This window comes from Pteronotus mesoamericanus, unplaced genomic scaffold (genome assembly GCF_021234165.1).
Source record: "Pteronotus mesoamericanus isolate MK-2021 breed Mesoamerican mustached bat unplaced genomic scaffold, CSHL_Meso_final scaffold_21, whole genome shotgun sequence".
NCBI classification, from domain to species: Eukaryota; Metazoa; Chordata; class Mammalia; order Chiroptera; family Mormoopidae; genus Pteronotus; species Pteronotus mesoamericanus.
In genome coordinates, this window is record NW_026555310.1 from 26,253,121 (window position 1) to 26,509,057 (window position 255,937).

Below are 255,937 nucleotides of genomic sequence, written 5' to 3' on the forward strand. Positions count from 1 at the left end.
CCTTACGATGAGCATCAGTTAAAACTGAAAACAAGAATCCTGCTGTTCCGCAAGGCCAGGCATCAGCGACGCCATGGCTTAGGTTTCCTTCGAACACATCCAAATGGGGCTGTTAAGAAACCAGGGGTAAAGTTTGCAGTTTTCGCATGTGTTGTGTTTTTGTTGCTTTATAACCCCTTTGGCCAAAGTAGATGTTGTGTTCAGTCCCGGGTATGGCCTCCGGACTCTGAGCCCGTGCCAGGCACCAGACTAGCGATCTGTGAGCTAGGAAACGAGCCAGCTAATTTGAAACACATTACATCAGACATTTCCCGAGGTGGAGAGGAAGGCCTCCTTGCTAGAAAGCAGGGAGGATTTTGGCTCTTAGAGATTGGATTCAGTAACTTTAACTCCTTGGCTAAGGTCCAGCCCTCCAGCAAGCGGCTATCATATGGTCCACAAAAAACTCAGAGCCCAAGCCTCCCGCCCCCACGTTCCATACTGACACCGCAGCCTGCTTTGAGAGGCGCAGACCTTTTGAGGGGTGGAGACAGCTTTTAGAAAAAGAGGGGTATTATAAAATCTGATTTAAAATTTTGTAAAAGATTAAATAGGTGTTAAAGGAGATTTAAAAAATCTTACTAACACTTTTAATTTTAAACTTAGGGGAGTTGGGGCAATGTTGACTTTGTAGTGGGAAACTGTGAACCCTGAATTAGGATGTTATCCAAAAAAAATGCTGTCATCTATCACTTTCTTTCCTTTTCAAGTTAAGTAAAATTATATACTCTGCAGTGATCAATATATTGGTGTTAACTATGAAATTTATAAATCAGGCCCTGATGGTAGTTTTTCAGTTAGCTTCAGAAATTGGCTTTACACCGTGTAGACTATTATGAACTGCATGTTCTAATGCCTCTGTGTTCAGTAAAAAACACTATTAAGATGACTTCAAAACTAACAAAAATACAGGGACCCTTGCAGCCTCCCCTCTGAATGTTTAAAATTAAGTCCTGGGGAGGGAATTAAGCTGGAGAGAGTGGCCTTAGGGTCCACGAGAGAAGATACAAAGCACCTTTGGGGGGAATTATCATATCTGATGCCCCTTGTATCATTAAAATATGGAGCTGTTGTCAGGGTTGTCAAAAGTTTATTGACTGAGACTCAGGAGAGATAATTCCAAAGTCATCCGTCAAGATCAAAATCCAAGTCTTCTGACGAATTGATGCCTCTCCACCAAAAGCTCACAAATCGAGGGGCACCTCGTACCAGTGCAGAACAGTGACAGTGACTGAGGAATGAGACCCTGAAGGGGTGGCCTGGTGAAGTGCTCTGGTGCGACCCTTCCTGCAGTCTCAACTCGGAGTCTTCAGTCTAAAGTCTGGATACTTCATCCTCTCTTTTGGGAAAATCGATCCGGTACTATTTGATCCCTACCGTGAAGGGGTGCTCAAGACAAACATGAAATATTTACGAAGTGCTTTAAGTTTCAGGGGAAGTAACATTCCCGTCTACGGAAATTGGAAATGTATTCCAGCACACCCATGCATCTTGTCGGCTCACCCACGGTGGCACGCTTCCCTTTTGACCCGTCCTTCTGTGAAAATCTAAGAATGTCACACATACATTTGCCACCTTCCTTGAGCGATGTGTGCACCTGAGAATGGAGTGATACATTATTAACATGTTCAAGAAGGGCAATAAAGGGTGGGAGTGAGAAGAGAAGGTGGCAGCAGCGAGGCTAGAAGGGGAGGAAGGGAGGCGAGTGGGACTGACAAGCCCGAGGAGCCCAAGCTGTTCGCTGGCAGGCCGTGGCACCCCCCGCCTTCCCCGCACGCCCGCCAGGCGAGCCTTGGCCTCGCTGGCCCGGACCTGCAGAGAACTGCGCCAGCGTCTGCTGCGGCCAGGTCTTCTCAGTGACAAGAGACAGTGGGGTGCGGAGCTGTTCACTTGGCATCCTTCACCATTACTAAGGTCACTGATAAAATATTAATCTGATCCTGCGTACATGGCTTCATGAAGATGATCAGGAACGGAGGGCAGCCAGGGGCGCAGAGCGATGATCTGAAACGGAGAGAGAGGGGCAAGGCCACCCGGAGCCCACATGTGAAGGCTCACGACAGCCACGCTGCCACGGTGGGGTAGCCAGCTTGCGTTTACTCTCTGCTGAAAATGTCTTCCTCTGTAGACCCACACTGTCACCCCTTAGTTCTCAGGAACGGACACAGAGTAACAGGTTTCACGATGCCATCGATGCCCGTTTTGACAGCGTTCATGTCAAATACACAATCATGTACTGTAATTATACAAAATCTAAAGAATGAGATAAGTGTTACTAGTTACAGTGGTTAAAATAAAACTGACAACCAAGAAAGGAAAGGAAACCCAAAAACAAAAGGAAATCTCTGTCAAAATTCATAGTGACACTTGACAATATACAAAAAAAAAAAAAAAAAGGAGCCAAGTAATTGCCAAGTAATTGTCCTAGCATGCTGCGGTTCATTGCCGTAACTTCATAAATTCCCAGCTGTTTGGGGGAAAGAAAGTGCGTCTTCACATCCTGTATAATTCTCACAGAAATAGCTTTCCGTGTATGTAGATCAACAGAGAAAGGGATGCAAAGTCTAGGCACCAGGCTGGCTCAGACAGCAACAGAGTTGGAAGAGCCGGACTTCCGACTCTTCTGAGCCAGATCTGGTCTGTAGGGAAGGAGCTGGGACTGTGACATTGGTCTCAGAGGGCCAAGGAAGAAACACTTAACTGTTAATATGGAAGAAAACCATGAAGAACTGGAACTATTAAGACTTAAATAACTTTTTCTACTCTACTTTGAAGCTGAAGTACAGCTTTTCGTATTTGGAAAAGAAAGGCGGCTGATCACTGGGTAGAACCCCTCTCCCTTCTCCCTTTTACCCGCCTGCTCCTGACCCGGTAGTTCAACACTGGAGTGCAGGTATCACTGGTTCAATTTTCTTGAAGTAGAATTACCATTTCTTTGTATGTGGCCACGCCTCTTTTTAACAATGAGGTATAATTTTAGATTAGCAATGCCTATTCCTTCTTGGGCTGTGTGTTTGATCAATCATGTGGGCAGAAAACAATTCCACTTTCTGATAAAAATCACACAATACAAAAATTATTGCACTTAAAAACAACAACAACAAAAAACTCAGCCCAACCAGCCAAGGGCCAATGGAACTCTTCAGAAGAGGCTGTGCTCCCTGCCCTTTGCAGAGTGTCTGGACCTGTTGGTGTGTTCAGTTGAATTGAGTCCATTATTAAATGTCCAGATGTGAAAGAGTTCAAAAGACACTGTAGGTCTCTTTAAGGCTGTCTTCCTGGTGTTTCTACGAGATAAATTATCTCCTTGGCCACATATTACAAAGCAGGGGCTCCTTTTAGTGAAATGGCTAGCAGCACCCTGCTCCCAAACTCTGGAAGCAAGGGAGGGTGGGTGCACACTGTGTCTTGTCCTGTGAATGAGAGAGAAAAACGGTAAGCAGCCTGAGAGGGCAAAGCTGCATATCCACATCCCTGTAGCTGCAAGCACAGCAACTTCCTGTGACTCCACCACTAGCTCTCATTACATTCACCACCACCCCCCCCAGCCCAGGTGGACATAGCTTATCTGTGCATCTTTCTCTGCATAATTCCTATGTCAGTGGATCTGAATGTCTTTACCTGAAAACTTTTCTCTCTTTCCTTACTCTTTATCCTTCCTGCCTCTTTGTGCTCCCTGTCTCATTTTCTTGATGGATGGATGGATGGGTGGATGGATGGATGGGTGGATGGATAGGCATGATGCTAGTCCTGCCACGCACTGGTCCATATGCTGCCTCTTCCATGTTTCTCCCACATGCACACCTGTCCTCTCCCCACCCTGTCAATGGTCCTGCCGCCGCAGTACATTCAGACACATTCCACACTCTGCTTACTGAGTTGAATAGGCAGATCACTTGTTACTTCAGCCAAGATTACATACACCTGTAAAATCTGATCTCCTAGTCAAAATTTGAGCACATGACATTGAATATGTTACTAATGTATTCACGAAGTTCTCAAGGAAGTGCTTTTAATGGATGAGATCAAAGCATTTATAGACTGCTGTCCTGAACTACTGCCAATATTTTCTTCTTTGGGGTGTTTACTCCAGCTCGAGTCTTCCTTGTAATCCCTTTTGACCCTTCATAATCAATAAAATATTTGCACAAAATGTCTAGATAAATAGGTAGGTGATAATATCCTGATGTTACAGGCACAGATCCAGAATGAGAATAATTTAAGGTTCATGGTGGAAGGCATGGAGGTCAAATCATTGTGAAGCCTCTTCACGTAGTGCCCACCAACCTAGGAGCACTGAAGCTGTAAGATCTGTGGCAGTGTTTGTCTCTCTCTCTGTGCCCACCGCCCTGTGACCTCCCCTGTGGGTCAGAGTCAGCGGCCTTTTGTTGTGTCCCATCATGTCCTCTCCCATGAGGGACCCTTCCCTACTTACTGCTCTGGGTTCTGAACTAGGACTTGCTAACATTCTCATAGATGACGTCACTGATGCAGAACTGCTGCTTCTTCTTCATCCATATCAGTTGCACACATTGATGGATAAAAATGTACTGCTCCTGGAGCAAAAGACAAAGACATATTTCAGAGCAAGGTATTTTTGTACAAATTTATGCAAAGATAATATTTTAATGCTCTGACAGCATTAAATATGATCTGATGTCAAAGGAACCAATTTTCATTATTTAGGAGACAATTTTATAAGTAGAAAATCGAAGAGAATCAACTGTAGATATATTTTGAATAATAATAGAGCTTAGAATATTACTTAACGTAAAAGGCAATGAATATTCAATCTATAAACCATGGGCTATTTCAAAAAAAAAATAGTATATCACTTCATAATATACCAAAATAAATTCTAGGAAGTTTAATAAATTAAGCCATAAAAATATAAAAGAAATATAAGTTAATTCCTCTCTAATTGTTCTGCAAAAGGACTTTCTAAACATCAAAGCAATGGAATAAATTACAAATAAAAATTTTAACCTACTGTATATATTTTTAAAAATGAAAAGAGTAAAAGGCAAACTAGAAACTGGGAGGGAAAATATTTTATAGATTTACGACAGTGGTTATACCTTTATTTTTGTTTAATATTCATCCAAAACAATAACACGGATAAATTGACAAATATATAAATAAAATACATTGACCACCATACTAAACATTCCTGGAAGGCATGGACTATGTCTTTTTTTTTTAAGCTAGAAGATAACTGTTTTGTTTTTTTTTTAAAGATTTTACATATTTATTTTTAGAGGGAGGGGGAAGAGAGGGAAAGAAACATCGTATGATTGCCTCTCACATGTCCCCCTACTGGGGGACCTGGCCTGCAACCCAGGCATGTGCCCTGATTGGGAACTGAACCAGTGAATATTTGGTTTACAGGCCGGCAATCAATCCACTGAGCCACACCAGCCAAGGCTCTTTTTTTTTTATTATTCCTAATGCCTATTAAGTGTTTTTCAAGGAAACTGAAGAAATATTAAAACATATGCAAAAATGGCCAAGTAATAAAAAGTGTAAATTAAAACAATTGTTTTCACCTATATAGTGAGCAAAGCCAACGAAAAAGTAACAATGGTGACCTGAGTTTGTTGAAACAGTCATTTTTAGCTATTGGTGGAATGCTAACAAAATAGCATTGAGCACAGATCAGAGTAAAAAAGTAGAAAAGAATCCAATTTAATAGCCTATGAAAAAGAGAATGGTTTAAGTAGTCAATGGTAATCTATACTGAGCCATTATTCAGTCTTTCAAATGAAATTTATATAACTTTGGGCAATTTGGGATAATACACTTAGCAAAATGTTAAGTGAAAAATTAGAATTTAAAATTAGCATATGGACACATAGCATATGAACATAATTATGTGAAAATTATATTTGAAGGAAGGCTGGGATGAAATATGTGGAAATATTGAGAGTAGTCTTTTCCTTTTTATTTCCCAGACTTTCTCAATAAGTAATACCATTAGAAATAACCTGTAAATAGGAACCAGTCAAGAGATCCATAGGATCTTAAGGAAAATTTTTGTATGACAACTTTATACTAAGGATAAGGTTAATATTTGAACTTCACTGGGTTGCTTCCTCAAACTCACCTGTATTTTTCAGCAAGATATGGAGAAAATATATGCCATTATTTTGTGATAGCAACACATCAATAACTAAGCTACACCCTCTCCTTACCATTCGTCCCTCCATTGTTTCCCGGGCTGTGTCGGTACAGGGCATAGATAAGGCCAGACATCACCTGGTTTCTCAACCCAGAGCTAGTCGGTGGCCAAACTTTGTCTCAAAAAAACAGCCCCACAAACAAACAAACAAACAAACAAACAAACTGCAGCCAGATTACAGTAAAAGTAAATAAAGACTATTTATGGACAGGGCCCTGGGAGTTCCTGAGAAACCTAAGATGCCAATCAGGAGGATGGGCTACTCAAAGCAAAGCCCTAACTGACATCCAGGGAAAGCCTATTAGAGGAAAGTCAAACAAAACAATTGATAGAAATAGCAGAGAGCCTCCAGAGAGGCGAATGTCATCCACACGCAGTACTTTAGCTTCAAAGCACTTTGCTAGATGTTGCGGTTTCACATAATGTGGACTTCACAGCAATTCGTGAACGCTGTCATTCACAGTTTACAGGTGAAGAATGGAGCTTCGAGAGGCAAAGTGAGTTGTGCAGTGGTCATGCTGGGACCCAGGCCTTCTCATGGGGTCTGGCCAGATCACCCCATTTTCTTTACCCTTCACTGCTCTTATAGAAAGGCCTGTAACAGGGTCAGGGGGAGGCACTAGTGAGGTGAGAAAGGGGAAGAGGGCACATTAAACATAGCCCATGCCCTAGGCTGCAATAACCAGAGATAGGCTTCTGAGGACACAACAAATGTAATCAGTTACTTCCACTATTTATTTATTTTTATTTATTTTTATGGGAGAGGGCAGCATCTCCCTCCAAGCCAGAGTGGGGCTATGCACCTTCTGCGTTTGCCAGAGGACTAAAAGTACTCAACTATTTCTGCTGTTTTTAGAAGGGAGTTGGGTGGTGGAATCCACGTGATGGGAAGTCAAGAGGAGACAGGAAAATTAGAAACCCACATGGGAAGAAACCTGGTACACAATACAGGAGGTGGACATATTGTACATAAACAGAGTCAGAAATCACCTGGAGAATCATTCTGGCCTCTTGAAAATCATTAGTGCGAAAGGGGTACCCTAGGGTGAGAAAGCTGAAGAAAATAATGTTTTAATCTGTTCTGCTCTTATGAACGTCAGGGAAGGAGAGGGCAGCAGGACCGAGCTGTGAATGGGTTCAAGGAGGACGTTAGGAACATCCTAACCTTCAAAATACAGGTTGAATCACAAAGAGCATAACAAGGAGGAAGAACAAAGGTGAATGGACAAGATGTTCCAGACATAAATAAATAACTCGAACTAGAGAAGATCCACTGCAAAATCCCAAGGGAAGTCAAGAATGACGCTGGAACAGTTGGGAAAAATAAGTAACCCGTGGTGACCTTAGCTCTCTTGCTGACTTTGAATTTTCCCACGAGTGTTCAGGGGAGGGATATCGTACTTAAACAAGGCCGTTTCCCTAGAGATGTCAACCTAAAATGCTGCCAAACACCCGAAGGAGCCAAACAACCAAAGTCTGGGGCAAGAAAGTTGGGAGGAAGACAACATTTTCTCAGCTTTGCAGAAAGGCACATGGTGGCTGCTCCAATTCTGTGCGATTCCCACACCAGAGGCCTGAGCAGGACGGAGGGTCTGCCCTGCGAAGGTGCTATTTAAAAAGGGATTAAGGTTCCGTACTGGGAGAGTCAAAAGCAAACAGGCTATAATCAAAGTCTATAAAGTTATACAAGGTATAAATTAAGTTAATGTGGCAGACAATTTATCAAATCCAAAATACTTAAAATAAGGAGCGGCCCTTTGAAGCATGGAGATTAATATACATAATGGGGAGTTTTAATCACACATTACGATATAAATTTATGGAAGCGAAAGCAAAAGTACGGACTGGTTCATAAAGCACTGTTTAATCATTAGGTGGTGGGCTTCTTGGGGAAACCAGGGCATTTTAAATGAGGTGATGTTCCTGGCCCCACGGCAGTAAATTACAAGGCAGCCGACTGGGAGGTGAGGGGACGGGAGAAGTGAGGACACAAATCCATGACTGACTTCCTAAGCATCCGTGAGACCATCTGAATGTGAATGGGCTACTTTTCCAAAGTGGCATGATCCCGCTTTGGCTCAGAAATAAACGCACTGGAACGGCTCTGCCAAGCCTTGCTCGCATGGGAGTGGGAGTGGCAGTGGGAGTGGGGAGGCCGAGGGGGAAAAGTCAGAAGGGTGGGAAAGGAGAAACCGGGAAGCCTGCACACAGCAGCCATTGCCGCAGGCTTTTGAGTTATACTGACATCTAGTGCTACTTCGTGTGAAAAGCACGACGAAGACCGAGGCAGGACTTGATCCCGCAGAATTTAAGGGAGAGGCACCTGGCCAGGATGTGTTCTACTCTGTTCCGCCCAAATGCCTTTAAAACAGGGATTATTGTATCCCTGAGGCTGAGAAGGGGCGGGTATGGCCGGGTGACTAGGTTTACGAATATGGTGACTAGGATTACGCTATCGTGCGTGGGCGCTGAGGCCCACACCGTGCACACCCACTGTGACTCGGAGGGGCGTGTGCTGCCTGCGGGCGCCCTCCGTCTGAGCGCTTTCGGTGGCTTCGAGGGAGCAGCGGGCTTGGGAGAAGAGGAGGAGGAGGGATGGATGTTTCTTGAGGAGCTGCCATGTTGTTACAATGCTAAATCCATTCATTTCGAGGGAATTGGAAGTACTAGCAGGTTGGAGGCTGGAAATCCTGAAAATCATGACGGGGACAGAAAGCTTAAATCCAACTCATGATCATGAGCTGAAGTGAACTGAAAGACAGCCACATGGCGGACAAACAAATGACAAACTTTTGAATCAAATCTAACATTTCCAATATAAATTAGATCACATCAGTTCCACAGTCTCCTCCTGGTGGCATTTACTCAAACTGGCTGTCCTGAACTCTCGCTCGGTTCAAAGAGGTTTTATTCTACCACAGGTATAGGCATGTGCTCTGCATTACTATGGGCATATGGCACCAACGAAAGTTCGAGCACCAAATGGGTTTTCAGAAGCTGACGTCTATTTCTTTGATGCCTTGAAGCAGTTTGAATGTGAGCAATAAGAAACTGGGGAGAGCAGATGCAAAAAAAAGAAATAATAATAATTCAAGACGATTGCTTTGAAACAGGAGATGGAAGCTTTTTCAGTCAAGGGCAAATTTGAAGATACCATTTAAAAATATATATTGTTAGACTTAATAAATTTTTAAATGGATATATAGTATTTTAATAAACATGAGCAATGATATGTTCCAGAACTAATGAAAGCAAAAAAAAAGTGGGTAAAAAAATAATAAAGATACATATTGATTACATTCCTACCTCTGTCTGAACCATGGACATCCGGTATGACCTCATTTCTGACACCAGCCCTAAGATGTCAACAAACTCATGCTCCCGAATGTGCTGCAAGAGCCTGTCCAGGGCGATGAACGTCCCTGTCCGGCCGACGCCAGCGCTGCAAGAGTGTTCAGACAGCAGTTACTTAGACAGTGCTTCCAAACTGCTGGAAACAAATTGGCAATTTTAAAAACAAAACCAAATAGGTAGCACTGAGAAAAAAGAAGGCTAAACTCCAGGCAGTATTATCCACTTAACTGATCTTTTAACTATGCAGGTGTGGCTGGTGTGTCTTCTAATAGCCCATTTCCAACTATCCTGGCTACTTCTCTTAAAGAGGTATGGGTCTGCTATACCTCTCTCCCCTTCGCCTGAGGCTTTCTGCTTCCTGAGAAAAGTAGTAATTGCATATGGGCCCGCTAAGGAGTTGGCTCCTGCCGTCAAGGAGCTAGACACAGAAATGATCCCAGGCTTCTGAGCAGCCTCAGAGCTAAGCCCTCTCACCCAGCTCAGAAGTATAAGTGAAATGGCCCTACCTTAGCTCCAGCCCTGGGGCCATATCAATTTGTGTGCCTTCAACCCTGGGTTGAATTCACCATTCCACACCTTCCTTACAGTACATCTAACCTTCCAGTGAGTTCTAGGCCTCTTTCAATTGCCCAGCAATCTTTTAGGTAGTTGTCATGAAATCAAATTTAACATTCGGATCCCGTCAGTGACAGTCCCTGAATGACAGTCCCTAGTGCTCAGAGAGAGTACTAGGACGTGAAGTGATTTGTGTCAATCAATTGCCACTCCCAGTACTACATGTTAAAGTCAGCTCTTCTTTTCTTCAGTCTGAGTGATTGCAAACTTTGAATTATGATGAAATGTGAGAAAAGAGGAAGTCAAAACTAATTTCTATGAAGAATTCACTGGAAGGGAAATCCAACAGTAAAAACCTTCAGAGCCCTCATTTGCTTTTTGTACTAGACAACCCTTCCCACCTAGAACGTATCTTCTCAGGTAGAATGGTTTCCCCTGGGTGAACACCTCTAAAGTCACATCCAGAGCTGAACCTGCTACCTGCTGTGAAAGGAACTGTGAGCTTGACCACATGGTTGAGCAACTTTATTTTCAGCTCTTGGAAGGACCCACTGTGAGACTGGATAATTTCATCAGGTAAAGCAAAGCTTTTCATCTGTGAATGCCTCAGGTGGACCGACAGCAAGGATACCCTCCCTGATCAGAAACTTGATTGCGTACAAAGCATTTTTTCTTCTTTCCAGGAAGATGCATATTCTCTCTCTCTCTCTCTCTCCTTTCTCTCTTTCTCTCTCTCTCTCTCTCTCTCACACATGCACACGCACACGCACACACACACGCGCACCCCACACACACTGATCCAATCATTCTAGTCCACAGAGGCCAAGGTGCTAGCTAGATCCAGGACTGTAGCTGTTTGCTGAGGTTGATAAGGCTACCGGCACCTCCTCGATCATCTTTATCACACTTCTATCCCTGATATACAATGGGAGCATATTTTATCCCCCGCTCTTCGAGGATTGCATAAAAATTTTACCACAGTATGTCACACCGATGGCTTTTGATGGATCTTTGTTCACTTGATAGGAAAGAAGGCTTAAATTCAAAGATAATTGTTCCCATAAGGAGTTTGTATGATCCTCGATTTTTTGATAATGCAATAGGTCATAATATTCCCTTTCATTTTAACTGTCTGGAAATTTAAAGGCAACATTGAAAAAGCAAGTGTAGTAACTATGTTTATCTCAATGAGCTGTCTCATGTCTCCTTTCCCTCACCTGGTTTTTATGTGTGTTTATTTTGAAGATGGCAGGGTGGGGGGAGGCTGTGGTTAGCTATTTTTAATTTGACCTTGTATTAATTCATGTAATAAACCACTTAGCACCCTTGCTTGGATAGGGTAAAATCACACAATGCTTACAGGCACGGCTGTGGAGATTGGTGTGCCTGGATTTGAACCCTAACTCATTTATGTTAGAGTTGCAAGAACTAAGGGGAATAAATCTATCTTAGAGACCATTGGATATAAAATAGCCATACTATCAGAAAAGAATATATCTACTAGGACCTCAGTTAATCATAATTTTTTAAAAAATTATAAATCATTTTATTGTTAATTCGATGCGATCAGGAGTTTATGGACTGGTGGGCTCTTTGTAAAGCAAAGCCCGTGGTGCTTAAGAGAAAATGCATTTGATGAAGTTACCTGCAGTGCACGATCATGGGGCCTTTGCTCTTTGCTGCTTGCTGTCGGACCACATGGACAAACTGCAGGATACTTTCTGCAGCATTTGCAGTGGGCACTCCGTGATCAGGCCACGCAGTGTAGTTAAAATGCATCACATCCTGCATCTCGTCAGCCTTTATGGGAGAAAGCCAAAGCAAGCATTAACCTCTCAGTCCAGGGTCAGAACGGCCTGCGCCTCCACTGCAGCTCACACGCTAAAGGCATAAGAAGGTAGGGCCACCTTCCACCCCTGGTCGGTATACTTCCCTTTCCAGCTCTGAGCACTGTGTCTGGCACAAAGCAGGACCTGAAAAAAAAATACTAACTGTATAACGCTTCCAATAGTAGGATAAGTAGGCTAAGCCTTGCCTGCGTAGAGATAAGAACTTAAGCAGATTAGGGTTTACATCCCAGTTTTTGTTATTTAGTAATTGCATCAGCTTTGGCCAATGAATTAACTCGGTGGAAAGTGCTGTGGGTCCCGCTGCGGGTCCCCCTTCCCGGCTGCTGTCAGCAGCACACAACTGCACCCTTCTCATGGTCATCCCCACTGAGGGGAGCCGCCGTGCTGGAAAATGCCTAAGAGGTTGTGTTCTGCTCGGGACATTCCATGGCTAACCGGTAACTGTTAACGGGGTACAAAAAGCCAGCCCCATTGTGACAGGCTGAGACAACTTAACTCTACAGGGCCATTCATGCCCCAGCACTCTCCCTGGGACCCGGCCGACATTGGACTTGGCTTCTTCCTTGTCCTGCCCTACCCTGCTTTCCTTGTTCCTTCACGGAATTTCCCCAAGATTACACTTGCAAAAAAAAAAAAAAAAAAATCACCCATTTAACAATCCCTGCCTTGGGCTCTGATACTAGGGAGCTCGACCCAAGGCAAACTCAACACCAATTTTCTCATCTCTAAAAAAGGGTCTTGCCAAATGTCGCAGGGTAACATAACCTACAACAAGGGCTGCTGTGGAGATGAAGTGCACTCACACGTGTGAAGGACAGTACCAGCTCGCTATTCTCATCCTTACCACTACTACATCATGACTGCCACTCACTGCATCCAGCTCGGGGCAAATATATGGTTGGTTCTGGGAATCCCGGCAAGTGGGAATGTTTGGTATATTTATCCTACTCATATGCACCCATCCATCAATCACACAGGAGTGGGCAAAAGTAGGTTTAATGTGCCATTGTGTCATTCTCTTGAGTTAATAAAGGTATCGTAATAATCATAACCTGTGTGTCTTTTTCCACACAAACAACTGTAAACCTACTTTTGCCAGCCCATGTATGGCTCCCTTGGAACTGAATAAATATCAATGAGGGTGTGGATCCCTCAATGTTTATTCTTTTTAGTCCCTGCTAATTTATAAACATAAAGGTTTATTCTGCTGTTGCTATCAATATTCCAGACCCAGGCCTCACAGAGATCTGATTCATCTCCCCTCCCTCAAACTTGGTAAGAGACGAGAATCCACTCCGTGGATGAAATACTATATGATAATTTAGAAGAGCTGGGCTTGGCTGTGAGTTTTCAGTTAACGTTTAGGTTCAGGTATAAAAGAGAAATGAATTCTAAAGAGTCAGTGGTCTTGGATGGAGTAAAATTTGTATAAATATAAATAAATGTATAAATGAAATATATAACCAAATATATAATAAGATTCATATAAATACATATGTCAGCATTTCAGTGAGACCCACTGTCCCCCCAGCACCTAAGGTCTTATGTCCCCAGCAATACTCAGTGCCTCCTTCACTGTAGGCTCTTTCTTAGACCAACAGAGTCTGAAGTCTGTAAAGATGCTGACTACCAAGTATGGCTAGAAAATAGCCCAAGCATAATAAATTGTGTCGAAGGACTCAGTTATTCAGCAAGCTCCATGAGGATTTAAGGGTACTCAATCACTAGATATTTTTTGGTTGCCCAGAAAAGTTCATAACAATGCTTATTCTTTTCAAATGCTGATGGCAGCCTTAGCACAAAGATTTGAACTATGTAGGTTATATGTATAAATATTACAGTTCATCTGAAAATGTATCCAGCTAAAATGTTCAAGATGCTTCAAAACTAGGAAGTACTTAAATCAGTCTCTGTAGCTGCAAGACAGAGGACTGTCTTAGTATCAGGGTGATCCCTGTCAGCTGAATAGCAAGGAACAAAGGAATTATTGCTGCTTTTTTTTTTTTTTTTTTTTTTGTCTCCATTTCTTACTCAGTTCATGCCAAGTTTCAAGTGGTGGAAAGCAACAAATTTTGTTATGGTCATTTTCCTCCTGCTGGTTACATCTTATTTAGACTTCACAAAATTTCTCTTACCCTGATGTCTTCAGTTACGTAATTTTACCTTGTTGTAGTCTAAGTTTCCACATATCAATATAGAGGGAGTAAAGAAGGGTATAAACAAACAATGAAACAAATAGAAACACATATTCAACAGCACAGCACAATGTTCTTTAGCAATTTAACCTTCATCTAGGGAGCTTAACATTTAGACTATGTCTATTTATGGCCAAAAGGGGGCACTCTGGCACCTAATGCTTATAACTACTGTATAAACACCTTACCAGATTCAATAAAATGATTCAACATTTTATTTCTATGTTTCGAGCCCCTCATGTGCTTGTCATTGACAGGTCATCATTTAAGACCAAGGACAAGAAGCATACTATTCACCCTGCAATGATCTACATGATTCTTCCCTGTCAAAAGAACATACCCTATTTTGTGCTCTGAAATTTTTTTCTCCAAGATGCAAATCTAGGGAAAGATCTGTTCTATATTTGTCTGTTTCCAATGACTTCCCTACTGGAATCACTAAGAGTTCAAATTACATTCAGATTGTCAAATACTTTCTGATGGAAATCTATTGATGCTTTCCAAGTACTTTATTAATTTTGAAATCATTCATTTATTCACCACTTTATTCATTCCACAAATATTTGTTAAGTGGCTAAGGGTTGGGATTTCAAGGATTATTAAAATGGGGTGCTTGTTTCCAAAGCTCACAATGAAGGAGGCAGACATGAAGCCAGAGAATTGTAATGATCTATGGTGTACTGTGATGGAGGAATATCCACGAGACTAGAACAGAAGAGGAAAAGAATGAAGGTCTCTTGAGACTAGGAAAGATTAACAAAGGAGATGATAGGGAAGTTGAAACTGAGTAGGAATGTACTTAGGGAACAGAAGAAGATGAGCATTTCAAAGAAGTGGAACGGCATGATGAATAGTCTGTTAGAGTCATGTAGGGATTTGCCTAAATTCTCAATGCAGCCAAAACCATTGTTAATTGCTAATGGTTAAGAAGTGATTTATTGCTTGTAAATATCAATAAATGGGTAGTTAATGAATGCTTATGTTGTATTGATAATGGACAATCCCTGGTCCCATTGTCTATATTAAGGTTGAGCAAATATTTTCTGTGCAGCGCAGATAATAAATATTTTAGGTTTTGCAGGTCCTGCAGTCTCTGCTGCAACTGCTCCATCGTGACACAGCACAAAGGCACTCACAGACAATCTGTAAACACACGTATAACTGCATTGCAATAATACGTTGTCTATGGACACTGAGATTTGAATGATATAATTCCATGCAGTATTTCATATGAAATACCATTCTTATTTTGATTTTTTTCAAACATTTAAAAACATAAAACTCATCCTTAGCTCATGGGCTTTGCAGACAGTGGTTAGTTTGGCTCCAGGCCGTTAGGAAGGGCTGTTTCTAAGCAGCAACTTTTTAATGAGGACTTTCCTATTCAAGTTTGTTCTCAGCCATGAGTATGTGTAAGTGCAGGATACTCGTAAAAGTCCCCTCCTATTTCCTGGGCTGCTCTAGGTGAGGACTACAACAGGGCAACTGTGGGTGACATCAGCAGCTAGCCTGGCACGCAAGCATTCTGCCTATGCTCCAAGCTTGTCCTCAGAGAGGTAGCAGACCTGACAGGAGAAATAGACTCTTTGGACATCCTAACAATCAGAAATCATTAGCATTTCAAAGGAGATATGAAACCATGATTGATAATGCCTTGAAGTACCTTTGAAATAATAATGAACAAAAACCAGGGCAAAATGAGGGAAAAAGTCAAACAAAATCCAAACTATTGAATCATGGTTTAAATGTTTAATTTAAAATTTAAGTGTGCTTTTCGCTGGCTGGGTTGATCATTTGATTAGAACGTTGTCTGTCACACCATAAAGTTGTAGGTTCAATCCCTGATCAGGGCACATACCCAGTTTGTAGGTTTGATCCCCAGTTGGGGCTGTGCAGTCAGAGGCAGCTGACTGATATTTCTCTCTCTCTCTCTCTCTTTCTCTCTTCCTCTCTCTCTAAAATCAATAAACATACCCTCATTGAGGATTAAAAAAAATTTGTGTGTGCCTCGTATATCCTAATTGTACTCAGATATGGTTACTATAAGAAATGAGAACATGGCCCTCCTCAGCAAGGCCTGGTGAGCAATGACTCCCCGTGCCTTCTATCACCCTGGGATAACCTGAGACGGAACAGGGCAGCCTTCCTTCCTGTCTCCTCAGGCCCTCCAGACCAGCCATTCCATCCACACTGTTCTCAATAAAATGGGAAACAAATACATTAAAAGTGGGCTTTTCCTCTGGGAGGAAGCAGTGTTGCACAGCCTGGAGAGCTCGTGATCCTGTATGAGGACGGGTTGGCCTTCTAACAGCTGGGGGGTTCCCTCAGCGCACGGACAGCACCTGAACTTGAGCTTGGTGACTTACATAGCTGATCCGGAAGTGCCTACAGGCCCAGTCATCCTGCTCTTCCTCCGAGATCATCTCCACCGTGATGTCTCCGTAAGCTATGGGTTCTTCCGAGAATGGCCAGTAATGGTCACATTTCACCTGAGGTGGACATAGCACAACATTTTGAAACAGGCCCACTGGGGAAGAGATGAAGTCTGTGTTCACATAGGAAAAACAAAAGTACTTGTGTCTGAAGCTCTGTAAATGATTACTGTGAGGTGAAATGGGGAGCGAGAACAGTTTCTGGTGCATGGTAAGCACTCAATTCACGACGCTGGCTGCCAAGTGCGGCAACCCCACTGGACACTTACCCTCCTTTTCTCGTTACACTGAGTGAGCATGACAATAATCTGAGACTTCTGTTGTAGGACCATCTTCCAAAAGTCATTTCTGGTTTCAGGCAATGGTCCCTGTGTGGCAATATACTCCTGAGATGAGTTGTATCCCTAAAAGAGAAGTGACAAAGTTGTCACCCAAGGAACCACTGCTTACATCAAATGTTGCTCTGCACCAATGAGAAAAACTGAAAATGTACTGGGAATAAACCTGACAAAGGATCACACCCCCCGTCACATGTTCCCCTGTTTTCATGGAAGAGGCCACCAGAGTAGCTGACTGTGTAGGCCAGTGTGATGAAGCACGGTTCATGGGAAGCCTATAACATCACACTCCCACTTTTTTTAATGATAACAACTACTATCTTTATACATATTTTTGAAACACATGTGTTCAGGTGGAGCCTTTCGACCTTGGTTGCCAAAAATATTTAAACACAAGAAAGATGATCTTTAACATAATGATCTACTTTCATTTTCACTAGCACTTTACAAAGATATGAGCATAACTGATCTCTGGGCTTCTGTTTTTCCTGTTGTTTATTCTCAAATGGAATAAATGGGGAATGTTCTTTAGCAGGACAACAGCTATCTTTTTTAATTGTTTGACATATTCCTGTATCCCTTATGGTTTTCCTCTGCCTGGGCTGGAATATGGATGCTTGATTTTTTAAATTGTTTTATAATTATTATTATTATTATTACTACTTACAGGAATATAGTTGGCATTGATGTAGTCTGCTCCTTCCTCTTCATTCATGGATATTAATCTCACTCGGCTGAAGTCATCTATGAAGAAGAAGAAGGAAGAAAATACTAAAAATCACAGTGGAAGGAAACATTGTCTAGAATGGCCCTCGCTTTCCAATATCAAGTCAAAATAGTGATAGAATAGATAGATAAAAGTTCATTTTAATTTGATATTTCAGCCATACCTCAATCTTAGTTTCCTGTTTAAACACATACATAAATATCTCTCGATCACTATTTTCTCCCACCAGCTCTCCTATTTTTGGAAGAATTAGCTGTGTGTTTTGGGGGAGACTGTGCAGAATATTTAGAGAATCTAAAATGTTGGTAGGTTGTATGGAAGGCTATAGCATGTAGTCTAACTACATGATACCTTTTCACATAGGGACATATGAGAATTCACTACCTTTGGGAAACATGGAAGAGAAAATGAAGTTGCATGGGTCCTTTGTGAATGGACTTCACATGAGAAAATTAAATTCTGAAATGTGTACAGATGTAAGGTGTCATAATGATAATACTACCTATTATTATCAAGAAAATTTATTACGGAAAAGTCTCTTTCTAGAGCTTTTCCCCCTCCCTCTTTCTGCTTTTCCATTTTTTTCCTCAACTCCCCCTAGAGTATAGCAGAGAAGAAAGTTAAATCTATATTGGGATATATTTTCATTGTCTTATTAGTGCTTTATATTACTTTTTCTTTGAATGTTGTTTTTATTTAAAAATGCTAGGCAACATCAGAAGTTGCCAGAAGTTAGAAAGAGGAGGCATTTTAACACATTGAACTCCATTTCCATTTGCCTCCTTCCATTGTCAATGAATTAACTGAAAACTTATTCCTAATTTGGCTATGACATTTTAGTTACCAAAGAGCTAAATGGTCAGTTTTTCCTGTTCAGATGCAGTTCAGTTAAAATCATAATAATTACATCTTCCTAAATACGATAGGATCTGAAGACATCAGAGCACAAATTTGATCAGAGGTGGCCTTGTGGATCCAGACCACGACTGGGCTTGGCCAGAGATAGGCGAAACTGATTAATTTGCAGTAATCATCCTTCAACCTTTGAAAGACATACGTAGGATCAGCACTATTGACAATCTTACATGGTAGGATGTTTGTGTAACGATTTTTACATCGGTTCAGTGGAAGGTCTGCAGCAAAGTGTGGAATATCCAGCCCAATCAATTTCAACTCCTGTAAGTGACAGAGAATAGATTTGAGATTTCTATACATGGCGTAGATTGGATTATTGTTCACGTTGGACCATTCTTCACTTACTCCCAGCCTCTAATAGAATCATCACATCCCCTTTGCCATAGGATGTTGCAGTAGCTCCCTCTTGGGATAGAGCGTACTTCTCTACCCCACTCTTGTCTACTTGCTTTGGCCAATGAACTTGGGTAGAACTCATGTCTAATAAGAAGCTTTAAATGTACTTGTTTAGTTTGGTTTGGCCTCTTGTGTTTCTGCTGTCTGCCGCGAAAAGAACATGAGCAGGGAAGCTGTTAGTCCCTAAATGAGGGGACACATGAAACAGCCCTGACCTGACCCGTGGTCTGAAGCAGAGCTGTCTCTGCTGTCCTACAGGCCTGCCAGTGAGAAAAATAAATGTAGCTATAGGTTACTGAGATTTTGGTGTTACTTATATAGCATTATTGTAGTAGTAGCCGACTAACATAATACATACATACCTTGGGTAGCCTAGTGATCATTTGGAGAAGGCAAGTGTTATATACATAACACTCAGGGTGAGAAAAATTTGAAAACAAGTTTGAAAAGAAATCTGTTTCAGATTTTTGGAGGTTTAGGGTAACTGAAATTTATGCAATAGCATAAATGTTTCCTATTCTATGAGAAAATGTTGGTATATCTCTTTCAGGCAATGAGCCACAGAGAAAATAGTAAAAGAGTGAAAAGCAATGTAGGAGTATCCTCCATGTAACAAGATGTAGGATTGACAGTCACTAAACATATGGTAAAGAAACCTCAGAAATAAGGATGACTCTGTAGTGGGTAAGCAAACATTCTGTGAAAATAAGAACATCCAAATATATGCCTGTGTATATCAGTACTTCTATAAATCTTATTTTCAGAAGGTGCATTAACAGAGGAATTTTTCTATAAACTGGTAACCATCACATCCCCCAAAAAGTTATGCTACTGGAAAAGTTAAGCTGCTTCGTCATGTGTCTGAGAGCAAATGGCATGGAGTCAGGCCGCCTGACCTCCCCGGGGGCAGCAGTTCATGCTGTGGTCTCTGTGATCCACGCTCCCTGCAATTGTACAGGGTGCAACCAGTGCAGCAGATCTAGTTATATTGCTCAACAAATTTGAGGAAAATTTAAGTAAGCATCTAAAATGAGATTATTTATATACAATAGTAATGCACTTTTCCATAAGACTCTCGAGGCAGTAGAGAAACCATTTGTACATTTTATTTACTTGCATAGGATGTTAATATTACAAACAAGTTTTATTCTTCATAATTCCCACCAACTGTACTCCAATCAATCATAAGCTGGAGGAACACTTCTCAAGGGGATAAGTTTTTGCATCTTTGAAAGACTTTTAATGGAAGTTGGAGACATTTGACAATGTTTTGAGAAATTGAACTGTGGTATCTCTTTCATGCTCCTTGTGTCTTGATTCCAGTGCTTGCTGAAAAGCATATGCTTCAGAAATCTAGTTCTTGAAACTTGATTTTGGTGGCAGCTTTCACCAAAAAAGCTCCTGGGTAGCTTAGTGTGTGTGTTTAATGGCATTGGGGTACAAGCCTGCGGGTGGCAGGGATGATTCAACCGAAACTGTCCGGAGTTCTCTGTTCCTTTACTTCCATATCACTTTGAGTTTTTAGCTCACAAAATCTCAAGCTTTTCGGCCTAAATTAAAGCTGAAAACTATACTAACTTTGTAACGGAAAACTATGCTAACTTTGATCCCCAATTCAGAAAATTAGGTTTTCCATCTTAAGCAAAACCCTTGCTTGCCAAATGCCTTTAAACACAAGCTTGTAACTGTTATTTTATTACTGGTTTTCCACTTTAAAGTGTTTGCAAAAACTGACTATCTTGTTCTTGTAAGAAATGAAACTTAGTTTTAGCAACTTCAGCTAAATCAATGTTAGGTTATTTCCTTTTGGCAACTATCAGCTTATTTAAACAGTGTTTCTATGGTTTAAAATATTTTGGAAATCTACCTCCTTTAGAGAGTACCTTTATTGATAGCTTGTCAAAACATCTGGCTTATTTTGGTGTACTGCTTATAAACTGTAGAGCCTTGGAAATGTAGTTCAACTCTGGTTAACATCAGGTTAATGACTTGCAAGATAAGGCTAATAATTTCTCCACAGCTTACTGGTGTACAGTGACTACCAAATGGAATGATTAAACTCAACAAATATCAATGCAGCGCTATGGATAATGGTTGTGAAATGTGTTTGTTTCGCTTTGCCTGGCTCTCCATAATTTTCTCTCCTTTGCCATTTGTACCAACAGACCAACAACTCTCCCCACAGGTCCCCTGCTTTGAAGACAGACTGATAAGCCACAGGAAAGAGCCTCAGATATGAAGGAAATGGTGGAAACAGATTGCGGCAGAGGGCTGGAGCACATATGGAAGCTGACTAGCTGATAGAACTTTAATTGTGTTGCCTCCCTGCTGTAAATGCCCTAAGTTGATAAGAGAGGTTTAATTGGCTGAACACTGTAAATGTAAATTGCCAAAGCTGAATTGCAGCAAAGTGGGAACTGCATGTATACACAAAATGCTTTGCAATCTTTTGTAATTTAGCCTGTCACTAAGTGGAAAATTGAACATGAAGTTTCCAGCTCAGTAGCTTTGCAGTTATTTTCTTTCTAACCATATGGAATCTCCAGAGGCTTAAATCTTTAGAAAGTCAAAGTATGAGGGGAGGGCCTGAAACCAACATAAATCATTTTTGAATTTTCTCTTGCCAGTTTTGTTTCGTTTCTGATATAATTTGTCATTGTGGGGTTTTTTTCCAGACCCCATAGTTATCCACATGAATGGTGGTCTCCAGAAAGAGGATGTCTACATCTTAACCGCCAGAACTCGTGACTGTGGCCTTACTTGGAAAAAGCATTTTTGTAGATGTAATTAAGGATTATGAAATGAGACCATTTTTTATTATCCAGGTGGGTCCTAAATCTAATGACAAGTGTTTTTTATAGAATGGTGGGGAGAAGAAGGCCACATGCAGGTGGAGGCACAGATGTGCGCTGGCAGCTGCATGCCAAGGCGCGCCTTGAGCCCCCGGAGCCGGGCCATTCCCCTCCACAGCCCTCAGGAGTGTGGCCCTGCTCACACTTCGATTTTGGAATTCTGGCCTCTAGAATTGTGAGAGAATAAATGTCTGTTGTTTAAAGTTACTGACATTGTGGTAATTTGTTATGGCAGCTCGGGGAAACTAATACAGTCACCAAGGCCCAAAGGAAATCTATCTTGTGTGACTGTGTCTGAAGTATGCAAGTCTTGAAAACCAAAGCACAAATATGTGCACTGTATTATCTGCTAGGGCTACCATAACAAAATACTATAGGCGAGGTGGCTTAAAGAACAGTTCTAGAGGTTGGAAAGTCCAAGATCAAGGTGCTGACAAAGTTAGATTTCATTCTGAAGTTTTTCTTGATTTGTAGATGGCCACCATCTTGCTGTGTGCTCACATGACCTCTTCTTTCTGTGCTTATGGTTGGGGGTGGGGGAGGAAGGGGAAGGGAGAGCATGCTTTCTGGTGTCTCTTCTTATAAGGCTCTAATCCAATCACAAGGGCCCCATCCTCATGACCTCACTAGCCTAATCACTTCCTAAATGCCCCATCTCCAAATACCATCACACTGGGAGAGAGGACGGTTCAACATATGAATTAGAGGGGACACCTTCAGTTCATGCAATGTACAATTATGTTATGTGAAGAACACAAGCTATTTTGGCTTAAGAGTTTGTAGCTATGTCAGGAAATGATAAGCACTTGATGTTTGCTTTGGGATAGCTTGGACATTAGAGTCAGATGAGCTAGATTACCAGACTGCTGAACGAGTGAGGAGAAGCAATGTGACCAGTGCCGTAGACAGACAGGGTTCCAACTACGGCAAGTAAAATCCAAGGGAGTTGGGCAAAGCCCAGTTAAGTTTCAGGTAAACACAAAGGGAGAAGAAAGCGTTTAGAACAAGATATTTAGTGAGGTTCTGTATTAGGTTCTCTATAACAAAGTAGCATAACCTGGGTGGCCTAAAACAACAGAAATTTATTGTCTCACAGTTCTTGCAGCTAGAAGTCCAAAATCAAGGAGTCAGCAGGGACATAAGCCCTTTGTAACCTAGAGGGGAATCAATCTTTCCTTGCCTCTTCCTAGCCTCTGCCGGTCTGGTGCTCCTTCACTTGTAGCTGTACCTCTCCAGTCTCTGCTTTGTCATCACATGGCAACCTCCCTACTTGCCTCTGTATATTCATGTGGCTGTCTTTATTCATAAAGACACCCACCCTACTTTTAGTATGACCTCATTTGAGCTAATTACATCTGCAAATGACCCTCTTTCTAAATAAGGCATTATAAAGGAAAAATGGGGTGCAGTAGTGATGGGAACCTTGGGCAGGTGATGGAAGATGACTAAGAAGAAAATCAGCCTCAGGAATGTCAAGGAATAGCTACCAGGACCCTGGACTCTAGGATGGGATTTAGGGACAACACTCCAATCACTAAACAAATTACTCATACAAGCATTTGGAAACAGAGACCAAACCTAGGAAATTAGAAATGAAAGAAAACTCAGGTCTGAGATCAAGGTAAGACCCCAAGAGTGAAAACTGTTGGAGAGGTTTCAAGGCAACTTGTTTCAGCAAGGACAGCAGGCATGTCTAGTGAACTGGACTACACAAGTAAAAACAGCACAAATGGCAGCTACTACCAGAAGACAGAGGTCATCTTTTCTGGACTACGTGGCAAGTAATGTTTTGCTTTTATCCTTGCAGACACATTTCTGAACAAAGATGGCAAGGGCATCCATTAGCATCCCGATCAAACACAAAGCACAGAAAATATGGCAGAATGAGTAATACGTAGTATGTCTCATGAGCTCTCAAATTTCAAGCTCGAAGTTTGGCTCTTCAAAACCTTTTCCAAATGAGGCATAAAAAAATGAGGAATTGAATCTAATCCCTGGTCCTCAAACCTCTTTAAGAAAAGATGTATATTTTTGTTAGAAGGATAATCAGTCTTTTTAGTGATTCAAAATCAGATGCAGGGTGAAAGAAAAATTTATTCAGTGAATGCAAATTAGCTACTTGTACAATTTCATGTACAACTTATAGATGTATTGGTAATATATGTAAATCCAGACATTAGTTTCAATTTGCATTTTGCTTATAAATGATGAAATTTCTCAATATGAGTATAATCTTTCAGTGTCAGAATCAAAATGAATACAACTATCAGGTATTAATATAATCAGAATAAATAACTGTTCAGCTACTGAATTTTGCTAGACCAGCAGGCTGGGCCATTTTAACACCTTCTTGGGTTTCCGTTACAGAAGGAAAATGTTCTTTCCCTCTTAAGCCTCAATTAATGATCAATTTCAGGGAAATTTGAGGGCTACTGTGTGGAAGGTCTGACATGTACCCTGAAGTAAGGAAAGGTAGCACAATGCATCTTTGAAAATTGATGAGGACCCCCTGACATTGAACCTGAGAGGAGGGGAGAGTTGGGAACTGGTAATATCTGGGAAGCTTTCAAATGAAAAAGGAAGTGAGTCAGATCAGTGGGTCACTGCTTATTAGTCCAAAACAAACAATCTGAGCTTGTGCATTAAATAAAGCAGCCTTCTGGAAAGTAATTTGAATTTTCTCACCACAGCAAACATACAACATATCAGGACTTGGCACCAAAGAAATTATATATGTGACCAAAAATGCTCTGAAAACAAAGATATATTTTATTTTATTTATTTTTTTAACTTTATTTATTTTTAGAGAAGAGGGAAAGGGAGGGAGAAAGAGAGGGCGAGGAACATAAATGTGCAAGAGAAACATCAATCGGTTGCCTCTCTCATGCCCCCAACCGGGAGCTGGCCCACAACCCAGGCCTGTGCCCTGACTGGGAGTTGAACTAGTGACCTTTTGATCTGTGAGACAATGCCCAACTCATTAAGCCATACCATTCACAGTGATATGTTTATTTTTGTATATGAGAAAGGTATGGCTTCAGAAATCAATACCTTATTAAATTCATTATTACTGCCAGAATTTGAAAAAAAAAACTGGTGTTTTGGGTATGATATTGCTTGAAGTGTAATTATTTAATAAAAGGAGTTGAGAATATTGCTGTAAGGCATCTTTCAGAAAGATGGAAACTGCCGTAGCCAAAAATATATTTTAAAAGCTTCATAATAAGTAAAAATACTAAACACTTCTTCAAACTATGGTACAATGGTTACTTTTATGTGTCAGCTTGGCTATGCTATAGTGCCAAGTTGCTTGGTCAGACATCAAGTCTAGATGTTGTGTGTAAGTAATTTTTTAGATGTGATTAACATTTAAATCAGTAGACTCTGGGAAAGCAGATTACCTTCCAGAATGTGGGTGGACCTCCTCCAGTCAATTGAAAGGCCTTAAGAGGAAAGACTGAAGTCCCCCGAAGAGGAAGGAATTCTGCTTCCAGATTGCAGACTTGAGTGACAACGTCTCCTCTTCCGTGGGTCCCTAGTCTGCCCTCCAGATTTCAGACTTGCCACCTCCTGCAGTCATGTGAGCCAATTTATTAAAATAAATCTCTCCATACTGCTTTCTCTAAATCCTATTATATCATCTACCTGCCCTTCTATCTACCTACCTTCTTCTTATTGATTCCATTTCTTTGGAGAATCCTAATCACATGAGTTATAAAGCTTGGAAGCATCCAGCCCTGGCTAGTGTGGCTCAGTGGATTGAGAGCCAGCCTACAAAGCAAAAGATCACTGGATTGATTCCCATTCCCAGTCAGGATATATGTCTGGGTTGTGGGCCAGATCCCCAGTAAGGGGCACATAAGAAGCAATCACACACTGATGTTTCTCTCTCTCTCTTTCTCCCTCCCTTCCCCTCTCTAAAAAGAAATTAAAAAAATAAAAATAAAAAAGTATCTTTGTCCTTTATTTAGTCCAGTGTTCTCAGTGGAATACTATTGCCTTGGGACAATTCTTTGTTATGTGGGACTTGTCCTACTTATTGAAGAACATTTAACATCCCTGTCCTTCTCCCCATGAAATACCACTAGTAGCTTACTCCCAAGCCATCAGGACAAACAAAACTTACTCTCAGCACATCCCTGAACCCACCTAAGGGACTGCCTGGTACTGGCCCCATTGAGAACCACTGACTCAGTTTAACTCACCATTTTATAGATGAAGAAACTGAGGTGATGAGAAATTTGCTTTTTTCAATATTAATTAGTGGCAATATAGTAGTGAGGACTCAGGTGTTTGAATTCTCAACTTAGTACATTCCTACCGCCTTTATAAATCCTATGAAATAGCCTAGATGTGCTTATTTTAACATTAAATGTATAAAAGCCTTCGGGATATTATAAATTGAGCATTTAGCACATAAAATTTACAATCCTACTTTTTCACATTTTTGAAGCATCTTCAGCTAAGCTCTAATTCTGTGTTGTTTGGTTATCCCAGTGCCCTCACTTGGAAAATAATGCTCTCCTGTCCTGGCTGGTGCGACTCAGTGGACTGAGTGCTGGCCTGTGGACCAAGTGGTCGCCGGTTCAATTCCAAGTCAGGGCACATGCCTGGAGTCGCGTCCCCAGTAGGGGGTGCGCAAGAGGCAACCACAAATTGATGTTTCTTTTCTCTCCCTCTTCCTTCTCTTCCCCTCTCTCTAAAAATAAGTAAATAAATTTTTTTTTTAAAAAAAGAAAATAATGCTCTCCTTCTTTGATTTAGCAATGTGCTTCCAGCACGACCTGTGGTTCTGCCCTTCCCAGCTGTGGTTGGTTTCAGTGGACATCACGGTCCAGGCCAGTCAATCAGAATCCTCCCCTGTTATTTTTCAAACTATGAACAAGAAAGGGAGCCAATAGCTCCCCTTTGGAAACCATGGAAACTATAGACTATGACACAGAGGTTGTTAGTGGTTGTGTTTTCCACTAAGACAGAGGCTGGTTTACAGTGAAGGAAAGTGAAGCTGAGACAGAGGGAGAAGCAGAAATGAGGAGTAAAAAAGAGAAGGTTTCTGCAAGGGTGTGGCCCCTGGGCACCGTTGTTCTTGTGACTGGGCTGCTTCCCTGTCCTCCTCCTGGTTTAGCTGCTCATCCTTCCCTTTGATTGTATGACACAACAATATCTTTTGAACAATTCCTCTTTCTCTGTGGTCTAAACTAGTTTGAATTGTGTTTCTGCCACTGACAACTAAAATAATCTTTTCTTTTTCCCCAAAAAATGATTCTTTGAATTTTTTTTATAATAATGCAATTCAGATGCATGGCAATAGTTACACCTCTCAGCAAAGGCAGTGATTTAACTGTGTCACCAAAGTTATATAATCTTGTAGAAATTAAGAGGCTGTGGCTTCAGTGAGGTCGAAAGTGTACCTGTATCATAATCTTCATCACCATTATCAGAATTATCTGGATATTGATTGTTTTCTGAGCTTTGGCTTCCGTTTACTTATACAAGTCTCCTCTTTTGTTGACATAGTTTTGTAAAATGCCATCCTCACCATAGATCTCCAATTCAAATTGAATTTCTGTTCTTTGAGATACAGCATTTGGTGTGGCATCTGTAATTTCTTGTGCACCTGTCTGCAATGGATAACTGAGCCAGGCTCTGTGTGGAATTGTTCATGACACAGGTGGCAGTTAGGGGCTTTGCATCTGGTAACATATAAGGCTCTTTTCATCCTTAACTTCCCGGTTAGGATTTTCACACTAGGATCCTGCTACTTCTTGCAGACCATAGCTGTCTTTGGCTGATGGGCGGAAAGAAGGAGTAAATATGAAAAATGAGGAGAAAGCTACCTTCTACAGCTTGGTATTTCACAGGAAAAAAACACCTTTGGTGCTTAAAAAAATGCAGAATTTAGAAAAGTCACTTTATCTTTCCTTTTTCTCTGGTTTCCCCGACTCATGGACCACCCTGTAAGTAACCTGAAGGATGTGCACCATGTAGACTGTGACACATGCTATGTCATCTGTGGGAAGAAAACTCCAGGACCAGTTATAGTCCTCACACTGCCGAGACCCAGACTCACACATTTTTTTCCTACACAAACCATGTGTAACTCCCTTCCCCCAACTCCTTCAAGAAAAGAAAACACAACTTCACAAAGAAATATTAATTAGAATACCAAGACTCTTATAGGTCTAAGAGCCCCATTATAAACTCTCCTATGCTCAGAAGACAAACGGGTCCATTTTATCCACCTCATGCTGTGGCCGAAGTAACATGAGAAACACCAAACATCCCCTGAAGGTGAAATTCTGTTTCAGATCTCGATCGTCAACTTGTTTTCTCCTGCAGTCTCACCTTGATTTTCAGGGGTGGCTTCTCCCATACCCATGTTTGTTTACCCTGGTACCTGCCTCTCTTTTCCTTTATTTGTGCTCCCCAAGCCCTGACATATTACCATACTTAGGAGTGGACACCCCACCTCTGAACCAGCACATCAGACACCCCGAGCTCAATTACCATCCTGCTCATCACGCAGCCTCATCCCACGTGCTGCCAGTGAGCCTGGAAATGACACCAATACAAACCTGCCACTTCCCATGTCCTCTCTGCCACAGAGGGCAGGGTCTACTTTATTCACTCACCTCAAATTGAAGAGAAAATTTATAGTCAGAGTCTTTGGCCATGTCCCTGATGTAGGCGTCAAAGTCATCCAGTTGAACCGGGCTTTATCAAACACAAAGAAATGTTTTAAAAATCCTATCAATAGGTATTAACACTGTATTTCTTGAACATGAACAATTTTCTTGGAGAAAATAGAAGTTTTGCTTCTTAAAGGTTAGCACTCACCTTTTTTTTTTTCTTTTTTGGTTAAAGTTAGCAGCCTCTAATATGTTGTAATAAAAAACAGAACCACTACATTAAACTTCCTTGAGATAGGAAAGCTCTCTAGATCTTCAACTGGCTCTTACTCTAGCAGTAAAATATTGCATACATGCATACACATGTATATGTCTTGTTTCTAGAAAACTCTGGTTTGGGGGAAAGAACAAAGGATTAGACTCTAAAGACCTGTTTGAGTTATGGTTTTACTTTATTTATTGTGTGACCTTGGAGAATTTACCTAACTCTTCTTAGATTCAACATTCTCATCTATAAAATATTATTATCATACCATCTCACAAGGTTATGCGTAGTATATAAAGAACGTTGTAAGTGTAAACAAGCTTTATGGGGGTAAAGAATGGGGCTGCTTGCTACACCGTCTACCCAGAACCGGGGCAGGCCTGTGGCGTGGAGCATAACATACATCCAGAGAGCTCCCAGGGCCTGCCTCTGAGAGAGCCCCGCCGAGAGGCCTGCATATCTGCAAAATGATAGGTAGGTTCACAGACACAATCAAATAAGACATCTGAGCATAAGTTTCTGCATCTGTAGAAAAACTCCTCACTGCTTTTCTTGTTTTTTTGTTTCTTTTAAAAGTTACGTTTTATTTCTTGTAGTTTTCTGTAGCTGTTTACCTCTTCTAGGATCTACCAATACCAACCTGCTCCCTCAACTTCCCCTGCATGCTACACTCTGGTCACCTAGCCCAAGCCTTTCTACTGGACACGGTCCACACAGTTGACCTTTCCTGTAGTTTTCTTCCAAGTCACTCAGCTTACGTCATCTACCGTATTTTGCTGTGTACATTGTGCTCCTGTGTATAATGTGCACCCACATTTTTGGCCCAAACATTTAGGAAAAAATCTTTTGCTTTAATTTTTTAATTCAATTATTTATTTACTTATATTTAGAAACAAAACTGAACATCGTATTCCAGGGTATTATTTTGTGTACAGATATTGTTATTGCATCCCAGAGTTACACTTTTAACACATAAGCATAAATAAAAGAATTAAAAACACTTATGTTGATACAAAATTAGTACTACCCATGTATAATGTGCATCCTTATTTTTCCCTCAAAAATTTGCACAAAAGTACGTGTTATACATGGCAAAATATGGTACATGTGGCCCTATGTCCTCATAGCAAATACACAGTACTTTATAATTATTTGTTTGAAGTTGTTGACCAGCTAACCTGATTGTTAATTTATTTTAAGATTTTAGGTTTTAAAGGGCATTATACCTCCCAGATAATACATTTAAACTTTAACTATTTTTCTTAATAATAATAACATTAATCACTTACATACATACAACACTATAGATCTAAAATATTCACATATGTTATCCTGCTCTATTGATGGTTGAGCTAGACACAGCCTGCATTACCCTGTGCTCCAGATGCGAGAGTCAAAACTAAGAGAATCAAGAGAGTAGGATAAAAAAACAACAGCAGAAAAAAGAGGGAAAAGAGAGATAGAGGAAGAGCCAGGAAATACAAGTATGAACATCAGGGAGAAGAAGAATTTAGTACGGGGGAGAAACCAAAAGCTTGGAGGGAACAGATATCAGCGGGACCAAGATGTAGAGGGCAAGGCGGAGAGAGAAGGTGAAGAAAAGGAGTGGAGGGATGAAGACAAGTGGGGATGGGAAAGGGGAGCCAAGGGCACATGGCGGTGGGGGGAGCATTTGGAGTGAAAGAGAAGAGGTAAAGAGAAAGCAAATAGAAAGGTGGGGGAGGAGGAAGAAAGCCTCTCAATACAGAGCTTTTAGAGAAGGAGATAGGATTAGAGTCAAAATGAGAAGAGAGAAGGAGGAAGCTGGTTTGATGCAATGTTTTGGCTTGTGGGCAGTTTCCACCACTGCTAAACTCTACCCAAACTTCTGTCCACACCCTGCTTCTCCTTCTCCTTCTCCTCTCTGCCTGTGTCTCGGGAGAAACAAGCCCTAATAAAGTCTCCCTTTTGGTCCCAAGACTCTGTCCTTTAACTGATCTAGTCTGCGTCTCTCTACCTCTCTTAACCCAACCAATAATTTGGGCAGTCGGAGTGTTTTTGTTCCTGCCAAGTCACCCTCCCGGGGTCATCTCTTCTCTCTTTAGGCTGGTCTTGTCTCTCCTCCATCACTTGATATATGCCAATGGAAGGCATACTGATTTGAAATAGATTTAGGGAAAAATGATTCTGTTACTTATTGTGTCACTTAAGGCTAAACAGAAATATTTTTATATCAACTTTTCTTTTGTATCACGTAGTCCTTGACTTTTCTCCCATTAGTATGGATGCCATAAATCAGGCTGGAACCCCTAACTACCTCATATTAATTCACTAACATTCTATCCTAGGCAAGCATCAAGGATGAGCTCTATTTATAGGGACTTTCCACTCTTTATATGCACAGTTTAGCTAAAGGCCTGGAGGTGATAATCTAATTAGGCTTTTGAAATCAACTGATGGTTAATTTTCACCCATCAGAGTCTTAATTCTTACAACTTAACAGTTCAGTAGATAAGAGAAACCACAGGCTAGCAAGAGCAATTGTCTTTTTCTATTTATTATAAAATTTTCCTGAGACAGCATTTCTCAAAGCATTTATTATAGCATCAAATATACTAAAAGTCTTTCCCTGCAATAAACACAGAACTTCAAAACACAAAGTGGCAAAGGTTTTTGTACATTTTTTGTGGATAAAAGTTAAATTTTTTATAGATTTAGAATAACAGACTTTGACTTTTATAATTCCTAACAACCCATTCTTTCTCAGATTTCATATGATGATTTTTTTATCTCTGACATGATTTCTGCGACACACTTTCTTGATAGTCATGACCATTTATCGGTGTAAACACACCAATATATTATAGCTCAGCTATTTTAATATGCATTTGCTTCTTTCTTTCTTTTTCTTTTTAAATAAATTTTTATAAGCGTTTATCTGAGCCATAATGACTTCATACGCCTGGGAATAAGATCTCCAATGTTCCTTGCCTCTTTCTCAAGCATCCCCTCTACTTGAACAAGCAATTCTTTTAATTTGTAAAGTTAACATCATTAGGAAGACCATTTTATAATAAAGTATTTTAAAATGAAATAGTAAGAATAACTTGCTGTACTATATACACTTCAAAACTACTGGAGACTAGTCCTTCTGTGTGCTCACCACAAAAGGAAAATGGTAATTACGTGACCTGACGGAGGTGTCAGCTCACGCCATGCTGGGAACCACATTGCAATATGTAACCGCATTAGACCTATATATTGTACACCTTAAACTTGCACGATGTTAATGGTCAATTATATCTCAATAATAAAAACACTTACTTAGTCAGTTTTCTCTTCTTTAAACCATTTTTACTCCTGAAAATTAAAAAATAAGACAAATTTATCTAGAAAAAAGAACTCATTGATGCAATGAATAAGCTTGAAAAGTTTTAAATAATTACATCAGGAACCTCAATTTTATTTAATTTTCATTAAACATATCTCAGGTTTGTTTAATTAGTTTTCCTTAAATGAGAAAATAATGATAATAATTTCAGACTCATTTTTTAAAACTCTTGTTAGATTACAGGAACATTCCTACATTTTATATTTAATATTTGTCAAAAACAGATTTTTGGAAATATATAATTTCTTGCTACTGGTGATTAAGTTGCTAAAGTATTTTGTAAATGTATATAAGTGTCAACTGTCTGAATACTCCCAATTCTAGAGGCAAGAAGTACAGAATCAGGGAATAAAAGTGAGAAATAATGGTGGGAGGGTATATATGTTGGTCTCTTAATTAAAGACTGAAATAGCTTTTTTGGACATTTTTGTTGGGCATGTGAATTTATGCTATCAGCGTTGGCCTGTATCTTACATAGTTCTACAATGGCATGTTCGTATTCAATTTTATACCAGCTTGTAAGCTATTTGAAAAACTGAACCTATAATCTGCTTGTTCTTAATTCATTACTGGTTTGTAAGCTCAAATACATGTGATGCTAAGGAATGTTTCAACTAGTTACATTTCTAAGAGGGTATTTAGGGGAATAGTTTTTAACCAACAAGCAAGATACCTAACCTAGTTAGCTAATGCTAGGATAGAATCTGCTGAAACACTTCATTATTGTATTTTAATGTCTTATATAAATAATAAATATTATAAAGATTGTGAGTGATACTTTTTTATAAGTAATTTTCAACAGTCTTTAAAAATTGATGGAAGCACCCAAACCTTCAGAAAATAAGCACTCTACAGAAAATAACCAGGTGTGATTTGAGTACTCTTATGGGCCAAAAATATTTATTTATAATGAGAAGTATGAGTGTTCTGATACCTCCACTCCCAGAAAGCCTTCAGCAGAATAAAGCACCACCTCCTCTGTGCCTTCATAGTACATACTAAGTTTTGCTCATGTTGTCTGACTGTCAACTGTCAGTCTTTCTGACTGCTAGACTGACCCTTCCCCCAGAGCTGAGCACAGCTAATGGAACACATAGCGAGTGGTTAATAAATGCTTATTTAATTAAATTGAAACAAATATCTTTGCTATGTCACTCTGACCATTTTACTTAATGATTCAATTAAGAACTGGACACTGGACTTGGGTTCCTGAGGTCTCACTGTGGAAATGGGGCTTGTGGATGGAGAGAAATTAAAGCAGGATAGAAAATGTAGAGAAATATCCATGGGGCAAGGGGTCTTTCTGGTTTCAAGTGGTTTTTATTTCTTCCCAATTCTGAGTGAAGACAATCCATTCAATAGTTCCTGTCCTATTTTTTTCTCCTTCATCCCCTCTTTGTCTTCTATACTTGGGATTTAAAGGGAATAAATATTCCAGTTTTTACTTTGCCTCTCCCTTATCCCCTCAAAACAACAACAACAACAACAACAACAACAACAACAACACTGTAATATTAGACCGAACTGTGTCATATAACCATTTGGGAACCTAAAGAAATACCTCTTGAATAATTTTGTACTCAGCTCTTGTAATGAGTTAACTTCAGGAATCCCACATTCACTTCATGTAGCAGGAACCAATTACTTAAGTCGTTTATGAAAGCAGAATGTTAGCATAGATAACAGTTCTGGCAAAGTCAGAAGGCTGCCAAAGTATGTTATGATTGGGAGCAAATTTTTTTTTTTTAAAAAAAGAAAGAAACCTTTCTTATCCAAACAGACTTTCAGGGAAACTGGGAAGAAACAAATGTATGTGGCAAGATGACACTGAATAAATTCAGTGCTGAACCATTAAGCTGCTGCTATTCAGCAGCTGTGCAGAAATCAGATTCATGGGGCAGAGACCCTCATTCTTCTTTTGGTCTCATTCACTGACCGAATGAACTTTAAACCAATATGAAATTCTACCGCATGGTGGATCTGACTTCCTATCTATCATACTTTTATCATCTTAAGTACGTGTCTTCATGATCTATGTACAACTTTCAGTGTTATGGCTAGATTTTGCTGAGGCTATGGGACATGATAGGACTGAATTATGAGACTCCACAGCAATACTGATATAATTTTCCCTACATTTTTAATTGCTGTGCTAATTCTAAGACTAAAATCTGGGGAAATCCACTTTTAAACACATAATTTACAGTTTCACTAACAATTTTAACTTTGGCATATTATGAAAAAAGATAGTGTATGTATGGATGTTACAATGAAGATTTTGGGTGATATTTAGAGAAAATTCTTGTCATTGCAATAGGTTTTCTGAAAAATTAATAAATAACAATCATCAGACATATGTTATATATGCATATAGGATCATGCACTTAAAATTTTTTCCCTTTCATTTATATTTTGTAAGGTTCAAAACTAATGATTTCAAGAAGCTAAGATGCATTCTTTACAAGTTCTTCATGGTATGACAGTCTTAGAAAGCCACCCAGATTGGAATTTAGATTGGAATTCATTGCAAAGAAGGATATAAAGCAATGGCAGAGACACGGGATTTATGATGGCTAAAAACATAAACAACACCACCACCCCTGAAAAAAATCTAGTCATCTCCAATTTCATGAGCACTTACTTTGTCATGAGCCAAATGGAAATCATCCCCAAATCTTAAAAAAAGGCCTTTAGAGTTACATCATTCTCTGAATAGAACATGCAATAACCATAAATAAAGTTGAGCATTTTAAAGTCAATGTTGCTTCATGCTTGCGATGTCAACTGTTGACGATTTAGAATAGGCAAAAGGATATTTGAGTACAGCATGAGGGTAAATATGTTAGTAAGAAACAGGAGAGTAATGACACTGAATCCAGTAGAGGTAGTTATTAAAGTCAGAAATCCTGGTGGAAAGTGATCTGGAGGCTAAGCCAACTGAGCACTGGTGTTCTACTCTGATCCTGCTACTATCCTGGGAAAAGATTCGAGCGACACTGTGAGAAACAGAATTGATTTCCACACGAACCACTAGAGACATTGGGAGGATTTTAGAAAATCAATAGAAACATATCTTTTCGTGAAGGTGACAGTTTAGAGAAGGAACTGGGCCGTGTATTAAGAGGAGGTGGGTGAGTAATTAGATGAAAAGTAGCAAATGGGGAATTCGAGTGGCTTGCTGAGGACTGAGCTAAATTAGGAGCAGGGATCATAGATTCTACTTCTTTTATATTGGCATGGCTCAAGTCTAGGGCTGAAACCATAGATTATGATTTTTTTTCACTATATTTTCACAGGTTGATATGTGTGTAGTTTACTAAAAGTGACAGAAAGTATAGGGCTCTATATTTTGTCTTCTCTTCTCTCCTGGAGATAACCATTTACAGTTTCAGGGTAGTTCTTTTAAACCACACTGAAGGGTTTTTACCTCTCACTTCGGTCTCCTGTTATTTGGTTAGTACTACAAATATTAGACCTTGAAGGGATTGCTGAAATTTGATCTTGTGTTTGTCAGAGAGACCTATTTAAAAAGACATGCAAATAAGCATACGCCTGCCTGATATAAGCTTAGAATGACCGGTGGAAAAATGAGAAAAACAGGGGAACGAATATAATATTATATGCATTTTTCTTTCTTTTAGTTCAATTGAAATCTGTGAAGAGTACCTTGAGAGTATTTTTTTACAAGCATTTTATGATAGGTAGAATACTCAAAAATGATTAGATGTTGAGTTAAAAGTAAATTTATATTTCTAAGGACAAATTGGAATTTATATGCACTTCTCATACCTGAAAACTACCTGACATTAAATACTTAAAAATATTGTGTTGACTATGGTGAAGTCCTGTACTGAAAACTGTGTTAAAAACACATGTCGGGGAGTGAACGGGTCCTCATCATCTAATACATCCTCTGACTTTATTACTTATACATTGGTGTTGCCTTTCAAAAGTTTTTCTCAAGCCTCTATTTTTAAAGAAAATACAAATTCTGGTATTAACTATCAGTATTTGAGGAAGTCCTTTTTAAAATATTTCTTCCATTGAAAGTTAGAGTCCTAAATTTTGCCAGCTGTATTTATTTTGTTCTCAGAGGAGCTGGAGAACATTTGATCAATTGTCCTTTTGCATAAATAACTCTCCAGATTGCTTTTCATCTTTCCTTCTCCTGCCCCAAACATAGACCATTTTTTCTCAGTCCATGAACTTTTTAAAATTTCTTCTTTCTGAGTCCTCCTCAAGCTGTCCGCATTTCTGGATCTATCTGTATGTACATAATTTACTACCTAAACACCATGAACTAATGCTTAAAGGTGATATTTTTGTCAGTTTTCTGGGGAAGCACTACCTTTTTTTATGGTTCAGGAAAAGAAATAATACTTCTACACATGGTAGTCTCAGAATTCAAGACAATTGTGATTAATATTATTATTTTTTTAAACTGAAAAGGATACTCTTTAAGATTTGATTATTATAATAATTTAAAAGCCAAGAAAGCAAGTATTTAAAGGAGGCTACTCTTTACAGAGAAAAGAATAGACTTCAGAGACTCCTGGGTTGGGAAGCTGAATATTCTATATAATGTGATGTTATGACAGTTAAGCTTGTTAAGCCTTTATTTCCATATCTCTAAAATGGGGTGAAAATACCTTTGGCAAAGTTGTGGGGACAATTACATAAGATAATTATTCAAGGAGGCTTGAATATGGTCAGTTGCTCCATGTTCCTTAAAGAGTTAGCATTGTTATTAAAAAAAATAGGAAGGCCCTAAATATAGGGTGTAGTACTCTGGATTTCTTTACCTTAATATATTTTTTTTCTTGGCAATATGGAACCTTGAAATGGATGGAGATGATAAGGAAAATGGAAAGCAAAATTTACAAAATGAGAGGCCAATAGATGGATTTAGAAGAAAACAAATGACTAGTAATAAATGGAAGGAGAGCATGCCAAGAACATCACAAGAAGAAATTTTAATTGGAAAACATTGTTAGCATCTTGGGACCATTAAATGCTTTAATCCACTTCAATGTATGATTAATAATTTTAGATGCTGCCAACACACAAAAGAATTTTTCTGTTTTGCTTATTTCCTGAAAGCGAAGTTTTAAATACTATGTTAGGTAAACAGTAAAAAAAAAAAACCACTTACCAAGGATTAATATAAAATGCCAAAAGATAATCAGTCCAAAGACATGAAGGTAGCAGAGTTAAGAAAGCAAATATACTCCTACGCCTGTGAGCATTAATAGATAACAGATGTAAAGATGAAGAAGTGGCAAGAGTTAGTAATATAAATTGTGAACAGATAGCAGTACATTACTTACTGGAATCAAGTCAAATAAGCACCTTAATTATAATTAAATATTATTCCATTCCATGAAATTTAAATCTGAGGGCTGAAGTGTTATAATATTGTCAAAATCAGTTTTATTCACACACAGCCTCTTATTGTAATCAGATATATTTTTTTCAACTTATTTTGTGCTAATTAGTCTGCTATAAGGTGATTACATTTTGCATTCACGTAAATGAGGCGCTTAAATGCCTCATTAGTTACCTTGAGTCTTATTCTTGGATATTACCCTTGCAGTGCTCAGGCCTATTTTAAGGAACCTGTATAACATCATTTGCTAGCTAACAGCAGCTTGTGGGAGGAAATATAAGTGGTGAGTTTACACATACTGATCCTGGTGAAGACTGAGCTTTCAGGGCCCATTCTTATAAAGCTGCACTTCTCGTGAACTACTGTGACTTTCTATATTGTTTTTATTTTAACTTAGACATAATTTCTAAAAAATAACCCTTAACATGGAGGTATGGCATGACTCTCGAGGTATCATTCATTTAAGAAAAGTAGTTCATCAATTGCCTCGTCTGGAATCTGAACCGAAACTCAGCTGAGTGGAGGAACAAATTATTAGGTTTGACTTTATTTCTAAATCAGACTGCTGGTTTAAAATGCGTGGTTTGAAACCAATTTCAAACACTCAAATCACTTGTAAAATAGAATATTCATCCATGCAGATTTTAAAATACCCTATGGCTGCATGTGTAGTTTTTCTGAGAATTAGGGGGAAAGTGCTGTCACTTTGTCACTTTAACTATTATGAACCTCCACTGAGATATCTATTCTCAGTCAGCCAGAAAGGGCCGGTGCTGGAAGGTCTGTCTTTGCCAAGAGTTGCCTGAGAATTCTCTTGATTTTGTCAGAAGGCCCTGAAGTGAATTCCCTTTTGCCTCAGTTCTCCCATAATGGGTGTCCCATATTCTGTAAGTTGTGGCTGGGTGTGTAGTCAATACATAGCTCTCCTGAGTCACACGTATAAATGAATCATTTCCTTCATGGACCACTCATCACTGCTCTGTGACTGGGCCTTCTCTAAGGGTGGGCCAGGTGACAAACAAATATCAATGAATTAGTTTCTTAACCTTGAAAAAAAAGTGCTAATATATTTGAACAAACCTAGAAATGTTTTCTAAGTTTTCACCATCAAAGGTTTATGGGTTTCTCTCTCTTCACAGTTGGATTAATGGTATCTGAATAGCAAAACTCCACTCAAACTAAAACTTAACAGTACAAAAGAAATTCTATTTCAAGCATACTTTCAACTAGAATGGGCATCAGGTAGATCGGTGCCAACTCAGGGAAGTAGAATTTACATTTTAAATAAAGTCCTCCCTCCCTCATTGATTCTGTAGAGTAAAATGCCCAGTCTCAGATATCTATTTCTTTAAGATTAATCATTTTGGGGGATTAGTAAAAATAGAAAAAAAATCACTTACTAAGAACTAATATGAAATAAATATATTTAAAAGTGCTTTGCACAGTTACTTGCACAAAAGTCAAACTAGATCACGTAAGCTGTGGTGGCTTCATATTAAGCAGTTCCTTAATTAGCAGTCTTGTTGGGTATTGTCTGCAAAGTATTTAATTCTCATACATCATTGTTAAGTATAATGTTAACCGATTTAATCTCCTGACAAAGTTTTCTTAATTCTCAAAGCACCCCCTCCCTCCAGGTCCTTAATAACCAAGAATAAAGAAAAAAATGGTGCCATGTTTTCTCATGGGACTTTCCTGGCTATGATGTTTATTTGCCTGTAAGTATAAGAGCTGAGGGCCCTGGGCTGTTCCATTCTACTTGATCTTTGAACAGACGTCGTGGCTCATGTACCTGGGCACTGAAATGTGAGTTATAAGTAGAGGTGCTCTTCTGTCTCATGCTGTTTCAATGGGGTATCCTGTCATACCTTCAGCCACCACTTGCTCATTGTGGCTTCTGCATTTAAGCTCTTCTTGTGCACAGTTATGGGCTACTTGCATAACTGATGATTTAGTTCTTTGTTTAATATAGTCAATACAGGGCAGACTATGACATTTTTGCTACTTCATAATTGTATTAAACTAATATATACCAATATACTCCGTGAATATCTAACCTCTGAAAGTTCCTTGTCAAAGAAATTAGGATAATCAGGCAAAACCATTTATCCCCCAAAGGCAGTAAGATAAAGTTTGGAGCACACACAGCATACCTAGGCTGTCCAGAGGCTTGTTCCAAAAGAATACTCACCAGTTGTATGGAAGCTTTCCATCCCTCTCCAAGGATGCAAAATTGACAAAAGTTCCTGCTCCACACTCCCTGTGTGAAAGGAATCACAAAATCAAGGTTATTGCTTGTTGGAGAAGCACTCTTTCACCCTGACATATAAGGCTTTATCGGCTTATCACCATGACATTATGTTTTCAAAAAAAGCTAAATTAAGTTCTATGGGTTTCTCTATTGCATAAAATGCAAAATAGAAAGATAAAGCAAAACAAAACTATTTTTCACACATCTCTATAGCAAATAATTTGAGGCCAAAAGGTTTCAGTTCACATTGCTTTCCAAAGAGCACTCAGGATCCTAAGTAAATCTTTAACTGTTTGGGATTTGATATTTTTTACAAAATAAGTCATAGCCACTCTCCTAAATAAAATGATGGGTTTTTTTAGTAAATATTTTTGATAGGGTTTTCTTTTCTCATAGCATACTGATTTCCTCTCTATAATGACGGTGGATCAAAGTGTATTGTTTTCTCCTGCCAAAATTGTCCCCTTATGTAGTCATGCCTATAGTATTTGTCACTTGAGATCAGGAAAAAGAGGCTGTGCAGAGCCTCTTATCCAGAACGTTGCTTAATAATCTGTCAGCACAAAATATGGTTAATACTTTTTCTAGAATTGGAGTAAAAAGGTAAACATATTCTCATACCTTCTCCATCTTTTGCTTCATATCATGCATAAAGAACATAGCTCACTGAGGCTCACACATCTTATTTTCCCTCTAAATGAAATTGATGGACTTATTCAGAATTGAAGCAGAGATGTTTTATTGGCACAATGTTATCTTCTTGTTCTTATTAGGGTCTAAAAAGAGTTTCCCTTTTTGAAAAATACATGAATATATTTTTATATCATATTTTATCTTAAATTACTCATCAATTGATTTTCCTATGTCAAATTCCCATAATATATAGGAATTTATTTTACATTTAAATGAGGACAATTTTTACCCTCCAAGTCAAGCGTTCTTAAACTAAGGTCCAAGGCTAGAACGTAGGGCTTCATGAACATATGTGGGAAAAAAATACATCCTCATTTTCCAAATTTCTTCCTAAAATGTAGCACTTCCTTTAATTATTAAAGTAGGTAACAAGCCACAAAATATCATCAGTACTTGTGAGATTTGCTAACAATAGAAATTGCAGATATTTCTCTGTAATAGACTTGCTGCAGGTATTGAAATATTGTTCATATTTTTTGCTATGATAAAATAGGAGAATTACTAGTCACTCACTAAATATTGTGATCTAATGATTTAATAAAGAAGCATACAACACATTTGTTTTTTTACATACTTTGATGACCATATTTTAACATAATCATTTTTTAAGTCCTATGTATTTTATTTTATGCGCTTAAAAAGAAAGCACTGTTCTTGGAAGAGGGCTGCAGGTTTCATCAGACTGCCAGAGGATCATGGCATAGAGTGTTACAAATCTGTGCCCTTGTCACCAGCTGGCTGAAGTAGAGCCACTTCGAAATATTTTGCTGTATGTAGCATTGAGGATGCACCTGCAATAACACCCACATAAATTCTACTACTTCCATTACTACATTACCGCCCCCTCCACTGTTACTCTTACAAGCTGACATTTATTGCACACTCCCTATGAGCTGAGTGTTATGTCATGCTATTACTACATTATTGCATCTCACTGTCCACTAATGTAGGCATCATTATCGCCTTTTAATATACATTCTTTCCCTGGCTTCCAGGCTACCTCACTCTTCATTTTCCTTCCATTCCACTGGAGGCCCCTTGTCAGTCTTTTTTGCTGCTGTTTTTCTCCATGAAAATCTCAATACTAGATTGTTCTGGTGCTTAATCTAGAAACTTCTTCTGTAATTTATACTTTCTGGATTTCATCCCGTCCACAGCTTTAATGTCATTTATAGACTAACAACTCCCAAATTTATATCTTCAGTCCAGACTTCTCTCCTGAACACCAGACTTTTATGTTTAACTGCCTACTCTACACCTGTACTTGCAGTCATCTCAAACTTATACCATTTCCCAAACTGAAGTCTTTTAAAATATAATTTCTGCTGTTTAAAAAGATTTTATGTACTTATTTATGTTAGAGAGAGAGGAAAGGAGGGAGAGAAATACTGTTGTGAGAGAAAAACATCAGTCGGTTGCATCTCCTAACCGCCCTGCCCCACCCTGCCCCCACACCCTCAACTGAGGCCTTGACCTGACCTAGAATCAAACCAGCCACCTTTCGCTTTGCGAGAGGAAGCCAACCAAACTGAACCACATCCGTCAGGGCCAAAACTCAGGTCTTGATTTTTCCCCCAACTCTGAAAGCCTTTCATCTGCAATCCCACTTCAGTGGACAGCAATTCCGTCTTTTCGGTTGCTAGGGCTGAAAACCGTAGAGTCATCCTTGATCCTTGTTCATATCCATTCAACACGCAACTTGTTAGCAAATCCTGTTGCCTCTATTTTCAGAATATATCTGCCACCTGATCATTTTTCCCTGCCCGCCATCACTGCTCCCCTGGACTGACCCCCTGCCATCTCTGTCTTGCCTGGATTACGGTCATGGCTCCCCCAGTTCACATGCCTGCTTTTGTCCTTGTCTCATTACAGCTTGTTTTACGTGAAAGGCAGAGTAAAAATGTTAAAATCTAAGTCAGGTATTTTTAATCTTCTGCGCAAATTCTGTGATGGTTGCCCATTTATTTAGAGTAAAAGCCAAAGTCCTCACTATGGCCTACGAAACTCTATATAGTCAGAAAGCACCTCCTGCTACTCCTCCATTCATTTTCTCTGCTTTAGCCACTCTTAACTTCCAGCTATTCTTTGAACCTGCTAGTCATGTTCCTGCCTCCTTAGGGCCTTTGCCCTGCCTGTGCCCTCTACTGGGTACACTTTCCTCAGATACCATGTGACCAACTTCCTCGTGTTCAAGTCTTTTCTCAAAAGCCACCTTTTCAGTGAGACCTCCCTCCCTCCCAGGGCTCCTTTCCCCATATTCCCCGGACAGGCACTGCCAATCTCTCTTATCCTGCTTTGTTATTTTTCTGTTATTGTCTGCTAACATATCGTATAATCTCTTAGCTTTCGTCTTTATTATTTACTGTTTATCTTTTCCATTAGAATACAAGCTTCATGAAGGCAGCATTTTTTTGTCTGTTTTGTATACTGTCATATTCCAAGTACCCAGAGGAGTCTGACACACAACAGGTGTCCACTGGTATTTGTTAAAGGAGTGAACACAGTTTCAGTGGACTATATAAGGACACATAGGTTATAAATCCTATTTTGACCCCAAGGAGTATGATTTCAGGAGTTTATATTCTAGCTTCAGTGCTATAGCACTACCCCTTCTTATCCTCCTAAGATTCGTTCTAATGCCAGCATTAAGAAGCTTCATTTCTACATTCTTAACTTATCTCTTTTCTTTACTTTCATGTTATCCCATTCTTATTTCTTTCCTGGCACAAGTCAGTTTATACCTTTAAATATATTTATTTATGTACATCTCTCCAGCTAGGCTCCGAGTGGACAGCTTGGATGTCTGATTTTTCTTTGACTATGTCATATAGGCACATCATATAATAGTTATTAGATGGATAAAATTTATTTATGAATAGGTGAATGACAGAGCTTTGAGAAATGAGAAAGATGTTCATAGATGACAACTCAGTAGGCTAACATCGGCCAATGTACATTTCAATCAAATTTCCTAAACCCAGTAGTACTCAACTAGGTAACAGGCTTTTTTTTTTCTTTTGAAAACTGATAGTTGTTCTTGTAATATAGGGGACCACAAAAAGGTTTTGACAATATGCTCTGATAAGAAAGGCATCAGTGGTCAAAAGAATAAAAAAAATCAAAATCATAAATCAAAAGTCTTTTCTAACCACAAGAATGATGCAACTGCTTGCCACTCTAAATAACATGAACAAAAATGACAGGGGAATCCTTAATGGACCCAGTCATAAACTCTACAAATACCTTTTCATAAGACAGCTTCAACAGCTCTAATAAGGATAAGGATTTTTTTCCTCTCTTGTGGTCTCCACATATATTAACTTTGTTTTTAATCAATCATACTGAGTAGGTATAGATTTTTTCTTTTACTCCAAAAGAACTTTGAAATTACACAAATGTAATATATGGGATACTTAAAATTACCAGATCCACAGTTAAGAGGTCTGACTTTGTGTAAACCAATAATCTTTTGCTTTACCATTCGATGGTAGTGTTTTCTAAAATAATACTAAAAGTCTTCTTAGAAAACATGAAATAGAGGTATAAAACTTACTGCTATAAAATTTAGGTCTGCAAAAACATACATGGAAGATAAATACAATACTTTAAAGGCTGTGGGTAATATGAACCAAACTTTACTTACCTAGCCATCTGCAGGTGCTTTTTCCTGAGGATGATCAAGGTGACCAGCAGCAGTCCAATGAGCAGAGTGCTAAGAATGGCCAGCACTGAGATGACTACCACATTGGGATTCATCTCTGTAACTAAACAGATCAGCCGCACATTTTAGGTATAGCTTCCATGACACAGAAACTAACAGAACCATTCATTGTTTTCCATCTGATTTTAAGAGTAATGGCTTTATGGCAACAACAACAATAGCAATAGCGATATTTCTCCAAGCTGACAATGACCTCTTTCTGGTCAACTACAAGTTACTAGATTGATAAAAAGTATTTAAGGCCTATATTCTGGATGTTCTTATAAAGGGAAATGATAGACTGAATAATTCCCGTGATATAGTTTAGATTAATTTGAAAACAACAACAACAAAAAATCTACAAGTCATTATCATGTATTCTCATTCTTTTACATTTTGAGAAGCTTTCAAGTTCTTATTTTATGCCCATGACTTTAAAGTCAGAAAGCACAACTGTCTATTTCACTCACAACTAATAATGTATATGAAAAAGGCACTAGCAAGCTACCATCTGCTATAGCACTTAACACATTGCTAGAAGCAGGCATTGATAATCTGTAACCATATGTTGAGAGGTTTTCCATCTGTACAATTTAAGAGATTAAACATATTAATAAATTGGAGGGCCCTTAAGAACAGGAGTTTTGTCCCTTTCATGTACTTTATGTGATGATTGGTCTACTATGGCAATTATAACACGTCAACTGTTTTATAAAACTCTTAACAGTGGACCAGAGGAGAAGACCGAAGTGATAACATCCTCTGTACTGTTCATAAAATCATGGAACTGGCTGGCATATACAATCCTTAAGTCCCTGGGTATTGCCACTTCCCATTTGGGACAATCAGGCCCCAGTTCATGGGCAGAATACTTAAGAAGAAAAAAATAGTAGACTCATGGTCAGAAGAGCTTGTTCACGTTCATGCGACTACTAACTGCCATTTAGGGAGGCTATTTTATCTGTCTCTCTGGGCCTCATTTTCCTCACTTGCAAAAAAGTTTAATAATAGCAACTGCTTCACTGGCTTGCTATAGAGATGACAAGAAAGAATGAACATTCTATTATACTTAGAAGAGTGTAAAAAGATGTAGAAATGAGAGACCATTGATACACTTTTTAGATCAACTTTTGTCCTCTTTTCTGCAAAAAAACCCAAACAAATAAAAAAGTGGCTAAACATACGACAAATGTTACAGAGATGAAAACAGATCCAGTAAAGGGTTATGAGATAGGAAGAGTGGCTTTAGTACAAGAAGGTTCATAGAAGCTCTCAGATTATAGGATCAGACTCTAACTTGCAGGGGAATAAAACATATAACTCAGAAAAAGAATAAGAAAACAGCATTATTCCAGACTATCCATTATTTTAAAATGTCCCCACTCATAGTTTCTGCTTGATTATATACTTTCCTTCTTTGATTCAGTAATTGGGGCTTGCCATCACTTGGTAACTAAGGGCAAAGGCTGAAATTCATGGACCAGAGTTAATTAGGGTACTGTGGCTACTAATGAAGAAGGTGAAGAAATTAATAACAAGTAGTATTTAGACAGCATGTGCCAGGGTTTTATGTCCTTTATTTCTACACCTCAAAACAACTCAGTAAGGTACAAATTATAATTCTAGTTTTACAGATGAAAAAACAGGTTCAGAGATAATAAATATCCGCCCCTAACTCACATAGGGATTGAAATTAAGCACTTCCTGACCTCAAAGCTTGGAATTTTTCAACAGAACAAATATGGGTTCCATTAAGAGGGCAGATTATATCTATTTTCAAAGAAAATATAAGAACAATTTAAAAAGATAAAACTTTCAAAACCACCAGATTTCACTAATGCATGTAGTTACCCATTGTTGAGACGGCTATGAATGTGGGGACACTGGGGCTGTTGTGGCTAAAGCTGGTGACACTACAGTTGTAGGCAGTGGCAGGAAGGAGGCTGGAGATGGTCACAACATGAGAAGAAACAGAAATCGGTTCCTGGAGATGCAAACAATAAAATAAATGTCATGTAATCCTCTATTTTGATTTTTAAGGCTTTCATAGTTGAGTTGGTAATGTAGAGACAGAGCAAAAAATTTAAAAGACAAAAAAGGATAACAGTGAAAAATAAGTTATAAACAATGTTACAGTGAATGTAATTTCGCAATTATGGGGATGTAAGTGCATGCCCGCAAACATAATATTGTGCTTGTGTGTATTCATATTCCTAGCAGGTAAATTGCTGGGCCAAAAGTTGTATATTTTTAATTTTGAAAGCTATTGACAAAGTGTCCTTCATAGGCATTTTCAAGTCATCCATTCATTATCCATGTTTGACAGTACCTGTTTCCCTGTGCTACTTCTAACATTGCATAGCGGCAAATTCTTTGAGCTTTTCCAATACTATTAGTGGAAATTGCATCTCATTGTAATTTCATTTTGCATTTCATTCACCATGAGTAAGATTGATCACCCTTTCATATGTTTAAGAGATTTTTGTGTTTATTTTATATAAAATATTTGTTTTGAGTTCTTGGTTTTTATCTTCTTTTATTTGTAGCAGTTCTTCGTATATTGAGGACACTTTCATTTGTGTCTGCATTCTCAGCTTTTAAATAGTATCCACCAAAGGCACAAAGACTGCATTATCGAAAACATTTAGTATTAACCTAGTATATGTAGAACAAATTGTTAATTTGGTGAGCCAATAGTCAGACTAATGACAAGTACTACTGTACAATATAAGAAGATGAGCCAGCAAAACACTCTTTTTCAAAACAAGGATCTGAAGCACCACTGCCTAAAGACATGAAAACCATCAGCACTTACTTGCCACTCCCATCTCCCCTTACACTATAAAAGAATGCTTCTAAGGAAAGACTTTTGCTAACAAGACTCAGTAGCTGCCATTGCTTTCTTTGCTGTTGCAGAGCAAAACATCTACTACTGGCAGAGCAGTTATTTTCAAAAAGGATTCTTAGCATTGGAAAAGGATTCAGCTGTTCGGCACAGATCAAAAAGAGATAAGTTAGTAGAAGGGAGTATCAAAAGGGGAAAGGAATAAAGCAAATTATCTTAACATTCAGTATGAAAAGATTTGTACTCCCAGAAATCCTTTAATCTTCTCAATCTCAGGAACTTCATTATTTAAAAAGCATCAGTTATTCATGTTTTATGGTACTCATCTCTATACTGTATGTTATAATAGCCCTCACAAATGTGCCCGTTTCCTTCTGTGCCTGACTGCAAAATACTTGTTTTCTTGGGACTTTGTTACCCTGAGAGCTGCTGGTTCCTCTCTTTCTGTCCATTTGTTGTGACCTGGAGGACAGTATTCATCATATCTGCTATATGTGATTCTAAGGCCCTAACGATCACCTCTCTCAGCCTTCATTTTCCCAAATGAAATTGTCCTCCTTACTAACTAGATAGACATGCTTCTTTTCAGGTCTCTTAGTAATATGAACCTCTCCTGTGGCACTTGGTTAACTTTAATTATTTTTAGACTGCTGCAATATCCATAACTGTATGAAAAATATTTTTGAAGACAAATATTCATTCTATCACTTGTGTTCCATACAGCGACTTTCACAAAACTGGCAATCAGATCATATTAAATTATGTTTTACGTGGCAGTGTCTTTATCCCCTCAAGGAACTGAATGTCCAATAGGAAAAATTAACCACTTTAATTCTTCAGTATGAACCAGAGTGGCTAAGGTTTAAGGGCAAAAGAAAAATACAAAGATGAAAATAAACTTGGCAACTTAGCAAGTTGGTTCTCTTAATATATTTTGGGCTTTTTCTAAGCCTATTGTTAATTTCTATCACTGAAACACCAAAGCATAAATGAACAGTTTTCCTTTTCTATAGTTCAAAGACATTAAAGATTTTTATTTAGCTTAGATAATTAGACTTAATCAAAATTAACTAAGAAAAAGAAAATCAACATGTACAGTACCTGGAGCTTTGTTTCCTGACTAGAGCCCATTTGTTGACAGAAGACTTCAAAGAAATCAGCTACTCCCTCTTCCACCCACAGCAAAGTCACTGAAGTCTGGGTTTTATTCACTGCAAAGAGTGATTTTGGAGGAGCCGGTTCTGAGCAAAGAAAAAGTTTAAAAAATTTAATTCAATTTAACACATTCTTTCTTCTTTTATTGATCATCAGGATAACATAGCTAAAAAAAATTTTCAAAATTAGGTAATGAAGACTGCCACAGAGGTTTTCTATTTCTTTTGAAATATGTCCTTTCACAAAGACCATCATCTAACTGCCTTTTTTTCCTCTTCTATTTGATACTTCTCTTTTTTGGAACACTTCTGTTTTCTACTTCAGGTTTATTATAGACATAATCTATTAATAGTTGTTATGCATCAACACTGGAGTTAGCATTGCCTGATAATCCAGAACTTTATGGGTGAGAAACAAAAATCTGTACTTAAAAGGCTGAGAAAAATAAAAAAGTGACGTGTGTGCTCCCTACTAAGAGAGAGATTCAACCTGGTGCTTAGCCAACAACCTGTCTTCCTTTCTCTGGAGACTATTTAAAAAAATTTAGTTAGGAATGACTTACTGAAAATATAGTCAGAATTAAAAGGGGTGAACCTAAATAGATAGTATTAGATAGTAATAGATAGTATTTTCTTGTTAAAAGAAAAAGATGTATGAAACAAAAACAGACTCACAACTACAGAGAACAGACTGATGGTTGTCAGAGGGGAGGGGGTTGGGAGACTGGATGAAAAATGTGAAGGGGTTGAGAAGCACAGATTGGTAGTTACAAAATAGTAATGGGGATGTAAAGTACAGTATAGAAAATACAGTCAATAATATCATAATTACTAGGTATGGTGTCAGGTGGGTACTGAAAATATCGGGGGAGCACTTGGTAAAGTATATGATTGTCTAACCACGGTGCTGTACATCTAAAACTAATACAAAATAATATTGAATATAAACTGTAACTAAACAAATTTTTAAAACAAATAAAGATTGATGGAAAGGGGCTGGATGTTTAATAAAATGTTACAGAACTGATTTCTTTGTCTTATTCTTTTCGACATTTTATCTTGATCAATAAATTAATTAATTAGTCACGTCAGCCATGATGTCCAGGTCCTTTTTAGTTAATTGAATCACTGAACTTGTTGGCTTGAGACCAAACCCCGGCCTGTTCCCCAGTTCTCGGAAGTGATCTGCTGTCTTGTTCCTCATTCCTGAATCTCAGCTGATCCCCTCCCTGGGCTGCTGTCCTTGGGGTGTTGCCTTTCTTTTGATGACCCCTGGTATATAAAGTGCTATCCCTGAACCCAAGCTCTTAAGCCGGGGTGCCTGTTACCTGCTGTCAGACCTGCTTTACATTGGACATATCATATCCTGCTGTTGGGTCCACATGACAGCATACTCTGCCCATCTGCGTGTCCCTGTCAGACATTTACTCCCATTGTTTACTTGTTACTTGGATTTCTTTTTATTATCTGCCCCACTTTCTCAAGTAATCTCAAGTTCCTGGCTTTTAGATGTACTTGAAAAAGCCCTGGAGGCCATTTAACTCCTTTGACAGGCATATGTCTTTGTGTGGGAAGGGTTAGGTCTTCTTTGTAGAATGTCATCATCATGGTCTTGTCCAGGACCAAGAAATATGTCAGGATCCTTTTTGACATGATTTATTGCAAGTAACCTAAATTTGTGTTCAACTAAAATGAAGCTTTTGATCTATCCAGAGGCACCTTGACAAGGTTAGGCAGAAGAGCTGAAGGAGGAAAGAGAAGAGCTAGTCTTGGGCAAGAATAATTCACAATAGATGTCATGACCCTTTTCTCATTTGCAGTGAACTGTCTACTTCTCTAGACATTGTATTGCCTCTTTTCCCTTCTGATGAAGACTGTTGATAAAACTCAGAGGCCACCTTCCACATTCCACATCCTTCATAACTGTCACTGTTAATAGGATTATGAGTCAGAGAATAAGTCCTCTGGTGATTCTGATTTGGGTAGAATTTGGATCTTTGGAAGCAAGTATGAGGTTGTCTGGGGCACAAATGAAAGACTGGTTAGGCTGAGCCTGGGTTACTTCTTTTTAAAAAATATATACCACTGAAGAGTGCATCTCTTGGACAATGATTATAATCCCTGGGACATCTATATATTTTTTTCTGATGGGTAGATAAAATCAGTTTAGCTATCTGATATATAGAACATTGCCCAAATTTGAATGTCTAGAGCTGACTTTTTTATACATGTATTTCTATTCTATCCCCTGTGCTTACTCAAATATCTCACTATTACCTCAAACTCTGGACAAAATGGAACCTGGAGTCCTTGTCTTCCCACAAATCAATTCTAATTTCCAACTCCTCCTGATTCTCTCAAGAGTATCATCATTCTTTCAACCATCTAAGCTGACAGTTTTGAGGCTCTCCTCCTGCTTCTCAGGTCTGGATGGCATATCTTTTAATAATTCTTGTTATCTCTTCCTTTTGTCTATTCTTTTCACTATGTTGTAGGCTTTGTCATCACACTTATCAATCATTACAGTAGTCCCTTACTCCTTTTCCCTGCTTCTAATTGGCGTCTTCATTTGTCAATGTTGGCTCAAGTCACTTTAAAACACCCCTTTGCTCATGTTAGATCCTATCTGCACCAGGATTGCAGTGATTTTCAACCTTTTTCATCTCATGGTACATGTAGACTAATTACTAAAATTTTTCAGCACACCCAAAAATATATATATTTTTGCCAACCTGACAAATTTTGATTGATAATTTTGATTTATTCACGCTGGACAGCTATTGTGTTGGCAATTGTCATTTTTTTTATTGATAATCTAAGGGAAAAGAGGTCAGTGACCGTGACTAAAGAGTCATGTATTGTATATTTTAAAAATTCTTGTGGCATACTGGTTGAAAATCATTGATCTATTGTGACCAATGTCTGCTGTGTCAAATCCAAATAAGCCAAGTTTTATAAAGATCCTGCTTGCATTGGCCACATGCTACCTCTCTGGCTTAACCACCACCTGTCTTTCACAGATATGCTGCTCCCAGTGAAGCCAGTTTTCTCACTGAGCATCATACAGGCAGTACCCTGTCTTAATTCATGTATTTCCCCTCATTGTATTCTTTGGGCACAATAAGGTCTTAACTCCTCCTTGAAGCTTTACCACATGACACTCTCTTGATGATCCATCCCACCTCTGATCTTCTATTGCTATTAATTATTTCCTATCTGACCTAAATGAGTAAAGTTCTGATTCTTCTATGCCTTACTGGATTGCTTAAGAACATGAGCCATGTGTTATAAATACATTATATTGTCTTCACCTTGAACTAGCCACCTGCAGAAACTCAATATATATTCTCTGTCACAGATTTAAAACATAGGTCAAGATTCATTACCCAGGGGTATTAGAATTCAAGCATCAGTCAAGACCAGACACACTGGGGTTGAATTTTGATATTCTTTGCCTTTTTATAGTGATCATGTTTATAAAAATCATCAGCTTTCAGTGGCAGAGTTAGGAAATATGCCTTGGATATTGGAGTAAGGTTTTATTTTGATCTGGCTGAGAATGTGGATCTAAGAAATAGCTAAACATTGTTTATTATAAATATTATTAATTTCATATGATAAGGAATACAATTACACACAAGAACCTTTTTATTGGTCTCTGCCTTCCAAAACTGTATTTCCGCAAAATTCGTATGTTGAAGCCCTAACCCCCAGCACTTCAAAATGTGATCGTAATTAGAAGTAGGGCCTTTCCAGATGTGACTAAGTTAAAATGAGGCTATTAGGGTGGGCTCTAATCCAATATGACTGGTGTCCTTAGAGGAAATATGGGCATAGAGACACCAAATATGAATGGTTACAGAAACTACCATGTGAGGACACAACTAGAAAGAGGTCATTTGCAAGCCAAACAGAGAAGCCTCAGGAAAACCAAAACTTGCCAACACATTGGTCATAGATTTCTAGCTTCCAGAACCATGAGAAAATAAATTTCTATTGGTTAGGCCACCCAATCTGTCATATTTTATTATGGCAGCTCTAGCAAACAAAGTAATACAGTCTTTTATTGTTCAAAATATCAAATATAATCTAGCTCATAAAGGAGAGGGATAGGAGTACCTTGTTCCTAGTATAAAGAGTGGATGGACTTTAAGATAATGTATATAAAAACACTTTATATAATATAAAGAATCATGTAGCTATTAGTTATAGAACATCTTTTGATTATCACTTTCCATCTCTTTATATCACATTTTAAATCTTAACTTGTTCAAAATTGCCCTGCTCCATAACATCAGATTTCTTTTGGTTAAAATAATTTCAGAGTCTATGATACTTGATGTGAGAAACCTATGGATACAGGTAAAATAGGTAGATTATTGTTACAAAACAGGGTGTAGATATAGGGTTGTTTGCTTTTAAGTACACTCGAAAAGCTTTCTCGCATTGCTGGTGTTACAATCAACTATCTGGCCCTCTCCCCTTCCTTCTCTTCTCTCCTCTTCAGTGCCTCTGCTATATGAGTTGGCAGTTCAACCTAATTTTATAAGGAAATCTAGTACCATTCACAGAGCATGGGGCAGACTGGAAAGCTGAAAAGCTATCTTTACCATTTAATTTAGATTGGATTAGGAGAGGCTCAAACTGTTGCTCAGGCTCTCTGGGGAGTGAAGGTGACCTTGGATGAAATACAAGCTAGTGTCTGATTCTCATTCTCTGCTCTGGCGGCAAATCTCTTATTTCCTAAGGAATTCCAAAGGGAGCCAGGTGTAATATTTAGCCTTGGAGCAGAGCAGAAAGTATTTATTGCTTAAAATCCGTCTTTCTCTGACAGCTATTACCTTGTTTCTTATTTTAATGTGACCCATTAGTTTAGCTGCTGGTAGAATGATGTTAATGAGGTCAGGATTATATCCATGAGGGCCAACTAGATTCTTTCTGCTTGCATTTCATACCTCTAAACTCGGTGAGTCATTTTACAAATGTGTGGCATTGGCGATAGGGGAATTCAATAGAAAAGCATTGTAAAAATGATCGACCGTGGCAAAATCTATTTTTAATCCTCAGCCTCACTGACAGCAATTCGCTAGTATCATAATGTACAAAGACTGATCTTTAACATCTACATTTTAAGTCTTTAAAGTCTATTTTTATTTTCTTTAACTCAGGCAGTTCCGCCTTAAGCAGAATAAGCTGTATAAACTTGGCTAAAAAAAGCCCCTGTGACTTCAGTAGCGTAAACTGCATAAATTATGTTCAACTTGGTTAAAACATCTGCAAAATAAAGCTCTATTAAAAGAAAAAAGAGAGGTAGAGAAATTATTGAGGGTGAGTTAAGATTGATATGCAACAAAATTAAGAAGAGGGAAATTATATTAAAGAGCAAGAAACTTTTGTTAGAACCAAAGTTTATTAGGCCTATTCTCCTGTTGACTTTGAGAGATTCTCTTTCTAGATACATTTAATAAGTAATTAGACCATTTAAAAACAACACTGGGAAATTTTTTAAAAATCAGGAAAATATTTAACATTAAATTATAATTAGACCCTGTTCAAACAAAACAAACTTTCTTCAGGTATTAGAAATATTTGTCTTTCCACTGCATTTTAAAGAAAGTCTTTATGGCTTACTGATAGCAAATATAACATCCCCTCTGTGAATTACTAGGTGTGTTTTTGGTTTTACCAATGTATGTAACTTCTAAAGATTGGTAGAATTTTTCAGAGAAAACTCTCACTTAAATTTATTAGTTTCAAAACAAAATGTCTGACTTCTTTTTTTTTTCTTTTTTTGCTCCAGGGATATGTGTTTTTAGTTAGCATTTTTCTGCAGTCAGGGATTACATATTGCAAAATTCTTAGAACAAGATCACTGGTCTTATGGATCATTAACCTTGTTGCCTTTACTCTGAACTTATGTATGAATTACATTCTAAAAGGTGAAGGATCATCAAACAAAAGTTAATCCAGATTCTCATTTTATAGATGAGGCAACTGAAATCCAGAGGGCCTGAGCCACTTTTCTAAGGTAACATACCTTATCTGTGAAAACAAGAACTGGGATCCAAGCCTCTGTACCCCTACTTAAGGGTCCTTCTTACACTGGCTTCCTTCCCCCAAAATACGGGTGTTTTCCATTAATTTCCCTGTAACTGGGGATGATAAAACCTCATGAAAAGTTCCTATGCCCAGAAGACCAATTTATCCAGAGTGGGCACTTGCATTATGTATATAAATTAATGCAAAACATCACAATCACAGCGTTATGAGTCCATCATTCAGCTTCTTCTAATATATTCAAAGGAAACTTGTAAAGCATGCAAAGCACTTTATATGGACAGGAGAAGTACTTTAAAGGAAGTGTTAAAGTTGTGTGGCATGGTTGTGGGCAGCTGGCAAATTGCAGTGAAACTGAGAGACCGCAGTGGAAAATGGGAGCAATATATAAGCATATTAAGAGTGGTATCAGTTAGCCACAGGTACAGGAATGGAGCTATGGAACGTGACATGCCTGGCAGGCTAACCCAGAAAACAATGCCTGCATGGGGCTGCTGGCCATACAGGTCTGTATCAGAGGAGGAGCCCAGCAACGATCCTCTATAAACTTAAACAACACACATGCATTCATAAGAAGTCAATGGGAAAGCCTTCACAAACTCCCATCATCACTCCCACCCTATTCACCTACCCCATTCATGCCCATATACTCTATCGTTCGCCATCTTACTACAGAGTCACTCAGCCTAAGGCCACCTCCTCCACGCTGGCACCCTGGGCCATCTCCTCCGATCCAGTCAAGGGCATCTCTAACTATTCTATATCATCAATTTTCTGTTCTGTCAAATCATTCTGATTAGTTCATGGAAAAGCTGTTTCCACCTATTTAAGGAAAAAAAAAGAAAAAGAAAAACAAAACCCATCTAACAAATTAATACTCTTGGATCCTTTCCTTCAGCTCCTGCTCATTTTCTCTTATAACACTCCGCACAAGTTTAGTTCTTCCAGCTGGCTTCAGTCTTGAAATCCTTTTCATTATATTTTTCCCTCAGCACTCTACCTAAATCGGTCCTCTTCAAATTACCAGTGACTTATTGGCTGCATAGATCAGTGGTCAATTCTCATTTATTATCTTGACTTTGCAGGCTGACAAGTTGATCACTGTCTACTCACTGAAGCATTTTTTTCTGCTTGGCTCTTACTACATAACATTTTTCTGTTCCTCTATATTTCACTGGTCACTCTCCTTTCTTTTTCTTTCTTTCTTTCTTTCTTTCTTTCTTTCTTTCTTTCTTTCTTTCTTTCTTTCTTTCTTTCTTTCTTTCTTTCTTTTTCTTTCTTTCCTTCTTCCTTCCTTCCTTCCTTCCTGCCTTCCTTCCTTCCTTTTTCTTTCTTTCTTTCTTTCTCTTTCCTTCCTTCCTTCTTTCTCCTCCCTCCCTCCCTCCCTCCCTCTTTCTTCCTTCCTTCCTTCCTCCCTTCCTTCCTTCCTTCCTTCCTTCCTTCCTTTCTTTCTTTTCTTTTCTTTTCTTTCACTGATTCTTGCTCACCACTTTGACTTCTTAAGGTTGGAGTGCTTCTGGGTTTAGTCCTTGAATAGCTTTCTTTTTTTTTTTTACTCACTCCTCCATAACCGCATCAAGTCAGTTTTCTGACTACCCTCAAATGTATACTTCTAATCCTGAAGTCTCCAAGCTCCTACTGCTACCCAGTGTCTGTTTTTCAATGCTTAATTAACACTTTCAAATGACGGCACATCCAAACCTGACTTCTGATCTTTCCCCCAAACCTGCCTGTGCCAAAATTTTTACCAACTCAATAAATAGTATCTCCATTCTCCCAATTGCACAGAACTCAGGTCTCAGGTCTTGGCATCCCTCTAGACTTCTTTCATTCATTATAGGCAGCATCAAGATTTATCAGCAGATTCTCTCAACTCTAATTTCAAAATAAAATTTTCATCACCATCATGACTACCATCTTGATCCAAGCAAGAATAATCTCCTATCTGGAAAGATTCAAGAGCCTCTTAACTTTTAGATGACCATATAATTTATCAAAAGTGTCCAAATTTAAATACTTTGGGGGAAGGAAAGGACTGCTAAAAAGGATTACCACTTTTTAACTGATCCATAACAGATGTAAACTGGTGTTTGAGACAACGGGGATGTACTGTAATCTTATCTGCCTGCCTTTACCCTCACCTCTGAACAGCCTATTCTCACCAAAGTGATCCTATGACACTTGCCAGGTCATGTGACTTCCCTGCTTAAACCATCCAGTGGAGTGTCATCTTACTCAGAGTGGAATGCCTTTTGAATGACCCTTCATTATCTGCTGTGTTGTTACCTTTGGGTCCTATTATTTGCCACTCTTCTTATTTACTCCACTTCGGCCACACAGCCTTCCTGATTTTTCTTCAAACTTGCCAGGCACACTGCTGCTTCCGGAGCTTTGCACTGGTGGTTCCCTCCCTGGTATCCACTTGGCTCACTCCTTCTTCAAGGTTTTGATTGAAATATCATCTTTACAGTGAAGCTTACCCTGTTCTACTATGAAATTGCACCCTTACCCTCCATAACACTTCCTCCTTTTCTGCTTCATTTTTTATAAATGTATCATTATTAGACATCCTATATTTAGTTTATCGTTCCCTTTTCTCTACTAGAATAAGGGTAGATGCCTCTGTCAGTGTGTTTATTTCTGTGCTCTCTACACATAGATCAATGAATAGCACATAATGAAGGCTAAATAAGTATTGCTTTTTAAAAAGTATAGTACCTTAATTATTTTATTAACTTCTTTTAATTGATGGGATATATATATATATTTCACACTTCCATTTTTTCTCACTTTCTTCTTCTTTCCCTCCATTAATTCTTCCTTCCTCCTTTCCTTCTCTCTGTGCTTCATTGACAAAATTTATTCACATTCTTATTTTATTGAACTCATTTTCTTTTTGGTGGTGATAAGGTGGATAACAAATTAGTCACTTATTAGGAGCATATTTAAGAAAAGTATGGGTACAGGGAGAGGAACTTTAGTGTACTGTGACTCAAAACACTTAACTCACTTTTACCAAAAATAAGGACTGTGTATATCCAAGCAACTATTTCAAAAATTATAAATTCAATGACTTCAGCATAAGAATAAACAGATTGTCTCAACTGGGAGTGAGACCCTGAAGGGAAATACCATGTAATGCCTGGACTTCTATACAGTTAGAAATTACATTTCATCCACATGTGTGTAACTATTTGTACTCTACTTAAATATTATGAAAAACAGATTCTAATATCCAAATTCCTAACATCTGAAAGTATTTTGATTCTTTTTTGTCTCTAGTCAAACTATGTTATAAAGATTTTTAATTGATATAAAATCTTTCATGACCGAGAGGAAGAAAATCAAGCTGATGTCATTAATACCTAAATTCTAGGACAGAAACAGAAATTCACACAAATGGGCGTGGTTAAATGTGTTAACAGAAAGCAGAAATTTTTATAAAAAACACATCCAAATCCAGGAAAATATAAGCAACAGATGGATAGAAAGTACTGAATCAGTGTTTCCAGATGCAGGCTCAGCAGTGGATCAAATTTCTCAAGTTTCCAGCTTGCTCAAGTGAAGACACTGCACTAAATTACAAATTTCTCCCAACCCTAAAGTTATCTAATTCCTTATCTTGAACCTGCCTGAACACGCCTATGATCAGGAAAAGACGGAAGTTTGACAATGGTAGTGTGTATATTCTGTCTTTCCGTTTTTCTCTGAGCCCATTAGTTGTTTCTTTCCATTTTCTTTTGGGGCTTCTCCTCTGCTCAGATTCTAAATGCTGGGGTGGTTCTTCTAGTCTAGACTCAGGCCTTCTCTTCTTTCTACTTACTGCTTTGGTGATCTGATCCAGATACCCTTACATTTATGTTTCCAGCCTAAAATCCTGTCCAAATCTCCAGACACTTATATCAATAATCTCTTTATTTGACAACAGCACTTGGATGTTTTCTCAATATTTTTATATACAAGGAAGAGGCCTTGATTCTCATCTAACCCCAAATTTACTTCTCTGCTTTTTTCCAGTCATTTCACTCTCAGCAAATTGCACCACTCTCCACCCTAGTTGGTCAAGAGCACAGCCTATGAATCATTCTTAATTTCCTCTTCTCTCATTTCCTATTTTCACTCCATCAGAAATTCCTGCGAACACCACCTCCAAAATAGCTCTTGAATTCTGTCCACTTTTCTCCATCTCCATTACTACCACTTTATTCACAGTTACCATACTTTCCCATGGCACATGTTTGATTTAGAATGCTGTTTTCAAAGCTAAGGACAAATAGTTCCTTAATTGGTCTCCCTACCTTCATTATTGACCCAACCATTCAATTTCCCTTGAACAACCAGAGGGATTATTTTAAATACAAGTCAGATTATTTATTTTAAATTCTCTCGATGGCTTCACATTACACTCAAAATAAAATCTCAACTGTATGCCTTTCAAGTCCTGTCAATAGCCTGGCCTCTGTCTATTCCCTCTGCCTGGGAAACCATTATGGTTTTTACTCAGACTCCCATGTAGTATGAGTATAATTGTACTAGTTAATGACTTCAAACCATACTTACTTGACAGATACATCATCCATAGTCACATAAAAGTGACAGTGAAGCACACAATAGGCCCAGTGAATACTATTTTGGTAAGATCACTTCTGAAGTTGCACTTTAGAGGGGACTAACAAATCCAGTGAATTGGATACAGTGACTAGGACCTGAGAATCACAACTCTGGGTAGTGATAAATCTTGGGAAAAGAAAGGCACAGGGAACATCAACATAATCTTTAAATAGTTCGATTTATCCAGAAATGAGTTTTAAACTGACATTCATATATAGACAAAAATTACACATAATGGTTGGAATTTATAAACAGGCTGTTCTTTCTTAACAGAAAGATTATGCAATGTTGGAAGCTGATAAATTCTACATTCCTATAATTCAAGTATAGACTGCCAGGGAAGGAGAGCAGATCGCCTGCAGTGCCCCAAAATAAACTCTACCAGAGATTCTCAACAGGGGCAGTACAGCCCCCTTGAGGGCATTTTGAAATATGCAGAAATTATTTTAATAGTCACAACGGAAGTTAACCGGACTTCTGTGAGCAGAGCACAGAAATACCACATCCTGCAACGACCAAGAAAGCGTCAAACAAAAAAATTGTCCTACATCCAATGTACCACGTGACTGTCTAATGTCACCAGAATAAATCCACTATAAATATAATTGCAAGTACTTTGCCATGTAATGATATCGGAAATTTTTTCAAGAAATTAATTAAAATAACTTAGAAGAAAACTGTCAGTAAGAAGGATATATACATGGAATTAAGATGCTATTTAAAAATTACTTCATAATTTACTTTTTCTGCTTAAAATGTCACGTATTTCCAACTACCTATTTAATTTTAAAGGGCTTCAATGCAAGAACTTAGTTTTTGCATGGCAAATATTAGACAAAAACATTAAGTCAGTGCAATGAATTGTACAGAGCTGCAACTATTGGGTAAACTAAGGAAAAATTATGTTTTCTTTTGTTTGGAATGTTCTAAGAGTTTTCTAAAGATACATCACTGTCAACCATGCTACTTATGGTATTTTAAGCTGCTAATAAAACATCCTGGATCAGTCTTTACTTACATTTGCACATATGAACATATACAGTAACAGTAGTGACTTAAAAGTCTTATGAATATACTCAGACACAGATTATAAATTAGCAGATATCTGAGTGATGTCAGTAAGTTGTATTAAGTGTTTTGAAAATATTTTATTGCCACTTTTATATTTTAATTTTTAACATACAAAATAAGGTCTCCACTGTGAAAATTACACTTTAAATTGAAATGTATTTATTTTGGGGGTTGGTACTCTTAAACCAATACTGTCCCATGAGGCCTACCACACGATTTTTGCCAGTCCATCTTCTTTTGCCTGCTGATGACTATATGATTATCATTTCTGAAGTAACTATCAGAAAATAAATGTATATCTCAATACATGGTAGATTGTTGAATGTAGAAGATGTGTTTGTGTTACATAGTATCATCTTAATTGTGTTTCATAATATAAAAAATTATTTTGATACCATACTACACAATAAGTTCTAGCTCATTTTCAAGAATATCATACTTTCTTAATTTTCCTTCATCTACAACCTAATATTTTTCTTGGCATGTTACCTCAACTTTAATTTAGGTTATTTCCCCCTTTCCTTTATTATATAAAAATACATCTTATCTCTTACTACTTAACTTTAGGTTTTAGTTCTAGAGTCAACCTGTACTTATGTTTGCTTAGTTATTTATAATGAATCAGTATGAACTTGTTCATTCCTTCATTTATTTTTATAGTTCTTACATAGAAGAACTACTGATCCTTTTACTTTATGAAACTCAAACTTATTCACATTAATAATGTGTAGTCATCGGGCAATTTCACTGTGATTTTTAGAAGGGCTATATATGAACATATACATAGGGTGTCCATATTCTTTTATTATAAATTATTTTATTTTACCTTTATTTTATGTTAGAGTTAGAACATTATATCAAATTTTTAAAAATACATGGGTTGTTTTACCTATGAATTTTAATACAAAGATACTGAAGTGAGCATTAATAGTTACATGAAAAGGGAATGGCTTCTGATAGTGTTGAGTGCACTGCATTAGAAAATCTCTAAGGCCCTTCCATTTCTAAAATCCTGAGACTCCCTAGTTCCTCTAACCTTACCATGAGTGATGAACACTCCTGTCTCCTTACAGTAAACATTGCCCTCACAGAAACTTATACTAAGATGAATGCACTCTTTTGGTAGTGTAAAATAACAATTTTGCCCTTATAAAAGAGAGTGAGCCATTTTTCTGTTATTTCCTTGAGTTGAGAAGACCATGCTAAACTGAGAAGTGCAAACACTAGTTTCCCCAGCATGATTATTTTCCACACAGCTGTGCATTCATCTTACCTAGCTTGACAAGGTGGAGTGTGGAGGTATTCCTTCCTCTTTCAGTACACGCAGTTACTGAGAGATTGTAGATATCTCCCGGAGGCAGACTGAGAATTGCAGTCATGACATTGCGTGTTACCTGCAAGATCATCAAAACCAAGGGCTGTAAACTCCTAATACACTGGAACTGTAACACCATTCTAAACAACTACAGGGCTCTCACAGACATGGCCTCTCTGCTCTGTGATACAGTCTACAATTGATTATGCCCTTATGAATATGCTATTTCCTCTAAAAATGATATAAATTCCCCATCGGAGCCAAATGCAAAGTAGCTCTAAACACATGTAATACATATCAAAGCATTTTTGCAATTAATTCCCTTGTTTGGAATAGGTAACCCTCCAAGATTTTCCCTTATACTCACAGCAAATTTTAGAAAGAAAATCTAATTATGACTAGAGACTTGGCTTCTTAACTAAAGACTGTATTTTCTAGCCTCCCGTGTAGCTACAAGAAATCATGTGACTCAAATCTGACCAATGAATTGTAAGTAGAAGTCACTTGGACAACTCATATTTAGTTTTGTTCACATCCGGTAAATGATGGGCTTTCATGTCCTCTCCTTCCCCCTCTGCAGGCTGGTATATGATGTATAATGAAAGTCCACCTCTGCAGAATGGAACTACATAGAGTGGCACCTGGGGCAACAAGAGAGGGAGAATCTGGACGGCTGGATGACCCCTTACTATCCTACCTTCAGAGCCTAATACAATGCCAACTGGCATACAAACATTTGTTTAATGTTTCAGTAAATTTTGCTTAATGGTTTTCCATAGTTTATGCAAGTGCCCGATATTGGGATTCAAAGAAACATACGCTCTTTTTAATTTTCTTCTTCCCTTCTGCAACAACCATCCAGTGCAGCATTCTAGAGTGGGAGAGGTCGGTTGTGTCATCCCCATATGTCCAACTTATATATAAGAGACTGTTGAAATACTCCACAGAAGTGATTTCTGGAGCAACTGGGGCTAAAAGGGAGGAAAGAAGAATACGTTAGTATAGGAGGCTACTAATCATTTAAGTAGTTACCAATAGAGCATGAAATCACATATAAAGTTGAAGAATTAACACGTGATGGTCCCGGGTATTCTTGGGACCCTGAGTACCACAGCGAAGGTAACTAGTACAAGGGGAGCATGTGTTTCCTGGGGTCTCACCTGTAAGGCTCAGACACGAGACAGTGCCATCTGAACCTGAGGATATCAAAACCTTTTAGATAAACTTCACAGTTACAAAATTCCTAAAATGTTCACTGGTTTGAGTATACTTATTGCATCAATAAATTAATTGTCCAGTATTGGTAAACTTATTTTCAGAGATGTACCGGAAACTCTGAGATCCTATAACAGTAAGCCTTTTTCACTGTGGTGCAGCAAAAGTGTTTATTGGAATAAAGGGCAGTAGGATCCTTGAGTAGAAGGGCAGAAAATGAATATCATTTCCATAAAATACAAGGCGACATCACTGGCAGTGTCTTAGTCAAAGCACTTTACAGACAAAGTAGGCTCTTAATAAACGCTGCTGAAGCAAGTATTAAGGGAAAGAAAAAAAGGTATTTTTATCATGCTGCAAAGTTAAATTCTAACACCGAGCTTATGAATTTATTTTATATTTTTATCCATGACACAGCATAAACCAACTAAAATATTTAAAGAAGAACTTTTACATATTATAAAGAATTATTTTCTTTAATATGCTACTGAAACTCAAAACATACATAATTAAAGATGCTTTGAAAGAATTATTCACCGACAAGGTTTGTAATAGATACAGTAAAAAGCACATTTCTGTTTGAAGTGAAATAGCAGTAACATTCCTATGTTTGACAATGAAATTTGAAATATCAACAATGTGTCTTAACAAGTAACACAAACCTGTATCATATTTCAGAATATTCTAATAAAGTATAATGACCCTGGCTCCTCTATATTCCTATGTACTTCATTATATACAACCACCTATACTTATGTTTCCTCAAAGGATATTTTCTCATGTTCTAATTCTTGTGAGGACAAGAAATATATTTAAAATGACAAACCCAGAAGTATGTATCTCCACTTCACATGTATTACACAAGATCTTCAGATATTTATACTGCCTGCTGTTACTCTGAAATCCAGCATAGTGCTGAAGGACCACAAGATGTCACTCTTTGTTTATTAAATATTATTTGGTAGACCAGCATAATTATGAACGTGACTTGCAGACAAAATATGTTGCCTAAGAATGATAGAAGACTCGATGTCTAATAAATTACACCTTATTCAAATATTTTGCTCCTTTTTCCTTTTATACCACATATTTTGGCAATTTGGGTCACAAGTAAAAGCACAGGAAAATGAAGTATGAGATCCTTATTTGCTTTAAAATTGAAAAGAGAGGAAAGGTCAAAAAAGAGCTAAAATTTTAACGAGTGTTAAAAATAAAACAGCTACCATTATGTTTTACTAATGATTTCAACTACATCATTTAATTCTCACAGTACCCTGTGGGATACTATGTCCATCTTACAAATGTAAGAATTGAGACCATCAGTATGAATATGCTTAAATAAGATTGTGGACCACCAATGGAAGCATGGCTTAGAAGTTTGTTGCAGGAAAAGATAAGAAATTACCAAAAGTCAACTTACTGAAGATAATAGACTGCTCACTTAGGCAAGTAGCTTATTGATTAATCACAGCTTTATGTATCCAGTATTCAGATTTGTTTTGTCAACCCAAGCTGTTATATAATGATCCTTGTCCAACCCCAGATTGGTTCCCACCTTTCCGAAGGCACACCTAGACCACGTGAGTCCGGAACCCCAAACCGCACTGATAGCAGTTCTTCTCCGACGCCGCCCTCGGAGACACTGCGCTGACCGGGAGGCAGTGTGCCACCTTGCTGCCCGGAGGGCTAACGCACCAAGTTTTGCTCTGTTAGCCAGTAGTTAGGTAATATTTTGAGTTTGACCAATGGGAAAATAGAAGTCTAGGATCACTAAGATAATTTGCTCAATGTTCTGAAGTTAGAAATGAGCAGAGGCAGCTCTGCTCATTCGAGTGTTTAGAGGGGACGTCGGAACTTTTTCCGGACATTTTCCAGACATCGCTGTCTGGGAAGAAGAGAATATTCTCAGAGAGTTCATTCCAATAAAGTTTAACTTACAAGTTATTTATACAGTGAAATTTAATTATAATAAATATATAATTTTTAATACAGTCAACAGCATGACATAAAGCTTGTTAAATTATGGTGTTTTCTCCTTTTTTGAGCAAAAGGGGAACACGAGGCATTGGCTAGTAAGCAAAAGTGATGAACTATATAAGTTAATTTTGTAAGAATCCACACATGATTAATTTCTCCCCTTTATATTTTAATTTATAAATTTCAACAGAACAAAGCTAGATGTCCAGTGAGAAAAACATTTTGCCAAAATTATTCTTCATCTAAAAATTTTTTTTCCTTTCTTTTTTCAGCACAACTCTAGTTATAGCCTTATAGTCCAAGCCAAAGTTCTTAAAAAATCTTAATTCAAACAACCAGGACTAATGTCTCTTTGATGAATTTCCCCTTCTCATTGTTACCTCTTATCACCTCTGCCATCTCTGCTACATGGTGATGAACTACATAATTTAAGGCTTCGAGATCGAACATGAACATTTTTTAAGTTACTTAAACTTTGTATTTTGCTAAGTAGCTCATTTAAGTGAGGCAATAATAGATAATAACAGAGAATAGATACTTTATCATCCCTGTTTTCCACATGGAAAAACTGAGGCTTAGAAAAGGCAACTTGCTCAAGGTTCTGTGTGGTATGCGGCAGAGCCGCGGTTCAAACCCAGGCCTACCTGCCTCCAAAGCCTGTTTAAATTCCTGCAGTGGACAGTACTGAGTCAGCCTGTGACTTTAGAAATGGCTTAATTAATAAGGACATGGAGGCACTCTCACAAATATAATCATCAAATGGGCGAAGGCAATTGAACGCAGAGTGAGGCGAAAAGGCTCTGCCTGCTACGTCTCTAGTTGAATCAATCTCCACCGGGGGCACATAGCTCAAGGGCAGTGACTCAGAAGAGAAATAAATCAAGGACAGCAACTCAGGATAAGAATAATAGTTTAATTTTTAAAGGCTATCATTTGAACAAATAATGAATTTTTGGACACAAGCATGTAATCTTCCATGAAACTGGAACTCAGTCAATCCTGAGTGCCTGAGTAGCACTTTCTGGAGATGGTCCCTTCAGAGCCACCGCAGAATAGTGTTTGCCCCTCAGAAAACTTTCTCCCCCACACCACTCACCTGTTATGAAGCTTATGGTGGAACTGTCACAGCAGCTCAGCTCTGGGTCTCCCCACGTCACCATGGTCACTCGAAAGTTGTAGTACCAGGCTGGTAACAGATTAGCTATTCTCTAAAAACAGCAAGAAGATAAAAGTCTAAGGGGGAAAATCATATTTTTAGAGTAGAGTTATTTTTACTAGGCCTTGAAGAGAATAAGTAATTTTAATTTTTTTATGTGCCATGTCATATTCACCAAATTTTCCATGGAAAAAACAAAAAAAAATCCCCTCTTTTTGTAATGAGGGGAGGTGTAAATAAAATGCTATACAAAAATGTAATGCAATTTTTAAAAGTGATTCAAAGCTATAGAGTCAACTATTTCCAATAATGGTTTTATTTTGCACTTTCCTAAGTTATGTTATGTGAGTGAAGTAGTATTTATTTGCAAGTGATTGTATGTACACATTTCCTTGTTTCTAAACCAAATGACCTTCAATGACTCTGTATTCTCTCAGGTTGGACCATAAGCACATGCTCTTGATGGGTGGCAATTACCAGAGTTGTCAACTGGGTGGAGGGCAATTGTACTTCAGGCGTGACCTGCACTTTACAAATTATTCACGTTTTAGAAAGAGCTGTCTTTACCTGCTCCCTAGTAGTGTAACATTATACATATTTAATTGATTTATAGATGTCAAGAATTGTCATCATTACAGTTAAGCAGTGTCAACCAGTCGTTAAATGATGAAAGGCAATCTTTTGTGTTTTCCTTCCCAGGAGCAGTAACAAACAATAAGTGCTTGATAGCGCTACTAAAATGTGGATTAACAAATAAACTCAACTATGGGTGAAAGCTAGTTCCACACAATTCTCTCTCTTCTTCAAAACAAACAAACAAAAAACCTAAAAATCCTAACAACAAAAGCAACCAAAAAAACCATGGTAGTAGCAAGCTACTTGTGTATATCTACAGACACTTTTGTGTCTGACGTTTGGTACATACAGGCATGTCTATTTACAGGAAAGTGTGTCAGGAGGTTAAGGAGAGATTACCACTGATGCAGTTAAGGAGACAGTCGCTGCTATTTCATAATAGGTTGTCCATTCTGATGTCATTGTCGTAGGATTGAAGTAAAACATTTCAACCACATATTTTCTGAACACTCCTAAATAAGGTCTGGTCCAGCTCAAAACTACTGCTGTAGGACCCAAGGGGTAGAGCATTAAATCCTTTATTCCAGTTGGAACTAAGAAGAAGGGGGAGGGGTGTGAAACAAAGAAAGCCAGGAAGAAGTGTTTAATATTTTGGCAATGGCTTCAAACTTCTATTTAATAACTTAAGTTTTCACTCTTGCATTATAATTATTAAAAACTAAGCATATTTGCCTCTGATCCCCTGCCCCCCACCAACAGTAAATGCTAGGGATGTCCACCAGCTATATAATTGTAATAGTTTATTACTCTGCAGGTAGGATATGCGGTGAACAAGAATGGGCCTCCCATATGTGATGATAATAACTTGAGCTTGGACATTGCACCCACCCAAACAATACTTAGATAAGGTTATTATTCTTGTAGCTGGCAACTTACCAATGGCAAATGTCACAGGATCTGAAGGTGGTCCAATCAAAGGGCCTTTCTTTAGGTACATCACAACCTGATACTGGGCACCGGGAACCAGATTTTCAATAATAGATTTGCTTGAGTTCACCTTTAAACCAGACACCCAATAGGAGTTCTTTAGAGCTGGGGTTTTAGTATGGGACACAGAGGATAACATTGTATTCAGAGACTCTTTGTGGAGCCCCAGATGCCTTTCAAATCCAGAATCCTTTACTCACGTGGGGGAAGGTCAGATTTCAAAATCAGGATGGTTTATAGTTTGTGTGAACACTGAAGGGGGCCCAGAACATTGAAATTCTATGGCTGGATTTAATAAGTCCTGGGAACTGCTTTATATCCATCAATGCCAATTGTAACTATGTACACAAGAGACACATCAGCCTCTAACTGTAATCAAATCAGCAATACCGTAAGGATAGTCTGATATCCTAAATTGTAGTGTCAGCTGATTACATACAAAGATCAGTGCAGGAATGCCCTTAATCCCTTGTCACTGAGAAGCATATAACATCTAATTATGGAGATGGAAGTGACTTTAGAAATTACCTAGTCCAAATTTCACATTTAATAGATCAAGAAAGTAAAACCAGAGAATGGCCAAGGTCACATATTTAGATTCAGTGGTGGGTCTAGAAACCTCGCTTGTGACTTTTAAAAACCACACTATAGACTGTGGCTAAGCAACAAGACAAAGCAGAAAACACTGGGCAAGGCTGCTGTGCCCCCATGAAATACTGTTGTTGAGAACATTTCTCATTGGATGAGCTCTTCTTTACTGTGTAAAAACAAAAAGAAAGAAAGAAAGAAACAAACAAAAAACTTTGGTTTTGTCACAAACACCATATAGAGAAAAACACTAAAAATGGATAGATAAATAAATCGTACCCATTCAAGTTTAGGTTGGTGTGCATAAGGAAAGATTATTATGAACGACATTCCTCTAACCTTGAGTACTTCTTATTTTAACAGTCTTAGCGGAGAGAACACAGGTTTTCTATTCAGGCTGCCTGAGATTAAATCTGGATCCTAGCCTCATAAACATGGAAATTTATTGATAATTTATAATTTTAATAATAATTCTTACCTTGGCTTCCTAATTGATAAACTATAGATAATACTATTATTTACCTTGTAGAGTTGTAAGAATGTTTAAGCCAAAATATTAAAAAAGTTCACTCTTATTACTCTACTTTTGGCCCCTAGATTGTATAAAATTATAACATTGCTGCAAAGGTTCATGACTCAGCAGAACACAACATATTGTTGACTGCTTATCTATGCCATAATTTTTAAAAATTTCATCAGTATTTTAAGCATAAACATACCAACTATGATGAACATACATATGATGAGGACAAATTTAAATTAACAGATACAACGTATGTACAGGGAAGACCAGATGCTAAGCTTTATGAACTTAATGTTCAAGTCAAATTTGTATGATTCCTAACATCTCTCACAGGATCCACCTACCGCAGAAATCAGTGGAGTTAGAGGAAGAGTAGGGGGCACTAGTGGTGAATCTTATGGATGATCTGGATGAGAAATAAAGCAATGATCCTGTGGCACAGTTGATGGTGGAGGCAAAAATAGGGAGAATGAACAATGAAATAGGGAAACATTATGTTAATTGCTAATGTGTTTGGCTTTAGAATCATGCTTATTTTTTAGCTGTATTTTGAATTTTCTGTTTAATGTAGTCACAGTACCACTGAATATAAAACTAAAAAAATATTATTATTATATTCTTTCTGGATAATGATTGCTTTAGAAATAAGCCCAAGTCAGACTGATCCTGGTAAGGGCACCTTCTGGATTCCTTTGATTAATGGCCACGTGACTGTAGGCCAGTTTTTGAGACTTTCAAACTGATGTTTCATCATTTGAAAGTGTGTGCATGCATGTGTGTGTTAGGGCCAATGAATGATGGTAGTGTAATAATAACACAATCTTCAAAACATTCTTGTGGTAATTGAGTTAACACCTAGCACAATGGTTTTTAGTTCCCACTCTCTACTTAAAATATCCGTCTGCTTGCCTATAATCTTGAACAGTTTCATGTTTGCACTTCCAAAAGGTATTAACAGAGTGCACTTAGAGCAGCCTTTTCTGGCTCATTTATTATGTATACTATCTATACCTTTAGCCTTTTGTTTCCATGCAAAAGATACATAACTTGTCCATTAGCTGGGGCAAGGAAGAAATGTACTTTGGAGCAGTTAAGTTCTAGGTCATGTTTGTAAAAGAAACACATTTTTCTATCAATGTAGACAGTCAGTCCTTTTCAGGATGCTCATAGAAGGAAGCTTATAAGCTGCACAGTGAGCCCTGATTTCCATGGTTAATTGGTTCAGCATATTTACTCCTTAATTTAATTCAAGTCAAGGGGTGGCCTCATTTTAAGTATGGGCTTATCTCAGCACTGTAAGCCTTTCTAGTGCTCCAAGGACCAAAATTCCTGAATCCCTCTTATCAATTTAAAAATCTTCCCTCTTTGAAGTTTACTAAATGCCTGCTTTTGGTGGTATAAATGGAAAAATTTTAAATCGCTTTTCTACAGCCATCATCTCTTTTCATTATTATATTTCCAGTGTACTCCACGTGAATTGATACTTCTTTTGCCTTTAGGGAGGTAAATATTGTGTTTGTAAGACACCAAGAAACAGTAAATTTGATCTAATGAAATAATGAAATGTAATAGGTAATGAAACAAAATAATAAAATGTAATAATAAATCTAGGTTTTAGGAAAATAGGACTGGGCTCCATCCAGGCTTCCGGCAGGTATTCATTCAGGGCATAGGACAGCGACGTGGGCTCTGGGGCACCGCCTGCGTGGTTTCAGTCAGGACGGAGGACCGGCCTCTGCCCACGTTCGGGCAGCCGCTCCCAATGCTACGGATGCGCGCGCTGCCTCCTCCTGCGGCTCTCCCTCTCTCTGCTCAGCTAACTCCTAGTCACCCTTCAAAACTCTTCTCGGTTGTGATTACCGAGTTTTTTTACGTTATATACTTTTAATTTTTGAATTATTTTATTAGTGAGCCTCCATTACTTTTCCAGTTAAAATAACAAGAAAAAGAAGGAGAAAAAAAACCATAAAACAAACACAAGCGCCCCCATACCCCTTGTGTGGTCGTCTCCTCTTCTGGGGGAAGTTTCCAAACCCTCGTGCCCCAGTCCATGCTCACCCACGCCCACTTGCTTCCTTCTGTGAACTCACATGGCCTCTTGATCATTTATTTTTAGCCTAGGCCTCATTTTATACTCTGCACTTACCCATTGCTCTCACTAATCATAAGCTCTGCAAGAGCAGGAGGTACAAAAATGACCTAGATCCCCAATACCTATCTCAATACCCGGCACATCATAGGTGCTCAGTCAATCCTCTTGAATAAAGAATGAAAGTGAAAGAAAGATGGCCATCCTAACAGGGAAAAGGAGGGTGGCTGTGACCCATCAGGCACGCACACTCCTCTCCTGCTCTTGGTGAGCACAGCTGCTCCCGGTGGCCTCCCTGCATTGTCCGCGAGGCGAGGCTGTGCTGCAGTAGGTGAGCGAGCCCCGCAGGCAGTGCTTTCCTTTACCTGTGTGCAGTACTGTTTTTCCAGCCTCTGGCTCTCCTTTTGTTTCTGGCAGGTGAGTGACACCACAGACACAATGGTGCCGTTGTAGTTCTCTTGGGAAGATGTCCATGACATCAAGGCAGTGGTTGCACTTAAAACATGGACACTCACGTGCTGGGGCTTCTCGGTTAGTTCTTCAATCCACTCTCCTGAAGGACCTGCGCATTTCAAATGAGAGCATAAGGGATATTTCATGTTGAGATGGTTGAGATAAAAGATTGTGGTTTTAAAAATCATGTTGTCTTCCTTCACCCTAATGAAGATATTCAAAGTAAGACTGGCAGCTAGACTGGCAGGTCTTCACATTGTCTGCCTAGTTACAGCCTCCATGGCCTCACTCATCACCGACCCAAACAGCAGCAGCAACAGCAGCTCTACGGAGAGAAAGCTCCGCTTCAATTGTTAGGTGCATCTGAGTTAGTCTGGAAAATTCTTCACCAGACAGAATTTACTTCTCTTTTAACAAAGAGTGGGTGTCGTAGTGTGACATTCCATCAGTGTTTCTAATTTCCTTGCTTCTAGGATCTTTGGTTTCTAGAAATAATTACTTTGAGATTCAAACTATCTTCTACTACAGTTGATTGAAAAAAATTCAAATTTGGTAACAGCAGGCTGGAAGAGGCGGGTGTGACTATGTTAGAGAAGAAATGGGCAACAGGCTGGCTTAATTAAAGAAGCTGGCTAAAATCTGCGTGATAATTTGAAGGCACCGTAGGTTTCTCACAATAAAATGTCGCCATAGAAGTGCCCCCATTAGCTTTGTTCTCTTAGGTTTCTAAAGGGGTTATTAGCGCACTGCCTGACACAAAGGAAGGACTCCAGAGCTGTTAAGGTGATTATTATCTACAGAAATATGCAAATGTGAAACTTCCTTTTATTTGCTAGGGAAACATTTCTCTGTTCCTTAATAGAAAGCTCTATTCCCAGGCTGGAACCCAGGACAGCAAAAGGAGCAAGTGGCCATGCCCAGGGACAGCAGTCTCTGGCTCTCTGTAACTAGGGCAAGAGAAATAACAGTAATAAAAAAAATAATAATACCGATGGCAAAGAGATATAGCATTCATTATGTACTAGGCTCTGTTTTAAGTCTATATGTGTTTATGTATTGAATCACTCAATTTCTCTAACAAATCTACGAGATAAATACTAGCATTAATCTTACTCTCAGATGAGGCACTAAGGCAGAAGGAGGGTAAGCTGGAATTCACACACAAAGTCTGTTTCCCAAACCCATGCGATGGTTCAATAAATATTTGTTGAAGGTACAGCAGAATTAATAAATATGCAAATAGTGTAATCTCAGGCTAGAAGTGATGTGCACAAATGAAATAAATCTAGAAAAATACCACACATACACAAGCTCTGTGTTTTGTGTTGTGTGCTATGAAACAGTAGCAACTCAGAGAGGGGAGGGGCCCGCAGGGCCAGAGTAGTTGAGGGAGTTTTCCCGGAAGCCATTAACACTTGCGGGGGATCTCTAAGAGCAGCAGGGAAACCTTTTGGTTAATGAAACAATTTTAGCCTCATGGGAAGAACTTAATAGTAAACTTTGTTCTTACTCGCAAATGATCTCCCATCAAAGATCTCCCATAATTGAAAGACATGCGAGGCAATTATGACTATTCTTTCTGCATGTCTAATGGATCTTTCAGGGCTTCTACCAGTGGTGACGTTTTTGGTTTCTTAAGTAAAAAGGTTATAGGACTCGTGGACGTGGACAACAGTGTGGTGATTGCCGGGGGACGCGGGTATAAGGGGACTAAATAGTAAAGGGGAAAAAAACACAATAAAGATTAAATTTTAAAAAAGATTGTATGGGACATTTTTGACATTGCTAAGCTGCTAAATAAACTGATCTCTTCCCTCTGCCCTCATCCTCTGTGTCCCGCCCACCTTTTTGAGGATTATTGGATGAACAGTGGTATTTTGCCTTTGCAGATGGTGATAAAGTGTATGATGGTCACCCTTTTCGGAGAGCAATTTTTATCTATTCCTTTCTGTTTTTTCTTCCTGCTTACTAGAGGCACACTGAACTCCTCATGAGCTACATAGCTGATTTTTAGCCTCTGAACCGCTGGTAAATATACTCAGATTAGCTAACAACATTACAGACACGCTCTATTTGTGCGACATTTAGAGGTTACTTACTGCTCTATTACTCTTTATGGAATCAATAGAAGCCACCCTAAGACTTGACACTGGGCCTTTTAGGATGCTCTATTTTTTTCTTCTTGTAGCAACTTTATGGAGACCACCTAGGTCTTACTAAACTTCAACAATTGTCTTTCATTTGAGCTCTATAAGCTCAATATTTTAATGAGACTTTTCACACAGCCCAACAATATTAATTTTCATTATGACTTTAAACAGTAGTCATATTTCCAAAACTGCACGTTTATGTCCTTTGCGAGTTTGTTGTGGCTAGTGTGAAAGGTCAGCTTAATAAATGTGCACTTATCACAATAATAAAAAAATCCTTAAGTTAAGTGGGTAGGCTTGTGACTATTAAATATATATATATGTATAGGTATATGTATGTGTCTGTGTGTGTGCATATGCACACACACAGACACATACACATTCTGATGTCAAAGTTTCATGGATTTGGGACTCTCCTGACCTTGAAGAATTCTCAGTGTCTCTAAGGTTTGATGAGTAATTGATGCATGAGCATCATTAATCTCAACAGTTCCATTGTTTTAGCTCCCCTGTAAGTGCGAAATGGTCTCTGTGGTACTTACTGATATAAAAACTGAGTGATTTTGCTGACTGACTCTTTCGAGTTTCACAAGATCCTGAGGAACTAAAGGTTGTCACAGATAGCTTATATTTCCCAGGCTCCTTCAGTTCTGTAACAAATTCATGTGCTTCTTCAGCCACTGTCAAATGTTCAGTAAAGTTTTCTAAATCATACAGGAAAAGAGAATATAAATAAATTGATAACTGGAAAAGCCTTGATGGTAGACAAGTCAGTTAATACAAAAGTATTTTTTATTGTCTTTTTCCTGTTGTTAAATTCAATTATATCTCCCAGCTAAAGGTACCATAAATAAAAGATGACCAAGGGTTAAAGGTATTGTGAAAATCACTAAATAACCAAACTAAAATATGGTATATACATCAATAAAACGAGGGTGGATATATACTATATATTATTACATACAGTTACCCAACTAAATTACATGCACAAAACAGAAGTAGAATGTCAGAAGATAGCAATAATTGACTTTCTCATCTGGATATAAGTAATAAAAAACAACCAGCAACAAATATCCTGTAAGTTCTTTGTGGTAGCAAAGAATATCCAGAAATGCCTTAAAATATATTGAATTACTTCTAGTTAGAAATAATTCCTCTGTACATATTTTATAACACGTAATATTTTTATCTGCTTATTTCCAGAACTTTTAAAAGTAAAAATAATTTTTATATTGCTTCACAATTTGTCTTCTGTTCCTTATTACTCCATTTGATTATAATAGTCATCAACAGTTGGTGATTATAATCACCTTCAAAAGAACATAGAAAAGTCAGATAAAAGCATGTTTGAATCTTTATGGAAATAGGAGTTAAAAAAATCCTGAGTTACAAAACCCTATCTTCCATAGAATATATTGAGGAACAGAAAAATAAAGGCCAGATTAAGGAAAATTTAAAAAAACAACAACAAGTAATTCCAGACAAATGTTAAGACTTTTGACTCAAATAACTGAAAATGAAACAGATTTCAATTTCATACAATATTTGGGTACGGTTTACTGCTCTATCCTCTTAAATAAAGGAATCCATAGATTTTTATATCTCACTCTATTAAATAAAGCAGAAGCAAACAATATGTCAAATATGAAACTACATGATCCTAATGCCCTACCCTGAAAATAAAGCTGTCATTTTAACTTGAAATTTTGACAACTTGACAACCTTTCCCACCCAAACTACTAGACTGGAAAGCATAAAATGAAATATGCTATTATAAAAACAAGACAAAGAATAAACAACTATAAAAATCTACCAAACGACAATTTAGATATTATTCATGGCTCAAATTTATTGAATGTCATGACTATGCTTTTTATAAATCAGTGGGCTAAAAGGTAAAGAATGACTCTCAGGTGCTGGCTAAGTGAATACACTACGGACTGTAGTAGCTGCAGTGGAAATACCAGTTGCTGTGTATTTTCTGTCACCACCAGCTTTTTTCTGGGCAAATGTGAACAGTGCTGCTCCCCGGAGGGGAAACTGGAAGACCTAGCTCAGCAGGACACAGGCTTGGAACTCTTGGTAAAGAAGCCATTTTGTCAGATTCTTTTGCTGCAGGCTTTGAACATTTTTGAAAACACAAAATTTATCCAGAATATTTTGTAATTTGTTATAGCGGTTGGACCTGTAGTTCAAAATCTTTCCTCAATAGCCCGAGGTCGATGAAATGCTGGGCAGTGAAATGTGTACAGTTGCCAGTACTTGCAACTTAAGAACTAACCAAACCTGCAGATTCGGATCCAATTTGTTCATTCTGTTTCCTAGTCTCAGCTCACATCGGAAATTTAGTTCAACTCCTCCCTTTCTTTATCATTTTTCTTTAGCTATTAACTGTCTCCCATCAGTCTCTCTTCCTGATCTTAAATTTTAAAATGTTTCAATTCCTTTTCCTTTGATTGTATCATTTCTTATTTCCTCTGATTTCCTATTGCTTTACCTTCTCTTTCTATGTGGATGTGGAACCCGTCAAAGGCAGTGGGTGGCTTGGGTGGTAACCAACTCAGTATCATTTGCACAGGGAAAAATGAGGAAGGGCCCGCGGGGGACTTCTCAGCGTCACTGAGTGTACTGTTATTTTCATATGCCAGAGGAAGGACGCTGACAAACTCGTCTTCCCTGTCAGGAGTCTCAGATGCACTGTCCCACCAATGTGGCTGGGATGTAGTTTCATAATCACTGCTGTTAAAGTCAGGCCACCCAGAAGAAATGTTGCCCGAGGGAACATCGGCAGTTTCATCTGTAAAATGGAAGAGTTTGTCTTTTCCCATTGAATCTTCCGATCTCATGAACGACTCCTCCGGGAAGCTGCCACTCTGTTCTTCCCAATTGTTTTTGTTCAAGTTAATAATACGAACTGAGATATTTCGAGGTGGGTAAGGGGCTGTAAGAGAAAGAATTTTTATTTTCAAGTAAATTTTAAAACTCTATTACAGAGATTGCTTGATTTATTAATGAGCCAGATCCACAAGCAGATTAATTACATAGAGTTTAGTTTGAGTTCTATATTTTTATGTTCTACTCGATGATTTCCAGTACACAGACCTCTAAGATTTTCTGCATGCTGTGTACATCAGTCACACATCTATGTCAGCTTGTGATATTATGCTTGTCCAAGTGGGAATTTAATCACTTTCAAGACATTGAGCTACATCAATATGTTTCAGTTTATCATAATCTCCTTTTTTAAAAAACGGAGTCTCTGTAACTGGATCTTTCTTACAAAAAAAAACAACAACCAGAAACAACTACATAGAGTGTACTTATAAGTTACTAAAACAAAAATACTCCTTGTGCCATAGCTGTACTTAGATGGGCTGTATGTGTAAATTGCCTTTAGAATCATTAACACATAGGTTGAAAACATGGCTTTACTTCTCACCTCTCTAAAATGAAACATACAAGCACAAACTGAGTTTATGAATTATCGAAGCACACTTCTCTGGAGGTAGAAAATTATAAAGATACATCGCATGGTATTTACCTGCAATAATTTCTATGTATTCTTCAAGTAGCAGCTTAAATATCACCTCTTCCATGAAATCCTAATAAAAATTAATCTCTTCTTTTTTGGGGTTGTTATATAGTTTTATACCTCTTTTATAACATTTATTGCATTCTTTCTTTTATTATTGCCATTTGTATAGAATGTCTACCATTTTTGAGGACAGGGAACCTTTCTCATCAGTCTCTGTCTTCCTCTCAGTACTTAGAACAACTCCCAGGTAAAAGATTCTCAATTAATGTCTTTTTATTTGAGTAGAATAATGAAAAATACAAACGGAATCTTAGATGTTGACATGAGGTGAATTCCACAGTTTCCTTGCCCTGGCCTAATTAATGAGAATCATGACAACTTAAAATTTCAGATTAGAAAGGTCTCGGGGTGATCTCATATGAACCATTCCCAATGTTCATATGAATGGCCTCTCCAGCATTCCTGCTGAGTACTTGGGCCCCTTAGGCACAGACAATTGTATTGTCTAATTATATTAGACAGTATTATTGATAATGGTAATGGATATTGAGTAGGTGTATATTTGTTTTACCCATCTTTTTATCCATCCATCCACCCATCCATCCATCCATCCTATAATAGTGTTTTATATTAGTTATGCTACTAAAATTAAACACTGTAAGTTTTGGATACATCAGAATCCCAAAATTTTCCTTTAATAATCTAAAAATCCGTACTCAAACATCTTCAATCTCTTTTTTCTGCTAGATGGGCATATAGAATAAGTGATGTCTACTTGATATAGTGAAGTTATTTAATTCTAACTTTTCATAGGATTATGTTCCTTTTATTCAAAGATTATAAATCTATGATCACATTGACATCTTAGGTTTTCCTTATTGAATATTTTGCCAGGTTCCCTTTATAGTAATAGAAAATTTATTTTAGATTACTAAAAAATTACATTTATTTTCTTTCTTAGTTCTGGAACAGAATTTTTCTTAGAATGATAAAGAGTATACATGCAACAACATATAATTTAAATTTTTTCACTAAACTTAATTTTTCAGAATACTTACCGGTTCTGTGTTGTTTGGGTTCATGGCTGACGCCACTGTACTCCACAAGAGTACTTTTATTAAAAGTTGCTTCTGATACCAGCTGAAAGGTAATATTACTATAGCATATCCCTGGCAGCCAGTGATTAAATACTGTTTTTCCCTTAAAGAAATCTGAGAAGAGAAAAATCAGTTACGTTAAAATATTGGTCTTCTAAATGACACATTCTTTTAGAAAGTTCTAACCAATATGATTAAACATGAAAAAATAATGTTTACTTCAATGTATGGCATGGAAAATAATAAATTTTTAGCATAAGGGCAGAGACAAAAATTTGGATTTTTAGACAGCCCTAAAGGCTTTTCTTCTATAAGAATTGGATACAACTGGAGTTAAATTTGGATTACCGGAACAGTTGGTGTAGTAAATTGAGAACATACATAGAAATTGTGAAAATGGGGTTTAAGCTATATATTTTAAGATAAAAACCCAAGGTATTTTGCCACCTTATGACTTAGAAAAAAGTAATTTTACACGAAATATTTTCTGTAGGCTCACTTATAAATCCTAGTCTATTTTAAAAGTAGAAATCCAATGCAAGTTAGAAAAAATGAGAGAAAGAAATAAAAAGTACCACTTATGCAATTAAAAGCCAAAAATAATTTTAAAAATTAATGGAAAAAAGAGAGCACATTCACTTATTTTTAAGCTCATGGCTTTTAACTCAGCTAAAGTTCCAGTGATTGCTTTTCAATCGTTTGTACTTGCATGTGATAATTTATTTTCATTGAAAATAAAGAATACTATAGTTTGTGGAATCTACATTTCTCTTTGTTTACATGTTTTAAAGTATTGAAAAATTGAAAATGCACTGCATATGTTTAAACAGTGCCTCATTAAAAAAGAAAAAAAATCTATGGAAGAAAGAAATTTGTGAAAAACAACAAGTCAAAGTGATATTTTCCTGGAATGCACGTCCTATAAGCTCCATTGTGTATTCTCTACTTCACCACTACCTGTTTCCAGTTACAACCAGGCAACTCTGACACAATCATTTAAGGTCCCTGCAGAGAAGTGTTATGGTCAGGTGTTCAGAGGGTACTGAAGTCCCTCCATTTCAATTTACTCCCTGTGAAGCTGAATGCCCTCTCTTCTTTTCCTCTCTACCCTTCCCCATTCCCCCCCACTCCCCAGCCCACAGCAGTCTACTCAGAGAATTTGGCTTAGTTCTGTTGAAATTAATTCCCCTGGGCTCTTGTCTTTCTCCCCATAGGTTCTCTGCCAAGCCAGTAAAAACAGTAATACTAGTTTTTGTATATTAATGCATTTAACTTATCATACAGATAGCAATCGTGGACCATATCCAAGAAAAGACTTGTGAAAAGCGTCTCTGTAAATTCCCAGTTCTAGAAACGTCCTTTTAACACACCCAGAAGGAAATGGTTTGAATTCATTTCCTATACCAGACATGTTACCTTTGGCAAGAATAACATGTAAATGACAATAATTTGAGTATTTCTAAAGTTTACGCATGGCACATGACTCTAAAGTAATGAAGCAAACATTCTAAGACTCCTTAGAACAAACTTGTCATGAATCAATAATTATTTTTAATGGTTTATTTATGGTCAAATAGTGAATTATAAGATCTCATTAGTGCAAGAGAGAAGACCATTTAGCAAAAATCAGGTAAAAAGTAATAATTAGTCATCATTTATTAAATCCTCCTTTGCCTCTTACCTTTATATAACATTGTCCGGAAGTCTTTACCTTCCCAGTAGCTTATGTTTACTCTTGTGAAAACATTATATTTTTCTGGATAATGAATTTCAAACAAGACTCCTGTTTCAGGAGAAGGTTTATAGTCATATATTGAAACACTGGTTACAGGTAGAGGTTCTGCAGAAAAGAAAAATAAATGAAGAAAAGAGGAAATGGGGCAATAAGGAGAAAGGCCATTACTCACAGCTGGAAGTACCAAGGATTACACTTATGAAAACTTTACTTATATTTTTATCTGCGAGTGTTAAATTCGTCAGTACTCATGAGTTGAGTGTCCTCCTGAGCAGTAATTAATAAAGTACATTTGATGGGGTGTTTTTCTGCTTTTCAAATAACTTTGATATTAATTTTTTCTATTTGCCTTTTGCAACACTCTGAATCTAGGAAAAGCAAACAAAACATAAAACTAATGATAACTCAGAGACTTCAAATTACTTGTCCAAGGTAATTTAACAAATACAATATGTGGCAAAATCTATATCTTCAGATTCATAGTTCATTTTTCTTTTCCCAAATCCATAAAATTTGGTATTAAAAACAGACCAGTAACAGGAAATACATTTTTGCCTTGATCACAGATAAATGTTTCTGTGAACATTTATTTCTTTGTGTAAACTTAGCACTTATTTTTCTATTTTGAGTATAAGATTAAAACCATCCTATTTTGAGAGATTTAAGAGTTTTTGATGTTTATCAAACTACTCTCTCTATGGAAGTTTTAAAAATGTTTATTTCTATTTTGCTTGAGTTGTTAATTCATCACAAACCTTTTTGAATACTCATTTTTAAAAACTGTGATTGATGTATGTCTGTATTTTGTCCGCATCCCACACTTCAGCAAAAACCTCGTAAAATGACAGAGCTTCCCCACCCCACGCTTCTGAAGGAGTTATTGGATGATTTTTTACTTACACTTATTTTATTCAAGAAAAAAAATTATTTTGTGTTGCAGTCAACCATTGTATTATAGAGGCAAAGATATTTTGATTCAACATTTTAGAATAGAGAGGATATTTAGATACCATCTATAGACTAAATGAAAGCAATATCCTTAGTTTAAATTTTACACTTTTAAATTTCAGTTTAAATAACACAGGAAACCAAAATACAACTCAGTTCATTCCACAAATAATTATCGAGTACCTATTTTGTCTGTATGTAGCTAAATAACTTTCCTTTTGTTTCTCAGGATGCTAATCTATTTTTGCTTTTGCTTTTGATTGAAGAGGTCCAGGAAGGATTGATGTTACATGTTAAAGCTGTGATGTTCCTTGGAATTTTCTTACAAAACAAGCTAATATCTATAAAACATTAGGGAGGCCTTTAGATTGCAGCATATGTTGTGATTATGTCTCTGTAGACTATGTTCTATATTCTCTGTTAAAATGTTCTTGCTGTATCTTCACCTCCATTGTTGCTCTTCTTACTGAAGGTAACAGTTTCAGAGTGAATTCACTTACATGTCACATAAACGAACACAAAAAAACAAACAACTTCCTTTCTGAAGACTATTTCTCTTTGATTAATCCCAAAGAAGTTTTGAACCATCTGAAGGTCCTTCAACCCAGTCTAATTACTAACTCAGGGAGTCTATTAAACCTAGTCATTGGCTCTTGATCTAAGAGAAACAAAACGAAAGTTAACAGCGGAAGGCCTCTGCAGAGCGGTAGCTCTCTCATTGTTGTAGCGTGGTTTCTCTTTCTCACCAGGGCTCTGTCTACCAAACAGGGAAGTTCAAGGTCCACTCAATCTTTCATGCCCTGAGATATGAAGTCTGCACATCAAAGCTACACTCAAACTTTGAAATTCAAAAGATATGTGAGGATTAGAGCACAGATACTTTATTTTGTGATTTGTTTTGCTGCTACATGCTACTTAAATTTTAAACTAAGAGAATTTTTAAAATGCCCACTTACATGTTTGCTTCTTATATTTCCCTTAACTTCCTCTTAAGTGACCCAGGTCAGCTGTACATTCTAACATCCAAGTCCGGGCATTACTGAGCCATAGTCAATCTAAGAATTACTGTTTTCTATAGAACTCAAATGCATTCTCTAAAAATATTTTACTCTCCAGTTACTTTATTATAGTTATTGTTATTTTAGAAATTAATGATGTGCCATAAACCAAAGCTGTTATTACTGTGTGCTTTCCAGTGATGACAAGATTAAGTCTTGATTTAATTCACTCCTCCTTTCTTTGCTCACCACCCTCTCATGTCTTGTTTTAAAAACCAGGCTGGATTGGACAGAGAAATGGAGTTGTTAGAAACTGTAAATTATTTTTATACTTGTTTGTTACTTTTTTTGTCCTCAGGTCTCTTTTTGTTTTTTTTCAATTAAGCTTTACAAACATAGTTTCAATTTCCCCATATTATTTACCCAGATCCCATGCACTTCTCACCATGACCAGAGGTAAATTGTTACTCTGAATTTGGTGTTTTATCTTCCCAGGTACGTTTTTTTTACTTTTATATTTGTATGTGTCAAATTTACATTTGGGATGTTATTTCACGTGTTTCAAAATACTATGTTAATGGTATCATGTTATATGTTCCATTCTGCAGCTTAATATTATCACTTAACATTACTACCTAGATTTGTCCATTTTGAGGTAAGTGTCTATAAAAATTATGTAATTTATTTATTATTCTTTTGTTAGGTTGTTTTCAGTTGTTCATTTTTGCAAATAGTGCTGCAATAAATGTTTTCAGACATGTTTCTTTAGATTGGAAATTATGGACACTAAGGTATGCATGTTATCAACTGTATGAGATGTTAAAATGTGTTCTAACTTTATATCAATTTACGTATCTATTAACAGTATATGATAATTCTTTTTTCTCCATATTTTTTTCTAACACTTGCTTGCATCAGCCTTTTAAATATTTGCTACTCTGAAATGTGTGAAGTTTTGTCTCTGCTTTAATTTTCTGTTTATGAAAGTTTGATTATTGCTTTACATATTTATTAGTTAGTTATTCAGCTTTCCTTTTCCTAGAACTATTTGATTCTTTTGCCTGTTTCATTGGTTCTTTTCCCATATTCCCCTGCTAATTATGCAAACTTTGTCATATACCACATTCTTCTTGTTATTCTTTTATTGTGTCCTGTGCCTTCCTTCTGGATTCACCTTTCTTGGTGAAACACATTAATTAATATAATTTAAGTAAGTACATAGGTGTTAAATTCTCCTAGGCTTTCTGTACCAGGAAATATCTTAATTTTATAATTATTCTTGATGTAATTTAGCTAGGTATGAAACTCTAGGTGAACAGATTTCCCCTCAATGTTTTGAAGATATTGCTTCATTGTCTTCCTGCACCAATTATTGTGGAAGAGAAATCTTCCATCATTCTAATAGTTTTTTCTTTATAGATGTTATGCTTTTTTCCCTTTGGTACCTTCTAAGTTTTTAATTTATTTGTATTTTTCCTTGATAATCTGAAGTTCATCATCATATATCTAGTCTTGGTTTTATTTTTTAATTTTCCTGCTTGATACTTGGAATGTTTTATTAATCTATGGATTCATGTCATTCCTCAAGTCTTGGAATTCTCATAATCATCTCTTCAAATGCTGTTTCCATCATTTCCTCCATTCTCTTCTTGTTGAACTTTTAACCTCCTTAATTAGAGCCTCTCTCATTTCCACACTTGTGAACTATCTCACTGTACTAAATTATAGGACAAATGCGCAGTATTATTTTTCAATTTACTAACTCCAACTGTTAGAATTTATCTAATTTATCTCATTTATTGAAGTTTTTCAATTAACATTATTACTTTTATATTCAGAAAATTTACTTTTTAAATTTTTATTGGTTTTGTTCACCGAGATCAATTACTTACCTTTAAATTAAATTAATTTTACCTAATTTCACCAATTAAAATAGTAAACTCACTGTATTTTTAATTTCTAAAAATTTTAATTTATATTTATTGTTTTAATTTTATTTCTGCCAATATTTGTTTCATTATTCCTTGATCTTTTTCAGATGCAATTCTTACACTTATCACTTTGAACATAACATACTATAACTTTGTGTTGTACTGTTATATAAAATATAATCTGAAATGTTGGAGTTGTTTTGACATCTATCTTTTTACTTAGCATAGATTTCTTCCTGTATTTTGAAATACTAACCCTAGGCTAATTTTATGTTTTCTCATCTCTATTTTTTGCTTATTCTTTGCCATTTTTAGACAGTTCAGCCATCGCCTCCTTGCATATCACTGGAACTCCAAATCTAGAACCAGAGTTTATAGCATTGTTTTGTGGTTCTGGATATTATGGATGATATAGTGGCTATCACAAAGCCATTTCTGGAGTCTCGGGGTAGCTAAGCCTGGTCCTTGATAGTAAGATTAATGTGGGTTTCTTGCATCCCTAGGCTTTGTTTGTAGAAAAATATTCATGTATGTTTCAATCCACTTCCCCACTTTGAGTTTCTGTTTGTTTCTGATTCACAGAGACAACTATCATGTTCTTGAACTTAGCAATGTGCTTCTGGTTTTCTTTTTTGCTTTGTCACATAAAGAGTATGTGACAAACTCTTCATGTGACAAAGCAGGAATTAATTGCATTATTTTTTACTTAGAAATCTTAACATTAAATTTCTATTTTTAACAAGATTTTTAAATGATATTTAATATGATGATTTTTCATTAGTTGTCCTATATAATGAAAGCTGATATTCAAGTTGAAGATTATTTTATGTTCTTTAATCACCTGTGAACATTCATGGTCAATCACAAATAAGGAGATTTTAAAAGTTCTGTATGTGACTATCTCAAACAAGAGATGAAGAAACAAAAGCAAATATGAAGGAGATGCTGTTTGAAGAAAGCAGAGGTAGTCCTACACTTGTTAGCAACAGCTAAGAGGTGCTTCTTTCTGAGATTGCTCTGTTTTGATGGACTGAAAGTAAAGAAGCTCCTGGGTCAGTGATCAGTAACCTTTGTTTGTGATGGAACCAATCTAAGAATGTGTCTCTTCTGCCATAGTCCTCCTGAGGGAGAGGAACCTGGGTTGAGGCCCTTACCTCTGATGGCAGGAGTAGAGAAAAAGGACTTACCCTGGGTCCCAGGCCAGGGCTCCTGCCTTGTGGTTAGATGATGAGTAGAGATTGACCGATGCCAATGATGTGAGCTTCCAGCTGCAGCCACTTATGGTCCAAGTGGGTGGTTACCATCATATCCACTACCTTAGTTCAAGTCTTCCTTTTGCTCCTGTAATATCTCAACAGCTTTCTAAATTATTCTTCCTGCCTCTAACTTCACCTTAATTATTCCTATTTGTTTCTGCTGAAAACTTCTCAGCCTGGAGACTACCTGATACTCTCACTTTTGTCAGAGTCAGTCTTAAACCAATCACCTCCACCTCACTGACTTTTCCCTGCCTGATTTGTTTTGATTCTCTTTTGCTCCCAACCCCATCAGTATTTTCCTAATGCCATTGTAATTGCTTATATTTATTAAACTGACAGTAGGCACTACCCACTTTGTTAAGGATTTTATTTTAATTTTTTATGTTACAAAGCATTTACATCATTTTATAGCACCCTCTACCAACTCAGCAAACTACAGTCTGCAAGCCAGATCTGGCCTGCCACTTACTTGCCTTTGTATGGCTTGTGAGCTAAGCATGGCTTTTACATTTTCAAAGGGTTGACAAAAATTAATAGAGGAAAAATATTTCATGACACATGAAAATTATGTGAAATTCAAATTTTGGTGTCTTTAACATTTAGAACACAGCCTGCCTGTCTGTCTGTCAGTGTCTATGGTGGCCTCTGAGGTGCAGCAGGGCTGAAGAGTTGCAATACAAATTGGGTGACCCACAAGTTATAAAATATTTATTATGTAGGCCTTAACATAAAATGTGTTCTAACCCCTGGAATAGATTATAAATTAGAAAACTAAGATTTAGGGAAAGTAATAATTTGCCTAAGGCCACGTTATCGTCTCCAGGTTTCTCTGGCTCTCAAGTTCATGCTTTGAACCACTACTCAAAGTACCTGCTTGGTAATTTGTCCGTCCCTATGCAGGACATAGGAGCCTGCGGTGTACAACTCCATGGGTAGAATAAAATATCCTCCATCACATCATATCACGTCATTTCTTTGTATAAGATCTGACATCATTCCTTATGACTTATAGGTTAAGGTCTAAACTCTTCTACAAAGTATTCTAGGTTATTCCCAACTTTTCTAGTCACCTTTCCTGTTATTTTCTAGAACCATGAAGCTTGAAATCTTAACTCCTTGCAGTTCACAAGCATGCCATGCTGTGCATGCCTCCATTCTTTGCGCACATAGTTCCCTTTGGCTCTGGTTGTAACATTTTACCTTGTCTATTAACTAGGCAAATTTTTATTAATTTTTTGATGATTGTTTTTTTCCTATGATGTCTTCCCAATGTCCCCTAGAAAGACTAGGCACTCTCTCTTACATAATTTTATTTAGCACTTATCATTTCTTGTAATGGCTTGTTTATCTGTCTTTTACATTTTATTATACCTTCTTTGAGTGTATTTTTATTGATCTTTATTTCTCTGGCACCTGGGACATGACATAGAGAATGTAAGCAATAAATAAGATAGACACTTATGGATTATTTTTATTTATAATGGATGGATTTGTGTACAATATTGTACTTGTAGACTGTCTCAGTGTATTCTGCAGCGTTTGCAGCCACTATCTCCAGGACTACTAACAGAGGAGACAGCTGTGAGTAAACAGCCTTTCCCCAAGTTCTAAGCACTTATTTTCATGTAGTATTTTATCTGTCAAGAAACTATTTCTTCTCTCTAAAGTACACACAATAGACTGAAGGTTCTCAATCATTTACATATTAAACAGATGTCAGAGCCTAAGGGTTGTGAAATTCTTTTGAACTGGCCAAAAAATGTGTTTGTACTAAATTTATTCTTTGTCCTGCTTCTCAGCTTTCTCCCAGAGGGCCAGACGCAGAACAACTATAGAGACAAATCAAAGGGGTGCCCCAGGGCCAACTGCTTTGTCATTGCTTAGTTCATCAAGACAAGGTACCCTTGTATATTCTCAAGAGCAATATGACAACTCCCTGAGCAGATACTACAAATGTTTCTGAAACTTAAAGAAAGCTTTTCATTAGAAAAATAAAGAAGGCAAAATTATATCATTAACTGAAAATAATGATAATTTTAGAGCTCAAAAGTAATCTTAGTCAACATGTTCTTAAATTCTCCCTTTTTTTGAAGAGAAATTTGAACCCCAAATGTTACCTCATGCTTAATGTCATAGAAATATTTGTACATTGATACAGTGTTTATATTCCTAACCTATTATGCCCTTCAAAATCTGAGATGATGTATCTGATTGAGCCTTTAAAAGTGGGATAGAAGAAGAGAGATAATAAACCACATTCTTTTTTACTTTTTAGAAATCAAGGCCAATTTCCTCATCTGCTTAGGATGTAGAAAGCTGAAAATCAATCTCACTTCCTGTTATCCAACAATAAGAAGAAAAAGCCAAATAATTCATGAGATCATAACTTTTCTGGCATCTATCACAGAGGTGAGATTGCAAGACAACCAAATGAAGGAAATTCCAAACAGTGACAAGCCCCTCTAAGGACAGAAGGGACACACTGTTTTTCCTTTAGCAGAGCATGGTAGGAAGAGGGGAACACAGAAGAGAAAAGAAGAAAACAACTAAGATTTTAATGAATTCATAAGGATGAGTGCGTTCTAAATGACAGTTTGGAACTGCTCTGTCCCGTAGGTTAGTTACTAGTGCCTGTGGCTATTTAAGTTACATGTATGGATAAATCAATCAAAATTAAATAAAATGAAAAGTTAGTGGTTACTGTACTGGATAATGCAGATATAGAGCATTCCCATCTCCCCAAAGTTCTAGGACAGCACTGGTTTAGAACGATTGGGAGTCTACTCTCTCTCTCCAGCTCTTTTCATGGGCCTTTATCGGGTGCTCATGGGAAACAGTGAGGGCAAGAGTGCCGCCCTCTGGGCCGTGGGCATACAGATGATAACTGGTGTCACTGAGGGATCAGGGAGAAACCTCGCTTAATTCCCAGGATCTTTCTTCCTACAAAACAGAAGACTTAAGGCACTGGGCAGCGGCAGAAGAAATGTTCCCTCCCAGTTTTCAGGCAAAGGTATCCCACCTCTGAGGGACAGGTAGAAGTATAAGATGTTGAGGCAGGAGACAGTATAGGAAGAACTCAGAGGCTGCATTGCTGTTACTGGCCAATGCCTAGCATCCTGGTTCCCAGGAAACACCTTCTATCACTTAGGTAGAATGAATAGTAAACCAAGGCAGGGAGGAGGAGGAAGATATGTCTCACTTGCTCACTCAGTAGCCCTGAGCCTGGTCTGATAATATTGCCAGGTGTTCCAACATCCCAAGCAAAACACTGTGTTAGGAAGGCAGTCCTTTAAAGTCTATATAGCGTTTCCACTCTCTGAGAAAGAAAGCTTTGACACTGTGCTTTCATCCCAAGGCCTGAAATGGGGGAGAGGGTCCACAGGGCCCAAAGGAGCAGCCCCAAATAACTGTGGGTAACTTCCCCAACTTTAACTAACAGCCTCCTATCACTTATTTGTTTTACAACAAGATGAACAAATGAAGTCTGGAGCAAGATAAGGATTCGGGTTTACAGACACCCACATATACCTAAGTTTGGGTACACCCATCCTCCCCAGGAAAAAGCTGTCACCCCATTGACCTCTTAACCAATATGTAACTTTTTTACTCTCATCCCACCAACTATAAGTCCTCAGAACAAAGGACTCGCGCTCTTGGCGCTCTGGCCGCCCAGGGGCTCACCACCTCGGCCCTCAGCCGCCCTTACTTTTGCCACCCTGCTTTGCCCAGAGCCTATGCCTTTTACCTCCTCCCACCTTAGCTAGGTCTGTTCTCTTCCATGGGCACAGATCACTAATGAACTGTGATTGCTCTCTAACAGATTTGCTGATCTGTAACTCTTTACATGCATCAGCAAGAAGAACCAGGTCTCCCTCCTCACCAATATCAGTTCCTGGGAGTGGAGCAGAAACTCTCTTGGCCCCGTTGATAGCACTGATATAGAGTAGACTTCTGCTGCTACCCAGGAAGAGGTAGGAAACTAACTCAAGACCTTCCATGAATGTGTGCAGTGAGCATTAGGAATGCTAAGAATGCCTCACTCAGGATCAGAGGGTCTGCCTAGGCCTGTGGCCAGACCAGGGGAACCAAGAACCTCCCCTGTCCTCACCAAAATCTTGGCACTAGTGAAAAACAACAGTAGTCCATTGTTAGGGGAGGGGCAGGATCATGGAGCACTTCTGTGGTGCAGGGGTTGAGGGATTGCTGAACTCAGAGGCTGAAACTGGAGCAGTGGGAATCCCCTCTACCCTGCTGCACTACCGCCGAGGAATTTGGGATCTGTGATGAGCCAAAAGGTGCCTAATACCTTAAACCCAGTTCAACTAATGACTAGATCAACTTAACCTCCCACACTAACAGTTTGGTAATACTGTAGATTTAAATTTAACAATGTAAATAATTACATTAAGTATAAATGCACTAAACTTCCACTATCAAAATTGGTAGCCACTAGCCACATAGAGCTCTTGATCACTCAAAATGAAGCTATTGTAACTGAGAAAGTAAATTTTTAATATTACTTAATTTTAATTATGTTAAAACTAAAAAAGCATTATTTTACTTTTATATTATTATATATTAAAATAATATTTTGTAATGGATTAAATAAACTATGTCATTAAAATTAATCTCACTTTTTTGAAAAGTTTTTTAATTTTTCTACCAGAAAATTTAATTTTACATATGTGATTAACACTCTGTTTTTATTGGGTAGTGCTGGTCTAAACACTTCAATTAAAAAGCAGAGATTTTCCACATTGGAATAAAGCAAGATCCAACTTTATGGAGTCCACAAGAAACCAGTTTATATACAAAGACATAAGTAGATTGAAAGTAAAAAGATAAAACAAGTATACCATGACAACATAAAACTGAAGTCTATGTTACTATCAGACAAAATAGACTTCAACACATGGCATATTACTTGGGATAAAGAGAGACATTGCATATGATAAAAAGCTCAGCTCAACAAGAAGACATAGTAATGCTAAAAGTGCTTGCACCTACAACATAACATCAGAACTTCAAAATACGTAAAGTGTAAACTAAGTGAAAGGGGAAATAGATAAACCCACAGACAGGCAGAAACTTTCCGACTCCTCTATCGAGCACTGTTAGAACTGGTACACAGGAAAGCAGTGAGGGTATGGAAGGCTTGAGCAGTCAGCTTGACCTAATTGACATTTATTAAAATTTCACCCAACAAGTACTCACAGCCTATACCACAATATAGACCATATTTGGGACCATAAAAAAATTTCAACAAGTTTCAAGTCATTGAAATCACACAAAGTATGTTCTCTGATCACAACATTTACTGAAGAATCAATGAAAAGATCTCTGCAAAATCACATTTTTGGTCTTTCAGCAAGGCACTTCCAAGCTTACATTTCAAAGATGAAATCATAAAGAAAACTAGAATGTATTTTAAATAAAATTCACTGTGTGTACTAAAATTTCAATGAGATATTCCAGAAATCTTCTAATCAAGTACTTACCAAATTTCTTTATGAGCCAGTAGCTGACTCTAGCTTTGTCTAATCAGGAGTGGCTGGGGGCATGCTAATGGATGCTGAGTTGGCAAGTCACTACCTTTTATTTTGTTTTGTGCCTTAGTCTTTGTTTTCCCCTGGCCCTTCCTCCTATTATTTACTTAACTAAATTGAATTAATATTTACTGATCATCTGGTAAGCATAAGGTTTATGCTAGATGCTTATGAAATTGGGAAAATGAGTAAGGCAAAGTTTCTGGTTTCAAGAGGTTGTATTATGGGTACTTTATACCTAAGCCTGCTGCCTGAATCTATTAATTCTCAATTTACCTTTTATGGTACTCATTTAAGACAGTATTTTACCAGGCAAGCTTGTCCTTTGATTCGCCTAGGTCTTCCCTATGTTTGTTCATTATATCTGTAAACATTGAAGGTCTTGGGTCTGTTTTTCCTAGTTTTTAGGACTCAGTACAGATGTTGGGGCTCTGCCAAGGGAAATTTCAATGAATTTTTTATAGACATGTTAAAAAACATGTCCTCTAGCTTGATTCCGAGTTCTTCCTTATTGGTATTTTTCTCCTTTATTTCAACAGAAAATATCACTATGTCCTTTTTTTAAAAAAAAAAACCTGTTGACAGAATGATCACATGTAGTTGGTATTATAAAAACTACAGCTGCTAAAAAATTTGCACGGAAGAACAATGAGCAAAAAGAACTTTGTTGAGCCATTTAATTACTCTAGTGATGAAATCTACCACATTATAGAAAACAGTTTTTCTTCCACACCTCATCATGTACAGTAGAATTGCATGTTACTTTGAGATTAGATATTAAAGTCAGAGTAAAGTGAGCATCACAGTTAAAACTAATATAGTTAATACCAATCATAAAAAATTCCTAATATCAACATTAACTCTTTAAGACATGAACTACTGAAAACATGAACTACTAAATGCCACTGATTTTTTTTCTTGGCTTTTTTTTTTCTTGGGTGCTGGATGCCAAGACTATTATGAGGATGTGGTGGGGAATAACACTGACAAATAGTGGTATCTTTTTCTCTCTTGGATGAAAATGTAGAATAGAATTTGAGCAGGCTAAATATGAGTATAAATTCATGTCTCAAAAACCAAACTGTATAATATGAGAATATGTGTTATGGCAAAAATAACTTAATTATGATCATACTATTAAGTAATAGAAAGTTACATGGTCTGATCATGAATCTAAAGTTGTCATTCAGTCTTAAAATACCTCATTAAAGTTTACTTTCTCTTAGTTTTAAGCATTTGAAACAAAATATTAGAGTAAAATGTTATTAAATTTCAGCAAGAAACTCTACTGATATAAAGCAAAACTTTGAATATATGTGATTTGATGTCAAGGAGAATTTATATCACTTGATTTTACTAGATCTTGCTATTCTGGGCTGATCTTTCTTTTAATTGGGATTTTATAAGAATATACACAAAGAAGAAACACAAAGGACAATATTACACATGTTGCTTACTTGTTAACACAGTGATTGATCTGGATGGCTTCATAACCACATGTCCATTTACCACCACCAGAGTGATTATATAATAAAGGCCATGATAATTGGCCTTAAAGATAACAGGAGGAGGCAGAGTGCTGTTGAATTGCTCAAATTCGAAGAAGTAATTTTTTGATTCACCAGTTATCTTCACAACATACACAGATGATGGACTCATGACATCTGAAGCTTCTAAAGAGACAACGATGCTATTATCATCTTGCACAGTTACACGGAATGTTGTAGCATTCTGTTTAAGAAAAGAGAAAACATGGAAATGGAGGTCAAATTCAGATTATTATCAATAAAATTATACTGAGATAATTTTTCCAAAACTAATGTTGTGGTAAGCATTACTTTGTAAAATCGAGTTATACGATGTACAAGGAGAGGCAGAAAGAGAGATTAACTCTCTTATGTCTCAAGATTTTCTTGGGGTTTTACTTTGAGGATTCTTCTTCATTGAAAAGCTGCTTCTAGTTCATGGGCTGTGTCATGTAATAAACATGAAATAACCATCATGGAAATGAGTAGATAATGAATGAATGAGAATCATCTTGGCATTCAACTTCCAGAGAAGTCCTTGATTTCAGCTCTGCTGGAGAAGCCATGTGGTTTGAAGAAGCACCCTATTTTATTTTGGAGGGAGAGGTGTTGTGGAAATCCTAGGAGAATTCTAGAAGGCTGTCTCAAGGCAGTTATTTCCTCCCCCACTTCTCAACTGTGAGCTCTGAAAAAATAAAAGCCAGCACTGAGAAACTTGTGATAATCCTCCTCAGTAATGGTTAGCCAGCCCTTAATAATAAAAGCTAAGATAGTCTTTGAAGGAGGGACCAGGCTGGGGATCCGCAGCATATATGGGAAAATCAGCAGTTAGTGGACTGAGGACTTTGTCCCGTATCTCCAGGTAAATGTTTATGGACAGTATTTGAAAAAGTATTTGTGTAGTTGGTTTAAATATTCCTCCTAATTTTTTCTGCTCCACAGGCAGAATCAGTCCTGCTCTCTGGTCTCATGCAAGACTCATATACTTTGTACCACTTGCTGCTTTGTTTTTAATTTTATCTTCTAGGTATGCAGCAGCCCAGATAAGTGATTTCATGACTCTGAACCTCACATTTCTCTTCTATGAAGGTGGGGCACAAAAATTGCTGAAACTCGTGAAGGACTTACAAGGATCCAGATGCTAAGTCAGGCAGTCTATAAACACGATCATTTCATTTAATATTCAAACAACCTCATGAGATGGTATTAGTCTTTTTAAATTTCATTATTATTCTATTGTATTTTTCTATTACCATTTATCCCCCTCAGGCCCCTCCCCCTCTGCAATCACCACACCGTTGTCCGTGTCCATGAGCCCACACATATTGTCAGCAGACAAATCAAGCATACAATACGTATTACTACCCTACAAGAGTCTACATATACTTAAAATGTATGAATATTTTTTCTTCTTATTTATTTATTTATTTATAGAAATCTAGTTTTTACAGGTCCTAGGATTTTTAAAGAATATTTCGCCATTAACAGTTTAATGCTGTGTTAACATTTAATGGACTTAATTGTGTTCATGTTATTCTGAACACACTAAACCCTAAGTCCTTTACGGACAGAGGCTGTATCTTATTTCTAGTGCATATGCAGCTCCAGGACCAATGCCTGGCATCTGCAAGGTTTCCCATTCCACCTAAGAGGTTCCCGACCGGTTTTCAAACCAAGAATACTTTTGGGACCAAACATATGATATGACCCATACTACATAGTTATGCACTGCATGATGATGTTTTGGCCAACAGCAGACCACATATGTGATGATGGTCCCATAGGGTTATAATGTGACTGAAAACCTCCTATGGCCTAGTGTGGGCTGTGATAGTGATGTTGTAGCCTTTGCAATGTATGTCACAATGCATTACTTTTGCATTCATGGTGATGCTGGTGTACACAGACCTATTACTTGCACTGCCAGTTGTATAAAAGTATAGTACATGATACTTGATAATGACAATAAGCAACTATGTTACTAATTTATGTATTTATCATAGTATACATTTTATCATTATTTGAGAGTATACTCTTTCTACATATAAAAAAAAGTTTGCTGTAAAACAGCATGCTGTGTAACACCAGAAGCAGCCTCGTACACTGTGCTTTATTTAATCTCCTATTGTTTTGTGCAGTAACATGCTGTGTAGGCTTGTGGCCCAGGAGCAATAGGCTAGACCATGCAGCCCAGGTGTGTTGTAGGCTAGACCATCAAGGGTTGTGTGAGGGCCCTCTACAATGTTTGAACAGCAACAAAATGGCCTAATGACGTTTATTTCTCTGAATGTATCCTGGTCAGCGGTACGTGACTCTATTGCCGAGGGCCTGAGGTGGAAACGGGAGGCTAAACCAAGTACTGAATATGTAGTAGCATTGAAGTCTGAATTTTATTCATTATCTATTTTAGGAGCTGATTCACTAACTCAGAAAACAATAAATTTACAAACATCACATTCATATTTATTAAGAATTTTTCACTCTGTGTTTTAGCAGCCATTATCTGAAAGTTTTATGATGATGAAAAGAATAAATTCAATTTTGTAAAATGTTTAAGAAATCTATGTCTGTCATGTCATGATGCTTCATAGAGAGTAAATTTTCCAGAGAAAGGAGTTAATCTTTCAAAAATCTAAGGACGTCTTTGGGGATGACTGTATCAGCCATGAAAATAAGCACTGGCTATGTGCACCCAGGTTGCTAAAAATAAATCAGGGCGGGCTAATCAGATTCAGGCAGTGCGACTAATGAGAAGAAAGCAATAGGCCAAGTGAGATCTAGGCAGTGAGCCTGAAAGAAATGTCATCATGATATTTCTTCTCTGTGTTCTTTGCTTCAGCTTTTGTTAGAATCTCTATTCAGGGGAAAATTCTAAATATACGCTGCAGGCATGTAACCCCTGCTGAGAAGTAGAGAAAGAGGGAAAAGCTAAAAGTAACAACAATGCATCTGACAAACAGGCAAGACCAACACTGATATATTTGGTGGACTAAAAAATATTTAAAACCTTTTTTTCTGAGATGGGGTAATAATATTGCTTAACTTGGCAGTGAAAATATTTTCACTACAATTTCCTTTGCATAACCAACTTTAATATAGAAATTTCTCCGGTCCAACACCCTTATTTCACACTTGAGAGAACAGTGGTGCAAACTGATGTAGAACAAAAGGTCTGGGATCCACGTGTTCTTACGATTGTTGGTATGTTTCCTGCACTAGAGGCAAGCTGCTTGGGCAGGGAAAGAGGCCTGGGTGCTCAGCTGCGGCGAGGATAGGGGAGCCCAGGAGCCTGCTGCTGTTCCATAGCCAGTCCTGGAGGCTACAGAACATACTGGAGGCAGAGTGGGCAGCACTGAAGAGGAGAAAAGTGCAGGATGAGTCCCCAGGGTGTGGGACAAGGAAGAGGACTGGCCACGCAACTACAGAAATACACACAGTCAGAAATCCGAGGAAGTCCTCCAACATCCTGACAAATGTAGCGACTATTATCTATTGATTCCTTAATCTGGACCAATCTTCAGAAATAAGTGTTACTATCCCCCTCGTACTCAAAGAACTTAAATAATTTGCTTACAAGCATAGCAACAAACTTGTCATCAGCGAGCCTGATTTTCCATTCCTTTTCTGCAGCCTGTTACCGGTGAGAGTTTGTGGAAGCCCAAGGACCTCTTAACTTCATCTTCTTAATTTGTGAAATAGTGGTAATTTCTATAACTTACGGGATTTTTGTAAAGATTAAGTGGCTTTAATAAAAAAGATAACAGTATGAACTCAATAGTTGTATTTCAAAGGTTATTTATTGTGCTTTAGGTAAATCTGGAATCACTCAATGAAGTTCTAATTATAGGCGCTCTATGAACTTTCATCTAACTAACTTCAAAATACTATAAAGTTCTGTAATTACATTCCCTGGATATTTTATTCATACAACATTGGAGACATGTCCATTTGTTAATTCAGAACAAACACACACTAGCTAAGTGTCAGCTTGGCGTGAGGCATCACTCTAGGTGGTGACGACAGGCAGATGAGTGAGACAGGATTCTTGGACAGCAGGAGCCCAGGCTCCGGTAAGGAAGGCACCTTCAAATGTGCAATCATAATGCAATCAGAGTGTTATTAGCTACAGACTTTGAAAAGCTCTCCAGTTGACACCTGTTTTGTCTGCCTGTCTGGAATCCCTTCTAAGATTGTATCCTGTTCTTTTGGAGCCCTGCTTCTTTCCTACTCTAAAGCCAAGAAGGGGTTTAAGACATGGTGGGGGGGTGAATTATGGTACCCGACTCCCAGGCCAGAGCAGGAGGTACCCTGACTCGGTCTGGGTGAACCAATGTCCCCAGTCCTCCCTCCATGAAGATAGTGACAGGGATGTGTACATGTGGACCATGCCCATGAACTAGAATGCTTGCTCTGAAATTTTATGACTGGAGTTAGTGGCAAGGAGCTCCCTCCTCTAGTTTGAAGTGTATATGGATGCAAAGCTGGAGAAGTCACTGTCTCTAATTTCTGCCACGTGAAGAGAGCTGCTTGGGGAAGTCCTGGTCTCAACCATCCTAAGGCCCAGGCACTGTGCCATGTGGGGACATGTGTGAATAAATCTCAGTTCATGGTTTAAGTTTTTAAAGCTGGCCTTCCAGAATTTGCAACCAAATGTTCTGGTCAGGATAAGAGAATTTTTCAGTGATGTAGACATAAAGAGAAAGAAACACTTAATTCTGCTTCTGCAAATGGGTGTGAGGGAAGGCTTTAGAGTGGAAGTAATGTTTGAACGATTCTCGGGAGTTTCCCAGGGGAACAACAGTCAGAAAAGTCATCTGGAAAAGGGGGAAGAGACCCCGTGGTGCCCTGGAGTCGCTGGATAGTGGGAGGGCACTCAGGGGAGAGGGCTGATAGCCCCATCCAAGACGGGCCTAGCTCAGAAACTTGGAAATTGTATAGGCCAAAAGACATTATGAATGTTTCAATGCATAAAAGTGACATGATTCGATAAATCACAGTTTAGAAAGACTAATATAGTTAGGAGGATAGGCCAGTACCAGTTAGGAATTGGTGGACTGGGCCCATCAAAGGCCGGTAGACAGTAAGGAGGCTTTTGTAACAGTTCAGGTAAGACATAATGAGAGCTCAAGCCAGAGCTGGCCTCATCAAACCTGCCTGCATGACAGGCCTCTAGAACATTATCAGTGTTCCAGTTGGCAACCCAATCAATGGTTAGCCTTATTAGAAGGCATTTTAGGAGAAACACTTAGAAAATTCTGCTGGGCTAAGGTTACCACATAAGAAATAATGGGATGCTCAGTTCTTTTAAATAGAGATATTCACGATGTCCGGTGCTTACACCGCACTTACGGACAGGCTTGATCCTCAGCAGACGTTATATAATTTATCTACTTAGCCTCCTGTCTACCTCCCAGGAAACCTTTTCAGCAAGATATTTGTTCTTTTCATTTCCTTCAGGAAGATCAAAGTTCCAGAGCTGCCCTGCCAGAGCAGGGTTTCCCCTGACACTTTCTAAGAATTATTCACAAACTTCTTTCAAAAATTGTCAGAGCAGAATTTGAATGTTGATCTCAAGAGCAAGGAATGGCTCCCTTTATCTTCTTATTCATGCAACCATTCTTCAGATATGCTTTGAGCAATAGCTGTGTGTGAGCAACTGTGCAGGACGCTGGGGATAGACTCTATTTGGGAGTAAACAGAAAGATAGGTCTAATCTGCCTTTGTCCTTCCTAAAGTTGTGTCTGATCAATAATAATAGCAGTGATGTTAATAAGAATGATGATGATAACATAATAAAGCCCATTAACTTATGTAGTGCTTATTATGTACTGCCAGGAACTGCTCTGAACCTCAGACACCAGGCCCTTGCCAAATAAATACATTTAAAATATGCTGTGTAATACCAGCCTTCTTCAGATGTGTCCTAAATGTATCTTTTCAGGTAGAGTATGTCGGTCCTCTCGCCTTTTCAGAGTCCACATTCACGCCAGCTCTGCCTTTCATGTTTGACATGAGCAGATACATTCATCCCTGTCTTTACCATTTCATAATGCAGGGTCCTCATTTCTCATGCTTCTCATTAGGTAAAGGGGTCCAAACTCAAATGTCAGGCAGGTAATATAAATGTGGGAAGCAGTCAAGTATAAGAGGTCTGAATGATGGAATAGTTAGAAAACAGGAGGATACCTGCGTTGTCTAAAAGCATCATTAAAAAGCACACTTACAACAAAATAAAGCTGTACTGGCCAAAGAAAAGACTGGTACAGGCCAGTCTCGGGCCATAGGCTGTCTCATTACAGCTCTTGAATTTGTTGCATTGTCATTTCCGTAATCAAATAGCTCAACTTGGGATCTTCAGCTTCCAATCCTACTCTATTTGTTCTGCTCTGCTAGAGTGCAGAATAATAACTACATTCTGCTATCCGTTAAACATTAATTTAAAGTAGATACAAGTGATGTTTCCTTATCAAGTTGCCATATGTGTGTGTAAAATGTCTATATATATCTATGTGTGTGTGTGTGTGTGTGTGTGTGTGTGTGTGTGTATATATGAAATAATTATTTTTAGATTTCCAATATGGACTTGAGGTGGAAGCTCTGCAGAACTCTTAATTTTGAAGATTAAACAAAAACATGCTTGGAAAGAATTTAACCTGGCATTTTTAACTGGAAAGGAACTGTTGTGATCAAGACGTGTGCTAAGATATTATACGATATGTAAGATAATAGTATTATCTATGATAACATTCTATATTTTATAAAGCACTTTCAAATATATTTTCTCATTTGGTCCTCGAAATGTTATTAAGTTATTATCTCACTTCACAGATGAAAACACTGAGGCACAAAGAAATTAAATGGGTTTTTCAAGGCTTCCCTATTATTATGTGGAGGAGCTGGTACCCAAGGCAATTCTTTAACTACACATTTCATGATTCTGTTATACTATGGTCCCCAGTCTGTAGGATCCTGGAGCCAAAATGATTTGCCAAATGCTACTGGCATATCTGTATTTAACTGATGGTGAGCTCCCTCAGCCCAAGCCATGACTTATTCCTCTAGAATATGATGATAGATGCTAAAAAATGTGGTATCATGGAAAAAGAAATTTTGGAGATAAAAAGAAATTTGGGAGGTGGCCAAACCTGGGTTCAAATTCCACTTAAGGGATCGTCTTTCATTGTAATTCTTTGAGCCTCAGTTGCTTGAGATAAATTATGGAAATACTAAAACCTATTATGATGAGGTTTTTGTGGGGGAACAAAGGAGATTATATGTGCATATTTCCTGGCCCAACACCTGATATCTAGTAGACCCTCCAAAAACAGTAGCTAATTATTGCTATAAAATTTATGGTCTAAGGCTTCTCAATGATTTTCTTTGGAAGATGTACATTTTTGAAGTTGTATCTTTTTAAGTCACTAATTCCATGATTCATATTGTGTTCAATAACCATTCCGACTGTCATTCTATTTATTCAACATCAGTATTACTCTTTTGGCGACATTAGAAACAAGAGAAGGCAGCATTTCTTCTTCTGCTATGCTTGTGTTTGATAGCCTGAGCCAACCTGTTTGACTAAAGGTTACCATTGGAACAGCGCCTAGGACCTACTGTGCCGAGAAGTTTAGGGACCTGTGACACTGTGCTTCGCTGACAATTGACTTGAGAGGAAGTGGGTCCACCATCTAGAAAGCCACAAAATACATTTGTTCTCCACAGTTTAATGATCTGGCAAATCCTAAAAATATACAACATTTTTCTGGCTTAATGTGTTATGAAAAATAAGGGCTCCTGACAGGTTAATTCTGTGGAACAAATGTTATTTTCATAAAATGAAGCACAGACACACATAATTTTGCCTATTTTTCTCTCCATCCTATTTTCTGTCCTTTTCTGTATTTATAGTTTTAAAATGGTTTTTCCTCAAAAAGATGCTTGTAAAAATGTAGCTACCCAGCTCACTGAAATCTACTGTGAAAGATGATGGTGCCAATCATTTATTTTGGAATGGATGAGTTCAGTCAAATCTCCCCACAGGCATGGAGTGTCTCTCCAACTGTGACAGCAGTTAATTAAATGCTGACGAGAGCTAACAAAGAGTGCAGTCTACTTACCAAACATGTGGTTCACAACATATTTACGTATGCCCCTTGTGACTTTTTGTAAACATTGTGCTTTAACTCCCCTCCTTGTTCAGGTGTTAACATCGTCAACAACAACACTGTCAAAACTTCAGAGCTAATAGCTTCTTGTATCTGCCCCCGTTAGTGGGATTTTACAGTTTTCCTAGCAGGCTGATCCCTCCATGACAGAAAAACCAAAGCCCAGACGTTAAGGGAGGTGAAGTGCAATGCTTTACATACATGCTTTGCTCCATGTTTACCTTCAAGCAGTTCTTAAAAACTCAGTGCCCACTGTATGCCTGGTGCTAAGGATATGATGGTTAAGAAAAAAAATTTGTCCCTGTCCCAGTGATGTTTGTAGTCTACAAGAAAAGAGGAAATACACCATTTAAAATAAGTAATTATGAGTGAAAAAAATTTGTTAAGAACTGCTTGATGATAAGAGAAGACCTAATGGGAGGATCTAATCTAGTGGAAGTAAGAGTTTATATACAGGTTAAGAACAGGCTTGGTGATGAATTGCAGGAAGGACAGGATCTATGAAGAATAGTGTATATGAAGACCTGGGGGCTGGAGAAAGCATAATGCATTGGAGAAACCAGAATAACATCAGAATGGCCAATAGTGGAAATGAGATCATGGGATACTTTGTAGGTCCTTCTAAAAAAGTAGAGGCTAATTGCTAAAAATTGAGACTATAATCTATGGGAGGCCACTTACAGTTTATTAAGCAGGGAAGTAAAATGATCAGATTTATATTCTGTAATAGAAGAAAAATTATTATGTTAACTGTTGACTCCCAAATTCCTATTCAGGAAAACTTTTGATAAAAAAACTAGATGACAACAAACCACTTGGGATAGACTAAACACTGACTGTGTGAGCGGAGGGATCTAGGCAAACAAACAAACAAAAAAACTTAGCCAAATTAGTATTCAAATTTCAAAAATAAATATGCTTTATTCCAGAGAGTAAAGGGGAGAGGTAAGAGGGAAGGGGCAAGGAAAAAAAGTGGAGAGAAGAGCCAGCAAGATGATGCGATGCAGGGATACAGAAGGGACACTCAGCTAATGGAAATATCCAGATGGTGAGGAGGTCGAAGAACATTTAAAACTGGAAGTGGCTGATATGCCATTTAAAGTGCACTTTCAGTAGTAAACACATCTCCACATCCCCCAAAACCAATCTTAACAAATGTTTGCTATACTCACAAATATTCTGTGTGAGTGGATCACTTGTGGAATTTGCCAAAGGGGCTGAGTTTCACATCCACATAGGGCACAGAAGCTATTTGTGGAATTGAGAGCCTAAGGGAAGAGGAAGTTATGAGAGTGAAAATATTCCCCACATGGACAAAAATCCCAAAGGGATTTGAACTTCCATGAGAGATGGAAAGGGATTTAAAGCCAATTTCATTTAGGTCTCAACGGAGCAGAAAGATCAAGAGCGGGTTGGTAAGGACAGGCAGAAGTAGGTGTGACTGAAGTATTCTAGGAGAGAAATGATGGTGGCTAGGAGCAGGTGTCAGGAGAAATTTACAGGGTAAATTCCTGTAAAGTTAGTGACTTGAGATTTGATTGGTTGTAGTGTTGATTTTGTACAGACACACTTATCATCATCATTATCATCACCATCAACATATATAGAAAAGATGGCAGGTGAGCAGATATTAACAGGACAGGAGTAAGGGTGGTGTGTATCATATTTTGTTACATGAATATCACTTTAAGATCGGTCATCTTCATTACATGGGAAGTTACAGGACATTGCAGTGTAGAGGGAAAAACAATGACTTAAAGCAAATAGAGCCGAATATGAATATCGGTTCTATCACAGACAGACTACCACTTAGAGCCCTCGCTGAACCTTAGTTTCCTCATCTATAAAATGGGAAAAGAATGCCTACCTTACAAGCTTATTATGAGATTAAATGAAAAAAAGTAACTAAGATGCATGTCTTATTTTACGCCTTATACATATTAAGCTTAATTTTGATGTTTAAAAAAGTAGAAATTACACTAAATAATCTGGGTAAGGAAGCTCTTGTTAACTGCATTGCAAAGCTTCTGAATATCATAGAAAACCTAATAGACATTAAAAACATTTAAGTTTTCACTTGTGTACAAACAAATCTCTAAACATCATAACAAATCAGAACATCATAACAAATCTCTAAAATAATAATCATGCAATTTTTCAATATGTATCCTCCAGGAACAGTGGTAGCTTAGGTTTGTTGTTACCTGAACTAGTTAGAAATATAATTCAATATTATTTTTCATTATTTTATTTTATTTTTTTTACATTTTCATTTTTTAATTTATAAATCATGTTTATTCTATTACAGTTGTCTCCACTTTCCCCCCTTTACCCTTCTCCACCCACCCCACCCCTATTCCCGCTCCCACAGTCAATTCACACTCTGTTGTCCATGTCCAGGGCCATTCATACATGTTCTTTGTCTAGTCACTTCCCCTTCTTTCCACCATTGTCCTCTTTCCCCATCCCCTTTGGTCACTTTCAGTCTGCTCCATGTTTCCGTGCCTGTGGTTTATTTTGGTCGTTAGTTTAGTTTATTGAATAGAGTCCACTTATAGGTGAGATCATATGGTATTTGTCTTTCATCAACTGGCTTATTTCACTTAGCTTAATATTCTCCAGTTCCATCCATGTTGTCGCAAAAGGTAGTCGTTCCATCTCTCTCTTTCTTTCTTTCCTAAATGCAGGTTGATTTTATTTATTTATTTTTAAATGTCAAAGTTAATTATAAAATACTAAAAAAATTTAAAACAATTATAAAGTCTCAGCAATTAAACCAACATGACACCTGCACAGAAATAATCAAGTAGATCAATGAAATATAATGAGCATTCTAGAGACAAACATATATATTTGTCTAACAATATAACATATGATTAAGTTGATATTTCAAATCAAAGGGTAAAATAAGGCTTATCAACAAATAAGGTGCGTGGACCACTATTACTTAAAATAAAACAAATATAGAGCCCTATTTCACACATTATACAAGAAATATTCAGGTGAGTTAAAAATCAATATGTAGAATCTAAGGAATTTTAGAAGAAAATAGAACTAATATTTTTCATGACCTGAAGTAAAAATATTCAACCCCAGAAGCTATAAAGTAAATATTGACAATATAACTATATTAAACATTTAACTATATGGTAATATACATATAAAAAAAGTTAAAGGACAAGGAATAGAATAGAAAAGTATTTGCAACACATCTAAAACATGGTTAATAGGTTTTTTTAGGGAAAAAATTCTTCAGACCTTTAATCAATAAATGGATAAAAAATACCAAAAAGTCATTTAAAGCTTTTTTAAAAAATAATAGAAATAGGCAAGAAATATACTAAAACAGGTTTAGTTTCAACAAATAGTAAAGGAACAATTAAAATAACATCATTGTCACAATCAGATTAATGAGTATTAAAAATATTGGTAATATCAAGTATTGGCAACTGTCAAAGGAACTGGGTATTCATAGAAACTTTTTCTCCATCTTAAAGCAGTCCCTTTAGTATATTTTGCAGTGCTGGTTTGGTGGAGGTGTATTCATTTAGCCTTCTTTTGTCTGGGAAACTCCTTATTTTGCCTTCCATTTTAAGTGAGAACCTTGCTGGATAGAGCAGTCTTGGTTGCAGGCCTTTGCTTTTCATGACTTGGAATATTTCTTGCCATTCCCTTCTGGCTTGTAATGTTTCTGTTAAGAAGTCAGCTGATAGCCATATTGGGGCTCCCTTATATGTTACTACCTCTTTCTCCCTTGCTTTCTTTAGGATTCTCTGTTTGTCTTTGATATTTGCCATTTTAATGATGATGTGTCTTGGAGTGGACCTCACTGGGTTCCTCTTGAATGAGACCCTTCGTGCTTCCTGGACTTGTGTGCCTTTTTCTCTCCTCCAATTAGAGAAGTTTTACATCATTACTTTTTCAAACAGATTTTCTATCCCTTCCTCATCCTCTTCTCCTTCTGGTATCCCTATTATATGGATATTATTATGTTTCAGGTTGCCCTGCATTTCCCTCAATGCCTCTTCATTCTTTCTGAGTCTTTTTTCATTTTCTTGCTCTTTCTGGGAGCTTTTTTCTACCTTGTCCTCCAGCTCACTGATTCAGTCCTCAGCTTCATCTAGCCTGCTTTTGATTCCTTCTACTGTGTTCTTCAATTCAGAAATTGTATTCTTCATTTCCTCTTGTCTCTTATTGAAAGTTTCTATGTCCTTTTTCATGTGGATATAGTTTGCAGTAAGTTCCTCATAATTTTCCTGTAGTTTTTGGTAATTCTCTCTGAGCTCACTGAGCTCATTGGGCTTCCTTCGAACCGTTGTTTGGAACTCAATACCTGATAATTTACTGGCCTCTATTTCATTTAGTTCTCTTTCTGGGGATTCCTCCTTTCCCTTCGAGTAGGGCGTTATTTCTTTGTCTTCCCATTATTTGTGAAACTGTTCTCTTTTGCTTCAGATTCTTAAGTTGATCTGTCTTGATTTCCTGACTTTGTGATATGAACAAAGTCATATCTGGATCTGACTTTCTGGATCTGCCTCTGATGATGTCAGATGTTGACCCTGTCTGACCTTACACAGTCTGTTCGAGACTTCCAGTAATCTACTGTCTGTGGCTGTCTCCTTCAGCTGTTAATCTATTCACTCTGCACTCAGCAGGCCACCTTAGACAGCTCGGGCGGGGCGGGGCGGGGCGGAGTCCCTCCTGGCATTGGGGTTATTGAATCCTCTCACATTGCTGCTGTATGGGGGAGGAGTCCGCAATGGGATCCCACCGGCTACTCTCTCCATTCTCTCCCCAAAGCCTCTGTCCCCAGTCTCTCCTCAAGTGTTGCCAGACCCCTCTGCGCCCCCTTTAGCCAGGGATCTACTGTCTGTGGCTGCCACTTTGCAGTCAGCAGGTAGCTTAGACAGCACAGGGCAGGGTGGAATCCCACCTGGGGGTGGGGCTAGTGGGTCCTTTGATGCTGGTGCCTTTCAGGGGGAGTGGTCTCTGCTTGAGCAAGATGGCTGCTGCCGCATGGGGGATGAGTCAGCACTGAGATCCCGCCGGCTACTTTCTCAGTTCTCTCCCCAAAGCCTCCTTCCCCAGTCTCTCCTCAGGTTCTCTAGCCCACTCTGTCCCCGCCTTTGCCAGAGACCAGGGTAAGTGGCAGTTAGATTGTGCTAGAGCCGATTCTTCTGTCTCCGAGGTTATAAGGCTCCTCTCTTGCTATTGTTTCAGGTGATTTCTCCACAATTTAGTTGTAATTCCAGGTTGCTCCTGGGTGGAGGTCAGTGTAACTTCCATTCACTTCTCTGACATCTTGATTCTCCTATTTTTCATTATTTTATTAAAATAATTTCTAAACTAGTTTAACTCTTATTTCTCCTTCCTTCAAAATACTGAATTACGAAGAGTAACAGAATTATTAGGTTACAGGATCTTGGTAAAACACTAAAAGTATGAAAACAGGATTTTAAAGAATAAAAAGCATAAAATTTAGGGTAATTTATTTTTTTGCTTAGTGAGTTGTTGAACATAGACAAGTTTAAATAATCTCTCCAAGATAGTTTTTGCATCTGTAAAATGGGATTAACACATTTTCAGCATCACTATGGTGATGATATTGGTTATTGTCTGTAAACTACCTTGCACAGCTGGGTGGATTCTAAGTGCCTAATCAAAGCATAACTCTGAACATGTGACTGTTTTGGGTTTAAGAACTTGGGGGAAAATCACTGACATTATTATTCATTGTCAAGTAAACACCAGATTTAGAGAAATAGGAGGGTTTTAGACACTCAAAATTTTCTTCCATCTTTCCTCAATAACCATCCCCCCTTATCTGCCATTACTTCTCTGTCATGAACTGCATGAACCCCACAAACTAGTCAAATTGTCCACCACATATGTTCCAGTGCTCTTTTGCTCTGTGGTCCTATTTATGTATTCCTTCTGCCTGATATATCCCTTCCCCCAATTTCAAATATCCATTCTATATCTGTCACTGCATCTCTATCAAAGGCCACCTTCTTTCAGAAGCTTTAATGAGTACCCCAGAAAGAATCAGTCTCCTGTAATCCCACAGCCGCCTAGCTAAATTTCTCCCAGGATGCATCGCTGCACATGGGATCATGAAAATCTAGTAACAGGCAGATTGCTCTTCAAGTAAGAGATGGAAATAATTTTAAATGGCTCTTCACTCTTACCAAGATTCTGCTTTCCTCACATCAAGTATTTATAACATCTATTTAAACCATTTGAAGTTAACTTTTTGCATATTCATCTTCATTTGACAATGTTAACTTTAAATCATCACCATTTCTTACTTTCTTCAGCTTGAGTAATATGTTCAGCCAGCACGGATGCCATTTTGAATCACAAGAAGGCCGGAACAACAATCTGATATTTATGTTTTATAAATGAAGCTCAAAAATGTCTTTGTCTTTGGGAACAGCTGTAAAAAGACAGAATGCAATTTACTGCACCAAGTGAAAGGATCTCATTCTTTCGAAAGGATGGCATTTCTATAAATCAGGCTGTGGTATTTGGTAAGGAAGTATCGTTACTTTTACTTGACATAATGCCCTTATTGTTAATTGGCATTTCATCACTAAATGTTTGCCTATTGCCTTGTGCAAGACATATTTTAAAAGGTGAAAAGTAGAAATGTTTGTATCATTGAAATAATTTTAAAAAATGGATTTTATCACTAGAAAATCCTGATGATAAAGAATCTAACTACAGTGGCAAAAATTTTTCATAGGATTCTTTACAGAAATGTTTAAATCTCTTTCCATACCTTTGTATGTTATTTTAAAGTTTCTGTTCTTAAAGGCAACAGCTGTTCTTGGTGGCCTGACACAAGTACCTAATGCCAATGTACAATAATCTACACTGTTTACATTAAACAATCTTTACTCATAGAGCTTTTATTTAATCCATAGTAAAGACTAAATTAAGTCATGGCATGCAGTACTTTTGCCAGTAATTGAGTGTGAAACCCATATGAGTTTTTAAACCAATGTCAATGTGCTTTAAGTTCTGAAACATGCCTTCCCTATCTTCAATGCCCTGAAATACAATACTTATCATCAACATTAGTTTTCCACTTGCTGACTACACTATTTCTATTTCCTCCTCCCTGAATAGGATTACCTTTCTCCCTTCTTATTTACTTCTTCTCCCCTCTCTCTTTGTATTACTTCTCATAGTCTTCTTTGTGCTGTATTTGGTCAGTTTGGTATATAGATTTCCTGATAGATTTTAATCTCCTAAGGACAGAAACCCGGATCTCATTTATTATCTATCGCAGACTTTAATAAGGGTGTCCAATTTTTTTGCATCTCTGGGCCACACTGGAAAAAGAAGAGTTGTCTTGGGCCACACATTAAATACCTAAACACTAATGAAAACTGATGAGCAAAATAAAAGGTTTTAAGTAAATTTATGATTTTGTGTTGGGCCGCATTCATAGCCATCCTGGGCCTCATGCGCCCTGCAGGCTGTGGGTTGGACACCCTTGCTTAGGGATTTGCCATGAATGAGGAACAAGGACTTTCACCGTATTTAATTAGCCTCATAGTTCTTGGTGCAGAGCTGAACACAAAGAGATGGGCTGAAATGAATAAGTGAGTTAGACACTCCTGGAAGTCTAACACAGCACTTTGGTATTTGGAACTTAATAAATATTTGTAAATGCAAACCCATGTATCTATTCATTCACCTACCCATTCATCTACCTTACGTTTATTGAGCCTTTAACTACATGTTCTTACTGTGTGCCAAGTCTATTCTTATGTATCAGAATTTTATTATTATAGCTCAGTTCCTGGATTATTAAGGCAAAGTTATATCACTGTGTTGTAGAAATAAAAGAATACTTGGCCAAACAAAGAGAGATATCAGGAGGAGGCAAGGAGGTCAGTAGGTAGAGAGAGGCAATCAGATGAAGAGGAATGACTAAAGGAATTGTAAAGAAAGAATGAGTGGGAGTTAACAAAGAAAATGTATAACTTGGGAGTAAGAGTTATAGTGAACGATAAAACATGACAGAATAAGACTGACATTTTTGTATCTTTGCTGTTCACGACACTGCCTGTTATTTAATACCTGATAGAGAAGGAAATTAAGTTAAATTTTGAGTAGTATCTCAACTGTTTACTTATCCACAATCTACCTTCCTTTTTTCTCCTATGGCTACGTTGTAATTTTTTTCTGGTTTGCACAGGATACATTCTTAAAGACTCATAGATAAATCATTAATAAATCATATGTTACTATGGGAACTAATAGAGATTTAATCATCTAACTGCCCATGCAGAGGCCTGCCATCTACTTGGCTAAGAGGGTGCTGTGAAGATTCAAATAATAGGTGGAAGATTGAACCCTAGGACCCTTTTCCATTCATAACTATGAAAAACTATGAATTAATAAAAGCTGAACCTATGAGTAATTTCTAAGAATATTAAGAGATGCATGCCAGATTTCCTTTTAGGCCATAAGAATCCAGGATCTGTTTTCTTCAAAATGACAATTTCTCCCAAGCCCTTTCCATTAGCTTAAGCTTCGAGGAAACAAATCATGGAACATTTACTGGAAGAATTTAATAATACTTTATGATAATTCAATACAATATTTTCCAAATCTATTGCTACATAATTTATAATAAATATGATTAATTACATATATTTAGTACATAACAATATGAATTGCTGTTTCACTGGAATAAGAAATGCTATTAACCCGATATTTGTTTAGTTGATTAATGATCCTACTTCTTTGTGGATTCCCTTTAGCATTCAAAGTGAGAAAGATATTTTTTGTTCTCAGGTAATTATAATTAAGCTCATACTAACTGCTATAATTAAAGAAAAGAGTAATAGCAACAGTAATAGCTAGCATATATTAAATGCCTGAATATTCCAGGGTTTGTTCTTCCTGATATGTTAGATTAATTATGCCTAATTCTTAAAAATATTTAGAATTATTATAACTTTATAAATAACTGGGAATCAGAAGAGTAGGAATTCAAATAGAAGTAATTCAAACAACAATTTGCTTTTTGCTTTTTATTTCATTCATTTTTTTATTAATTTTTTTTTCAATCACCGTTCACATTCAATTTAATTTTGTATTAGCAAATGCAGCCTAGTGGTTAGGTGTACAGCATAGTGGTTAGACAATCATATGCTTTATAAACTGTCAAACAGCAATTTGTAGTGTTTACTTGGTGTCAGCTATAAGAGCTTGATTGCAAGCATGGGAGACTGGTTTCAGCTCTCAGGAAGATCAATTCTAAATTAACAATAATATTGAGAAGCATCAAATATGACAAGAAGCACAAGGTTCTCTGGTAGCAAGAGCACTTTACCTAGTGATGATGCAGTTGATGCTTGAAAGATTAGCTGGCTTCAGCTGGCAAAGAGACTGAAGTGTGGGGAATGTTTCAGGCAAGAGAGACAGGGAGCAGCAGTGTGCTCAGGGACAGAGGAGGGCACAGATCCCACAAGACCAGGAAGGGCCTTGAAGGTCATGTCCAGGTGATTGGGCATGATCTGGGGGCAGCTGCAGTGTTCTAAGCATGACAACCATGATTAGATTTTCTTTTGAAAACAAAAGGGCGAGTGGTAGAATGGAGCCCTGATTGGGGGAGAGTAAAACGAAGCAGGTGATCAATTAGGAGGCTGAAGCAGTAAGTGAAGCAAGACGTAGCTGGACTTCCCAGTGGTGATGGAAGCGGAGATGAGGGGACAATGAGAGATCATTAAGGAAGCATTAGTAGAACCCCGAACAAGTGCTCAGAGTGAGAAGGAGCCTTGGAGATCATGTTATCCAAACTTCTTAATGCAGATGAGGACACCCAAGGCCCAGTGGTCGGAAGGCTCCTGTCTAAGGTGTCTGGCTGGTTAGAGGAAAACATTAAATGCAGGTCTTGAACCCACTCCAAGGATATTTCCATGACAATGTTCTGCCCTTCCAAACCCTGCCAAATCAATCGCTCCCCTTTCTGTCATAAGAAATGCAGGCTCCTTAGATGGGCTTTCTGTGCACACAATAGAGGTACGAGGCAAATTTGGCACTTAGATGAGTGGCCGAGTTGCTTTCCAAGAAGCAATGAAGACTGCCTTCGCACTGTCATTTTTTGATAAGAAATGAAGAAATTAAAAACAAAAACAAAGAAATTAAGTTTTTTCACAGCATTTAGTCACAAACATACTAAAAGTTATTATATTGTAAGAGAGGAATCTCAAATGCTTACTGTGCTTTAAATTAGGGCTTTTTACACTTAAAAGGCATGTAGATTCAGGTAGTCTGGGATCCTGCATTTCTGATAAGCCCCTGTTTGAGGCTAACACTGCTTGCTGGTCCACAGAACACACTTTGAACAGCAAGGCCTTACCTTTCCGATTTACTCACAGGTTGCAGGCATGAACAGTCAGCAAGGGCCTGAGACAGGTAGGCTCAGCTGAGCCTGGGCAAGTCAGTCCCTTGAAATGGGAGGCATGTGCAATGTGAAAACAGGTGACAGTGTGAACAAGATAATATTCTGATAAGCCAATGGGAAGCCATCTTTAGAAGAGGATGGCGTCCCTCACGGGAGAGACAATACATACATGAGACTCAGAGGCTTCCAATGAACAAGGAAAAGTATTCGTCTTTTGCCACCATAGTTGACAATCTCCCTGACACCTTGGGTGTCACCCCAGGAGCACGAGACTCTGAGTTACAGACCTGTGTTTAAATCCTGTAACCAGCTTTGTGCCCAGGTTAACCCATTGACCATTTTTAGCCTTAGTTTTATATTTAACTTTATATTTTAAACTTCAGTTTTTTTTAACTTTACATTTAGGATTATTCAGAGATGGTAATAAAATAATATGCATGGAAATTACCTGTTACATGGTAGGTGTTTGAAAGAACTAGAGGAATGTGTTTGAAATTGTGTGTGACTCTTTCAAGACTTGGATCTAAATATCATTTTCTTCACCCCAAGTCTCGATAATTCTTGAAGTCATTTGCACATCAGGCAGTTCAATGTGATTGTTTTCACATGGAAATAGTGTATTAAATGGCCAGAAAAGAGGGCTGTGCCTATACATTTCAGGGGCTGTGTGGCTTGCAAATCATATTTAGATTTAGAAAGAGAGGCACTAAAGTTTATAAACTCCATGTAGCAGAGGCAGAAAGCTTGGACTTTAAGAACTAAAACTTTATTGAACAATTATTGACAGAAAGACTTAAAATTTGTGCACTTGGCACAACAACCAGGTTTCTGTAAAGCAGCTGCATCATTACAGCCAACATAGGAAAAAGGGCTGAGGAGACAAAGCAGAGGAGGAGTTGAACCAGGGTTGGGAAAGAGCCATTTCCCTGAGCCACTTCTGACTAAAGGTTTCTAATTCCCAAAAGAGGAAAAACTGGTAGGTAAGCAACAGTATTAAAGTCCTGCATTGTCAAGGGTGTTGCTTAGTAATTCACTGCAATGCAATAATTACAGGGAATTTCCGGAATGTAAGAGTACCATCATGGGGTGGTAGGAGACACGAGGTAAGAAACAATGCAACATTGCTCAGAGAGAACTTAGAAATACGGCAGGTCATGTGGAAAAGCAATTATTATTATATATGCATGCTAGAAGGTAGTTTAATTTGTATTTGGAGAAAATCACTGATTTAGACTATAAGTGAGCTCTTGCCATATGAGCAGTTCATATAAGAAGAAAATGTGCTTAGATTTTTCCCCCCTAAATTTAATGCTAGTCACAAGATTTTTACTTAATGCCTATTTTGTGCCCCATGCTTTAGACTGTAAAATGATTGTCTTTATGAAGTACAATCTCTATGCATAACAAGGAATGGGCTTTCCTAAAATGCTAATATATATTTGCTCAGGCACAGAAAAAGTATGCTGCCAAAAATGTCCTATTGTTATTTATTCACTGAAAAATATAGAAATGAACAATATGAAAAAATACAGCAGGGAACATAAAACATGGACCCAAATTTGTAACATGACATTAACAATAAGAGAATAGAACTAAACAGAGAGATCACATTCAGCTGGAGGAATCAAAGAATGTTTCCTACAGGAAGTGGTATTTTCTTGAATCATAGGCATTAAAATTTAAAATTAGAAGAGATCTATGGAGTAATTTATTCTGACCCTTCGGACTGGTGAACATAGTAAGAAAAGTTTGTTAGAGGCAGACAGTACTAAGTATAGAGCCTGTTCAGATGCATTCAAGATTTATCCAGTAATAGCACATGGCACATGAGAAGAAATAAGAGACAAGGCAACAGGCTAGATTGGAGGAAATGAAGTCTTGAATGCCAGGCTAAGAATTTGAAAATTGTCACCAGGAAACTATTCAATAAGTGTCTGATGTAGACTGCACAAGGCTGTCTACAAGGGCAGGCAGGTAAATGCCAATTCTCCATCCCTACCACCCTTCCTTCACAATCAGTGCTCTTTGCTAGGTAGGGTAGGATAGAACAGGCAAAATCCCCAACCCCAGATGGAGTCTTTTAAATAAGATTCCATAAGGAAAAAATGCCCAGTATTATATAAAAAAACATCCTTTTTACCATATGTTGTAACCAAGTTGTGCTGGGATGTGCTAAGCTGGGGAAGTGCATATGAATGTAATGTTTAGCATTTCAATATCTTATAGACTCAAGAAATGAGGCATACTTCACACGTTTCAGAGTAGTTCTGCATTTCTATAATATTGCTGCAGATTTGCGACTCTGTTATAGTCACCACAAGTAAACACAATTTGGAATTTTTGAAAACTGAAATGATTCTTGAACCTCAATGACAACGGAAGCAATTTTCCATTGTTTCTGTGAGGCAGTTCAACTGGAATTACCCTTTGAAATAAAGTAAATATTTCCTGAGAAGACTGACATGAAATCCACAATTTCTTTCTCATAAAATGGCAATCCTTTTGAAATGAACCTGATGTAAGATATTGAACCATTAGTTTCAAAAGAACCAGCCACCCAATATTGCCGGTTCTATAAGTGTCCTTTTTGTTTGAAGACAACAAAATGTAACCCATTTAGGTAGCCGGTAAATTTAGCACTCAAAAACTTTGCTCTCAAGAGCATTTCTTTTGGTGTGGAAAATAATAACTACAAGGCATAGGTTTGTGGCAAAGTCCAGAATCAACTTCTAAATGCTTCCATCAGGAATTCCACTAAGAATTCATTGGTGGTTTTTAAGTTTAGTAATTCCTTCATCAGATGTGCTATCTGATTCTTAGAGCTAATTCTGTGTCAGAGCTCCTTGCTCATCCAAACCTTGATGGTTCTTGATGGAGATCAAATGAGATTAGTGAAGGCTGGTGGTAAGGCAGTTAATCATAAATGCAATAGCATTTAAAGCTAAGGTGGCAAATTCCCGCTGAGCTTTTCTTATCTTGCTTTTCACTTGCATTGCTTTGTCTTTTTATTATTTGCAAATTGGCTGGGGTCGAGCCATAAAATCCTGCTGTGATTTTTTTTTTTTTATTTTAAGCACAATTTTGGAAGTGAATATTCATTCTTCTATGACATGTATACTTTCTATCCCTCTTTCTTCCCTGTAACCCATTCACAAAGAGAAACGCCTGGCCATTTGTTGTTACCCTAGTTCACTTGTGTGGTAAGAACCAACCTTCAATCCATACGTCTAGATCTCTAAAACCGTACTCATTCCAGGCAGCCTCTGCTGGGGGTTGATGACTCACACGCTGAATGTAAGGTGAAAGGAGAGCCTATGAAAGGAGTCGCAGGAGGTTGGGCCATTCACTATATGCCCCCATGCGAGGAAGGGGGGTTGCACTGAAGTGTGGTAATTCTCCCAAGCGTGAGTAATGTAGGATCTTTGCAGGTGTTACTGTCTAGTTTTTGTTTTTGTCATCTGGTGGTAAGAAAAAGAAAAGGGAAAGGGCAACTTGGACTGCTCTTCCCAAGCTCGCTGGCACAGGGGAGTGCTTTCCTTAAACACCCACCATGGTGCAATGAGATGAGTCTTCTCCTGCTTTGCCTTTGGACCTCAGGGAAGAAAGGGAAAAGACTGTCTGATCCTCCCATTATTTTAGCTGTTACAGCAGCTGCTGCTTTGAGTATCTCTCCGCGCCCCCCCATGCCAGCCTCCCTCCCACCCCCAGCCTGTCTCTTCGGTGAGCAGAACAAGGGACTAAATGGTTTTGAAAGGTCTATTTTTTTCTGATTCTGCTTCTTCGAATTCCTTTCGCCCTGACTAGGAGATTTTACTTACAGAGGTGTGGATGTATTAATAGAATTTTAACCGCAACATGAAACATATAATTTTAAATACAAACCCAAAACTTTAAAGGAAAAGTTTGGGACTGTTTATTCATTTTTAAGTGAAAAAGCACTAGAATAATCTACTGAAGAAGTGCACTGCTATATGCATTGTTCTAAGCAGACTAATATCATTCATATTAAAGAGGTATTAGAGAGTACTAAGTACTTTGCTTTGTAAAAACCTACACATTTAGTACTTTTTATTAATATGCTACAAATTCTATGTTACAGATATCAATTTCATAAATACCTTCTGTCCCAGAAGAAATAAATTAATCTAAATTGGATTTAGGTGCTATGTTTCAGTTGAACTGTTTCTGTCCTTTCTATTTTGACATTTGGCTGAGTTTTGTCCCAGACATATTAAAGGCCTGCCCTAGGGAGATAAGGATTAATTAATAAAGATAACTTACGAGCCAAAAACCAAGCAGAGATTTTCAGAGTTGTTCATGTCAGTTCAAGTTGGTTCATTTAGTGAAGCACATTTATTTTTCTAAATGAAGATACAAATGTATAGTTTGTAAAATAGAGAAAAGTAATGATTATCTGTGTGTTATGGGTACATGATTAATTGCTAGTTAAAAAGGGGAAAGAGGATATGTTACTTAGCTATAACTCAGTGTAATGTTAGTTTAAGCCAGATGAAACTGCTGATATTTTAAAAAATTCATGTTTAGAACTAAATAGTTTGAAAATAAAAACCAAATAACATCAGACCTTCCATTTCTATACAATAAATGCTTGTTCTGTACCTATATTTTGTCATGTTCTAAGGCTGTGTACTTTACTTGCAGGGGTTCCAATCTAGCCACTTATCAAAACATATAGAGAGACAGTGATAGGCCTTGAATTAAAATATAAAAGTATTGAATAATTGATCAATTTAAAAATAGTCCATTTTCATGAGCACTAATATTTTAGTAAAATAAATACATGATCATAGTACAAAAATTAGGATATAAGAAAATATTAAAAACTAAGGAAAAAATATCCCTCATAAATCCATCACCCAGAAGTAACCATTGTTATAGTTCTTGACTTTTTGACCACGTTATTGTTTTTTAATAACAATGGGATCATACTTCTTTCTATTATACTTTGCTTTTCTGAATTAGTATATGGGAAGAAGGATCTCTGCACATCCATAAATATTCTCTGCTTAATTTAAAATGACTATATAGTATTCCACTCTTGTGCACTTGAAACTTGAGTGTTTGCCACTTACAGAGCTCACAATAAGATAAGCAGTCTTATGCTTCCCAATTATTACTACTCCAAAAGTGGTCTATGGAACAATGTCAGGCTGAAAACTATTTATTTGTCATATGTGACAAAGTAAACACATCAATTAAGGGTAAGCATTTAAATCATTTATAACAATTTGTCACAGTATGCTATGCCTGCTGTCATATTATAATCATAAACAAATTTGGGCCTGTATTTTATATGCCTGCTTTAACTTAATTTGATTTTTCATACATTTATTTTTGATGAAAGAATTGGTCCAGATAGATTGGGGGTTGGGGGCAGTGGTTGTTCCATTAGAGCAGATAGTTCAAAAAGAGAAACCAATCTAGCTAATACGACTAGAACTTCGAGGCCCAGAACCTCTGCAGAGTCTGAGCCAATGGCTGGCTGATAGGAGTGCTTTTAATGATGTAGCAACTCAAATTTTGGGGGGGGCCATTTGGGAACATGAGCTGTGCTGTCCATGGTGCTGGACCATCACTTCTCAGGAGTGCATGGCTGTTTCTTCTAACCGTGGATACTTGGTTACTCCAGGTCAATTTTTCTCAAAAACTCTGAATCAGGAGAGAGAAGACAAAGTGACAAAATAGAAGTGGGGACTATTGGTAAAAGAACATTGATAGAGGTGAAGAGGCATTTTACAGAGAGACCGCCAAGAAGAAAAATAGATGCTTCCTAATTCATTTACTAAGAAACAGGCAACCTTAGCCAAAATGCCAAAAGAACAACAGATTTATATCCCATGCAGCGTGAAAGCTGCATTGGGATTGACATTAATAAATACATTCTTTTTGAAAGAATAGCAGCGATACTAAACAAGTGAGACTGCGTGACTGGTATTTTATGTCAGTTCAGTTACACAAAAATTCTTATAGATTTTCTTTGCTTTAGTTCACAAGATAGATGAAAATTCCATTTTAAAAAACTATCCCAAATGATATAAAACCAAGACTCATATTATTTTATTAGAAAATATAAAACCATGACATTATTTTATTTGAATGGCATATTTCACATACTTTTGAGAGCTGCATCATATTGTTTATTGTTACAATTACTCTTACCCTTTGAGAGTTGGGAAGGTCTATTACCCCATATCAGCTTCCTGTCTATATGTTATGGGAGATGCACCATGTATTATAGTGACTGAAAAAGCCAAATAAAGTGTCTCTGCTTATGGAAGTTAAGTTAGAAACTCGCAGCCCTGTATCTTCAGGAGCGACACAGAGAGAGAGACTGAGGGGAGAGGATGGAGCTTGGGCTGTTGTCACACAGCACGTGCAGCTGCTAATGCTCCTTTACGATACCCCTATTCTTTTGGAATTGACTGGCTGTGTCTGTACTTCCTGTAATGTAAAAGGCCAAAATTATAGATATGTAGAATTTATTTAATAAAAACTCTTACTTTTGTTTATTTAGGTTGTTTCACATTTTCACTGTGATAATTAGTGATACCACTGCACAGCCCTTTAGCTGTATCTTTGCACACACTCAATTGCTCTTTTAAATTTCAAAGAATTTCTCAACATTCACCTGGCTGAAATGTTAGAAATTGTTAAGAGATCAGCCCAATTTTGTCAGCTTGTCCAAATACTACTATAAATCAAGTATGTTTTATTAATCATAATAGCACCTGCAAAAGTTGGGAAAATCCGCATGTATATTTGTGTAATACTTTTTATGTCTGTGGAAAATGCCTGAGCTCAAATGGATTTGCAGAACCCTGGCAAAAGCATTAGGTTTTCTCTTTTTCTCCAGGGAATATTGACCTTTGCTACTTTACCATTCACCCTGAAAGAAAGTAAAGCACTTACTTGCCCTCGGCTTCTTTATTTATATGTTACATGCCACCAAAATTAATGTGCTTTTAGTGTTACTTTTTTTGCTCGTGAGTCAAAACCAAAATGCTGAATAGAGACCTACGTGTATTTTGACATATGATGTGAAATGAGAATTTAATGCATTTGAACATGAGGTATTTCATCTGGGTCTACATTTGTTTTTATGTTGTAAAGCAGTAATTTTTAAATTGTTGAAAGTGGTCTAGCAGCCGTGCTAACATTTGATAGGATTTACAAGAGGAGGAAAGGAAATAATTCTGTGAGGGACATTTTGCTGGCCTACTCATTGTCCAATAAGCACTGCCTGTGCACATCGGGTAAACGGAAGGATCTGCGTTACAGGCGCACACAGGGAATTCAGCGGCTGCACTGCGACTCTGAGACCAAGTATTTATTTAGCAAATGGACAGAGACTGTTGGAGGATTTTTGAAACTTAAGATGCCGGACAATATTTGGTTTTGAAAAAAGGAAGTTGCGGAGCTCAAGATCACAATGGACATCGATGTAAGCAAACTAAAGATGTTTGCATGGTCACGGAGTGTTAGCCCGGGTTGCCCTGCGGTCCTCGGCAGCACGTGCGTGGGGAGGGACGAGGCCTGCTCCCCCACCTGAGAACGCGGGCTGCAAAGACATGGTCTGGCGAGAGTGGTAAACAGTTATTCAAATAATATGTAATCCTTTTTGTTAAAATTTCAAAACTGTGCAAAATTTTTCTAATATTAATATTTTTCTAAACTAAGAAGCCAAATATAGAGAAATAAATCCTTTGAAAATTATTTGAGTTTGTAACAATATAGAAAAACCATGAGTTTCTTATTGTGTTATTTGCTTTTATATTTGCATCCACGGAAAACCTGTTTCACTGAACTATAACAATTATTAGAACCACTAAAGTTATAATTGCTTCTTAAAATAACCATAGGTATCTCTCAGTTTGGCAATTAGGTTGTTCACCCACTAAACTATTTTAATTACGAAAGCAGATCATTTGACATAGTTTCTTATTATAAAATCTTTTTAAAAAGTTCAAGTGGGAGAAAAATTAAATACTTTGTGGTATTTTGAGTGGAGAGAAATAACTGGCGTGGTTTTCCAAAACTAACATTTTGGAAACAAATTCTAACATTTTGAAGGCTAATTCTTTCAGTGTGAGGGAAACAACTAACCCCTGCTGAGAGGATGAGGGGTGACAGTCACTGTGCTCCTCTTTCAAACCCAGCTCCATTCTTGGGGAGACTAAAGGCCCAGTGCTAACATGGGCTGCATTTCAGTTTAGAGCCCAACGCTGCGGTGGTCGCGCCCGACAGCCCCGGCAATGTCCCTGAGGGGAACACCCACTTTTTTAGTCAAGACCCAGCCAGGGACTCCTGGGGTGAATGCTTTGGGCGTCTTGCTCTACGACTGGAAACAGCAACCGTTCTGTCCCCCGAATGGCTGGAAGCTCATAAATTGATTAAGCATTTTGTTTACTGAAGTCAATATTCAAATATTGAGTACAGTTTTAAGAAACTAATGACTTTACCATTTCCACATATTCTGTGGAAATACTACCCTCAACAAAGCTAAATCCTTAATAAGATTATGTGAGAATTTGTCATCAGAGTGGACGAAATAGCAAGACATACACGCACACCCCCACCACTGACTAGAAGAGGTATTTGTCATACACCTTATCCTTATAGTAACATTCCAGAACCCTTTTGTAGTCTGAAATTTTCACTTTTTTCTCTGGTCTTCCTTGACTTCTCTGTAGGATTGGAGTCTGTTTAGTGCTCTTGAGGGCCTGCCTTGGCTTCCATCACATATGAACTCCAGGCTGAGCCTCTCTCTACCTGCCCAGCCACTCTTCTCAGTCTCCTTTGCCTCTCCCTGCCTTTCTCCCTCCATCTGTTTTTCATATTTATTACCAAGATCCTCATTTTCCCCATCTCCATTGTCCCTGTAGGTGATGTCATCTAGGACTGTGGTTTTGTTACCAACTTTGTGTGTGCCAAACACTCTGGAATCTCTTTCTCTAGCCCCGATAGCTCCCTATCTGAGCTCCAGACCTGTATATTTAACTGCCTCTTTGAAATCCACTTGAACACCTGAAAGACACTTCAAACTCAAAAAAGAAAGAAAAAAAGAAAAAAAATCAAACCTAAAAATCAGCACCTTACCCCTAAATCAAATCTTTATTTGGTATCTTATTTCAGAAAATGGTCCACCATCCAACCTTTGTACAACCTGGAATTGTGGAAGTCACCTTCAACGCCTCCTTCACCCCCGCTTTCTCTTACCATACTTGTATTATCAAGCCCTATTGCTCTTATCTTCTGAGTACCCCTTGATTCTGCTCATATTTCCCTCTCTTTTCTTCTGCCTGGATTTCTAGAATATTTGATTCCTATACTCTTCTGGCTGTTCTCTACATTGTGTTCAGAAAATCCTGTCAATTTATAAAATGGGACATGTTTTTTTTTCTGCCTGAAACTCGTCAGTGGATTCCTACTACACTTAAAGACAGAAGTGACTTTATATGACCCGCCTTAGTTCCCACATCATTTCAGCCTTAATAGTCTTTCCAGCTTCATATCCATCCACTTACCCTTTTGCTTTCTCTATTCCAGCCATCCAGATCTTTTGTTTTGTTTTGTTTTTTAGCTGAAATATTCTGCCTCCCTCCTTCAGATTTGTGCAATATGCTCTTTTCTCTAAGTAAGTTTTCCACTCCAATCTTTCCTTGGAATAGTTTATCTCCACTCATGTTTATCTTACAACTTGGAGTAAGGACTACATTTCTCAGCTTTCTTTTCAGTGTGGTGTCCTATGTGACTGAATTTCATTTCCTGGTATAAGCAGATATGCTCTTTTTTTATATATTGAGAAATTTCCTTAAAATACAAGCAGTGTGCGTCCATTATCTTTCCCAATCCCTTCCTGTACTTTGTTGCTCAGAATGTAAAGTGATAGCTGGAGCTTCATTTGAACCATTAACAGATGGGTCAATACCTAAGGAAAGCAAGTAGAAGGATGCCACAAAGTACCATCTTTGATACCACAAAGCACCATCTCAACTCAAAAGAATACTCAGAATGTATTTTAGATTGGAAAAATGTGCTTTTCAAAAAAAAAGCCAATAAGAAAGGAAAATAATTGCCTGAAATAAAGAGATAACTTTTAAGTTTAAAGTTACATGTGTGTATTTTAATCTTCAGAGCAGGTAAATTGTACCATATAGCTTAAAAGTGTGGAGTAATCCAACTCCTTGATGGCAAAATACCTGAAAGCTCATTCACATTCTCATTAGCACATTGGGTCTATTTTCATATATAATCTTTTTATAAGAAGCTGAATTATATCACAGGTTCTATATTTTCAACTTGACTGCTAATTCTTTTCTAAGTTAAACATAAAATAAGAAAAGACATTGTACTCCCAAAGATGAAAAATAACACTATGCATGATCCATATGTCTTCCCATGCCTTTTGCAGACAATGCTGAACTAAGTGAAAGTGCTAGTGTCAAGCACCCTAGCAACAGAACCATTTGTAGTAATAATCATTTATAGCAATTTGATAGTTATGAAGGTGTCTGGTTCTTCTGTCCCCTCCTGCTCACATAACAAAAGAAGGCCAGCATGTCCAGAAATCATTCCTACAGACCCCACGTTTCCTTCTCCTACCAGGGGAAAAGCTTATTGCAAAAACAGATTCTCACAACTATGATAAAAAAAAACACTCTAGTTACCTATATCAATACACCAAACCCTTCGTTAATAAACATGAATGCCTATAAATAAGAATAGATAACCAAGGGTCACCAAAATTGGAGGAAAACCAACACCTTCATGTAAAAGGAAGAAGCTGATCAAACAGAACTGATCCTAGAGGAAGCCCACAAAATGCAAGATTGGAAAATAAAAGTCATAGAGCAAGAAGAAAATGCTATGAGAAAGGAATACCTGAGATCAAGAAAAAGTTCTTAGAAATTAAAACCATGATAGGTAAAATTTAAAATTTTAATAAAAGGTGTAAATAATCAATTGATTTGGTTAAGACAGCTCGTAAACATGGAAGACAATAAATATGAATTTGATAGAAAATGTATGAGAAATACAGGACAGACTCAGAATTTCTAATATCTGTTTTTCCAGAAAACAAAGGAAAAGAGAATAGAGAAGGAAAAAAACACCATTTTTGTACTCTCCTATCATGTAAGCATTTTAGAACCTGGGACACACAACCAAATTAAGAATAGCTTGTCCGGAGGATAAAGATAGTACTATAGTCAATATACACAATGATTTTAAGAACCAGGTTTCTGACCTAGTTCAAAGTGTCAAAGAAGTAAAAAAGAATATTTCTGTGAGCTGTAAAAAAAAAACTTAGTTAAAAAGAAGACACTAGGTGCCAAACAGTAATAATAATAACAATGATTACAACAACAATGATAAATCACCCACAAAGATTGTCAGATCTGCAAATAAAAATACATATATTTAAGACAGTTTTATTTCCTTGTATACCTGAATTTAAATTTAACTGGGTGTTTGATATTTTTGTCTAGCTACCTTAATTCCAAATCTACATACATTTGTTATTTTTAAACACTTCTCTTTCTTAATTTAATTTTATTACTCTTTATTTTTTTTCCATTACCATTTAGTCCCCTTAAGTCCCCTTCCCCCCAGCAAATACCATACTGTTGTTCATGCCCATGAGTCCTTTCTCTTTTATACATTTAGATGAAGTATTTGAACTCCAAGGATAAAGACAATTTTAGAAACTAAAATGGAAAAGGGTGGAGAATACTAGCAAGTTACCTCAATGGAATGCCCCTTTCCATTGTCAGAGGAGGTTGGCATCCGACTTCTCTGAAACACAGGAGACTATGTTTGGAAAGATGCTAGAAAGTTTAGACAAAGTCCTGTACTAGCCAAAGTGTCATGTAAGTTTGTGGGTGAAATTAATTACTCTACAATAAAAATCAAACTTCTGTTTAAGACCATTCTAAATGATGAAACATTGGAAGCATTTCAATTAAAACCAGGAACTAGAAAATTAAGAATATTATCACCATTAGTTTTTATTATACACACATACATACAAAATGAGACAATATAATTAAAAAGTATAAATATTGCAAAAAAGTGATAAAGCTAACAATTTCCTTGTGCACAACTGTCTAGGAAAAGTTCCAAGTTAACTAATTAAAAAACTACAGAACTAATATGATAATTGAATACAGAAATTATATACAAGAAAGACATGCAAACATTAATAGTTTTTCTATATATCAGCAGGATCCAATTAGAAATTTTAATAGAATTTAAGATCTCATTAAAAGTGAAAAGTAATAAAAAATTAGAAATAAGCTTGGCAAATATTGTATAAGACTTTTAAAGAAGAAAATTAAAAATGGAATGAAGTATTAGAAAAACTTTAGTAAATGGAAAGACACACCATATTACAGTGTGAAAAAGATAATCATTTTCATGTTATCTTTCTTCAAATTAATTTATAAGTACGTTGCATCACCAGTCAAAATGCACCCCCCCAAATCTTTATAGAACTTAAGCAGCTGATTCTAGATACAAGGTCTGGCACAAATAATGCCCCCTTTTTATGCGCTGTTAATCTATACCAAATCTTCTATTACAAAATCATAAGCATGTAATTCTGTAACATAACAATATCACACTGAAGCACACCACGTAACATTTTAGGTGAAATGTTCAAATTGCTGTCCATCTCGTGTGAGACATTCGTGTACCCTACCAACCACACTCAATGGCATCATTTCTACCAGACCCTGTATTTCTTTGGAGGTGTAAATGCATGAGAAGAGTGATAAATATTTTGGAAAAAGATGCCATTATCATCTATTAGCATCAACACTATAAATTTACAGTAATTAGAACAAAGTGGTATTCGTGACAGAATGAAAAAATTTAACCCTGAAATGGAATCAATGAGTTATAAAGACTTTCATGTATACATGCAAATCTATTCTAGAATAAATAAATAAACAAACAAACTCAAATCAATGAAAGAAACAGTGGCTAATATAATCTTCCTATAGTCTGTAGTCATCAGGAAACACACACTTAAACGGCAGTGAAATAAGTGTCGTTTTTGGAAGGAAAAACTTGATGTCTAAAAGAGGGAGACACTTCTCCCGCCTCCCAGAGGAGACCGGGAGGCCTGTGCGGTGACAAACACCTGCATGGAACGGCCTGCGCTTCAGTGCGCCCTCTCCGCGCCACCTGAGCTCCCGGAGCACTCTGCAGCTATTTCCTAAACGCTCTGCGCTCTTCCTTAACATCTGCTGAGGTTTCTTCTGGCTGAAACGCTCTCCTCCTGTTCCTTCATCTGGGAGTGTTCTCTGTATTTTATAGACTCAGCTCAGATGATTTCTCTTCTGGGATATCTTCCTTAGCTTCTCAAAAGAGTTAAAGTGCCCTCTTTCATGCACATGTTATTTTTGCGTTTTTTTTTTATTGTTGTTCAAGGACAGTTGTCTTCATTTTCCCCCCACCACTCTCCCCACTCTCACCCTCAATCCTACCTTTTTCTGGCTTTGTTCATAGGTTTTTTATACATGTTCCTGACAACCCTTCCTCTGTTTTCCCCCATGATCCCTCTTCTCCTTCCCCTCCAGTTACTGTCAGTTTGTTCTTTATTTCAATGTCTCTGGTTATATTTTGCTTGCTTGTTTGCTTTGTTCATTAGGTTCCACTTAGAGGTGAGATCATATGGTATTTGTCTTTCATTGCCTGGCTTATTTCACGTAGCATAATGCTCTCCAGTTCCATCTGTGCTGTTGCAAAGGGTAGGAGCTCCTTCTTTCTTTCTGCTGCATAGTATTCTATTGTATAAATGTACCATAGGTTTTTGATCCACTCATTTACTGATGGGCACTTAGGTTGCTTCCAGCACTTGGCCATTGTAAATTGTGCTGTGAACATTGGGGTGCATAGGTTCTTTTGAATTGGTGTTTCAGGATTCTTAGGGTATAATCCCAGCAGTGGAATTGCCATTATTTTTTTTGTTTAAATAATAACTATGGGCTGATCACCATCTTCTGACCTGTTTTATCATTCTGCGTACATGTCTCCCAAAATACTGTATGCCCCTTAGGGACCAAGGCCATTTTATTTCCCAGAATTTATTTTTCTTGGACCAGCACACAGTAGAGTTAATAAATTTTTGTAAATGATGAATAAATATTTATTTAAAATACTTCCTTTTTATTTTCATGAATACTGACAAGTTAACTCCACTGTCTTTAACAGATCTATTCCTACTAAAACATAGTTATATAACAGAATGTTAACTGTTCAAGGAAAATTGGATATTTTCACCACCAATTAATGTCATTTTAAAAAATTTCTATCTTCACACTCTAGTGGAAAAGCCTTAAGAAAAAATTACCTTGTGAAATGTGTGAATTTTGATGTTCTATAATTACAGGATTTAAAATAGGATGTGCTCTATATAAATAAGAATATATTTCCCAGAAAGGATAATAATATGCTACATTATTACAATATTTATTTGAGAACATTTAGTTACAACTTAAAGTGCCAGGAAAATGCTGATAATTGGAAATCTGTCCAGCAAGTCAGAGGTGCATCCCCTCGTAGAGCGCATGTCCCATTAGCCTGTCAAATTTTAAAAGGCTAATGAATTCTTTTGATGATCGGACTCTTCTCTAACGTGTGTCCTTAAATTCTCAGCTGGAAGAAAAGCAAAAGCAGAAAGACAGGATGGAACTACAATGAGTTCTCTCCTTGGCATCATCTCTTATCATCGGTGTTCATGGAGCCATCTAAGTGGGTTAGAGAAGTAATTAGGATATTGATGGGCAGAAACAATGGATGTGAGAGAACCCACGATTATCCTGTTACTTGCCTTTTTCACAGTGATGCCGAAAGCAAAGAAGCAACTCTAAAACTAAATAGCCTGAGATGTCACTGCACACATGGAAAACAAACAAAAAAAATTCTTCTAGGTCCCCCAGATTATATTATGGGTCTGAATGAATCTCAATGTTTGCATTTATCTTAAGGCTTAAGCAAGTACTAAAATTGGGTTTATAGACAGAATGGTGAATAATATCTAATTTCCCAAAAGTATTTAAAAGTACTTAGTAATTTCCAGCTATTCTTTTCCAAAGCTGGTCTAATACCGGTTTAACTATAATCCACCTTAGTTTACATGACTACCAGAAAAAAAGAACAATAATTAAAAATGAAAAAGATTCCTGATTAGAATCTAATTCATGTTTTTCTGTTTTCTTTCTTTCATCTCGACACTTCACAAAGCATACATTTAAAAGATAATCAATGGTCTAATTTTACAAAATCATTAAATTATAAAAACTATTTGGGGATAACTTTGCAAATTATATAAATGCCTAACCACTATGCTTCATACCTGAAACCAATATAAAATAGTACTGTCAACTGTAAATATAAGAAAAGTCCAAAATTCATTTTTTAAAAAAACGACAACAAAAAAATCTCCCAGAAGTCCATGAAACCTCCAAGAGCACCTTGTCCAGCCATCTTACTTTATACAAGAGGAACTGGAGGCCGGGACAGGAAAGGGATTCGCCCAAGTTTCCCAGCTGTTGGAGGGGGTTGCTCTCCTCACTCCCAGCCGGCAGCACTTTCCAGCAAGTGAGCCTGACTTCCCCCAGTTTTTGCTTAAATTTTTCTAAAATAATTTTCTCCCTGAATGTGTAATTTTTTCTTTCTCACCTCCCCTTAATAAGTTAAGCAAATAGGTAAGAAATGTTCTTTGCATATCAATAGGATCATGACTTTTTAGAATTTAGGGAGAACGAATGTGCAACAGGATACACAGAAACTGAGAGATGGTAATTATCTCATTACATGGAAGAGAAATGTTCTTTCAGTTTTATGTGACACAGGACTCACATCTTTAGTCTGTATCTGCTATAACATGTTTTGTGCTGTCTTTGATTGACCAGTAAATATTTACACTCTTTTAAATATTTAGTATCTTATTGCCCAGTCTCTCATTCACTATAGCAAACATTTCTTACATGTTGTTTTATTGACGTGAGTATGAAATATGCAAAAAATGTTGGACTTAACCACTAATAAGATGGGCCCCCAAACCTGGGCCCATGTCCCCATGCTGTCGCTTTGTAGCCCTGTGGTTTAAGCAAGTCACCTGTAATCTCTCTAAACCCTGATATCCTTCTTGAAGAAAATGAGAACACTACTAATGGAAAAAAGGAAAAAATGTATTTAGGCTAAACCTTATTACCTGGCTATTCTTTCATGTTAAACATCAAACATTGGTGGCATTAGTTGGTTCAACCTAATATGTAAAACATTTGCACATAGTAGGCACTCAGTTATAGGTATGATAATTTTTATAACTATTTTTCAAGCTTTTTTCCCTATTATATTCACTATAAAGCTATCTCTGCACTGAACCATTACCTTAATACTTATGTAGTGGGTATCATGTATAAGATTTTTTTATTATCATTAATTTCTTTAAAAATTTTAATTGCATTTTTCCATTACCATTGATTCCCCTTATACCCACTTTCTCCATCGATCCTCACACTGTTGTCCATGTCCATGAGTCCTTTTTCTCTTTTGTTCAATCTCTCCACCTCTAACCCTCCACTAGCTGTCAGCCTATTCTCTGTCTATGAGTCTGTCTCTATTTTGCTTGTTAGTTCAGTTTGTTCATAAGATTCCACATAAGAGTGAACGGATGAAACATCTATGGAACATTTACACAGTGGAGTACTACTCAGTCATAAGAGAGGAGAAAATTTTACCCTTTTTGACAGCACGGGTAGACCTGGAGAACATGATGCTAAGTGAAATAAGCCAGTCAGAGAAAGGTAAATACCATATAATGTATAAGTTTTTAAGACAGTCACAACTGCCCTGAAAAACAATCATTAAAAAAAGTAAAAGAAGAAAGTAAACCCATTTCACGAGGTGATAACATCTTTTTTCCCACTGCAATCACATTTGACAGAGGTGAGAATGAATTACAACCAAAAAGCATCTTAAATCCTCAGTTTAGCAATATTCAAATTCTACTCCCTGAGTAAATTATTTTGGAATTGCTACAAAGCTTTATTAGCAAGTCTGTGGCACAGAAAGTATCTTAAATAAAATTATTCTTACTTAAATGGAAAGCTTCACATTTATTTCATTGTTCTTTTGTAACTAGATAATAATAAGAGACAAAATTTTAAAAATTTCCCTTAATCAGTCAGCTATGGTTCTATTCATGTCATGTGCTCTCAACAATACCATGAGGTGGGTGCTAATATTGTCATGCTTTAAAAAAAAGAACTTTATGAAGCACAGACAATGATTTGTTCAAGTCACAGAGCTGGTGAAAACCAAGCTAGATTTTGAGCCTCGGCATTCCTAAGTTTGAACTCTGTACACTCTTCTTCACACTAGGTATCATAAGGCATTAACCATAGGAGTCCTTCAGTAAATAATATCATAAATTATTGGGAGTGGAGAAGAAATACAGACTTCAGAACAAACACTTTGACATCTCTATGCTATAGAAAGGCACGCTTTTTCCCTCCCTGCCTAGCCCAGACAATGAAATAACACCCTGTCGGCAAATTAAACCATGCTGTTTCTAGGTCTCCGAGTCATCTCTACAGGACTACAGTATTTGGTACCTTACTGCCATTCAGGCATGAATTGTATATATTGTACCTTTTTATGTCAACTTTGTATTACTTTGTTAGGTGAAACTCTTTTTCTTCCTTCTTTAGCTTAAAAAAAATATATCTTTAGTATTGTGAAAGACCACGTTCTAGCCAGCAGGCTAGCAGCTAAGATGAATCAAATAGAACCACTGCTTTCAAACATCCAGAGCCTAGAAGGAAAGAAAGGGATATAAATAAGTTCAATAAAATATCATAGATACGATGATGCAAGATAGGGGAGGAAAATGTGCTGTGGTTCTGGGAAGGAACGCAACGTTTTTAGAGGAGCATTTAAAGGTAAACTAACATGATGTCTGGTATTTGCTTTAAACTATTCTAGTAATAATATCTAGACAGAAGAGGGATAGTGAAGTGAGATAATAATGAAAAAGTTTTGATAACTGCTAAAACTGGGTACTCAATGCATTGTATTATTGGCTCTATTATATTATTAATACTGAGCATTCACCATGTGGCAGGTTAAGTGCTTTTCCTGTACAAATTCATGCAACTCTCACAACTACCGTGTGAGGTAGGAAACTTATATTCTATCCATTTTACAGATGAGGGCACTGACAAAGCAGTTCAGTAAATTGCCTAAATTCACAGAACTAGCGAGTAGTGGAGTGTGGCTCTACAATGTAGTCATTTAACCACTGTGTTATACTGTCTCTCAGTATAGGGTGATTATTAAAACATATTATATAATGATAGTCATTTACTATTTTGGGGCAGTATTTCACTTAATCTCTGTAAAAATATGAGTACTTAAGTTTTAGGATCCTTTCCATGATACTGTGGATCAGCCAGGAAACATGAAAAAATGGGAAAGAAGAAAATGATGCCCGAGCCAAGTTTCTATGAAGAAAAGACTATCTCCCAGGATGAAAAGGATGTGACCCCATTGCTGGTGGGGGGAGAATCCTAACCAGGCGCACGGAGGCACGATGATGCAGACCCCGGTGGCTGCAGTGGAGGAGGAGAAGGAGGTGGGAGGTAGCCGGTACAAGAGTTGAGCAAGGTTGGATAATCAGGCATATCTGGGATCTGAAGGTTCATATGGTAAACAATGGGGGGCTTGGTCCAAAAGTTGAAAAGCTGTTTCAAAAATTAAGAAAGAGCCAGGTTATAAGTAGGAAAGTGACAATATCAGACTTAAATTTTAAAGAATCAACTAAGGAGCCATGAAGAGTGTGAATCAGAGGTGGCAATGTCCAGTGAGTAATTGATTCAATTGTTCTATTCAATGGATGCTTTGAATGCACAATATATTAATCTTAATAAATTCTGCTCAATAATGGATTATTAATTACCCTTTTCTCTGAAAACACAAACAAAACAAACCACATTATTTTTCTTTTTCTTGTACCCTTTCTCTCTCATGAACACAATGCTGCTTAAAAGTTATGCTCTCAAAGGGCATGATATAAAGGTGGTGCACCAAGTAATTTTCTACCACAGTCTGTTTATTAATTAGAAGAAAACATTCCTATAAGTCAAAATTTGAGATCACCGCTCTGTTCTGTGGCTTAAATGGGTTGAAGTTCACCTGAACTGTTGGAAAAGTGATTTTGCTCTAGCTGCAGCTAAATATTTGGCTGCATTTCTTAAGCATAATGATAATATTTATTTCCAGGAATCTTGAAAAAGAAGGGAAGCAATCTGAATGGCTTCATCCTCTGATATGTTCTCTTTTCCAAAAGTTTATGGATGCTATTTTTAATAGATGGTTTTACAACTACATGGACCTCTCTCCAAAACTCCTGAGTAGAAAAATTGGATCACATCACTTAGCCTCCATCTTATCACTGCTGAAGCATCTTTAAGTGATAAATGAACTTGTTGGCGTGAATGAAGGGAAAGGAGGCTTTTCTCAAGAAGCACATGAATATCTGCTAAAAACTATAGCTGATCTGTGTTTATTCATTCTATGATTCAAGCTCACCTTTGTTCTTTCAAAATTGCATCTATTTTGATCTGTTTAAGCTAGCTTGAAAATCCAACCGATTTAATGTGCATTAGTAATGCTCTAAATTTTACATTGTAGAAAATGTGTCATCTGCCATGCAAGATGACTCTTGAAGGGTCCAAAGTATCACAATTTTTCTGTGATACTTCTAGTAATAGAAGTATCTTTTTAGTACACTTTTATGACAATATTTAATACTTTTGTATGTGTATAGCATGATTGGTCCCTAAAATCATTTCTGCTGAAGATCCTTTAGGCACGATCAACCATATCTATATACCTCAGGAAGCTCATGATCCAAGCCAGAGGACAGGAAACAATGACAATAGGAGTTGAGCCAGGCAGTTCATTCATTCAATAGATATACATTGAAGCCCATCTCTGTGCCAGGTTCTAGGAATCTAACAGTGAATACAATGGATGTTACAGAGTTCACAGAGAAGACAATCTATATTAGTAATTAATTTATGCTATCACTTGAAGAGCTTGGAATGATTAAGCATGTTCACATTAGAGCAAGTAGAGAGGCCCTTTGTATTTAATCTCTTTGCCTGCAGTCCTCAGAGTTCTTGTCATAAGGAGATCTATGAGCTTGTGCCTGATTGAAAATCAACACACTACTGCTTTCATTGAGAAAGTCTTCCTGAGAAAAAAAATAGCAGCTAAAATTAAAGAGTGTGTCTCATGATATAAGTAATTCACATTCTGGCACAAGCTCCTTACCCATCATGCACATTCTCCCCAGGTCCTTGCCTTGCTGTAGACTAGTAAGAAACAGTTTGCAAATGGGCAGCCAACCTTTTCACCTCACGCTGCATTGCATTGCTCTAGTCTACATTCTTACCTGGTTGAGAGCCACCAACTGTAGACTCAGTTCACAAAGGCTGTTTCCTTAAGTGCGTACTTAAGGGAAGGCAACATGTGAAAAGCTCTAAAAAACCCCAGTTTAGAGTAGACTTTAGGGGCAGCACAGACACAAAAGAGAATGTGGGACAAACCAATGTTCCTGTCCTCCAATCACATTCCTTTATTTACACTGGTTAAGACTCTATCAGTTCCTTTGTGAAGAGGAATTGGAGTGTGATCAACACATGCTATGTGCTTGTTAGAGTAGTTTCTCAAACATAATGTGCCTACACATCTCCTGGGGACCTTGTTAAGAATTCAATTCTGATTTAGTAAGTCTGGGGCACGCCTTGTTTCTATATTTTTAACACACTTCTAGGTGATTCCAATGGTGCTGAACAGTGGGTCACACTGAATAGTGAGGTTTGGTCTCTGTGCTACTTACATTTCATTGCATATGTCATTAAAGAAATTGGGTTCAGTCATTCTAAATATATTCTTCTGTTGTCTTCATGAAGACCTGAATTAAAGATCTTCTAACTGTTGTATTCAAGGTTATTCTATTCAGGGTTATTAAAAAACCTGTAAGTAAATGGAAAGAATTCACTCACTTCTTTCCCAATATCTTTCTTATATGTGCACAGGTATTATTGGTTTCTTTGACCTTGTGCTGGGCATCTTTGCATTTGGTTGGACTGCATAGGAGTAAAGCCCAGACCTTTCGCAGAAAGTTGCTCAGGTAGTTCCACAGAGCTTGGAAGTCTAGATACCTGTGGCTCTCAAGAAGGCATGAATAGGGCTAAGGGGAACAAGAATAAAAGAATCTTACAATTATATCCAATCAGTATAAGTGTGTATAGACAGAAATAAAAATGTAAAATTTATATTTCCAGCCAATGTTCCATGTCTCCTCATATGGAATATTGATTTTGTGTTGCTATTTGTCTCTGGCCAACCACTGCCACAAAAGCAAATTCACACGGATAATGAAGAGAAAGCCAAGGAACTGAAGTGCTATTGTTTATAACCTTCAAGAAAAATCTGCAAGACTCCATTGAGCCACAGATAAGAAGCTTGTTAATTCCAAAAACAGAGGAAGTGATAAGACCACTCCCAGGATATAAAGAAAATAGTCATATCCTAGCAGAGGCCTATCAGTAAAGAGATCCTAGGAAATTGGATTAACAGAGAGGAGTCATTATTTAGATGACCTTAATCATGGCATATGGGGAACGTTCAGGAAGCTTGAGACTCATGATTCATTTGTTCATTCAACATCATGACAAGGACATGGCACTGGGAAAGGTTTCAAAGACTTAAGTGTGTGCCTTAAACTACCGCTCAATCAAATTTGTTCAATGAATATGAGCTAGACATTGTGTATGCGCAGGAAATACAAATATGAATGATAGTCCCTGGCCTCAAGTGGGTCACCGCTATGGGACTGACAGACAGATAAACTATATGAGTAGTATTATTTGTCTCATGCCTGAGTTATACAATCTTTGAATTTAAATAAGAAGACTTATTGGGATTCTGATTATACGAAAAGTCTTTATCAGGGCAAAGGTTTATCTCCTTGTCATTGTTACCTGTTGATGTAATTTTGGTTTTCTGTGGTGAAAAGGAGATGTTTTTCTCTCATCTTCACAATAGCCTTTTAATACTTGAGGCTGGCTATCATAACTGTATTTAGATAGCCTGCAAGCTAAACACATTTCTTTTTTTCAGAGAATAATAGACATATAATTAATTCTTAGCACATTACTTAACATATAATCAGTAGAGTGTATAATAAATTCATTTCATCCAATAAAAACCCTGATTTATATAAGAGAAAGTGGAAAAAGAGAGAGGAAAAAGCTGGGGACAAAGGGAAACAGCATATTTTGCTTATCTTTTCTTGAAAAAGCTGTTGACTACCTGAGCGAATGCAAAGAGGACATTTAGGGCATTTTGCTTTTGGGCAGCCAGATGTGTCAGCAAAGAAAACAATTTAGGTTATTCATAGATTTTCCAAAAATCTGAGAAAATCTAAGTGTTTTCCTGTGAAGTGTGCAGCTCAGCTGTCTCTGTCGTAGCTAGGACAGCTCTTCGCCATTTTTCTTATTAAAATGTTTCATGCCCATACCACTTTTTAGTTCTCATACCACCTTCTTGAAGCTAGCTTTTCCACTTACTCTTGAAGAAATTAATGGACAGTAATGGTCTTATACTCTCCATGGTAACATTATAGGCCTAAAAAATAATTGGGTAGATTTAGGCCCATTTAGCCTACAAAAACAAGTATACATTCAGGAATGGTACTTTTCTAAATGACTATATTAATGACTAAATTCTATTTCCAAGAAAAAATAATCATATCCATTTTCTCTTTTGTATGTGTGCGTGCTTTTTAAAATAAAATGTGAGTCGCCACTCTGTTTCTCTTACAGGTATTCAGATAATTGAGCTTCTGGCCAAAGTAATCATGAGGAAGAGAAACCATCCTGGAAAGGTAATTTATAATTATGATTAAAGCAGCTAAATAAATTAAAATTTAAAATAAATACTGTCAGAAGTTTGAATCAGACAGACCGTTATGACTCAGGATACTCAACAAAAATGGCACACCTCCAACAGAACAAACATAAGTGCTCAATTTATCAGGGTAAAATAAAATAATTTCTGTGCAGGACTGAGTTAGGGCAAAGGAGAATAAAGGAGGAAAGAAAAGGTGGTGCTGTGTGCCTATGTGCCTAGCCATTCTGACTGAGCAATAAACATCTACTGAAGTCCTTTTAGGCAGGGGACGCCGTGCACACTCTGCAATGCTTTGCTGCTCTGTGGCCTGCAGAACAGCAGGCAGCATTGGTGTCATTGTGATAGATGAACCTGAATTTGCATTTTAACAAGATTCCTAAATCTTACTCATGGAATTTAGGATTGAGGTGTATACCTATAATGCAAATGGGAGATCAACATTTCCTAAATGTATGACACAAAGTATAAAATTACTTCTGGGTACCAGTATTTTATCAAGGGACCAAGGAGATCCTTATGATTAGGTAAGTCTGATAAACAGTGAACTAAATAAATACCTGTACAAAGATAGATGGGGTACAGATCAACTTTTCCCATCCTAACTATTTTGCAATGTAGATTTTGTACTCATTAGATAAATGGAAATATTTATTTAGAATGTGGTGCTTACACTTTAATTTTTAACATGTTACTTGGTCCTAAATGAGTTGTTTTAAATTTTGTTAATTTAGGTGTGGAACCCTTTGCCCAAGTGAAATATTTGTGCCACCTAAAATAATCATTTAAAAATACAAATTTTTAAATCTCCAAAAGAGTGGGATTTAAGAATCTATCAGTGCATTCTTATTCAAAGCATATAGCCATCCCCTATAAAAATCACACCCAATCGTTAAGTGTATCAAGGACATCTATCTATTCGCCTGTTATTTCTGTAAGTATTAGACATGTTTTCTAAAATGTAATACTATTTCAAGTAATTAATGGCTAGCACTTGCAAGCGTAAATCTTTCAGGAGAATGTAAAAATCACCAAATTTTAATTTACAAGGAGATACAGAATAAAACATACCCCAAAATAATTACTTAGGTTTGTTTATTGTCATTTTTTATAATGACTCAACCAGTTATAAATAGGATGAGAAAAAAATAGAAGTCACAGCACTGTTAATTAAAGGTTTCTTCATTTCCAAATAGCAGCAGCTAAACTACTGTTTTAACAGAAAAAACATTCTTGGTGACTTATCCAATGACCCCATGATACCCTTTCTTACAGTGAAACATTTCATTTTATAGCATTTAAACATCCAGATTATAGGACTGTTAATAAAAAATTCTTATTTGTCTTAAAATATGTATAAAGTGTTGTAACTGACATTGTACATTGGTTTAAAGACCTAGAAAATACTTTAAAAACCTGATTTCTAAAGATTAGTTTTCAAAAGGAACAGTATCCCCTAAGGCAAGAAATAATAGCACTTTGTGCTTTAAAGTACTGTAAAGCATTTTTCATATGCTATTCTCACTAGTAAATTTGAAATTTCATACTAAAGATTCACGGCTTCAACCGTGCGTGAGTGACCCCGAAGACTGCAATTTTGCTGGGAGGTGGGCGTGAATAAGGCTCTGGGAGGGAAAACGATAAAGGTGGTCGTAAATGATCTTGGCAGAACATCCAACATGCCCCTCTCAGCAGCTTGATGGATTTCTTTTTTCTTATTCAGTGATAATTATTTAGATTGTTTTCAGATTGATTAAAGAATACTACTTGACCAATATAAGTTATTTTCCCACAAATTGTGGTAGGGCTAAGATAAATAAGTAAAATCACCCAAAATAATGTTCTGAGCTGATGTGATAAATCATAGGCTATCTGAGGATTAAGGTCTTTAAAAAAAATAGAATAATATGAAATCACTTTACAAGTAGATTGTATTCTGATTGCCTAATTTAAACATCATAGTAGTTTTTAGTATTGTCCTTTAGACTCTCTGTCTTAAAGATTAAATGTGTCCTCCAAGATCTTAGGTTCAGGGTTGAATATCCTAAAGTGTCATGTTCAGATCTGGGAATGCTGTGAATTGTGTTAGAACAGTATCAATACAGTTGCTGTTGATTACGTTGAGACCCTAGAGCCTCAATACTTTGCTTTCAGCTTCCCCATAGACATTCAGACTTTTCCTGTTACCTTTCCACAGGTAAGACATATGCCTTGGAGGGGCAAGGAAAATAGATTTGTTTTGGTCACTAACAGAAAGACCTGCATATAACTATTTCAAATACAGCCCACGTTTAATGCATAGATAATGGAAGAAAATATCCCCCCAAAATAGGCAAATAATTAACTTGAACCATATATTGTTATCCAAATATACCAATTAAGAAGTGGTGGGATTAAAAACTTAAATAATTGCTTTAATTGACTCTGGTAGTAGATATATTCTGAATGAACATCATTTTTCCTTTTTAAATTACTGAATGATCTAAAGGGCATTCATTAAGATACAGTTCAAATATCATTTTTATAATAATCAATTTCATATTTCTCATAGTAGTTTACTTTCTCAGACTTTAATTTAGTGAGTTAACATGTTCTCATTACCAAAAATATTGTATGATTGTCCACGTAATTCCCTTAGGAAGTTAATTATATAGCATCCTGATCTCAGCTTAGAAAATTAGCTGTCAGGGACACATAATTTCTATGTGCCAAGCTTTAAACTACTATCTTTCTAATTTTATTGTCAAATATGAGATGTGGAAGTCAACAGTAAATCACTCATTTAATAAGGAACCTATGGTTTCCTCATTATGAATGATCTTAAATTTCAGTCCCTTGACTATAGTATTCTCCATCACAATTCTTACATTTCTGTTCAGATGCAGTAACAGTTTTGTAATCAGCAGCATTTTCCATCAGCTGATGATGACAGGCAGATTTGAACTTTATTTATAGACTACAACTATTTACATAGGATAACTTAAATATATCCTTGCATTTATAACTGGAAAATATTAATGAAATCCATTTTTACTGGAAGTATATAAAACTTAATTTATATAAAATAGATAGGATTATACTGAACTCTACTTTGTTGTTCTACGGTGTTTTTTTGCTTCCTCCATTCTTAGTTCTCCCCCGCCCCTTGGTGAAAAGGACTAAAAATACATATCCTTCTAAACTACAAAGGAGTGATTTATGCAGAATAACTTTTGTATGTTTGCGTTATGAAAATACAATGAATATTTATGGAAAGTAAATGGTACATAATCAATAATACATATTATTACTATGTTGATAACATTATCTGTTTAATTAATGAATACTTTATCTTGGTTTATGAATATAAACCAAGACTCAGTATGAGTATCTCGGTTTAACTAATGAATTAATGATACCTGATGTTTACATTAGAAATGACACTAAGCAAGCATAGTTATCTTAAAGAATCCCTCATAGTGCAACCTTATTTATGAACCTTGTTAACTGTTTCCAAAACATTAGCATTATCCATCCCCTTCACTCCCTAAGACCTAACCTAGCTGCTTAGCTCCTGTTCAAAGAAAGTCTTTGGGTACTACATATATTTTGTTTCTAACATAGATCATTACTATTTTTTCCCAAAATTTAAATGTATAATTAAAAACTTTTCCCTAACCTACCCTGCTCAGAGTCCACATGCCCTTCTTAGGGGTCACCAGGCACACTGCACGCCGGAGGACAAATAGGGTGGGGGGACAGACACCTGGGGCTCGGGGATGCTCCACCCCGGAAGGCTTCATCCTCAAAGAAGGGAGGTCCTTACGCAGGAGAGGCTGATTCCCCAGAGAGTGGCAAGTGCTCCGCACTATACTTGCTTGGTGTAAAATGTCCTCCAAACGAGGATGGTCCTCTGGTAGCTGAGAAACTGAGCTTAATCACAGGGGCGCAGAGTCCCACCCTCTCGGCCGCAAAGCCCTGCCCCAACCATCCCGCCACAACGCCCTCGCAGGCCCCAGCCCACTTCTGAAACCAGCAAACTTTTGCTCCCGGCCCCCACCCCGCACAATCCCATCAGCAAGGCCTTTCCACTCAAAGTACCCGGTACCTGCGCCTTCTTCCTTCCGTATCTTTTCTGGATTCTTCTTTCTCTCGAGCCCCCAGAGCAGGTCCCTGTTAACTTTCCTCCAGCTCTCTAGTTTTCCCTCAAAGCACTAGCCCAGCTCACAACCCCAGCAGATACTATTTGCTGCCCTTCAAATTATAATCAAAATGCTAGCTTTGATTATCATTCTTTAAGTCCAAAACTTCTATACAAATACAGCACAACAGGAGCCACCATGCTGAATGTCAAACACGGCATGTTTGTTTAGAAATGCTCTCACCATCAAAAAAAAAAAGAAAAAAAAAACAACAAAACTCCCTTATTACATTAGGGCACTGAGACTCAGCGTAATTTTCCTCGGCTACACATTAGGAAAATGGATGAGAGAAACTTGCTTCAAATTCAGGACCATCTATTTTTGCATATTTTTTCCTTTCCCCCGACACACTGATTGACAACGGTAATAGACTCAGTAAAAATTCAATTGATATAATTATGCACCTGTGAGGAAAAAATGATCATGGAGTTTTTGTGACAGTTCTGATTAACATTTGCTTTTACATCAAATAAAGGCCAAAGATCTTGTATTTAGGGAACTGTTTTCCTTGTGTATGTTCACTAGCTGTGTTTATTCATTTGATACTTCTTGTGTCAAATCGTGTCATTTTCATGCACACATATATTTCCTTCTTATACGTTGTAAACTTCTTTCCCCTTCTTCCTGTCAGTAGTCTTTAACTAGTGTACCTTAACCAGATAGGCTTCATTACCACGGGGCTCTCTCACACAACATTTTCCTAAGCTTGCTGAAGATCCCTGCTCTGAGAATGAGAGGGAAATAGCTTCTTGCAAGCTGAGGCGAGCATACTTCCCGTGGTTGTCACCATAATAAACGTTACTTTGACACCCTTGTCTACTACTCATAAGAAGTCCTGATGTTGCACTGACGAAGGAAAGCAAATACTCCCTTGGCTGGTGCTGTTTCCTAAGTGTTAGTGCCAGGGAAAACTCCTTCATGAACCCACTTTTCTCAGCAGAAGTGACCTCCACAGCAGGGTTTATGTAAATTGGCAACACCTCCGAGTCGTTGCTGTCAGGCTTCTCAAAGCTGGGACATCTTGGGGGAAGGAAACTGGCAGTGAGAGACATGGCCAGGCTTTGAAATCAGCTACAGTGTTTTGACACAGCTGTGACATTCATTGGCTGACTTCCACCAGATCCTTTCTTTTTTCCCAATAGATTCTAATGAGAGTTTGACTTAGAGTCACCTAAGTTAGTTATTATAAAGTATTATTTGTAAAATAGTAATTTTAGAAGGTTCATATAGAAATCCCATTTATTCAAAAAAAAGTAAGAAAATGGAAATATAATTGGATTACCCTCAACTTTTATTGAGTCTACTAGTAACAGGGCACTCTTTTAGGTAGTTCCTAGAAAGACAAGGGGGCATTATTTATGTATTGAGGTTTATAATGTAGACAAACATGTGAAAAGAAAAACATAAGTAAAAAGTAGAATATGTCAAAAAACACATTACAAATACAGACAAGTGTGTAGAGTGCGTAAGAATCACAAAGGATTGAGTTTTCAGGAATGATTTTCTAAAGGGAACCAGAAAGCAAGATATTAATAATAATAGTACCATTTATTGGACCCTTATGTGCCAAACTTAGTTCTTTATTAAGTATCTAACACTCATAACCACACAAGGACATTGATATTAGTATTGCCACTTTACAGGTAAAAAACTAGGGCTAAGAGAAATTACAGTGTGCTTCATCTCTTTTAAAGTGGAAAATAAGGTACATTTTCTTTTATTTTCACAACTCAGAGATAATGTTTGTGGGAAAAAAGTCTCTATAGAAAATTTGACTTCCATCAAGGTTAAAACCTTTTCTCAAGATGACATAAAGAAAGAATGAAACTTCACATGACATACCTACTCTCCAATACTTGGCCATTTTATTAAACACATGAGGTCAATGATCTTATTTGAGGAGATCTTACTTGATAATACAGACTTCTATAGCATTTAAAGCAAAAATGACCAAATTTATCTCTCTTTTTATAATCTGGGAAATGAAAAAAAGAATAGCAATGATTCTAGCAGAGACCCATAATTACTAACATCATTAAAAATCCCCCCACATAAAGAAGTGTCTAGGCATATTCAAAGAAGGGAAATATTTATGTGGTTAATATAACATATGTTTTCTTTCTTGGGAAAAATAGCATCTCAACCTTAGAGACTAAAATTCAATAATGATAAAACAGAATACTTAAGAAAATAATCTTGAGCTAGAGTCCTGGATTTTAAAAAGGTTAAATCCATACTTTTTATCAAATGCTTCTTCCCATCCCATCAGCGCCTGCTCTCTCTCATCATTTAATGTCCTTATCTTGTAAGAGCAGTCGACTTTGAAATTACTAGGGGGGCAAAGTGAATGAGCCTGACAAATAAATAGATTGTTTCAAGTCTCTCACACAAAGATCAAAGAAAATTTTGAAGGAATGGTCATACATATGCTTTTCCTTTTTACTTTTTATTTTTGCCTCATTCTTTTGGAAATTCTGCTACCTGAAGGGAAGACATACATCTTTTGCTTTTTCTGTTTCTCTCACAGGACCCAGGATTGCCCCAAAACTATTATTTGGAGTGCTTTCGGATTAGACAGTGTACTAAATTCTAGAGTCAATCAATTCTGAATTGAGGAAAGAAAATAATATACAAAGTAAATTTTCATGAGACTTGAAATACTTTGAATTATGACTAGAAGCCATACTAGAGTCTAGACTAACATTCGCCCTTAGATTTTTCTAAATACTGCTGTTCAAAAAAGCATTATATTGGAGGTGAGAATATAATTTGATCATTAACTGAGAGAGATGAAGCTTACCTCATGGCAAATGTAGGGGAACAGTGGCATCTTTATTCCTATGACCCAAAGCTCCTGGAAATTACTCAAATTGTGACTGAATTAAATAGTGCAAATAATAGTGGCTGTAAATTACTTTACGCACCTAAGCCACTGACTGTTTCCACATCTTGTTTTAGCTTCTATTTTAAGCAGGATAATTAATTATACACTCATAATCTCTAAATCCATATCTCTTTAGTGACTAGAAAAAACAGGAAAAGCAAAATACTGTAACTATTTCACTCCATGTTGATGCAAAACTGTTCTCATAGTATGCTTTTTAAAGTCCTTGTTCTGTAAACTGGGAGTCAGAAAATGAACTGACTACTATAATGATCCTTTCTCAGCCTTGCCATTTATGTGGCATTTTGTGCATTCTCTATAAGCATGATTACATCAGGACACTTCAAACTGATAGCATTTATTTTTCACTGTGACCTGATTTCAAACCCTTGAGGAGTGCGTCATAAGTAAACTTAATCTAAGACCATGTCATTATTACCTTTGTTTAACCAAGGTGATTCAGTTAAAAAAAATGCATATAAAACAGCCTAGTCAAAAAGTTACTAAAGGGGCTATGCTTCCAAAAGAAAGATTAAAAACTGGCATCTAAATTACTTTTTAAAATGACAGTATCTCAAGGTGGACATTGGATGTAAAACTGTAAGAAAAATTGACCCTGATCAAAGCATGCTCTTATCCTGCAGTTTCTGGGTTCATGATTGATTTGGCTGTTCCAGAAACACAAAGTTTATCTGAAGTTTCCTGGCTCTTTATATCTCTTCTGGGTTTACAGAAACCATTCCCCTGCATGTATCCTTAATGTATGTTGTGCAATTTCTTTGAACAATATTCATATGCAATGACTCATACCCAGTGGCCAGAAGATTGTGTATATAACTGTGATAATTACAAATCAAACCATCCTCTGAGTTATGAATAGTGAGTGATGGTCACAAGAATACTGCAATGATTCAGGGGACCCCCGAATTCCGGTCCCAAAACTGCCACTAGTTTGTTATGGTATGGTAGGCAAAAGACAACTCGACTGTACCAGAGTTTAAAGTAAAATAATTAAATTATACAACACAAATTAAATTAATTGACTTTAATATCTTAATCTGAAATAAAGTTCCCTTTAGCAACTATATAGAAATATGTGGAACTTGACTTGATCACACAATAATCAGTATCATATTCACATCTCTTCCACGTTTTTTTCACTGTGCTTCATGCCTTGCTTCTTTGTTTCTGTTCCACTGGTAAGACTATGTAGCTCCAACAATCTTGACGCAATGGAGCAGTTCATTATTAACTCACCTTCTAGTATGAAAAAAGCTTGTGGTTTGAGATATATTATTTAGAATGGCGATAATGAATTGACTTTAGATAAATTAAAACTGAGAAACGTCATTTCAGAATCCTTTTTTTTACGTGCAATACAGTAAAATGAGAATAAAGATAATCTTAGATAATGGTTTACCAATTTTTTTCACCCAAAATAATACCATTCATTTTTTTCTCTTTTCATGGATTCTATTTTATTAGGCATTTTTGTCTACCTAATAATAATTAGGCAATAATGCATTTTTTTCATTTGAATTTACCAAAGACATATAAGACTATCAATTTGAGTTTCTGATTAGTATGAGATACAACTTTTACCACTCTGAGGTGGTTAAAAAGTTGGCCAAAAGCTCAGAAATACATTTCAGTTGGCCCACACAGTCTTAAGGCAGGCAAAGCAACAATTCCCATTAGAAACACCAAAAGAAACTTTCCAAAAATAGAGTCATTGATCTCTACATCTTTTACAAAATGCCATTCATAATACATTCATGTGAATGAGGCACAAAGCAATAAGACATTTATTTCCTCAAACATATGCACAGAAATACATGTTTAGCTAACTATCTGCTGCAAAACGTTGAGACATATTGCATCTGTAAATGTACAGAAGTCAGCTGACATGTAGAATGGAAAGAATATGGATTTTAAATTAGATAGATCTTAAATCTGAGTCATGTGTAAATTTTTGCCTCTTAGTCTCAAATTACTTACCCATGAAATATGATTAATAATATCCACCTGAAAAACACTGACAACTTTCATTGTCATAAAAAGAAAGTATTAGGTACAAAACAGTCACAAAATATTAAAAGCCACATTTTTTTGCGTGTGTTTTTTCTTAAAGATTTTATGTGTTTATTTTTAGAGAGAGGGGAAAGGAGGGAGAAAGAGAGGGAGAGAAACATCAAGGTGTGGTTGCCTGTTGCTTGTCCTGTACCAGGGACCTGGCCTGCAACCCAGGCATGTGCCCTGACTGGGAATTGAACGGTGACCCTTTGGTTCACAGGTGGGTACTCAATTCACTAAGCCATACCAGCCAGGTAAAAGTCACATTTTTTTAAGTACACAAAATGTTTAAGAGATCAATGACTTGATTATATAAGTAACACAAATAATAAAAATTTCCCAATAGAAAAGTGGGCAAAGTATATAAAATTCACTAACAAAAATATATATGGTCAATAAACATATAAAAAATGTCTAATGTCTTGAGTAATCAGAGACAAATTAAAAGAAAAACACATTTTTCAATAAAGAAATTAGCAAAGATTTTTAGAAAGATAGTACTAGAGACTAGTGAGAGATGCATTTTGTTATTCAGTCAAATAAGATTTATTGTATGTGCCAGACACTTTTTTAAGAAATGGGGATAACATGAAGAATAAGAAGGGATTACTGTACTCACAGACCTAACATTCTGAAGTGTGTATGTGTAAGTGTGCGTGTGAGTGTTTGGTGTTTGTGAGTGTTTGGTGTTTGTGTGTGTTTGGTGTTTAAAGAAGTCAAGCAATAATTAGGTAAATAAAATAAAGAGTAATAAATTAGCTAAGTACCATGAAGGAAATGAGCAGGGGACTTTGACAGAAAATAATGGCAAAGGAGATAGGGAGGTGAGGGAAGACCCCTGAGAAAGAGCATAGTAAGCTAACACTGGAGAGAAGAGAGTAACTGCCTTTGTTTGCAAGCTGAAAAAGTCTCCAGGCAGAGAATGAATGTTATTCTTAGTGTAAAGTCAAACAGATATAAACTCTCAGATGAATAAGAAATCAAACATTTACTGTATATATAGACTATAATATAAAAATTTAGCAAATAGAAATAAAACTACAAAACTGATATCAATTGTCAATGTAAATTTAATGCGGCAGATAATCCTTGCTGACACTACATTGCATTGAATGCATGCATTTAGTACAGAGGGTGACAGTGTGGGTTCTTTTAGTGATGTATACTCATATTAACACCAGTCTTTTTATTTTAGTGATTTTGAAACTATCCTTAGCTCATCATTTATGTTTTGCTTGGTTTGAATTCACTCTTTTCTTTTCCAGTAACTGTTTTCTTTCATCCTATATACCAGCGGTTAGAATAACTCTTCGCTTGGTGACAGTGACAGTAGGATCTCGAAGAGAAATTAGCGCTCCCGTGTTCATTGCAGCACTACTCACAACAGCCCAAATAGGAAGTGTCCACCAACAAATAAATAAAAGCTGAAAATGCACCATCACATACCATGGAACACTGTTTGGCCATAAAAAGAAGGAAATTCTGCAATATGGGAAAACATTGTGAGCACATTACGCTAAGCAAAACAAGCCAGACATAGAAAGATAAGCACTACACGATTCCACTTATGAGACGTACAAAACAGATCCACAAAAACAAAGACTGAAATGGTAGTTCATCAGGAGCTATGAGGAGGGTGAAATAGGGCGTTATTAATCAATAGGTGTAAAGATTCAGTTAAGTAAGATGAATAAGCTCTAGAGATCTGCTATAGAACATTCATTGTATGTATAGTCAACAATAATGTATTGTAAGAACATAGATCTCATGTTGTGTTCTAACCACAATGAAATTTTTAAAAATTCAGGCAAAGAGGAAATGTCCATATTTATATGTATGTCTATATTTATTTATATGTATTCGAATTGTTATCAAATAAGAACACAATATTTACATTTCTATGTAAATTTAACAATTCACATAGAAAACTCTCAGTCCTCCAAGAGTATTTCTGAAGACCCCAGGTGGGAAGCACTGCTTTAAGGCATAGTATCATGGACAGTTTCTTCAGCAAGGGGCTCAGATTTCTCAGAATTCTGTAGTTGAAAATCCCACTAAGTGGAAGCAAACAAATGTCACAACAGTCTTATACTTTAAGGAGGAATTCCTATTGGGTTTTCTTATTGCTCTGGTCAAACATTTTCATTTCAGTTCCCAAAGTTCCTCTCATGCTCTAAGTTAAAGACAGAATTTAGTCAAACAAATACCAAATCCTCATCTGGGCACAAAAATAATCCTGACAATTTGTCCACTTCATATTGAAATAAAATGCTAGGCCATTTCTGTGTTTAAGAAGCATGACCCATAGTTAGGATTCAATGAAATAAGAAGATACAATTTATACCCTAACAAATTTTAATTAATTTTTAATTAAATATAGAAAATTGAATGTTCAGGAAAAATACAAAAGTACTGTTGGCAAGGAGAACAACTATACAATAGATCTTGCTTTTCAGTCAATACTGCAGAATGTGTCTAATTTGCAAAGCAATGCAAAAAAAAAAAAAAACAGCCACTGAACCAGCCTAATGAAATCTGACCTACAAAATATTTTATACTTCATGTGGAGAATCAACTTTTAACGTATAGTGAATTCTCAGTTATTTGCCTGTAGGATATCTCCTTTATATTTTGTGCATAGCAGTTTTGTCATCCTTGGTTGAATTTAATCAAGCTATGAGTAGATGATGTGAGCTGAAGCAATGCAAACTCATTTTATTGTTAGCCTACTCTGTACCCACTACACACATCATATGAACACAATACAGCATGGGGCAAAGTAGGTTTATAGTTTTTCACATAGAAAAAATACCAATAATTAAGAAATAATAATGCAAGAATAAACTCTGTGTTTTGCATAGTGACAACTGTAAACCGACTGTTCATGCAGGTAAAGAGACATGGCTTTTATCCACGTCAGACTTACTTTTCATTGTGATTCAGTCATCATTTCCTCAAATATTAAGTTGTCACTGTCATTATCAGTAGTGACATCTGTCAAAAAATTGTGGATCCTTCTTTTGGTTCCTTGTAGTTAGCTATAGCCAGGTGACTACTTTTGGCCAGTAAGTTGTTAAGTGGAAGTGTTTTGTGTACTTCAGGGCTGGAATATTTAACTCCTGGTTAAGGCCTTGAGAAGTCATTTATCTCTTGGTTAAAACTCTGGAGAGTTTCTCTCTCTCTCTCTCTCTCTCTCTCTCTCTCTCTCTCTCTCTCTCTCTCTCAATACCTGGCAATATTTGAGACAGTGGCTGTTCTATTGAGGTCTGTCCCTGAATGACCATGACTGGAAGATGGGAAGAGATTCAGTCATGTGGGATGATCCAAAAATAAACCTGTATTGCTTTGAGCCACTAAAATTTCAGGGTCATTTGTTTTCATGTCATTGCCCAGACTATTCTAATTGATACAAACTATGTGTAGCACATTTTATTATGTTCAAGGGATGCATCTGTGAACAACATAACAATAGTCACTGGCCATATAGTGCTTGATTTTAATGAAGGCTCTCAGTTTTCCACTGCAAGAGTGGACATTATCTGAGGGTAGGTGTCTTTGTACATTTTCTTCATGGCTGTCTCTTAGAGCTAAAAGAAACTACCCAGTACAGAGTAGAGGCTGATCTATAAATATCTATTGAACAAATGAAGAAGAAGTTGAGTGACTAATTAAAATATTGACACCTTCCATATTGGAAATGTACAAAGTATGATGGCTGCCTGTAATGTGCCCAGTTCACCTAAGAGGAGTTGAGGCAACATCTTAGAGAGTGGCTGTTGAGAAGCAGAATTAACTAGGTAAGAGGTGGCAGAGTGGGAAAGGAGAACATGTCCCAGGCAAATGTGATGGCATGTGCAGAACCACTGATGCAGTAGTGGCCACTTCTATGAAGGACAAATGACTGTGATTTAGCCTAATGGTGGGAAAATAGGCACAGTGGTACAGGACGTGGTGGACAAGACCACTGCACGCTGGATCGTGCAGGGCCTTGTGGGTATTATTAAGGATTGTGGGCTTGTGTCTGGGAAAACAAGGGACTTGAAGGGGTTCACTTACACTCAGATTGCTGTGAGGAAAGTAGGCTGGGAAGACTAAAAAAAATAGGAATTTATGCAGGGTATTTTTTCAATTTATTGATAATCCTAACTCAGAATTAAGCACAATGACTTGCAGCTTAGCAGTTTACCTCAACTTTCTGGTTGAGCACAGGCTGGTTCCAGAGGGAGAACCTGCAGTCTGCTTCAGCACCCTGCACTCTCATGAGACTGGGTTTGGTGCCTTAGCCTCATATCAAGAGGCCATGTAGAGAGAATGCACACAGAATGTGGAAGACATTGTTCATTTCCTTACCAGGACCTCTTTTGAAGATCTTGGGAAGAAATTTTTTCCTAGTTTGATACTATGAAAAAGTTTACTTCTCCTTAAAAGTATTCTTTTTGAATTTTAAGGACAGGTAAAAATTAGAACAAATCAATTTCTCTTTCTCTGTGACAATGGAAAGCTTACGACAAATGCGTGACCCACTTGAAGTGCCTGTGTAGACTAGCATATGAATTTATATTAACCTGTCTTTGAGGTATGTTTCTGCCCTTGGTTTTGTTTCTTGTTATTACTGCTTTCAAAATTAGATCCTCCTACCATGTTTTATATATATTCATGTTATGTCATCTACAAGGTCTTTTGGTACTAATATAGTATATACAAACATTTCTGAACCACTCCTTACCTCTAATCATGTAAATAATAATCTTCATATTAAAGCTAAGCAACACACTTTTCTATGATATACCTTTTAAAAGGCATAAAAATAAAGATCAGATTAATATTCAAATGATTCATTGGTTAGCTGTTATGTGGCGACCATCTTAGGTTCAATGGTGAGCACAGATATGGCCTGTGCCTTTGTGGCACTTCTAGTTTCGGGGGCAAACCCTGAATCTATGAGAACCAGGATTGTACTGTGTGAGGCCCTTGTACTGCATACTAGTAGGAGGTCGAGCGGGACTGCTTGGGTTTCAGTCCCAGCTCAGTCACTTACTTGATCTTGAGCAAGTTACTTAAGTTTTCTGTACCTCAGTTTCCTCCTGTGTAAAATAGGAATACAAACAGTACCTACTTCATAAAATTGCTGTAAGGATTAAATGAGTTAAAGCATGTAAAGAACTTGGAATAGTGCCTGGAAGGGTTATATTATCGTTAAATATTATTATTGCCTATAAAGAGGATTTATATAACTTATCTAATGCTTAGTGTTCCTGTGAAACATGCAATGGGAAAGCAAAGTTTCCTTTTTCTTACTTGCTTCTAAATAAAGCACTGTATGCTATTTAGAATTATGAGATCATTGAGTGAAAAGAGACCTTGGGAATCATCTTAGGCAACTTTCAACTAATTTAGAATTCTCTACCCTCTTCCTGATGGATCACTCTTTGTTAGCATTTGTAGAAATTTGGATCTTACCTCTGAACTAGTCAATCTGTTCCATTGTGAGACATCTGTAATGGTTAGAAAGCTTTTCTAGGTTTGAGCCAAACTCTAAAGAAAAAAAACAACAACTCTAATATGCTTAAAACATAGTAACTACTAAGATGTACATAGTTATTGTCATTAAGTGTATTATATTGAAAATATTTGAAACATAAAATATGAGCATTCAATCCACAGATATTTATTGCAGAGCCACCGTCAATCAGAAACAAAGTTAAAATAAAGATTGTATAAAGGATTACAGTCATATGGTATTGAAACAGAACAGATATTCTAAGGATTTAAATAAATTTACTAAATGCCTACTTATGTGACAGGCAATTTAAATTTAATTTAATTCTCACAACCCCCTATGGTAGATAATATTGTTCTTAGAGTAAAGATGTAGTAACAAAAAACCAAGATTCAGAGTTATTTTTCTGAAGAAATATAGCTATAGCTAGTATATAAATAGCAGACCTAGAATTGGAACACATCTCTGTCAGTTTTTTTTCCCCCCACTGTGCCCAGAGAATCAAAGGACAAAAGTAATAATAGAAAGTAAAACTACACATGGAAAGAAGACTTAGTTTCAGGCTGCCCAAGAACCATTATTTTAAAAGAATATCCAAAAAGGGGGGGGTTATTAAGAGATTGTTTCTGAACATTTGAATAATGCTGTACTTCTGTGAACAACTGATTTCACCAATACAATAAGCAATCTATTTAATGTACTACTAATGATATGGTTAGTATTTAAAGTGCTCACCATCCACTTATATCAGTCCCATTGTGGTCAGTTAAGATTTCTCCTTATCTCTCTTATTTATCTTCACATTAAAGATGGGAGCAGAACTGTATTGGGAGCATCAGTTAATGCTTGTCTTGCTCCCGTGCTGCCTGTTTTGTGGATATGGGTTTTGATTTGGGGTTTATTCCTTTTACTTAATTCTTCAAGGTAACTAAAAGCAGGTTTGGGGTCAGGGGAGGTAGTGTATTGCCATAGCAATGTACATTCTCAACTTCCACAAGACCTACCTTAAAAGGATTTAAGCTTTCAAAATAAGTATGTTTGGTTGTATTAGTCAATTAGTATTCAGATATTTCTTATATATTACCTGCAGCTCCCTTTTTTCCTTCCATAGAAACCAATAGGATATAAATCCTTGAGAGCTTGAACTTTTTCTGTTTTGTTCCTAGCTCCTAAAATAGTAGATTGCACTAGATGCTCAATAAAGGTTGGTCTATGGATGAATCAACTAAGGCCAAAGCCACAAACCCTGTCCCTTGTGGGGCATTAGGCCTTCTCAATGGACTGCACTGAAGGTTATATATATTCATGTTCTCACTTAGAGGTGAAGTGAGCTTGTGAAATCCAACTTCATTGAAGTGTGAAGAACACTGGATAACCGAGGCCAGTTCCAAATATCTCACTGAAGTAAGTCTTCATTCTCTCTTGTCAGTCTAAGGTGGGCTTTGAAGTCAGATCTGGCTTAGAACTTAACTTCTTCATTGTATTGTCTATAGTATGGGGATAATGATACAGCTCTTAGTGTTGTTGCAGGGAGTAAACAACACATGTGAAAGCATATTTCACAGTGATTGGCACATAGCTGTTGCTTAATGAAAGCGTATTTCTGTTCTTCTTTTGTACAAATAAAACACAGTTGTTAGAGATATAAATATTATCGGTTGTTTCAATCTTGGTGGCTAAGGCAAGCAAATCTAACTAAAAGGAAATGCAATCTTGAGTTAGAAATTTTGATGGTAGGCCAAAGACTAAAATATTATATTGTTTTAGTGTATCATAGCACCTTTTTGTTGAGGATGAATATGGTATGGTCTTAGTGATGCTTTATAAGCCAAGAAAAAATATCCAAGAACTCATGCTTTGCTAAGTTTCTGGATATCCAAAAATGGTGAAATTCTCCAAGATTTCCTTAAGCATATCAGACATAAAACTCAGCCACTTTCTGGCAGAGTAGTGTCTACATTGTGTATGGTCCTCCTATAATTCTATTTTCTTTTGTTAGACTTTTCATGGGAAAGCAAAAGATTAAGTCTGTTTTATGGTAAAAGCTCAAAGAAAAGGGCTCTGATAAGAGGAGTAAATGACCTAATAAAAATGCTTCCTTGACTTCCATTTTATTTTTTTCCTCTACAGAATCATAAATATCCATACAATGTTCAAGAGTGAGCCTATGTCAGATAAAAACATAACAGGAATGAGCCCATAGATATCTGATCTAGTATTATAATTTTTTTTCTGGATTCTTTGTTCAATGAAGAGTTTTCTTTTATTTTTTTCCCTAATCACACATTATTATCACATCATTTTAAGAATCATACTTTGGATCTCAATTTTTACAACTTGTTCTTAGCTTTATAAAGAGTGCTGAGTCAAGGCAGTTTCCTTCCAGTAACTCCAATTAAAAATTACAATTATTCAGTAACATTTAAGGCTATTCTATTACTAAGGATATCTAATATTTTTCTCAAAATTAATCATACATGCATAACTGAATTATTTTCTCATATTTTTAAGGAATCTTTGAAATCACAATTGAGGATACCAGCGCTATTCAAGTAAGTCCAGCACCTATGTTTAAACCTTAATTTGCACATGCAAATGTACAAATGTATTCACCCAAATATGTACATTTATATATATAAACCTGTATATTTCTGTGTAAATTCATACACATATTTGTACATCCCACACCACATATTTAGTTGCATTGCTATGAGAGCACATCCAAAGATGCAGCCTACTTGTAAAAAGAAATTAAAGGAAAGAGCTGCTATAGAATATAGGACCTTCTAGATATATAGGACCCCGCCCCCCACAACACACACACATTGGTGTTCTGTGTTCTCAGTGGTAAAAGGACTCATAAGAAATTGGACACCTACTTCTGTTTATAACCTTAAGTAGTCCCAAAGGCCTGATTACTTTGAAACAACCATACACTTGCCTTGGTTCATTGCTTAATCAATCTTTCAGGCACACCAGAGTATCCCATCTTCCAGTACAACAGCTTTCATCATAAGTGTGTGATCTTTAATTCTGCAGTGCTCTCATACATTGAGAGACAATAAAATGAAATAGGTTGTTATCTCTTAAAAAGCACTAGTAATTCAAATTTGGACAGCTTTAATTTAGGCAAGATAATTGTGAAAATTTGCCTTTCTTCTTTCATGCTTCAGTCTAACATTTAATAGTTTTGCAAATCTTACTGCAGTGAAGCTACAGGCAATAAGAAAATAAAATGAAGATACTGGTCATAAAATTAGCCAATGTAAAAGACTAAAGATTCAATTCCAAAAGGGGGCTATGGAGAGATTTTTTTATTGTTCATATTAGAATTGGAAGAATGAAGGTTTTCAGGAGAAAGACAAAAAATTTTTCACTCTATCTTCAATTTCTCTCTGTCATCTGACTGAAATTTATTTATACTGTCCCAATCTTAAACAACAGCTACCACCTTGGTCTGCTTCTTCCTCCCCTCTAAGCTAGCATGCCTTTACTCTCTGTCCTTTCAAGAGCCAACTTATTAAAATAGTTTAAACCCATTGCCTAAGTTTCCATGTACTTCTCAACCCTCTGCAATGTGACAACTGCCTCTGCTCTTCTGCTTGAAATGCTCAAGCAAATGGAAATACTCTTTTCATTTTTTATATCTATTGGCCTCATTTCTTTCTTAATTCCATTGTTGTACTCAGCAACATTTCACATCGATTACCACTTCTGTCTCCTTAAAATATTTCCTTCCCTAGATTTCTTGAATTTTGCTCTTGCTTTATTCTCCTTTTGAATCCCCCTGCCATGTCTCTATTACTGCATGTTTTCCCTCTGCCTCCCTCTTAAATATTTGTGTTACCAGAGTTCTCATGTGTTCCATTATGTGTGGTTTCTTCTACTCCTGTGGTGTCTTTTTCAGGTGATAAATAGAATTGGGGTTCAAATCCATCTCAAACGGACATGGAAAAACCCTGTAGTTGTAGTTATTTGAACAGGTGGTTACACTCTGTAGTTGGAAGAAGCCTCACATTGGCTACCTGATTAGGGAGCACCAGCCAGTGTGGTAGGAAAGGCCAGGAAAAGGCCCTTGGAACTGCCTAGCCCCTCATCACCTCCAGCAAAGAGAGAAATCAGAAATTCAACTGTGAAAAAATGAACTTCAGACATTCACACAACCATTAAAAACTTTAGAGTTGCAAAAGTGGAGATTCCCCTTATAATGTCAATTAGTTAATTGTTCTAGTCCTTGAATAAACCAGATGGATCATGGCATGTGACAGTGAGCTCTCAAAACTTAACCAAGTGACAAGCCTAATTACCACATGTTGGAGGTGGTATCTTTTTGGTAACAGATTAACTCAGCCTCTTGTGCTTGACATTTGGGTACTTCTGATCTGGTGAATGTGTTCTCCTCAATCTCCCTGGGTAAGAGAAATCAAAACAAGATCAATTTTACATGGGAAAGACAGCACTATGCATTCATTGTCTTGCCTCAGAGCTACATTAAATCTCCTGCTCTCCGTCACTATACAGTCTGCAGAGACCTTGGTTGTTTTTATATTCTGCCACATATCATGTTGGTTCACAATATTGGTGACATAAGTGGTATTTTGACATGATTAGCAGGAAGTAGCCCGTATCCTGGGCATCCTAATAAAGGGAAAACCTCAATAGAAGACTCACAGCAAAACCCACTATGGTACTAGAACAAGTCAATTCTTTTGGTACCAGCATTTGGAAAACATAATTCCTGTATGATACCAGATCCTACTACAAGCCTAATACCCTATCTTGGAGCACCAATTTACTATTGGAATAAAGCTGTATATTATCTAATTTACCAAATCATAAATTTGGACAAAAAGAATCAATTTATTATAAATGTATCATTTGAGATTGGGCCTGAGAAGATCCAGATGACACAGGTAAATTGCATAAACCCATAATGCCTGAATCCTGCTCCCACAACTCATAGCTATGGCATCATGGGGTTCCCTATAACTAAATGACAAAGGAGACTCACAGCAAATGACCACTGAGGCCTGACTCACAGATAAGTTGGCGTCATTTGTTCATGTTAGCTTTACTGAATAATTGTTACAGTCTAGGCTTACTTAGAGATGGCTCAAAAGGACATGACGATGGTAGTAAAGCTTCCAAGATAACATTTGGAATTTCAGTTTCTGTGGAAGTGTAAGTGGTTGAGTTTTGGGCAGAATGAATGGTTTAGCTAGTTGGTCAGGACTCAGGAGAAAGACAATTAGAAGATAAGAAACAATGGAATCTTAGGGAGATGCATATGATTGACTCTATGGAAGTGGGCACAATGTGTGTATTTGCTTGTGTCTCATGTTAATGCCCAGAGGGAACATTTACTTCAGAAAAAGCAACCCAATAACCAAGTAGGCAGGGAGGCTTGTCCTGTGGCTGTCAGCTAGCCTCTGTCTTTGGCAACCCCAGCACTAGCAGAATGGGACCAATGAAGTGACCATAGTGGCAGAGACATAGCTATGTGGGTTCAATTGCAGGACTCTCTTTCTCTAAGATTTATCTAGCTACTTCCAACTAGTCAGGAAGACAGAACAATATTGAATCCATATTATGACACCATCCTTCGTGGAGACCAGTCAGCTACTTGGTGATAGATTGATTTTATCAGACTCAGTCTCCTTAGAGGGAGCAGAAATTTTCCTTTCATGACTTGATACCTTCTTTTGCATATGGATTTACTTTCTCTACCTCTAGGGCCACTGCTAACATTGTCATCATACTAGGGCCTTACACATTATCTGATATATATTTTCATGGTTCCTCACACTAAGTTATCTCAGTTTTATGACACAGGAGAGAAAAATGGGCACATAAATACACAAGCTGCTTGTCTTGCCGTGTATCTCATTGCTTAGGAGCAGGATAATGGAATGGTCAGTTAGAGACCCCCTGAAGACATAAATTTAGGTATAAACCCTTTGTCCTCTAAGATGTGGGAGATGCACTAAATGGATGCCTTATATGTGGTGTTGTCTCCAGTAACTGGAATGGGGTGGGGGTTACAGAGCCAAGAGGTAGCAGTGCTATTGGTTCATCTCATCATCCTTCTTATTTACTCATTTGTAGAATATATGCCCTCATCTCCACAAACCCAGCTTCTGCAGGATTAGTGGCCTTGGTTTTGGCAAAAAAGACTTTTTTCCAGAGGGCGGAGTGGAACTACTTGTGTTCCACTTTAACTTAAAATGACAACTACAACTAGATCACTTGGGCTGCCTGTAGTATTGTAGCAGCCAAAGTGTCAACACTTTATGGATATGCTCACTAATAGCAACTCTTTTTTAACTATCTGAAAGTAATCAGATAGAGCAATTTAGATAACAGAATAAAATTTCCACTAAATTTACATTTAAATTAATCATATTGTTATCTATCCTACTAAAAAGACACATGATGTATTTATTAATTACCACTTAGTGTTGAATACTAAACATGAACTCTTTCTAGTTAAAGAGTTATTCAGCTCAGACACTAGTACTTTATCATTTTAGATTAATAATAATAATAATTATTATTATTATTATTATTATTTTGGCATTTGCTAATGGCAGAACTCTGGATACCACCAAAGGTCTTTCAAATCTTATCATTTCTGTGCAGTTTAAAGTATGGGAAGTAAAAAGTCTCAATGTCTTCATTAAATCACAGAATTTTACAATAAAGTGGGGGTGGTTGGATGGATATATTTTCTATATTAGCCAAAAGAAGTATATGAAATTTATGTGTGGTATTTATTCTTGAATTCACATAATTTTTCCTTGAATTTGTTTTAAAAATTAAAACTTCTTGGGTAATCCATATATTGTTTCTCACGTGATGAAAATCAATCATACTTTACTAAAAGGATAAACATGTGCATAGCTTTTTACAGTTAAAAAATAATCAGTGCTTGCAAGGAAATAAAGTCACTCTCTCTGTTAGCATTCCCTGAGGCTCTCTGCATTGGCCTGGCTGAGGCTGTTCTATAACGAGTCCTGTTTTCAGGTAAATGGGCCTCTTCTGCTTTCCTTACAGTATCATAATTCACATAAATCAAACTGTGCGATCAGGGGAATGATCAGCCCTATAGGTGTACAGTTATAGACCATGGAAGAATCAGAAAAACTCTTGTATTCTGGAATAAAAGAAGTAACACATAAAGGTGTTCATATAAAACTAGTATCATCAGGGAGACATGCTTTTGAATGTGAAAATTACTGTTTAAGATTTTTCTGGTGTTTTTATGCAGTAAAATATTAGTGTTCCAACACTATTTCCCTTATTGAAATAATTTGCATTATTGGCCTTTTATTCATGTGTTCATTAGTTCATTCATTCATTCAGCAGAGTTATACAGCACCAGGTATGTTCTAGAGACTGGCATCCTCAGATCCCATGACCCCTGCCAAAAGTGAACTTACGGTCAAGTGGGAGAAGAAGGCAGAGATAGGAATGAAGTATTAGAGGAGCATATAGGGAAAAGCATCAACGTATGCTGAGGATATGGGGAGGGCTTCACTGAAGAAGTGACATTTAAAGAGAAGTAAGTGACCCCAGGTCGGTGAGAGCAGCTTACAGACGCAGGAACAGCTTGAGGAAAGGCATTGGGTTCTAGAACAAGTGTGCATGTGTGGAAAACTGGAAATTCTGTGGGGAAAGAATAGCCCCTCCCCCACTGTTTTCAACAACATCTTGAGGAGCTTGGACTTTTCCCTGGGGGCAGCAACTTTTACTGGAGGAGGCTAAGGATCAAATTAATTTTGGAAGGAATAACTGATGGCCACATGCTAGATGCTTAAATTACTGGGGTGTGAGATTAGACAGGAAGACTGGAGGCAGGTTTCAGAAGAACCTGAACACTCGATAAAGGTTGTACCATGTGAGCAATAAAGATTTTTTGAAGTGTTTGAGCAGTGGGGTGGCATGAGGAAAGCAATGTAATTCTTGATATTTGTGTACATGTAAAATAATTTTTCTTTAGGTTGCTCATGTTTTTTTAGTTCTGAGAAGACTTGGTTTATATAAGTTTTCATGAGCCATGTAATTTGGAAATTGAAAAGCTTTCTATTGGGTATTTCAAACCAGTCTTCTATCCTTACCTTAGCAGAATCTAGTATCAGATATTACTAACATTTGGCAGTCTAAAATAAAAGACAAGGAGATCATAGCTATTTATACAAGTAATTTCTGGAGAACTAAGAGCCTTAGGTCTAGAGACTTGTCTATTAAGGAGGAAGATGCGGAGATACAGGTGAGTGTAAGATAAAACCAGGGAAGGACTGAGTGTCATTATCATGAGCAGAGCTAAGCTATATAACCCTGTGTGCAGATTTCACATCTTGAAAAAAGTGTTACTATTATTGATATTTAGGCTACTGCTATGAGACAGAACTCTAAAAATCCTTAAAGAAAAAGGATTTTTTGCCTTTATATTAAAAACCCATAATATATGGTGCATCTTATATCCAATATAAAGATAAGGACTAACCATATGAAATAGGCACACACAGATAAGGTCATATATATCAAGTTGCACATGTGTGCTGTTTTTTTTAATTGTTGTTGTTGTTTGGTGAATTTCTGGAACTAATTCTGCCAAGACTATAGTCTCTATAATGGGCAACCAATGCAGTCTCTCTATTAGCTAAGTGCTCAGCAAATAATTGGTCAGAGATTGACTTAAACACCTTGAACCAGAGAGTCTTCTATTTGCCAAGGGAATTTATGTGTTGGGAAACTCTAGCAATGCTTAGGCAATTTGTATCTGCCTTTGCCATCACTTCCAGCTTATGAAGGGCCTCAGCCAGAGATGAAAGTTTGGGACACTCTTTGGTCTTTTCTCTACATGCATACAACCCCACTCATATGTACAGCCTTCTAAATTCCCAACAATATGTCAGAGTTTTTCAAAGGCCTTCCATTTATATTGTTGTCCAGACTCTTGCTTGCCCCAACTAGTAGTACAAGCATCTGTGATATTAAACAATTTCTACTAATTGTTTTCAACAAATGCCCCGGAAACAAGGGCTTTGAGCTCAGGATGAAGTTAAATAATGACAATCAGTGCCTTGCAAATAAGACATTTCCAAGAAGCTTTGAGACAAATCAAATGATGATGGATCTCAGGCTGAGACTATCCAAGGAAGTCTAAACTAGGCCTGCCCCCTCCATGGCTCCAAGGTTGTTGGTGTTCAAGGCTGCTTGAGAACTGAGTGGGGATAGGAATAGGTCAAGTTTAAAAACAATAGACCTCATTATTCTTACTGAGGTTCAGCAGTATTTCTTGAATAAACATTTTTCAGAATATCATAAGCCTTTGTTAATTCCTAGATCTCTGGAAAGGTTAATTTAGATAATTTTTCTGTGTTTCATTGTTTTTATGGAGGAATGGATTTATAGAAGCTCTTACTCTGACATCCCAGGAGGTCCCAGTCCCTTCATTGACTCTTATTTTTATCTGACTCTTTTCCCAATATTTTAATGACCCAATTTCTATTTAGAAGGAAAAAGTCCTCCCTAAGGATATTACACTTGCCTTAGATTTTTTCTGTGCCATTTCAAAACTAGGGAATAAATATACTGAGCTTAAATATTTTCAAAGCAAAATTATTAACAAGTGTCTGTACCAATCAGTGTTTTTTCTATCTTTGCATTTTGGGAATGGTAAAATCTTCAAAAAAAATATGATAAACAGTATGGACTCTCACCCCTAAGTATATACTATTCAGTATAAAAATACACACATTTTTAAAGGATTTTATTTATTTATTTTTAGGTAAAGGGGAAGGGAGAGAGAGATAAAGAGAAACATCAATGTGTGAGAGAAACATCTATCAGTTTCCTCTCACACATTCTTAACCAGGGACCTGGCCTGTAACCCAGGCATGTGCCCTGATAGGAATCAAACCAGCGACCTCTTGGTTTGTGGGATGATGCCCAACTCACTGAGCTGCACCAGTCAGAGCCCCAAAATATATACTTTTAAAAATGTATTCATGAGCCTGAGTCTCTAAGATTACTCTGAAACACAGATTAAGAATTTCTCTCAGAATTTTATACTGCATTTGTTTATAATTTTTCTTCTGTCTTCTGCCATCTTTGTCTTTCAGAAAATTTGTCCTTGGTAGTAAAAAAAGAATAAAATCAACATTTATTTGAGTGCTGATTAAATGTCAGTCACTATGTTATAGAAAATGATTTGTACATAATAGGTGCTTAATAATCACATTTTAAATAAATATTACTTTACCTATATCATTTCATCCTCCCTGTTTCCTCTTTTGACAGATAAAAATTGTTCTCCATGAAAAGCTAGAATATTTTGATAATATATTACATTCAAGAAGCAGCAGAGTTGTGGGGAAAAAAGATGAAAATTACTGTTGAGATTGAGAATAGATTTAAAATAGATATTGGGAAGCTTTAGAAGTGTCTCCATTTGTATCATTTCTAAGATCTGCCTCTCCCAAGGATCCTCCAGTATGAAACAATATAAAACCACTGATGAAGATTTATTCTCAGGGGCTTCAGTTGTGATGCCGATCTCAGTGCCCAAATTACTTTCTCCTCCTGTTCTGTTGTGTGTCTCTCCCAGGAAAATGTGCTGTGACCCCTGTAGCAATGATGGTCCAAAGCAACAAAGCCTGTGTTCAACTTTGCAACTCCATTTTTATGTCTGTTTCCATCAAGCCCCTTTGCCCACTTTACTTAGCATTTTAGATATGGATTGGAATATTGTAACAGCTTCTCAGAGGTACTGTAACAACTTCTACTTTAATTTTTCCATGTATTTTAACAAGAGTCCATGTAAAACATCTGGAGACACTAATTACTGCCTGTCCTATAAACCTATACTCCAATTTGCCCTTGTGACAGTCATGTCATTAACTGACTCAGAGCCAACTCTAATGAATCAACTGACAAATATAGATGGTCCCCCTGCCTGCACAAGTTTTAGTCTGAATCCAGCACAAAATAATCCTTTGCAGCATTGCTTGAAAAATTCTTAGTACTGGTAAGACAGTCAATTCATTTATCAGGCTAAATTATAAAGGGAAACTGAGTATTTTCATCATATTTCAAAATCAGTATCTGGCTCACCTTTAATGGTGGGTACAATTCACAAGCCAGTAGGGAGAGTCCTGTAGAGCCTTCTCATGCCCATCCCCCCAATCCCCAGCAGTTGATTAATAAACGCAGGCCAGGCTCTTGCATGGTATTTCACCTTCAAGTAGTTGGCTTTACTGTTTTGGCTACACTCCAGTCTGTATAAGTACACTCTTATTCCTCTTAAAGAAAAATAAAGTTATACCAAATCTTTTTGGTTTTAATTAGAGACACTTTCTTTTTCCATTGTCTGCTTCTTTCTTGCTAACCATATCCTGCCACTTTGTATACCTCTGTCATCTTGGGCAAATTATCTAACCTAAACGGACTCAAGTTTTCCCTCTCTAGAGAAGTTATTCTTTACTTCATCTCTTCAAATAAACAAGAAACTATCAAATTGCATTGCCACTGCCACATAGCAACTGTGGTCAAACCAGAGGGGCTGGGTTTTATAATGGGTAAGAATCTCCTAATTAGTTCCACAACTGACTTTAGAGTCTTTTTGATTAATGGAATTATGGAACTAGAAAGTTATATTTTTGTATAAGTGGTTTCTGCTATACACAGCAGAAGGTGAAGAGCTTCCTAGATTATTCTCCTCAGGCCCCAAGTGTTATATTAATGAACTATCTCAAGTTCTCAATTGCATCCCAGCATGCTAAAAAGACAGAAAACATTCTCAGCACACGTGAATGAGTAATTCATTAGGAATATATATCAACATTAACAGGTCACCAATACTTGCCACATAAGAATTTTTAAAGAGAATTCGGTAAACAAAATATCTTTTATGGAAGCTCATAATTTAAAGAATTTTGCTAAGTCAAACTCCTTTAAAAGACAACTTTAATTAGCAACTAATTTAAAAGCCAAAGTCATTCCTGTTAACTCTTACCCTGGGGGCCCTGTTTCTTTTCTTGCCCTTCTCTCAACTTTGTCTCGAACTTAGACTCTGTACCTCCGGCTTTCCATTGCCTTTGCCATAAGGACAAAAATCAGCAGTCACAGCCTGACACACCCAATAGCCAAAAGCAGGATTTGGTAGCAAGGTCAGCGCTTGCCATTTCCCTTAGGGAGGGCTTCTCACTTTCTGTAGCAGCTACAGAAGTTTGAGAGAACGAGGAGCCCTAGCCAGTCAGCAGAGCTGGTGTGCTTGCCTCCCCTCCACTGGAATCTGGCTCACAAGGAGGAGGGTGAGGCAGAGGGCGAAGGGAATCTCATGATCTACGGGTTCGCTCAGCTACTCAAAGCTATTTTGGGTTGTTTCTAGTTCAGCACAAAGAATTTTCCTTAAACCACCTTTTCCTTTAATGAAAATGTATTGTTTAGATAAAATACAGCTTCCATGCACTCCCATTCACCTAAGGTCTTGCTTTTCCAGTTAATTTAAAACCACATCCCCCCTTAAACAAAAGAAAAACCATGTGACAATAAGCACATTTTTCAATCCAGAGACCTACACGTATTTCAAACAGTAAGATTCAAAAGTCTGAATTGTTCTTACTGGAGGGGATGGGGGATGGGAGCAAGGGGAAGACACCAGGGCCTCAAAACTATTGAATAGTATGAGGATGAGTCCATTATGGAAAAAGCAATATTGTCAAAATCAGATTCAGGATTCTTGGCAAAGACAGAAATAAATGGCCCAAGTTGGAGAAGTGGTACAGAGCAGAGACAAAGCTTACTTGTGAAAAGAAAAAAAGAGTTAAGTTCAGAAGGAGAAAGGATAAAGAATAAGTCAAAAGGCAAAAGTCAAGAGATTTAGCAATCAACCCACTAAAATGGCTTTTTTTTTTTTTTTGGCCCCCAGGCCCGAAGTCTCCAACTGCAATGAGCTGGTGTTAGAATAGCGAAATTCGGTGTACTGATTTCTTCATAGAGTGTGTTTGCCTTGTCTAGTTAGTGGGACCAGCGATTCTAGGGTTCAGGTGTATGGCCCAGCAGCATCACTGTGCACCCTCCACTGCAGAACAGAATTACTCTGTCTTTTCTTTATTTAGCCAGATGTGTATATAGACACTGCAAAAATTCAGAGAAGTTTGGGGGCCGGTATCCAGCACTATTGCAAAAACTGAATAAGTCCTGAAAACCATCCCACACAGGGATGTCTCACAGGGATGGTTCCCCTGTGAGCTTCATTGCAGTCAAGAGCCTGGCTTTGCCAGGGCGTGTGTGGATATGCTTCTCTCCTCCTAACGCCACAACTCTTTGGTGACAGCACCGCTTTGACCTGTCATGATATAATAATAGAAAACTCTGCAATTACAATGAAATAGACAGAAAGATGATAAATGAGGTTTTGGATCAAAGCATTTAGGAACCCACGGAAATCAATTATGGTAAATATTTCCAGAAAGCCCACCTGACATTCCTTTGAGAGTTTTTACAATAGTGATTTATTTGTAGAGAGAGAAGCCATGAAAACACTTTTTCCACCTGGGAAATGTACCAATTCTACAATAATGAATATTCACAAAGGTACATAAGCTTAGAGGTTTATTTTATGCCCTGGCACATGTGTCACGTTGCAACCTTATGCTCTGAAGTGAAGCCCCAAAACTGTCTTATAGGTCATATTTCCAGATTTCCTTGTGATTTTTTTACTAGATTATTTTTTTCCCTTTCTATTATACAATAATCAGTTGTTATTATTTGCCAATAATTATGAAGGTAACGTAGATTTAACAAGTGCGGCATAAATTGGACAGATAGCTCTCCGATCTAAGCTCATTTTAGCTAAACCTTGTTTTACTGATTTATGTATGATGTATATGCCAATAGTATTTCAATATGCAAAATACTCTGATACCACCAAGTATCTACAAGTTTACAAATTCTATCATAAGACAGATTCTTAGAGTTATTATGTAACTCTATGTAAAATGAACATTATGTAAGTCAGATTTTTTGATCTCTGTTCGAGGAAACTTTAAATTAATAGTGATGGCATTTTGTTTGCGAAGATCATTAAGTCCTTTGCAATTATTTTTTATGTTTCAACCTAAGTTACGTCTTGAATATGATTGCTTTTGCTTATGTAGTATGAGCCACATTCTTGTTTTTTGTTAATGAGATCAAACCACTGACTCATATTTAGCTGCTTGTCAAATTTTGACATAAAGCCTCTAAATTTTGTGTTTTTTTTTAAAATTCCGTCTGCTATTCTGTTGCTGTTCAGTTGTATCTTCTCTACACTGCATTTCCTCAGTTGGTTTCTTGGACCCAACTCTGAGCTTTCACATTTACCCTGGACCACTTTCATCTCATTTTCAGCCTGTAGCTCTGGTCTATTAAAATCTTTTTGAATGCAGATTCTGTCACCCAACATACTCATTATCTTTTAAATCTAGGCAAGTCGGAGGAGGTGTGTTTAACTTGTAGCCCAGCCAGTGCTGCCCAGCTGTTCTTTGAAAAATAGGGCGTAATTAAACACCACGTGTAAGAGAGGTAATTACTTTCCTTTGTCCCTGGAGAAGATAGCTTCAAAGTCTTGCAAAAGTAAGAGATTGAAGAAGCTCAAGGAATGAATCTTCTAAATATTTACTTTCATTCCATATTAATTTCAAACTTCATTCCATAAAGAAACGATGTTTATTTTACTAAGAGAGTGCCAAACTTCCTCCCTAGGCAGACTCTAGGTCGGCATGGAAAGGAAACTCCTGCCATCTTGAATTTGTAGACTGTTCCTTCTTATAAGTTACATTCCAGTCACATTCTGCAAGGTATTCCATGCTTAGTTTGAATAATTAACTTTAAAGTGCTCAAGCAATAATAAAAATATGTAATGTTTTAAAATGTTTCAACTAAAAACATTTTGGTAAATAAGTTTAGCTTTCCCAATTTGGAATTATAAAGTTCTGTATTTTTAGTCTATAATTATCAGAATACTTACCTTACATTTACATCTTAAGAAGTCTCATGTAACTTATTAATGCCAGCTAAACATATATGTCATAATTTATTTTTGGAACTAGAATTTCTATTATAGTTTAAGCCACTTCTAGATGAGGAGATCGTTACTTTTGGTACATTGGTTCTTATATTGCTAGATGTAGTTCCTGGTTTCCAATTCATTTTCTAGTGAACTCAAAGGCTTTATCAACTGCATCACAGAAGAAAGGGCATGTGCTACTATGATACACTAACTTGAGAAAATGCTCTATAAATAACAGGTATTTCCTGTTTGCTGTTCACTCTCTAAAGGCCTACCATGTTCAGAATAAAAATAAGACAGTATTTAGAAAATATATGTAGAAACATTTAAGAGTAGATGAACTTTTCATATGGAAATTAAATTGCATTTGTAAAATAAAATAACCACGGCACTACTGTACAAACCCTGGCATCCGGTTCTGGTACAGATGGCCAAGAACAATGCACATGGACTCAACGCCCAGTTCCTTACTCACTGTCCAGTCATGCTTACATCTCCACTTTGTATTGTTTACTCAGCTGTTGCTGGTGGCTTTCACAGTTTCTGGTGAATCTGGAGCCCTCAGTGATAATCAGGAACACACCAGAATCTTGGGGAACAGGATGTAATAGCAGTGTGTTCCAATAAGTAACACACAGAAATGTCCCCACAAATAGGGTCCATGGAATAATTTGTGCTTATAGGTTATGCTGTTCCATAAGGGATTGATATGAGTATAGGAATGATGAAGGGAAAGTTATTCTCTATACAGTTTGATTTAATGTTGAACACTAATGGCTATATAGTATAACATAGCTTAGCATCTACGTGGTGTCAAAATTTAAAGGATTCTTTAAAACGTTTGCCAAACACCTGCAAAACAAAGTTTTAAAATTTATTCTTTCCATCATTTGTACTCTTCAACAAACCCAGATACACTGCTGAATATTTGATTCATCTATTTGACAGATCAGAATAATTTCTTCTTCTATGGCAGATACAAGGTTCATTAACAGAACACTTAGTAAATGCACCTTCCCCCAATAGGGCCTATTCTTTTACTGTTGTGAATTTCTGAAGCAACTGATTCCTGATCTATTTACTTAATATTTGTAATATATTTTCTTGTGCTTGTATATTTCTATAGCATATAACTATATGTTGTAGATTAAAATATATGTATATGAGTAATTAGATTATAAATTGTTTAAATTCTGGAGGCTAATAACGTTGATTTTTTTGTTGTTTCTGCATACTACTTTGAGATAGTACTTGAAACAGAAAATTTTGCAATTTTTCTTTGTCATGAAGACTCATTATGATTATATGTTGTCAATTGTATGTTATTTGTGTTTTTGGACAATAGATACAAAATGTACCACCATATGCTTTGAAAATGTATCTTCTGTGCTATAACCAGACATCTTCAATCATTAGCCTCAGATCACCCTTCCTGTCTTCTCTTTTCTGAGCAAAAGTCTACTATTTGTCAGACACTCTTTCAGGTGCAGAGGAGACAACAGTGAGCTGCAGTGATAAGTTCCTTCCCTGGTGAAACTCACATTTTAGTGTAAATACCTAAATAAAATCACTAGCTTGTGATACATTTTATGAAGGACATAAACATGATGCTGGTGATTTTAGAAAAGTGAAATAGATAGGAGGACCACTTTACGTTGTCTGGGGAACGCCCTCTTTGAATATGTTGATTTTTAAATGAAGTTTTGAAAGATCAAGAAAAAAAGAGCTAATCATTTGAAGCATGTAAAACAGGAAAGACAAAAACTCTGTAAGAAATATGTTTGGGGAATTCTAGAAACCATTTAAAGTTAGCATGGTCGAAGCAAAGCTGGGGGGGGGTTGAGATGTGGGCCATGCAAGATAATATTATGGAGTAGATAGAAGGACAAACACTTCAGGCTAATAAGAGAGTTCTGCAGCGATGCTGGACACAGGATCAACATATAAAAATCAACTCTGTTTCTGTAAGTCAACAAAACTTATATGTGAGAATAAATCTAACAAAGGCATTGAAAATTAATAAAACAGTAATGAAGGGCCTGAAGGAATGCCTGAGTAAATGGAAAGATCTATGTTTATACAAGGATGAGAATCAGTATTACTATAAATGTTAATTATCTTCCAAACAAATCTATCCATTAAAATACAATTGTCTTCTAGTGCTCTCTGAGGTAATGTACTTCTTCTTTCAGAAATAGCAGGTTGGATATTCCGGAAAATACATGCTGTTTTTGCACCTCACTTGTATCAAACTTACTTTGGAATAGAGCCCAGATTCAACTGAGGTTTTATATTACAGAATTAGAATAAATTCTGAGTGCACCTAACATTCAACTTCTAGTGCACAAATATGTAAATTGCACGTGACCATTTTGATCTCACTCCATAATATCAGGAAGGAGTAAATGAATGAAAGTGATATAAAAATGCCAGGGGCCTTTTGGGAGATTCATGGAAACTGAGTGTAAAAGTCTTAGCATATGTAATTAAAACTGAGCAGAAGTTCTGGAAGGGACAAAACTGGCCTAGTTCTGGAAGATTCACGTTGGCCTAGGATTTCTACCTGCCATCAGGAACTTCTATCCACATCCTGAACTAACGCATAAAAGATACAGAGAATAAAGTGAGGCAGAAAGTGTATTAGATCAACAGATGGGAACCCTGGATATTTGTTCTGTCCTTGCTTTAACTACTGTGAGAACTTGAATAATGTGGTTAGTGTTGAGTTTCTTTCATTTATGCAATTTGCAAATTAGATTAGAGATTCTCTGAGACCCCAGCCTGACTGAGCTGAGTTGACTGTGTACAGCAGGAAAGAAGCCAGGTTATGGCTGAAGTCCTGTCTGAAATGTTTGGAGATGTGGCAGAGTGGGCAAAGGGTAGGGATGAAGCTGAATAATTCTTCATTAAGAACAGGTAAATTGGACTCAGGAATGGATAGATTGTCTTAACTAAACAATTTCTAGAACAGTTCCATTTCCCTTTATACAGAGTCGACCCCCAATGAACACCTGCTGATTTGAAAATATTTTCTTAGTGTTCATTTCCATTTTGTTTAAACCGTTCGGCATATTGAAATGAATCACTCATGTTACCGCACACATCATTCAGAGGGGTGAAGGCAGGATGAGTAGAATTCCCTTGAGCACAGTCTGAAACAATCGCCCACACCATCAGCTGTTGACAGTAGCCGTAAGAATACATTGGCATTCAGTAATTAGAGATGGAGAGGCACAATTTCCAGTAACATGTTCTATCATTAGTGTATTTCAGCAGCAGAGCTGCTAAGAGAACAAAGGCACTAGCCTGTCTGTTTATAGCGAATCACTGAGACAGCAGGACCTGTTTATACTCTGCACTAGCCCAGCACTCACGCCACATGCACTGCACAAAACTGCTGTCACCAAGGTGACGGCCACCCCCACATTGACTGTGTAGAGGGGTAAACAGTGGAATGAAGGCAACAAGAAAGCTGGAAACAGCTCTTATCCACAGCCTTGACCATGACTCCTAAAACCTCTCTAACTAAAAGCATACCCTCTACCGATCTAACATTGCACAGAAAAGCTATATAAGAATAAAAGAAAACATGATTTAAAAACAATCATTAAAAAATATCTTTTTGGAGCAATCACGACACTTATGATTTAAACATGGATTATCCTAGTTCATCTTCATGGAAGAATGAACTGATTTTCAGAGAGGTTTGAAGTACCATCCTCAGGTTACAAAGAAGATGAAACATTCTGTTTGATGTCGGGAACATTCTGCTACATCGTTCAGCTATTAAAGGTAGAAGAGACAAGGGGAAGGAGAAGAGGAAAATGTCCCAAGAATGAGGTGCTGCTTCATTCCTAGTGAATCCTACCTCCTAGCCATACACCTTTAGGGGGGAATGAAACCCAGGGCCCAGTGCCTGGGGGAAACCCAGTTACCTTTCCACTTACAAGCACTGTTACACAGCACTGAAAACAGAAATATCAAAAAATATGCAATATTTTTCTTCATTATGAAAAGAGCACTTAAGATAAACATTCAAATTGAGGATGACTTCTTTGCATAGAACGGAGAAGAAAATCAGGGGAAAATAATTTAATTCTTAAAGATGTCTCTAGAAAATTCACAAATGTGCAGCATTTCTTTCTCTGAGACAAAGACACGTGAATGAAAAATCATTTCGTGGAAAGTTTGGTATAAGATGGTTATTATGTGCCATGATTTCTCTATAAATGTCACATTGATTTTATTTACATTTTCTTTGGCCGTTTAAAATTTTGAATTTCAATTTTATTTTAGTTGCTAGTAACGTCCATAAAATTTTGACACCAAAAACATCCAAACAGCTACTTATTAATTCAAAGGGTCTCTGAGCAACATTTTCTCCTATGACAATATCAGGCAAGGCTCCAGTCACAACTTACGCCTGTCATTTTCTGTAATTAAAAGTACACAGTCACATTTATGCGTTCTGCCTCCTAGCAGCTGCAGTTAGATTAACTGTGAACAAAGAAAACATTTTGACACAGTTAATTACATGGCAGTTCTCCTTTGCTAGCAAATACCAGCTACCTCCTCAAATGAATAAAAATACTCTCTTTTTTTGCTTATTTTTCTTTTACGTATTATAAATAGCCATGAAAATGTTCAGTTTATCCTTACAAACAGTTTTAATCCTAATACTTCAGCCCGAAAAACAGCAAACTATCTGCTAACTTTTAATCAAGCTATATAATTATCGGATTCAAAAGATCTGACCAAAATGCTCTCTTGTGGGACAAGTTTTCAAGCATTTTTTTAAAAACCTCAGATGAGGAGAAATATGAGAATATGATTTAGTTTTATATTTGCAATAGACTGGAGATAACAAACACATCCCTGCATCCCAGGTCCTGCATATGAGGGCAATGCTGCTTCTCAGAAAGAGGCAACATATGCACACACTGGAAGTGCTCTGTTTTTTCTTTTAATTTATTTTTTATTTCATACTTTAATTTTTAAATTAACAGTTGATGTACAATAATATATTGTTTCAGATGTACAAACCTGTGTTAGATATTTATATAATTTACAAAGGATCACCCCAATAAATCTAGTACCCATCTGATATCATACATAGTTATTACATTATTGACTATATTCCCTATGCTGTGCTTTACCTATCTGTGACTATTCTGTAACTACCAACTTGTACTTCTCCATCCTTTTACTTTTCTTACCCACCTTCCCAAACCCCCTCCCCTGAAAGTATTTCGTTGATAGTGGCAACTACAATTGCCCAGCAAGAATGGGCTCTTCCGAGCAGAGAAGGGAGATCGGCAGCTGGGTCACCTGCCCCAGATCAGTGGAAACGGGAGAGGATCGTCCAAGTTTATTACATGAAACCCAAAAGGACCTGTGACTAATGATGAGAGAGGTGCTTTTTGGTCATTATCTTCAGTTTGTTGCAGGAAAAGGGAGCAGGGAGTGAAGCAATGAGAACAGAAACTCAACCCACCCTACAAAAAGGCCCTGCTCTGGTAACAATGCTGGAAGGAGGCAGAGAGAAATGTCACCAACATGAGTCAGCGTGGCCTTCGTTTCTAAATTCATTTTAATCTGTGTGCTTCTCTCCTCCTCTCTCTCTCCCTTCATCCTCCCTCTCCTAATTTTTTTTTTACTACTACTAATTTAAAAAATAATAGAATTGAGAAGATCAACTTAGACTAAAGGAAAATGTGTTGGGGAAAATATGCAGAGAAATGAAATGCCTGTGCTTAGAGAATTTTGGTCCTTAGTGATCCTTTTATAAATTTCCATTAAAATATACAGCAATGTACTGAAACTTACACAGCGGTTATGAGAATGGGCTTTGGAGTCCACCTCCTTTGCTTGGTTACTTCATATCTCTGAGGCTTGTTTTTATTGTTTGTCAAACAGGGGTCAATTTCCTCCTCTCATAAGACTATTGTGAGTATTCAGTAAAACTATGTATGTAAAGTGCTTACTATAACAAGTCCTCTCTAAATGGTCCCCTTATTTTTATTATTCAGCAAATAAATAAATACACACTTTAAAATAGAAGAAAAGTGAGCTTTCTTGTTACCACTACAGTCAAACAAATGCCAGAGATTCTCTTAGATGAGTAACACTACTTAAACTTGAACTGTGTTCAGACTGATGGGTGCGTGTGTGGTGGGGGGCGGGGGTGAGGGAAACTTCTAGGTGTAATGGATATTGTAATCTGCATATGAATAGAAATATAGAACTGAAGCTGTCCTATTTCAGGTGCATCATGAAAGGCAGAGTTCTTTGGAAAAGACAACAATGCTGGGAAAAATAGAAGGCAGCAGAAAAAGAGGAAGATGAATATGAGATGGATTGACTCCATAAAATAAGCCATAGGCATGTTTCTATGGCTGTTGTGGACAGGACATGGCGGGCATTGTGGACACTGCTCACTCATACGGTCACCGGGAGTCAGAATCAACTCAACAGCACATTACACATTTAGGTCACTATCTGGAAAATGAGTTATTTATGTGAGAACATACATATTAATAATGTATGATGCCAGAAGTCAGACCATGCTGAAAACCAACAATTTCTTCAATAATCAAATACCTCAGGAAGTAGATAATAGATATTATTATAGATATTATAGAAATCTTATATATTATTCCTAACAATATATTTTCTGAATGGCTGATGCAATTTACCTCCAAGGGAAACTATAAATGGGGATTTACTGCTTGCTCAATGAAGGTAACTAAACCTGGTTATGTAAGCTCCTTTTCCACTTCATGTGTGTGAAGGCTGAATCACACTCTCTCTTTAGGATGGTCTGAGCAGTACAACTTCTCAATGGTGGGATGCACCCCCATTCCCTCTGAGTTTTCACAGTTCTGAAAATCCCATCCCCTGCCCTCCATCTGTTGTGTTCACATCTCTGAAAATACTGACTACCAATCATGAATAGTTCCCTTCTCTAAAAAGGGCACTCACATAATTTAAGGAGAACTGAGGTGGTGATGGTGACTGGCCTCTGGACTGAGCTCTGTCACGCACTCTCCATGTTGCCAGCTCCATTGCGGGGCTATGCATTCTGTGCCCAGACCCCACTGGGGTGCTCACTGGGCGGGAGCCAAGAAGCAAGACAATGGGATGCTTCCTGAAAGTGCATCCTCAAAGAGGGGCCCCTTCTGGCTTCCTTTTCCCTATAAAGAGGTGGAGACACTACATTCTGTGTATTCTCTAAACGAGATCATCCACCGTAATTTGTAGGTGACATGTTTCCCCCGAGGTTATTTATTAGAAAAGTTTTAGAATGTATAGAACTGGTAGAGTATGCGTGTTTGCATGGGATGGAAAAAAGAGATTTTTAAAGATCTCGATAGGCTGCAAGTTATAGAGACTCAACTCAAGCCAGCTGAAGAATAACAAGCATTTCTTTTCTTTCATATTGGGGAAATCCAGCAGGGCATGACTGGATCCAGTTACTTAAATAATATCATCCAACAATGTTTTTTTCTTTAATATCTTTACTTCTCTCTCTGTTGGCTTCAGTATTTGTTGTCAAGTTTTCTTTAAGTGGTAGACACCTGTCCCCAAAGAAATAAAAGTTTTGTATTTTTTCATTGTCTGATCTCAAGACATCTCCATTTCCCTGGGCCCCTCCAATCTCTCAAACTGCATACACTGATTCTCTTTCCTCCATCCCTGTGCCCAGCAATGGACCAACTTTTGTGTCTAAGGGGTTGGACCCCAGCTGCACAGCCTGACATGTAACCATATGACGGAAGCAGGAGTCTTATCGACAGCAGCAAGAGAATCACCCAGACTAGAGAAGGAATAACTCCTAAGAGAAAGACTATAAAATACATATCCACGGCCAGTTTCAAATATTTACGGAAGTGTGTCATTTGCAAACTGAATGTTAAGCTTGAGAATTTTATGGGTTCACAGTAATTTGCTTGTATTACCAGGGCGGTTGTGAAGTCAAACTGTTAGCATGTCCCCTGGGGACTACAGCATTTACATGAAACTATTTTGTCAAGTTTCTGAATCCAGAAACTCGGAAGGTCTCAGTTTCTTCAAGTCCCCCACAAAGTTTTTTCTATGCAAAGAACCTTTTCTTAAGTTTCTGTTTTGTATTTCATAGCCGAGATAATGAGGAAAAAAAGAGAAAGGGAATCAAGAATTCTTCTCTACAAGCTCCTATGCTAAAGGATCTCGTTCTGAAGTTGTCAGAGTGAGCAAAAGAATGCCAAGCCTCGTGGCTCAGCGGGCCAAGTTCTGTTCTCAGCCACATGCCTGGAGCTTCCATTGGTATCAATGGGAGTTGTGTGTGTATGTGAACTGAGGACAGAAGTTGGCTGTGTATAAATAGCTCTGCAATGGTGAAAATCTCTTCTTGTGTGTCTGGTACAACAGAAGTAGTCTTTTGCAGTTAGTGGCTTCTCCCTCTAATAAAGTCACCAGGCAATTTCAAGAAACTACCAGAATATTTGATGGCAATTATTTCATTGAAAATATTTTGATCAGGAAACATGGAGCAGTATTTGGCCCAAATTTCTCACATTTTCCACTAGCAAACTCAAGCCGGGTTTAACAATTCTTCATAAAACCAGCCTTCGCTGTTCCCTTGGCTGACGTGTCAATCTGCTAATTGACTGATATGCAGCTTACTGGGGGGTAGGGCGGGAAGTCAGTATGTTCACTGAGGGCTACAGCATTAGAGCTCCAATGCAACAGAGCTTCATGGCACAGAGGGTCTTCCATGGGAACAGGGCTCTGGCCCCATTGGCAGGACATCTGGGGCAGATCTGGGCCCCTTTGGTCATCTGCCATTCTGCCAGCAGCCCCAGTTTGGCATTCAAGACATTGATGTTAAACTGAGACATCGGCTAATCTCTGATGAGAATATCTTTCAGATCAGAGTTAAGAATAAATGTGTACATTATTCCTTAGAAACAGGAGATTTCTCCTAGATTTTTATATAAAATATCTTAGTTGAGGAAAATTTCCTATAGGTAGATGATTTTCAAATCCTCATCTTCAATCCATGTCCTAGTTCTAAACTTCAGACTCACATCTGACTGACTTCTGGACATCCCTACTTGGATTTCCCATTCATACTTTTAATTTATCCAAAATGCAAATTTTATCTCACCTTGTCCAGGAAATTTCTCCTATGGCCTCTTTATCTAACAGCACCATCTTTAATCTAACAATGCAAGTCAGAAAACTGATAGTATGCCCTAACTTTCTCTCTTTTCTTTGTTACCCACCTAATCAATTTAAGCCTGGTTGATTTTACCTATTAAATCTCTCCATTCCACCCTCTTATTTTGGTCCCCTGTTCCATCCATGCAGATGGATTTGAGTACAGATTTTAACCTCAGTGACGCCTGGGTTTGAATCCCATTTTTGTTATCTTCTTGGGGAGTGAACACATCTTTTTGGAGGGCACACCTGTCTAAGCTTTGGTTTTTTAACCTGTGAAATGGAGATGACATCTACTTCACAGAGCTGATGAATAGGAATTAGATTAGGTTAGACATGTAAGGCGTGGGTAGCATTGCTGACACGTAACGAAGTTCTAGGAAATGGTAGCTATAATGAAGCAGAGACGTCATCCTTCCTTGCTAAGACTAGTGTAGTGGTCTCCCCAAACACAGCCTTGCCTCTTCTCTACTCTCTATGCTACATATGGCAGCTAGAGTAAAGTTTCTAAAATGCAAACCCTTCCACATTATTCCTCCAAAAATGTTTTGTATGGTAAATAAGTCCTTGTGTATTTACCCATCTATTAACCTCATCCCAAACAGCACCCCTTCTTAGCCCAACATTTTACCAGCTGGTGCACTATCCATTTATCCACTTGGAAAACTACCATTTACCATTTTAAAATAGTCTCTTCTCTGAAACTTTCTCTTATTGCACTCCAAATAGAGTTGACTCCTTCCTTAATTTCATCACTGTTTTTTGAAGTATAAAATATGTGTATTTCTATTATAGGTTTAATTGCACTGTATTGGCATTATTTGTCCATAAATCTATTCTCCTGAGCAGACCATTCTGTGGTCTTCAAAAATACTTTGAACAACAGACTGTAATTAAGACTATGTCTTAACTATTGTTCTCTCCCAAGAATTTATCCCCAGTGCTGTATTAACTTTCCATTGCTGCCATGAAAAATTAAAATAACACCTATTTATTACCTGCAATTCTACAGGTCTGAAACCTGGTATGTATCTCACTGGGCTAAAATCAAGGTATTTCAATGTTTCCCCCTCTTGAGGCTTTAGAAGAGAATCTCTTTGCTTATTCAGATTGTTGGCAGAATTTAGTTCTTTGCAGTTGTAGGGTTGAAGTTTGCATTTTTTGCTGGCTGTCCGCTGAGGACTTTTCTCAGATTCTAGAGTCTGCCTGAAAACCTTGGTTTGTGTCCCTTCCTTCATCGTCAAAACCAGCAAGGGCAGAGTCTCTGTGACTGCATCCCTATATTGGTCTTCTACCTTTCCCTCCCAGTTTTATGGACTCATGTGATTAGGTTGAGCCCAACTGGAAATTCAAGGATAATCTTGTTATTGTAAATTCTTCAATCTTAATAACATTTGCACAGCCTCCTTTGTCATGTAAGGTAACATATTTATAGGTTCTTAGGTTAGAGTGTAGGCATCTTGGGGGGGACCATTACTCTGCCTATCAGAAGTTTCCAGCATATTTTAAGTAATCAATAAATAGTGCTTGTTGAATGAAAAAATGTATGCAGATGACATCTGAGGCATTTAGATCTTTTGAGTATATTAGGTGATTTTGTAGGGCTACTAATAAATTATACACTCTGATATTCTTACCTGATTTATTTGCTCTAACTTTTTATAACAATCTTAATTATTATGTTTTCTAGATCTTCGTTCTTCATGTGACTGTGCAAATTAATTTTAACCAAGTAGATCAAATGTATCTTTCTATAATCTCTGATTTACCATACATTATAAATATTATTAGTATAAAAAGCTATGTAAAGCCATCAAGAGTCCCTTGGTCTGTCTTTTTTATGACTACTTACAGAAAGATTTATCATTTGTGTGAAGTTAACATGGACTCATATATTTATTCTAAAAGTATTTGAATGTCTCTATGTGCCAAGCTTTGTGAAAAAGGAATTATCTCTCTGTAGGATGAACCGATAAGGAAAGAACAGGTTTTAGAATACAAAGATAATAAAGACATATTATCCTCTAAAACAATCTCTTTTCTCAAAGAGTTAATATTACAGACTGATCTGAAACACAAGTATATGGATAAATATTGCCACTGCAGTATAATTAAACCAATAATAGACATATCTTCAAGTTACAGTGATGCACTAAGGAGGAAGGAGTCTACTGTACTTGGAATGAAGCTAGGATGTTTCAAAGAAAATTTTGAGTTGTGTCTTAAGGAATAAATGGGACTTTTCCAGATGGACATATAGGGATGGAGTGGGGAGTTCTAGGGAGAAGAAAAAAACATACTGCATTTCTGCTTGTTTTGGAGGAAAGATGGTCAGGAATGTATTTGTGGATAAAGGGTCATCTGAGCTGAGACCTGGAGGATGATCTCGTTATGTTAAAGGTAGAGTGTAGGAGAAAGGAATTTTCCAGGCAGACAGAGTGGCTTACGCAAAGGACCGGAGGGTGGTAAGAATATGTATCAAGTTTGAGGAACTGACAAGCATTCATAATAACCACAGTATAAAATGTGAAGAGTGGGGAAAAAAATGATACTAGAGAAGTAGCAGTAAAACCAAATCAAGACAGAACTTTAGGCCCATGAATGTGTGTGGATTTAAAAGAACCATGGAAAGTCATTTACGTATTTTAAACAGGAAAATGAGATGACAGATTTTATCTTGCTCAATTCCTCTTTCCTTTGATGAACTAAATTAGCTAACTCTTCCCCAGCCCTTGTTATGGAACTAATCTGTTCTTTCTGTATCAAGAGATTGCTCCTTCATTGATCATTTCACTTTTTTTTTTTATACAAAGAACAGAACCTGCAAGATTCTTGGGAAAGATTGGCTGGTGTTCTTCTAGTCTATAAAACCACACCTCAGGGAAGCATTAAACTTGTCTGATCAATATCAGATTGAGTTTAGCTAAGGTTATTCCCTCAAGCTCCTTCTGCCTCTGACAAGCTGCAGACAACTTCCCCTGGCTTCACATCTGAGAGACTGAGAGGTAAGCCTCCACATATAAAAATGATGCCGGTACGCTGTGATCATATCCAACTTGGGAAGGCAATGGGAGAAATCAAATAACACCTAAAATAGCACTTTGAAAACTTAAGTAAAAAGGAGATTTGAAATAAAGGTCTTGGAGGCAAAGTTCTATGTGCTATATCTTGTTCTTATAGCGGTAGCACATTTATGACAGTCAATTAGTTCTAAATGAGAAGAAAAATGTAGCAGGTACTTAGGCTTGGTATTCAAAACAGAGATTTGAGGACATGGGAAGTTCATGTGTTTCTCAGAGAATACAGAGGCACTAAAGCCTGAAAGTCAGGAGAGACAAAAGGAAGCAAAAATTTAGAAGCTACAATCCAATATATTAAAAGAAAGATGCTCAAGGCCCGAGAAATGACATCTATCATATTTATGAAAGTTTCTGATTCATTCTTTGTTCTTAAACACTAGATGGATGGAAGAAACTGTAAAACTTATGAGAGGGGTTCTGAGGAGGGAAGAAGGGAAAAGGGCTAGGAGAGGCCATTCAGGCCAGATTTGATTTCTAAGCTGAAATAAACAGGAAGAGTCCTTTCCATGTCCCTGTCCGACATGCTTCTCTGGTGGCTCCCTGATATTTCGAAAAATGAAAGGAAGGCAGAAGGGACTTAAGTGCTTCTTCACAGCCAATCATTTTTAAATATGTAGCTCTTCTCTATAATAATTAACACAAGCAATTAAATTTCTTGTTACAAGATATAATCAAGCCATATATTAGATTCAGGAAGATATTATCTCCCACACTGAACTGAAACCTGTCTAGTTATTTTCTTTTTTCTTACTTTACTAGAAGTTCCTTATTGACCAGTGGATGATAACACGTGCAGCTGTTAGGTATCCATCTCGTTTTATCGCCACAGTGTAATCCCTGAGAGTTGTAAGACCCCCGAAGACAATGAGATAGAGGTGGGGTAGCCCTGGTGCATTATTTTCTGATGCGTTAATGTATATATTCCAATTATGATATATGAGGAAGAGAGAAAGAAAGAAGAAAAGACTCTCTCTATATAAAGTGTATGTAATGAAATGGTAAACCGGTTAGTAGAGAGAAAAGATGGAGTAAGAAGAGAAATTGTAGAAAGATAAGATGATAGGAGGCTGGTGGGTGTGTACAGCTAGAGTGGCTTAATTCCCCTTGTGCTCTAAGACAGTTTAGCACCCAGTAGAAATATATTCCAATTCCAGCCTTGGGCAAGGAAGCGGGCAATGATTAACTGGTCATTCATGTCAGGAACTGTGGAATTCTTCCCACGTGGGAACACTGTACCACAGCATACGGGATTTAGCATGGAGGGGCGGTGCCCTGCAAGTTGAGAGGTTGGTATGTGAGGCCATCTGGTGAAATGCAACTTGTCAGTCTCCCAGATGGTTTGTGAAAGAGAGAGACTTGATATTGAATGGAGATCAGCATATAAAAAGAGCTATGAAATTATAAACTCAAAACCCATTTTTTGTATACAGTATTTTGAAAACTTTGTTAAAGATGTCTGAAACATCACATATAAAGGTTTTAATTTATAATACGGAATCATTTCAACAGTACTTACCACATTTGTTTTCACCTCTTTTCACAGGTATTTTATAAATCTTAAGTTACCGAGTTAGGAGAAAGAAACTGGTATTATTTTCATTGATTTATGTGCGTATATCCAAGCTTTATAACACTTTTATGGAGGGAGGTCTGGTAGAACTTGGCGACTTAGAATTATTTCTTTGGCAAATCATGCTCTAGTCAGTGCCATGTTTGTGAAATACACTTTACTACTTGAAGGTAATCTGCTCTTTGAATTTAAATTTCCACATAACTGTATTTTAGAACCATTTGGATTATGTTCACCAATGATTCTGAAAATAATGTAAGCAGCAAGCATTATATTCACAGTATGCCATATTTCCCATGTTCCCATAACTCTGGGATTAATATTAACAATGTTCAAAAGTGTGAATTGAAATTGTGCACATTTCTTAGTATTTGCTGTTTCTATCAAGACATAAAACCTGGTTTTTATATTTACTTTCTATTTTAGTAATTTTTGCTACTGTTAATGTGATGGGGAGGAAGGAGACCCCAGCTCCATCTGAATAGAATTCAGACATGCTTAAAGAATTAGAGAACCCATTGCCTTGGAGCTGACAAGCACTGAGGGGAAAGATTAAAAAATAATTCAATCTTGACCCTGTAAGAAAGCCTTAGATATGAAATCAAAGGCAAATGTTGAGTGCATCAGGGAAGGCATTGGGGTTGGCAGTGATAGCACCTGGTTGGTTCAGGGGGTCGGGGGGGGGCTCAGTAGGAGAGTGTAGGACCTAGAAGGCCGGAGGCCGTAGCACCCGGAAGAATTGAGGTTCTATAGCAAATGTCCCACTGGACAGGCTGAGAAATACCTGAGTGGGCACTTTATGGGAACAAGGCTAATACCTCATGTGCACTGATGAGGTCGACTGTTCTAGAATTGGAGTTGTTACTGTAAATATGTACACATTTGTACCCACAGATGAATGAAACTCAAGGAAACAGTGAATGATCGGCACAGTATTTGTCATACAATTTTTCAATAAATGTTCCTAAAAAAATGAATTATGGTTGGACATGACTTATGAAAGATGATTAGTGATCATAAACATAAATACTGTACAAATAAAATGCTTGACAATACCATATTTATGAAGTTGGGTGAAAATTATTTTTATAGGGATTACCTGACTGGTAGATAAGAGGTGGAGCTGAGCTGAAAATATTTTGCCATCAGAAATAAATATTTTCTAAATATTATATGTTAAATTATTCTAGTCATATAAGCAAGCCATGATTACAGGCGACCCAGGGATAAGATGGGCAGGACAAACTCTGCTTTTTTTAAATGTGGAAAATGTACTGCAGTATTAATTATAATCCTTTGTGACACACTACACACATGGACAGATACACATAAAAGTAGAAAAAGGAGCCACCTGTATACCAAAGCAAATGAGACAAGGGGACACAATCCTTTTTAATAAGATAACGTCATGTATTTAAATTGTGCTTTACAGTTTACAGAGGGCTTTCACAGATTACCTCATTTAGACTGCACAGTAATCCCGTGAGGCAGAAGTGATTGTGATTCTCATTTTTACAGAGAGAGGAAGTGACGAAGTGATTGTGAGTGGTAGTCCTTTCTTCCTCCATGCTGTCTTGTTTCATTGATAACTCTAACACCTTTTTTTTAATCAGGTACTTGGGTTTCTCTAACCCAAGGCATATACTACAGTTTTATAAAATATCTATTTAAAACTTAGAAAAGATGCTCATTCAAGAATTTTTCCCAGCTGTCATTTTGCTTCAAAGGGATAGAAATCTATAAAGGTGGTACACCTTTAATAATAGTACAGCTCGTTTAGTCATGAGCTCTCTGTTCCTTCAGAAATTATCATGAAACAGATTGATAGCTAAATATGAAATGCTGAGCTCTCCAGGTAAAGAAGAGACCTCATTTCATTCAGATCAACTCCAGACAGATCAGACAGAAGAAATGGCTGAACAATTTTCCATTTTTTTCAGTCATGGTAGCACACTTCTCAGCTCAAGGTTGAGGCCATTTACGGAGGAGATGTTACGGTATGTGTGTTTGGCTAATAACTTTCTCAGCAGGATTTGTCCTAAAGAGGTAATAGTCACATTCTGGGGCCTTCTTTCTGCAGAGGTGTCATTGGTTTAGTATTTCATGAACAAACAAAAATTTTTACAAGGGAAAAATAACATTCCCTCAGGCAAATGAAATAAGCTCTTTAAAATTATGTAAACAGTTAATGTTCTGTCACATCACTTTGCAAATACTCCAATAAATTAAATTAAAAAAGGAAAACAAATAAAACTCTTATCTTCAGGTATGCTTTTTCTTTGCCAAACTAATTTCACAGAACAGTCAGATATATAATAATGGGCCTCTTGGGGATGTAATTTTTTATGTAACTTGACATGCAAGTCATGAGTAATTAATTATGTCTTCTATTTACATTTTGTCAGATAAGAGTATTAAACTGAAGATCTGAGAGTAACACAGAATACTACCATTAATCTGCTTAATTTGCAAATCTAATGCAATCAAAAGGAAGACATTAGTGTTAAAATTACTTTTTGTTCAGGTGGTATCTTTCATGGAAGGAAAGGCATGCCTGAGGCATAAAAGTCATATAAAGTGAGCAAGCCACGAAATCTCATGCAGGCCTCTAAAGCCAGGGCAAAAATCTTCCTGTCATTGACTGGAAAAGCTCTGGACATACAAAAATTGACAGGTTCTCGATGTCAGCACACTACATTACATTCAGTTCTGTGCATTTATCTAACAAAGTGCCAGATACATTAAACTGAAGATGGTGATAAATAAAGGTATACAAGCCTGACGCTTGTGATTTTATAAGAATCCTCTGACGGTCAGCAGGCTTTGGTCTGGGACTACATGCCGGACAGACTGACTGACAGAAAGGAGAAACTGCAAGAAAGATTTTGGACAAGCAGGAACCAGCTGTCCCTAAGAGTAACCCGTACCCCATTTCTGTCCAAATGGCAGTCCTTGCCAAGGACTAGAAACTTAGTCACCCTCCTGTGTCTCAGGATATTTCCAGAGGAAGAGGAAGAGGCAGACAGTGCGAGTTAGGAAATGGGGAAATAAAAACCATGGCAGAATTTTCACGCAAAACAATACGGCGGAGTGTGCACACGTTCTAAGTTCAAACAGACCAATGTCTCGTTCAGAACTCCTGCAAAAGTTTCCCCCATATGGAAATGATGATAATGACATACAGGAGTACATAAAAACAAAAGACCATCAGGTACATAAAGTCCCTGGGACCATTCCCGATAAACAGCCGCCCCTCCGTAAAAGGCGGTAATTGTAGGTATTGTCACCATCCTCTCCAGTAAGGCAGTAAAGTTTGGAAGACTCATCTTCTAATTTATGCCTAAGGTAATTTGGGTTGTTTCCTTCGGGACATACCTTGTCTACAAACATGGCACTATCGGACCTTGACTGCTGAGTTGAGAGGATGTTCACGTATGTACCAGACAAGGTTAGGTCTTCTATGTAAGTTTTTGGCTAACAAAATGTAATTTTCACTTGTAGTTTTAAATAAAGTGTAAATCTGTAGAAGAAATTCTACAAGGATGGGCACATAGATATGTGAATTATAATTACTATACTAGACATGGCAATTTTTGGTCACATGCAGTGGATACAAATTTGAAAGTCTACTGACAGGTACAACTTGTCTTTGAAAAAAAAAATCCATTTATTTTTCATTTATCTCTAAGAGTGCATGCAGACTCATGCATAAACGACATGATCCAGGGGCGCTGAAATCTAGGGACTAATTTACTGAACTACCCAAGCAACAGAGGATTATTTTATCTAATTAAGACAGAGCACACATACTTAGAATTAAGCATTTGCATTTAACAGCAAATTCAGAATTATAAAAGCAATTAAAGCTAAAATGAGGTATGATAATTTTTTTCCTGCACACCACTGCTAAGCGAAAGCTCATTTTCATGTTTACCTCTGTAGCACTGCTGCGCAGGAGGCTCTGCGCAGAAGCTCCTGGCTGGGCAAAACAGCCTTTTCCATCTCACGTCCGACCACTCCTCCTCTCAGCACCCGAATCCATCCTCTCTTTTGCTCAGGCCTCCTGAACATGACTTACACTTTCTCATGTTTTAACCTTTGAACTTCAATTTCTCCAATCTGTAATGTTTTTCTCAACCTAGTCCATCCTACCTGAACCCTATCACACAAGATTCAGATTGAGGTTTGTCTTCTTTCATGAAAACAGTGATCCTTCGAGCCTAAGTGCTCTCTCCCTTATCTGGATTCAAGAGCACTTAGCTGAACATAGTTGTCTGTTGCATTCATTTGCACATTAATGCATGACCACTTCAGTCTTTTACCACATTGTGAAGTTCTAGATTGCCCTTTAACTTGCTACATGTTTACGATATTTTTCAAAGTGCCTTCCTTACATGTCCAGTATAATAATTATTTGATGACTGACTGGTTCAAATACTTAAATATCTATTCACTTTCGTATATCTTCCATTTGTATCTCCTGTTTTACTCATCTCTTAAGCTTGCCTTAAACTTTATATTTTACCCTAACTTTATTTATATTGTTCCAAGATGTTGCTTAATAACTGCTAAAGGAATAGAAGAATAACATTATTTCATCAATCAATAAAGTATTTTGTCCTTACCTCCCATAATGGTAATTTCCATGACTTCATTTTCAACTGATTCTATGAAGAGTCATTAAAATGTTGTCTTTACCATTGGTGTTATGGGAATTATAAATGATAATGCCTTAACATTTAGTCATTTCCAGAACTCAGTAGATAAATCTAATAAGACTATAGTTCAATATGTAACCTTTCTCATAATGCATTTGAGTTTGCAGCTAATGGTGTTTTATTGAGGCCCTTGTGTACTTTCCTGAAATTTTCCACATTGGTTAGATATCTTTACTTTTCCTGCAAGAGTAATTATTGTCTTTTAGGGACAGTCCTCAAGAAGGAAGCTTGATCTGTCAACTAGTCAGTTAGAATACTTAGCAGAGTGTCAGGCACTCAAAAACAATTTTTTAAAACATTTTGGAGGTAATTATAAATTTACAGGAACTTTCAAAAAGATGCATAAGAAGGTCCCATGCAATCTTCACCCTGCCTCCCCTAATGTTGATATGATGCATATCAAACGAAGAAAATATCCAAAATCAGGAAATATCCCAACTATGAAACTGACATTGGCACAACTCACAAAACTTAGTCAAATTTCACCAGTCATATATGTGCTCATTTGTGTGTGCATGTTTGTGTGTGTGTATCTTATACAAATATATATATACTTTTATCACATGTATAACTTCATGTGACTACCACCATGATCAAGATACACAATTGTCCATTGTCACAAAGCTCCCTCATGCTACCTCTTTATAAACATGTATACCTCCTCACCTCCAATCCTGGCAACCATAATTTTGTTCTCCATCTTCATAATTTTGTTGTTTCAAGGATATTTTTTAAATGGAATCATACAGTATGCAACCTTTTGTGATTGGCTTTTTTCACTCAGCATAATTTTCCAGAGGTTCATTTGAGGTGCTGTGTATATAAATAATCCATTCATTTTCATTGCTGAGTAGTATTAAATAATATGGAAATGCCAGTTTGTTTATTCACTTATTAAAGGACACTTTGGTTATTTTCAGTGTTTGGCAAGTACAAACAGAGCTACTATGAACATTTCTGCACAAGTTTAGTTTTCGGTGAAAATAATTACAATTCCTCTTATTTGGCTGATTCATCTTGTTTGATGCAGAGTTTTTCAGAGTTGGGTGAGATGGATGAAGAGCTAGTGACCACATACTGTATCAAACATGTTCGTTAGTTCATTCAGGAAAGAGTAACCATCTTTCCTGATTTTTCCAGAACAGGTCAGTTTATGTCCATTGTCTGGCATAATGACCTCTTCACTCTTGGAAGTGCCCTGGCTGGTTTGATAATTTATATAATCACTCTGATTCAGATTACTTAAAAATCCCAAGGATCGCTAATATGTCTGCTCAGTTATGATGAATTAAATTGTATTTTGGTAGATTGTTGCTTTGCAGTCTTTCTATGTACCTGTGAAGTGACTCCCTGGAGCCTAGAAAATGAGACAGTCTTTATACAATGTAAAAGTCCCTGCTGTTCCTACCTCCTCTTTTTCTGCTAGAAAAAAGTTATTTCTTGTGAGTCATTTCTATGGCTGGGGACAACTTCCAAGCTCATGTCTTAGTGCCACAACTGGAGAGGAGAGGACTCTTCCCCTCCATTGCCAGTTCGAAAACAATTGCAAGGACAGATACCTACAGGTCTGGCTTAGATCACATGCGAATCTGAAAGACAGTGGTCAGTGAGATGCAGACCCCAAAATGGGCTTTATTTGGGTCACAGTACATACTTTGGTGACTCTATTCAGTGCATTGGGGTCAAATAGGAGGATAGTATCCCCTTTAAAGACTATGTGGGTCAAAAAGGAGACTTCCTCAAAAGATAGCTGTTGGAGAAAATGGTAGACTTGACCACTGGAGGAATGGTGATCTGGGCAGCCACCGTAATTTGTGCCTTCAGTACACTGCCAAATGCCACAGAGCTAGCAAAGAGCATAGCCAGAATTCAATCCTCTATCTTTGTGCCTTGGAAGCCTGTATTATTAAGGGTTTTGTTTTGTTTTGCATAGAGTTTAACTGTAGAGAAATAGGAAATAAATACCTGTCAATATATATAACATTTGAATTTTTTTCTGTGTAATTAACAGTCACACTAATGAAAAACACACATATAGGTGATGTTCCCTAACACTTTAAAACCATGATCAATAGCTATGATCATCCATGTCTTACTGATGCAAATACAATTGGGAACTAGGTGCAATTTACCCACAGACCTATGGCTTAATGTCTTAAATTGCAGAGGACTAAAAATGTTCGCGTCTTGAAAAATTATCATAACATATTTAAGTCAAAAGAGCATCTTAAAATAGTAAGATAGTTTGATACTCTTTCTTTTCCTTTTTACATACACACTCAGATACACAGACACAGGGAAAAAAATTGGAATAATGAATCCCCAGATGGTAGTTATTTTGGAATGGAGTGTGTAGGAATTACTACTTTCTTCTTCTTCTGCTTCTTGTATTTTATACATTTTCTACAGTGAATATGTATTAGTTTCCTCATTCTAAATACATTTTCATAAAATTCCTCTGTATGATGCACGTTTGATTCAGACTTAAAGATTTCAAATTAAGAACTCCTACTTTAGAAATACAAGAAACCACAGAGTAAAGACGTGGATTGAAGACCTCAGCATAGCAACAAGAATTTTAATAGAAGATTCTCATTAGGTTCCCAATTAATTTTCAAAAAAATAAAACAAAAAGATGTTGCAGCAATCAGATGAAAAAGGACTTTAAAGATACATCTGTATTTTCTTACTTGCAAGTACAGTTGCCCTTTAAACAACATGGATTTGAACTGAGTGGGTCCACTTATAATCCGATTTTTATTTTTAAATTTAAATAATTTATTTATTTTTAGAGAAAGGCGAAGGGAGGGAGAAAGACGGGGAGAGAAACATCAGTGTGTGGTTGCCTCTCACGCACCCCGTGCTGGGGACCTGGCCCACAACCCAAGCATGTGTCCTGACTGGGAATCAAACCTGTGAGGCTTTGGTCCACAGGCTGGCACTCAATCCACTGAGCCACACCAGCCAGGGCTATAAGATGATTTTTTAAATAAATACTATAAATAAATGAAATTGTATTTCATTTCTTTACAGTTTCTAAACATTTTCTTTTATCTTACTTTATTATAAGAATCTGGTATATAATACGTATAACATACAAAACTATGTGTTAATCAATTGTTTATGTTATCAGTGAGGCTCTGGTCAACAGACAGATATTAGTAGTTAAGTTATTGGGGAGTCAAAAGTTATACTTGCATTTTTGACTGCGTGGGAGGTCAGTGCTTCAGTCCCTGTCTTGTTCAAGGATCAACTGTTTACAAAAAGTAAATTAAGGGAAGCAACTTGGAACACTTCTAAAGGGTGGCTGATTTTTAGCAGATTCAACAGTTTCAGCTAATTGAAAAGAAACAACTTACTGGCTAAGCTTTTGGAATGAAGTCCATGGCACTTAATTCTAAGTCATTGCCATCATTTTAACACTGTTTTGACAATACCAGAATTTCCATATTACAAATCCCAAGTATCTAACTATTTTGAGTGAGGCCAATAGTCATTTCTGAGAGACTAATTGAAAAAGTACAATTTATTTAGGGGAAATTATAAAGGAAATCCCCCCAATGAAGTAAATACACTTGGCTAAATTGCATCACTATATTTATATGTGAATGTCTCTATCATATCAGTGCATTTCATAATAACCTTTTTTCCCTCTATTATCCATTGGGGAGGAACAAATAACACACTGTTGAATAAAAATTACACACCATATATAATTCACTTGGCATTTTATTACTCACCTTATTAATCAACTTCACATTCAGAAAGTTTATAAACCAATTTTTCTTTCTAGATAAAATCTAGGAATTTCAAGTACATCCAAGTAATGAGGTGTTTCTTATGGTAATAGTGTTGGCACTTGTAAATATGATGCTTAAATACTACAGTAATTGGCAAGAACATTTCCATTTTTATGATTACATTTTAGTTTTCAGCACGTGATCAAAGTAAGTAGAAATCCCATAGCAATATTACTAGGATATATATTTTATAGATCACCAACTTGACTTAAATAGGAAATTGCTGATTTATCTGAGAGATTATATATGACAGTTTAATTCTGATGCAATAACTCAGAGAGAAACATATAAATGTGTTCTTAAAAATTTCCAGAAATTTTGATTTGATATTTAAAAAATTATTAAACTTAAGAAACATAATTTATTAATAATAGATTATTAACATTATTTTTACACCATCCAGAAGCACTTCTCTGCATCATAAATTTATGGAGGGAAGACTTTCATTTAGCCATGTATGTGAGTGTATAAATAATCTGATCACAATTTTCCCTCTATTTTTAGCTCTAGAATATATATTGATTTATTGACAGACACAAAATTAATTAGTTCTCATAGAAAAAATGAGAGCTAAACCAAACTTCCTCATTTTGCCAGTGCAGTATCAGACTATGGATATAGATTAACATAAGATAATGTAACACTTTTCAATTCTTTAGTGAAATACTTAATTTTATAAGTAATGGCATGTTTTAAGCATACGTTTTTGTATTTTAGCCATTTGAAAATCTGGACAATCCAGTTTTTTGGTGCATATACACAAACATTTCATTGAATACAATACTAATTTAATCAGCCCATTTAACTAACTGTCCATGTTTAGATAATAAAATATTTATTATACAGTATTTAAATTATCATTTTTAATATAAAATTACCTGTTGGGACTTTATACAGAAAATTACACTCATTTTCTAAAATCCATTTTAAAAATTTCTATGCAGTACCCACATGCTTTTTTAAAATGTTAAAATTATCATTTTCAGAAATACAAAGAACATAAGTATAGAAGAAAAATAATAATTGATCATCTGAGCTTCAATTATTTGTGTGAGTTTCCAGAAACATCTTTAGAAACCTAGAGCCAACCTGGGTGCCCCAACATGCATAGTGAGAGAAAAATGAGGAAAAATTATTTTAAAAATTCTTTTTTTATTTATAACTTTCTTTTTCTTCTTTTTTTATTCTTGTTTATTCTATTAGAGCTCTCTCAATTTCCCCCCTTTGCCCTCCTCCACCAGCCCACCCACTGCTCCCAGAGTCCATCCCCACACTGCTGTCCATGTCCATGGGCCATTCATACATGTTCTTTAACTAATCCCTTCCCCTTTCCATCATTCCTCCTCTCCCCCCTTTCCTCTGGCAACTATCAGTCTGTTCCCTGTTTCCACTCTTCTGGTTCTGTTTTACTCATTAGTTTATTTTGTTCATTAGGTCCCTCTTGTCAGTGAGATCATTTGGCATTTGTCTTTCACTGACTTAAAAATTCTTTTCATTTTGATATTTTCAAATTCTAAAGCCAAGAAAAATTACTTGGGCACACATTATTCTTCCTCAGTGGTTTACTTTGACCTAATAGATAGCAAGAAGAAAAATGTGTGAGGAGCTTTATCTTGATGTCTAAGAGTTTATTTTCACTTGTAATAATACCTCTGCTCCTTCCGTACGGTCACCCAAATGGCATTTCCAGCTCACCTCCCCATTCTGATTGCACACTCTCTCCAAGCCCCATGCTGCATTGTCGCCCTGGTAGACTCTCCCTCCTGGCTCCTCCCACTGTGCATCGGCTCCATTCCTCACTCTTGCGTGCTGCTCTTCCTCTGTCTAAAGTCTGTCCCATACCTTCAGTTTGACCTCTCTCACCCCATTTATTCATTCAACAAATATTCAACAAACTGAGCACCTACCATGAGTCAGGCATGTTTCCAGCAGTAGAGCTATAACAGTGAACAAAACGGGTCAAGTCCTTGCTCTCATGGAACCTACGAGCATTCCAATGGAGAAGCTAAGTAAAAATAAAGACCTAATATAATGTCATGTAACATTATATAACATCCCCTGAAGCAAATACACCTGGGGCAAAGTAGTAAAATTTTAGAGTGAAAGGGATGATTTTAGATTGTTCAATAAAGATATCTTGAGGAAATGCTCTTTGAGCAGAGAATAAAATAAAACCTGAATTAATAGAATGCTTACTATGGACCATGCATTTTTCTCACACTTGTGCTATCAACCCCTTACCATGGTTCTTCATGGGATCCCCAATGGGTAGAATGACATCGTCTTCTACCCAACTCTCTATTGTGGCCAAGAAAGAAAAGAAAGGGTAATAGGCAGAAAACATGGGCTCATATAAACAGCTTAAAGTGGCATCATGGGAAACTGAGGACAGGACAGAAAGGTGTCAGCCTTTTCACATTTGATCTTTGTAATCTGTCAAGTCTGCTGGCAAGCAATTATTCTTAACATGTAAGAAAGCAGGAACCATCATAACATAGCGTCCCCTAAAATGAAATGGAGATACAAGTGATGTGTGAAAACTATAACCAGAAAATAGTTCATCTCAAGACCAAACCAAATAACAAGACAGTTGTTCAAGTGTGGACCAGCCACCTCTCAGCTGTTAGTAACATCACCATTTAAGACCAATTGGCTGTAATATTACAAAGTCTAACTACCAGCTTAAGTTTTCAACTAGATTTTTCAAAAATATAGTTTTATGATTCAATGGAATATACTGAACAGAATATACTGTCTTCTTGCTATATGTTAAGGTAAAATTCAAAAATAGTGTTGAAATAAATTTTCTATCTCTTTAATAGTCAAAAGTCAAAGAAACATTTTTGTGTACAATTATCAAACCCAGAGTTAGCACAATCCATAAAATAAGGAGAATATGTACATTTTTTTTCTTCCAAAGAAGTTTCTAGCATATCAGTCCTTGACAAGAAAGTTGGGAATGGTTGCTCTCTTCCTTGCAAATACTCCTGACTCTAACATTTAAGTTATAATTGACTTCGCTGTTATGTTTTCCTTATCATTAAGGTTATATTTCTCATTTTAAAAGAGAGATAAAGAAAAAAGTATCTAGTGTACAACATAGAAAGTGTTTCTTAGAGTATATTCACTATTTTCATGAATCACTTTTAGAAAAAGATTCTACAATCAAACTTGGTAAATGTTATACATACGCTGTAATTCCCTTTTGGAAGACATAATACATATTAAAATAATAATTGTTCTGAGAAATCCTGGTACAAATATAATAATAAATGACTTGATACTAGTTTTAACAAAGTTAAACAGATTATTGCCCAAATTAACATCATTATAGAAGTATTTATTTTCAATAACACTGGCTAACATTGCAAGTATCTAATGTTCCATGGAGCACATTTTGGAAGACTCTGCTTTGTACACATTTTCATCTTTCTACCTATTGATTTTGCTTTGGTAATTTTTGCTGCCCTATTTCTTTTTTTTATTTTGTATGTAACATTATTGAATATTTACTGTATTCTAGGCACTATTTAAAGTGCGTTATGGTTATTATCCCACTTATTCCTGACAAAAATCCTCTGAGATAAATACAGAACAGATCAGCTAAGAGGTCCAGGAGAGGTGAAGTAACTCTCCCCACATACTGCTGCTGGTAAGGGGCACAGCTGAGAGTCGAGATTGAAATCAGGTCTCTCTGATCTGACCTCTACATTCTTAACAAATAAGCGACCAGCTTTCTCTTCAATCCCGGAAGCATGCTACCCCTCCCAAGCTCCGCAGAGACCAACAGCCTGCCTAGTTCCCAATCCAACAATCTCTTCCAGGCCTCAGTTTATAGGACCTCTCTGTTACATTTGATGTCTTTGGCCAATCCCTGCCACTTGAAATTTCCTAAGCTCTGGGTTTCCTTGATTCTGCTCTCCTCTAGGACCTTTCTAGCCGATCCTTCTTCATCTTTTTAGGTTACTTATTCAATGTTGCTGCTCTTCAAGGCCCCACCTTGGCTCACTGCCCTTTTCTCCTTTGCCTTCTGCTGGGACATTCACTTCCCTAGGCCTGTTCTCTCCCCTAAATGTCTGATCATATCCAAGTACCTGTTTTGTTAGACACTTCAAATTCAAGATGTCTATCACTAAACTCATCATGTCTGTCATTGTTGGGCTCCCAGCAGGGCACTCAGTGGGAATTCTAGAGAGTTTAATCAAGAGACTACTAATGAAGTGTGGAGAAGGAATAATGATACTGAGCAGGGATGGAAAAGCATTCAGGGACAAAGAGCAGTAAGAAGGTATTTCCCTAAAAGGACAAGAGAAGGAAGCTGTTTCTGGAACTTGACCAGAACTTTTCCTTGTAAGAAGGGTAGAACTACAAGACTGGAAGAGGAAATGAAGCCACTGCTTAACAGGGGCCAGCCAGGGTGGAGACTGGGTAAATTCTGCTTTCTTTCTCCTACTGGTAATCTTTGGTTTGTACCTCATATTAGTCAAACTCAGTACAGGCCAAAGGTCAAGAGAACTTGGAGAAGCAGCCTCGACAGGGAAGCTTCCTGGTATTGGCAGGGTGGGGAAGGGGGTAAGCCTATCTGGAGGGAAATAGACACTATTTAGGACACATGCTGTTTAAAACCCGCAACATCCCAGGCAAAGGTGTTCCTTACCTGGAGCATCTGGTCAGTCTTGTCAATTTACCTATTTTGAACATTGTCTCTCTCCCTTCAGTTCCTTTTCCCATCACCCTGCTGTCAACATTTGTCATCTCTTAATTGGACCATTCCAATAACCTCCTGGCTGTTTAACTGCTTCCAGGACTGCTTCCACCTTTGGGATAGCCTTTCTTACAGCCAAAGGCTCCATCTAAAATGCAAATCTTACCTCATTAAGCTTTAATTAAGTTCTTTAATAATCCTCTTCAACTAAAGAATAAAGCTCCTACTTTCTGGCACAGCATGTGGAAATCTCCCTGCTCTGGCTTCTATGGCTTCATTTCCTTTTGTATACATTGTATTTTCCTAAACACTGTCATGTTTTCACAGCATTGGATCTTGGCTCATGCAGTTTTCTAACCTAACTCATCCCACGTAAATTCTCCAAGACTCAGCTCAACCATCATCTTATAAGAAATCATTTCCTATGCCATGAAATATAGTTGTGTCTCTCTTCTAGCAACCCATATTTTCCTCAATTAACACAACACAACAAATATGACTACATTTTAATGACATTTTGTTCTCTGTTTATTTTCTCACTATGCCATTTGTGGGGATTCAACTTATTCCATTCCTATACTTACAAAATCTAATATAATTCCTGGGACACAAAAGAAGCTCAATAAATGTTTGATTAACTGAATGGTATTGGGCAGTAAATTGTTTTCCTGGGATCCAAAAGATAGACTTAGTATTTAAGGAAAAAAGTAACTGCCTAATGTGGCCGTTCTGACTTTGAAAAAAGACCAGCCTTCCAAGAAAGTTTATAGGATGCTCAAGAAAATGAAAAGACAAAGAGAGATTAATTAGAAGTTAAAGCTAGGATTAAAAAGGAGAAATGTTATAGTTAAAGAGGAATCCTGATTCAGAAAGTAAGGTACAAGGAGTTAGGAGCCAGACCTCAGATAAGACCAAATATACAAAGGGGCACTGAAGATTCTCTGGAGTGCTCTAACAGTTGGTTTGTATATACCAATCACAGGCTCCTGTGGGTGGGACCTAGGGGGAATCATGACTGGGCCCAGTACACAAGCCCATCGTTTGTCTCTGGTATGGGTTAAAGGCAAAGGCAACAAAGGACAGAAATTCCACTGCACTTGCTTAGGTAAATAAGGGGGTCAGAATGAAGGAACAAGATTAAGGCTGACTCATGATAATATTTCCTGACACATATTTTTAAGAGTAAGTGGGCAGAAAGGGAAAAATAACAAAAGTCTCACTTACATGAAAAACAGTTAAATGAGGTAATGTATTAAAAGAGTCATTCTGATTTTGGACCCTTAAGTTGAACATTGCATTCTAATTCTTTTAATTTGCTAGTAAAATTACAAAATCACCAGGTCTATTTGGTTTTAATTTACTTCATGATAGGAATAGTGCTGTTAGGAAAATTAACTGTACAGCATTTCTCTTTAGGAAGAGTTTAAAAAACCAAGTGAATGAAGCATATTTGATAAGAAAATTCATATATTTTCATATATATAGAATAGCAATTCATTTATTTTAACCAAACTTTTTTTCACTTGATTCCCTAATTTTCACTGTCTTTATTTTTCACAGAAACTACTGTGCATGTTCATAACTTGCAATACAACTCTCAAAGTCAGAGACCTAGTTCCAATTCCAATTCTCTGTTTCTGAAATATTTTTCCAAGTGAATATCATTTTTCTCCATTTCATCTAAATGTTTCAACAGAAAGCAAAATAGAAATCTTTATTCAAGAAATCTCCACAACCTTGTTTCAAACATCCTGTTTGGTAGTATCAATACATTCAGAATATTAGGTAACCACAATGCCTACAGAAAGTACGAGAGTGCAGGTGGAAATGGATAAGAGGGTGCATGGGTTGGGGTGAACACAAGGCTATGGGCCTCTTCTCTCCTGATGAATAAATGAGGAATCATGATTATTACTTTTCTGAAAAAAATAACATCAGTATTTTGATCTAGGATCCTAATAGGCTGTTCATAGAAGGGACTGATAATATTTTTAGTGTAATGATTGCATTGTAATTACAAGGATCTAATTCACATAACAATAATTTTCTCATGTTTTTCTTAAAGATGTGTTCACAAGTCAACAATATGATTTTTAACACATCTTAGTCAGAAACTACTTATATAATGCCAAAAATTTGGATCCTGTTTATTAAGCTTCTATTACATTCCCAATACCACATACTAAGCACAGTGGGAGACAAGTTTACAATAAACATTCCTTTATTTCAAAAATATTTATAACATATTCGGAGTAATTCCATACCCTATGTGCTTCCCAGTAAAGCTCATCATTGCACTGGGGCTATGCTTCTGAAAAGGCAATGACATTGGAAGTACATACCTAAATATGTTAACCTAGGAAGAAAATGAAAAACAAATGTCTATGGTCAATGCTGTTCAGTTGCTGCTAAGCCTTCTATTTTTCCATACTGCTGTCAATCACAATGTTTTCTATAGGTTCACCAACTGTATCTAACACCAAAGGTCCTTTGCAGACACCCTTAAGACTCAAGTTTGAGTTATATTTATAAGACTCAGGAGTCAATGTGCTTATAAATTTAAATACCTTTAGCTGGGTAGTTAGATGCTAGAAATAGTGCTAAGTACATCTCATATATTGCTTTTAATTACCTCTGTATATAGATGTATATTTTAATGGGTCAATATGAAGCAGAAGTATAGTGTGAATTTTCTGTTTTTTTCATAAAAGAATAATCTTTCACATAACAAAGAACAAAAGCAGTTCGCACAGAGGTAAGTATTATCACCAGTCCCCTTTGGAAACCCAGCCTAATGAACCTTTTCCAACTTATTGGGGATGTCACATGTAAAAGGGTTTTCCTAAAAGGCTGGCAAGAACATTTATCACCGGGGTCAATGACAGAGAGGCAAACTCTATTGCTAGCAGGATGGTCTAGGCTGCTCCAGAAAGAGGATGAGCCTCAATGAGGAACATGGGAGTTCCTGTGTATGGCAGGGGGAGGGGGGTGTGAGAGAGAGAGAAGGAGGGAGGGAGAGAGAGAGAAAGTGAGAAGCGGTCAGGGAGAAAAAGAAAAAGAGAGAGGAGGACATAAGGAAGTGGAGAAAGGCAGGCTGACCTTGGAGAGTGGCTATTTCTCCTGAATGAGAGTACTATGACCAGCATCATAACACTCGCATTTCATAAAATTAAATATAAACCCCTTTCAGAGAATATAATTAAGGCCTTCTTTTCAAATGTGATGTTCTTTGATTATGTCCGATAAGAGCAGAAATGGAAGGAAATATAAAGAGGAGGTTAAGAAAGAAAGGATTCATGCCAAGCCTACGAGTTTAGGGAAACATTCCAGTTGACTACTAATGAGCATCACTTCAGGGAAGGCAGAATTTACATTCCTGTAATGTCATAGTTTACAGTTTTCATTTTAGTTGACAAAATCCTGATATACAGTGAACTGATACAGGAAGCAATTTTCATGGAGAGTTTTAGTAAAGATAAGATAAGTGACAGAAGTTACATTGTTTTCAAGGGGAATTATGGGAAGATGCACAAGACAGAGACTCACCAGATAAATATTCCATTTACATTCATATGTGGGTAGAAGACTTTGAAATTGGTAGGTTCCCAGTATATTTGTAACAAAGCTCTACTTTTGCTTTCTATATGTAGAGAGAGATATAGATATAGAGATATAGATATAAATATATCCTTAATATTAAGATTAAATTTAAAAATTTTATGACTAACATTGTGCTTATGCAATGTCAATTATGCAACTGTTCACCTTATAGCATATAGTGGGTGATTTAGACAATCTGAAATACCTGATTAAATGTGCCCATCACTAAGCCATGAATAGGGAATGATGCACAGAGACATCCATGGCCAGGTGTGTCTTGAACACCTCAATGAAACTGGTTCTAGCTGATCACGCATATTTAAATCCTCAGACTTCCCTATCGTATACACCAAGCTGCTTGCTTCCAATTTGTGAAAAAACTAAAACTATAAATCAAGCCTCATACTTGAGTTTCTCTAGGGTTTTTAGAGATTTTCATTTTTATATAGAGGATATTTCAAATGGAGTAGTGAAAGATTTATTGACGTATGAGAACCACAGAGATTTTGGAGGAATGATTTGTTTCTTATTTAGCACACACAGACCTTTTTAGATCTTATCATTGAGATTCGATTGACAACTTGGTATTTAACAATTGGATTTCTTTTCATGTTCCTGTCACTAACTGCATCTCAGTTCTATTTTACTGACATACATTCATGACCTTAAATGCAAAAATTGATGCAAATTATAAAGAGGTTATAGTATGTACCCAATTTACGAGGTGATAGGTACTATTCCACAAATGTAAGTGCATTTCTTTATGTGCCCAGTTTGCCACTTTGAACATCTCTTGTCAACTGTAACAAAATAGGGTTAAATGAAATAACAAAGGTGAAATACTTCAAAGACTGTCTGGCACATAGTGTGTGTTTAGTATATATAAGACTGACTGGCACGGTTGTTATCCTTCCTCTGGTATAATTTATATTCAGGTGACATAAAATACTGCATTTATATAAAATAAAGAGTAAAGCTTTACAGAATTATTTGTCCCATTACAATATTTACTGAAATGATAAGCTTTATCAATGCATGTAGAATGTGATGAAGTTTCCCATAACTGACCCGGATCTGCTAATGTGTGAAGTACATCTATTATGTGGAACAAGGTGAACCTCTATTACAGCCACTGGGAATACCATTATGCCATCATTGACTGTTTTCTCATTCCAATATCAAGTTTTCGTTAGAGCTTTCGCCACATTTTTTTTCCATTTTAATTGCAGCACTCTATGCCCACTCCCAACCATTTCTGGAATTCCCACCCATTATAAAGAATTAAAATCAAAACCTGCAGTTGTGGCAAAGGTTGGATGTGGATCAGATGTCCTACATGTAAATCTTAGCTGTGACTTAGTTAAACGTATGGTGATTCAATTTGTCACTTTGGATGCACGACAACTATTGCAGATACAAAGAGTCATGACAGAATTTGACAAATAGAAAAATTAATAGAAAACTTAACTCTAATACATTGTGACATGGGCTCATGGAGCTGTGACCTCCTAGAGTGCAAACATATGACCAAGCTTATTATTAACCAGGTTTTAAATAAAATTATTATTTAAACTTAAGATTAATGAATAAATATATTAAATATAAGTTAGAATCTTCTTTATACACTCTGTTGTTCTTTCTCCCTGAAACTATTTTCTTATTTTCCATTAAGATAAATGAAAATGTGGAATATTTAAAATGACGCTGTTCTCAATCCATTGGTCCTGTTCCACAATCTCCTTGTCAAGCGGTCATAACTAATGGTGCATGTAAGCAAGAAGTGACTCTTTGATAAGAAAACATTTGCATCCATTAATGTTTCATTCATTTCCAAGGAAGAGATCCCTGTGGTGCTGAAAGAATAGCTCCCCGAACCAGTGGACGTAGTTTGCTTTGAGAATGGACAGGAAGGACTCATGACAAAACTAAAGTAGACCCTTTGAAGACACAAGCGGTGGACAATTACCTCATAACTTCATAACACTTTCCTAGAAAACATCTAGCTAAAATTTCTTTTAAAAATTGTATGTAGGGTATAGTTGTCAAACTAGGATTTTTTTTTTTTTTAAGCAGCCCCTTTCGTTGTCCTCAAAGTAAAACACTGACGTAGGATACTCCAAAGAAGACACGAAAAAGTAAATTACACAGATTTTTCTCCGATTGAAATTTAGAGATATCATCCCCTATAAATATAGTGGGAAAAAGTCTTGAGACTCTGTAAAGGGTATTATCTGGTTGAAGACCAAAGACTTGGGGAGAGAGGAGTCCTCTCCGAGCTCAAGCGGACACTCCTTTTTCGAAGAAAACGATTCTTTTGACCCACCCCCAGCAGTCCTTTGGCAGGAGGGAGCTAAGCCCCCGGTGCATAATTCCAGCAGAAGGTAAATGAACACAAAGCAGGCTCACACTCGGTTGGGGGAGGGCAGAAAGGTTAAGCAGCATTGGGGTGCAGTACGTAGCCACAGAAGGAAAAGTGACCTCATTTTTCCCGAAGAAGCATTATCCTGCAAGCCCACCTCTGATGCGGACACCAGCGGCAGTAAAAGAGCACAAAGGGCGAAAGCTGGAAGGAGCAAACTTCCTATTCTTCCACCGCCCTCCGTAACACCGCCCGGAACGCGCACACGCTAGGACAACAAAGCGTGCGCCAGGCTGCACTGCCAGAGCTGCCAGCGGCCCGGCCCTCGCGTCCCGGGGCGCGCTGTTCCCCGGCGGCAGAGCGAGGGCGCTGGAGCACGGGCGCAGGCAGGACCGCCGACGCGGGGATGGAGGGCTCCCTACCTTGAGTAGCACAAAGAGCCAGAGCAGGGGCAGGAGGCGGCGGCCGCCGCCCGTCCTCGTGGGCAGGTGCCCCATCGCGGCTCAGACGGCGACCTGGAGGGACGGTGAAGCAGGCAGGTTCCCTCGGGGGAGGCTCACAATGGCGAACTGGGGCTGCAGCCTCAGACCCTGGGCGCCGAGGCTGCTCCCGGAGGGCCCATGCTGCCTTTCCAATCTCCCTGCGGCTGCTCCTGTTCCCGTTTTGCGCCCGAGGTACTCCAGAAACGTGCCAGGCACTGCTGTTCTTGAACAGCTAAGGATGGAGAAGGTGGGGATTGGAGTGGGCGAGGCTTTGCCGCTGCCACCACCACCGCAGGCGCGGGGTGCGCGTGGTGAGCGAGAGGCGGGGACCCTGCCCCAGCCCGCCCAGACCCTCTAGCAGCAGAAATGTTCTTTGGGCTGCGGATTCATAAAGTGACAGCAGCCTCCCAGCCCTCCCACCAGGGTCCGCCCGTTGCCTCTTATCACTGGCCTGCCCCTCGCCAGGCTCCGCCCCAGACCTTTGCACAGTCTCGGACTCAGGAGTTCCGTGGGGCTTCCCTGGCTCCTCTGGAGCAAGTCGGGGACCAGATTCCAGCCCTCTCTCAACTACTCTACATCTGCTCTCAGTTGTGGTTAGAAAGGACCAGTAACACGTGGAAGGGAGTGGTTGTGTGTGTGTGTGTGTGTGTGTGTGTGTGTGTTGGTTGTGACTGTAGTGATACAGGGCATGGACTGTGTGTGTGTGTGTGTGTGTGAGAGTGTGAGAGAGAGAGAGAGAGAGAGAGAGAGAGAGAGAGAGAGAGAGAGAGAGAGAGAGAGAGAGAGAACAAACCTTCCCTCTTTCATTCTCTTTATCTAAATGGTTAAACACTCACATACTCTCCATCCCACATCACCAAGGAAGATACAGCACAGTTACATATGAGCCATTTGAAATCAAGAGTTCTTGTACATTTCAAAGACTGTCCTTTGCTACCACTCATCTTGTAAATGAAAAAAGAACTTTCACAGTAATTCGTATTTTTATACTTATTTTGCTATATGTCTTTTTTTTCCACTATTTCTATCAACATTTGCTTAGCTTTTGATGCCTTGTACATTTGTACATATGGACCACTTTGGGGAAACAATAACAACAAACAATGAGCAGTAAAGCATTCTTCAGTAATTAGCATTATTAATATTCCATCAAGTAACACTGTGATTAGATGGCCGAAGACTGTAGATTATTTCATTATCACAGAAAATTTTCTCTCCAGCATAAAATATTCTACATAGTTGTTGCTGGATAAAATAGTTCCGTTTGTTTTTATTGCACTTAAAACAATAAGAGTCTTGTGAATCTTCCTAGGAGAGACTCCCACAAGAATGTGAATTATGTATCATCAACAGTGCGGAGTTTTCAATCCACAGAGTGTGCTGTGTGTTTATCTGAACTACTGACTGGTTTCCCAAAGCAATACTTTCAAAATATGCTAAATCTTATTATGCTATTTTCAAGACTCTAAATCAACAAGAATGGTCATTGGCAACATATAATGCAATAGTAATGTATACTTCACCAATTGCTTCGAAATGTTTGTTCTGATTTCATTTTCCTAAGAATACTATTAGGTAAAGGCTGAGATTATTATCACCAACTATTTTCCTTGTAACGCTGCTTCTCTTGGAAAAAAGGTAAATGCAGAAAAGGAGTATCTTTAACATGCCCTCAGGTAGGCATTTAAAATGAATTCTCACAACTGAAATAAAGCTATATCCATTGGAAATATAATAAGGCTTTTAATGATCAAGGGACTGGAAGATTTTTTTAATCTGCAGGAGGCTTTGTTTTGTTAAGAAAAACAATCTTTTCTTAATATCTAAAAATCTATCGAAGCCTACGTAGTCCACACCATCTCTTTTATAGAAAGAGAAGCAATAGCAGCCACAGACAGAGCTTTCATCCCTACGAGAGGTTTAATGAGGAATCAAATGGAACTCTTACGGTGCCCTTGCCAATGGAGCTGAAGTCTGTCCTCCAGGGACCGACTCTAATGTAGTTCAGTATGTTTAGTCCTGGCTTCACTACTGAAATCGCCTACAAGGCTGTCAGCAGTTTCACTATTAGAGAGTTGTATTTATGGGGGTTGCCCGATGACAAATAGTTTGCTTTATATGGAACGCAGGAAAAACCCAAGCCATTGATCTCCAGACCATATTCCACTTGAAAACCACAGTAATAGCCATGTAGTTTGTCATCCGTATCTCACAGATTACAGTTATTATCACATATGAACTGTAGATGATGTGTAATATATTCTTAAAATCAGTTGACCAGGCAGCATTTTGATTTTCAATTAATTTGAGCATTTGCTTTAGTTTTGCTCTTGATGAACATTGGGTTCTTGCCTAAAAGACGTGTTGACAATTTATAAATTCTGTGTCTTTCAAAATCTGAATGACTGACAGGCCCCAGGTAAATAGCATGTTTCACTGCCAAGACATATTATTCTTTCCACACTCGAAAAACAGTAATATTTACTACAGAAGGTCATTTTTGCTTTTACATAGAGATTATACCCATTGCCTCTTTTTTCTTCCTAAATAATTTCTACTGAAAGATCTATTTTTTTAAATTGACTCTTACATAGTTTTAAAGAAAATCAAATAAGAACAGTGTATCACAGGGCATAAGTTTTATGACAAAAATCATCTGTTAAAGGAACAAGAAAACCTGAGCAGATATTTATCATTGGACACAAACTGCAGGCTATGGAACAAATAAATGATCCTAAATTAGGAGGACAGATTGTCATTTGTAAATACTATTCCCTCTTTCAGAAAGTTACATACTAGGATTTCTGTGTATTGTTAACATTTCCTTCAGTTTTCCTAAAAATTAAAAATGAAGGACATTAAACAGCCTTAAGTTATGGTTTTTTATCTCATACTTTATATATGACGCATTGGCTAATGGACTTTTATAATAATTTTTTCTGAGCCTTTATAGGCATTGTTATCACCTACTCACCTAGCTTTTGTTCATAGCTAGGTTTTTTGACTAATTGTAATTTAAACCATTAACATCCTGCATGAGAGGAGGCACTTTAGCATAGGAAAAAAAAACATAACTAGAACCTGTATATAATTTATCAGGAAAGGCAGACATATTCTTTGCTCAGTGGAAATGGTGTCTGCCGATCCTCCCTTCCCTTTCTTCTTACGTCCTTTCATATTAAAGACATAACACAATATTTACTATATATTATTTTTTACACATAGAGTCTACATATGTGTCACTTAAAAAAGTGGTTACAAATATGCAATTATGGAAAAATTAGTCATGGTGATTTTAGGTGGTACTGTAGAAACTATGAAAATATTAATCACATATTTTGAAAATATACTGCTTTAACAGCTAAAGATTTTATGAATAGGCACAGTAGTCTTGCACTGACAAATTCACTACTTCAAATCAATCACACTAAATCAATATTCATGCTATAAATTACAAAGTTAAAATTCTCCACTCTGTGAGAGAAGCGGCGAAGATGTCTACAGTTTGAAGAGTGGTAAGGGAGGTCAGTGATAGATTGCTGTCATTTCTGGTCTAAGCAGAAAAATCTAGAGGAAAAATTTTTAGGAAAACCTGAATGTTCTAGGAGAAATTTCGGTGTTCTGTGGAAGAACATCCTCCTGATGAAGGGACATGAAGAAAATGCATAATTGGGAGGCTGTGCATTTCTAGATATGCTTACGTAGTGTAGATATCCACAAGAGGAGCAATATGGAAGAGGAAATCGAATGTACAGATTTTACCTGTTTTGTTTGGTATTATTACAATGCAGAGGAATTATAAGGGTGAGCATTTAACATGTTTATACATATAGAGGATGATTTGAATGAAATCCAACCAGGGGTCAGTATTTGTCAAGCCTGAGACCATTCTCTGTTAACTCACTATTTTATGCTACAATGGTCGTTTCCAACCTTTTCTGTTCAGCTCAGAACTGCACACCCCTGCAGCACTTTGCTTCATCTTCAACTCTACAGAGGAAACAGAGGCCATCAGGTGACAACTTTTTCATCTTCCCTAACAGTAAACATAATCCTGCCCATATCTGTTCTCATCTGTCTTGATAAAAACAAGGAGCTCTCTCTCAATAACTATCTCAACCTAACTCTGCCGCCTATTTTCTAGAGCCCATTCCTCCAGCTCTGCCTGCCTTCTTATTTTTAACCTCTCTCTTTTAATGTATTCCATCTCTTGGCTTTTTAATGAAGCCCATACCTTTACAACTAAGGGAAATAAAACCTATACTAAATCATTCATGCCCTCAGCTGCCACCTTTCCTTTCTCCCATCTTTCACCCACACCACTGTCCCTTCATAACGATATTTTCCAAAGTGTTGTGTCTACTCTCTGCCTCCGCTCCCCCCCTCACTGCGGACATCCTCTTCAGACCACTCTGGACTGGCTTCCACTCGCATCATCTCACCAGCTCTGCTCTCACTAGGGTCGCTGGGAATCTCTTGGGAGCATACGCTGCGTTGGCTACTCCTTCCTTCCTGACTCTCATTTCTGACTTGTCTGCACATCCCTGGTTTTTCTTCAAAATCTCTGGCTGTTCTTTTGAAATCTGCCTTGCTGGATCATTCTCCCCTTCCTGTTCATGTAAATTTTCATTTTTCAATGCTCAATCCTGTTTCCCCTGGATCCCCCTCCTAGCCAATGTAACCTATGGCCATAGCTTCGATCTCCACCCATGCGGATCATGGGCTCATATCAACAACCTTCACGGAACAACTTTTTGACCCATACAGACCCATATAATGAGTGGCGCACTTGACTCTGCATTTGAATGTTTAAAATGGCTCCAACTTTAAAGGTCTAAAACTGAACTCATAGTAATTCCCCCATAATTTCTTACTTTCATAAATTACACTGACACCAAAACATCTGCATAACCCAGACACCACGGAGTCACCCATGATGCCTCCCTCTCCCCACACCAGTGGCACCATATCCAATTTGATTCAAATTCCTGTTATTTGGCCTCTGAAATATTTCTTATTCACTTAACTCTATCCCAACCCTCTTCATCCAAGTTCAAAATTACCATTATTCTTTATTGAACTATTTGCAGTCCTCTCCTAATTGCAAGAGTCTACCTGTAGCTTCTGTGCTCTGAAGCTCTGAAGCGCTGTCTGCTTTGCCCTGAAGCATGACAGAAAACTATTTCCGTTCACGGCTGGTTAGAACTAGTTATTGAAACTCAAATCTAACCACTCCGACTCTTACATAAGTGCAATCAACAGCTCCCAAACACTTCTAGGATGGTGATGAAATCCTCAGCATGGCCCATAAAGTCATCTCTCCCTCATCTCCACCTCCTGTCCCTTCTCACACCTCCATATCCTTTGCTCTCTTCTAAAACTCACTCGTACCCTGCTTCCCCCAACACTGAGCCACGCTGTTCTCTCTGCCTGGAATGCTCCTCTCCTCTCCTTAATCTAATCTCTGATCCAACTTTACTTCCTCACTGTAACCCATAGTTTAAGGTTTCATAGCCCATCTAGTATTTTTATTATTGATATTTTATTTTTATCACTATTTGTTTAATTAATGTGTCATTCATTAGACTGCAAATTCTACAAGCATAGGAATTATGTCAAGTATTTGCTTGCCATTTTCTCCAGTGCACTTAAGTCAGTTCCAGGAATAAAGTAGGTACTCAGAAAGTATTGGTTCAATTAAAAAAGTAGTATAATTGTCAATGATAATTATACTATTAAATATTAAAATATGAAATATTTATATCAGTGTTGTGGTTTGATTGTTCAAGATGGGAAATCAAACTCTATTCCAAGTACACTTCTACTTTCTTTAGAAAATAAGAACTAATGGGGAACAAGGTACTAATATCTGCATATAAATTATCCTGGGACACCTTGTGCAGCATCTAAGACTGGTGAATGATCAGGAGGGAAACACAAAAGAGGAAATAACTTTTATTAAGATGATAATTTTACTTAAAATTAGGTAATCATTCAACTTTTGAATGGATAAACAAGCCATGGTATATACATCCAATAAAATGTTACTGAGGAATGAAAATAAATGACCTACTGATACATGCAACAACATGAATGAATCTCAAATACATTATGCTAAGTGAAGAGAAGGCAGACTCAAAAAGCAGCCCACCATATAATGCTATTTATGTGTTATTTCAAGAATGGCAGGACTCTATGGAAAGAAAGCAGATTAATGGTTGTCAAGAGCTGAAAGGGATAGAATGGAAGGGTTAACCATAATGTGAGTGATGGAAATGTTCTAAGTCTTAACTTGGTTGTTCATCACATGATTTATAGATTTGTCAAATCTCATCAAACTTTACTCTAAAAAGTACAAATATTATTGTATTTTTTAATTTAAAAACAAGCAAAAAAAAATCCAGGTGAGAATTAAGTATGGCCAAAAACATTCAGTCCCATGAGGGATTTATTTTTAAAGACAATATTGCTTTATTTTTATATACATTTATACATAAGAGTATTTCAGAGTGTTTAACCAAAACAGTATTTTAGGGAAAATTCTGCTTTCTAATTATGTAATTGGCTCTCCCTTATTATCTTATGATAAAAATCTCAAAATTAAGCTTATCAAATTCCTTAACTCTCTTCCCTTTTGTCTCCTTTTAGCTGAGTGACTTACATGGATTATTCATTAAGTCACTCACCAAGCATATATTTTTCAACTCTTGCCATGCTGAGCACAGCTAAGATAAAATACAGCCATTACCTCTGGGAGCTTGCAACCTAGTAGGAAAGATGGTATGCTAAAATAACTACAAACAAGATAAAATATAGTAAATAGAAGCAAAGAGAGAAACATGCTAAAAAACATTCAAGGAAGGAAGAGAGAATTTACATACATAAAAATCCTAGAAGCTGGAAAGCCCAGGGGATCCCTAAAATAAGAGAACAGTTAGAGGAGGGTAGTAAGATTGATGTGCAGAAAGTCCTTAGCTCATCAATAGCCATGCCTGTCTCTTTTCCCAGGCAAAATGCAGCTATATTCCAATTCCCAGTTTCTCTTGCAGTTAAGGGTTGTGATGAGTCTGAGTCATAGTCCATGGATCGTGGCAGGAGTGAGGGGTACTTCCAGGCATGGTCTATAAAAACCTCCATGCATAATCCCCACTGCCTTTTTCTCATCCTGAATAGAGAGGACTCTAAGGATCCAGCGAAGTGAAGAATCATATGATGGAAGGCGTCTTGATTCCTAGACATTTACAACAATAAGGGAATACCAGCCAACCCACTTTGGACCATGATCTGAAAATTGGAAAGGTATATTTAGACTAGGAGATTATCATCAAAGATGAAGATAAGAATGTTGGGGCTAGTAAACTGTATGAAACAGAAGAGCAACGTGATCAGAATCAGATCCTTTAGAAAAACTGGTCTGAGTATATGTTTTAGTTTTGTGGATTGGAAGTTTGAGGGATTAAAAGTTCTAGTCAAAGTAGAAATAAAATGATAGCTGAACTGGAAAAGGAAGCAAGTGAATGCAGTAGGAAATTAAGATCTATGAAGATACGAACATGTTCAGACCTTCTCTGAGTCCTTAACATCTTCCTATCACCTGAGAGCCATGCCCTTGACAGCACTCCATCTGCATGTTGGCACCAAGAGAAACTCTCCAAGTTCCACCTCACAGCCCTAGAACTGACTTGCTCTGTTGAGGTTTCAAGCTGTCTTATACCTGCTTATCATCTTCACACTGTCACTCATTTTGTTTGTCTGCTTGGTTTTCCCTCCATTGCTGCTTCACATCTGCACATTTAGCTCATGTCTCCCTGAACTTCATGCTGTTCTGCCATAGTCTAATCCCATCCCTCAGATCCCAGAACCCAGCCCAGCCCTTGTCTATGCATCACTCAAAGAGGAACAAAGCTGCTCTAAATATTCATGTGAGAGTCTCTGGGTGAACATAAGTTTTCAACCCAATTAAAAACTTATGGTATTTGTCCAATTGGGATATGCTGGATTAGGAGATATTTTAACTTTATGAGGAACTGCCAAACTGTCTTCCAAAGTGGCTATACATTGTGCATTCCCACCTGCAATACATAAGAGCTCCTGTTACCCCACACCTTTGCCAGCATTTGGTACTGTTAGTGTTTTAGATTTTGGCCTTTCTACTAGGTATATAGTTGTATTTTATTGTTGTTTTAATTTGTGATTCTCTAATGACCTAAGATGTTGACCCTCTTTTCATAGCTTAATTGCCATCTAAATATATTCTTTGGTGAGCTGCCTATTAAAGTTTTCAGCCCATTTTAAAATTGGGTCATTTACTTTCTTGTTGTTGAGTTTTAAGAATTCTTTGTATATTTTAGAAACAAGTCCTTTATAAGACATGTGTTTTGCAACTATTTTTCCTGGTCTGTGTCTTGTCTCTTCATTCACTTCATAGTGTATTTACAAAGTAGAATATTTTAATTTTGATAAAGTTCAACTTACAAATGTTTTCTTTCATGGATTGTGCTTTTGGAGTTATATCTAAAAACTCTTCACCAAAAAGTCTTTTAGATTTTATCCATTTAATGTATTATCACCAATTATCCTTTTTGATGTTTTAATTGTTGCTATTTAGTTTATATAAGTTTCTTCATATTACTTCTGAGTCATTTTTATAGGGCCTCATTGATCTTTGAACATGTTCTTACTTTCTGGTACTACAGGAACAATTTAAAAATCTTTCCTTTTGATAAAACAAATTCAATTAACATTGATCTTAATTTATAACTTATTAAATTATTTGACAGATATCTTATTGTATGTCAGACTATGTTCTAGTGCTCAGAATCCAGAGGAATATTTAAGCAGAACCAAGAATAACAGAATCTAGAAAGCACTAATATCCCTGACATGTTTAAGGGACGACAAGGGGAACAGTGTGTTTGGAATGGAACATGCAGGGGACATTGGTAGGAGGTGAGAGTAGGGGATATTGGTAGATTATGTAAGACCACGGAGCTCATTGTAAAGACTCTGGCTTTTAATTTGAGAGATAGGAAACTAGTTTAGAGTCTTGAGCAGAGGAGTGATGCTATCTAACCAAGATGTTCACTTGGCTTCTGTTTTGGGAATATAAAGTAGAAGTAAAGTTGGAAGACACTTGGAAGACTACTGGATAAAACAGGTGAGAAATAATGTGTGGTGGAAATGTTGAGAAATCTGAAAATCTAGATAGGTTTTCATAGGAGGGAAAACACGATTTGCTCATGAATTAGATACGAATTTGATAATATGAGTAACATAGAGGAATCAAGCGGACACCCAGGTTTTTGGCCTAAGAGAGAAAGGATAGCCTTGCCATCATTTGGAAAAAGAAAGACTAAGGCTGTACAGGTTTTGAGGAACAAATAAGAGCTCAGTTTTGGACATTAGTTTTGAAATTTTATTAGACACTTAAGTAGAATTGTTGAATAGGAATTAGACAAATTGTTCTGGAAATGAGGTTATTCCAGTATGGACTAGAGTAATACATTGAGGCATCTTCAGAGCATAAAGTGGTATCTAAAATTAAAATAGTCTGAAATCACTAAGAAAGAACATAGATACAGAGGAGAATAACAATCTAAGGATTGAGAATTAGTCTGATTTCCATCATCTGGCTTTCCAGAAAACAGCAACAGGTTCTCTAGAAACAGATAAAGAGAAAATCCTCCTTCTCCCCCTCCATCAAGATGAAGACAAATTGACCACCTGTATATAAGTCTATGGATGTGATAGTATAATCAACTTATAAAGTAAATGTGGTAATCTAACTTAATGGAGCAATCTGAATATGGACATATAGATAGGTATCAAAACAAAACTTTCTACATGTATAGATGCTTTTATTCAACATTTTGTCAATAGTGTTTTCAGTCTTATTTGACTTAGCATTTATTTTATCATTAGCTAGTCCTTAATTAGACGCATCTCTCATGAAGTCATTTGTTCTTTTATTCAAAAACTATTTATCAAGTATCCACCATGTACCAAGTATTTCTGGTTGGGTCCTGTGGCTATACACATTGTTAATTTTACTATTTTTCTATTCTGTATGTTTTGAAAAACTCTCATTTAGACTTTTTTGCAGCAAGCAAGTGTGAAAATTATTTTTAGAGAGTTGGAAATAGATATGCAAAAATCAAATATACACGCCTCTATTCTGTTTTATAACCATAGCGATGTTAGCAAAATTTCATGTTCAGCAACTTTGTTAGAAAAAATTATTTAAAAAAATCTCAGTACTAGCACATGCAAAAATTTTATAAAGTCAAATGAGTTGCATTGAGTTTAAGAAGCCAATTAAATATTGGAGCCATGAGGTCCTTTGGCAGTGACCTTGAATATATGAAGGATGCCCTGGGAATCTCACTGTTTTATTCTTGAAGCTACTAATTCCTGCAGGTCTTCACTGATCCATGTCAACTACTACTGAGCTCTTGATTCTAAATTAAATTCACTGGCTTCTCCTTGATATTAAGAGTTCTTGTTATTTTCATTTACTTAAATATAAATCCTCGGTGTTACTTATAGTCATTTTTCAGATGATAACTGCAAGGTGAGGTAAACATTAAGAAAAGAGCTGCAGAAAATTTATTTCCAGACAATTTCTAGACTCCCAGGGTTTCACAAATTAAGTAACCTTGTTGACAATGATTCCATGAAAGTGATTCATTTGGTTTGTTTATGTATGTCCCTTCTTAATCTTCCTTATAACCTTTGAACTTTAGATGGTAGAAAAATTAGGTTGGCACTAAATTACTATGTGACATAATATCTGTAACAGCAGCAACTTAAACAATCTGCACTTTTATTTCTTTAATACAAAATATCCAAAACCATTCACAGTTTCATAAAGAGTGAAATTACCTCCTGTTTAATGAGTCACAAAATGGAACTGGAGCAGAAAGTAAAAGTAAAGATCCCTATCAACATAAAGAACATTTGTCTACTTACAGAAAAGCTCAAGCATTTGCCAAGCTCTGAAAAAGCCTCAAAGCTGTTAAGAAGTAGTTAGATGCTTCATGCTTTTGGCAAAGGAATTTAGAAATTATTAATATGGGAAATTTCTGCTACAGAGACTGCAAACAAACCCATAAACAAAAATTTTTAAATATCATTACTTGCAGTCAATGAGAAAGACATAGTTAGGAATGCTGAGAGATCAATAACTACATGTCAAACTTTCCATTAATTATTCATGAAAGTTACATCTGCCCTCTCAAACGTGGAAAATAACTGATGTCCTGAAATTTGCTGGTCTGAATTTGGGTGTTACACACACTCAAAAAAATGAATGAGTAATTTTAAAGGTTACCAAACATAAAATAAAAATAAAACCAAGGAAAGTTGAAAGAAGACAACAGACAAGCCAACAAACATAAATCAAAAAGTTCCTAAAATATATATATAAAAGTCATATAATAATAGCCTGACTTAAGATGCAAATTAGTTTTTCAAAATGACTAATAAAAGAACAAAACTTTGTAAGATGGACTAAGATAAAATGAATAAAGGCAAAAACATTGAAAATTGAAAAAAAGGTGTAGTTGCTAATGCCCAAATTTAGTTTAAAAAGATAAAGAACTAACTTGTTTGAAAACTTAGATGCAATATTTAATTTTCTAGTATATTTTCTATATTATAATTTCTCCTCTAATTTGTCTGTGTTTCACAACATGTAATATTACCAAGTTCAAAATAATTTGTAATTTTCATTATGATTTCTGAACCCATGAATTTAAATAGCATAGATTGCATTTTTGATTACTGAGTAATTTACAAACAACAAAATGCTCACATCTTAAGGATTCAGTTTTAGGAGTTTGACACTCATGTGGCCACCATTCTAATCATTATAGATTTTTAACTCCCCGTTCATTTCTGCTTTGCTTCTTTGCAGTTAAATGCACCCCTGCGTTCCTAGTAGCAACCACTGTTTTGATTGCTGTCATCCTGTAAGTCGATTATAAGGTACATGGTTTTATGCATCTGGCTACTCTTTTTCCAAATTGTGTTTCTGAGTTTCACGTGTTTTGTTGTATATAACAGTAGTTCATTCTTTGTAGTGTTTAATAGTAAATTCCATTTTATGAATATACTTTGATATGTATATGCACTCTGTTACTGATGGACAGTTGGGTTATTTTCAGTGTTTGACTATAAATACAGATGATTTGAAATTTATTGGACAAGTCTCTGGGGACATATTTCTCTTGTCTGTCTGGGGATTAATTTCTCTTGGTCTTTTGGATTGTTTTTGTTGTCGAGCTTGAAATTATATCTAAATTTTTATGGAGAATCATATAACCAAATATTAGCAAACTGCTTAAGAAGAAATGAGGAGAAAGGGGAATAAGAAGAAAAAAGAAAAGGAGAAAAGAAGAGAAAGTAGAAGGAAGAAAAAGGAGAGGAAAGTTCTTACCAGATATTATAAAATATTTATGAGACTGTACAGTTAAGAAAGTATGCTATCAAAATAAGTATAGACGAACAGACTAGTGGAACAGAATGGAGAGCCAAAATCAGGCTTTCATAAAAATAGATACAAGAAGAGAAAAAAATAATATTAGTTATAAAGCAGAAATATCACTATAGATCTTGCTGCCATTAAAAGTATAAAGGAAAACTAGAATAAGCTTTTCAAGTTCTACAACCACCTAAAATAGTGGAAATTTGCATTTGCAATTGTGAGCTAGACAGCTTTTTAATATTTAAATATCTTTTGGTGAGATTAGTGATAATATTTAAAGATGTTGACTTTTTGATATACATAAAGATATTTTCATATTTGGAAGATCCACATGACTGAATAAACCAATAGGTTCTAAATAACCAATGGACATTACAAAATCATGCATAGATAAAAATTAATAAAAATACATCATGGGTCAATATAGTAAATGTAATAGAGTGGGAAAGTATGTTTATATGGTTTTAGCTTCTGCATTATAACTAACCTTTAAAAAACTTTAGCTTGTCAAGTTTTGGTGTAGTATCAAAGAAAACTTTTATGATCAACCAAAAAATATATTAAATATTCTTCCCTTATCTAAGTACCTACCTGTATAGGGCTGAATTTTCTTCATATATTTCAACCAAAATAAGATATTTCAGAGCCCCAATGATTTTTAAAGCCAGATGCTTTAGGAGCTTGTCCCTCAGGTGCTGGTCTTAGAAGGTGGGGTGCCTGATGTATGGTATGAACCCTTTGCTTCTCAGGGAGAAGCTCCAGAGTCAATGTCAAATTTGATGAAGTTAGATGTGGAGAAAGGGGAACCCTAGTGCACTCTTGGTGGAAATGCAGACTGGAGCAGCCACTGTGGAAAACAGTACTTCTGAATGTGTTTAAGAGATTAGCATGCTTCATTTTCAAAATTTGTCTTCAGTGATTCAGGACCCTCGTGAGGACCTTGGGCCCACCTGGATAATCCGTGATCGCCTCCTCATCAAGATGTTTAACTTAAATCTGCAAGGTCCCTTTCACCGTAGAAGGTATTGAGTGGTGGCGTCTGCTTTCAGTACTGTAACTGCTACTGTCTTCCACACAGACCACCATCACCTCAGGCACCCAGCCCTCTCCCTGAAGATCCCGAGCATTTGCGGGCATGCGCTCCCTCTCCTCGCCACCCACCCCCTACACAGAGAGTCAAGAAACATATTTAAATTTGGCAATATCCCAGTTTAGATTTTATCTTTGTTATATGCAAATCAATCGAATTTGGAAAAAAAAGATATTTCAACAGATCAAATGAAAAAGGGTTATAATAATTTAAGCAATTTATATTAAACCAAACAAAAGTGATATGCAAAAATAAAAAACAATGCCACACTTCTCACTATTTTTTTGAAAATTGTTATGTTTCTCTGAACATGTTATTTACATTAACATGTAATTGATTTACTATTTTTAAATGAATTAACAAATGGATATTTTTAAGTCCCTCAGTTTAAACTTCTAACCTGGAAAATACTAAGATAAAACTCACATGAACAAAAGAAACAAAAAAGGATAACATGGTCCACATCTTTGGTAATCAAGAAAATGATAACTATAATGTATATATAGGGTATATATTATATATCTCATTAATTTAAAAGATATTATTCAGTGTTTCTAAGAGTGTAAAAAACTCATAAACTATTGGGTTTAGTACAAATTTAGGGGATCATTTGGAAGAATTAATCAAAATGTGAATTATCCATACTCTTTGCCTCAGGTAATTTACATCTATGAATCTATCCTAATGAATCTCTGCAAGATGGCCGGAAAGAAAGTTTCAGCAGTGTTACTTGTAATAGCAGACTGCAGACAGAGAAGGGGAATAGAGTTTGCCACCAAATACATGCCTCTTTGGGATACTGACTATTTTAACCTGGCTCTTTTTAGACCGAGAAAGAACCTTGGACCCTCCCGCTTTACCTTCTTAAAAGGAATTGAGCCAGAGGGCCTGTGACAGGAAGGAGGATAGCATCACAGACAACAATGGTTTAATATAAACTAGTATGTGATAGAGAGGAACCTCTCTGGGTCCATTTGTTCAAAGTCCTCTCTGAGTCCCATTATTAAAGATGGCCCAACAAATATTTACATATCAAATATTTGCTTTTACCATTTACATGTGGATCATCTTCCTGTCCTTTGAAATCCCAGACCACAACCTCATCTTTCTCCTAGCTCAAAAATGACATATTAAACTTCAACTGCCCAGTGTGCATCCTAGGATCTTGCATTTTTATAACACTCCCACATACACATCCATCGTAAATTTTGGACACTGTGTCTTGTTCATGTGACTCATGTTAATTTGATTATCAGTCCAGCCAGAAGAATTTAGAAATGTGGAAGAAAAATTATTTTTTACCCCCACAGAAGCAACCCATGTGGAAAGCAACCCATGTTCCAACCCAGGGAAATGATCAAATACTTAGTAGAATATCTTATATTGCCATGGTAATTTGTTGAAAAGAATAACATGCCTTTAAATGTTGAAATGTAAAGATTTCCAAGATATCATTAAGGAAAAGAGGAAAGTGCAGAACAGTATATGAGGTCTGTCCAGAAAAAGTCCAGACATTGTTAACTTTGTGCGACATCCATGTAAACTGACAGCCAAGGAGAGTGAACTGGAATGCACATGAGTGACAATGATGACTTCCCTGTACTAATCAGTGGGGGCAGTAGACACCATTGAGTGAGGATGTGTACTGTTTGGCCTTCACATTCAAAATGACTGAGTGAGTAGAGCTACAAATCTAAATCAAATTTTGCATTAAGCTCGAACATTCCTCTGTAGAAACTTCAGATGATTCAGAACGCTGCAGCTATGGGCAAGTGGTGATTATCAGCTTCATCATGACAATGTCCTTGGTCATGCATGTCTCATGTAGAGATTTTGGTGAAACATCAAATCACCCATGTGACTCAGTCCCCCTACAACCCAGATTTGGTGCCCTGCCACTTCTGGCTTTTCCCAAAGCTAAAATCACCCTTGAAAGGGAAGAGATTTCAGATGGTTGATGAGATTCAGTAAAATACAATGGAGCAGCTGATGGCAATTGGGAAAACTGTGAGGTCCCAAGGTGCCTAGTTTGAAGGGGACTGAGGCGTCATTGTCTTATGTACAATGTTTCTTGTATGTTCTTCAATAAATGCCTCTCTTTTTCATGTTACATTGCTGGCTACTTTCTGGACAGACCTCCATATGATGTAATTCCACTCATACAAACATATGCATATGTACAGTGGATAGGAAAAACTGCCAAGAGGAGTGATTTCTGAGGAGGGCAGTATAACCCACAGAGTGGATACACAAGAAAGTATTCACATTTATTATTTTATACTTCTAGAGTGCAGAGAATGAATTTACATTGAGAGTATATTTAATGGGCCCATTAGCTTTATAGTATATACAAAATTGACACAGAATAGTAATATATAGAAAGGCCACCAATTTAAAACTATTTGTAAGAATGCAGATTAATTTTAAAATGAATGGATGAATTACTTATTAAATACATGGAGATATCAGGGATATAAGAGGGAACACAATGCATTTGAAAGAGATATTAAAAGCTTGGTTATATAGTGGTACCTCCGTACTCATCATTAATTCATTCCAGAACTTGTACCAAGTGCCAAAACCGATGAGTCCCAAATGATGAAGCATTTTCTCTTGAGAAGCTGTGTCATGACTCATACAAGTTCTAGCAAGTGCAACCAGTTCCCAGCAAGTGCCATGTGCTGGAACATTTTTTTTTCTCTCAAAAACGCAATGAGTACAGGTTTTGATGAGTTCTGAAGCCAACAAGTGCTGAAGTATGACTGTACATTATTTTATCAGAAACTTTTATCAGAAACAAGTCCTCAAACTAGTTCCACATTACTAAGAACAATGCTGTGATCTTAGCTGGATAATTGCACTTCAACAGTTATGATAAATAACTTAAGTCATAATATAAGTATAACGGTGACTATGAATTTTTGAGTTGTGAATAAGCTAGCTCCGTCCATACTTTGAAAAAAAAGTCGTTTCAAAATATTACATTGGAGTGGCAATAGCTTAGAAAATGTATGTTCTTCTGCATAATATCTAATACATTTTAATTATTTGCCAGTCCTTTAGAATAAATTTTTTTCCATGCAATATTAATAAATTATGTCAGTATCAGACATTTGTGCTTAGTATTCTGCAATAAGCCAAAAAGATCTTTCAATGAGTTTAACTTTACTTCAGGATTATGAATTTCAATAGAAGCTGATAGCAATTAAAAATTTGTCTGAGAGAATTTAGTGACATCTGTATGGAAATAATGAAGCCAGGAAGATGTCTCCATTAAACCTCTCATGGTCAACAGGAAAAAAGATGATAGGAAAACAAGAAACATTACTTGGTTGTTTCCTATCATGCTCACACACCCACATGTATACAAAACATATAGGAATAAAACATCTTTTATATTTCTGATTCAAGCAAACACAAATTTTTACTCTAGGGCATTTTTTTTTTATTGGCACTCGTCCTTTCTGATATTTTAAATCTCAGAGCATGATAATTTATTCCATCACAAAGGGAAAGAGTTCTTCATTTATATCTACTTTCAAATCATATCAGAGAGAATTTAAAGTACTTTGGCATCTCCATATTTTATGTGTAACATTACTAAATAATTAACAAAAGATTTCAGAAAATTGGTGTTGAGGACTGAAAGCATATGTGCAGTTTAGAGACAAAGGTAAGACAGCCAAGCATTCTTTAAATAATAAATAAATATTTAAAATCTGCCTGCATTGTTGTAGTCAAGATACTGAAATAAACTCGGTTTTATTTTTGGGTGATGTATCATACCCTGGGGCTGAGCGATACTGTGAGTCCTGGAGGCTCAGATCTGAATAATTCTATTTCTGATCCTCTGGAAGTGACTAAAATCAAATTCCCAAGTCACCTTAACAATAGAACTACAGTAGGTAGAGTGACCATCCTCAACCCTTTATGACGTGATGGCCTGGCAGGGTATGTCACTGGCAGAAGAAATGGCCCTGTCAACTGACAGTAAGCAACTTCAGAGCCCAGAAGTAGATCCAAGTCCTTGAACTTTATATGGTTTGGAGGAACTTTCTAAAGAAAAAGAATAAAAAAACTGAAAATATAAAATTATGTGTGAAGTAAATATTTATTTACAATGAAAAAAAGAAATCACAACAAATTACTAAATTTGAAGTTAATAATTGCTACACATCATAAAAATCCAGAAAAATAATCTACACTTTAATCTGTCATTATCTTTATTGTAATTTTTCTTACAATACTGGTGCCTCTTTGTTTGAAAATATATTGCAATATTATTTTCAACTGAAGAATAGAAATGTAATTTAGTATATCTGATCAAAACTTATCTTTTATTATTAATATTTGCATGCATAAAAACACTTCCCATACATATTTACCTTACAAGTAAGATTTTGTTTGGGCCCGAAAAATACAAAAATTCTGAAGTATTATTTGTTTATAATTGTATAAATTTCCATCCAGAGACCAACCAGGGACAACCTGCAACCCAGGCATATGCCTTGACTAGGAATTGAACCAGCAGCCTTTCAGTTTGCAGAACGACACCCAACCAACTGAGCTATACCAGCCAGGGAAGAGTATTTTTAACAGAAGAGAATGTTCATTTTAACAAAGTACTAAAGATAAATTCCTCTCCTTACAATTTTAATGTCTGATGATTGGAAGAATTTTTCATGTTCCACATGGACTCAGAGTTTTAGTACTGAGCACTGTCTATAATATTTCATTCTGCTGTTGTATATTTGTGTCATGATGCTGGATTGCCAGGACTGTGGGTATTATGGGTATTCCTGGAAGCAATTCCTACACCGACCATAACTTTATATTTCATGGAAGTGACCGGCCTGCATAAATAGCCTCCTGAACTCAACTAAAGGCCTCTGCAGCTCAACATTCCCTTAGCCAGATCTCCAACACGCCTGACGTTATTTCCAAGCCATCCAAGGCGAGTTCAGGCTGTGAGGGAGGGGAAGTCAGAGTAGGAAGGGATAGGTGTTATAACTAATTTCCTCTAAAAAATCTTACTTTTGCAAATTTTATAAGAATATATGACCACTACAACATATTAATAGGATCCAACCCAGAGTTTTGGAAGGGGCCTCAGAGCTTAAGCTTCATGAACTCAGGTCCTGTACCAGCCACTATTTCGCATGTACTCAAGACAAATCCCTCCTCTCCCTTCCTGTGAATGGAAACAGGGCTGGCAGTTTACTACAAAAACTGCCTTTAGCTCTCTATGTACTCTTTGGCTGTAGTCCCGCCCTACTTTGTTTTTCTAAAACATATTAGTAGGGTTAGTAGTGGTTATAAGAAGAATGGGTGGTCACAGGTGACTTGGTACCCCCCTCCCATGACGGTACCTAATCATCATTTACAAATATTGGATTTTGGATTGGATATCAAGGAAGTGAATAAGATTTTTTTAAAAGTCTGCAAATGATTATTGGGTAGAAGCCCTGCAGAGAGAAAAGGCATTTCCATGTTCAGAATACCTGCATACCAGGAACAAAAGACTGCTCAATTTCTCTAATAAAGATACTAATATCTAATATCTAATAATGTTCTAAGCACAGTGGTGATTCACATTACTTCCTGACTCAGTTTGCAATAATTCACTGTCACTCTTCTAGAACCTGTCTTCTGCACCAGCTCGACAGGCGAGTTAAATGGTCACCATCACCTCCCACCTCAGAAGAGATATTAGAACAAAAAATTGCCCTAGTGCTCTTACCACTTAGGAACTTCAAAGGGCTCCGGGGAGTATTGTGGGCTGTGTCCAGCCCTGCGTGAACGTTGGCGATCGCTCTTTTTAGTCTTTTCAGGTGGATTTTCCCCCTGGAATTGGGTATTTTCTTCACATGAATGCACTGATGATATTCTGCTGGTCGCTTGAGGACACATCTTTTACAGATCTTGGGGTTCTCTTGCTTTGCTGTGTCTTCCCAGACTCTCAGCCTGTTCACTCAACTCAGGAGGTCACCTGGTTCCACGAAGCTTTCCCCTCCTTGAGCTGCCGACTGGAAACTCAAGGCAACAAGCCGGGACAGTCATAAGTTTTTCTTATTTTCCATTTGTCATGAATCACTGTTCTTTATGCCTGAATTCCAGTGTTTTGAAAACCATTGTTTGATTTATTGTACCTATTTAAAAAAATAATTTCAGGCTGGAGGATAAATTTGGTTACTATTATTTAATCTTTGGCAGAAGCAAAAGTTCCTAAATTCACTTGATTTTGAAAATAGATTTGAATGACTGTTGCATCTTGGAAAAGATACGTCCAAATATATATATGAAGTACATAGTTGACCGTGTTTACTATATTATGATACTGACTTTTCTATTCCATCCATCAACAACACAAAACATTTTTGTTGAAATGTAGCTATCGTACTTCTATCTTCCCAGATGCCGTTGTTCTTAAAAATAAATGGAAATATTTTGCATTTTTATATTTTAAAAATTGACTCAAAATCCATCAAAACAATTTATCTGGAAATGTTTGAAAGAGCTTAAATAAGTCTGGGGTCAAATTTTTAAGTGTGCAGATATGATAGTTTTCATAGATGACACATGTATGCCATTTTCAGCAACAAAATCACATAGTGATGCAAACATTAGCTGGTAGCAGTTCCCAAAAAGTGCTCTGCATGACAAAGCGTTCTTTTTAAAAGCAGGTAGGTTCTCACTCTTTGTTAAAATCTCACTTTTACCTTGAAGGAACAGAGTAAATCTGTGTATTTTGGGAAGCGTATCTTATGAATAGCATATTACTGAGAGTCACTGTTCTCACTGAAAAGGTCAGCAAATTGGGTTTCATGGGGCTTGAAACATCAGTGGAAAAAATTGTAAAGGTTTGCCTGCATTTTCTGGATGATTAAATTCTAAATGTCTTACTAATTTTGATGGTTCCACATTATCATTAGCTAACATTTCAAGGCAGAAAACATACATAATGTGAGATTCAAGTAGCTTGAATAATTTTGAATTATTTTGAATCCCCTCATGTCATATCCGATTACATCCTCCTTGTTTCTACTTCTTTTTTTTTTTTTAATTCTCACCTGAAGATATGTTTATTGATTTTGAAGAGAATGCAGGGGAGAGAGTGAGGGAGAGCGAGAGAGACCTAGATCAATTGCCTCCCATATGTGCCCCAAAGCGGGGCGGTGGGGTGGCGGGGGGGAAGCAGGGGGGCGGGGTGTGTGCAGGGAATGAACCGTCAACCCAGGTGTGTGCCCTGACTGGGGATCCAACCCACAACCTTTTGGTGTGTGGGATGATGCTCCAACCAACTGAGTCACCTGGCCAGAGCTGTTTCTACCTCTCAATGTGCTTGATAAAGAGCTCAAACTAAAAAAAGAAGTGTCCACCAGCTTTTGATGGTAACTTATGAATTATTGGTATTATGTTTAGGCCAAATTCTTTTTTATAGAATGGCATGAAGTCTCTGGCATGAAGCCATCACTGTCTCTTCCTCTGCACTTACAACTTCTGCCCTTCCCCCAGGATGCCTCTGTTACCACATATGACACATCCCTGTCTTACATACAGAGTCAATCAAGGTACCTGTATCTACCCATATAGGACTTGTTAGTAAAGCTTCATTTCCTCTTTTTAAAATTTAAAATACATAATTAAAACCTTTGGTATCTTAATCCACCTCCCACAACCTAGAGAGGATTAGGTTGGCTTGAGGGTGTGGCGCTTTACCTGGCTAAATTAGAGGGCTACAAGAAAGGAGAGAATCAGATTCCAAGGCCATAGCTATTGAGTGATGGAAGCAAAGACAGACCACTCAAGCCACTAATGCAACAATTAAGAGCCTTCAAGAAAAAAAGTCTACCTAGAACTGAAACTTTAGTACCAAAGACATTTCTGGAAATGAATGGATACTGGGATCATACTGAAAATTTTAAGTTTATGTAACTAATGGAAAATACAAATGAAACCCTCATAAAAGAACACTGCTTGCCACTTCAAGATGAAAAATCAGGATACGACCCAGATGGTGTACTTCCTGCACCAGGAAAACCCACGGCCAAAGATATTAATCCATCAACTGATAACATTGATGGAGCTCAAGTTTGGCTGCGAGCAGACTTTATCATTCAATGAGACATGCACTCATGGATAAAAGCATCAAGTAGTATATTTTTTAAATAGGCTTTTCTTTTGGAAAAAATTCGAAGATTCAAATAAATAGCAACTCTTTTACCCAGGCTGCACTCTTTCCCTTAACCTATAGGTGCTTCTTTTTCTCAGTCTCTAATTTTAAACTTGTCCTACCAGGTTTGACATGCATGATTTTGGCAACCTTTGCAAGTGCACAAAGCTAGCATTCCAAAATATAATGAACCTCAGGCTTCCATCACCTTGGTGCTAGATTGTTTCAGAAGGAATGTGTGAAGGATGAATGTTAAAAAAAAAAACAACAAAACACAACATTATGCTGGAGATGAGATGCAAAATTCAGACCCCAAAGTATTTTTTTAACCACTGGCTCATCACCTTCCACATTAAAATACTCTGTGTATCTCAAAGGAGCCATTAAAAATAAACCCAAAGTCAACACAGTCATGATGGGAGAAGTCAGAAGGAAGAGCCACCCATCCTTCCGGGCTCTGTGTTATCCGTATGCCTTTGGTCACTCACGCCTGTGATATAGTGGCCAAAGTGCATGACTCTCTTTGAAGGTGGTGTTCTTGACTTCAGCCTCCCCCTGTGAGGATCGTGACTCAAGCACAGCCATCTAACTGCATTGCCACAGCTCAGGGGAAAATGGTGTGTGCTCTCAGGGGTCTGCACTGTGCTGCGCAGACACTTGAGCAGATGGCACTGATGTGTCGTCCTCCTCCGAGAAAAGCATCTGAGTTTCAGGAGGTCAAATAATCATCCTAGCAATAAGAGTTTCAAGTTTCTAGAAGCTCTCCTCTCCTTGCACATAAACTTTAATTTAATCATTGTTATGGGAGATGGTTCTATGGGACAGGAACATGTTGTTAGAGGAACCCAGAAAAATCCAAACATTAAAGATAGAATATAAACATCAAAGGATTTTTATATTATTTCTACTTCTTAAAAATTGATACTTTTTTAATCTTTTTACTCCGTATCATGTAAATCTCCCATAGGACTATTGGCAAGATCAGAGGCTAAGAATAAGAAAATATTTATTTAACAGAAAACGGAGAGGGGATTGACTGTGGGCGAGAAGGATGGGCTGGGTGGAGGTGGGCAAAAGGGAAAAAAGGAAAAAAGAAATTGGAACAACTGTACTAGAATAAACCATAAAAAATAAAAATAAAGAAAAGGAAGTCAACAGAAATTTATTCCAATTCCAATGTGGGCATAGCTCTGCCCACATTATATTTATAATATTTACTAATATTATAAAGAAATAAATACAGATTTTACAAATCAGATGGAAACATACTGCTCATTTTATCATGTATTTAAGGGTGTAGTCTCTGTGTATATGACACATGGTGGTTGCTGGGAAGATATTTAGATGACTATATATTTTACTGTGTTTTAAGATTTTAGTTAGCACTTCAACTCATGGTTTCAGAAATATTTTTTTAAGGGCAAAGTTAGTTTTTTAACAAAAGGAGTTAGTTTGAAAACTATTTAAAAACAACTGTTAGGTAAATAGTTGCATAAGTAACAAACAAATATGGGAAAATAGCAAAATAATGCAGGTGGTATGTGGCTAGCTAAAGTTTGAGAAATATTACATGTTATCTATAGTGTCACATCTGTAGTGTACGGTCTTTGTTGACAAAGATTTTACATGCTGTTTTAGGCTGGGTTCCCAAGAAGCAGAACCTGAGGCAGGGATTGTTGTATAGCTTTACTTACTGATGGATGCTTTCAGGGAAAACCTGTAGGAGGAAAAGGGAAAACCATGGTTTTTTAGGAGAATCTTAGCTTCAGACTGATCTCGCTGTGAATATTGGTGTATAGATACAACATAAAAGCAGCCCTGCACAGAGGCAAGGAGACCAAGCTGTTGTCACCCCACTGCAGTCTGTCACAGGTCACTTAGGGGAGCAGCATAATGTCACAGGCATCTCCTGGTGAGGGAACAATCTTCTGAAGAAATCAACAGTCACAGAAACTGGGAGATAGGCACCTGGGCTTGGTATGGGGGTTCGGGAGGGGACCTCGAGAGCCTCTGCCACACAAGCTTACTCAGGAAGAAAAATACTCAAGACAACAGTAACTACCCAAAGCTCATCGACATAACCAACTGGTAGATTACAGTCCCAACAGACACTGGAGCCTTCTGGTAACGTAATGACACAGTATTTGTGGGAATTGCTGGCAGAAAAGGAAGCTCATGAATTCCTAGGGTCATCTTGACCTTCTTTGTCTTGACGCCATACTTTCTGTGCCAGCCTCCCCGATGGCATCAGATGACATGAGCTGTGCTGTAACATGTCCTACAGGGGGCACTGGCTCTGTCCGATGGCACTGGCCCTGTACTTAGCCTGAGTGCTCCATAGATGTGGCCCTGCCAGCTTATACTTTGGATTTCTGTTCAGTCATCACAAGAAGGAAATATGTCTTCTACATTAGGGAGTCTATTATATAGGGATAAAATGTGCAGAACCAATTAGATGTGTGGCAGGACCTCCGAGGAGAGAAAGATTAGATTTAAACTTGCAAGAGACCTGACTTCCGGCAATAGCTGGCCCACTTCAGGGCATGCCAATTCATTGCAGTTGACCACATATTTCCACCTCATATCTCATGAACACAAACCGGATGCCTCTGATGAAGTGCTCCCAGCTCTGGCTATAATAAGTGACTCGCTGGCAGCGTGCCTCCTTGCAGCTATTCTGGGCGTTAGGCTGAAGCTGCTGAGGTTTGGCATGCTCACCTCGGAGGCTCTCTCAGCTGGGCCCGGCGCCTGGCAGGAATCCTCGCATTCATTCATTCTCCTTTTAGCTGCTTCTTCATCTTCTTTTTTTTTTTTCACTTTTCTCTGCATGCCATGCCTCACTCAACAGACTTTGCTTCACCTTGTTCTTGTTTTTGTTTTATAATTTAAAAATATTAAGTCACAGTTGACATACAATATTATATTCATTTGAGGTATATAGCATAGTGATTAGACATCCATATAGCTTACAAAGTTCCCGCCTCTCTGATAAGTGTAGTACTCACCTGGCACCCTAGATATTTATTACAATATTATTGACTATATTGCCTGTGCTGTACTTTATATCCCCATGACTATTTTGTGACTACCAATTTGTACTTCTTAATCCCTTCATCTTTTTCACCTGATCTTCCACCTGATGATCATCAATTTGTTCTCTGTATCTCTCAGTTTTTTTCTTTTATTTGTTCATTTGTTCTGTTTTTCAGATTCCACATATAAGTGAAATCATATGGTACTTGTCTTTCTCTGTCTGACATATTTCATTAGCCTCACTCTGTTCTTAATGGACACCACAGCTCTCCTTTTGGCCAGGCTGGTTCATTTCGAGCAGCACAGGCAGCTCCATGCCAGGATCAGCCTGGGCTCTCCTGGGAATGAGAATATTTAGTACTCTTGTCAGTGACAGCCAGTTTGAGTCCCTGACAACCGAGTCTGCACATGTTATGTGGCTTCATGACTAACGGCACTGACTCTAGAGCCAGACTCATTATACTTTGGCAATGGTGCTTATTGGCTGTCACCCTGAGCCATTTATTGACTTTTCCATGTTTCAGAATGATCATCTATAAAATGGGAATAACCTACTTCATACTAGATTGCGGCTGCTATTCATACAAATCGCTAGAAATAGTTTCAGGTACACAGAAAAATGCTGATGAAGCATTAGTGATTTCTATTATTAGCTATATAAATAATATAATTTTATTATTTAATAGCACCTCTATGCTAAGCAACTAAAAGCCTCTCATATCTTAGCCAATCAATTCTGATCATAACCCTGAACTATTTGTAGAGTGAATTTCCTATGTGTAGACTATTGAAAAAGGCTGCACTTAGCTTCCAGGTTAGAGAGCTGAAGAGACAGGGTGTTTACTTGAAGACAGCAGCATCTGAATTATATGTTCATATATATAGGGAGATATATGTATGAGGACACACATACACAGGGCCCCATATGGGAAGAACACACCTCAGACTATGTGATTACTGTCAGAAAAGAGACATGAGATGTTGGAATAAGAAGAGCACACCATTTGAACTCTCTAACTCTCCTCGCATTTCTGTGGATCTACCTATCTCTCCCAAAGAGCATGGATTTATGTTATGTTGGTAAAACAAGCAAACAGACAGCTTGTTCCCATGAAATGCATCTGTCTTTCTCAGGGTCGCTGAGGCCGGGACATCACTGTTACCCTCACTCCACTCCTGAGGAAGAGCTGGGGGCCTGGGGTGAGCAAGTGTCTGCTCTGGGTGCCCGGCAAGGCGGTTCCTCACCCTCCTTATATTTTCTGCTGATTTTTATGAAGCACTTGACAGAGAAATGAAGCACCTGGTGTTCCGCAATAAACAATTGTGTGCTTCATCTTTCATATTCTTACTTCCTAAGTTCATCAACAGTTGGCGCCATCGTACAGATAAGAACACTGGGGATTCAAAGATTTGACTGATTGCTCAAGGTCACAGGAGAGTCAGTCCTGGAGTCATTCTCAAAACCGAGTTGTTTTGCTGCAGTGGTTGTGTTGGTTTGTTTTTGTTTTTTATTCCAGTGTCAGTGTTCATCTCCTCACACTGGTTCCCAGTTGGCTCACAAATGGTAAACTCCCAACTCTCCAGAGTGACTCCGTTTTCCAATCCTTCATTTCCTCTCAGAGTTTCGTCTTCTTCCTTGTTGTTCATCCCTGCCTGCTGCCCTCTCTAATCTTCACCTGTTTGCACTTTGGCCAATTTCTTTCCCGATTGTTCTGTAGTTTCTTTTGTCCTGTTTTAGTTTCTTTGTCATATGGAGATTTGTTTTTCTCTGCTTTACTATCTATAGTCTAATGGACTAGCTCTTTAAGGGTAGAGCCAGGCCTTGTTGATCTTTCCATTCCTAGGCAATATCCCAGTGCTGAGTAAAGAAAGTTTGTATTAAATATGAGATGGATAAGTGAGTGAATAATTGTGGTGGAACCGTGTCATTTGTCAAGCTGGATCCACTTCTTTGTCCACCCTTCATTCACCCCAAGTGCACACACTCCAGCCTCTCCCACAACCCTTCCCTTTGTTGCTCCCACCAGTTTGCCTGCCTTCCCTTCTCCCCAGCTGTCTAGTGAAGCTGCAAAAGCCTTGTGTCCACAACAGCAGCATTACTTGCCCCTTCTGACAAAGCCTTAGCACAGGAGAACAGCATCTGGGTGGTTCTCCAGACTTCATCCTGAGAGAGTAGAGAGACACAGTCACTGAAACTGGGGTCTTTTGCATAGCTTTCCATTTGTGGGTGCCAACTATATTAGGTGCACGGCCGACACTTGATATTTTAAAACTATAAAATATAAGTCTTTGCACCATATTTGTATTTCATTCATGAGAGCGTGAAATGTTTTGAGAAAATCATGCCGAAATTACTACCACACATTAACCCTGATAGGGAGAGGACTGCATCCATCTGCAGGAAAATGCTGAAATCCTGTCACCTTGTGGCCAGTGGAGATATTGACATTTGCTAATTTTCTGAATTCTAAAACTGGGAGTGGGGAACAGCAAGTTGTCATTAATTGCCTGCTTTTGAATTATTCTTCACTGCAATGCAGGGAAACCAGCTTCCTTCCTTCCAGCTTCACCCACTGAGACTCAGCAACTCTTCTGGGGAAAAAAAAGATTTTATTCTTTCCAAAAATATGTTTGACGGGCAAAAGACCATATCCTCAACCCAGGTACCTAATAAATTTTTGCTGCCAGAAAGTGTGCAATAGGTTTCCCCCACCCCCAGAAACATGTGAGGTGTTTTGTTTTCTCTGAATCTTAGGAAACAAAGGGAGAGAGTCAATTTCTTGTCTGCTTTCCTTCACTTTTCTTCCCTTTGTCTGGTTCAGTTGAAACATTTCTAGACACAAATATTAACCAGGATCCTAACAAACCTGTAATAGACATGAGATAAACACAAGATAAATAAGTGGTGAGATGGTAATTCTTAAATGAAACTGTGGAAAACCTACTATACATGGAAGCGCACTGTTGCATCTCAGCAGATGTGAAAGCCAGGCTTTGGGAATCTCCCTGCTGCTTTCATTTCCTTGGTTGTCCTAGTAATGCCCCCCAAAACAAGAGGAACCCTTCACTGACAGCCAGGGCCACACACACCCCTGCTGGTGCAGGAAACGAAGGGGACACAGGAACCACTGATTTGATGTCCTTGTCAGTAAGCAGAGTGTACAGAGACCAGGTCCCTGAATATCCAGTGGGTCTGGTATACATTTGTAATTTGATGAGAGACTTTGTTCACTTTGTTGATGTTCTAGGAATTGTTGTTAATTTTTAAATATTATGATTGAGTGAAAATGAGCTATTTATCTTGCCAGTTGTTAAAACAACCCAAAACCTGGTCAGTGGAATCAAAATCCTTCTAGGCGATTCAAATTATTTAGTACAAATTACGTCTCTTTTCCACACATATAAAAGCTAACTCTTAAATGCAGTTATAGAGATTGGCGATTGTTCTGGGGCAACTTGTTGCCATATTCTTCCACAATTTATAGGAATGATGACACTCAGAGGTTAGGCAAAATTAGGTTGCCAGTGAAACCGAGTGTGTGTGCAGGGTCATTTTTCTTGGTAAGAAGTCCAGCTGGTACTTGCTGTACTTTATAGTAATGACTCAGTCTCATGACTTATAATTCTGTAAATGCATGAGTCGATGCAGAACTTTTGAAAAAGTTTTATGACGTTTGCAAGGTATATTTTGTTGTATATGAAGCGAAATCTGGGGTTGCTGTGTCAGAAACACCAGTGTGTTTTTGTAGATTCCTAGGCCCCAGGCCAGGCCTATTGGACCTGACTCTCTGAGAATGTGGCCTTGGACTCTGCATTTTTAAGTCATGTTGGGTGATACTTGTGCTCACCGATATTTGAGAACCCTTATTCTAGAACAGTATTTCTCAACTTTCTAGAAATTTTTCAAAGATAATTTTAAAAATTATCTTTGCTTGGTCTTATCCCTGAAGTCAGAATGAATTGGCCTGGAGTGTGGCTTGGGCATTCGAATTTTTTAAAGCTCCCCAGTTAATTGTAACATGCAACCAAGGCTGGTAACCAATGCCCCAGGGTAGAGATTGGCAGTCTTTTCTATAAAAGGCCAGATAGTAAATATTTAAGGCTTTGTAGGCCACACAGTCTTGGCCACAGCTACTCTACTGCTCTTGTAGCTTGAAAGCCGCCGTACATCATATGTGAACAAATGGGTGCAGACTATGTTTCAACCAAACATTATTTACAATAACAAGCAGTGGATCTGGCCTTCAGGCTGGAATTTGCTGACCACTGGTCTCTAGATTAAGGCAGGCTCTTAAGCCCCACCCCAGGCCTGCTGAATCAAACCATACATTTTATCATCTGTATGCACATAAAAGTTTGGAAAGCACTGCTTTAGGAGACAGTATGGTGCAGTGAGGATGTAGCCTCACCCTATACCACGCTCATGAAGATATTCTATTAAGTCATAGCATTCTCTTCAGCAATGCCTACGATGACTTCAGAATCACTCTTAACACAGTATTCGACGTCATATCACTTATTCACTATCTAATATCGGGCATAGCAGTTAACTTTCCTCTTCATCTACTAAATGAGATAGTAAGATTTCTAAGCTTCTCTTTGTTTCTAATGTTCAGTAATGCTGACTAATAATGGCCTAATTAATTGACATAAATTAACAAAGAACTAAACTAATTGAAGTAAGAACCAGAACAAATTATTTACTTTAGAAATTGAGAAAAATATTCTAGTGTCCAATTACTAGAGGAAGTTAGAATGCTTGGACTAGAAAGTTAAAAACTTTCTCTGAAGAAATAAAACTTCTATGTCCTAGAAAATATCACATAGCTTTCAGGAAGGAAATAAAGAACATGTTGGAGAGTCATTTTTTAAATACCAAAGAAAAATGTTCCAAGGGATCAAAAGGGAAATGCATTTGCAGGTGAAAAGACACATTCCCCAGAAATGAGGATGGAATTTGAATATATTAAATACATTGAATTTACATCAAATTGTGTTTCTCCACAAATACAGAAGGAATTTGCTGCTTCCACATTAAAGGGCAATTGTCATGAAGTTCATAGATTTATGGTTGAGGAAGCAAGCACAATCCATACTTTTCAGTTGTTTGGATTAGAAACCAGACAGCACAAGACCCCTTTCAAGTTTAGTTCACATTGACCCAGATCAAGGTTGGTCATAATTCCAGGCTGACTAAGATTTGAAGAACCAGCATGTGTGTTCCAACCTAAGGGCCAAGTATCCATGCAGATTGAGATGGGGCCAGTCTTACAATTGCTTTGATTTTCACAGGAAAGAGTATTAGATATTAAAGGAACTTTTAGTCAAAATAGAACTGAATTTGAATCCTCTTTCTGCCATTTACTATTGCTTTGACCTCAGCCAAATCACTCACCATCGCGGACCTTCAATTTCTTGTAATACTGGTATAGTAATGGTGGATTCCTTTAGCTTTTTCTTGTCTGGGAAGCCCTTTACTTCTCCTTCAATTTTAATTGATAGTTTTGCTAAAATATTTTTGTTGAGAACTCAGCTGACAGTCTTACGGGTGCTCCCTTGTAGATAACTGTCTTTCTCTCGCTGCTTTTAAGATTCTCTCTTTGTATTTAACCTTTGCCATTTTAATTATGATGTGTCTCTGAGCTTCTCGGACTTGTGTGTTTTTCCCTTCACTAGGTTAGGAAAGTTTTTAGTGACAATTTCTTCAAATAGTTTTACAATCCCTTGCTCTCTCTCTTTTCCTTCTGGTACCTCTATGCTGTGAATGTTGTTGTGCTAATTTTGTCCAATTCAAGGGACCTTAAACTATCCTTATTTTCTCAAATTCATTTTTCTTTTTGCTGCTCTGATTGAATATTTTCTGCTACTCTATCTTCCAGATCACTGATTCAGTTCTCCGCTTTATATAATCTGCTGTTGATTCCTCCTAGTATATTTTTCATTTCAGATATTGTGTTCTTCACTTTTGAATGATTCCTTTCTATGGTTTTTCTATGTCTTTTTTTATGCTTGCTCTCTCTTTGTGGAGGTTATCACTAGTTTATCCATTCTTCCCCTAAGTTTTTTGAGCATTCTGATAACCCTTGTTTTGGACTCTGTATGTGGCAGATTGCTTGCTTCCATTTCATATAGCTTTTTTGAGGGGATTTCTCCTGTTCTTTTGGGGGAGATATATTTCTTTGTCTTCCCATTTCAGCTGCCTCCCTGTATTTTTTTATGTGTATTCAGTAGCTCTGCTCTGTCTCCCAACCTTGGTATGGTAGCCTTATATAATAGGTGTCCTGTAAGACTCAGTGGCACAGTTTTCCTGATAACCTGAGCTTGGTGCTCCAGGAATGCCCCTTGTGTGGGCTGACTACAAGGACTGACCCCGCACACAGTGCATGGGCTGCTGTGCAGCGGCCGACCCCACAAAACAGAATCTGTCCCAGCAGGATCTGGTGCCTGCCGAGGTCTCCCTTAGGGTGTGCCACTTGTGGAGGTGTTTGGGCCATGCTCTGATGTGGTCTAAAGCCTGCTGCTGGGTGTGTTGGTTCTGGAAACTCTTTGGAGGAACTCTGGTGCAGACCTATGTCAGACACTGCCTGTGCCTGTGACCATCCCTATGCTACTTGTTGAGAGCTACTAAGTGATCCCAACTTGTGGCTGTCTCTGCTGGGCCTAGAGACAGGTGAGAGAGGCCAAGCTGTCCACCAAGGTCAGCTTCCAACAGTATGCAGTCCAAAGGCAGATCAACAAAATGCCCAAGGCACCCGGAGATCCTATCCTTCCTGCTGGCCACATGTAAGGCTCAGTCACCGAAACAGTCTCTAGCATTATGTGAGTTGTGTGAGGTAGGTTCTTAGTGAGTCACCAGGTAGGAGCAAGTGTTGTTCACCAGGTTGACAGAGATCCAAATTTAGCACCTGTTTTGGGCCTGAGGACATTCAGACAATATCTTGAAGGATGCCAAGGCCAGCACCACTCCCCTGGGTCCTGTGGACTTGTGTAGTGGGACGGGGTCTCAAGGAGTCATCAGGGTGAGGTAAGCAGAGTTCATCAGGCTAAAATAGACCAGGGTTTGGCCATGTGAAGCGAGGGCTTTGCAGAGGAATGGTGGCGCCGGTCAGGTGTGCAAGGGAAAAATGGCCCTCACTTTAGAGCCACACAACTTAGTCTCTCTCTGTGCATCTCTGCCATCTCCTGAGTCTTCCTGGATCTTCTCAAAAGCCCTCCAGGAAAGTCTGCACTCAGGCCAAGTCTGGCCAGAGCCAGCTGACTCCTCCACACAGTGTGAGCTTGGCTGGGGGAACTGGGCACAAGTAGTGAGCAGGTGGAGCTAGCAGATCTACTGTAGTTGGAGGGACACCAATCAGGCATGCACGAGAAAATGGCCCTCACTTTAGGACCACGCAACTCAGCATCTCCCTGTGCGTCTCTGCCACCCCCTGAGTCTGCTTGGACCTCCCTAAGGGCCCTCCAAGAAAGTCTGCACTGTCAGCCCAGGCTGGCCACGGCCAGCTGACTCCTCTGAAGGGCGTGAGCTCAGCAGGGCAGGGCCATAGGCAGTCAGGAGGATGGGGCTCATGTATCCGTTTAGCTGGCACCATACAGAGGGGAGTGCTCCATCCAGGAAAGATGGCACCTCTGGATGGTGTGGGAGAGACTCAGCACAGGGAGCTTGGTATCTGGCTCTTCGGCCCTCTGCCAGAAGCCACATTACCCTGTCTCTCCCTGTACAACTCCAGTCTGCTCTGAGCTGCCTCTCCCTCTGCTGGGGACCAGGATCAGTGGCCACGAGGGATTTTATGTGCTGGCCTTTTAAGAGGGCACTGGGTTTCTAGCATACTCCCGTCTCTCCTCGGCGAAGGGAACCCTGCTGATTTTCACAGCCAGATGTATTATGTGGGCTCCTCTTCCTGGCTCTGGTGCTCCCAGGTGGGGAGCCGGGCGTGGGTTTGACGTCCCTCACTCCTCAGAGGGGACCTTTGCAGCTGGGATATCCCTCCGGATTCTTAATTGCTGCACGTGAGTATGAGACCAGCCCTTTTTCTGTCTCTGTGCACCTTACCAGACTCTGTATGGCTACTTCTGTAAATTCTTGGTTATAAGACTTCTGTTTAGCTGGTCTCCAGTTGTTTATTCAAGTCAATGGTTCTATAATTTAGTTGTAATTTTGCTTTTGTCCTTAGAGAAGGTGATGTAGCTGCTTCTACCTACTCCGCCACTATCTTTGATCCAAGGCCCTACTCTTTCAAAATTATTACATGTAGAGTCATTTTCCTGGAGTAAAGAAACTGATTGCACAAAAGATGATAAAGAAGAGGAGGAGAGAGAGGTATCTATGTTAAGCTTGGTGAAGGCGAACACATCGGACTGTTTTAGAAGGACACAGACTGTGTGACTATCATTACTCCTCCCCCTGCCAAGGAAGTCAGAGCTTCTAATAGAGCATTAAATCTCCACACCTGTTTCTACTCATGAGCTGGTGAACAGCATGGAAGGACTTAATACCCAACTTCTTTGAATGCATAGGATCATTGCCAAGTCTGAAAACCTTTCCTTCGCCATCCACAGCACACATTTTAATACTCATGAATGTAATCTAATCTTATTTGTTAACCATTGCCTAAGGGAGTATTTCAAATGGTGCACTACAAGACAAGGCTTTGTGTATGAAGAGGTAGCTTAAGACACTGCACATGTGGTAGGGAGGGGACATCACAAAGTTCCCAGTTATGTGGAAACAGAAGTGAAGCTTCTGCTCATGACCTGACAATACCTTGAAGGATTTAACCTGGCTCTCCCAGCGTCATCATGAGGGCACATGGAAACAGGACCCAGGCTCAAAGAACAGAGCTCAGCACGGAGGTGAAGCCCGGAGAGGGATGGAAGCAAAGTCATTCTGAGATCATAGGCAAAGCACTGGGTTCACATTCTTCAGAGCCTATTGGAGGAAGCAAAGCCTTATAAAGTTATTGATGATAAAGTCTGGAAGCAATTAAAATTTTACATACTGAGAACATTTTACAAATTGCAATAACGTTTCTGGAACATGAAAATGGTATTGCAACATAGACAAGATGAAGACCATAGGAAACCTGGAAAAGATTCAATATCAGTTAGAAGGCAAAGAAAAAAACAAATGCAGATTGGTAAATAAATAACCAAGATCTTCTCTCTGCTACACTGTATATTTACTCATTTCTGATATCAAGAGTGAACAATTTATGATATATGTCATTTATTTCAAAGCCTCTTTCTCTTTTTCTCTGCCTACACACACACACACACACATACACACACACACACATACATATAATGCTCTCTCTATATAAAATGCTCACTATTCTTTTCTGCACACCTATTTAATGGCACATGCATTTTTTTTTGAACATTGACTCTATGCAAAGCCTTTTAGTAATGAAGCACTTTACAGGGAACAAACTTTCCAACAGTAAGAGGCTTGAGGTATATATATGTAGATACAGATACATAGATACAGATAAATATATAGATATAGGAATATAATTCTTTCATATAGAGGGTTCAATCTTTCTTAATACATCACTATTGTTATACTACCAAATCCCACATTAAGGAACTCTTCTGGATATTGCTATCAGATGTCTGGCTTAGATAGCAGTACCTGGATCCCTTGCTTGGCCATTGCAGTCTAATTCTCATACCAGCATATGACCATCATTCTTTGGTGGGAAGGTCTAAGTATGTGTTAGTTTCACACTGCTGCTTGAACGAACTACCATAGACCTAGTGGCATAAAACAGTACCGACTTATCATCTTGCAGTTCCATTAGAAGTATGACAAGGTCTCACTGGGCTAAAATCAAAGTGTCAGCAGGGCTGTGTTCCTTTCTGAAGCCTCTTTGAGAAAATTTGTTTTTCCTTGCACTTTCCAGCTTTTCGAGACCACCCTCACTCCTGGGCTCCCAGCCCTCTTCTGTCATCTTCAAAGCCGGAAAGGTCTTTCTGAGTCTTTCTCACGGCTGTCTCTCTGGTTCCCTCTTCATCTATGGAGGACTCTTTTGACTACATTGACCACACCTGGCTAATCAAGAATCATCTTCCTAAATGAAGATTAGTTGATAAATAATCTTAATTTTCTTTTGCCACATAACACACCATATTCACAGATTCCAGGGGTTGGGATGCAGACATCATTTTGGAAGACAAAACACCATAAAGTGTTTTTAAATTTTATACTTTCATGAGCTTCAAATACATGAAAATTATACAGGCCAGCTTCTTCATTGTCAATCTAGTCAAGATTTTTCATATTTTCGAGACTGGTAAGTGAGATTCCTTAAAGTGGAGGAATCAACATCAAGACTCTTGGGATCAAATAGAAGATTCTGCTGTCTCTTTATTTCTACTCCAGTTCATCCAGTGTTAATTGTCCTCTAAAAAACATTATAACTTATTTTAATTAGTTGTACACAAGTTCAAGATTCATTAATCACATTCTGAAAAATAATGTTTGTGGAAGATGATACTTTATAAACAATATCTGAACACTTTTTCTCATCTAACTTACACTTGATAAGTTAAGGAATAATATACAGTAGAAAAATTGACTTAATAACAAACAATTTTTAAAATTCCCTTTTACAAATATACTCTCATTCTCATATGAAAGAAGAAAAATTCTTTATATCTTAATTAGGTCAGAAGGTATACATTGGGGTAATTTCCAGCATAGAATAGACAGAGTAATTGTTGATCAAAAATCCTGAGAGAAAAGCAGCTCATTAAAACTATAACATTAATTGATTTATAAATTACACTTAACATTCTTTTTTGCACCTCTATTTAATTCCATATGCATTTTGAACACTGAATCTGCAGAAGCTTTAAGTAATTAAGCACCTTGGAAGAATCAAAGCTCAGAAACAGTAGGAGAAGTGAAAATATATCAATGATCCCATTATGAACCAGCTGTGATAAATATAATGAAAGAAATTAGAATTCCATTAGAACACGAGCTTTTTGAAGACAGATGCTTTCCTAACTCCCCAAAGACAAGCTATATCTTCAGTAATATGAATGAATGTGCTATTAGAATATATAAAAGAAAAGAAAAAATTCCATAAGATGTCGGAGAAAATTCATGATTTCCAGAAGTTTCACGACGTAAGCACTTGGAGATTTGATAATAGCATCATTGAAATGGGTTTCATGCCCCACCTTTGACTTATAAAAATGTCATTATCCTTTTTTAACACTAGGTGGCACTACAAATACAGTCATTGGCATTGACGTTGTTTCGGAGTTGTACCTAACTATTTAGAACAGGATTCATTTATCTGCTCTGTGGGACTTGGCCTGAGTTAGCCTGAGCTACAGGAAGAAAAATACTGGAGAAACAGGAGAGGATTTTGTGCAAGAACAGGAATTCTATCTAATACTTGGGGTTTATTCAATATTTCCTTGATTAAACTTAGCATTTGAAAATTAAATTTTCTTAATACTTTGTTTGCCTTATAAATCTCATTTTACTTTTAATACATAGTAATTTGGGAACAAAAAGTGCTTTCAGAACAAATTCTTATTCAAACATCTAACATAATTAAATATTTAATCAAATTGCTTTGGACATGTTAAACTACAATGACAATTTTAATGCAGCTGGATTATCTCATACCTTTAATTGCTTAAGTATAGATTTTATTTGAAATACTCAAACCAGATCTAACAACATTTTACTAAGCACTGAGATTATAAATAAAATAAATCAAACTTACAAATATAGTAGTTCAATTTTTTTCTTAAAGTATTTCAAATAGCTTGAGACCCAGACCACACACACAGCGTTATAATGACTCCCTGTTCACTGGACTAAACCAGCGACATTGCTGTGGGCTCTTTCGCATGATCACAGCTTTGGCTATCCTGGGAATCCACACTTTCTAAAATTTTGTCTTTCCCTCTGAAATTTACTAGCTACTTAAATTTACGTGACTGCCACTCAGTGCCTCCCCACCACCCAGGTAATCAATCCCTTAAATTCCAAGGGGATTTTCAAGTCTTCGGGTTTACGATTCTTTTCCTGTATTTATTATGTGATATCCTCATATCACGTATGAGGCCTAGGGTATACTGATGGAATTCAGAACTTCTTTCTTGGCTTGCGATTACATCTCTTTTCTCTTTCATAATTTGTGTGTCTCACTCACCCCTACTTTCTAATCATTTTGCTGACACCAGCCTGGAACTTCCTCTTTATCTTAGAGCATGGAAAATAACTTTGTCTCAAATCGAGGTCCTGACATGAGACACTGGAGTCAAGATAGGCAGGTTGGAGTCTTTGATCAAAATTGCATCAGACATCAAGTCTTAGCAGTTGGTTATGGAATATGGTGACAGCCAAATGAATTCCTCTAACTTGCAACTCAGTTCTGCTTTTATTTTCATGTTATTTGCCCACCATGACCAAAAGTGTTAGACACTGTCAGAAATCATAATCAGTCAATGACTTAGTTTGCACAGAAGAAATTTTGAGGTTCCTCATTGACTTGCCCAAAGTCTAACAGCTTGGCCAAAGGCAGAGCTGAGACCATAACCCAGGGATCATTCTCTTTCTTTGCAGCTCTACTACAGTGATGTGAATTTATGACAGCAGCAACCTCGATCTATGCAGTTATAGAACACAGGGAGTTATTTTGAAAAAAAAGAAAGAGAAGGTCCCTTTGACTCAAGAAAGCAAAGTTTTCCAAGGAACCCCAGGCAACAGACTTAGCCTTTATCTCTCTTCACTCTCATGAAGCCACCTGGACAGAATGATACAGGAAGAAGAAGATTGTGGGTAAATGTTGGCCTTGACCACACACTGAAGGTGAATTACCAAAACTCTTTGTGGCTTAGAAAAAGAATGGGCAAGGGATAAAAATTCAACGACAAATCCTGAAAAGTGTAAGCCCCTTATATCCTCGGGATTTGCAGAGCCAGAAACACTTCAGGGGCGGCCATCCTCCAGGCAACTGTGCCAAGCTGGCAGAAAAGCTAAATCTCCAAAGTGGGATATTCTACATCTGTCTGTCTCACAGGAATTAGTTTTAAAGTAAGCACACTTTGTCTTGAAAATCCTTCAGAAATGAATCAGGTTAACCACTGATACATTAATTCTCAGTAAGCTCAATGTAGTAAATTTCTTCTTCAAGTTTTGGGAGAAATATTTATTTTTTGTAGGCCACCAGATAAAAAAGTTGGGTTTCATTTATGCACATTTTTGTATGAGAAAAATACACCTTTAAAACTATAATTGCACTCAAGTATTTGAAATGGTGAGTAGCACATACGCACCAGACACTGCTAACTCCTTCCCTGTTTTCTTCTTTCTCCTTAAACTGAATCTCCCTGTCACCATGGTCATCATAGTTTTACCCTCTCGGGCTCAGTGTGGGGTGGACAAGTTATTCATTTCTGACTAAAGACGAAAGCCATTGAATGAACGCCCCCCCCCCCGCCATGGGAAAAAAAAGATATTTTAATTGTGAAATGTAATTAAATAGAATAAAAACACATAATTTGTACACTCAGTTTAACAAATAATTATAAAGCAAGCACCTCGATAACCATACCTGTCAGGTTTTTAAAATTTTGTTTGTAATCCATGTTCTTTTATGTAGCTTTAATTTATATCTTTCTATTGTTGCAAGGTGTTCCATTGTATGAATATACCCTGATTTGTTTACTTATTTCGTCAACATTTACTTGTTTCCCATTTTGCTGCTTATTATATATTCCTATGTTTGTATCTTGCTCCATAGAAATCATTATGTGCACTGATTAACTCTTGTGTTATATGCCCAAGAGTGGAATTGTTAGATTAAGGAGGGATCTTTAATTACATGATATTAACTTGTTCCATACTGTTTGAAGGTCGTTGTCAACAGTATTGATGATAGTTCCTATTGCTCTGATGCTCACCATTAATTCGTGGCTTTGTACTATTGCTGATACAACTGGTGTGTAGAAAAGGATAGCTATTATTTTACTTTTCCTAAGTACTGGTTTGATCACAATTTCCTAGGTTTATTGGTCACATATCAGTTTGCTAGGGCTGCTGTAACAGAATTCTGTTGGGAAAGGCCCTGTCTGGTTTTAGGGACTATGGCCTTGCTGACAGGCAAGAGGGTCACAAGGCTGGAAATAGTCAGGGAGGCCTTGGGAACACAGACCACTGAGGAGATGAAACCTGTCCCCCTGGCAAGGGTCCAGCCTCTGTTCCCCTCACATCCCCCTGCTTGACCCTGTGATGGTCGGTGATCCATGACAGGTAAGCTTTCTCATGAGAAGAAACAACCTAAGACAAACATCGGCTGGTGTGGGCAGCAGATACGGACTTGGGGGACACCGAGAAAGGGCAAAAAGGCCCGCACCCCAGAACTCAGCTTGGACATGGCCGGAGTCCTCATTCTATCTGAAAGACATCTCCTTGTCTAGTGGTGGCTCCCTCCCCATACCTGGCTCGGGCTCGAAACAATGCTGGAGTCAGCCCTAAACTGGATCTGGTGGTTCCCAGGGAAATCAGGTATAAAAGTAAATTCTTTAAAGCATGCTTTGTTTTTCCGTTAAAAGTTGTAATAGCCAGCTCCTGCTGGGAAGGAGATTTACATTATTCACAGACCCTGACCCTACACCCTTTGGCGCTCTCATGCTTACGCTCTCTTGCTTACTAGTCTCCTCTCGGACCCAAGTAAATCGGTGTGTTCCTGACATTTGTTTTCTTCAAAATATCACCCATTCTCTGTAAACATTAACACACTGATGTAATGAGATAACCTGTGGACTCCTGTTACCTAGCCCCACTGATAACCCTTTCAATAAAAGCCTTTGAGCGAAGGGACTCTGGGCCTTCCCCACTGAGGGATGTGCCATGTCCCCTCTCCTGACAAACAGAGAAATGTTTGTGACGACTCATGTTTATTCCCCACAACCCGTGAGAACCCTGGATGGGCCGTGCGGGATTCGGAGTGCGTACTCCCATCTCACCCGGCCCTGGACAGTAACCTTCTGATCCTGGAGCTCCTTGCGATGCACTCTGTCCCCTGCAGCAGTTGTTGCCCAGATCAGGGACAAGCAGCAACCCGTGGCACTCCTTTCGAGACAGAGTCCCACAAACTAGACAGCTTAAAGAGAAATTGATCATCTCATGGTTCTGGAGGCTGGGAGTCAGATCAAGGACCAGCAGGGGTGGTTCCCTCTGAGGACTGAGAAGGACAATCTGTTCCAAGACTCTCTTCTCTTATGGTGGTTCCCTGGCAAATCTTTGTCTGATTTCTTGCTACTTTAAGAGGAAGTTTAAAACCAAAATTTAAAAACAAATTATCCATGGAACTCCAAGAGCAAAACAATTTGCATAAAAATGACATTGAAGATTCTTGGAAATAGAGCTTTTGTGTTTTTAAACATTATAATATAAAGCATTTACTTAAGAATGCAAAGACTTCTTTCTGTGCCAGAAATGAAAGGGTTTTCTATCAATCCCAGAGGCTTAGATCTTTTGCTTCATCAGAGAGAAGATTCCAGAGAAGTGGTTGATGATTTGTGCTTAATTCCAGAAGCAACCAGTCACCTGCTGAATGACTGCACCACTAAGCAGGGGAGTTGGCTCCATTTTTTTCTCTTTCCTCTAATCTTCTTCATGAGCTCCCAGCAGAGAGCCATGGAAAAGAGTTCACAAATATGTATTAATTTTCCCTTCGTCTGAATCCTCCAGTAATTTCAAACTGATATGCTAGCTGAATTCAGCTTAATGAATAAGCATAGGCACCTATGATCAAAATTAACTTTCCAGTCTCTGTAGAATCACCTACGATAAGAGGCATTTTTCTTGAAATACATTTTCTCCTCTAGAATGGGAAATTATTAAGTCTATTTTTTCTATTTTATTGAATTTATTGAGGTGACATTGGTTAATAAAATTATATAGGTTTCAGGAAAACAATTCTATAACACATCATCTGTATATTGTATCTGTATGTGTGTTCACCATCTCAAGTCAAGTCTCCTTCCAAGGGCTAATTTTATATATAAGTTTAGTAATGACAAAACTTATTTATTTTTTCACTCATTTAAAAATTCATTGTCTGCCTATTTTCTGTCAGGCATTGTTCTCATTACTTTGGATACTATTTCCCAATATAGACATGATTCACTTCAGCTATTTCAAGTACTTACTCAAATTTCTCTTTCCCAATGAGACATTCCCTAACTCTTTGTACATTGCAAACTACCTTGCTTCTGATTCCCTCTTCCTCTTCCATGTTTTATTTTTTTAATATCACCTATCACTTAATGTGTTTGGTTATTACCTTTTTAAAATTGGATAGCCACACATTAGTGTTCCTTGAAGAAATACATGCTTGCATATTTTCGTAGTACTGTATCCCCAAAATGTATGTGTGTGTGTGTGTGTGTATGTAATAGATCCTGTAAAATCTTGTAGTTTATTGTAAAGGTCTTAGATTTTACCCTATTTAGAGGAAGAGCCATTGGAGAGTTTTGACAAAGGAGGGAGATGATCTGCAGTATGTTTTAAGGGGATTGCTATGACTGCTTTATTGAGAATAAGTTGTGCAGGATCCAAGAGAATATTTAGAAGGCTAGCAAAATAATTTACAGACAGAGATGGTGCTGGTTTATACCAGAGTGATGATGATGGACGTGGTTATCAGAAGACAGGTTTCTGAAGGCAGTGCCAACAGGACTGGCTACGGGGTGTGGGATGGAAGAGTTGGCAATGTGGCATAGGAGAGAGGAGTCACAGGTGACTAGAATTTTGCCTAGTGCAAATGGAAAGATGGAGTTGCTGTTAACTGAGATAGGGAAAGTTCCTGGAACTCAAGCCCTTGGTTGCTCTAAGGATAAAACTTATGGTGAAAAAGATCTGCCAGAGAAAATATGCCCAGTGATTTAGGGAGAGAAATAAGAATGTGTATTCTGGAAACCAAATGAAGAAAAGTGTTTTGAGGAAGATAAAATAGTCAGAGTAGTGTCAGTTGCTTCTGGTAGTTAAATATACTGCAAATTGGCCATTGTTTTGATTTAACAGTATGGAGGTCCTTGAGAGAGGTTTAGAAGAAAAGGAAGAAAGAAAATAGAGATCAAGAGAAAAAAGAATTTTGGGGGAAGTCTTCAGGAAAAAATGAAGCAGAGAAATAATATTTTATGTGTAAAGTATTTAACAATCTTCACATTTCTCTCTTCTTTTTTTCTTTTGAAACTCTGCATAAGATAGACAATGATCTTCCACATCATAATTAAAAAATTAAACCTTAATTTTAAGAAGGCGAAGGGTCTCAGATATTATCATGCAGCTAGTAGGTGACAAGGGCTGGGAGCAAAGTCCAGTTTAGACTTCTAGTCCAAACTGTCTTAGAATGCACACTGCAGATTCTATCCTCGGTGAAAATAAATCCCGCATGCTTAATGGTCCTGCTTGGGGCCATGTTCAACTAGGTTCATTGTACTGCTCAGTCCACTAGCTGATGTTTCAGCAGGTTGATAAAGATTTGTTTGTTCAGCTCCAGGAACCTTGTGGGTGTCCAATATATATTAATTTATTGATTGAGTCTCAAAAGACAGTTGTAAATCCCAGCATGTTTTCTTTATTGAAGAATATAATCACAATTCACACATAATCACTATAATCACATATTTACTCCTCAAACTAAGATCCTTTTGATTTTTCTCAGTGACAACTGGGGACCTCATTTCAGTTGATGCTTGTGGCGTAGAATCATCCAAAGGGCTATTATTGCCATAACTGGCATATAAATTTAATTTAATGTTTATAGCAAGCAGAGGAAGTTATTCAAACACATAATATTCTTCTTTGGTCCCATGCAATTTATTTTTACAGGAAACTAGTTAAGTCCAAATTAATGGCCACCAGATATGGAAGGGATGTTTGCCAGAAATATGTGTAAATATGCATTTATGTTCTTATACTGTAGACAAGACATTTATGAGAGTCTATCAGACCACCAAGTGAAACTGCTGACTAGGTTTTTGTGTTGCTATACTCCAGCATGGACTGAGGAAGCAATAAACTCCTGGAACAATGGGGTCAGTAACACAGGGAAAAGGTTTAAAAATGATAAATGATAACGTTATAAAAAAATGAATGGAATTATCCCCCAATCAGACACAAACACACACACAGTACTAAATAAAGAGAGTAACAAATTAGAGAGAAACGCATGCTAAGGGCCTGCCACGAACCTATAGGGTCCCAGGTGCTGAGATGCGAGGTGGATCTCACAACATCCACGCAGACTTTTGCAGTGTACCCAGAGAACCAAGGTAGAAGTATTTCCATGGAATTGCACTAAGGTGGTATCAGAGAGCTGAGACCAAAGAGCTCTTCTCAGCCTCTAAATAGTTGGAGAGCTGGAAGACTAGGTGTTACAAGTCTGGCAGGAAGAATTTCTGACCACGAATGATATTCATGACACTTCAAGGGGAGACACGGTTGCTTGAAAGGGTTCCTCATGTCCACATGCAATCCACAGATGTAATGTTTATGTCCAGATACGCAAACACACACACATTGTATGATTATGTACTTTTCTGTTATATGTATCTCTTTACATTCACAGTACCTGTAGAGGGGGTGTGAGTTTCATGTGCAAGAATTATCACATTTCCACTCTTCTAACTCTAACCTCCTATGCCACCAGTCTCTCTTGCCAAACTCTGAACAGTCCTCTAGGGTTGTACAAAGGACCTGGGGTTTTATGCAAAGCAAATATTTATGAGCCCTCACAGTGCTTTGAAGTCCAGAGCCCTGATTCTCCTTTATAGGATGCAGCGTAGGGTCTTGTCAGATACAAAACTCAAGGGCTCAGGGCACCACCAGAGCAGAGAGTCCCCACTCCTCTTGCTCACTTTGCTCCATTCTCTCTGCCCTGGCGGGGGGTGGGCATTGGGCTCTTTCTTCTCACTCTTGTTTTCTTTTTGCAAAGAAACTCCTCCTCCCCTCTACACTCTGGAAGCACATAGTGATATCTTTAATGAGCCTAGGCTTTTATGAAGCACAAGAGTGATTGTCCTCACACAGTTTTCACCATCCACCAGTCCAAGTACAAAACTCCCAGCTTGGAGGCCAGGGAAGATCAAATGCCACAAGGTAGAGAGCGGAAGGACATTGTAAGTCCAGTATATTAGATATTCTAGAAATGCTTGGTGAGATTTTGAGTTGAAAAGGATATCCCACAGGCCAGTTCTGGGCTCTCTATGGCACTAATATTTGATTCAAAGGCTGTTGATTTTGTTAATACCTTCACAATAGCCTTTACTATAGCTTCTTTTTAAGTGTCTTTTTTTCCCCTCTCCTCCTCTTCCTCCTCCTCGACCTCCTCCATCTTCTCCTTCTTCTTTTCCTTCTCCTTTTTTGAGGTGACGGGGCATGGGGAAAAGAAAAAGAAGGATTGCAGGGAGATAAAATGTGAACATAGGAGAGGGAATGGAATGTCACAGGGAGTTTTTGTGTCCGGTGACTTGCTGCTGAAATCCTAGGATGCTGCGGCTGCAACAATGAGGATGGAAAGTGTGCTTGCATTTCTTCTTTCAGCAATGCTTTCTCAGGTGATAAACACTAAGGGGCAAGGGGGAGGTGGAGAAAATGAAAAAACATTATAAAATTTGGTGGATGAGGAGATAAAGAATGCCTCAGCCTTTTCAGATCTTTTGAAAAAAATTATTGTGAGCTCTCTCTCTCTCTCTCTGTAGCCTTCCTCTTCCTACTTCCATTTCTCCCCCTTTCCCTCCTTCTTCTGCTACACACACACACACACACACACACACACACACACACACACACACACACACACAGAGTCTCTCTTTGCTCATATCCTCCCTTTTGCACTGCTGTCTCTATTTCCTCTGATTTCTCGAATCTTTCTACTGTATTAAATAGTTATAGTTTTACTGTAATATATCTCTGAACACTAAACTGAATAAAAGAATAAAAAATAAGTTCTTAACTTACAGAATTTCAAATACATTCTCTACTTTCTATGCTTTAATGTCAACCAAATCTTCAACCAAGTGGATGAGAAATCCAAATATGAGAACCTAAATGCTTCTGGGTCTAGTTTTATTATCTTGTAGACAGATAGATTAGCATACTTTCTCCATGGAGATGAGAAAATTCTAAGCTAACATTGACCAAAAGCCAAATGGGGTTGAGGGAAAGGCAATTCTTTAGTTCATCCTTAACAAAGCATTTTCTTATTGGCATGTATTGACCATATTGACCACTATGATCAAACTGAGATAAACCTGACTGATTTTAGTTTACTTTTCTTTATTTTTTAATTGGAAGGAGTTTCCAACAGCTTGCATTCAGAAAAATAGGTAACACCATCATGTAAACATGTTATTCCTCGTTTCTCTTAGTGCTTGCTTTTTCTAATGCAAGCCGATTGGCTAATTTTTCTGAACAATTTTTTTTTGAATAAAGAAGTCTTATATAACCTGCAAGGTGTTTGACATAAAAAAGTAGGAATGCAATTTTATTATAAACCATAAAAAAATTTAGGCACAAATCAATAGTGCATGAAAACTTTATTGAGGATTATGATCCATTCAGGAACACAAGAGCATTGTCTAAAAGCCATAATATATGTTCATTTAAGCTTAAATAGCATTTCAAGCAGCACAGTTGAGGAAAGCAGTAGTGGCTGGCAGGATGATGAGGAGGAAATTGGCCAGGTGGGAGGGGAAAAGAGTAGGTGCATAGAGTTGATTGGTGTGGGAAAGAGAACATCAGTGGGAGGGAGAACAAATTATCAGCTAAGAGAAGCAAAGTTGTAGAGTTGAGTGTTTATGTGCTTATTTTATCATCCACCGCTTTCTGTAATAAATTTCAGGCAGTTTATAGAGAATATATAATCTATACTATATATTTATATAAAATTCTTAAACTATTTGTGTAAAGAGACCAATTTCTTCCTCTCTTCCTCTCCTCTTCCCTCTCTCCCTACTCCCACCCTCCCCTCCCCTCCTCTCCCCTCCTCTCCCCTGCCCTCTCCTCCACTCTCTCCCTCCCCGCTTTCCCACACCACCACAGACTGCTACTTTTGAAAAAAAGAAACAATAAGAATGAATTAACAAGAAAATGAAATACAAAGAAAACTCCAAAACAAACCTCTTCCTTTTTAAGCAAGGTGAGTTCACCGATTACATGTCAAATTGCTCTCAATTCCAAATGCTTACTATTAATGTCTGTGCTTTCCCTGTCATGGACCATGCTCCTAGTGCACTGTACTGTTCAAACATTTATTAAAACAAACAGCACAAAGCAAGTGAGAACATAGTACGTGCAGCACCCACAAAGCCACATGTTAGAATAAGAAGCACTCCTGCTGAGTTTGCTCTCATACTTGGCCCTGGGCTCTGTTCGCATTTATTTAGATCCCTGCACATTAAATGTAGTAGGGTCACTATTTTCTGATTACTAAGGGATAGAAGCTTAACTAAACTGTGTTCTGTGGGAAAGGCATTCATTTACATAAATCCTAGGAAGACCAGAGTAAGAGCTGATTCCACAGATTCTTGGACCCTGATAATGTGGGCATTGCATAGCCTCCATATTCTTGTCTTCATCCTTCCTCTAATAGCGTCAGAATATAGGAGGGGTGCGGAAGCAGGTGCACGGACAGCCTGGCAGTTCAGGTGCGGTTAAATGGGGGCTTCACCAGCGTTTGGCCCTGTGCTATGAAACAAGGGTATAAGGAATTAGAGGAAAGTGCATGTGAGAGCCTCCACACCGGTTCCAGGTTCCAGTTTCTGAGATGTGAGGAATTTGGGCCTCACAGCTCCCTGTGGAGGTACTAGATGTTTGGAGAAAGGATGGAATTGTCGTCTTGTCAGGGGTTGGGTGTGGAACAAAAGGTGGTGTGTCCTACGAATACCGTGTGGGGCTGCCGCAGCAGAACGACAGCCTGCAGACGTGGCTGAGTGTGACACGGGACAGCCAGTGTCCCGGAGAGGGTTAACACCTGGCCCCTGAGGTCATGGGCCATGAGCTAGGACATCAGCTACCAAGCAAACAAGGAGATGGCTGTGGCCCTGCAGGAGCAGTCACAGAGTGAGCACTCTGTCACCCTTATCCCTTCCTTACCACAGATCCAGAGAGGAAGAGTCCAGAAAAGCAAGGGGCCCTCCACTCAGAGCCATGTGGACCACAAGTGCCACGCGGGCTCCTTGGGTGGGGAGAGCAGCCTAGCTGGGTAGGGGTAAAAGTATTCAGATGAACAGGATGGAGTATTAGAAGCTGAATGAGATGACATCATTAAAAACTGACTGAAAACTTAAGGAATCAGGCTGAGATGTTGCCCAGGAAGATGCTACCGAACAGGAAATAGTGGCTTAGCAACTATTGGGAGAAGCAAAACCTGCTTTATGTTTAGACAATAGGAATTGAGACGCCTTAGTAAAATGGTTACATGATTAATCACTGTGACTGCTATGTTGAAAGATTGAGAAAGGGCCACCGAAGATGTGGAGAGGCCCGTTAGGGTCATATTTTAGTGTGGTCTGTGTGAAATTTGATTATGTCCCGGACAAGAGCTATACCAATAGTTATGGGCATATGAGATTGAATTTGTTATGTATTTTGCAGATAGAATCAGCAAGACTTGCTACCATATTAGACAGGCATGGTGGAAGGAGAGAGGGATCCTTCTTGGTCTTCTGGCCTGGCAGGGGGAGGATGATAAAGCCTTGTAAAGAGGTGGGAAAGGCTGAAGGAAGGATCTGATCAGTGCTGAGGTGCAACAGTTAAGTTTCAGACCTGCTAAGAGAGAGATGCCCACAAAGCATATAAACGTAGGTCTCAAGTGTCCAGCTACATATTGAATTCTAGAGCTCAGGCATCTTCACCTCTGGGTATATCATAAATCTGCAACCATTATTTGGAAGGATCTGCACCCACATGGATAAGAGTAGAAACCAGCTTTATACTTTATTCAGCCTGTGTTTTTTCACTCCTTTCTCTTGAATTATTCATTCCTTCCTCCTGAATGGGGAAATCTCATGTTTTTTCCAGAGCAGCATCAGGCAACATAAAAACTCATTGTAGTTTTTGAACTATTAAAGTTCTAGATACTCATCCAGTTTGATATCCTTCTCTCCCCCACCTGTGTCACGTTTGGACTCTGAGCCCCACAGTAGGGCCTGCCCTTCACTCTCCCAGCAACTCATGATTGTTCTGGGTCTCTATAGAATTCCAAGGGGCTCAAGGAAGAGAGGGGACGTAACTGGTATGATTGAGATGTGGCCGAGGTGGCTGGGTGGGGCAAAAGGGGATAGCTGGTACCCTCTGAGTCAGTTCCCTCAGAGGTCAGCTCACGCATGGCAGGAAGTCTTCCTGAGAAGGACGCGTTTCAAGACAGCTCACGAGCCCACATTTGACGCCTAGAAAACATACATCTTCACTCTGATGTGTATTTTCCAGGCATCAAATGGGGACTTTATACACTACCTTCTCTCACGTTCATCTTGCCAGGACATCTAAGGAGTCTTCTCCTGTTCTTGCAGACTTTGTGGAGCCTGTAGTCTTTCCCCCACATTATTTCTAAATGCAGTTAGTCTACTGATTCCTACAAAACAATTTGCAACTCTCCTTACCACAACCTTTTTTTCTCACCATCTCTACAGTTCTTTATGTACCCTTCAAGGCAGTTTAATACTGATAGTCCTCACATGTTTCAAGAGCTGTTAGCTAAACACTAAATGGTTGTCACAGATCCTGACTCAAATGGTGTAAAATGGTAGGGTAGTGTCCCAGGCGCTAATGGCGGAGTGGAGTACAAGGGAGAAAACTATTGCACCCTGACAATTTCTTTAAAAAAAACCCTGTAATGTTCGCTGCTACAAACTCCCACAGACCTGCTGCTTTCCTTTACACATTCTAAAGGCAGGTGATGGGCTAATGCTGGTAGAGCTGATGTTCCGGTCCCCCAGCACAACCACCCAGGTGGTTCAGCCTTTCTCCAGGGTGTGGAGCTCCTTGCAAGGTAGTGTGTTGTTCTTAGCCTCCGGGGCCTGGCAACTTCACAGTCCTCATAGCGTTACGTAGATGTAGGCATCATCTGCACAGACATAGCCTTTAAACTATAGGACTGTCTGAGGAAATTTTGGGAGAGAGATAGAAAAAAGAGGGCCCCATCTCCAAGCAGTGCCAATATTCAGAGATAAGGTAGAGGAGGGACCTGCAGAGTTTAAGGGAGACTGAAGACACAGACGAGAGGAAACAATACCATCTCATCACTTTGAAGAGCAAAAGGCAGAGTTACCACCTGGGCCCTTCTCTACCTGAGATGAATCTTGCTTTTGCAGATTTTTATGTTGTTTCTCAACAGATGTAAATACATTAGTCAATGTTGGGATGTCCTGTAATTTATAATAAGATTAAAAGCATTGGTAAATCCCAATGGCATGAAACACCCTTTTAAATAAAAGTAAATTGCTTTTAGTTTGTTTGATCAGTAACAAAGTCTAACTGACAGAAAGCACCAGGAAGCACATTTTAGTTTTAAAGTTTTGTAGGGCAAGAAGAATTTAAATAAAAAAGCAAAAATGAAATGAAAATAAGGACAAACAAACAAACAAACAAAAACCCAATCAACCAACCAAACAAAAAACCATTAGGAAAGTAGCCAGTATTCATTTTCACTCTCATATCTAAACACTGGACCATAATAGCTGACTCTTTTACTTGGTTTTAAAAAGTTGACATATGAGTTAAGACATCCATTTCTAGGCAGAAGTAGAATAAACATATTTTATACTGACATTTTTTACAGTTCAAATACATTTAAAAGGAATGATCTTTAAATTGTTTGTCTGGCATGAGTGAATATACAAATGAGCGAAAGAACGTATGTAATATGTACTGTTGACATAAGAATATCCAAAACTGTACAAGTTTTTTTATGAGTTTATTTGAACCAAAGATAGGATAAATCTGGAAGCAAGATCACAACAGCCTGAGAAAAATGCTTCCCAGAAGGACAGTTTGCAGTTTCTTTTATGCATTGGGAATTAAGATGGGAACATAAGGAAGATTACATGAGGGTGGGAGAAAGCAAACTGGGGACTGGATACAGGATGGTTACTAAGATTACGTGCTCTCGCGAGCACACTGCTGGCTTCCAAGGGGTATGGAAAGGAGAAATTTCAAAGGCATGCTAATCTAGATGCACAGAAACAATGAACAGAGCTTATTTAAGGCAAAGATAAACCTTTCACTAAAGAAGGTATATGCCTGGGGTGTGACTACCCACCATGAGCTGCCCGGCGAGGAATTTATGGTCAGATCTCCCTGTGAAGTTACTTGCAGTTAGATTTATTACAATGCCCCCTTCTTTGTTTGTCCACAGCGCCATACCCTGAACAACATGAAGAATTTGAAAATGTATCAAAAGACAAATTAATATTTCTCCATCTGCATTCCAAAAAAGGCATCACGTTCTAGTTAATAAATGTGCTATAACTTACCCTAATATAGCCTGTGCTCTAAAAAGCTTTTAATTATAAATTTTGTTTTTACTCTGTAGTTCAAATTATTTTAACTTCTGGTGGAGGCAACAATTGTGTATATAATTTTGAAGGGAGATTTAGTGGTTAGGATTAGATTTGTTTAGTTGCAGACTCTCCCTAAAAAAAATAAGACTCAAAAGTAAGACAGAAGGACTTGAACAATATTTTATGTATCACTTGAACAAAAATTATTGTCTGTGAAGCAATTTTGAACTACAATCTAGTTTTTAGCTTTTTCTAAACTCTACTAAACAATTTTAAACATTGGAACCTAGAAATTTCAACTAATCCATCAACTCTCTTTCTGAGCAGTGGTAATAAGAACTTCACCAAGTAGACAAGGGGGTTTTTGGCACAAAGATATGCCTTCTTGATCATATAAAGTAGTAATTATTTCCATTCAAGGCTATTTTTAAGTTCTTTTCACCTGCTTTCATATTTGTGAAAATCAGTTCTGGCCATACTAATGCTTGACCTAATTAGATAGCTGGCATAAAAATCACTAACAATTTGCTCTGATAAACAAACACAAAAAAGGGATTCCTGTTTTCTTTAAAATTCTTAATTGTAGGAATTCACATTTGAAACATCATTATCCTTTGTTCCCAAGTTACTCATTTGCCAGTCGTTCATCTTGGTTTACTTCTGCAGATTTTCTGCGTGTGGGCCGCACGCTGACCAGCCACCCAGAAAGCCTGGCTAGACGTCCAGTCTTGAGACAGTGAATCCGGGCACAAGCTGTACATCTGAGGAGTTTGGGTTGGTGCTGAGTCCACCTGGATGGTTCAGTTGCCAGGAAACAGGGAAGCGGAACCATGCCAAAGAGTTGTTTATTGGCAGTGGGACCAGGGTCAGTGTTCCCTAGGGTTGCCAGGAGCCACTGCAGTTTAAGCCAAAGGGGGCCAGGAACGGTGTACTTGTGGGCTACACAACAGCCGTGCGTGGGGGTAAGGGGTTCACACTACAGAGTTCTCTCCGACTTGGAGAAAGACCACCAATTCTTAATGGGTTACTTCTGATCCCTTTTTGTTGTTTTACTTAAGTTTAACATTTTTAACAGGTGCAAAATAAAATCTCTAAAGATATAAATGGGTAGAGAGTGAGAGGTAAGTCCCTCTCCAAGCCTTCAGTTCCCTTCTGCAGAAAAAACAGTGGTATCAGCAGCTTATGCATCCTCCTTCCAGAGAGAGTCTGTGAGTAGGCGTGCATGCATGAGGAGATGTGTGCATAAAGACATTAAAATGTACACATTTTATTGTATCAGTTTGTTTTTTCTTTTCTATTCCATACTTACCTTGGAGTTCATTTCTCATCAGTACATAAAAAGGTTATTTATTCCCTTTAATGACTTCTGTTGTCTTTTAATTCTGTTATTTGAGGCTGCAGCTTAACTTGATTTCATCTAACTCATTTCACCTAAATAATCTTTGCCTTATATTTAAATTAAATCAAATGCATTAAGCATGGACCAGGATCTTCTGCGTCCTCCTATTTGTGTGGCATTAAGGAAGTTATTCAATTTCTCTCAACTGCAATTTTCTCATCTGGATAACGGGGATACCATCCACCTGGCTTACTGTATATGACCAGCATGGCTGGCTGGCTGTCAAATGTGTGTTCTGTCTTTCAAAGTACAGAGGCTGTTCTATGAAGAGGCTGTCCAGCCAGAGACTACATTTCCCAGCTCTCTCTCTATCTCTCTATATCTATATCTATGGAACAAAATTTTGCCAATGGAAGATGAGAAAAAGTAATAATATATGTCAATTCAAGTCCAAGGCAATTAAAACTATAACTATACACTAAACATATCATTGGGATAAAGATTACATTTAGTAAGATAATGTAAAGAAAATATTAAGTTATAGTAGTGCTAAGTAGCATCTATTTTTAATATTGTAACCCATATATGGCTTTCCATATGATAACCTATAGTTTTTCCTGTACTAACTTTAATTATGGCTCAATACTTGGTCATGCTCCAAAGTCAAGGGCATTTCACAGAAGCATTAAGAAGCAATGCAGATTTTAATTGACAAAATAAAGGAGTGAATTTACATTGCACATCTACCTCATAGCAAACAACTTAATAATCTCCATTACACTTTTTTTCTTCAGGAGCGATTCTTTAACCAATAGGTATACCAGCCAATAGTCTTACTTTCTAGATTTTTTTTTCCATAAGTCTGTACATTACTCACTAGTGTCCCCAGAAACTCAGTTTCCACCTCACTTAAAGAACTACTCAGGGTAACTGGACCTACTCTCCTGAAAGAGCAATTTATCGATAATCCATTGTTATTCAACTTGCCTTTTGAGTGCGCCTCAGTGCTTTTCTAACCATGTTATTAAAATATTCACCCAATGACAGGGAGTCTTTACCTAGAAGATTTTTCTGCTAAAAAAAAAAAAAAAGAAAATGAAGATCCATTTCTCCCCCTCTCAATTTCATTGAAATTATAAAGAAGTTTCTCATTTGACTAGCTGCAGTCAGGAGATTGAAAAGATTGAAAATGCCTTCCCATTTCCGACTAAAATAGACAGCCCCAGAGAAGGCCCTCAAGGGAAGATTTGAGTTACCCCATTAGGCAGCCTCTGTCAGTCAGCACACCTTCTGTGCCACAACTATCCTCTTGAGATTCACTGTAGCCTTTGCCAATGACCCTATCTTGGCCACTGCGTGCTCTCTTCTACGGAACGTAGTTTATGGACTCTGACCTTGCATATGCAGAATTTGGTCCCAGCCGCATACTCTCCCTCCCTTTCCTGCCTTGGGCAGCTCTGATGTGTATTCTTGCTCAGGTTCGCCCTTGGCCTCTGCACTGGATTTCAGCCTCAGAGCCTACCATTACCCTGAACGTCCGGAACGCTTGATTTTGATCCCTGTCCCCTGAACATCATCAGCATTCTTGTGTAGTTGATGAGTTGGTTCTGAAGTCACCGCCTTCCTAATGTTCAATGTATCTGGGTTTAGCAGTACATTGTAGACGCAAAAGCTGGGTGGAAAGATACACATTATACCTGTGGCTAACCAGAGTTGGTACCTGGCTGCTGGACCAGGAGAATGGGAGTGGTGTACAGGATAGTGGCAGGGAGGAATAAACTGGTATTCTAGAAATGCTATTAGCAAGGGCTGAATTCCTTTTTTCTTTCTTTCTTTCTTTCCTTTCTTTTTTTTTTTTTTTTTTGCTTGATCTTTCAGAGGATGTTATTTCAAGTGAGGAATAATGTTTTTCCCTTGTAGCTGGATTTGTGCTGGGCAGCTGTCTTGGCCTGTCCTGGCCTGCTTTGGGCCCATACCTCAGGAGTTACTGCCCTCAGGGTTGTATCTGGAATTTAAGTAGAGATGTTTTGTTGCCAGAGTTGAATAGGGTCACCGGTAAGGTGCAGCCTTCTTCTGGAAGAACTTCAAGGCCCATTTGGCCAGGGGCAAAGATGATGTTTGCATTCAGTTTGGCCAGGGAGTCTCGGTTCCAGGAGCGGATAGGGAATTCGGGCACACACATGGAAAGCTGGGCCTCAGGTAAGTTTTTCCCATTTTACAGTCCGAAGGTTGTAGGAATGGCTTTTGTTGGATTTTCCTGAAACCCACATGATTAACATCTTTTCATGAGGTAGTTTTGTCCATCCGGTATTTAACACAGAGTCGGTGGCTGCTGCATTGATTAAGAAGTCAGTCAACCTGCTTCCTGCTGCTAGAGTGACCTGGGGTTCCGTGAGGGTGATGTTGAAGGGGATGTCACATTGGGATGGAGCCCCCAGGCACGGCCATTCTTGATTACAGCCTGTGACCTGGGGCATCTGTATCTGTTCTGGCTAGCTTTTGTGTATCCTGGATCCTGATTTAAGAGCAGGAGATTCTTTTTACAATGCCTTTGTTTGCAATAGGCATATTGGTTGGGGCCTAATTTGGTTTATCATCTGAATTTGGACCATTTAGGTTGGGAGGCGTGGTGCCTTAGCTTGTTTGTTGTCTCCTCCAGTCCTCCTGGCTTCTGAGGGATAGCCAGCATGTGTGTGTGTAGTTCTATTTATTGTCTCTTTTCCTTCTTGGAAGCCTGGTTATTAAAGACCATGAAAGCAATTTCTACTAGTTGTGAGTTGTGATGTGGACATCCTAGAAGCCCCCTCAGCCATTTGGAGTTTCCTCTGAATATCTGAAGTACTCTGAATTATAAAGGTCACGTTAATGACCTTGAAGTTTTTGGAGGCTACGGGATCTACGTTGATGTACTGATGATAGCCCTCGCAAGTCCACGCCAAGAAGGTAGATGGATTTTCCTCGGCTTGTTGTTGGAGCATTTGAACTTTACAGAAATTCTTTTGTTTAGGTATTCTCTTCCTTAACCCAGCAAGCATACACTCTCTACAATGTTCAAGTTTTGGTAAGTCCCAGTCATTACCATTCCAGCTGGGGTCCGTTGTGGGGATGGCCATAGAAGCTTCAGCTCTATTTGGGTTTTGAGGGTTCTCATTGTGTAAGTCACTAGCCTCTTTTTCTAGCTCTTTCTAAAATGATCCTCTGCTCTTTGGCAAGAGGAAGAGTATTCAGCATTTGCTGAATATCTATCCAAGCTGAGTTATGGGAGGTGAAGATAAAGACAAAGAGACTTTCCATCCTTAAAGGGCCCTATGCCCATATGATAATTCTCCAATTCAGGAGGTCTGAAAGGGAAAAGGGAGTGTATATCTACACTATTCCTGCTGGCTAGCATTTGCATCCAACCCTGGCATTGGCATCTGTCTTCAAGGGTATTGCCTGCTTGGGTTGGAGCAGTTCCCTAATCAAATTAGGTACCCCTTCAGGTATGAGAAGGGGAGGCCTTTCCTGCAGCAATAGCTTGGCACCTGCACTGCACTGAATCTAGTTATTCCTGTTCGGGGGTGGGGTGACAGGCACTAGGAGCGTGGGAACCTTTGCTAAATTCAGTTGCATCATCCTCTTCATCTAAAGGGTTTTCTGACTAATTAGGCTTAGTCGGTTTTCCCACCTTTTGTACCAGAATTTTACATTTTCTTTGAAGAGGTCTTTTCTGATACTAGTAAATGAATACCTGGACAAAGGGGACCTCACTCCATTTCTCTTCTCTTTTACAAAATAATTCTAGCTGTGAGATGGGAGTACAATTTAGAGATCTACCCTCTGGCCAGTGTTTCCTTGAATCTAAGGCATCCTGAGGCCATGCCACTCTGCGTAGGAAAATCATTCCTCTTCTGTTCATGGATTTATAGGTAGATATTCCCCAATTCTGTAAAATACAGCCCAGAGGGCTACATTGGGGTATGACGATGGAATTACCCATGTTATTAAGGCCTATGCCAATCAAATCAATTACTTATTTTAGCTGGAGCAGTGTTAAATAAGTCCTAGGATTAGACAGTTATAAAGAGAATAGCAAAAAACAAATAGTGAATGGTTTAAAACTTAATTCGGCAACTCTTACATCCTTCTCAAGTTTGGCGGGCAACAAGTTAGATACGACAGACAAAGCGGTAGGAGTGTTGGGTGGCCCCAGTTTTCCCTTACGCCTCAGACCCTGAGTGTTATTCCTTCAGAGGGGGAGAAGACACAGAGAGCACAAGGTCCGCTCAGGACGGCTGGGTTGAGACACACGGCTGCCTTGAGTTAGGCCAGCTGAGCTGCTGCCGCCCACTCCTTCAAGGTTGGCTAAGATGCAATCAGAATTAGCCCCCTCCCCACAAAATGAGACACAGGCTCAACAAATAACAAATACAGTTTTAAACGAACTTGCCAACAAGTTTTCTCTCTGAGTTTCACCCAGTCACCACGTAACAGTGGGAAACTATAACCCACCCCACAGTTTCGACATTGTTGCTGTAAGCACTGACCCTGACTAATACATAGCTTGTAGATGAACAGCATGTTTGTATACGAATCCTAGGAACTAACTTCAAAAGATTCAGATACCAACTCTTAAGCATCCCAGCTCTGAAAGATTTGCTGACTTTGACTCTGGAGTGAGGATAATATCAAGTCAGAATGATGTGAATCCAGGAGGATGCACTCGGGACCGTCACTTCCCTTATTGGAAGGGACTGTGCTCGGCTGCACGTAGGGAACTTTTCAACCCCCCTCCCTTGATCTCTTTGTTCCGTTCCCCTCTCCTTCCTTATAAAAATCTCTGCCTGCACTGAGAGGTGGAGGTGGGCTTTGTGACATGAGCTCTCCACCTTTCAGGTTGCTGGCACCTGAAAATAAACCACTTTCCTTTACACCTGCACCTGCCTCTCCAGTATTGGCTTTTGTAGTGGCAGGTAACATGCCTTTGGTGACAAAGAGATCAAACAAACTAGCAAGGTTATTAAGAAACTGTCTACCTCTAATTTCCTGCTGAGTTTCCTCAAGTTCAGCGAGACTAGTGAAATAAACTTAAAACTTACTAAGATTTCTTAGGAGCGGTCACCCTTTCTATTTCCTGCCAAGTTACCTCTAGTCCAGAAAAGGTTCATTTCCGTGGGGTTATCACCATGAAAATTTACCAGAAGGTGTCTTCAGTGTTCAAAACCAAAACAGATTCCAAATACAGATCTTTTCCAAAATCCCTCACTTTTTATGCTGAAAACAAAAGGGCTATAGGTTGGGAGGCACCCAGTCAAGGACTGCCAACCAGCCTCTGCTTCTAGGTGGGAACCTGGTGCCAAGCCACAGCCCAGGGGTCACTAAATCTGCAAGCAAAAGGGCCTATGCTGAGTGCCAAACTGTTACCAATCTAAAGGGGTTCATTTGCCTGCCTGTATCAAAGCCTAATCAAACGTGAACAGTAGTTTGCAGCAAAGAAAGTAAAGGTTTATTCAAGGAAATGGTGACAACCCAGAGACACCGGTGAGTGGTGTGCTAAGGCCTGGCTCCCAGTGGCTTTTAGTGGATGGGTTATATAGGGAAAAAAAATTATCATTAATCATGATGACTAAGCGAGTCAGGACTGGATTTCTGTCTGGCTTTGTGAAGATATGATCCGTGGAGTTGTTTGACTTTTCTGGGTCTGAGCTGAAACACCGTTGAAGCCTAGATGTTACCTTTAGTTTGACCAACTAACTATGGTCAACAGACGTGAGGCTTTGTTCTTTTCTTAAGACTTTTGTGCTTTTGACCAGAATCTGACATCCTAAGGGCTTAATAATTAAGGGGACAGACTTGTAAAGAAAGAGGGGGGCAGTCGAGTCATGATACTGTTAGACTGGAAGAGGCCAGTTTGAATCGAGACATATTAAAGAAAGTTTTTGGCACAGTTACTAGTGTTTTGTAAGAAGCAAAACATTTTCAGTAACTGTCTCTCCCCAATATACTGTATAATCTATAAGAAATGACCTGTGTCTGAATTATTCCCTGAAGAATCCTCAGAATCTATCACAATACCTTGAGTATATTAGAACCTCAATAAAGTTTGTTAAATAAATAAATGATAACGATATACTAGAAGTAAAAGATTAAATAGTCAAACATATATTTTACAAAACAAAATCCATTTTTCATATTTAAGAAAATATAATTAAGTGGTATCCAACTGAACAAAATTCAGCTGTGTAAACTTGAAGATCTAATCATCTTTACTAAGTAATTCATGAATCCAGCAGCATCCCATCTGGGAACTAGAAAAGATCTCCACCCAGTTGCATAAAATGGAAGGTTTTTATAGGCTGAAGGGTGTGGCAGGGGAGTTGCTGGCAAAAGAAAAAAAAAGGATTATTTTTAGGTCAAGTGGTCTTCTGGGGGGAAGGAAATGCCAGGTGTTTGGGTTTTTTTTTTTTTATGCAGATTACCTCACTAGTACTGATCAGATTCCAAACTGATAGGTCTAAAAGTCCAGTCCTGGGAGAGGCTAAAGCTGCGGTTGGTTAGTTATTAAGTTTTGATTTGGTGATATGCCATAGGAAAAGTGACCTCATTTTGGCCTAATGTTTCTTTTCTTTTTTTTTTTTTAACATTACTAACTGTGTGTGTTTAGGCAAGATGCTCTTTGGGACTCTTCTTCTTTACCTCTAAAATGAAGCTAATTGAAGAGTGAAAGAAATTACAATATCATTAAAGTGCTGTCTAAATGTTAGAGATTATTGTTTTTACTCATATTGGCAAGTTGAAGTTGATAATTTGGCTGTTATACAGTCTGAGGTTATCAATCACCAGGAAGCTTACTGCGTTATAATAGAAGTAACATATCTCACTGACAACTTTATATGAACTCATTTCCTGGCTTTCTCACTCTGATATCCTGGGCACAAGAGGCAAATCATGTTTTTTTATTCCTTACCTTTATAATGAGAATAATGCACATCTGCCTCCCAGTTAGGTTGTATATATTAATTCAGCTATGTAAATCAGTTGATCAATCCTGAGATTTTTCTTCTCTGTGGAACAAGAAAGTGTCCATGGTTAAAAGAAACAGGCAATTATTTTAATTTGATTTTATCTGTATTTTATATTTTAAGCCTGCTGTTTTATATCAAAATGTAGAAAAAACTGTTAAAAACTTTATGAAGTTTATCTAATGCAGAAATGAAAACTCAAAATTAAATAGTTCCATTTTCTGTTCTTGCTGTTAATAAATCCTTGTTATTAAACCCACAGATAAGATATATGCTGAACTAAAGTAACATAAGTATATTGTCACAATATATTAATAGCAAAATTTTGTCATGGTTTTTATCCACATAGGCTAAGCCTGAGGATACTTCCGTAACTTAGTAAATAGCTTAATCGGGTCCCTTTACTATAAAGTGAAGGTTTAGATTAGTAATGGGCAATTCCTTCTGGGAAGCATCCAAATCCCAAACTCTTTTTATTCTAGCAAAATTACTGCAGAATTTTCCATCTTGAACAGCTTTCCTCACCACAGCAGTGAAAGGGATGGTGGAAACCTCCCTCCTCATCACTGTGAAAGCTTCATGGAAAAGAAACACCTTCGTCTCCTGAGACTAAAGATCATTTCTTACAGAATGTTTCAAGGTAATGGATAATGATGAAAGTCAAATTTCAAAAGTGCTTCTTAAAAGTTGGTGTTAAAAAACAAAACTCAACTGAGTAAATTTTAAAGATCTATTTGTTTTATTCAGTGACTCATGATTGGGACAGCATCCCATCTAGCAAATAGGAAGGAGATCCAAGGAGCTGTACAGGGTAGAAGACTTTTACAGGCAGAAGGGAACAGGATGAGGAAGTTATACTAGCAGACTGGTTGTGTCAAAGTCACTTTCCTTGCGGGGGTGTCCAGCCTGCAGCCCGTGGGCCGCATGCAGCTCAGGATGTCTGTGAATGTGGCCCAACAAAATCGTAAATTTACTTAAAGCATTAGGAGAGGGTGGGTGTGT

The 255,937-nt window shown here is 37.7% G+C and overlaps 1 protein-coding gene across 1 annotated transcript; it reads right to left on the bottom strand.

The window, feature by feature from the left end:
- Positions 1–4,486: 4,486 nt before the first annotated feature.
- PTPRO (protein tyrosine phosphatase receptor type O) lies at positions 4,487–200,821 on the bottom strand. Its single transcript, XM_054590802.1, is given in 27 exon segments — positions 4,487–4,595; positions 9,524–9,659; positions 11,772–11,926; positions 16,538–16,660; positions 16,873–17,007; positions 17,609–17,685; positions 18,754–18,844; positions 28,464–28,545; positions 32,029–32,064; positions 37,248–37,331; positions 39,673–39,741; positions 44,069–44,189; positions 45,977–46,109; positions 48,072–48,211; positions 61,137–61,257; positions 61,998–62,149; positions 65,467–65,578; positions 66,502–66,695; positions 67,039–67,159; positions 70,655–70,851; positions 73,435–73,596; positions 75,390–75,833; positions 77,486–77,638; positions 79,206–79,364; positions 91,399–91,672; positions 196,220–196,511; positions 200,643–200,821. Coding segments are annotated over 27 exon segments (4,047 nt in total). The 3' UTR covers positions 4,487–4,490.
- Positions 200,822–255,937: the final 55,116 nt, after the last annotated feature.